This window comes from Marmota monax, unplaced genomic scaffold (genome assembly GCF_021218885.2).
Source record: "Marmota monax isolate L192 unplaced genomic scaffold, Marmota_monax_Labrador192_F-V1.1 WCK01_AAM20220418_F8-fsc00016, whole genome shotgun sequence".
Lineage (NCBI taxonomy): Eukaryota > Metazoa > Chordata > Mammalia > Rodentia > Sciuridae > Marmota > Marmota monax.
In genome coordinates this window covers 13,256,376-13,544,733 of record NW_026695209.1, presented here as the reverse complement: position 1 = coordinate 13,544,733, position 288,358 = coordinate 13,256,376, and the positions used below count along the sequence as shown (strand labels likewise).

At 34.5% G+C, this 288,358-nt stretch overlaps 4 protein-coding genes, 1 long non-coding RNA gene and 2 other non-coding genes across 9 annotated transcripts; 3 read left to right on the top strand and 4 right to left on the bottom strand.

Moving 5' to 3' along the window:
• Window positions 1-32,220: 32,220 nt before the first annotated feature.
• On the bottom strand, window positions 32,221-95,636 carry Lipi (lipase I). Of its 2 annotated transcripts, XM_058574567.1 has the most exons (11): window positions 95,500-95,636; window positions 91,511-91,563; window positions 75,126-75,511; window positions 73,058-73,166; window positions 67,126-67,227; window positions 63,240-63,329; window positions 62,107-62,274; window positions 60,084-60,188; window positions 53,286-53,397; window positions 46,272-46,448; window positions 32,221-32,796 (listed from the first exon to the last, which is right to left on the bottom strand). In XM_058574567.1, the coding sequence occupies exons 2-11, from the start codon at window positions 91,554-91,556 to the stop codon at window positions 32,709-32,711; spliced, it is 1,383 nt and encodes a 460-aa protein (XP_058430550.1). In that variant the 5' UTR covers window positions 91,557-91,563; window positions 95,500-95,636; the 3' UTR covers window positions 32,221-32,708. The 2 variants fall into 2 exon arrangements, with proteins under 2 accessions (XP_058430550.1, XP_046286514.1); XM_046430558.2 differs by lacking the exon at window positions 95,500-95,636 and having other exon boundaries at window positions 91,511-91,641.
• A 437-nt stretch (window positions 95,637-96,073) lies between these two features.
• Rbm11 (RNA binding motif protein 11) lies at window positions 96,074-104,766 on the top strand. 2 transcript variants are annotated; one of them, XM_046430550.2, is made up of 6 exons: window positions 96,115-96,249; window positions 96,655-96,850; window positions 98,101-98,263; window positions 99,582-99,654; window positions 103,387-103,483; window positions 104,188-104,766. In XM_046430550.2, exons 2-6 carry the CDS (start codon window positions 96,656-96,658, stop codon window positions 104,473-104,475), a joined length of 816 nt encoding a protein of 271 aa, XP_046286506.1. In that variant the 5' UTR covers window positions 96,115-96,249; window position 96,655; the 3' UTR covers window positions 104,476-104,766. The 2 variants fall into 2 exon arrangements, with proteins under 2 accessions (XP_046286507.1, XP_046286506.1); XM_046430551.2 differs by lacking the exon at window positions 96,655-96,850 and having other exon boundaries at window positions 96,074-96,249.
• Window positions 104,767-119,529: 14,763 nt separating this feature from the next.
• LOC124083823 (small nucleolar RNA SNORA72) lies at window positions 119,530-119,661 on the bottom strand. The gene has a single exon (XR_006848926.1). It is a non-coding gene; the product is annotated as a small nucleolar RNA SNORA72 (small nucleolar RNA).
• A 30,317-nt stretch (window positions 119,662-149,978) lies between these two features.
• Window positions 149,979-240,428, top strand: LOC124083724 (multidrug resistance-associated protein 1). The gene is made up of 28 exons (XM_046430466.2): window positions 149,979-150,198; window positions 155,890-155,951; window positions 164,725-164,866; window positions 165,542-165,684; window positions 172,230-172,407; window positions 179,557-179,811; window positions 183,497-183,562; window positions 187,179-187,316; window positions 188,218-188,364; window positions 190,861-190,945; window positions 191,048-191,114; window positions 191,390-191,516; window positions 196,342-196,518; window positions 199,400-199,567; window positions 201,255-201,417; window positions 207,483-207,558; window positions 212,475-212,535; window positions 213,066-213,285; window positions 219,086-219,240; window positions 223,242-223,397; window positions 227,074-227,273; window positions 228,326-228,452; window positions 230,299-230,400; window positions 233,488-233,631; window positions 235,122-235,280; window positions 236,573-236,739; window positions 237,556-237,750; window positions 238,104-240,428. Exons 1-28 carry the CDS (start codon window positions 150,127-150,129, stop codon window positions 238,240-238,242), a joined length of 3,891 nt encoding a protein of 1,296 aa, XP_046286422.1. The 5' UTR covers window positions 149,979-150,126; the 3' UTR covers window positions 238,243-240,428.
• Window positions 229,751-229,853, bottom strand: LOC124083832 (U6 spliceosomal RNA). The gene has a single exon (XR_006848934.1). It is a non-coding gene; the product is annotated as a U6 spliceosomal RNA (small nuclear RNA).
• Window positions 240,429-243,063: 2,635 nt separating the features above from the next.
• On the bottom strand, window positions 243,064-253,809 carry Hspa13 (heat shock protein family A (Hsp70) member 13). Its single transcript, XM_046430467.2, has 5 exons — window positions 253,735-253,809; window positions 251,836-252,176; window positions 248,865-249,078; window positions 246,878-247,045; window positions 243,064-246,129 (listed from the first exon to the last, which is right to left on the bottom strand). The coding sequence occupies exons 1-5, from the start codon at window positions 253,757-253,759 to the stop codon at window positions 245,465-245,467; spliced, it is 1,413 nt and encodes a 470-aa protein (XP_046286423.1). The 5' UTR covers window positions 253,760-253,809; the 3' UTR covers window positions 243,064-245,464.
• Window positions 253,810-253,928: 119 nt separating this feature from the next.
• Window positions 253,929-268,889, top strand: LOC124083723 (uncharacterized). Its single transcript, XR_006848899.2, has 3 exons — window positions 253,929-254,078; window positions 264,002-264,113; window positions 267,786-268,889. It is a non-coding gene; the product is annotated as an uncharacterized LOC124083723 (long non-coding RNA).
• The last annotated feature ends 19,469 nt before the right edge of the window (window positions 268,890-288,358 follow it).

Here is a 288,358-nt window from a genome sequence, read left to right as displayed (position 1 = left end):
AGCAAAAATTACAATCTGCCAGGAATTAAGATTGTATCTTTAAAGAAGAAAGGGAACAGTAGGAGGACAATGGAATACTATGAATCATTTTACACCAATTTTTCTCCCTTGAAAAAGAGGTCCAATATCTTGAAAAATTAAGAAAAAAACTTAATAAAAAAATCATAAAGACCACAGATTAAATCTGAAATACACTTCATTGATTTCAACTTTTTTTGTCTCTAAACTTGTCAGGAAACTTACATAAAAGGTAAAGAAAACAAATGAATAAATTGAAGATGCTGAGGATTTTCCTGGAGAATTTGCTCACACATTTAAGAAAATAAAGGGAGATGACCCCAGCAGAAGCGCACATGCAGCGGGGTCTAGGTGCAAAGAGGCCAACAGTTCTTGCTGCCTATGAAAATAACCAGTCTCAAGCAATATGACAATGGCCACTGACACCTACAGTAACATCAGAAGGGTCAACATCAGAGGTCTCAACAAATAACTTTCACCACCTTCAAGTCTGTTTCTGATTTCAACAAATATAGCTTTCAACACTTTATGCAAAGCAACAATTGTTTAAAAAAAACCATCAGATGTCAATATCCATGAAGGCTATAGCACACAATAATTTAGTGACACATATTTCTTCATCAGTAACAATCACAGAAACTATTCAGACTAAAGAAAATAAGCAAATAAAATTTGATACTGGCAGCTTTTTTGTGTTATGGTATTAATACTGGGGATTTTACTTTTCTTTACATTTGATACAAAATACATCCAAGAAGAGGCAGGGGGATATCAATAGAACCGTGGATGAATATGTCATCATTTAACGAAATCCAAAGACCAGGAAGAAAGGAAAAAAGATGAATGCAGCCCTAAAAATTTTGGTTTAATACTCTCTTATTGGAAATAGTATAAGCAGGCTCTGCAAATAATGTCCGATATGTTACACAAATATGCAAAGGTGTCATATGATTACTAAAAGGGTTTGATTTGAGATTTTTAGTGACTTTGGAGCTTACAATTTGTGCATTTGTGCAATGAAAATATTCACTTTTATCAAATACATCGCATGCCAAACAAGTCCTTTTTTTTTTTTTTTTGGTGGCATTAGTCACATAGAATCAGTAATTGAAATACAACATTGAACACACCATACCTAACCTGGGCATACAAAGAAAGTGTTTGTCACAGCACTCAGGATTTTGAGTGTTTTTGTCACTCACACAAAGACCTTCAGTGTTTTTCAGATCTGGACATATCCTAATTACTAATGCCACACAACAGACATTGCAATTGAGTAAAGCACTTCTGAAGCATGAGTTAAGAAAGCATAAATATTTTATATGTTTTGAAGTATAGTAGTTGGTTTAGAAACAAAATACAAAAAAGTTCTTCAGATGAAACCCCAAATGATACCTATATTAAACCACTGGAGCATTTAAGAACATACATTTTTATTAATGACTTCTTTTGACCTTGTAACATTAATTTATATAATATTTTCTCTGTAACTTAGGTCAACTGCAATGTTTACATAATAATGTTTTAAAGACTTTCTTGTAAAACTTGAATGATAGTAGCAAATCTATCTTCTAGTTTTTCCCTGTGAGAATCTTGTCATGACTAGCAATTGCTTTTATTTCATATTTACTCATTAATGTTAATTTTATATTTTGTTACTAATTTTTGAGAATTGTAGACCTACAATAAATATGTTGACTATTTTAGTGGAGAATAAACATACCTAAGTTTTTTTAAAGCCCTTTATATGGTTTCCAAAAAAGAAACACTCTATGTAGTCAAAACTATAAATTAATGCCGATTTTATTAAATTGGAGACTATGGGATATTCCTCCACTACTAAACTTTGCAGAATGAGAATGCTGCATCTTCATGCATTGTTGATTTTACTCAGAGGCTTGGGGAAATGAGACACAGACACAGACACACACACACACACACACACACACACACACACAGATATTTTGGAATAAATTCCCATCAAGCTTTAAGAAAGGAAATTTTTAGTCAGAAAATTTCTTGCTACCTTATTTGGGTATTTCCCTAAATCACCAACTGCATGACTGAAGAGGAGTTACTGCTAGATACATTATTTTAATGGAGGAAAATGCAAAGTTTCATAGAGACATCACTATTAGCTAATAGAGTTTGGAATGTTTCGAGGCATACAGTTTATATTCCATAATCAAACCTCAGTCAAGTTTGAACAAACGACATATTTAGTATCTAAGTACTAAGATAACATCTGTATCTCAAAAAGCCAAAGTAAACAACAACTACTTTTAAAAATACAAAAGTGAACTAACACATTCTAATGAGTATTCACTGTATTTAATTAGGACTATAATTTTGGTCATCAACTTTGGTTTTCAAAGAATGCCAAATATCAAAAGTTTGATATAAATGGGATAATTTCTACTTGCTGGGTATTATGAACAATTGATTTGAATAATATGAATAAAAAATTAACATGTTGGTAAGACTGACTCAATATAACATGCTAGGGAGGAAATTTTATGAAACACATATGGTTATTATGAAAAGAAATGTGGGCTAATAGGTGAGTTGTATGTTAATAACTCAGCCCTAACTGGTTATATAACTACTACTTTTATTTCTGTGCAAAATCTACTTGTAGTAAGAAGACCTTTAACTTATTTTCTGTTGTATTCTTGGAAGTTCAGTCAGTGCTTCCGGTCAACCATAATTTTCCAGACTGGCCTCAAATTTTTCTTTCATACTGTTTCTTTTCAACTTTACAAATAGAAAATCATTTCTTAAATTCTTTAAATTTTTTTTAATTTTTTTTTAAAGAGAGAGAGAGAGAGAGAGAGAGAGAGAGAGAGAGAGAGAGAGGATTTTAATATTTATTTTTTAGTTTTCGGCGGACACAACATCTTTGTTTGTATGTGGTGCTGAGGATGAAACCCGGGCTGCACGCATGCCAGGCGAGCATGCTGCTGCTTGAGCCACATCCCCAGCCCCAGAAAATCATTTCTTAAGCACCAATTATCATTTGCCTTTAATGTTTCTTCTGCTTTGGGTTGAAAATAATGGAATTATGGCTTTTCTTGGTATATAAGCAGTATAATTTGTTATTTTCAAATACCAGTATCTAACAATTTTTTTAATCTAAAACTTTAAGAAAAGTGGTGGTATAGAATATATTACTTTGGAACACTCTTTCTGAGCATAAATTTATCTTCCTATTTACATTAAGCAAATGCTCAATTTTATTTTCATTCCTTAAGGATGTATTTATTTGAAGGTAAGAATAAAACCCATATGTCTAAATATTAGGCACAACCTCAATCTATGATTCAAAATTGTCCTTGTATAATCCATAAAAGGAACAACTCAAATACAGATAAATGATAACTCACAATTTATTGCAGTGATAATTTTGTATTTTTCAGGAAAGACAAAAATGAAACTTCTGCTATCTTTTTTCTTTTTAAATAATGACCAGTTTGGGTATTTTATTATTGCTGAGATCTATTTTTAAAATACATTTGTTCTCCAGATTAAAAGAATAAAAATGTGTATCCTCTTCAGAAATAAAGAGGGGGACAATTCCAAGCTTGTCTTATGAAGTCAGAATTATCCTGATGCTAAAACCTTACAAATCCAAGCAATGCAATATTCAATTTTAATTTAAAATCTATCTCCAGCCCAGAGCAGTGGTGCATGTCTGTAATACCAGCAGCTTGGGAGGCTGAGGCAGAAGGATCACAAGTTCAAAGTCAGCCTCAGCAATAGGGAGGGTGCTAAGCAACTCAGTAAGACAGTGTCTTTAAATAAAATACAAAATAAGGCTGGGAATGTGACTAAATGGTTAAGTGTCCCCGAGTTCAATCCCCCAGTGAGGGAAAAAAAAAAAAAACTATCACCATTCCATTGTCTGCTTCTATAGATGTATAAACCCCACATAAGTGAAAGCAGGCAGCACTGGTTCACTTTAGTACAGTTGTCCTCCAGGTTCATACACATTGTTACATGTTGCCTGGCTTTCTCCATTTTTAAAGATAAATCACAGTCTATTGAGTGTTCATATCATGTTTCTTTATTTGTTCATCTGCCAGAAGACATATAGCTTATTTCTACATTTTCTTCCATTATGAATAATATGGCAAGAAATTTAGAGGTGCATATGGCACTAAGATACTATTTTCAATTCTTTCAGGTAAGTACCCAGATGTGTGATTGCTAGATCATATTCTTGTTCAATTTTTAACCTTTCAAGGAATATCCACACTATTTTCCATGGCACTGTACCATTTATATTTGTACCTACAAGTATCCCATTTTTTTTCCACATCCTTTCTAACCCTTATCTCAGGTGTACGTGTCTTCTAACAGGTGGGAGGTGTTCACCTATTGCAGTTTTCACTTACATTTATCTGAGTAGAGATAGTGATGTTGAGCATCTGTTCATATAATTGTTGACCATCTATTTGCCTCATTTGGGCTGTCTACTCAATTTTTTGCCTACTGTATAATCAGCTTATTTTTTCTTCTTAAATTATAGGAATTTCTTGTAGATTTTGGATACCCTTTATCAGATATGCAGTTTGCAAATATTTTCTTCCCAGGTTGCCTTTTCAGTCTTTATTATTCCCTTTCCCAGGAAGAAGCTTTTTAGTTTAATGTTGCCCCATTTCTTTGATTTTATTGCTGTGCTGTTGGTGTGATATCTAAGAAATCATTGTCAAGACCAATGTCATGGTCAGAATAGAAGGCCGATTTCCAGAATCTGGGGGTGGGGGAAATGTAGATTCACTATACAACAGGTATAGCAAACCTCTGTTTAACATGCCTACAGGTAAAAAAATACTCTATTTTAAAATGTGGTGTTAGATCTCATGATTAATTCTTACTTTAAAAATAATAAATTAAATGAATATATCAAAATGTTAATAGTTTGGATAACTTGAGTTAAATCTTTTATTTTAAAAGCTATCGATAAGATTCATTGTATCAATACAATAAAGGAAACCACATGGTCAACTCCATAGCCACACACTGGTATGATGCTACTAAAACTCTTCTCAAGGCCTAAATACCCAGCATTGAGTGGGTGAGGGCTTTAAAGGGATATTTATGGTAATGACGGATATCCTTTCAAGAATGAATTTATGTCTTCCTTGAGAAACTGGGTTACTTTACTCAAGTTTGATTAGCACTCCCAGGAATTGATTAGCTCCTGTGAGATCAGATTGTTATAAAACAGGGATATGTATGCCCCTCCCCGCTGTCTTGCTTCCTCTCTCATCATGTAGCATCGCTCTCCCACTCCTTCCCTTTCTCCTCTCACCTGCTGCTGCCATGTGCCATATGCCACGCTGTGGTACAGCAAGATAACTTTTCTACGCATTTGGACTTTTCAACTACCAGATTTATGAGCCAAATGAACCTCTTTTCTGTTACCCAGTGTCAGGCTCTGTTACAGTGACACATGGGCACAGAAAAAGTCATTGGCAAAATTCAGCATCTATTGCTAATAAAACACTCAGTAAAACAGGAATAAAAATATTCTGTCCTCGGAATGAATGCATCCACATCAAAACTTATGAATAATACTATACTTAATATAAAACCCTTAATATTTAAACCCCACAGATTAGGTCAAGAAAAGAGTATTCACATTCATGACTTCTATTCATAATTAATGCTGAATGTGAATCTGGATTTTGAACTTGTAATCATAAGGAACCATGTTTGATTTTTCCAAACTCATTTTCTATGTAAAAGCCAGTCTTGACTTTAAACCTGACCACTCTATTAGTAGTTCAGTACACGATATCTATTTATTTGACCAACATGTAACTGTTGATTGTTTTCAGTAATGTTCTAGATCCAGATACACAGCAGCAAACAATATGGTAATTTGCTCTAAGTTAGAAACAAAAGTAGTCTAGAAACCAAAGAAATACTGTTCCAACAATAAAACTACATTATTTCACAAAACTCTCAACCACTTAGAACTTAATCACTTAGAAATAAATCCTGTTACAATGCAGGAAGGGATAACTATCTCATGTCATTTAAGAATGGTTTAATTATTAATTTAACAATCTTCAGATATTAAAAACTAAATGTCAAAAATATCTGGTTCACAGATACTTCTTTGGGACTCTGCTCTACTAAAAATCCTTCAGTAATAAGATGCTAAATTTATCTAGTTATGTTCAATTTATGAAATGCTAATTAATGAGGTATAATGTTTTGTATTATCATGTATTAATAGACCTTTTAAAATATTGTCCTTTTGGCTTCAATCAGTTTTTTTTTCCTACTTTAAGTCAAAAATGGTCTATGGTAACTAGATTTGAGTGTTTTCCATTTTACACAAAATTTTCAATACCATTGTATATTATCATACTGATAAACTATCCAAATCCCTATTAATTTATACGTTAACCTTTTAGTTCTTGCAATGAAGCATTTAATAAGCTTCTCTCTTAGAATAATGTGAATTTAATGAACCTCAAAAATGCATTAAAATATTTAAATTTTAGAACAAAAACTGGTAAATTACTATATCATTATTAAAGGAGGTAAAATATAGACTCTTAAATCTCACTAGTTTAAATTCCAATCTCACATGAAGATTAGCTTTATATATGATAACAATCATTGGTATAAATAACATAATGTGCTGAACATTTATACCTGTTTTGATATTCTGTGGTGTTTCCAGTCATTTTGTAAGTTTATAAAGGCAAGAATTACTGTATTGCAAAATTATTCATCATAGTTAGAAAGCTGCAATTTTAAGTTGCCAACAATTGTATGACAGTGGTTGGTGCATTTATGTCTCATGTATCCAATTGGTGGCAAAATTAAATTGAGAATTAAGGTCTTTCCCTGCCCCCTTCCCAGTATTGACTCCAGATTTCAGGGGTTAGGGAGGGCTGTTCTACATTGTTAAGCTGTTATAATGGGTGGGATGCCAAAACCATGTTAATAACCAAAATGGACTAATGTGAGTCTTCAATTATTAGCTGATAACAAAAATCATGTCTGCAGCCCCATACAAGGCCTCTTCAGCCCTGTGGAACACACCTTACTGGTTCCAGTCCACAGAATCTTGATAATGCACATATGTCATTCTGGACTTGCAAAGAGATCATCTGTTGCCAATCAGCTTCCAAGAGCTCACAACCATTTCTCTGGTTTCTACACAAGCTGGCCTAGGGGTCCATTAGGACCTTAATTTTCATCAGTATTCTTGGATTCCCAGAACCCCCAGCCAACAACACACTCCCCCAAGCTTAGTCTGAGATGAGATCAGGCATCACCAGATATCTAAGCCATTCCCCTGTGTTTTTGCTCTCCCTAGTAATTTAACTCAGAATCAATGAGCAGGACAATTTCTACTCATATACAATTCCAAAATGCTTCAGCTCCTGACCAAGGCTTTAAACCTCAAGTGTCTGGTAAAAAAAAAAAAAAAATTGACCATTTTCTTCTTTTACCTCAGGTATTATCATTCATACCCAAATAAAAAACACATGTAATTGTAATTCTGCTACATCAGCAGACAATGGTCTTTTTAGTCTTCTTAATTTTGCTTTATTCTTAGTTTCCTTTAGAATAAGAAATCAGAATAAAATCTTTTTATTTTCTCAGTATCTTATTTTGAAATAACATGCTGCTTTGAAGCTGCAATATATATTAAAATACATAATTAAATTAAAACAGGATAGAAAGCCATGTAATTTAGTTTTCTTTCGAGGAAAAAAAAAATATGTTCCTTAGAGTTCTCAGCAGATTTCCAAACTCTCTTGGGAGCCCTTACTTGGTCTAGAAGACTAAAGACATCTACATTTTCACTTGCAACAATTAAGAAAATATTTTCCTAATCTTAAAATACTATACAAAAAGAAAAACAAGTATAATGCCTTCAAACTCCATCCACTATTGAAATTTTTTCAGAAATGAAAATATTAGGCCCTGCCCCATTTCCTTGCAACACCATGTATAAGGCAGGTCTGATGCACAGCTTGTATCACTTCTAGGACCAATTGCTCAGCTCCTGGGACAGGAGCATCAGAAACTGGTGGAACAAATCAACCCAGATGGGTCAACAGGGAGGAGTTTGGCTCTAGCATATTGTGGATACACACTGAAACTGACTTACCTTCTGTGTCCTATAAAGATTATCCTTGCTACTTCCGTAACAGAGCAAGAGAAAAGGATGATTGGTGATGTGTAAGATGAAAATTTATGTTACAGGAATCAAAGTCCCACAAAAGGACATTTAGAGTAGTCACCACTGGGAAATCCAGGCAGAGATTGGTACTCCTGGTAGAATACAAATGGCAAAAAGAAAGCAGAGTTCTCATTTAAGAAAGAAAGGTGGAATTAAGAAAGTTTATGTTTTGAAACTCAGAAGAAACAGAGAGAGATGCATTCTGGGGCATTTAGACATTGAGAATAACTGGACTACTAAAACAAGAACCAAAACAAACTCAGAAATATAGATTTGACAAGAAGCTTACTTACCAGAAGATGGAAGTAATTTCTGGATAGAATATAATAGATTAAAACACACACACACACACACACACACACACACACGGGTACAGCCCCATAAACACAACTAGACTGAGTTCATCGGACATGTTGAGGAACTAAGGCTTGAATGGTAGACCTCCTTAAATACTGCCTTGGGTCATGACCAACCCTGGACAGGGGGAAGAGAAAAGAGCCTACAGGTGAACCCAGTTGCAGATTGGAATATTAGTAAGGCTGAACACTCAGGTCATTTTCAAACCTCACAGAGGCTGTGGGCTTTTCAATGCTCTCTGCCAGCAGCTGCTAGTAGTTTTTATGGTTTAATTTAAGTCAAATCACCTTGTGGACTTCTGAAACCTGAGCACCACATGAGCACTTTCCAATTCAGTAGCTACAGAAGCCTAAATTGGGGAAAGATGGGGATCAGGCAGTTACACTACTGTGAGGTGCTCCTGGGATGTGGGTATAACCTTATACAGGGGGCTCAGCTCTGCCGTGAGCAATCACCAGTGGAAAGAGGATCAGATCTGCATATCTAAGAGTACCCATGTAAGATGTCCTAGAGATCAAGACATCTTGTGATTTACTCTTTACAAACAGCTTCAAATAGCATTATGTATTTGTTATACTTGTGAGTTTGAAAATTAGAACCATGTAATTCAGAGTCATTCATTTTCTCTGGGTTCATACATTGTTCTGGTTCTTCCAAGTTGTCTTCACTTGATTGGAATTTTGAGTAGATCGGATGTAGGTTTGAATATAGCAATGTGAGAATTTTGGCATACTCAGCCTCAGACAGCAACTCGCTCCCTTGGTATTTAAAACGGGAAAAGCTAAGGAAATTAATCTTCTACACCAACTTGGGTTTTCTTATGTCAACTTTTTCTTATGTCATAATAAAACTTTTGGTTTTATTATGTCAACTAGATATAATAAATAGGCACAACATACATGAATTATTTGCCTAAACATCTTGTATCATTTTATCAAATTTAGTTTGCAGAATAAAAAAAAAAAAAAAAAAAAAAAAAAAAAACTTCCTCAAAATACCAGGAAATGCCTACAAATTCAGAGACAATTTATGTTGAAAGGCTGCCCTCTTGTGGCAAAATATTACATTTTTTACTGGTCAAATCTTAACTTTACCATATACCCACTAGAATCCAACTCAAAATAGTATGAGAAAAGAAAGTCTTAACATAGTAAAACTATCTTGCTAATATGCCAGCTTTTGATAATGTATAGTTCAGTCTAGGTAGATGCTTCATGGAATTAAAGGTTTTAATCCAGCTCATTATTTAGCTTGCTAAATGGACATATTTTAAAAAATATAAAAATCACTTTTCTTGTTTAAAAAAGCAAAAAATCATTACAGATTGAAATGGCAGTGGCACACATCACAGAATGTGACACCCTAGACCACCATCTATATTAGAATAACTATGAATGTCACCCCAGATTAAAGAATCAATTCATCAGCAGTTATCTCTAATGGAATGGCACATATCCTGTGGGTTTAAAGAGCTAATGCATGAGACCTAATTCAGGAGGTAAATGATATAAAAAAATAATTTCTAAGTACAATTGCAAGTGTTATTATGCACATATATACACATATATATGTTATTATACCTGAAAAAGAGAAAGAACTTAGTTTTGATTTAGACAACCAGTGAAACTTATCAGGGGATGGTAATGTTATTTGAATTAGATACACAGGAGTTTTTTATATGCTAAGTACTTTTTAGATTGTGTGGATGTATTAATGAAAACACTTGGTCCTTTTCTATAGGGAACTGAATTTTAAAGCAGAAATCATAACTAAATGGATTTCATGATAGGGCTATAATGTTCTGTGGACTGTCTTTCCTTCAGCTGTCTTGAAACTGTTTCCTTCTTTACATTTTTATACTCCATAGTAAAACTACAGTGGCAATCTTTTTTCAATCTTAACTTTTAAGAATTTTTTTTTTTTCATCCAGTATTTCCCCAAGACCCTCTTCCCAGTTCCAGAAGAAAATCTGTTCTGGGCTCATTGCTTTATAGGATAGAAAGGAAAGGTTTGTTGGAAAAGAATATTAACTTGCAACTTGCTCACTTTTGTTTTCTGAAATCTTAATTCTTTGAGAGAATGAGAAGGATGGTGGCTCAGTTAGAAAGGATTAAAAGTACACAAATGTAAAGGGGAAAAGATTTTCCCTGAACTGGAAAAAAAAAATCCCACCCCTCTATCCCTACATTCCTTTCCCATGGTTCAGAGGAAAAGTAAACAGAAAGTCCCCTTGGTGAGCAGTGGGACCTGAGCACAGTTTCCTAAAAACATACTACAAGGTATAATGATACCAGAAAAGCAGCCACAAGAATTTGTCTAGCTAGAAGGAGCCACAAACAGACTCATGAGATTTTTGCATTAAAGAATGATAAAAAGCAGCAGTGAACTAGTGGGCAAAACAGGCCAGGAAGAAATGGACAAAGAGGAGGCCAGCAGCAGCTTGTGTGACAGGTAATCAAGCACCAAGTGCCAGCCACACCATTCATCCTCCATTCTTGCCCTTTATTTAACAAGGCTGTGGTCTGCAACTGGATGGATTCTAAGTGATTGAAACATACTTCCTCAGTTCTTGGGAGTTTTGACAGATGGGTATAGGAAATAAAACTCAAGTTTGAGTAAATTCCCCCCCAAGGACATCCCACATCCAAGAACTGATCACCACGCAGCTATAAAGGCCTGGACTCTTTGCCCCAATTTGAGAGGTTTTGGGATCTACTGAAATAAATCCCCATAGAGTTGGCTGAGGCCATTTGTATGACTGACTTCAGTTAACCTCTGGCTCTGCCCAGTCCTGTGGGCTTCGTTCTTACACATGTTGGGAATATCCCAATAAGCGTCCTTACTCTCCATTTAAGACACTTTCTTAAACACCCGATTGATGATACCCCAATACCTGTGGAACAACCCAGGAGGCAGCATCTAAAAACAGACCAAGGCTAGTTTTCCTGACAGTTCAGGTGAACAGTGTCTTAAAATAGATATTAAGGGGTTTTAAAGGGCTTGAATAAAATGGACATTACATGCCTTTCTGAATTTATGGATTGAAACGTACATGATCTCTAAGAATGCTCATGCAATATATATTCGCACTCTGTATAAATTATATCACCTTGAACTGATGTCAATGCATTTTAAAAGAGAAATGAACCTATGATAAAATGAGGTGTGTAGATAAACTAGACTCTGGAGAGGCACTCACCTTTTGGAGAATAATATTGGACTGGCTGGGCTACATAGGAAGAGAACAGAGTGAACATAGGATATTAGTAAATAAGGATATTACCATACATGTTCAAATCAAAGTGAAATTTCTTCCAGAATTATCCCTCAGAAAAATTGTTCTCTCTGTACTTGAATATTCACAAGTCTTCCCGTGATGGGTGTTTGCTGTTGTTGTTGTTGTTAACTTTCAATAACACAGTAATATTTAAGGAAACACTTTGCCCTGGTTTTAATTATTTTAATAGTTATTATATGTCTGTGTTTTCTTTGAGTACATGCCAGACTTTCAATTACTTAACCCTTATACCAACCCAGGGAAGAAGCTATGATTGATATCACCATTTCTGGATGGGGAAACTAAGGCACAGAAGGTTTAAGAAGTCAGAACAAAGGTACAGGTAAGGGGTGGAGCCAAGATTTGAGCTGAGGAAGTGGATAGAGTACTTATGATCTATCTTAATGATGTGTTTAAAACAGTTCCGTTTCTAGAGACTTTGGCTCTTCAGGCCAGACGCAAAAATGATCATGGATTAGGTTTCTTGTCCTTTGCTTTGTATCCTTGATGATGGATTGATTTTAATCTTGAGTTCTCCCTACACCAGAACAGTTGGTATCTCCTGCTACAGAGCTCCCCTGGCTGATTTCAGGATTCTAATGTTGTTGGAATTCTAGCAATTAAGGGGAAACAATTCCACTTATTTCACATACATTTGAAACTTACCATTTAAGTTCACATTTGTTATTTAAATCCATTTATTCTCATGTCATTCTTTGTTGTCTATTACTTTTACAGTAGAAAATAATCCCTGTGCTCATTATGACACTAGGATTGCAGAATAAAATAATTTGTGCTTGTCTCCTTAATAATAGCAATATTATTAGCCATTTTATGATTTTATTTGTAGTTATTATAATCACTACTATTTAAAGTGGTACTAAAAAAATTAAATTCATCATATCCTTCTGAATCTCAAATCTGGGATAATTCTTATTATTATTTCAGAATATGATAGTATACTGAAGGTATATTGCAGGGAAAAAATGCTTTTTTATATAAACAACAGGATTTTGTAGAACAGCAATTCTTGTGTCTCTTGAATTTCTGTGCATTTTGCAAATTTGACAGTGACTCCTTGTTCTAGGGGTTTGTTTACAAGCATTTGAGGTATACACATAATATATATATATATATATATATATATATATATATATATATATATGTGTGTGTGTGTGTGTGTGTGTGTATGCGTATATATACACACACACACATATACATACACATACATACATATGTGTGTATATATATATATATATATATATTTCTCTACATATACATATATTTCTCTACATATACATATATATTATATATGTGTTTTTTAAGTGCCTCCTTCTGGAGCAAAGGAAAATATTGTTCATTGTCCAGTGTATTATAGATGAATTCTCCCTCTGGGAAAAAGTTCAGCCAAGTGAACTAACTGCCCATAAACAATGGTTTTGGTTTCCTAAGCTTGGAATGGCTCTGCTATGATACAACATGCTGGCAGCTCTGTGTTGCCCTGGGAGAATAGGATTTCTGGGAGTTGGGCAGTCTGGCTGCACAATTGCTCTGAGTAACATAGTCTTTTTTTTTTTTCCCTCTGAACGAAAATCTCTTCTTCAATGAGAATGTAGCAGACTAACTTGCTAGTTTGCAAGGACAACAAAGTTTTAGATTCTTCAAAATTATCAGCAAAGCTGATACAAAAAATTAGTGCATAATTTTGCATCTAGACACTGTTTGGAAATATTCTGTGAACCCAGAGAAAGATAAATGCTGGTAGTAAAAGGACTTTGTGATTTTTGAGCTTTATTTTTACTCATTCACTATGATTATTTTTTATAAACAGAAAAAACGACTGATATTACATAAAAATAATATATCAGGTATGCTATGATTTATTTACAATATAAATTATATCTCTCTTACTATGTATAGTTTTCTAACTAATTCTATAGAGCAAATATTAATTTCTAAACTGGTTCTATTGAGTATTATCATCTGAAAACAAAAATCACTTGAAAAAGGAGGATACAGTGTTAGCATTGTTTGCAAAGGATAGTTATGTATACACATTATTAAAGTATATTGAATTTATACGTATTTATTTCATGTGTATTGCTTTGGGAAAAATTACCAAGATAAAAATAAACTACAGTGATAATAAGATTCCTTACCTTGATTCTGATTTCAAGGATAATTGACACTTAATTAAGGTGGAAAATGTTAAAGGTATATATTTTATCATCTTAAGAAACTTTTTAATAAAAATATTTAATATTTTCAGTAAAAATATTAAAATCCTCGTTTAATAAAATTGTATCTTCTTCCATTTTCTGAGAAATGGAAGTTTTGATTTTTTTCTTTTTTCATTACTGAATTGAATAATATCTGTATAAAATCTTGTTCACCAAAAATCTTATTTGGACTTATATATTTCTAGATGTAATTTTTTCGAATGGGGTCACACTGGATTATTTTGGGGCCCTAAATCCCAGACAGGGCCCTTAAAAAAAGAACACACACAGATATAGGCAGACGTACAGAGAAAGCACCATGTAAGACAGGCAGACAGTGAAATGATATACCTACAAGCCAAGAAACACCATGATTTCTTTAAAACACCAACAGCCAGGACACAGGCATGGGATAGACTCTCCATCCAACCCTCTGGAAGGAACCAACCTCCACCACACTTGGTTTTGGAAGCCCAGCCTCCAGAACTTTGAAGGAATAAATTTCAATTGTACTTTATGGTACTTTGTTACAACAACCCTATCTTACCAATACAGATTTTATAAAATACATTTTGTGGTATAAACAAACAAAATAATCATTTGATTTTCTATCATCAATACAGATTTCCTAATAAAATGGAAATGTGTTTTCCCTTGGTTAGCCTTCAATATAAATATTCTTGATTCACTTGTGAAACATTTCACCTGATCATACTCTCGAACTCTATATGCAATGTGTAACTTTTTTCTTCCTTCAGTGTTGGAAAAAATTGTAGATCAAAGGCTTTTTTGAGTCAAATATTAATAAGTATCTGAATTTCTTACAAAGTGATTCATCTCCCTAATTGTGATATTTTTACATAAAAATTTAGTAATTTTTATCAGTAGAAAGGCATCTGTTTCATTGGTGTTGAAAATATTTTTATCAAAATATATCTCATTTATTTTATTATGCCTTTTCTCCAGTTTTAAAAGTATCTAGCATATGTGTGTCCTTATCCTCCTTGAGTATTGCCAAATAATTTGGTAGTTTTATTTGTTGCTATTATTTTGCTTTTTTATGGGATTATTTATTTTTTTTATTTTAATGAATTTTAGAGTTGAAATTGATTGAGAACCACTGGTCACTTCAGTTATATAATATTCTTATTTATATTACTTTCTAATAATGTTACTAACTTTTCCAGTATCTTCTTTGACATTTAGTTCCTTGGTAGAACACTTTTAAATTTCTAAGTGCCAGCATCTTTCTATATTACAAATTTTTAGTTCATGGCATCATAGTTTAAAAATTCATTGTGAATATTTTATCTTTGGAATATTTATCAAGACTTTTCTCCTATAGCCTAATAATCACCAATTTACCAGGAAGGTAATGTTGTAAAACTTCCTAAAATACTAGAAAATGTTTGTTATGTGTTTTAAAGTTCTAAGTATATATATAGACACATGTTCACTACATCCAAATGCATTATATGCATTTGGGGACCCTTGGATCTGAAAAGAGTATTTTATGCCTCTATGATTATGGGTCATTTATTTATCCATTTCTAGTAATTTCATTCATGCTACTTGTTAAAGCATTGATTCTTCATCATTAAATTGGATCTGTTTTTACTTCTTTCCCAAACATGTTTGTTCTTATTGTTGTCATATTGTTTTAAACTATCTTGTATTATGTTTTCCAATAATTTCTTGTTTACTATTTATTACTAAATGAGCTATGGTTTTTGTTTGGTTTCAGGGGAGTGAGTTAACACTTCATGTTTTGTTTTTTTCTGCCTATTCTTCTGAGAATTATAAGCAAGTAGCTGGGGTTTAGAGTTGCTTTGTTTCACCATAAGTTTGTGACCAGTGGTAGACAAAATCTGCTTCCTTGTGAACAATTTGGCTTTCAGGTTTGTTTTTTTTTTTTCCTCCCAGAAGAATTAATTCTCTGAGGAGTTGTGCAAACACAGTAGAGAGAGAGGAAAAAAAAAAAAAAAAACAAGAGAAAAAGTGGGAACTGAAAAGAAGCACAGGATATTTATTAAATCATGAAAAAAAAATGGAGATTTTGGAATCCTGCAGTCAGAAGAATATCAAGTCCATCTTCCCAGAATACCCAGAGAGATAAGTGTTAGCATATTTGTGGATAAAGCAATTAGATCAAGAAAAACCAACGTCCACTTTTATCCCTCTTTCTTATTCATGTTTTTAATATTCAAAAAATTATTTGGGAATAGTGGGGTGCGCCGGAACCTGGAGGAAGGATTTCCATCGCATGAGGATCGGCTACGGGGACTCAAACGCGAGAGGTTTGTCGCACGGAGGGTAACACTGCTTATTCAGCAAATCGCCCCGCGGCTAGAGTCTGCAAGGCGCGCTGGGATAGAGACGCAGGGTTACAGCGCTGCAGTTTCTGCCAGACGCGCAAGCACCGCACTCAGGGCTGAATTCTGGGTTCGAGACGGGGAAGGAAGCGGTCCATCTCGGTTCTCCACACCGGTCAGACCACAGAGGAGGCCAGCAGCCACCATGTTGGTAAACTGACGTCACCACACCTGTTTTTGACTGACCGCAGCTCATTCAGCCATAGAACAGGTAATTTCAGGCTGCAATTCGCCTGCGGCTTGCAGACAGATTGCTAGGGTTCAGCGCCTGGGGGCTTCTTAAAATCTGATCTTATCGGAGTGAACACGGAGCGCGGGGCGGCCGAGTCCCGGCTCCCGGAACCGTCCCGGAACCGCCCTGGCTCCGGGCTGCGGAGCCTGCGGAGGCTGCTTCTTGGACCCTGCTAATATCAGAGCAAACACGAAACACCAAGAAGCCGAATTCCAGCTCCCGGAACTGAGCCCGCGGGGACTGCTTCTTGGAGCTTACACTTATAGGAGTTTACACCGAGCACAGAGCAGCCGAGTTCCGGCTCCCGGAACCATCCCGGAACCGCCCTGGCTCAGGGCTGCGGAACCCGCGGAGGCTGCTTCTTGGACCCTGCTACTATCAGAGCATACACCAAACACTAAGCGGCCGAATTCCGGCTCCCGGAACTGAGCCCGCGGGGGCTGCTTCTTGGAGCCTACACTTATAGGAGCTTACACCGAGCACGGAGCGGCCGAGTTCCGGCTCCCGGAACTTCCCTGGACCGGGGCTAGGAGCCCGCGGAAACTGTGTCTCGGTCCGGGTCCTGCTGAGGGCAGGTCAGGACTCACCCATTGCTTGGGTTGCCTGGCAAGGGGAACGAAATGCTGCCATTCGCATAGGATACCAACATGGCAGAGATCTGATGTCAGCAGAAAGCGGTGGAGGAGAGATCTTCATCAATACCAGCGGTGACATAAGCAGTTGGTCTCCTGGTAAGGGGGGTGAGGCTCAGTCACCCGAGTCTCCTCAATTTGTCCTCGAGCCAGAGGGAAGGAGCCGGGCCGCCGCCAGCCCCCGGAGCAGGCCCAGCGGCTCGCCAGCGTGGTGACCGCGTGACCCCAATTGGAGAGGGGGCAGAGCGGAGCCGCCACCCACACCCGCCAGGTGGGCAGACCCACGACCCAGTAGTACATGGGCGTGGTAGGAGGGGCAGGGCAGAGCCGCCCTTCGCGCTTGCAAGGTAAACAGACCTGTGACAGCCTGGCGGGTCAGGCCCAGTGGCCTGCCAGTGTGGTACACACGTCACCCCAACTCGAGTAGGGGCAGAGCAGATCCTTATCCCACGCCCGGATCAGGCCCTGCCAGTGTGGCGGTCACGTGACCCCAATTGGAGTGGGGGTGGAGCGGAACCGCCACCCGTGCCCGCAGGGTGAGCAGACCAGTGATCAACCTGCAGATCAGGCCCAGGGGTCCGCAGGCGTGGTAGGAGGGGCAGGGCAGATCCGCCGCCCGCGCCTTCAAGGTAGGCAGACCTACAACAGACCGGCGGATCAGGCCCAGGAGCCTGCCGGCGGGGTACAAACACCACCCTAATTGGAGTAGTGACAGAGCAGAGTCGCCTCCCTTGCCAGGAACAGACCCAGCATCCTGCAGGCGGGGTAGTCACGACACCCCAATTGGAGTAGGGGCAAAGCAGAGCCTCCACTCGTGCCCGAAAGGTGGGCAGATCTGCGACCGACCAGCAGGACAGGCCCAGTGGCCTGCTGGTACGACAGACACGTCACCCCAATTGGAGTAGGGGCAGAACAGAGCCGCCACCAGCTCCCAGAACAGGCCCAGTGACCTGCCGGCGTGGTAGCCACGACACCCCAATTGGAATAAGGAGAGAGCAGAGCCGCCGCCTGCACCTGCAGGAAAGATACGCAAGCAGTATGAAAAGACAAGGAAAGAAAGGACCACAAGCAATGCAGGTCAACGCAACTTTAGAAGAGGTAACAGCTGCAGCAGATGGAATGTCAGATAAAGAATTCAGGATATACATGCTTCAGATGATCTGGAGTATCAAGGAAGACATTAAACAGCAAAATCAGACAATGAAAGATCACTTCGACAACGAATTACGCAAACAAATCCAGGAAGCAAAGGATCAACTATACAGGGAGATAGAGGTTATAAAAAACAAGCAATCAGAAATCCTAGAAATGCAGGAAGCAATAAACCAACTTAAAAACTCAATGGAGAATACTACCAACAGAGTAGAACACTTAGAAGATAGAACATCAGACAATGAAGACAAAGTATTTCAACTGGAAAAGAACATAGACAGCTCAGCAAGACTGTTAAGAAACCATGAGCAGAACATCCAAGAAATATGGGATAACATTAAGAGACCAAACTTAAGAGTCATTGGGATACAGGAAGGTACAGAGCTCCAAACCAAAGGAATGAGCAGTCTATTCAATGAAATAATACAAGAAAACTTCCCAGACTTGAAGAATGAGACAGAATCCCAAATCCTAGAAGCCTACAGGACGCCGAATGTGCAAAATCATAAGAGATCCACACCTAGACACATTATAATGAAGATGCCCAACATACAGAATAAGGAGAGAATTTTAAAAGCTACAAGAGAAAGGAAGCAGATTACATTTAGGGGCAAGCCAATCAGGATAACAGCTGATCTTTCAACACAGACTCTGAAAGCTAGAAGATCCTGGAATAACATATTTCAAACACTGAAAGATAATGGGTTCCAACCAAGAATTGTGTATCCAGCGAAATTAAGCTTCAGGATGGAGAATGAAATTAAAACCTTCCACGATAAACAAAAGTTTAAAGAATTCGCAGCTAGAAAACCATCTCTTCAAAACATCCTAGCCAAAGTATTACAGGAAGAGGAAATGGAAAATAACAATGAAAACCAACAGTGGGAGGTAGGACAGTAAAGGGGGGGGGGGAAACAATCAAAGAGGAAAACAAACAATGTTTAGTAACAGAAATAAACAAATATGGCTGGAAGAACAACCCATATCTCAATAATAACCCTAAATGTTAATGGCTTAAACTCACCAATTAAGAGACACAGGCTAGTAGAATGGATCACAAAACAAGACCCAACAATATGCTGCCTACAGGAGACGCATTTGATAGGAAAAGACATACATAGGCTGAAGGTGAAAGGTTGGGAAAAATCATATCACTCATATGGACTTCGGAAACAAGCAGGCGTGTCCATACTCATATCAAATAAAATAGATTTCAAGCCAAAGTTAATCAAAAGAGATAAAGAGGGACACTACATACTGCTTAAGGGAACCATACACCAACAAGACATAACAATCATAAATATTTATGCCCCAAACAATGGTGCAGCTATGTTCGTCAAACAAACTCTTCTCAAGTTCAAGAGTCTAATAGACCACCACACCATAATCATGGGAGACTTCAACACACCTCTCTCGCCACTGGACAGATCTTCCAAACAAAAGTTGAATAAGGAAACTATAGAACTCAATAACACTATTAATAACCTAGACCTAATTGACATATAGAGAGTATACCACCCAACATCAAGCAGTTACACTTTTTTCTCAGCAGCACATGGATCCTTCTCAAAAATAGATCATATATTATGTCACAGGGCAACTCTTAGACAATATAAAGGAGTAGAGATATTACCATGCATCTTATCTGATCATAATGGAATGAAACTGAAAATCAACAATAAAAGAAGGAAGGAAAAAGCATACATCAATTGGAGAATGAACAATAGGTTACTGAATGATCAATGGGTTATAGAAGACATCAAGGAGGAAATTAAAAAATTCTTAGAGATAAATGAAAACACAGACACAACATATCGGAATCTATGGGACACATTGAAAGCAGTTCTAAGAGGAAAATTCATTGCTTGGAGTTCATTCCTTAAAAAAAGAAAAAACCAACAAATAAATGATCTCATACTTCATCTCAAAATCCTTGAAAAAGAAGAGCAAAACAACAGCAAAAGAAGTAGAAGGCAAGAAATAATTAAAATCAGAGCTGAAATTAATGAAATCGAAACAAAAGAAACAATTGAAAAAATTGACAAAACTAAAAGTTGGTTCTTTGAAAAAATAAACAAAATCGACAGACCCTTAGCGATGCTAGTGAAGAGAAGAAGAGAGAGAACTCAAATTACTAGCATACGGGATGAAAAAGGCAATATCACAACAGACACTTCAGAAATACAGAAGATAATCAAAAACTATTTTGAATCCTTATACTCCAATAAATTAGAAGATAGTGAAGGCATAGATAAATTTCTTAAGTCATATGATCTGCCCAGATTGAGTCAGGAGGATATAGAAAACCTAAACAGACCAATATCAATTGAGGAGATAGAAGAAACCATCAAAAGACTACCAACTAAGAAAAGCCCAGGTCCCGATGGGTATACAGCAGAATTTTACAAAACCTTTAAAGAAGAACTAATACCAATACTTTTCAAGCTACTTCAGGAAATAGAAAAGGAGGGAGAACTTCCAAATTCATTCTATGAGGCCAACATCACCCTGATACCTAAACCAGACAAAGACACTTCAAAGAAAGAAAACTACAGACCAATATCTCTAATGAACCTAGATGCAAAAATCCTCAATAAAATTCTGGCGAATCGGATACAAAAACATATCAAAAAAATTGTACACCATGATCAAGTAGGATTCATCCCTGGGATGCAAGGCTGGTTCAATATACGGAAATCAATAAATGTTATTCACCACATCAATAGACTTAAAAATAAGAACCATATGATCATCTCGATAGATGCGGAAAAAGCATTTGACAAAGTACAGCATCCCTTTATGTTCAAAACTCTAGAAAAACTAGGGATAACAGGAACATACCTCAATATTGTAAAAGCAATCTATGCTAAGCCTCAGGCTAGCATTATTCTGAATGGAGAAAAACTGAAGGCATTCCCTCTAAAATCTGGAACAAGACAGGGATGCCCTCTCTCTCCACTTCTCTTCAACATAGTTCTCGAAACACTGGCCAGAGCAATTAGACAGACGAAAGAAATTAAAGGCATAAAAATAGGAAAAGAAGAAATTAAATTATCACTATTTGCAGATGATATGATTCTATATCTAGCAGACCCAAAAGGCTCTACAAAGAAACTATTAAAGCTAATAAATGAATTCAGCAAAGTGGCAGGATTTAAAATCAACACGCATAAATCAAAGGCATTCCTGTATATCAGCGACAAATCCTCTGAAATGGAAATGAGGACAACCACTCCATTCAAAATATCTTCAAAAAAAATAAAATACTTGGGAATCAACCTAACAAAAGAGGTGAAAGACTTATACAATGAAAACTACAGAACCCTAAAGAGAGAAATAGAAGAAGATCTTAGAAGATGGAAAAATATACCCTGTTCATGGATAGGCAGAACTAACATCATCAAAATGGCGATATTACCAAAAGTTCTCTATAGGTTTAATGCAATGCCAATCAAAATCCCAATGGCATTTCTTGTAGAAATAGAGAAAGCAATCATGAAATTCATATGGAAAAATAAAAGACCCAGAATAGCAAAAACAATGCTAAGCAAGAAGTGTGAATCAGGCGGTATAGCGATACCAGACTTCAAACTATACTACAGAGCAATAGTAACAAAAACAGCATGGTACTGGTACCAAAACAGGCGTGTGGACCAATGGTACAGAATAGAGGACACAGAAACCAATCCACAAAACTACAACTATCTTATATTTGATAAAGGGGCTAAAAGCATGCAATGGAGGAAGGATAGCATCTTCAACAAATGGTGCTGGGAAAACTGGAAATCCATATGCAACAAAATGAAACTGAATCCCTTTCTCTCGCCATGCACAAAAGTGAATTCAAAATGGATCAAGGAACTTGATATCAAATCAGAGATGCGCCGTCTGATAGAAGAAAAAGTTGGCTACGATCTACAGTCGGTGGGGTCGGGCTCCAAATTCCTCAATAGGACACCCATAGCACAAAAGTTAATAACTAGAATCAACAAATGGGACTTACTCAAACTAAGAAGTTTTTTCTCAGCAAAAGAAACAATAAGAGAGGTAAATAGGGAGCCTACATCCTGGGAACAAATCTTTACTCCTCACACTTCAGATAGAGCCCTAATATCCAGAGTATACAAAGAACTCAAAAAATTAGACAATAAGAGAACAAACAACCCAATCAACAAATGGGCCAAGGACCTGAACAGACACTTCACAGAGGAGGACATACAGTCAATCAACAAGTACATGAAAAAATGCTCAACATCTCTAGCTGTCAGAGAAATGCAAATCAAAACCACCCTAAGATACCATCTCACTCCAGTAAGATTGGCAGCCATTAGGAAGTCAAACAACAACAAGTGCTGGCGAGGATGTGGGGAAAAGGGTACACTTGTACATTGCTGGTGGGACTGCAGATTGGTGCAGCCAATTTGGAAAGCAGTATGGAGATTTCTTGGAAAGCTGGGAATGGAGCCACCATTTGACCCAGCTATTCCCCTTCTTGGTCTATTCCCTAAAGACCTAAAAAGAGCATGCTACAGGGACACTGCTACATCGATGTTCATAGCAGCACAGTTCACAATAGCAAGACTGTGGAACCAACCTAGATGCCCTTCAATAGACGAATGGATAAAAAAAATGTGGCATTTATACACAATGGAGTATTACTCTGCATTAAAAAATGACAAAATCATAGAATTCACAGGGAAATGGATGGCATTAGAGCAGATTATGCTAAGTGAAGCTAGCCAATCCCTAAAAAACAAATGCCAAATGTCTTCTTTGATATAAGGAAAGTAACTAAGAACAGAGTAGGGACGAAGAACAGGAGAAGAAGATTAACATTTAACAGGGATGAGAGGTGGGAGGGAAAGGGAGAGAGAAGGTAAATTGCACGGTAATGGAAGGAGACCCTCAGGGTTATACAGTGGAGGGGGTAGAGAGAGAGGAGGGGAGGGGAGGGGAGAGGTGGGGAGGGGGGAGGGTGGATGATGGGAAAGGCAGCGGAGCACAACAGACACTAGTATGGCAATTTGTAAATCAATGGATGTGTAACTGATGTGAATCTGCAATCTGTGTATGGGGTGAAGGTGGGAGTTCATAACCCACTAGAATCAAAGTGTGGAATATGATATGTCAAGAAATTTGTAATGTTTTGAACAACCCACAATAAAAAATTAAAAAAAAAAAAAAAAAAAGAAATATGATATGTCAAGAGCTTTATAATGTTTTGAACTACCAATAAAAAAAATAAATTAAAAAAAAAATTAAAAAAAAAAAAAACAAAATGGTTGGGATAGAGAATCATAATTTTTAAGTTTGTAATTGGTAGGTTCATGTCTGTTATGGTTTAGATACAAAGTGTCCCCCAAAAGCAAGAAGTTCTGGAAGTTTGGCACCATGCTAAAATGTACTGCCCTGGGGAAAATATTAGCAAATGGGAAAAATGGGATCATCTCTCTCTCTGTATATATACATATATATGACAAAGTTATTTTCAGTAAAATATATATGTATGTGTAAAAAAAAAAAAAAAAAAAAAAAAAATTATTTGGATTTATATTTCCAAAATCTCACTTATAGTTTCCCTCTGGATCTTATGAGCAAATTAATGTTCTGTTAATTCCCCTTCTCCATTTCTCAACAATTAGCCTTCTTTCTTGACACCATCTGAAATTATAAAACCAGATTTAAATTAATTTTTATGCTACGTCACTAATTCTACCGTTTGCTCAAGTACATTTTTTGATTTTATGATTACTTAAAATTAGGTAAATGCATATTTTATTGGAGGAAACCCTCACCACCAGCACTTTTATTTTTCTGACAGTGATCTCCATATTCTGAAATCCTTTCATTCTTCAGTATTGAGATTGTCTCGTGTTGCACCTCCATCATATATTTATATATTTATATTTTATATATAAATATGACATGTTTGTCTTATATATTTCATTCCCACAGAACAATCTTTACATCTAATTCCCTTCTTCAACTTTGATTGTTTCTGGTTATCTTTGGATTTGGACTGTAGAGGAAAATTTGCTAGCCACAATCATATTTTTAGTAATTATTAACTTAATTTCTGTTTATTTTCTTTACCCTTAATATTTAAAGGAATGGCATGGATATGGTTAATTGTTCCAGTTTAATTAATTTTACCACACCACTTAATGTTTTATGTCAAACTACTTTATATTTTAGTATTTTTAATTATATTTTAAATATATGGTTTTCTATTCTACTCTGGCTGTGTTCAGAAATATCAATTATCTTTAAATTGGAATTTTAGTCTTTGTCATTCCTACTTATCATTTATCATTTCAATATTTCATTTTCATTTTAAAAGCATGTCTCAAATTTCTGAAATATCATTCATGATATATTTTGTAGTACCTATTACTTTTCGGTTAAAACTGCTATTGATTTTTAATTTCCTTAACATATTTCCGTAACTCTCCAAATCTTTTAACATCTCTGTCACTTTCCATTTTCATATCAGTGCATTGGATTTTTCCCCCTATTTTTCATCCATTCCTTACCCTCTGTGTGTTCTTGTTTTGGAAAACTCAGTATAGATACTCTCTAAAATATTATTGGTTTTTCATAAATAAATATTTCATATATAAAATTTTCATCTATTTCTCCCAGAAAGCATTTTTCCTTCATAACTGCATTTTAATATGGTTTTACCCTTTTTTGTTTCAGAATACTTACACTGGAGTAGATTTGTTTTGATTTTCATATTTACTAAATCTCTAGTATGGCTGTTGTCAACTATATAAGAAAACGGTTTCTTCTTGCTCACCCTCAGTGTTCAACTTCTTTAGTTCATGTCTTTGTTTCAAGTTGTCAGGAACCAATGTTGAAATGTCCACTGCATGCCAAATATTTTGTACTTTTTAGTGTAGATGAGATGAGCTGAAGAAAATCCTGATTATTTAACTTTGCTTGTCTTATACTACACCTGATATCTCCAAAGACCCACTTGATATCTCCATTGGATCTTTTTTTGTTAGTCATCTCAAATCTTAAATTTCCAAAATTGAATTATTATTCCTAGCCCACTATCTCCCCACAAAATCTTCCTGTTTCCCACTTTGCCCAATCTAGTTAAAATTAAATCCAGATTATGACATTAGGAGCCATTCTCAGTGGCTGCCTGCTTCCAACCTTACCTGGCTACCTAGGACATTTTCGTTAAGGTGATATCATCCTGCCTCAATCCTACTTAGAATAAAATCCAAACTGCTAACATGACCAGTATGTTACCAGACTCAACTGCTACAACCATGTTTCTGGGTTGCTAAGATTCCAGCTCTGCTGATCTTGTCCCCCCAACACACTCTCTTATCTCCTCTGCTTATACTTGCTATACCCTCTGTCTGAAGTGTTATGCCCTTGATCTTCACCCTAGTGGCTCTGCCATGGCCTCCAAACTTCTGTCCTCAAACTACCTTCTCAAAAAGACTTTCCCACACCATCTCCACTCTATTCCTCTAATATCACAAATTTACTAACAGATTTTTCTCATTGCTCTATCAGCCTATGAATTTGTATTTTTGTTACTTTATTCATTCTCTGCTTTATTCACTAAAACCCAAGTTCCATAGGTGAAGAATTTAGTGTCTTGTTCATGGGTATGTCTCCAGCCAGCCATCAAATACATAGCAAGCATTTAATGTATATTTGATGAAAGAATGAAGGGATGAGTGCCTGTTTAAAGGCTCCCCTGTTACTCATTCCATGTCACATCCTCCCAGAGTTGGCCCAAATTTTTCTTGCCACATTCCATACACTCCTTCCTTTATAGTTCAGAAGGTATACTACTTAATTTTGACTTCATACCATATCATCTTAAACACTGTCCTAAATCTATTTTCCTAGATTTGTGGCTTTACAATGAGTACAAAGTAAAATAAACAGGGTGAATGTGATGCACAGTGGAAATTATCTTGATGTCATAAAGCAACTGTTTGCTGGTAGATAAATAACAATATTCCTTTGCCTGGAAAAGAAATCAGAAGGTAGTTCGTCAGTCTCTTACCCTGCTTACACTGCTGGCAATATTGTTCATCTTGAAGTCCTATTTTTGTTTGATTGCTAAAATTCTTCTCTTGAAATTTGGAAGATTATGATTAATTTTCCTGGATTGCAGAGATTTTTAAATCTAGATTCTCTCTTTTCTTGACTTGTTCTATGAGAAGGGAGAGAAGGGTGAATGGAGCATTTCATAACCTTGAAATGCTTTCAAATGTTTTTTTACCTTATATTAAAAATTATTTATAATAAAATCTACAAATATCAATTAAATGTTACTTTTAGGGCAATTATGGGGAAATGAGGGTGAAATAAGATAGGTACTACATTAATTTTGTGAAACTGAATCTTCTCTTTTGTAATAAAGTTTCTTCTGAGCTGGGTGCATTGTCCTGGGTCATGTAGTTGGAAGAATATATTTACTAAGATCATTAAAATACAATATATTCTAGGGAGTGGAGTTGTAACTCAGTGGTAGAGCACTTGCCTCATTTGTGTGAGGAACTGGGTTCGATTCCTAGCACCACATATAAATAAGCAAATAAAATAAAGGCCCATCAACAACTTAAAAAAATATTTTTAAAATACAATATATCTTTAAAGAATTCTAATATTCTCTTTTTTGTCCCCCATGCCCCTGTCTCAAAGAATGTTCTGCTAAGAACAAGCCCATTTTCTAGTCTTTATTCATCTTTCTTCCTCTTTCTTTCTGAGGTGCTGGTGTTGGAACCCAGGGCACGTGCTCTACTGCTAAGTCTGTCCCTAGTTCCTATTCTTCATTCATTTCAACAATTTTCATCTTGAAAACTTTTTCCACAGACATTTTTCCAATTGAACCTTTTTTTCTACCAAGTCATAAAGAGTAAAACAACTTTACTAAAATATTGGAAAGTACAAATTATGTTGCAGTATGAAAAGTTCAACTGATAAATGTCCAGTGATTTCAGAATTTTTATCTGCAGTAAATTTTGTGTACTTGCTTTCAATCATCTCTATTCCTAAAATACTATGAAGGAGATACCTGATGTTTATCATTCTTTATGTGTTTAGATGCTTTACTACTTAACCAATATATGCAGGAGAATTTTTAAATTTTCAGTTCTACATGCAAATTATTATTAAATGTTATATTTGTTCTGACTAAGATCAACTCATACTGAAATCTGGTTTTACTACATTCTTAGAAAAGTCTTTAAGACAGATTATCTTCAATTTGCTGTACAATGAGAGCTCTCTGACCTCCAACCAGTACTACTTTTAACATCTTGTTCTTTTAAATACCCTCTAATGGCTAGTGTCTGCCCACTCTTTCCCTACTAAATTAAAAAGAAAGAAAGAAAAACTTCCTGCTTCGTTTATTTCATTTGGCATTTGTCATTGAACAAATATTTATGGTGCCTTTATAATAAGCCAGCCATTCACTGAGACCTAACAACACAAAGATATACAATCTAAAACTTCCTACTCTCAGGAAGCTCACATTCTCATGATGGATACAGACAAATTAGCAGAGATTTGTAATATCTAGGCTAGAACACAGACATGGACAGAAATATCCAGTAAATAGGGCAGGAAGCAAAGGTAAATGTAGTATTAGGCTTGGGACAGATAAGTTAACCACAAAGAAAGCAAAGGAAAGGTCCCAACTGAGAAGAAAGATGTTAGGACAAATCTAAGCTAAGAACTGGAATGTGCTAATGAGGACCAAAGAAACAGAATAGTATTCAATAGAATCCTAGTGAATCTGGATGAGTGATTGGTTGCTTTGAATCTTCAAACACTTTCTGCAATGTTGTGTTCCATTTAAAGCACTTTAATCATGACTGCTAGCCTGAATGCAAATACATTCTTTCATGTCCTTGTGAGATAAAATTCTACCTTAAGCCAAGAGTCTAGCATTCCAAAAACTTAAACCATGATACAGAAATCCAAATTCAGTTCGTCAACACCATCTGCATGACCAGCTGTTCACCTACCAGATTTTCTTCTTTTTTCATATCCCACATGTTTACAGGGAAAAAATTATGAATGAAAATGTTATCTGTGCTTTGCAGTCCTACATCTCATAACTCCAGAACCATTCCTTAATGTTCTCTAACAATGATTAGGTCACTTGAAAAAGCAAGTCATATTTATCTTGGGCAGGACTCAAGTACTGGGGAATTTTTAGCAGTGTCTTAATCCTAAGAACCTAAAAGCACAAACAGAAAAACAGCATGAGTGATGGTCAATTTGCCAAAATGGTCACATTCAGCAAATTCTTGTCACTTGGCAAACACCAGCCACATCACTATTACTTAAAACTCCCTGTTGTCCTATATGCTGTTTGTAGAGGATTTGACTTTTTGTTCATCCATTCGTTAATTTATTCATTCATGAATTTATACAATGCTCATTATTTACTTAATATATAACAATCAAAACACAACAATATTTTTCCAGTATTTTCAATCATTCAAAGGATTTTTTTTTCCTTTTTGTCTCCTCTGAGTACCTGAAGATGCTCTATAGGGCATTTATAAGGATCCATGAGATGTTCCAAGTAAGGACTTAATGTACAAATTGGTACACAGAAAGCGTTTTGGTTTGAAACTTCAATGTCCCCCAAAGGATCATGTGTTTAGGCTTGGTCCCAAGTTGATGGCCCCATTGGGAGGTGGTGGAAGTTTTCAAGATACAAGGACTAATGCAAGGAAATTAGGTCATTGGTGCATGTTTTCAAAGGGGATATTGGGATGCAGTCTCTTCCTCTCTTTTCTTGCTTCCCAGTCACCATGAGATGTTTAGAACTTTCCAAGTACATATGCGCATCATGATGTTCTGCCTTCCATCAGGCTCAAAAACAACAGAGCCAGCTGACAGTATACTGCAACCTCTGAAACACGAGCTACAATAAGTCTTTCCTCCTTTTATTTTCTCAGGTATTTTGTCACAGCAATGGAAAACTAACACAGTAAATACTCGTTGTGTTTTTTCTATTATTGTTGTAATAATGTGAAAGAACAGGATTAATGCAAAAGCCAAAAATATGACACTTCTATTACTATAATTATACATACACGAATATAATTATACCTAGTATATACTAGGTATAATAAATAAGACCTAATAAAATAGGTCTTATTTAATTAGATTAAATAACTTTATATTAAAACATTAACAAAAATATAATCAAACTGCCTTCTTGAGAGGTTTTAAAAGGTAGTATTTAGTCAAGTTCTGTGACCTGGGCTGAGTAGGCATCTAAGGAATAGAGAATTAAATCACCTAGTCTCTTTGCACGTTTCTGGATCTGACCTAGAGCATCATGTCATCAAGGCAATCTGGCATAATATATTTTGTACATAATGGCCACTTGTTCATTTGTTGTTCCAGATAATTTTTTTAGAATACCTGTGCTTCACTATGGTTCCCCCCAAAAGTGCAATTTTTTCCTCCTTACATTCATTTTGTAATCTACAGGTTTTGCAAATTTTTTGGGGGGGATATGAGTACATTATTTGTTTGGGTGCTATAAACTTAGGGGTCACAGGAATTTATTTCCCTCACTACCATAAATGCAAACTCCAAAGGCTCTTTATTCAGGCCAATTTTTACCCTGAAAAAAAGTTAGAAGGCATGGCAATGTTAAAACCTGTAAACATCTTCATCTTTGAGTTATCCTTGGAAGATTGAATCACTTGTGGATGGAAGTTTCATTATGAAGATAAAGTGGTCCAATATCCTATGAGAAAAGTAGGCTACTGTTTTTCCTAATGCCCAGAGACTGTAAGCAATCAGGAACACTTCTGGTATCCCTAGAAGCATATCTATAGTATTTTTATTTTATTTTAAATTATTCTAATATCATTGTGAGATTCAAAAGCTTCTAGGAATATCTCAAAAATTAATGGAGAGTATCATTATAAAAAAATGAAATTACATAAGAGTTTGTGGGTTTGCTTAAGAATGTGGAAAGGGTGTGAGCAGACATGTCAGTGTCAGAAAGGAGAGAGAAGGTATCTCTGTGGACTATAGTCATGGGCCTATGGAGTGAAGGACGACAGCAAAAATCAAAGGAGCTGTTTTCCTGAAGTATAGTCATTTAGTAGAAGTGCAGGCAACACTTCTTAAATCCGTAGGTAAACAGTGAAGCATCTTTGTGTTTCTGCCTAGAGCATGTAACTGATACCTCAAGGACTTCACAGTCAGTATTTTCCAGGTGGGCACCCCACAATGGCCCCAGTTCACCTTCAAGTGTGTAATTAAGGGTTCATGGCAAGTGTTACATACTCAAATGTACACCCTTACAATTCATATGTTAAAACCCTAGTTCTCACTACTTCCAAATGTGACTATATTTAGGGATAGGACCTTTATAGTAATGATTAATTTAAAATGAGGCCATTGGGGTAGACCCTAATCCATTCTGGCAGACAACCTTACAACAAGAGAAAATTTGGATACAGAGACACAGGATAAATATGCACATAAGAAAGGCCTTAAAAAGACACAACAAGAAGGAAGCCATCTGCATTTCAAGGAGAGAGGCCTCACAGGAAACCAAACCTGCCAACTCTTGATCCTGCACTCCTAGGCTCCAGAATGCTGAGAAAATACATTTATGTTGCTTCAACTCCTCAATATATGGTATTTTATTCTGGAATCTATGAAAAACTAATACAGGAGGTATGTTAGTTAACTTTTCATTGCTGTGTCTAAGACACGAGACAATAACAAATTAGAGGATGAAAAATTAGTTTTGTGTTCACAGTTACAGAGGTTAAGTCCATGATTGACCAACTTATTGCTCTGTGGCCCAGGTAAGGCAGAGCATCATGGCAGAAGGGACTGGCGAAAGAAAGCTGCTTACCTCATAGCAGCCAGGAAGCAGACCGAGAAAGAAACTTGAACCCAGGGGACTAGATGTAATCCCTTATAGCATGCCTCAGAGCCCTACTTCCTCCTGTCATGCCCCAGTTATCCCCCAATAAGTAGTCCTTTTAAAGTATTAATCCATCAAATAGATTAATCCACTGATTAGGTCACTGTTCACATAATCAAATCCTTTCACCTCTGGCCATTCCTCATTGTCTATTACCTGAGTTTATTAGAGGACACTTCATATGCAAACCATAACAGTAGACAATAAATACTATAGATACTGACTATTGTTGATAGTCTGCTTCAGAGGAAAACATAAAAGACAGGGCATTGAAACATAAGTGAGAGGGATCCTTGCCCAGAAATTCTTGAACTGAACAGATAAGTTGGAAAATTTCAACCGTGTTCATATTATTATTTTGACTGTGATCATTAATAAATATGGCTACTAATATGGTTAACACTCATCAAACTTTGAAGAAACAAAAAAAACTATGAACCCAAACTTCTTAGGTTTGAATTCTGGCTCTATGTGTGATCCTCGGTAAGTCAGTGAACATTTCTAGGCCTTAGTTTCTTCATCTATGGAGAAAACAAGACTAACTTCATGAGTTTTTGTAATATTAAACTAATTAATATTTTCCAAGAACACAATGATAAATATATGTAATAGCTATCATCATTCTTATTATAATTATTATAGACATACACTATTCAAAGTGCTTTATTGAGTCAATCTTCACAAAATTTCCTTAGATGATTGAGACATGGTAAAATAAATTAACTTACTCAGGATTTCAACATTAATAAATAATGAACACAGGATTTAAACATAAGTTTAGAGGCCTATATGTTATTTATTTATTATGCTCCATACTAGCAAATCCTTTATTTACAAAACTTTACCAAAAGTACCAAGTATTTATATTTACAAAGATTACATTAGCCCAAATTCATAAATTTTTTAAAAATTAATTTATTACTGCAGAGTTGTACAATGATATTGATTAGAAGGGACCCACTAAGTTCTTCACCATTTTTCCTTTAGAAAATGTTTTGGTGAACATATTTACTAAAATAACAAATTGAGGTAAACTTTCAATGGTAAGTCTATGATTTAGGAAGTAGATGAGGTAAAGAGAAATAAACTGCTTTAGAATATATTCAGAATGTTTTTTCATATGCATTTTTATTTTTAATATTCTTGATTCTAAAAATTTTACCTAAGAACTCAATGCATCTGATTGAACAATGCATTCTAAAAGAAAGAATGATGGTATTTTTCTAATTTAAAAGTTCTTTAATTCACAAATAAGTTTACAGTTGATGGGAGAAGGAGTTTAAATATTCTTTGCTGTACATGCACGTAGTTTAAGAAATATTTCTTTTCCCTCTTTAAGTGTAAAATTATACCTGCAGAGTGGTGGTCTGTAAAATAGAAAAAAAAAAGAGAGAAAGATATTGATTAGTAAAAGAACAAATTTCATTTCCCTTTTATAGAAGTATTAGGATAGTCTATGCCTGTAACTAACTAGTTCTCCAAATGCAGGGATTTCCAACAAACCTACAGGCTCAAAGACATTCCATCTCATTTAGTCGTGTAGGGATGAAGAAGACATAACACTGATGAAGAAGAAATTCTCCATTTCAGCATACGTACTTTTTGCTTTACTGGAAAGTTTACATTGTATGGAAGACATAGTTGGACACTGAAATAGCTTAACCTGTATTCACTAAGTGGTCAGGCCACTCTCATGACTACCTCAAAAGAAGAGTGAAGTGAATTGTATAGGCAAATTTTGCCTAAATTCTTCAGTCAGTCCTTTTTTTTCTTTGCCACCCATTAAAATGGACATAACAATACACTCTCTTGGGGAGATTATATGTATACTACGTGAAGAGTGTATCTTCAAATGCAAGATAAGGCATCTTGTCAAGCTATAAATTTTCCTTTTAATGTCTTGAAAAAAACTCAAAAAAAGTGATCAGCTAAAATGAAAAAAGGTGGTAAAATCTCAATAAAAGACAAAGTCAAATAGTAAAAATAAATTTTAAAAAATCTGTATCAGCAACCATCACCAGTAGAGGTGGTGGCAGCTCACCTTAATGTGACATGGAGAGCTCTCACTCAGAAGGTCCATGGCTCCCAGGGTCCTCCCAGCTTGGTTAAGATACCACTGAACACATTTTGTAAACACTCAAGAGCATTTTAAGTTTAAATCATTCATTTTTTAAAAAATAAATTAAATTTCTACACATGCTTAGAAGTCACAAAAGTCATAAAAGGTAGACATTCATCTTCATTTATGGAAGTTGATAAAGTATAGTACAGTATTTTCCATTTGAACTAATAAAGGCAATTTGAAATTTCATTTTAATACTCTAACAGTAAATGTGAAATAATAATGTTTCAATGTGGAAGATCTTTTGGATGTTGGCAAAGTAGTTTTTTGTTAAGCTATCAGAGAGTAAAATGTGCACATCTATCTTTAGAATAATTGCATATGGTTAAGAAATCTGATGTTATCTTTCTCCATTAAGAAATAAGTAGATGAATGATTTTTTTATTCCCCATACAAATGTATATACAATTATGATAACTTGTCATCTGTTCTTATCACGGAATGTACTCTCAATGCACTGAATTTCCTAGACTCATCTCATTTTAAATTTATCAAGTTCAGTAAACATGTCATTAGAAACATTACCTTTGTCATTTAATAATTTTTCTGTTTCATATCTATAATATAATATGAAGGCAAGTATGTTTTTGTCTCTTTTTTACAATAAAATGAAAATGCACAACCTTATGACCACTGATATGTATTCTATTGTTAACATAGTAAATACACACCATTATTAAAGATTCCACACTTCATAAAGCCTCTAAAAGCATTAAAAAAAAGATTAAGCAGGTTTGCAATGCCTGCCAAAGTTAAATTTCACCAAAACATATAACCACCTTTTTATTTTATTATCAATAGTTCCTTCTCTCCAGACAATATGAAATGAAAACACCATAATTTAGAAGATAATGTATGATCTATGTGAAACTACTTTGAGAAGAATATTGTGTTTAGTTTTTTAATCTCAAAAAGTATACTATTACATTTCCAATGTTTTGCTGACCATAAATTCACAGAAATAAGCACATTACCTTGACAGAGTATAAACTTTAATGAATGTAATGGAAGAAGTCCTGAAATAAATAGCCCCTAAAATTTAAATACAACATAGTTTTAAATTTTAATCCATATATTTTAATCCATATATATCATACTAAATTATAAGAAAGGAATGTTATTTTTTTCAGTTAAAAAATCTCTTTTTGAGACTTTTTTGTTTTACTTAGGATAAGATTCTAAACACCAAGATAGGAACAAAAATAGTGCCAGTTCCTACCTGCCAAGTGGGAAAAACCAATGATCCAAGGGCACAAGATAAAGTACACAAAGAAGTCTTTTTTAAATAGTGCAAGTTATTGAGCCTAGACTGAGCACTTGGTCAGACCTGGCTGCCTAACTACATGTTGAAAAGAGGACCAGAAATGAATACTTGACTACAGATAACTTAACAGCAGCTTGAAAATAAACCTCAAGAAAATGTATAGGAACACAAATATAGAAAATCCACATGATTAAATGCACAATGTCTGACAGTTAATCAAGAATTAGCAAGCAGGGATGAGCATGTATCTCAGTGGGAGAGCACTTGTTTAGCATGCACAAGGTTCTGGGTTTAATCCTTAGCACCAGGGGAAACAAAAGAAAGGAGAGCAATAGGTTTCTCATTAGGATCAATGTTTGGTAGATGCTGCATTGTATAGAAATGTTAAAATAATGAATGTAAATTCTGTATTCAAATTATTTTTCAGAATGAAGGCAACATCAAGATGTTTTCAGACACCCCAAACTTAAATCACTTACCACCTGGACACCTGTAGTATAAAAGTATGTTAAAGAAGCTACTTCAATTTAGAAGAAGAATTATACCAGATAAAAGCGTGCACTTACATAGGGGTCTGAAGGGACCAGATATGGAAACTCTGTGGATAACCATATATGATTTTTCCTAACTACTTATATCTCTTCAATTGATTGTTCAAACAACAATGATACAATGTATTACGGAGGTTTTTAGCATATGTATAGGAAAATGTTTTCCAACAACAGCATAAAAGCTGGGTGAGAGATTGGAAGTATGCTACTGTGTACAAGTGAAATGATAAAATCCACTTGAAGATGAACTATAATAAACAAAATGTTATAATGCAAACCCCTAAAAATATCAAAATGATAAAACAAAGATACATATCTAACAACCCACAAAGAGATAAAATGGTACCATAAAACTACTCAATTTATCCAAAGGAAGACAGATAATAAGGAAAAATGAAATAACAGATGGAAAAATAGATAACAAAAAAGCAAGATAATAGAATTAAACCAGCCATATCACTTATTGCATTAAATTAATATGTAAATACCCTCAATTAACTGTCAGACATCACCAAAGTCATTTTTTCATTTGAGAAATGCAAATTTAAAATGACAACATGCCTCTAGACACCCATTTGCAGAGCTAAAATAAAACCAACTAGCAAGCAAAACAACACAACAAACTGATAAAATACAGTTTGGGTGCAGGAGAGGAATAAAACTTCTGTGTATATAGTCACTCTGGAAAATCACTGAGTTTTTTATAAAGTTAAATACACACTTTCATATCACCCAGCAATCCCTTTTGAGATATCTATCCAAGAGAAACAAAAACTATGTTCACATAAAAACTTACATGCAAATATTTATGGCAGTTTTATTAATAGACAACAAAAACTTCAAGGAAGCCATATGACCTCTACCTGGTAAATGGATAAATGAACTGTGGTCTATTTGCACCAATGGAACACTATTCAATACACATTCCATTGATGGGAGCAGCAATATGGATAAATTTTAAGCAGCTAAATGAAAGAAGCCACACATAAAAGATAACATATTATACAATTCCATTTACATAATATAACATATTTTGTTTATATCCAGAAAAGGCAAAACCAGACTGGTTGTCAGTGGGTGGGGATGGCGAATGGTGTGGAAAACCAAGGGGCAGTACCAGGGAATTTTTGTGACTGTTTTAGTCAACTTTGTATTTCTGTGACCAATACACCTGACAAGAACAACTTAGGGGAGGAAAAGTTTATTTTGGCTTAGTTTCAAAGCCTCAGTTCATGGTTGGCCTACTCCATAGCTCTGGGCCAAAGTTGAGGCAGAAATCATAGCAGAAGGGTGTGATAGAGGAAAGCAGCTCAGTTCAAGAGAGAAAGTAGAGTCAGGAAAGGTCGGGGGTCCTGGGGGGGAGAGGTGCCAGGGGAAAAAACATAAACTGTAAAGGAATGCCCCCAATGACCTACTTCCTTCACTATCTGCCTACAGTTACTTCCCATTAATCCATCAAATGGATTAATCTACCAATTAGGTTATGACTCACCTGATCTAATCATTTCACTTCTGAAGATTTCTGTACTCTCTTTTGGGAGCATGAGTTTTGGGGGACACATAGCCCAAGTATTCTCCAGAAGGCACCCCAGGTCACATCTGCCATGTATATTCTTCACTCCCTAAATTCTAAGGTCCTACTTAACTATCTAGAAGGAAAGAGTGCTTGTAGTCTCTATCAAACTCATTACAGAAATAATTATTGTTGAGTGCCTGCAGTTTAATCTAGACCATAAGGCATCACATTTTTATAACTCACATTTACAATAATTTGGCAGTGCTAATTCTCATTAATTGCACATTATCTGTATGGACAGATCTAAATAGAAAAATCCACTAGATGGTTATAGCAATTATCTAGGTAATTAAACTTACAGCATACTTTCATCTAAGCATCTGTTAGCATCTCCAGCCAGCAGGGAATGTTAAGTTTGCTACACACCCACAAAATGTATTTTAGGTATCCTTTTCCTGAGTAGAAAAAACTGCTTCCAAATTTCATAAACGTAGTGAATTTTCATATTCTATCCATGGTTTAGATTTCACATTAAATTTAAAATTACAAACCAGAGTATTTTTTTACATTGGGGCATATCCCAATAACTTCCCTCTACTTCTTAACCCGTGAATAAATTTTACACACTATTTGATAATGAACCAAATATAATGGTGGTTATCTGTGTTGCCTCTTCTGCTTCCTTTACCACCTATAATAAGTGACCTTAAAGAAGGAAATACACTGGGAGAACAGGGACTACCTGTAGGTTCTCCAACACTCTGAAAAAGGTATGAGCATTATGGGTGAAATGGAAAATTTGAAAATGTTTCTCCTTCTTAATCTCTCAACTATGAATACTTAAGAAGAAAATTGCTTAAAATGCAAATAGTCATATGTGTATATATATTCATTGTTTACCATAACAGCACATTGTAAAAAAAAATGAAGGATCTGAAAATAATGAAATACAAGGTTAAATATTCTACAAAAGATGAAATACAATGTAGCCATTAACTTATAGTTAGAAAGAAGAAAATGGCTGATATCCTGGTTCAGGATATCCTGGTCCACAGTGTAGCACAGGTTGGATACATTGTACTCATGTTGATGTCCACAGGAACAGAGTGATATCTGACTCTTTTGCAGTCAATAAATAGACTGCATGATTTCACAAATAGACCCTGCTTCTAACATGATATAAAAAATTAAATGGATGGTTTATTTGTAGCATTCATGCTTATACTTATATGCTTTAATATGACAAAATATTAAAAATTTTTATCTTTTATTTGAAGGATGATATAATAATTTAAACTTCCAAATGTTCTGCTGTGAATGTTAGGATATATTAAGTAGCTAATAAAGCTTAGATATGTTCTTTCCACTAGTGAATTTCTGTCTCCTTGCCAAATAAAACAAAATACCTCAAAGGCATGTGGTAAATATCACAAAAATATAGCATCTGGAATTTAGCATATTAAGTACAAATGCTTACACTATTATTTACCTAGAAAGCAGTTCAATCATAAAAAAATCTCAAAAATGTATCTTAGTGTTCAAATATTGTACACAATATATTACATTTAAATCACATGTGTTGTCTAAAACCTGCACCTTGGATAAAACTAAAAGTCCCTTCAATTCTCTGAAGGAAGAGGTTAAACTGAAGTTGGGATAAATAACTCTGAAGATAAATTCTACCATATGAGATGCAATTTCAATCAATGAAAGATTTCTTTTTCCAAATTTCTTGGTTAGTTTTGCTCAGTGTTCCTATATCACTCCAAACTCTCTTGGATTAGAATGTATAGCACTGCAGTTACCAGAGTGATGGAAGTGAGAATACAGCCTTGATAAAAGTCAAGAGTATTCTAATAAATGCAATATTTACAAGAAGCTAGGAGAATTTATATGGTTATGCAATAAAACCTATTCACAGAAGTATTGGGAATAGGGTTGGAATCATTTTATAGATAATTTCAACAACGGGAAAATTTGTTTCATAATTATTATCTTGGTCTGTCTGTTGATTGAACTCTGTATTTACAGATGCAAGGAGGTGTATGGAAAAGTAAATTGGAGACTAAACAGTGAAAGGAAGAAAAATTAAAAGAAAAGATGGAGTATCCACTATGGACAAAATATATACTTTACACATATTATGCAACTGAAAATGTATGGAACAAATTATAAGACAAATATAGAAAGAAAAGCAATTATTTTATGAACCAGAAAGACTGATCATTAAACACATTTATATACATATGTACTATGCTTTTAATCAAATTTTATTGAGACTTTACTTGAGGATTAAATATTTATGCAATAATATAATTGTTTTAAACAGTTAGTTAAAATATATGTGCTCCAGTTTTCATGATTACAACCTGAAAATTCTTGTTTACATTGTGCAATTACACAATTACTACCCTAAATTATTTCATAATAAATCCCAGGAAAGTTAAGGAGAGAATTGTTTATTTTATTTTTTAAATTTAAATTAAGCCCTTTTAACAGAAACAAAAACATAAAAATCATTTCATGGAGTATCATGTGTAAGCATATGTAAACTATGTAATGTTTAAATCAGGTTAAACATGTCTGTCTCCACAAACATCATTTCTTCAAGGTAAAGGAGATTGAACCCAGGGGTGTTTAACCACTGAGCCATATCCCCAACCCTTTTTATATTTTATTAATTTTTTTTTGAGACAGTGTCTCACTAAGTTAAATAGGGTCTCAATAAGTTGCTGAGGCTGGTCTCAAACTTGAGGTCCTCCTGCCTCAGCTTCCCAGTTGCTGGGATTACAGGTATGCACTACTGTGCCCGGCTCTCAAACATCATTTCTTTATGATAGAAATATTCAAAATCATTTCTTCTAGATTTTTGAAATATATAGAATATTGTCATTATTTATAGTCACCCTGCTGTACAATAGTTCAGTGGAACTTCTTATTTTCTACCATTTTATGCAATTATTCATAATTTTTAAAATCATTCATTTTATTTTTGGTTTTTTAGTTTCTTTGTTTTTGTTTTTTGAGATGTGGGTCTCACCAGTGGCCCAGGCTAGCCCTGGGCACACAGTCTTCCCATCTCAATCAGCTATGTGGTTCAGATGACAGGCAAATGCCAATGCACTTGGTGTAAAAAAAAAAAACTCGTATGTAATGTAATTACAGGGAAAAAAATGACTTAAATCAAATAATTTTAGAAGTAAAATATAAATAAAATTCCCTTTCCCTCAATATGACTATTAAATTGTATTTCTAAAAATACCTAGATTTAATTTTCTTTTTATTTAGTAATGACTGTACTGGTACATGTGAGGAGCATCCATTTCAGACCTCCTGAACCTGTTGAGGTTCGCCTTACACTCCATAAAGAAATGCACTGTTATGGTTTGGATGTCAGGTGTCCCCCCAAAAGCTCTTGTGTGAAACAATGCAAGAAGGTTCAGAGAAGAAATGATTGGGATATGAGAGCCTTAACCAATCAGTGAATTAATCACCTGATGGGATTAAATGGTGGCTGAAGGCAGATGGGGTGTGGCTGGAGAAGGTTGGGCTTTGGGGCTATTGGGCCTTGGGGTATATGTTTGTATCTGGCAAGTGGAGTTTTTCTCTGCTTTCTGATCATCATGTGAGTGAGCTGCTGCTTCCCTCTGCCAAAATCTTCTGCCATGATGTTCTACCTCACCTTGAGCCCCAGGTTTGTCTATGGATTGAGATCTCTGAAACCCTGAGCCCACAAATAAAGTTTTCCTCTTCTACAATTGTGTTGGTTGGGGCTTTTATTCCCAGCAGCAAAAAGCTCACTAAAACACATGCATATGTGCCTCACACTACTGACACTGGGGTGCTTTATCTGTGCCACCTCTCCACAATCCCCTGGAACTGGATCACATCATTTGAGAACCCAGGGGGGGAAAGAGGGGGTGGATAGTGAGGATAGAAAGCTTCGGATTGCATGAACACATTTTGGAAAAGTGTACTTCAGAGTTTTTGCCAAAATTACTACTTTTATACACCTCAGAGATCTGGAGCACCAATTCCCACAATTTCTCAGAGTACTTTGGTGTTTTGGGCATGAAGTTTAAAGAACAAAAACGAAATCTCTATTTCACCACAAAGTATGTAACTATAAATTGGCTTTCTGAGGCTATTTTCTAAATTAAAGACAGCTTCTTGACTCTTCTTCTTCAAATGTTTGCCCTTCATTAAATTTAAGCCTTATGTATATTTCCAAAAGAATCTTGAAACTATTGAACTATATGCAACTATTTTTAAGTAACTGGAGAATTTAACATGAAATAAGGAAAATACTTAGACTAAATTTGCAGAATTATTATATTAGTATGTATTTAAATTATTTTCATCAAGTCCCCCTAAGAGAAAAAAAATATATTTCATTATTTTTTTCCTAATTGTGGAATACATTGATTATATTTGAAAAAAATTAGTCATTAAACAATATGCTGTGTTAATTGGCCCATTTTGATGACTACCTAACATTTCATACTATAGATATTCCATAATAAATGTATCAATTACCCCACCAAATGCAGTTAATTTATTTCTATTTTAGTATTGTAAATCAAACTGTGCATACATTTCTTATATAGAAATACATATATTTCTGATATTTCCTTTAACAAATATTTACATAGCACTTACTATAGCCAGGCAATAGTTTAAATATCTAAAATATTGTATCTATTATAGATTTCCTTTATACTATTCAACCTTCTTAATTCTACAAAGTAAAATATTATTATTCCTATTTTCAGATAAGGACACTAAAGCACAGATGATTAATTCATTTGTTCAAGATGACAAAAATAGTAATTAAATGATCAAACCCAGACACTCTGACTGCAGAGTTGATGCTCATAAACACCACCCCAAGTCTCTGAAATGTAAATTCTTAAAAATGAAATGATATATTAACATTTGGGAGTTCTTGATATATTTTACTAATTTTTTTCTGTAATATGTGTAAAAGCTTACATACCTACCAGCAGTAAAACAGGAAGGCAATTTCAGTATGAATTCAATAACAGACTTTGTTTTGCCAACTTGGGAAAAATATGCTATGCTTCCGTGCCTTAATTTTAACTTACTTGAATACAATCAGGATTAAAGATTCTAAAATGACTATTATCCATTTGTTACTTCAACTTTTAAAGTTGTTCTATGACAATATACATCTGCATTTCTTCATCCAATAACCATTCATTTAGTGACCAATGTGTCCCAAGCACATTTTAAGGCACTTGAAATATTTTGAGCAGAAGAGATCAAATCAGTGCCCTCAAGATGCTTATAGTCTACCGGGGAGAAACAAACAACAAAAAATAAGGAATAACTATAGAGTTCACCATAAATAACAAGTGCTACAAGGATAAAGAAGCAGGTTAGGAGTGGTAAGATTGCTGGGTACACTGTGAACAGAATGGTAAGGTAGGTTTCATTGAGAAAACCATGTTTGAGAAAATTTTTGGAGACAAGAAAGTTAGCCAGGGGCATATCAAGCAGCAGAAATTTCCAGGTAGAGGAACCAACCAGGGGAATAGCATGGAGGGAGAAGTTACAGTAAGGCGTATTTCTTGATGTCCAGGGTATTCAAGGACATCAAGAAAGCCTTTGAGAAGAGCTAAGTGGGTCAGTTTAACAGGACCTAATCCACCATTCACAGGATCATTCTGGGCACTGTTTTAAAAACAAACTATAGGCCAGGCACAGTGATGCACACCTAGAACCCCAGAAACTGGGGAGAACGAAGCCCAGGGATAGCAAGTTCAAGGCCAGCCTCTGCAATCTTAGTGAAAACCTCAGCAACTTAATGAGACCCTGTTTCAAAATGAAAAAGGATTGAGGATGTAGCTCAGTGGTAAAACATCATTGAGTTCAACCTTAATACCCAACCCCGAGAAAAGAAAAATAGGGGGAAAAAGGAAAAGAAAAAAAATAAATTATAGGATATTTGGCTAAGGTAAAGAGAACAGTTAAGAGGCTATTAAAATGTTTCTAGCAGAGAGTCCAGATTAATAGAGTTTGCAGCAGTGGAGATGGGAAGAATGGATGAATTCTGAAAATGATTAGAAGGTAGGGACAAGAAATATCAAAACTGGATGTGGAGTGTAAGACAAAGAATCTAGGCTATGATAAACAAAGATAGGCTCAGAAAATGGGTTTTAAATAATTTGAAGGTCCTTTACTCCATACTCCAACTAAAATGCATTTTAACAGGTTTTGTAAAAATTACTTACATATAGTTTAAAGTCATCCAATATCATATACAGTATAAAATTTTCTAAGCTTATTTTATTTTTGTTAATGATATCTTTGACATATACATACTTGTTTTTTAGATTTTTATATAGGCAAATTCATTAACATTTTTTTTGTTTTCTATCTCAGCTTTTATTTAGTGCAAACACAAATATGTTCTAAATTTCTTTCTGTTCATTGTTTATCAGTTTACATTTAATACTTTACTATATTTGGAACTAATTTTGATGTGTGATAAGAAAATGTCAAACTTTTTACTTGTCAATCATTTGGTATAGTGTTATTATTTGACTGCTATCCTCAACACCCATAAGATTTTGGGGTTTTCCATTTATTCATTAAACTACATTTAAATTCATCTGCCAGTTTCAGACTTTTTAAATTATTCCTGCATGGAAGCAATGATAAACTCTTTACTGCTTCACACTTAAAGTTATAAAAATTATACTAATTACTCAAGCTTTCTTGGCTCATCTTGATATTTCTAATTTCAGATTGGTTAGAAGATTCAAATATTATATTTTTTATTGGCATCACATTAAACCTGCACATGCATTTAATAAAAACCCTCATTGCTACAATATTGAATTTTCCACTCCCTGAAGATTTCTTTGAATATTTGAAAAATTCTCTTTATCATCAAAATTTTAAAATAAATTTTATAAGAATAGTCTAAATGTTGGCCTCTTGGTTTCCTGCTTTTTAGTTCAGCCTTTCCATTTGAGATCTTTATCTTCTTTTCTTCTACTGAAGGGAGATTTATTTTATCACAAATGGCGTTCTCTTCTGTCTCCTCTTTAGTGACATCAGGTATTCACTTTGCATTTCAATTATTTTCCCGTATCTATATTATCCAATATTCTCAATTATTTACATCTCCTTATTCAGTAGATTATAATGTATTTTCTACATTATTGAACCTTCCTTTGCTGTTTGTAATACCAATACCAATTTTGACATTGATTTCAGTTATCTCAGCCAAATCTCTTTTAACCACTATCATTTGTCTTATCATATCATTCTTCACTTGTTCTTTCCTGAATTTGTTTTCTTAAATATCAGTGAGAACCCTGAGCAATGCTTTATGTAATTTCCTTGATAAATATTTTTAAAGTAAACTTATTCCTAAAGCTTGATTGTAAATTTTTCTGTCTTATGTTTTCAACACTGTATTAGAACCTATGTTCTTATATTTTCTGTTCATTTCAGTTTAAACAGTAAGTGGACTGTATATCCCCATATTTACCCATGCTCACAAAGAATGGAGTCTGAATGGTTTCTTTTACTGTATGCATGCTTGCAACAAAATTTCTTTTGTTCATCTTGAGCTTGTGTGCTGTTCTGTATGCAAATATTCTTGTTAAACGCCTGGTATCTTGTCAGGATTTATATTGGGTGCTTCTTCTGGACTGAGAAGAGAATTCTTCATTTTCTTTCCATTTATGATACCAAATAAAAAAGACTATTCCTGGACAATATGAATCCCTTAAAGTCTATAGACAAAATGCAAAATTACAACCTCTAGACTTCTGCATTCATATCTTCCATCTTTACACTCAGAAAGGTATGAACAGAGGAGATGCTGTAACAACTCTGACCTCTTCTAAGCCCAGCTTTGTGGACTGCAAATACAATTTCTATGCTTGTGTTTAGTGGAGACCTTGTATCTTTAACAAAGTAAATATGGAGATTGGCTGAATATTTAAATATTTACAGTTTTAGTCATTCAAGGCATGACCTCACCCCCATCATTACCTTGTACTTTGGTAGAGAATGATGAAGCAAAATGTTCCTGCTAAAAATGCCCATATATTTTTTTGCAGAAATTTCAACCCAAGACAAATGACAATAAAATAATTCTTAGTTTTTGTCATTATAATGGCATTTTGTTGACATTTTAGTGTATAAATATTACCCCCAAAGTTATAAAATGACCTATACTTCAGAGAATTTTTCCCAACTCCTCTCTGTTGATATAGACTTCATGTAAATCTGTATTCTTATCATTTTTATTTTTACTTTCCACAAATTCATATTTACTATTGTCAACATTCATAGGAAGGTAATTGGGAAATCAAATATATAAATACACAAGTACATAAAGATAAATGAAGAGAAAGCAACATAGTCAAGTAAAGAAAGGAGATTTCCAGCAATCCACACATGGCTTTTCTACTGGCTCTCAGTTGATGCTTGCTGTCGGAAACACTCACACATTCAAATGACGGGACCAACTCACAAAGAAACTCCTCAGTGTTCCTAGTACCTTCACAAGGGTGTTATTGATGGAGATATGAATTCTGTGGTGAACATGTTCATCACTACCACGAAGACAAGGAGTCCTCTGTGGTTGTGAGTATAAGCAATCAAGAACAGTCAGTGGGCTGAAGCAAACTACTGCTAAGCTGATGATCCCCAAGACAATATACCCCAGATGATCATGATGGTGTCACATTTCAATAGGAATGGAGGCAACAGTGACATAAGTGACAAACAAGACAGATGACTATGATGACTATAAAATTAAAGTATGTAGAGTCAGCTTCTCTTCATGCTGTTGTGGTATGCATCCCAGAGTCTCACTCTGTTCTTGTGTTGAATCTCCAGTTATCTCCAGAATCTTAGGGGCATCAAATGAAAATGGACTTTCTTCCTTCCCCAACCAAAGGGTAATGAAATTGAGAGAAAGAATGAATGGCTAGAAGTCATGACGACCTGCATCTGCTGTGACCCTGTGTTTCCTCATAGTTTTCAACCACTGGACATCACCTAAAGGACAGCTCTCAACCACTCTGTGAAATGTATTATAAATAAGAAACTATAGATAAACCTCTAAGGCACACATTGTCTCACTTTTTCATGTTTGTTGTGTCTTAGGAAGTGATTGTGTCTGTGCATTTTCTTTGCTTATGTAACGTAATTTCAAAATAAATTTTATCCAAGCCAAAAAAATGTATTTCATACCTTTTTAACACTCTAATATCTATGTATAATATAGTCTGAAATCAACAATAAACAGATACTTGAATACATGTATATTTACAACATTACTTAACAAGCCTGGATTTTCAAGTTAAAGGTGACACATTAAAATAAAAATTGAGTGGTCTTACCTTTCTGGGTACGTGAGTGATTTTAACATGAGACTCTGGATCCTGTAGTTGCATGTGGAACATTGTATATTTGAGGTCTGGAAATACGTCAAACCAATGCTTGAAATATTTACAATATCAGTGAAAAATTGAGCAAGAATATTGACTTCTTGAAGTCTATAAAATGGTTTGCTCTTCCTAAATAAAAAATTTGCATATTAATGATTTTAAACATACATTATGTCTAAAATCAGTATAATCCTAATGAGGCAGGATTTAGAAAACAATTTGATATGGAAAAGACCAAATAAAATACCTGTTAACTATTTATTAAAATAATCTAAACAGTAATTTACTATAAACCTAATAAAATAATAATAATACATACATTACCACAGATATATTGGGGGAATACTTTTGAGGGAAAAAAAGTGAGAGATCCTGTCTCACTCTAGTCAGAATGGCAGTTATCAAGAGTATAAACAACAATAAGTGTTGGAGAGGCTGTGGGGGAAAAGGTACACTCAAACATTGCTGGTGCAGCCAATCTGCTGGTGCAGTCAATCTGGAAAGCAATATGGAGATTCCTTAAAAACCTTGGAATGGAACCACCATTTGACCCAGCTATCCCACTCCTTGTTCTATCCCCAAAGGACTTAACAGCAGCATACTACAGTAACATAGCCAAATCAATGTTTATAGCAGCCCAATTCACAATAGCTAAACTGTGGAACCAACCTAGATGTCCTTCAATAGATGAATTAATAAAGAAACTGTGGTATATATACACAATGGAGTATTACTCAGCAATAAAAGAGAATAAAATGATGGCATTTGCATATAAATGGTGGAGTTAGAGAATATCATGCTAAGCCAAGTAAGCCAATCCCCCCCCCCCAAAAAAAAAAACAAAGGCTAAATGTTTTTCTCTGATAAGTAGATGCTTATACATAATGGAGTGCAGGGGCAGGGATGAATGAGAAACTTTAGATTGGGCAAAGAAGAGGAAGGAAGGGGACATGGGGGCAGGAAAGATGGTGAAATGAGATGGACATTATTACCCTACGTGCATGTATGATTGCACGTATGGTGTGACCCTACTTTGGGTACAACCAGAGAAGTAAAAAACTGTGCTCCATTTGTGTATAATGAATGGAAGAGCATTCTGCTCTCATGTATAACTGATAAGAGCAAATAAATAAATTTTTTAAAAAGTGAGATATCTTGTTTTACTGACAGAGTGCCTAGATTATACATTTGTTTAAGATTATTTGTTTTACATTTCTTTCTTTGGACACTTCAATATCACAATTCCTTAAATAGATTAGAAGTTCAAATAATAACTCCACTGTTCTGTGCCATCTTATGAAAGATTCCATACTTAAAGGGATAATCTATAAAAGCCAGAGATTCAAAAGAAAAATTAAGGGTAATATTTAGTGAATACAATTTCCTCAGCACTGATGAAGTACCAAGAATTCTAACAACGCTCCACATATTAGACCTCATTTAACTATTTCAACAACTCTTTTTACTAGGAATTCTGAGCATTACTATTATACAGATGAGAAAAGTGAGTAGCAGAGCATCCAGGTGCCTTTCTTAAAGTCACACAGCTGATAGACAAGCACATGGGATGTCAACAGCCTCACTGGTGCTTCTCTGCCAATTCTTCATTTCCATGTCCCTGGAGTTGGTTGTATCAACATGGATTTACCTGTCTGCAAAGAGACTCAACCTACTCCACTGCATTGTGTCTCTTTAGATAAAACTAAGAGCAAAGAAAAGAAAAAGTGGAGGCAGCATATGAGAGGGAGGAGGATCAAAATAGAGGAAAAAGGGAACAGGGGAGAAGAATGAGAGAAGGAAGGGAAGAAGAGGAAAAGAAAAGAAACAAAGTTAAGGAGAGGAAAGGAAAGGAGAGAAGGGAGAAAATTGTTTTTTAAAGTCTATTGAAATAAAATCTGTAAAAACAGAAAGAAAGGAAGGAAGGAAGGAAGGAAGGAAGGAAGGTCTTATTGAAAGAAGCTTCTCTTTTGAGAGAAGAAAGACTTGCTTAAACCAAGGTGAAAATCTCATACAGAAACACTGAAGAACAAACATTTCCTACCATATCTTATTTTTTATTGCCCTCCTGTTTTATTCCTTCACAACAGCTAGGCCCAAAGAAGGATGCCATTATTATCCTTAAGGTTTATCCCAGCTCCCTCCCAGCAGAGCCACCTCCTCCTCTTTCACAGAATATGTCACTGGATATCTCCCTAATGTTTTTCCAAGAAGTTATCTGGATTTCAATACTTCAAATTCAACATATCCATATAGGAACACGTTACCTTTCCCACCAATTTGCATCCACCCCAGTGGTTTTAAATGCCAACAGGTTGCTCATGATCACCAAGCAGCTACCTCAAATTGAGAGTCCAGAAACATATATTCACCAGTTTTCACTTTGACATTTGAATATCACAAGGATGCCTAAAGCTTAGAAGTTTCAAATTTGAACAAATCATCTTCCCCAATACCTTCCCCTGACCACAAAAAGAAAATAAAATCTAAACAAAAACATAAATTTCCTAATGATATTAAAGGGCATTATTATCTTTATGGTGTTGGATAAGTAAATTAATGTGTTGGATAAGTAAATTCATACTACCATCTCTTGCCTTATCCCAAAAATCAGGATTCATCACTAATACCATTCTCCAGTCAATCCCCACATCTAGTCTATCATAAATGCTTATTATGAATCTTACCTAAAAAATATCTTGAATCTTTGAATCCAATCTCATTTTTCTATCTCCGTTGCAAATCCTCTTACCCAGGAGACCATTGTATCTTGTGTGTGTGTGTGTGTGTGTGTGTGTGTGTGTGTGTGTGTATATATATATATATAATTACAATAGCACTCAATCCCCTCTCCAATTGCCTCTCTAACCAATGTGGTCTATTGTTTTTCCAAAATAAAAATACAGTCTTGGCCCCAGTCAAACTTCCCAATGAAAACATTTCAGTGATTTTCATTTGTCCAGTGAATTTATTACAAATTCTGGAGCATGGCCTATGAATTCTTGTTCCTGCGATATCTGGGAGCTCTCTCTCTCTCTCATCTTTCTCCCTCCCCGCCCCTCTCATTTGTTCTGTCCCTATTCTGAAACACAGAACTCCTGTCAGGTCCCAGAGTGGCTTGTGCTGCTTTCTGCATCAAGTTCTTTGCATCTGTGGGTCCCCAGCCTAGAATGCAGCAGGGCCGTGACCCATTCATCATTCAGATCTCAACTAATGAAAAATACCCACAAAAATGTTTTAATGACCCCACTAATTCATGTTCCCTACTTTAAGTTTCCATACATACGTATAAATTTGTCTCAAGATATTTTTCCTGGACAGATTTTACTTTTAACTTATTTGTAATTTGACTACCCTTCTATTCCTCACTATGCTGCAAGCTTAATGAGGAGAGGACCAAGTCTGTTTTGCTCATTGCAATATTCTAAACACTTAGCAGAGGGCCTGACTCAATGCACATAAAATTGTTTGAAAACAGGGATGATGGACATACTTGTGTTCTTTCTGTTATTAATTTAAAACCTATATGCTGAAATCATATAAGGGCAGAGATCCAATTTGTCAAAGAGTTTCTTTCCCATTCCTAGCATTGTTCCTGGGCTATGAAAACCCTCAACATTTTTTTAATTTAATGATTAAATTGGATCATCCCCAAATAAGTCTTACCTTACTATGGAATAGTATACACTTTTTAAATAGCCACCAAGCTCCACACATGAAGTTACTCTAGATTGATTTCTTCTTTTGATTTTCATGTTCATTTAATCATAAAAACATACCACATAACTATTTGTAAGCCTTAAAACCTCTAGAGTCTCACACTTCTTTTTCATGCCCACTGGCTTGATCCACGCCCCCTCATCTTTTATAGGAATATGGCAGTAGCTCTATCTGTGGACTCTTGGCACCAATCTCGTTCCCTCTAATCTACCTACTGCTCATCCATCTAGGGAATTGTTACAATCTGAACTTGTAATAGTGGTATTTCCTGTTTAAAGTCCTGCATTGGCATATTCATACTTTTGGTCTCACAAGATCTAAGTGATTTTTAGTTACAAAGGAAATGTGTCCACACTATATCACTAAGTATAACAATCAGGATGCAGACCACATTTTCAGTAAGATACACATTTTGCTAAATAAAAAAATATATCCACAGGGTCATGTGCAAAAACAACAACCACCAAAAAAAGAGGCTCAGAAGAGGACAGAGAAGGAAAAGAACAAGAAAGGGGAAAAAGAGGAAAAAGAAGGGGTGGAATGATTATTTTTTTAAAAAATGGTTAAGTGTAAATATTCTTGGGTGATACAATTATAGGCAATTCTCATTCTCCAGTCTATAAAATGACACATTTTCTACAGTGAGGAAATATTCCTGTTTCAATTTTGGAAAGGCAAATAAAATATCATTAACATTCTCTGACTCCCAGAGCATCTAAAATGTATTCAAATCCCCAAAATAATTAATATATAAACAATAAAGCCATTAGCCAGGGTTAGATGGGCAGATTTTACCACGGAATGTTCCCATATTTTACATTTCTCCATGGTGTTCCATATGTTTGCAAAGTAAATCAGAACATAAGTTTGCTTTCCAGAAAAATTCAAAGCAACTGCTTGAGAACTCTACTCTGTGCACTATTCTTAAATTATGTGTTTTCCCATCTCCTTATCTTTGAAAATAACTTCTCCCTGTTTTTGGAGTCCATCACCTTATTTTCAAATGCTCCCTTGCTTCTCCTCTGTGCTTTAACAGTAATTTAGTGATATTCTATCATAAAACTGATTACTCAGAGATGCAATTATGGCTTAGTCTTCCAGTATTCTGTGACTTTCTTGTGAACAATAAAACTATTTCAGTTTGAGTTCTAGTATTCTGTAAAATGTCTGAATAAGATTTGTGATGAATAATGTGTTAGATAAGTAAATTCATACAAAAGCTAAAAAAGCATATTTCTGATAAGACTAAATAATTGACTATATGAATATACATAAATATACATACTCAAATTAGAATTACATACAATGTTACAAAAAGTAGTCAACTATTTTGCAATAATATATACAATGACAACACATTTGACCAATGTTCAAAATTAGGTAAATAACGCTTTAAAGCTTTTTATAATAAAAGATGGGGGCTTGATAAAAGTAAAAAAATCTGGATTGAAATTCTAATTTGATTTCTTTTATCTTCTTTTCTAAGTGACTAAAGGAAGGTTTAAAAAAGGAAAAGAACAAGAATAATTGGTACTCTGGCATTATTATTACATTTATTTTTTTTCTAGAGAGAAAGAGAGAATTTTTTAATATTTATTTTTTAGTTTTCAGTGGACACAACATCTTTATTTTATTAGTATGTGGTGCTGAGGATCGAACCCAGTGCCCCGCACATGCCAGGCGAGCGCGCTACCGCTTGAGCCACATCCCCAGCCCTACTACATTCATTTTACCATTAAATTATCTGCAATGCTTTTACTAAGTTTAGAAAATTAATGTTAGAGTTTTAATATTAAAAAAATGCATTTTTCTTAAAAGTTTTTAAAAATTGCCTGACTCTCAACCAAGAATATTATTCCTGAGGATGATCATTGCTTCCCATGATGGAAGGTCTTTATTTTTCTTCAGTACAGAGGTTTTCAGTGATTTTTATCAACATGAACTTTTTTAAATCATTTTCTCTGTGTAGTGCATGGTCTAAAATATTTTGTCTTAAACACTGTATCAGTTGTAAAGTGTGTCTCCTTTTATATTTTAATGTTATTCTTATTTTAATTAAATGTTAATAATACTATAATATTAAAGACACTGCTATTGTTGTGCAAATAAAATAGGCAGGAACTTTTTCCTAGTTCATAGTTAATGGCTGAATAAATCTATATGTCACTATATACTCAGGTCCAAGGTCCCTCACACATTAGATTTAATCAATTTGCCAATTCAGGTACTAGGACTACCTAAAATGTGACAGGAGCAAATGTTTGATACCAACTAAACCCCCTGAAACTCCAATATCATCAATAGCCATTCAAAAGTTAAACCAAACTATTATAAGTGCAGCCATAGCAAAATAAAATTTATCTTTTATTTATTCACCTGACATGGTAACTGTGAGTCTTTTGAAAGCAACTCTGTTATTTAGTCACTTTCCAGAAGTCCAACACACTATATTGGAAGTCATAATTTCAACTCTAAGATGTACCTATTTGTCATACTTTTGAGAGAAAATAAATTTCCTGCTTTAAGAATTTATTAAACACACAGGCATTCAAGAAACCCACATGATAGTTGGCTTTGAGATGATTAGATAACATTAGAAACGTGTATACAATTGCACATGCATAAGAAGCTAAATAAAAGATTAAAGAAAAACATCCCTCTCCTATTATTTAGGAACTTTGTGGCTGAGCATGGTTTTCTGAAATACTAAAATGGCATCACTTGGTTATTAACTGATGCCACTGGACCTTCACTTTTGCCACTGTGAACATGATGTTGCATGAAAACTGGACAAATTAGGAAGGCAAGATTGTTAGGAAGAATACTGGAATTAAGAATGGAAAGATGAGGCTGAAGTCATAGCTCAGCGGTAGAGTACTTGCCTAGCACGTGTGAGGCACTGGGTTCGATTCTCAGCACTAGATAAAAATAAATAAGGTATCATGCCCACATCCAACTTTAAAAAAAAAAAAGAATGAAAAGACAGAGAAAACAAAAAATTTCTTCTTGTACTCTTGTAACTGAGGTAGTAACCAGTTCTATAATATTAATTAGCTATTCAGCCTCATATTCAATATCTTCCTCTTTAAAATAAAAGAATCCAAAGGTGACACATGGGATCCTTATAATATCTAACATTTTAATACTCTTTGGATAGAAATTTACTCTGTTTGGACTATCTTCTAAACTGGATACTCAAGATAGCAAACATTTAATGTATGAAAGAAGAAAACATGAAATGGTACTTACTCATAGAGCCTTGGATTTTCAATGGTTCCCAGTTGGTTTAATAATCTAAATGAAATATAGCCATCACTCATAGCTTCACCCACAGCAACTATACTGAGAACAAAATAATAAGCTACGAAATAAAAATATAAAAGGCCATTCACATTATTTTTTAAACTTTAATTTTGATACATATACAAATACACAGAGATATATATTACTTAATTTAGTCCTATATTATATATGTTAAATGATATTCATTAGAAGCTCTCTTTTTGTCCTTAAGTAATATATTTTGCTTGTTTGTCAGCTTTTTTTTTTTTCTTTGAGGGAGGGAATACCAGGAAGTGAACTCAGAGGCACTCAACCACTGAGTCACATCCCCAGTCCTATTTTGTATTTTGTTTAGAGCCAGAGTCTCTCAATGAATTCCTTAGAGCCTTGTCATTGCTGACTCTGGCTTTGAACTCAAAATCCTCCTGTCTTAGCCTATTGAGCTGCTGGGATATCAGGTGTGTACCACTACACCTGGCTTGTTTGTCAACTTTTGACTAGTCTTAAAAACAAAGAATAAGAACCTAGTCATGGTTGTAGTTAGGATTTGGCCAAATACCTAATAAATTCTAATTTATCTGCAAATCAGAAAATAAACAACATTCAAAATTTAGGCCAATTAAACAATTTGTACTTTTCAATAAGATTTCTAAGGTAAATATGATAAGGTTTCTTAATTATCTGATTAATAGTCCAAGCTATATCTGCTTGACTACCATCACCCCCAATTTTTTGGGCAGCTGAAAGATTAAATTAAATGACTCAATTAAATTAAATAACCGTAGTAGGGCAAGTTCACAGTAGCTCCTACTCAAAATGTCCTCATGAAAATTTAGTATGGTATACCTTCCAGAGGCAAAACTACTGAAATCACCCCTACTCTCAACAGTTTCAGGATTACACAGGAAGCCCTGACTCTGCCAGTTATCTTAAGTCATCCCTAGAAGACAATATACATATTCAAACATAACGTGGAATCTGTAAATTCCTGCGAGATATACAAAAGTTATAAATGCTACCTGTTAATCGTTTCCACTAAATAGTCAGAAGTAATATCATTCATTGTGCTTAGTATTACCTCAAATAAAGTAATGCATTTATGACTGCATCTTGTAAATTTCAAGAGATGTAAAGGAACACTTCTTATTCTGAAGTTTATGCCCGGCTTCAGGCAGAGTATTTTCACCCACCTCACCCATAAATTGGCTCAGGTAAATTCTGGCAGCACCGTTTATTAAAACGTTACAGAATAAGCCACCATCGTACTATAAGTATGTAGAAGTGGTAGGTGAGCAATATATATTTTCATACAAAATCAAGCCCAAAAGGAGGAAGGAGAAATGAAGAAAAAAAATATCCAAGGCCATAAGGGTTGAAGCCCTGGGACCTGAGAACTGGGTGAATGAAGGAGAGTGAGGCTGAAGTATCAACCTCCACAAAGGAAAAGGAGACCTGGTACTAAGTGACAGAGCAGAAATGCAGGTCCCTATAGAGATCCAGGGACCTTGATTTCCTGCCTCATCATTGAAGTGATCAAAGGGGAAATTACTCCTCCTGGTTCTGTGCCTGTATGAATCTTTTTAAAAATCATTTCTTTTCTTCTTTTTGAGGTTCTAAGGATTGAACTCAAGGCAAGACAGGCATTGTACGAGGTACAAACCCAGCAGGTATTAAGGTTAAGAAAATAATAATAACATGAAATTTAATGAAGAACCCCAAACAATTTACACAAGAGTCCTCTAGGATTGTAATGATATAGTTCTAGAAAAAAAGGAGTCCAATGTGCTCTGAGAATTTTAAAAAACAGCTGGCTGCTGAGCATTTTCTATATATATGAAACACATGAAATTCTGATCTAAAAGAGCACAGATTTTTCATTAACAATTAATCCAGACTTGAAGGGAGCATCAATATTGAAAAATAACACATCAAAACAAAGTAAATTAATGAATACAATAAAAGGAAAGTGACAGATTATCTTCAGGAAATAATTAGGTTCATAAAACCTAGAAAAAAAGAAGCTTGAATGAACATAAGAGAATTAATGTTTTCAATAAGCTGAACAAAAAATGTTAATGTAGAACTTATCTCAAACTATGTTTTCATTTCTAAGTGAGAAAAAGATAAGAATATTTTCAAGGGAAAAAAAAGGAAAACTGGTAGAGACCACTAGTGAAAAGTCACTGATAGGGTATATGTCAGGAAGAAGTTAACACTGAAAGGAAGAAATGCAGGATCAGGAGAACTCCAGACACAAACATAAAAAAAAATTGGGAAATAAAATTGAATAGTTAATGCAATAATGATATTTATAAATAATATTGAGTATCAAATAAATGGAAGCAAAATACCACAGAATAAAACATTAAAGACAGATAAAAAGAAAAGATTCAAAGAATCTGTGAGGTAAATTATTGCTGTGAATATAATCTAATAAAATAGTCCATGGGGGTAAGATAAATTTTTATATATAAATCAAAAATAAAAGCAGCAAATATGATATATAATATATTCAGGAAAATATAACAGCACTATATACATTCCAAACAGCAAAGGCAGAATATAAATTTATATCAAGCATCAATATAGAATTCATTCCTTATTAGAGTAAACATTTTGCTCTGCAAAAGACTATGAAAAGACAAGTTACAGCCAGAAGACTTCTATAGCTAATAAAAGGTTTTAGTAAAGCAGCAGGATACAAGATCAACACACATAATAAACCCAATAATAAACCCACTGAAAAAGAAATTGGGAAAACTATCCCATTCACACTAACCTCAGAAAATAAAATAAAATACATGGGAATAAATCCAACAAAAGATGTCAAGGATCTCTACAGTGAAAACTATAGAACACTGAAGAAGGAAACTGAAGAAGACCTTATAATATGAAAATTTCTAATGCAAGAGATGTAAAGGAACACTTTACATCTTGTTCTTGGGTCTGGAGAATCAATATTATTAAAATCGCCATATTACCAAAAGCATTATATATAGATTCAATGCAATCTCCATTTGATTGCCAATGATATTCTTCACAGAATTAGAAAAAGCAATTATAATATCCATTTGGAAAAATAAGAGATGTAGAATAGCCAAAGCAATCCTGAAAAAAAAAAAATGATGCTGGAGACATCAAAATACCAGACTTTGAAATACACTAGAGAGCTATAGTAACAAAACAGCATGGTACTGACAACCCAGACAGACATGAAAATTAATGGAACAGAATAGAAGACACAGAGACAAATCCACATAGATACAGTTATCTTACACTAAAAAAAGTTTCTAAAAATATACACTGGAGAAAAGATAGCCTTTTTAACAAATGGAGCTGGGAAAACTAGAACCCTATATGTAGAATTATGAAACTTGGCCTCCATCTCTCACCCTACACATAAGTCAATTCAAAGTGGATCAAAGACCTCTGAATTAGGTCTGAAACTCTCCAACTGTTCAAAGAAAATGTAGACCCAACACTGTAACATGTTGGCACAGGAACTGCTTGCTTAGCAAGCCCCCTAAAATGTAAGAAATAAACTTAAAAACCAATAAGTAAGATCTCATCAAATTAAAAAGCTTCTATACAGCAAAGGAAAGTAATAAAAATGCCTACTCAATAAAGATCTTTGTCACCCACACCTCTGGTAGGGTATTAATATTAAGAATATATATAAAGAACTCAAAAACTTGACACCAAAAACAAATAACCTAATTTATAAGTAGGCAGAAGAACTGAACACACACCTCACAAAAGAAAAAAATACTATTGGCCAACAAATCTATTTTTAAAATGTTCAACATTGTTAGCAATCAAGGAAATGCAAATCAAACTATGGTGAGACTTCATCTCACTCTAGTCAGAATAGCAATTATCAAGAATATAAATAACAGTAAGTGTTGGTGAGGATATGAGGGTAAAAGTACACTCATGCATTGTTGATGGGACTGCAAACTAGTGCAACAAGTATGGAAAGCAGTATGGAGATTTCTCAAAAAAATAGGAATGGAATTACCATATGATCCAGCTATACCACTCCTCAGCACATATCCAAAAGAACTAAACTCAGCATACTACAGTGACAAGGCCACATCAATGTTTACAGAAAGACAATTCACAATAGCTGAAATATGGAACCAACCCAGGTGTGCTTCAACAGATGAGTAGATAAAGAAAATGTGGTACACGTACACGATGGAGTTTTACTCAGCCATAAAAATAAATAAAATTACAGCATCTGCTGGTAAATGGATGGAACTGGAGACTATGATGCTAGGAGAAACAAGCTACACTCAGAAAGTGAAAGGCCCAATGTTTTTCCTTATATGTGAAATCAAGACCAAAGTAAGGAGGAAAAAATGAGAGAAAGAAAGAAAGGAAGAGAGAGGAGGAAACAGTGGGGGGATTCCATCAAACAAAAGAAAGATGGGTAAGCTAGATGGAGGAGACTAAGGGGGAGGGAGAAGGGACAGGATCAAGGAAGAATAAAGGAATGAATCTAACCTAACTTTTCTATGCCTATATATGAATATATCACCGTGAATCTCACCATCAGGTATCTCCACAAAACACTAACAACAACAACAAAAAGAAACCTAAAAAATAAACAGCAGAAAAGTCTATAGAGTAGAGGAAAAGAAACTGCAAGAGGAAGGGAAAATACTGGGGACAGAATTTTAGCAACTTACATTCCATGTTTTTTTTTAATTATGTAAAAATGTATCTTAATGTTGTGTATAACTAACAAGCAACAGTAAAAAACTGTGAAGACAAGCTGCAGAACCTGAGAAAATATTTTCAGACCAAATAACTAATAAGCACTACTTTCTACAATATGTAAAGAAATCTCAAACTCAATAGTTAAAAAATAATCCAATTGGAAAATGCCAAAAAAGGCGTGAACACACTCTTCACCTAAAAAGGACTTATAAAGAGATATTCAATATAATCACATATCAGGCAACACAAGTTAAAGTCAAATGGGGTGTCAATATATACTCATCAGAATGGGTAAGATTTCAAAAATAATGACAAAGGCAAGTGGGAATCAGAGAAAATAGATCACGCATAGTTTGCTCAGGGGAATACAAAATGATACAGCCATTTTGGAAAACAACTGTCAATCTCTTATAAACCTAAGCAAGCAATTAGTTTATGATACAACAATTGCACTCCTGAGCCTTGTGACAAAAATGAAAACATATTCACACAAAACTTTGTACACAAAATTCTTAATAGCATTATTTGTAATAGCCAAAAACTGAATTCATCCTCTATGCTCTTTAACAGCTCAACGGTTAAACTATAGTGCATACATACTCTGGAATACTACTCACAAAAGAAAAAGAATGAATTATTCATACATGTTACATGAATGACCTTTCAGGTTATGTTGCTTGAAGAAGAGCCAACAACAAAATCACATACTAAATAATTCCTTTTATATAACATTTTTGAAATGACAAAACTTTAGAAATATATTTTAATAGATGTCAGAAGTTAGAGACAGCTGGGAAATAGCATATATGGTTATAAAAGCACAACATAAGGGATTCTTGTGGTGATGAACTGCTCAGTATCTTAACTGTAGTGGTAGAGACATAACCATATACATGTGACTAATCTGTATACAGATTACACACACACACACACACACACACACACAATTTAGGAAAAGATCTGAATAAAGTAGATGGACTGTACAAACATCAATATACTGCTAATGAAATTATATTACCTATAGTTTTATAAAATGTTACCATGGAGGGAAATTGGATAAAAGATATGTAGCTCTGTATTAGTTCTTCTATTTGCAAATCTAAAATTAATAAATAAAAATTTTAATTCATTAGAGGACAGACACAATTCAGTATAACAGGACATATAATTAAGGTTTAAAGGATTATAATATCTTGAACTGACAGTGAGTACAACTTCAAAACCTTAACAGTAACTGGCCCACGTAAATTCCTCAGACACCAAAGTCAATGCCACTAACTAGAAACTAACCTCGTAATATCCACATAAAGTGATTTCTTTATAAATCACTTCCAGCTTTTCATCTCTAAAGAAAATAATTGTGCTATCTTTCATAGGTCCTCTTTATGTTAATTATGTAATACAACTGGCATAACATTCTCTCCTGTTCTACACATTTTCTCTCGTTTAACTCTAAATGTATTAGGGAGATTATTACTTATTTGCCATTTTCAGATATATATAGTTTAAGTCTTAATTTGGTATAAATAGTATATACAAAAGTCTTAGGCTTCCTAACATGTTAAATCCTGAAATGATTTCTGGAAAACAAATCATGTGATTTTGAAGGAGGCTAGGATCATTTCTTTGGGAAAATATTATACAAGCATCTGATCAACTTATCTAAAAAAATAAAGTCCTTAGTCAAATTTGTTCAACTATCTGTAACAAATTTTTTAAAGTGATGGAATTTGGGAGAGTGCAAAGCATATTTTCAATAAAATAAAAAGGACTACAGCAGGCAAGGTGGCACATGCCTATAATCCCAGCAGCTTGGGAGGCTGAGGCAGGAGGATCTCGAATTCAAAGCCAGCCCCTGCAATTTAGTGAGACCCTCAGCAACTCAGGAAGACCCTGTCTCAAAATAAAATATAAAAAAGGACTGGGGATGTGGCTTAGTGGTTAATGCCCCTGAGTTCAATCCTTGGTACAAAAAAAAATTTTTTTTAAAGGAATACAAAAAAATAATATTTTTTTCATTTGTTAAAAATGTTAACAACTTACTACAAAATGGACTTGTACTACTAGTATCCAAATACACAATGGTCCTATGAGGCCACCCTTCCACTCTTCCTTTTAGGCCAATTTTCCATAGCTCAGCTTCATAACCTGAGATTTAAGAAACAGAACATTGGATATTGAACTTCTATCAAATAACATGCATATTTCAAATCACTAAAATATAACTAAAGAATTAATAAGCATAATCATTGCAATAATCACAGTCATAGATTTTAGCAATTTAAAAAAACATTTTTCAAATGATGTGGTATTGGTAACTGGTACAGTTCTTGCCTAGCATGTGTGAGGCCCTGGGTTTGATCCTCAGCATTGCATATAAATAAATAAATAGGCCCACTGACAACTAAAAAAAAAAGCATAGTATTCTACTTATTTCAACTACAATAATAATTCAAATTCAGGATTCATTAATAAATCCACTCTCTAAAAGTCTAATCAGAATTTACCACGTCGCAAGACTTATAGTCTATTTATAATAGGTTTTACTACTATATTATGAATTCATAATTTTACTTGTAACTCTTTAGTAAGTTCTGCAGAATACAATGTAGTAAGTGAACATATAATTTATTTCTTTGGGTATAGCCCTCAGTTTTCCTATATACACATGCATACATACATACACATATGATATGCATGTATATATATGATGTACAATATAAATATGTAAATAGCATAAAGGGCATCTATACACAGTCACATAGTAGATAACATATATTTAATAAATGTACACATATGCACATAGAATGTGTATTATATATAACATATTTCTATATTTATAAAATTTAAATATTTATTAATAATATATGCACATACATGTTTCAGATGCTTCTTTGTTCCTTAATTCCTACCTCCAACATTGGAGATTTGAATGAAGTAGAAAGAATGCTTAATGGAGACTACACAAGTTTAACTTTAGTTCCCACTTATGCTCTCTTTTTTTTTAACATTTATTTTTTGGTTGGACACAATATCTTTATTTATTTACTTTTATGTGGTGCTGAGAATTGAACCCAGGGCCTTGCATGTGCTAGATGAGCGCTCTACTGCTGAGCTACAACCCTAGCCACCACTTATGCTCTTAACCAATCTGGGTCAAATATGAAAAAACTGTAAGACCAAAAAAACAATCCCAAAAGAGCTCTGCAGAAAATGAACCCACGTGATGTCATGTGGGCAGACGTGAACTAGGATAATAAAAATTTGGTATAAAGCATGCCTGCCTAGAATTAGTCCTGCTAAAGAAAACTGGTTGCATATGATTGGATTCAGCCTTTGTAAACACTACTTACTCTTAGAGCTCCTTTGGTTTTAGAAACATTTCTGGAATATTTTTCCTTCATACTGACTAGACATTTATATGCTAGGCTCTAGTATTTTCTTTGGAAAACACTGAACAGTCCCTGAAATTCTAACATTCTATTTTCATATGCATTCTTTTTGCTTTATAATTTTCCACTGGAAGGCTTTAATTTTCAGAAGCTGCAATGCCTAAATGCTCTTACCAAGCTTTATTGATTTAGAAGGTGTGAACCATGTAGGATTCATGACTACTTGCTGATAGCAAATGGAAATCTATCTGTAGTTCACACCTCTTCACTTGCTCCTGAAACTTCACATTAAAAAAAAAAAAAAATCTCAGGGCTGCAAAGAATGCGCAAGTTTCTTTCTTTAAATGTAAACATAATTCGATGATAAATAGTTAGATCCATTTGGCTATCAAGAACATGGGTCATAATGAGGTCATTGAAATCTGCCCTCTATATTAAGAATAGGAAGGCAGTTGGTCTATTTCTCTCATTAATTATCTTTTAAAATTTAGTAGTAAATAAAATATTTATTCTGACGGTACCACATCTCCACAGATACATTTTCCATAAAATGTTAGCAAATTAACACATAAACATAAATAATTGATTTTATGATTTAAATTCAGCAGAAAATACTAACAATTTGGGTATTCATTTTCAAAAGGAATTACTGTAACTATACCAATCCTTCTTACCTAGCCTAGGACATGAGTTTTCCTTAAAGCTGCCACAGTTCACACATAAACTAGCCTTGTAATCTCTGTATGAAGAACAAGGAAATGAAACAAAGATGCAGTTTGTTTCCAAAGTTGCCATGAACAAGTGAATTGCTCGCTGGTGGTCACACTTAATATATTCCAATCCTTTAAGGAAAAAAAAAAAAGCAAAAGAACTATAGATGTATTAAACTGAGATTAATTAGAGAAAAACTGAAGATTAAGTTCTACTAAATTCTGTGCACCTCACAAATATGAAATTTTTGACTACAATATAGTTATATCTCAAGCCCCTTAACAAAGAGTACCATTAAAAAATTAACTTTAGCATGTCTTTTGCAGAAAATTAATAAAATTTTTCATAAAGTAAATACTAATACAGCAGGGATGTTTAATTCTAATACAAGCAGGTTGTAAAAACACAAAGCTAGCATATTAATAACTAGTATACATCTCTCCCTTCTAATCCTCTACCTCTAAGATTTCCACCCAGCCTTAGAAATACCTATGGAAACAGATGACAATGAAACTTTATGACCTCTCTTTCCTTTCCCAAGGTCTAGCATCCTCTCCCTTTGACCAAACTCGTCTATCTTCAGCAGCCTTTGGCCCTGTGTTATGTCTTACTCATTACTGCTGTGGACCTAATATTTATCACCATGGCTCTAAGATGATCCAAATTCCACACCTGTGGCAACTGTTCATCTATCTCTCTATATAAGACAATCAAGAATTGAGAACATTTGTTTGTACAGTAAAATGGTGATGGTGAATGTTGAATTTTGAAATCAAATGTGTGTTACATGATACTTTAGCTACATGGTGCTTTCTCAATAACTTAAAATTTTTCCTAACATTTAAAACGATGAACTAAAATCACTGGAACCATTACATAATAGGTCTCATTCATAACCAAATGATATGACTACTGGCAATCTTTATGAATGACTCAGGATCAAATTAAAGTATTTATGATAAATAACTATCCTGAATCTTGGGGAAAAGAAGATTAAATCAAACTATTGCCCAAAGATTAAAAAAGAAAAAATAAATTATTTTCTTTTACCATTTCCAATCATGTGTAGTTCATTTGCAAATACTATTTCATATACCTGAAAAAATTGACTTAGGACATCCAGGTTGTTTTTTTCCTCCATTTGGATAAAAATCTATATGTCCCAATGGCTCTTGGATACCTAAACCTAAGAAGAAAAGTACCCAAGAATCACAAAGTGTAGATAATCAGGTAGGCAACAATCACCTAAAACAAAATTGCTTAAAAATCTATTGAAAAGTATTCTTTAATTTTAAAATTGAAAATAAAATAAAAGCTATTTTTTTCAGAAATGAGTTTCTATCATGATAGTTTTTCAGATTAATTCTTTGTGAGATTATATTTTATTGATTTAATATATTTACCAGTCACCAGTTTACTATGGGCCAGTCATAGTTCTTTATGCTATTAGTGCATAAATAAGTTTTTAAAAAATAGAGAAAAAATCCTTGTCATGGAATATACTTTCTAGTGGAAGGAAAATATGAGACAAATAAAAATATAATATTCAAGATAAGTGCTATGGAGCAAGTGGAACAGGGCGCAGAGCACACCTAGCTAGGGTGGTAGCTGAACTTTTCAGTAGTTTGTGCTTCCCACTGAGGAGGCTGAAAGTGAGTAAAGATATGGAGGATGTGAGCAGTAAGCCACGGTGATATGTGTGCGAGTAGACTTGGGGTATTTAAGGAAGCCAGGTGGCTGGAGCATAACATGTAAGAAGGATCATCAGAAGACAAGAATTCACACCATATATGACCCTTCTGGTCAGGGTGAGGATTTATTCTCATTGGGGGTTATTATGCCTGGGAGCAGCTGATGCTAACTGGTAAAACCTAAAGAGCACACTGCCTCAGCTGGTATGACTTGGGTCAAGGTGGCTTGCAACATACAGCTATGAGTCCCAGGATTCTGTAGATCTGTAGATCTTTGGGGCACTGGTGAAGGTTGAAATTCTGAGTCCATTATCAATATGCAGTCTAATACCCAGGGAGCCACTAGAATGAAAAAAGGGTAGCAAGCTCAGAAAATTCAGGACTACAATTATAAAACCCTGTTGCCAAGTAAGATTGAAATGCTTTGGCTTAAGGCACAAGAAATTAACACAGTTAACACTTGGAAGAAATCAGCAAAAGGTTTAGCATAACAATAAAATAATTGAGTCTGACATTAAGTATCATGATGCCAAAGATTCAGCCTCAGCAATTTAGTGAGGTCCTAAGAAACTTAATGAGACCCTCTCTATAAATTAAAAAATATATCTATCTATATCTATATCTATATCTATATCTATATCTATATCTATATCTATGGTAATATGCTCAATGGTTAAGCACCCCTGGGTTCAATCTCTGGTACAAAAAAAAATAAAATGCCAAAGATTAAGATCCAGCAAATTTAACTAGTATATAATACTAAGAGAACACAGTAACAGCTAAGGAGGTATTAGAGGGACATGAGAGCACTGGTGATATACATAATGGTGGGGAAGTGAGGACCTTTAGCATATAAGGAAATATAAAAGACAACTTAGATGACTTTAATTAACGTCTCCAGATTCCAGGGCAGCTTATGCGTTGTATGACTGAAAGAAGAGTCAGTCCCTCTTTACATCTCATCTTATGCTCAGCTTATGGCATTTAAGCAAATATGAAATCCAACAATTTGGAGTTCTCTGTAGTTTCCTAACATCTAAGTGCAACGTTGGGTTCTAATTTTGGAACCAGCTATTTCTCCAATCTGCCACTGGGGTTGACCCAAACAGGAAAGCTCCAGGATCAAGGGGAAGCAAAAGATACTTATTATAAACTTAGAAACAGCCCTTCATTCAGGCATGTTATTTTTCTTCTTATCAGAAGCAGGGAGCAGGGCGGCTTGATCAGCTTAGATCATTAATTCCCTTGATTTTAAGAATGATGGGGAGAACAAATATGGCCTTTCCATTTTCTATTTATTATAAATTATAACAACATAAGAAAATAATATAAAATAAAGGGCTACAAATACACTATTATGAGGCAAATAGCCTCGTACCTACTCATGTCAAGGAACAGCACCTGGAAACCTCATTGGCCTTTATCCAGTCACAAGCTTTTATCTGTCCTTTAACATCCTTTCCTTTAATGAAATAATTTTTTATATAAATTTATATGCTATGAATACATACAAGACACTACATATACATAAAACATATACATATGCTTTTGTGTCTGTTTTTTTCTAATGATCAGTCTGTTTGTGATGTTACTCCACATTATCAGGTGTGAAGGTTATTTACTGCTATGTAGCCCTTCAGTGCATGAGCATTCCACAGATTTATTTGTCCTCTCAAGTTGGGAGACATTTGTGTTGTTTCTATTTTCAGGATAATATTCATTCATACTCTGAATAGTATTGAACATATATTCATGTACATGCAAAGGCAAATCTGTTGACCGTACACTTGGAAGTGGAATTGCTGTTTTATAGACCATGAATATCTTCAGTTTTAATAAATAATGCAAAAGTGTTTCCAAAATGGCAGCACCAATTTGAGCCTCTATCAACCACATTTGAATATTTCTGTTGTTCTATAACCTCTTTAACAAATGGTCTTGCCAGGGTTTTGAATTTGGGGTCTCTTTATAAGCATGTGGTATTTCATTCAAGTTTTAATTTGCATTTTTCTTTTTACTAACTTTAAAAATGTTCCATATGGTTATTGTTTATTTGGAATTTTTCCTTTATAAAAATGCCTGATCAAGCCTTGATTTTTTAAAAATTTTTTTTAGTTGTATATGAACACAATATCTTTATTTATTTATTTATTTTTATGTGGTGCTGAGGATTGAACCCAATGCCTCACACATGCCAGGCAAGTGTTCTACCACTGAGCCACAAACCCAGCCCAAGCCTTGATTTTTAAAATTTGATTATTTTTGTCTTTATTATTAATGCACTCTTGTTTTAAAGCTCTTTCTCCCCATATTTTTGGTTTGCTCTTTATTTTCTTTTTTTTCCATATATTTTAGTTGTCAATGGACATTTATTTTATTTATTTATATTTAGTGCTGAGGATTTAACCCAGTGCCTCATACATGCTAGACAAGTGTTGTACCACTGAGCCAGAACCCCAACCCCTTGCTTTTTACTTTCTGAAAGTTTTTTTTTTAATTAAGTTCTCAGTCTTAATGTAAACAAATATTTAAGTCTTCTCACTTGGGTTATGAGCTTTGTGTGATTTGGAAAAAATACTATTCTCTACTCCAATATTATGAAGATTTTAAAATTGATACTACATAAACTATTCGCTTTTCCTTTTCCATACTGTATGCACAATGTGGACAGGATTTTAATTATATGTGAGTTAGAGGGTTTTTTCCCAACTTCAACAATTAACTGGTTGAAACAGAAATATTTGTTGAAATTTCATTTTCATTTCATTTTGCCCAGCTGTGCCCCACCTGCCATAAATCTCAGAAGTTTTACAAGAAACTTATTTTATTTTATTGAATTTTTTGTCTTCCTTATGTTAGTGCCACACTGTCTTCATTTCTATGAGTTTATAATAAAATTTGACATCTGTGAAAAATATGTACCTTTTTTCTTCAAGACTGCCTTAGCAATACTTAGCCCTTTTTATTCCAAATTAATTTAATACTTAGATTCTGAAGTTATTTTTTAAAAGATGGAATTTAGGTTTAAAAAAGGGGGGAAGAGGATCAAATCAATGACTATTAATGGCTTGAATAGAGCAAATTATGTCTCCCAAAATTTTCATTTTTAGGATGATGTGATACTTCTTGAAACCTGAATGAGGCAAACTGAGGCGAGCAGTGTCATTCGACAATGCAGGAAATCATTAACATGAAACATCTTATCCACATCCCTTATTCCTCTTATTATCTCCTCTTCTCCAGGGTCTACATTTAATTTTTCATTTTTAAATCATTAAGCCACTGCTTTACCTTTGGCATCAGAATGGATGACATCTACAAATTTTGCATCAGTGTAATCTAATCTACTATTTGATGGCTTTCCAGTAAATTTTGGCCCAGCAGGATCAAGACCTGAAATTCAAGAAAGGTAGAGGATAGGAAAGGCAGCAGAACACAACAGACACTAGTATGGCAATATGTAAATCAATGGATGTGTAACTGATGTGATTCTGCAATCTGTATATGAGGTAAAAATGGGAGTTCATAACCCACTTGAATCAAAGTGTGAAATACGATATATCAAGAACTATGTAATGTTTTGAACAACCAACAATAAAAAATTAAAATAAATAAATAAATAAATAAATAAATAAAAATTAAAAATAAAAAAAATTCAAGAAAGGAATGATTAATTAATCTAATCAAGTCTTACTTGATGCTCATTTATTGCATGGTTGTATTATTAATATTACATTAGAAACATACTAAGAACTTTAAGTTGAAATCTGCCCCAAAACCATATTTAAAGGTAAGTAAAACTTGATAAATAGCATGTATCTTCATTATTTGAATACTTAATATCAACATTTGAAGACAGTCAAACTAAACCACCTTAGAGATACCTACACACAATATTTTGAAACATTTCTAGAATTTTCGTTTAGGTAACAATTGTTAGCAAATTAGAAGTTCTGTGTTTAATAACAACTATGACTTCTCCTGGAGGGGAAAAGATAATAAATAGTATGTGTTCACATTCTCTTAAGAAAAAAAATATTTAAAATTTCTATGTAATATAAATATTACTTATAGAGTAGCTTATACTTTACATAAAATTCTAGACTCATGACTTTCTGAATTGTATCAAAAGTCAGGGGAGATAAAATTAATTTCCTTGAAAGCATCTATGCAGTGGAAGAAAGTACCATCTTAAAAATTTATTTGAAAAATATGTTCCTCATCTTGGGCCCTTCTAGTATTCTTATTTTATTTAAATAGTCCCAATATGGAGCCATTAAATTTGACTAATAGGTAGAAATATATATCCAACCCTAAATGTTAATGGCTTAAACTCACCAATTAAGAGACACAGGCTAGTAGAATGGATCACAAAACAAGACCCAGCAATATGCTGCCTACAGGAGACGCATTTGATAGGAAAAGACATACATAGGCTGAAGGTGAAAGGTTGGGAAAAATCATATCACTCATATGGACTTCGGAAACAAGCAGGCGTGTCCATACTCATATCAAATAAAATAGATTTCAAGCCAAAGTTAATCAAAAGAGATAAAGAGGGACACTACATACTGCTTAAGGGAACCATACACCAACAAGACATAACAATCATAAATATTTATGCCCCAAACAATGGTGCAGCTATGTTCGTCAAACAAACTCTTCTCAAGTTCAAGAGTCTAATAGACCACCACACCATAATCATGGGAGACTTCAACACACCTCTCTCGCCACTGGACAGATCTTCCAAACAAAAGTTGAATAAGGAAACTATAGAACTCAATAACACTATTAATAACCTAGACCTAATTGACATATAGAGAGTATACCACCCAACATCAAGCAGTTACACTTTTTTCTCAGCAGCACATGGATCCTTCTCAAAAATAGATCATATATTATGTCACAGGGCAACTCTTAGACAATATAAAGGAGTAGAGATAATACCATGCATCTTATCTGATCATAATGGAATGAAACTGAAAATCAACGATAAAAGAAGGAAGGAAAAAGCATACATCAATTGGAGAATGAACAATAGGTTACTGAATGATCAATGGGTTATAGAAGACATCAAGGAGGAAATTAAAAAATTCTTAGAGATAAATGAAAACACAGACACAACATATCGGAATCTATGGGACACATTGAAAGCAGTTCTAAGAGGAAAATTCATTGCTTGGAGTTCATTCCTTAAAAAAAGAAAAAACCAACAAATAAATGATCTCATACTTCATCTCAAAATCCTTGAAAAAGAAGAGCAAAACAACAGCAAAAGAAGTAGAAGGCAAGAAATAATTAAAATCAGAGCTGAAATTAATGAAATTGAAACAAAAGAAACAATTGAAAAAATTGACAAAACTAAAAGTTGGTTCTTTGAAAAAATAAACAAAATCGACAGACCCTTAGCGATGCTAGCAAAGAGAAGAACAGAGAGAACTCAAATTACTAGCATACGGGATGAAAAAGGCAATATCACAACAGACACTTCAGAAATACAGAAGATAATCAAAAACTATTTTGAATCCTTATACTCCAATAAATTAGAAGATAGTGAAGGCATAGATAAATTTCTTAAGTCATATGATCTGCCCAGATTGAGTCAGGAGGATATAGAAAACCTAAACAGACCAATATCAATTGAGGAAATAGAAGAAACCATAAAAAGACTACCAACTAAGAAAAGCCCAGGTCCGGATGGGTATACAGCAGAATTTTACAAAACCTTTAAAGAAGAACTAATACCAATACTTTTCAAGCTACTTCAGGAAATAGAAAAGGAGGGAGAACTTCCAAATTCATTCTATGAGGCCAACATCACCCTGATACCTAAACCAGACAAAGACACTTCAAAGAAAGAAAACTACAGACCAATATCTCTAATGAACCTAGATGCAAAAATCCTCAATAAAATTCTGGCGAATCGGATACAAAAACATATCAAAAAGAGTGTACACCATGATCAAGTAGGATTCATCCCTGGGATGCAAGGCTGGTTCAATATACGGAAATCAATAAATGTTATTCACCACATCAATAGACTTAAAAATAAGAACCATATGATCATCTCGATAGATGCGGAAAAAGCATTCGACAAAGTACAGCATCCCTTTATGTTCAAAACTCTAGAAAAACTAGGGATAACAGGAACATACCTCAATATTGTAAAAGCAATCTATGCTAAGCCTCAGGCTAGCATCATTCTGAATGGAGAAAAACTGAAGGCATTCCCTCTAAAATCTGGAACAAGACAGGGATGCCCTCTCTCTCCACTTCTCTTCAACATAGTTCTCGAAACACTGGCCAGAGCAATTAGACAGATGAAAGAAATTAAAGGCATAAAAATAGGAAAAGAAGAACTTAAATTATCACTATTTGCAGATGATATGATTCTATATCTAGCAGACCCAAAAGGCTCTACAAAGAAACTATTGGAGCTAATAAATGAATTCAGCAAAGTGGCAGGATTTAAAATCAACACACATAAATCAAAGGCATTCCTGTATATCAGCGACAAATCCTCTGAAATGGAAATGAGGACAACCACTCCATTCAAAATATCTTCAAAAAAAATAAAATACTTGGGAATCAACCTAACAAAAGAGGTGAAAGACTTATACAATGAAAACTACAGAACCCTAAAGAGAGAAATAGAAGAAGATCTTAGAAGATGGAAAAATATACCCTGTTCATGGATAGGCAGAACTAACATCATCAAAATGGCGATATTACCAAAAGTTCTCTATAGGTTTAATGCAATGCCAATCAAAATCCCAACGGCATTTCTTGTAGAAATAGAGAAAGCAATCATGAAATTCATATGGAAAAATAAAAGACCCAGAATAGCAAAAACAATGCTAAGCAGGAAGTGTGAATCAGGCGGTATAGCGATACCAGACTTCAAACTATACTACAGAGCAATAGTAACAAAAACAGCATGGTACTGGTACCAAAACAGGCGGGTGGACCAATGGTACAGAATAGAGGACACAGAAACCAATCCACAAAACTACAACTATCTTATATTTGATAAAGGGGCTAAAAGCATGCAATGGAGGAAGGATAGCATCTTCAACAAATGGTGCTGGGAAAACTGGAAATCCATATGCAACAAAATGAAACTGAATCCCTTTCTCTCGCCATGCACAAAAGTGAATTCAAAATGGATCAAGGAGCTTGATATCAAATCAGAGACGCGCCATCTGATAGAAGAAAAAGTTGGCTACGATCTACATTCGGTGGGGTCGGGCTCCAAATTCCTCAATAGGACACCCATAGCACAAAAGTTAATAACTAGAATCAACAAATGGGACTTATTCAAACTAAAAAGTTTTTTCTCAGCAAAAGAAACAATAAGAGAGGTAAATAGGGAGCCTACATCCTGGGAACAAATCTTTACTCCTCACACTTCAGATAGAGCCCTAATATCCGGAGTATACAAAGAACTCAAAAAATTAGACAATAAGAGAACAAACAACCCAATCAACAAATGGGCCAAGGACCTGAACAGACACTTCTCAGAGGAGGACATACAGTCAGTCAACAAGTACATGAAAAAATGCTCAACATCTCTAGCTGTCAGAGAAATGCAAATCAAAACCACCCTAAGATACCATCTCACTCCAGTAAGATTGGCAGCCATTAGGAAGTCAAACAACAACAAGTGCTGGCGAGGATGTGGGGAAAAGGGTACACTTGTACATTGCTGGTGGGACTGCAGATTGGTGCAGCCAATTTGGAAAGCAGTATGGAGATTTCTTGGAAAGCTGGGAATGGAGCCACCATTTGACCCAGCTATTCCCCTTCTTGGTCTATTCCCTAAAGACCTAAAAAGAGCATGCTACAGGGACACTGCTACATCGATGTTCATAGCAGCACAGTTCACAATAGCAAGACTGTGGAACCAACCTAGATGCCCTTCAATAGACGAATGGATAAAAAAAATGTGGCATTCATACACAATGGAGTATTACTCTGCATTAAAAAATGACAAAATCATAGAATTTACAGGGAAATGGATGGCATTAGAGCAGATTATGCTAAGTGAAGCTAGCCAATCCCTAAAAAACAAATGCCAAATGTCTTCTTTGATATAAGGAAAGTAACTAAGAACAGAGTAGGGACGAAGAACAGGAGAAGAAGATTAACATTAAACAGGGATGAGAGGTGGGAGGGAAAGGGAGAGAGAAGGGAAATTGCATGGTAATGGAAGGAGACCCTCAGGGTTATACAGTGGAGGGGGTAGAGAGAGAGGAGGGGAGGGGAGGGGAGAGGTGGGGAGGGGGGAGGGTGGATGATGGGAAAGGCAGTGGAGCACAACAGACACTAGTATGGCAATTTGTAAATCAATGGATGTGTAACTGATGTGAATCTGCAATCTGTGTATGGGGTGAAGGTGGGAGTTCATAACCCACTTGAATCAAAGTGTGGAATATGATATGTCAAGAAATTTGTAATGTTTTGAACAACCCACAATAAAAAATTAAAAAAAAAAGAAATATATATCCATCCATACAAATTTTTTCACATCTCCTTTTCCTCTTTTCTAAAATTCAACTAAAAGTTTATTGTCTTTTATTAATACTTCAAAATGTTATCAATATTCTATGGACATACATATCAATAACTGTTTTAAAAATAACATAAATTGTTCAAGGAAGGATATTATACTTCTTCTAAAATCACCACCACTTCTAGAGGAAGGAAGAAAGTCTATGTTGGCATTATTTGGTTACTGAGTTTTGTGGATACAGTAACTCTGTCATGGGAATATGTGGGAAATTGGGAATCAGAACTCCTCAAACTTGGATACCGACTCTTGATTCTTCTAGCACTCAAGTAAAACACTTTAAAAACTGAAATACAGTTTTGTGAAAATTAAGTACATAGCCATATTCTTATCATTCTTATCTCAGCATACAGGAAGTACAATAAAGTTTAATTTAATGTTCCGAATTTTCCTGTGTATTCTTACAACAATAATTTAGATAGAAATACAGGGATAGATCTTTTCCTCTCATTTCTATCTCAAGTCATATGAGCTGTATTCAGAACTAAAAAATATTTTAGAATCTTACTTATATCTAATATTTGAAGACGAGTACAGAAAAAATAAATGTGCATACATAATTTCTATTGCTTCATTTTTGTACCTGCTAAATTTTAAATAACTTCTGATACTTAAAAGTGTGCTAAAATAATAATTTATTAAAAATAGTTTTACCTGTTATTCTTCCAAGTCCACCATGAAATATCTTTCCAACAAAACCACTAATATGAGCTCCCAAGCTCATGCCTATGAAGTGAAAATTGTCAAGAGATGCTCCATGTGTCTACAATTGAAAATAAGAATGTCACAATTTTCATTTTGGGTATTTACAAATCCTGTCTCACACAACCATGTTCTAAAAATCATTCTTTTTTTTTCTCATGGCTTAATTCATTTCTGGGAGATAGAGAAGATAACTTTTTAAATTTTTGAAACAAGTTTAACTTTTATTTAATTATCATTAAACTTTTATTTAAAGGTAAGTCACTATTTATAGCTTGCTTTCTGTTACAGCAGCTCAAATGAATTAAGACATACCCCAGATCAATCTGACTCCAAAGTTTATGCTAATTTGTCTCTCCATTTTCTCTGTTTAGATTCTATCAAAAATCCTAGAAAAGCTGGTGAAAGTGTAATAATCATTTCTACTTCAGAGATGATAAAATAAGGATTATGGATTTTAAGTGGCTTCCCCTATCACAAGCTGGATAGTGATGGAATCTAATCTGCCAAGGTTAGGGTTTGAAAACCTGTTAGTCAATGGGTAGAGGTGGGAGGATGGAGGTGTTAGAAGCTTACATGAGGGTGTATTTCTTCTACCATATTCATAAGGAAATAATAGAAGACTTGTGGGCAGATCATGTCTAGTCTACATGGTGACATGCCTGAAGGCTTACAGAAAGATGTAAATTGCCACTAAGAGAAAACTAGACAGGCTTTCCCAGCACAAAGCAATAAAGTTCTTCAAATACTTCAGAGAAATGCCCCAAAACTTGAAGGAAATATTTCTCCAAAGTTTAGTGCTACTGAACAATTTATGTTATTTTTTAAAACAGTTACTGAACTTTGAAGTATTGCTAGAAATTTATCTATGCTTCAAATTTTCCCAAGTTTCTCTACCCTTTTCCTCTCACCCTTTCCATACTTTGAGGTTCGTTTTTATTATGTAAAATCTATAACTAGAAAAAAATTGATTGTGCACTTTTATAACCTACTGATAGCAATGAGTAAGGCAATTATCTCCTTTGCCTTTCACAGGGATGGTATGATTTTCTCCAAATTACGAAACATAAAAATAATGAAAGTTGATTGTATTCAATGATTACTAAATGGTATTCATTGGTTAAACACATACATACACACTAACATTTTTTATATATCTATGTATTCTTCTAATATTTCTATAAACATTATTATAAAATTTTATCTTAAATGCAAAAATAAGGAAATGCACATAGAGAGGTTAACGAATTGTGATGGTTAGTGAAGGATTTGGACTATGAACCACTGAGTCTGACTTCTAGCCACTATATGTAGCTGCTTCTTGGATTTGCTATGCTTGTTTAATTTCAGCAAAGACTTGGAAGTTCAGCACAACATGTGCAATTTCAAGCCCAAGAATGTACCACAGACCAAATTAACCCTTCTGTCTTTCAATTACCCATAACCACCACCTCTCAGGACAAACATGAGTCTCCATAAAGGTTGACATGGTTAAGAAAAATCATTCAAACTATAGATGACCCAGAACTGGCCTAAATTTACCTGACCCATCCCCACTTTGAGCAAACCTGAATGGACTTTCCTTTGACATTGATAAAATTAATCTACTTTTCAGACTGTTTTCCCCTGTCTTTTACCAAATTCATATTTGATTAATGTAAACATGTTAAGACATATTTTAGGGAGAATATCTAAAGAATGAAAAGATTATATACTTTATCCCCTCTGCCCATATAGGATCACTACTTTATTCTGAAGTTAATTTAGTTAGAGTCAAAAAGTCTTACAATGTTTTAAATTAATCATAATAAATGTTTATGAGAATTATTTTAAAATAAGGTAAAATCTAGATATACAATTATATCTTGATGCAAAGATAATAAGACTGCACAAATTAGAATTTCAAAGCTATAATTCTAAATGCTTATGGAAAAAAGTATTACTTTCATTATCACAAGTAGTATTACATAGCACATTATATATTGTATAGCAAGATTAATGATAAAATTTCCAGACTTACCAAAAGATATTGAATGTACTCAGTCAAAGTCTCAGCAACTTTTCTGGTGTTTTTAACTGCTCTGTTGTAAATAAAAGTTGTAGCACCATGGTTCCAGTCTACTACAATTACATTAATATCTTCTTTATGCAATAAACTCCTTACAAAATTTGAAAGCCATGATGGGGTGGAGCCCATTGGTCTGTATCCATGAATCAGCCAGACTGTTTTCTTTTGTGTGTTGAAATTAACATTGAGTGAGTTATTGAGCCCTAAAAGTGGCTCAGCACAGTTCAGGTTGTTCCTTGTATACATCATCAGAACTATCTTTAATCTGGGAATAAACAAATCTTTTAAGGAATCCTTTACACTTAGATGAGAGAATTCAATGCATGGTCTTTTATTCTCTGAAATTAAAATTAAAAAAGTCAATCAAGCTGAGAACGTAGATATCATTGGATTCTTGATGCTGTTATAAAGAACAGAATTGAATATGAGGGTTTCGGGATTTCAAAATTTTATTAGCAATCAAATATAATTCACTAATCAACTGCACTGTTCAAAGTAATGCACTGATTAGGCAAAAAATTATAATTTCTAAACTAGAAATAATAAAAAAGTTACAATAGAAAATATAAATAAATACGATTGGTTAAAAATCATGAGTTGTTTATCTGTATAAAATAGGAAATTATAGCAATGTTTGTGACTAAAGTCATGAATATTGCTAATAAAGAAGTGATGAGCCCACCACCAATAAGATAGATAAATTGATTTTGAATTATGAACTTTAACAATAGCTTTATAGAATAGTACTTATATATGAATAATAAGCTTTAGGTAAAAAGACATTTTACTTAACCAGTTCTCTAATGAATATGAATAAAAACAATATAACATTTTCCTATCAAATAAAAATAGAAAAATCTTCCTATACCATTGATAAGGGTAAATACCAAATGACTGATAAACACAAACAGTGAGAACATATAAAATGACACAGTCTTTGAAAAATTTATATTTATGTGTGTATCTCCATATGTGTGCACCACACACTTATTCTTGGCACAAAATTATAAATCACCTTAAATGTCATTATGAAACTATATGTGTTCTCTCTCCCTCTCTCTCTCCCTCTCTCTTTCTCTTTCTTTCTCTCTCCCTTTATAATTCCCAGAAGAAACCAAGGCAGAAAATAAAATAACTAAGAAAGATTAAAAATGCTCATTGCCACATAGTAAAACAACAGCCGCTTTTTATTTTCTCTTTCATAGATTTTCAGAATTGTAACTCTTTTCATAATAACAACATAATCCCAAAAGTTTTTTTCCAAATGAACTTTTAATTAGAATGTGTGCTTATATTCCTTCTTGAACATTAACTCTATAATATTTGGAAGAGAATTTGTCAACATATATGAAATATTCACAAATGTGTTAGTATATTTTATCTCAGCAAATCTACTTCTAAGAATCTATCAGAAAAAAACAAAAAGAAATGAACTAACAAATATTATTTTATTACTGGACATATATATTTTATAATAATCTTAATTGTGAATATATATTTGCAATATTGTCATAATCACTGAGATACAGTAAAAGGAGAAAGACACTGAAGGAGAAGTAAGTTATACATTCAATTCCCAGGCAAAAAAACTAAGGTATCCTTGGAAAAGTTAAAACCTTGATTCTTTATATGTTTTAAGTACTAGAGAATGAGGAAGTAAGAGAAGGAATACATTGAATCATAGTGCCTATGAATGCCTGCTACACTGTTCAAGTTGTGTAAGAAATTCTGTACCTCCACCTTATCTTATCAGCAGAACTTGGACAAGGGCCAAATGCAATCAATGAATCCAAACTGCTGACCCACTCCAACTCTAGGTAGCTGTTACATGGCCCTAGAATGAATAATGGGGAATTATTCAGTAGGATTACTGTGAAAAAAAAAATTAAAGGAAAGAAATTATCATCCAAAACCACCAGCAGAGAAATATATTATTTATTACCAGATGTACAAATAATTGCAGAAATAATTTCTATAGAGATAGCATCCCCATTGGAATGCGAAGAAAAATCTCATTTCAGAAACACAAAGCAGGAAGCCATTAAGAGAAAATTAACTGAGGTTAAAAAAGAAAAAAAAAAAAAACACAGCATCACATGGAGAACAGAATAATGAAATATTCTAGTTTATGAAAGTAAAAAGAAGCAATTGAGAATTAAAATTCACATTATAAATGTTATAACAAACATGGAACTGTCTTATAGTAAGAAATAAAACAAGAAAAATTAAAATTATGAAGGGAAACATACATACAAGAGAAAGAAAGATGATTCAAATCTTAAAATGTTGTTGTTCCATGGGCTGGGGCATTGGGGAGGGGGTGGGTAGAAACTACAAAAATTAAGGGAATTGCATACCAGGAGTTGCAAACTGAGAAGGTTCACTACAGTGCAGAGAAAGTCAGTTAATCAGACTCACCAAGAGGTTTCCTAGAAATTCGTTTGGAGTTCCATGAAAGAGAGAAATATCCTAAAAATAGTAAGGCAGAAAATATAGATTACAAACAGAGGAATGAAGTAATGATGACTTCATGTTTTCCTTTAAATGAATACATCAGACAGACAAAAGTTATAAGTGGAAAGTTTGGGGCCTAAGAAGTCTATGTCTTTCTAGAGGAATCTACTAAGAATAATACAGCACACTTTCTGAATCATCATTGTTACTTAAAAATGTTGGATTTATTGGAGATAAGATGGACAGAATTTCATAGTATAAAAAAAATCGAAAGTGAATGTGCAAATAAGGTGAACACTGATTTAGGTCGAATGTTACAAAATTGGATAAAACAGAAAAGCAATAACAAAAGTTATTTCTGTATATCCAAATTAAACTAATAAGACAGAAGCATATATTAAAAGGAGTATAGAGGAAGTGGGCTTGGTGCAAAAAGTCCTTAATAGAGGAATTTGTAAAATTTCAAAATTTTTAACTGTAGAAATAGAAAAATAGGGTTTTAAAAAATATTGAAAACCCAAATGTCAACTGCTATGCTATGTAAAACATAACACATAAATTTCTAAATATAAAAATATTTAGAATATAAATATTTACTCGTATAACAGTATATATATACAAAAGAAAAGAAAATTTGAAAATTGAAGTAATGAAACTAGAAAGCATAAGACAACAATAAAGTTACACTAAAAAAAATATGGTATGTAAATAGACATGTAACTGTAAAGTTGGCCTATTAAAAAGCATTCAATTTCAGCTTTTGTAAAAATAAATAAATAAATAAGAATAACACATTTAGAATAAGAACACAGGGCTGGGGTCGTGGCTTAGTGGTAAGAATGCTTGCCTAGCATGCATGGTGTAGCATGCATGAGGTGCTAGGTTTGTTCCCCAGCACCACATAAAAAAATTAAATAAACAAAATAAAGATATTGTGTCCATCTACAACTAAAAATATTTTTAAAATAAATAAGAATATAATGGACAGATAAGTATATTCCTCACAAAAGGGGCATAGGCAGCTTTGTTAGAGCACAATGATGGCTCCAATTCATTACCCTTTCCCAAGTCCGGGCCATTTACTGTGTCACTTTGAGGTATTCTCTCATTTAAGTGAGGTGATTTGCCCCAAACCCACAATGAAGAAACAAAAATAGGACTTTCTTTGACAAATAGTACCTTAGGAGACTTGAAGGAAGCAGAGGCTTGAAATGGACTTGTACCAGTCGACTTACACTTCCACACCTCTGTCATCACATGAAAACAACCCTGGTCTGTCCAGCTAGAAGATGAGACAGGTGTGGAAAAGCTTATTTCCTCAGTTGTGCTAGGAACTAGTCAGTCCAGATGATGGCCACTCAACAGTCAGACATGCTGGTGATCACAACCAAAAGCAAGAATAATAATTGTTCCTTAGTATGTTCCACTGAGTCCACAAGTGAGAATAATGGATTCACATCAAGTGCCACTAAGAATGTTAGCTTTTATTTTCTTTTGGCTTTATTTTGCCTGATTATAATATTGTAGGAAAGAGAGTGAAAACAAGAGATACCAAATAATACAAAAGAGTTAACAGTGTATTGTTAGACTTAAAGAGCATTAAATTGATTTAATTCTAGATCTTTGGAGTAGAAAGAAGAATAAAATTCTAGGCATCAAAAATATATCAGAATCTTCATAAAATTAACCTTAACAATTAGGTATAAATTGAAATATTCCCAAACAAGCTGGAAGCTCCTTTACTTACTAGACTTGCCCTATAAGAAATGCTAATGCATCTTTCAAATTGAAATAAAAGTCCACTAGATAGTAATTTGAAGTCATGAAAATATAAAGTTCTCCAGTAAAGACAAAACACATGACAAATACAGAAAACAATACTATCATAATTTTGGTTTATAACTTTACTTTTCTGTAAAAGCATGTCAGTATGAAAATCAACTAAACATAACAAAAGGTAATAATGTAGGAAATGAAGAACAAAAAAAGGATTTAAAAGACAAATGCATAGAAATAACTGTAAGTGCATGTTCAAGGGTAGACAATGTATAAAGACAAAAGTTTTGTCTTCAGTAACATTAAGTAGGATGGAGTGGAACTTTAGAAAGGTAGTATTTTTATGGGATTGAATTTAAGTTAGTATCAGTTTAAGATGGATTGGTATAATTTTAGTATGTTATTTGTGGTCTCCATGGTAACCTCATAGAAACTATCTATAGGATTTATAAGAAAGGGAATGAGACTAAAAGCATGTCAGTATGAAAGCCAACTAAACACAACAAAAGGCACTGATGTAGGAAATGAGGAACAAAAAAAGACTAGAAGACATGTGGAAAACTAATGACAAAAGAGTAGATCACTGCAGATGAATGTAGATGTATTGAAACCCCTAATCTAAAGATGTACATTGGCAGAATGGGAAACAAACAAACAAAACAAAACAAAAAATCTAGCCTCCAACTATGTTCTATCTATAACACACTCATTTTGTCAAAAGATGAAAAAAAATATTCAATTCAAAAGAGAGTAGAAATGCTACACTAATACCAGACAAAATAACTTTATAAATTAAAAATTGTTAAAAGATTAGGGAAAACACTATAAAGATTAAACAATAAAACCTCCAAAGAAAACAGAAATAGAAAACTTTATTAAATTGGATTTAGCACTGATTCCCTGATTTCTCAAAGACTACCAAAAAGATTTTAAAAAGCACAAGCAATGAAAGAAAAAATACATAAGTTTAGTTTTATCAAAATTAAAAGCTTTTGTGCATTAAAGGACAGAATCAACAAAATGAAAAGACAACCCACAGAATGGGGAAATATATTCATAAAAAAACAGATAATTTTCAGATTAATACCACAATGTAACAAATAAAAATCAAACACTCAAATTTAAAAAAATAAATGGGCAGAGGACTAGAATAGACATATCAATAAGGAAAAGTAAATGGTCAATAAACTGATTTTAAAAATACTAAATTTAAGAAAATTAAATTAAAACTATAATTGAATATCACTTCCAACTCTTTAGAACCTCTACTGTTTTTTTAAAACATAAAAAAATACAACTATTGATAAAGATATGGAAAAATGGAATTCTTTTGCACTGATGATGAGAATGCAAAATGGTACCACTGCTGTGGAAACAATATGATGTCTTCTCAAAAAAAAATTTAAGTAGAATTACCACAATGTGTTCCCTGAAAGAAGAAAAACAAATCCAGTAATTCCATTCCTAGGTAAATAACCAAATAATTGAAGGCTGAGGCTTGAAGATAGACTTCAATGCCCATGTTCATGGCAGTACATTATTTAGAATAGCTAAAGAGTGCAAACAACCTACATATCCATCAATAAATTAATGGATTAGCAAAATCTCTAATATACAATGGAATGTTATTCAACCTTAAAAAGGAAGAAAATTTTATACATGTTACAATATGGGAAAACCTTGACTAGATATGATAAAGTGAAAATACAACAGTCAAAAATAGATCAAATATTCTATGGTTCCACTTACATGATCAACCTAGTTTCAATGATCAAAATAGTTGATTTCAGAGAGAAAGTAGAATGGTGGTTTCCAGAGGCTGAACAGAAAGAGGTAAATGGGAGTTAATGTTTCAAAGGAACATTGTTTCAGTTTGGGAAGGAGAAAAAGTTCTGGAGATGGTTAGTGATGGTGGTTACATGACAATATTTTTATACTTAATGCCACAGAATTATACACTTGAAATGGCTAAAATGTAAATTTTTATGTGTTTTACCTCAATTAAGAACAAAAATAAATAGATAAGTAAATGCTTAACAGAATCCAATTCCTGTCATGATGGATATCCATTGCAGATGTTTCTCTAAAAACAGAATACTGGATAAGAATTGGAACAGATAAGTTTAAAATTGGACAACAACAATCACAGGAATGTGTTTCCTGAAAGAAGAGAAACAAATTATTTGAATCCTATAATCTAATATCTTTCTGCTGGGAGGTCCTTTCTTGACTTCAGTGTAGGAAGGGTGAATCCAGTTAGAGCATGGCGATCTTGCTAACATAGGAGAAAGCTGGAGTTTGGCCATTGAAGTTTGAACAGCAGAATGCTAGAGAGGAAGAAGCCATGAAGAAGAAGAGCTTTGAAATCTATAGGGCAGTTTCTTTGTGTCTGTTGCTGTATACAAACCTATGCATGCATAGAATAAAGCACAAGGAGCTACAAGCTGAACAACTCCAGAGGTCATGCAGGGAAAGAAGACACTAATGTCTCAACTAGATAGAGTAGAGGGACATTAATGAAAAGCATGTCCATCCTCTAGAGACCCCAGAAAGTCAGACATTAGTTGCCATGCTGCTAAGCCACATATAAAGTAAAAGAGAACTTAGACACGCCCTTTCTCCCTCTCATGTTTTCAGCTCTACTTGCTTTGATTCAGTCTCATTTAATGGCAGGAAGCAGGATATGTGTATGAATTGAGAGAAAACATTAACAACATCTTGAGTGAAGCCAGGATTTCTCAAATAAGAAACTGTAAGAATGAAACAAAAAACGAACAAGTGATATATTGGACCTTCTCATAATGAAACAGATTTGCTCCTCAAACAACAGTGTCAAGGATACAAACATGCAGACCTGAAATATGTATATCTGACAAGTACTTGGGCTCAAACGATTTGTGTGAGTGTGTATAGAATATACATATAATAATAAGACACGTCAATTTTTTAATAGCAAAAGAACTGAAGACATTTAACAGAAGATTGTAATAATGGCCAAGAATCTCAAGAAATGATGTTCAACGTCCTTAGTCATTCAAGAAATGCAAATCAAAAACAAAATAATACACCATTACTCACCCACTAGAATTTTTAAAAACTGGCAAAAGAAACCTGAAACCATTCTACATTACTGAAGAAAAAGGAAAAAATAATACAATACTTTGGGGGAAAAGGTTGATAGCTTTTTTATAATGCTAAATATGTAATTTAAAATAAAAAAACCACATAAAGCTCACATCTAGGTATTAACCCTTGAGAACTGAAAACATGTCCTCACCACAACATGTACATCTTCATAGTAGCACTTTTTCTTTTCTTTTTCGGTACTGGGGATGGAACTCAGGAATGTTCAACTACTGAGCAACATCCCCAGCCCTTTTTATTTTTAATTTGGAGACAGGACTCAAAATAAGTTGTTGAGGCTAAGTTGCTGAGGCTGGCTTTGAACATGCAATTCACCCATCACAGCCTTCTGAGTTGCTGGGATCACAGGCATGTACTACTCAGTACTATTTTTTCATATAAACTCTAAATTGGAAAGAACCCATATGCTAATCAAGAAGTGCATGAATAAACGAAGTGTGATTATCTATATAAGGCCACCAGCAATATAAAGGAATAAAGTATTTATTCATGAACAACTTTGATGAATCACAAAAAATATATTCTAAGCAAAACTATAGCTATAAAAACTATAGAAAAGAAGATTTCATTTATATGAAATTCTAGAAAAGGATCTTTAATCTAGAATGTCAGAAAATATGTCCAGTTTATAAGGAATCAAAGAAAAGGGAATTAATTGCAAAGAGCTAACTTTTAGGGTAAAATAAATGTTTGAATCTTAATATGTTTTTACTAAGACTTATAAAACTGTACACATATATATTCAAAGTTCATCAAAATATAAATAAAGTATATATTTTATTGCATTTATATTATACCTCAATAACCTTAATTTTATAAAAATGTCATAGTAAGTACCCAATATTTTGCAGCAAATAGAAAAAAAACTTTTAAAATCACTTTAAAAAGTTCAATAACCTTAATATCAAACATGAAAATAAGACAAAGACACACATGCACAAAGCGCATGCATGCACACTCACACAGACACACACACACACACACACACACACACACATATACATGAATTAGAAATCATTCTAAGTCATGCAACCCCTTAAAAGCAAAATGCCTAAATAACATATTGACAAAAATACACAGCAGTAGACAAAATTTAAAAAAAACATTTTAATGGATCAACAATGATGCTTGTTAGTTTATACCCAAAGGACTTAAAATCAGCATACTACAGTGATGCAGCCACATCAATGCTTATAACAGCACAATCACAATAACTAAACTGTGGAACCAACCTAGATGCCCTTCAACAGTTGAATGGTTAAATAAACAGTGATTTATATACACAATGGAATATTACTCAGCATTAAAAGAGAATAAAATCATGGCATTTACAGGTAAATGGATGAAGTTGGAGAATATCATGCTAAGTGAATTACACCCATCCCAAAAAAGCAAAGGCCAAATGTTCTCTCTAATAAGTAGACGCTGATCCTTAATGGGGGTTGGGGGAGGCATGGGAGGAATCCAGGAACTTTAGATAGGGCAAAGGCAAAGAAGGGAAAGGGAGAAGGCATAGGGATAGGAAAGATAGTGAATGAGATAGACATCATTACCCTACATACATGTATGATGACATAAATGGTTTGACTATACATTTTGTACAACCAGAGAAATGAAAAGTTGTGCTCCACTTGTGTACTATGAACTGAAATGCATTCTGCTGTCATGCGTAACTAATTAGAACAAATAAATTTTACAAAATATTTTACATAAGTTAAAACAGATATTATTTATTAAAATGAGAAAATTCTATGAATTTCATGCTAAGAGTCATTATCCTATTAATGAGGAAATAATAGCATATATCTATTAAAATAATAAAAATATAAAAATAAATACTATTATACTATGCATTTTTAATATTTTTAAGTTAGCAATAAGAAATATGATGTAATCAAAAGAATGTAGATATTATTCTTTATTATTGCATATGACATGATGTTCTACCAAAAATATGAAGATGGCAACTGAAAAAGTAATACAGTGAGAAACTTTAGTGTTAATATATAAAAATCAATAACTTGGCTCACAGCAACAGTAGTCAATATAAAATATAATTTTAAAAATATTCAGAACCACAAAAATATTAATTAATATTACTATCTGTATAATTTGTTTTTCAGCTCTCCTGCCTTACATTTTTGGAAACTTCTCCCCATCCTAAATGATTTTTTTAAGCTAATTTGCAAAGGTGTATTCTCTCTCCATCTCAGAGATCTCTGAATATTCAAACAGCCTAGACCTAGGATTGGATCCACAGAAGTGTGTGAAATCTAAGCAGACCCACTTAGGAACCTTTTGAGAGAGGCATTGAAGTAAAAAAGTGTCTCTATTCTTTTGAGAGCTCAAGCTAGAAGGAAATACATCCTGAAGCTATTATTTTCTGAGTACTTGTATTCAGTGGTATTTGATGCAAAACTCTTTAAGTTATGGAAGATAATAAACTCCTGTTTTTGTTTAACCTAGTTTGAACAAGGTTCTATAATTTATAAGTCAACTAGTTCTTTCAAAAAAAGAAGGGGAAGCAGAGTGTAAGGAGAAAGGAGACCAGGAGAAAGAATAAGAGGAAGAAAAGGAGGAAGAAAGGAAAAAAAAAAAACAAAGACAAAAATATATACAATAAACATTTTTTAAAAAATGAAAAAAAAAGCTATGAAGCCAAAGAAACTTTATACAGAAATAGAATGGATTCAAATAAGCACTAAGATATACCACAATCCAGAATGGAAGATTTAATATGAAATAATTTTTATTCAAGTTAATTTACATGTGCAATACAATTCTAAAATTAAGATGTTAACGAGATGTCACAGGAAGGGGAAAATGTATTAAAAAAAGAATGACCTTTTGAAGATAATAAGGGGCATGGTTAAAATTATCCCAATATTATAAATAAAGAGGCCTGTGAAATTGAATCAAGAACTGATAGATGAAACAAAATGAGGACACCAATAAGTATATCATATTAGCCATGAAAACTAGGGCAATTAAAACAGTCAAAGGCAGTAGATTTTTAAATAAACAAAGCTAAGATGATTATTCGAGTCTAGCTATACTAAATCATTCCATGTAAAAGACAAGTTGTGTGAATTAGAAGGATACAATTAATACAGACTGAGAAATTATCTTAAGCATAAAAACAAAGGTGGAAATATAAATACAACCCAACATATTCCATAGCACATAAACTTAAAATGTCTGTATATAGAAACTATAAACTAGCTAAAATATGAAAAATAAATTAGAAAGATATTTTCAATATAAGGTATAAAAAAATATATATGTATTTTAAAAAAGAACCATAAATGAGTAAAGGAAAATGATACCTGCAAGCAAGGGAAAAACAGATATTATCCAAAGTAAAGGACTCACAAAATTATTAAAATATGATCAAAGAAATAAAATTTAACTAAAATATTACCATATTATTTTTACTATCATACCAATTGACCTAATTGGTATTAATACATCAAGGTGTATTATAATTTTAATGGTCAGTATTTAGTAATCAACTAAATTATAGCAATGAGAGACTAATAAAATAAATTATAGTGGATCCTTAATATGAAGGCTATGAGACAAATTAAAAATCATTTATAAAAACTAGAGATAAATTATAAAACTTTTTATATAAAATAAAATTAAAAGCAAGATTACAAAAACATATAAATACATCACATAAACATATTTCTATGTGTAGTACATAGGTAGAGTCCTAATTTCATCTGTAATACTTAGTGTATGTGTATGCACAATACAAATATATACATGTACATGTGCACATACACAACCATATATATTTATTGTAATAGAACCAGGATACAGATCCATAAAGTATAGTTAATGGTGATGCTAATATTACAGCAATTTTTTCTCTTCATTTGTACTTTTGTGTTTTCTATTTCCTGTATTTCTATATTTTCTTAGATTTTTGGATCTAAAATACTCATGTTTTGGTGTTATCGTGAAGAAAAATGGTTTAAATAGACCCCACTGAACTAAAATTGAAAACACCAAAAAGTAATGTTATTAGAAAAAAAGTCAAAGAAATCAAAACAGAAAAATAAATATTAATTTTTGAATAACAAACTGAGGGTCTGAGGACTAGATTTGTAGCATTATTGTGATTAAAAATTGAGAACTTGGAAACAATATAGGATTTTATTGCTAGTTCTTAGGAAGATAATGATTCTAGAAATTGTCTCAAAAGAGAGATACACTGATAAAGAATGCTGAAAATCATTTTAGGTTTCAAATTTTACATAAAGTAGCAGAAAAATGTTAAAAAATGTCAGATACATGGTGAAGTTGGTGAAAATCGTTCTACACTGTTCAACTGTATCTTCACAATACATTCTCATTACAGTTACAATGGCTGTAATAATGAGAACAGAATGATCACAACATTCCAAAGAATGAACAGTGCCCTTGGCATGAACATCTAAAACCCAAGGGCCTCTAGTCCCTCTCGTACTTCCCTTACAGCTCTGAACAAATTCTTATGCCTCTCAACCCTGAGCCCGGGTTTTTTCACTTTTTGAAGTATTTTATTGCCTTACTTTACATAATCAACCATATAATAATTGCATGTTTATAGAGTACAGTGTGAATGAAATTTCAATACATATATACACTGAATAACTGGCACATGCCTGTACAGAGGCTGAAGCAGAAGGATTACAAATTCAAGGTCAGTCTGAACAACTTATTGAGACCTTGTCTCAAAATAAAAAATAAAAAGTCTATTGATCTATGTCAGTCATAGAGTGCCCCTGGTTTCAATGCCTAAACCTTTTAAAAAAAACTGAATCAGATTGGCATATATAGTATCTCAATCGTTAGTACCTCTTTCTGGTGATAAGTCTAGATCCTCTTTTCTAGCTATCTTGAAATATACAATATATTATTAGATAGTCACCCTAACAGGTGATAGAACACCAGTGCTTATTCTTATCCAGTTGTAACTTTGGATGTGTTGACCTACTTTTCCCTGATCTTCCTCTCCCACTTCCCCTCCCAATTCTCTGGTAACCACTATCCAACTCTCAACCTCTACAAGATAACTTTTTAAAGATTTTACGTATGAATAAGATCATTCCATGAGACATTTATCTTTCTGACTTACTCAATATAATTATGTCCTCATCTTTAAATGGAAGGAGTTGAGACAAATGTCCTCTACTACTATAATATTATTTGACTCCAAACACATTTTCCTGGTTGGTAAACTACTAAGACAAATGATTTTATCTTGTGACTTTCAGTGTTGACCAACACTTGCATAAAAAGTTACAAATCCTCACACATGTCCTGAATTTCATCCATTATTCTATGATAATCCCCTTAAACCACAATCTCATCCCACAAAGTGTACCTGAAAATCTCCTTACTTCTCTTTCCCTATTTCTGAAAACAAAATGGATTTGTTATCAACAACAATCATATGGCATATGATTATTTAGCACTCACTCCATGCCATGTCCCGTGTTGTTTTATATTTCCCTATTCTTCACATCCATTCTACATATGAATAAAGTGATGATTAAACAGATTAAATAACCTAAGGTCATAAAATAAGAAGCAACAGAACATTTTCAGGTAAAATCAAAAAGCCATAGCAACATATTTATGGTATAAGCTATTTTGTACACATTTGAGCAACACAAATAAGACCCCATCAGAAGTTCACTAGTTCATTTGCCTATTTGTGTGTATCAAGAATAAAGAGCCTTTGGGGACAGCAGAATCCCAAACCTGAAACAATTGACCCACTGATGCCACCAAGACAGGTGTTTATGTGGTTATAGCAGCAGCTAAAACAAAATTGTATAGGTGAAACTCTAAGATCCCTCAAGGATAGTGGCCAAAAGCAAAAGTAAAGGCAAAAATGTATTTTAAATTTTAGTTCTGAGCCATCAATGCAAATTCAGAAAATAAATATTGATTCAATATGTTATGCAAAAATCAAGATATTCAATCACTTATTTATAAAAATATGTGGCCAATGACTGACAAGGAATCTGACTACACAAGCAAAACAAACTAGGATTTCCCAAGATAGGTTTAAAAAACGGTGTGAAAAATACTGGGCAAGTTTGTTCAGAATGTGGTTTCCTGGGGCAAATTCCAGAGATTCTGATTGGTAGGTAGATTTGCATTTTTAAATGTATAACCTAGGAGATTCAAGTAGTCCATGAAACTGCATGGAGAAGATCTACATTTGGAAATTATCCAACAGAATTAAAAGAAAATGCATTTAAAGGGAAAAGAGTGGATTATTGCTTTATAATCTATCACATCACACATTTACATTATCTCATTTGAGCTTCACAATTCTATGAGGTAGTATTGTAACTATTCTTTTCAATTAAAAATGAGCAAACTGAAGTTCATGGAGGCTGAGTCACTTAGCCCTGATATCTAGCCACCAGGACATGAATTTAAAATTGCACATTTCATGTTCTTTCATATCACCCTTGTATTAAAGTGACTTTAGTACAGTAAATTAGTCATTTGTATGCACTTGATTTTCATAAGTTAACAGTAATAAATTACTGGACACATCAGAAGAGTATTGGTACAATTTAGACAAATATAACAATTTTGTTTGAGACGATGAGCTCAGAATCCCATGGGTCTTGGAAAAGTCACTGCCCTACATACTGGCTATTAAGGTTGCATGACTTGCTATGCTATTCCCTTGCTACTTGAAGTGTGCTTCACATACCCATGTATCACCTAACAGCTTATTAGCAATGCAGAAACTGGGGCTTCCTCTCCAGCCTATGAATAAGAATTTTCATTTTACCAAGTTTGCTAAGTGTACTTTACCATATAATTCAAGTTTCATGATTTTTAGGAAAATGACTCAATTCCCTGTATTTCACTTTCCTCATCTATGAAATGAGAAAGCTGAATTGATCTATCTTTTACATCTTTGCCAGAATATTAGAACATAGGATTTGGAAAACTATATCCTATGAGACAAATACGGTCAGAAATCTAAGAATAGCTTTCATATTGTTAAATGACTGAAAAAATCAAAATGATAATATTTTGTGACAGGTGAAAATTATAACTAATACAAAATTTAGCATCCATACATAAGTTTTGTTAGAATATAGCCACACTCCTTTTTTTTAACATACTGTCTACAGCTGCTTTCATACAATGTTGGCGGAGATGAATAGATGACCTACAAAAACTAAAATATTTACCCTCTGGCCTTTTGCAGAAATATTTGCTAACCTTTACAGCAGAAATAATAGCAACAACAAAAACTGCCATTTTTACATGTAGTATGAGTCAGCAACTATACTACAAATATATATGCATATAATTAGAATATACATAGAGAGACATATAAATACTTATGTATTGTTTGTACAGTTACGTCTCCACTTCCATTATATTCATTTTTTTTAAATACCTGACTAGTTTCACTTATCAGAATGTTTTTCCTTTTTAAAAGACAGATGTAATTAATGATTTCTCATGTCAACAAGAGCAAGGCATGCCATCCTAGAGGTCAATATCTAGGGGTTTAGGAAGAGCAGGTATGATTTGAATAAAACAATTATGTGAAATAATCTACTGACAATTCAACACAATTCCCTTATCAAGTATAGATTCAAGGAAGATGAGAGAAATCTTAAGAATTTGCATGGGTTAAAAATGATTTCAAGACACCAAAATTTTTTATTACCTTATTTTCTTTTTGCTATTGTTAATATATAAAGGTTCTATTATATTTTAATCGTTATCATACATGAATGAAACTGTCAACAGAGACAGAAACATACTGAGTAATATTCTTTGAGTTTTCCTAATTAAAAAACTCAGGCAACTGACTAAAGCTTAGTCAAAACAATCTCAGGAAGTCTGCCCAACAGTTCATAGTGAAACTACAATATAAAAATGATCACAAACTATGACATTAAAATGACACATAAGGTTAGGAGCCCAGAGTTCGAATTTCTCTAACTTTTAAATTAAAGTGCCCAAATTAAGCACTACATAAACAAAACACTCATTAAGAGACTTATGCAACAAAATATAAATATAAATGATGAAATAAATATGATAAACTGTACACTACTATTCTTTAGATTCTGTTTTGAAAATTCAAATGTTTCCAGAAGTAATAATTAGCTTAAATATGCAGTTGAAAATATAAAATTATATATTTGCTAATTTCTATTTCAGATTTTATGGTGTTTTTCAGTATACATGCAAGAATATTTTAGGAAGACATTTAAAACATAAAGAAAATAATCTACTTTCACAAAACTCCTCAGAAAACTCTTCATTTTGAATTTTGAATTTGCTGTTTTCATTATCATAAAGTAGAACAAACTGTTCTACGTTATTAAGAACTACTTTATTGCCATAAAAACTAATAAAGTAGTAAATTACTAAAATTAGTAAAGTTTATTAACGTAAACCAGTAAACCAAGATTGAATAAAGTTTTTCCTTATGATCATATACTGGCTTTGGTTTGTATTATGCTAAACAAGGAAGAAAGTTGTATTTTATGATTAGTTTGCTTTGCAATTGATAATTTACCTGTGTAAAAAGTTTTCTAAAAAGGAGGGCTATTTGAATTAATGAAATTAAAATACAACATTTATTAAGTTATGATTTTCATCACTGAATTAATTTCTCTATTATTCAATTATTTTTTCTCTTTATAAATTTATTCCCTATGTAGTCTTCTTGTAAAAGGTTTTCTAATTATTAATTATCTGGAAGGTAAATAAAATACAGAACATCAATTTCCCAATATTAAACACACAAGTATACATGTACATACAAATCATCATAGTAATCTGGTTTAATATACCTATGATCATAGCATATTTTTTTCATACTATGATGTCATAGCATTCTTTATCCCAGAATACAAACTGTACTAATTATTTTATATGCAGTTTTAAAGACAAATCATTAATAAGTGTCTTACCAGATCTTACCCAGCACATCAAACACAGGAAAATGTATACTCTCATTTGGAATCTGAAAAAGTAAAAGAAGCACTCAGATTCACAAAAAAAAAGAAATTCCGTAATTCATTAAGGTTTCTCTTTGATAGGCTTGTCACAAGCTGGCAGGCTTTACTGTAAAACTGACTTTTGCTCCTCCCTCTTTGTTGAAAAGGTGAGGTAGTTTCTTTTTCCTTTTTGACTTGAGGTCGTGAGAAGGATATTCAAGTCAAAGTCTCTGTAATAAGTCACAAAGCTTCAACTACACAAGTTGAATTTAAGGGAATGAAAAGGCTAATTATATATTTTATTTCTTTTAGCCTCAGGATTTCAGAAGTGGTCTGGAAGAATCTATTGTGGAAAGCCTTGGGGAAAAAAAATGTGTTGCTAGAAAATGCCAGAAATGGAAAGAGTCAGAAAGAGTTGTGGTTTATGTTCAGTTTGATTACAAACTAAGTTGTCTTTATACACCAGAAAACCAATAATGAAATCCATACCCATGAAGCTGTCAAGTGTAAACTATGGGCTTTTCAGGTTTATGTCATTTTGCATCCAAAACACAGAGGCTATTTTAAATTTAAAATTCTAGCTTGTCTCTTAAGGCTAGAAATTGAAAATAAAAAATACTTTTGCTTTTACTATAATTTTAAATTATTACAAGCTTTCTTTTTACATGTTGACTTAAGTCTTATTTTCCTCCCATCTATGAACTTCAGCAAAGAAAATTGAGAGTTTTCTAAGTACATGGGTTATAAGTTCAAAAACTGAATTTATTTTTAGAAAATTCATGTCTCTGTAACTTCCAAAGATTCAGTATGAACAGAAGTGTTTAATGAACATCAGAGATCAGCAGAAACTCATCTGAGTCTGGAACCATGCTTCAGAAGTCCACAAACAAAAATTCATTTTAAAATCATGAAAATTTAACTGCTGATGAAGCATCATCATTTGACATGTTTGATCTCTGAATGTTTATGTGAGGCTTTATGTTGAAAGGTTGCCATTACTATAATTCGTTTACCACCAAATAATGTAGGTCCTTCCACAGCACTGAGCTGTAGTAACTGCACTGGGATATAACAGAGATATAAATAAACCACATCACTTCAGAAAGTGGAGAAAGATAATGTACACATTATCCATGTAAAATATTTTTTAACAAATGTATACTGAATAAATTAAAAGATAAATATTTCCCATTTTATTTATAATTTCCCTTTTCTTCATGCTTTTGAGGTAATACTATAATATGACCCTCACACATTATTTTCATCTTTATCATTCTAAAGAGATCATAAGAACTTGGCATTCCATATAGTACAATACAAAGCAGAGTTTCAAAATACATGTATTAATTATCATATACTTACTGTTAATTGGGAAAGTTGGGTTTATTAAAGCCTATTGGATTAAATAGCAAATTATAAAGAAATGACAAAATAATATATAAAATGTCAATAGTTTAATAGGTCCTTATTTACTTGTGTACTTATTTAGTCCTCCTTGGATATAAAAAATGATCTTAAGACATTGGCTGACATGCATACAGTGTGAACAAGAACACCAAGGTGATGATGACATTGACAATAATGGTGATGATAATGATTAAGAAGAAAGAAAACTGAGTTCTATGCACCAGGCTTGCTTCTGAGGTAATTATTATAGTTGAATAATATTTATAGTGATGGCAAAGTAACTATCAGAATGCACTTTACTACAACCTTTTATTTAACTTAGCAATGTGTCAAAATATTTAGTAATCTTACCCTTTCACTCATCAAGGTATTTTTAACACCAGGGTACTTTTCTACAAAAATCCAAGGTCCTCCAAAGTAATAATAATCCACATGTGCACAAATGTATCCCAACAAGGATGTTCATCAGAGCATGGTATAATAGCCAAAAAATGGAAAAATATAAATGTCTAACCATGTAGGATTAGCCTAACTATGTCCACACTGCAGATTAAAATTTATGAATCAGACAGACCCGTATTTATAGGTGTAGAAAAAACCTTCATTATGCTTTTAAGGAGAAAAGGATAAGCTCAAAAATGATATAGACAGTATGATTTTAAAATTGCATTATATGTATATACATATTGTTCAAAATCCAAATTTTCCCTCCAAAATTATTATCTCTATGTGATATATTTTCTGGTGATTTTTAATTTTATTTCTTTAAATTTAAAAAAAAAAGTTTCTTTATAATAACCACATCTAAAACACATGTAAAAAAAACAAGAACAAAAACTGTTATATTTACTTGGGGGAAAATATGGGCAGGAAAATCATAATAAAGACAAAATTAGAATTTTTAAAAATGAAGTCAATTTAAAAAAAAAGAGTCCTTTAACAGTAAATTTCCAATTTTCCATTTGGACATTCATTTGGTCATTCATTTATGCAACTTTTATTAAGCACCTATGGATTGCCCAGCATAGACTAACCTGCTGGGAATACAAATACAAAATAAGAATATTCATTTATTCAAACAGTATTATTTCAGCAACTATTTATTATTGGCCTATATACATGTCAGAGATTGTTCTAGGTATTATAGTATATTTACTGGATGATAGTTCACAATAAAGGAGGGCTTAAAGAAGTATACTTAGGAAACTGTGATACTTATACAGGTGGGGCCCTCAGCTAATCTAGATTGCAGAGTTCAGGGAATCCTACCTGGACTGAGTTTAAAAAGAATGAGTCATCTGGGTAAAGAAGAAAGAGTAAAGAGCTCCAGTTTTATAAGCATATAAACTAATTTGCATATATATTTTTTCATTTTGACAGGTTCATACAGGTAGAAGTATAAGACATCCTGGTATGAATAAAGAAAAGCTAATTCTTTATAATAAAGTATTCCTCATATTGAAACAAGCAATGCCTTCTATGTGACTAATGGTCCAGTAAATGTTGAGAGTAAAGTGATTTTTTTAGTTATTGCTAGATTTACTATCATGAGTTAGGAGACACAGTATATATACATTTTAAAAAAAGATCTATTGAGTTTAAATTCTAAACAAATAGCTAGCCACAGGGACTGAATTTTATAGTTTATAACATTGAATAAGTACTCCAGAATTATAAGCACTATAAATTATGTACAACCAAAACAGAAGATGTATTAAGAACACCAAACTCATGTGCATCTGTAGACAAAAGAATGGTGTAAATTTCAATATAAAAATATAATATGATCTAATTATACTAATTATTTGCAAATACAAAGATTTATAGCATGCACAGTCAAAAATAACACTAAATTTTTACAAAGAAAGCTGAAGATACAGCTCCAAGACAAGTAGTGTCAGAAGGTAGGTCAAGGAGGAAATATGTTGGTTTGTATAAGATACATAAATACATGTATATCAGGAGATATACACATAACAAGACTTGCAGGTAACCATTCATTTGGTCAGCAGTTCTTTGTTATTTGCTTACACTGTACTAGTTTCCTTAACCTCCTTCTACCCTACTATGCTTATAGTGGTGACAAAGGGAAAAAAGAGAGAGAGAGAGAGAGAGAGAGAAGAAAGGGAAACAATTTATAGACTCATGAATTATCAACTAAGATAATTACTAGAGTTACTGACACTTTATTGCATTTGTATGTATAGAACCTCCGTCTCTCCCATTATGCAGAGTTTTATGTTCACTTTCATTTCATAGGGAACACTCAGAAAATACCTATTAAATGAAGTCATTATATTTAGTCTGATCCATTCCTTAAGGAACATAACATGAATTCCAAACAGAAGTTATTTTTTCAAACTCATAAAGCTAAGTAATGTCAGAATAAAAGCAGAAAAGCAGATTTCCTAAAATGTATCTTTTTTTTTTTTTTTTTTTTTTTTGGAAAAGATGATTTTTCTGGTCCATCAGACAAGCAAAAACTTGCCTCCTCAATTCAAAATGAATTCCCAAACTAAAAGGAATGGTGTCCTCATTACTTTTATGATATTTACAGGATGGTTTCAGGATCCTACGTAGACATTTTCCAAGGATTCCTTGATATGACTGTTTTCTCAAGTTCAACTGCTTTCGGAGCCCACCAAAAACTTGGGTTGCCATTTTCAAAGACTTCTCTTAGGAGCACTTCCTGGGTAAATAAAATTTTAATTTCAGTATTCTATTGTAACAAGATCCATACATGCATTCATTCTTTCAATATCATTTTCTATAACAATTTAATTTTTAAAAATCTTAATGACTCATCCTTTGACTCTTTGATTCTTCCCTTATTAGCCTAGCAGCTGCTGAAGTGAAGTTACTAAAACCTTAAATCATCTCTGTAGTCTTTGACTTTGGATTTACTCAACCGACATTTTAAATAAAGACTATAAAAAGCAGGAGAAAATAGAGAGCACCCTCTACAAGCAAAAGGGCAAAGCCCCTTAACAACAATCTTCCTTACCTAACACTCTTCCAAGGCCTGATTCTGGGCGTGGCGGCAGCGTGGTGGGCGGGCCCCGCTGGCCCCGGGGGGCGTGGCCCGCAGCTTAGCTCCACTACTAGCGCGCTCCCCTTCCCGTCCCTCCTCCCTCGCCCCAGCAGCGCAGTGAAGCGGAGCAAGGGGGCGGGTCTGGCCCTTCCTCCATTCTGGGGCTGACACCGGAGGGATGTTCCCAGCTCAGGAGGAGGCCGACAGGACCGTGTTTGTGGGCAATTTAGAGCCCCGCGTGCGGGAAGAGATTCTTTACGAGCTATTCCTTCAGGTACCGTCCTCGGGGAAGGGGCGGCGGAGGGGCGGGGCACACCTGGACCACCGGCGGCCCGGCACCCTTCCCGCCCTCTCTTGTGCGGTGCTTTTCATTATTTTTGACTGGATGCACCTGTCCCCAGCGGAGCGGCTGGTGAAGGATATGGTTTAGCCCCATCCCCACTGCAGAGTTCTGAGGATGGGCAGTGGCTGGGCCCTCCCTAACTCCCAGCCCTCATTAAGGGCTTACCGGGGCCTTGGATGTGCTCCAGTAGAAAACAGCCCTGTCACTGTCTTCCTTCAGATAATAAGCACCCTTATGCCTTGCATTCTGCAAAGTGAGAGGTGTCGCTTTTAAAAATGTTTTCATATATATTACTCATCCTCCTAAGCCCTTTTATGCGGAGTATTTTTATTCTAGAATGATAAATGAGATGCAAGATGATGGACAACCAATATACCATGACTGTGACCAACTGATTCCCTGGTCAAGGTCTTTTCCTGCATTCCAAGAGGACTTTAGGAAACTTTTTGAGGTCTGGATTAAGTCTGGGATTCAGTCTCTTGTGTTCTGTAAACACTTACCTGTGGTGCATAGGACGTCTCACTTGCCAAAGGTATATCTTCATTCAGCCACTCATCTAACCATTTAATGATCCAGAATCACAGGGAAAACACGAAGTATGGTGCTGGACGTAAAATTTTTAGAAACATTCCTTACACTTTGTTAAAGGGGAAAATGAACATTAATTACCATTATTTAGGATAATCTACCAAAGACGGGGATATATAGTATGGGAAAAGCGGGGCTCTTAGGTCAGCAGTGTGACTTTTGGCCAGTACATAAGTCTCTTAGTTTCCTCAAATGTCAAATGGGAGTAATAGTATCTACAATATGATGAGACTGTGAAGAATAATATGATGCAATTGTGATGAATAAATTAGCTAACCTAAATAAAGCAAAGCTATAGCTGGCATTTACTAGGTGTTTGCTGCCTGTATTAGTAGTAATGCTAACTAAAATTAACAGAAATAAAAAGTGACTTCCTCCTGTCAGAATAAGGGAAGGTTCCAAGGGAGACAATAGCAGAGCTAAATGTCTAGGATTAAGTATAAGTACCAGAGGTGAAAGAATTTCTTTGGTTTTGAAGGACCCACTTTATCTCTAAACTAAAGTGTCTCTATGTTAATAATAGATACACATAGGTTAGTAGAGAATATTCTGTTTAGGACCACAGTTTCTTCTCCTAATTGTAAAACTTTCTATTATTTGAAAAATATTTTTAAGACTTTATGTTTATCCTTTTAATTTGCTACCTTTGTAAGTTTGCCCTTTAAAACAAAACCTGTAAACCTTATCTTTTTTTTAAACCAATATAATTTGAATCTTACCACCAAAAAGGAAGAAAGGAATGTAAAATTATTGTCTTCAACAAGGGTTTTTCATGTTGAGCCCCCCCCCAAAAAAAAAAAAATGGGTGGGGAGAGATGAATGTGGGGTTTCAATTACCTGTACAAAAAAATATATGATTTCTAGTCCATAAGGACTGGATCTTTATCAATTGTGTGGATCCACAAGGCAATATATATTATCTTCTCATTTTTTATGATTTCCTTTTTCCACTTAAATGAAATGTAAACCTCATGTAATAGATCAGGAAGTAAGCTTTTTACTTTTTGCCCATGGAGAATTTGCTAAAGAAAATATAGAGGAAGTATGAGTGTGATGTTTGTAAGGAAAATGCATTATTAGCAGAGCTACATAAAGCTATTGCTAACCTTTTTTTCTTTAAAGTTTAATTAATTTTTCTGAGTGTAAAAATAAATCTTTGGATTTATGAGAAAATAATTTTTAAGTTTCTCGTAGGCTGGGCCACTAACCAAAGTGACTATATGCAAAGACAGAGAAGGAAAGCCGAAATCCTTTGGATTTGTCTGCTTTAAGCACCCAGAATCAGTGTCTTATGCAATAGCTTTGCTGAATGGAATCCGTTTATATGGAAGACCAATTAATGTGCAGTATCGATTTGGTAGGTTCTCTCACTGATGAATTTTCAAAGTGTGTTTTGTGGTTGCTGCTAGTCTCAGAAGTTGTAAGCATTTTGTTTTCCTTGTAGTATAAGACAATAAAAGTGTCTCTGTAGTCTCTTAATTTTTTTCAAACACATATCTAATTTATAATACTATATAGTTAATTTGTATTGCCAGTTATATTACCAAATTTGTAGCATCTCTTCTTAAGTAAAATTTAAAATGTACTATTTTAAAATCAGGAGATAGCTATGATGGTTGCTATTGACTAAAATTGATCAAATTTATATGAACTGAAGGTACATAAATAGCTTTTATATAGCAAGGTTGTTTGCCAATCTTCTTGTCACTGTTAATGTATGGTATCAAATACCTACTATTTGGAAGATAAGTGGATAAATTAGCCCTTCCGAGTAGCTCATTCTGTTGTCTGGAGCTGTTTTAAGCCCCTATAAGAGCAAAGTGGACAAAGGTACCTGTAGAGCCTTGCTAGAAGGGGAGGAAAGATTCCTGACTCGATGGCTTCAAATCCTTGTCCTGAATTCATGCTAGGAACCAGGCATCTGTGATTAGCTGCCCAGAAAACTATTACACTTGGCCTCACATCTTTTCAGGGACCAATTGAGACCATCTGAGTGATTCTTAGAATACTGTGTTTAAGCATTTTATAAATGGTACAGACTTATTGATGTATCACTGCCATAAATCATTCAGGCTTATTGATGTATCACTCCTTTGGTATTTATTTCTCTTGATCCACTAAAAATGAAAAATAAGAATTAAAAAAGCAATATCTTCTTGCATAATAAAAGTTCTTCTCTTTGCATTTCACATTTTCTTTTTTACTTTAATGCATGGATGCATCATGCTCTTTGATTCTACCCAGTTAACTCAACAGGCTGACAGAATAGGCCAGAGCTTATTATATTCTGACACATCCTATAAAAAGTTGACTTGGCTTTTGTCTGAGCAGTTTAAAGAACTCATGCCTTCTACCCTGGAGGCAAAGAGTGCTGACATTTGTAATTATTAGTTTCTAGGTAAGTATTACAAAACAACATCATATATCTTATATAGTTCCATATCATTTTATTCTTATTTATGACTTGCTTTTGGATAAATATTGATTATACTTCATTCATTTACAGTAATATATATAATCTTTAAATATGACTTGAGAGATAGATATGCACATATTTTATGTAACTGTGGAATTTTAAGTCACTACTATGTCTTTAAAGATTGATTTATATTATGCTTTAATATTTAAACTCCAAGTAGTTGTACCCTAAAGTAATCATTGTATTTCTTTCAAAGGAAGTTCTCGCTCTTCAGAACCAGCTAACCAAAATTTTGAGAGCTGTGTTAAGATAAATTCACATACCTACAGGTAATTAGAAATATATTTTTTTCATAAAGGTAAAGCAAATAAATATGTTCTTATTATCTATATTAATGAAAAATAATAAATATGTGAGAGGATGATTTTTATCCTATTCTGGACTATTATAGAATATTACTATTTATACATAGGATTAGATTAAGAAGTTCATTTCTTCTGAACCCATGGAAAGTGAGAGAAAATATTTTCATGTAAAGGTCAGTTTTAATATTTAAAGTAGTAAGTGACATAGATTTACATTTGAGGTATTCTTTATGATTTTCTGTATGTTTTTCATAGCTGTTAAATCATTTAAGCATACAAAGTCTTGCTGTGATGGATCATAGAAATATTGTTATCCATATTTTATGTTTCAGTAAATGCAGACACAAAAGTTAACCAATTCTCAAGGTTACAAGGATGATAAAGTGCTAGCCTTGAAATTAAGTCTTCTGATGTTAAGCCATTCAATTATTTATTTTACTAATGTTTAGAACTTCTCTGTGTTCTAGAATTTGTTGTAGCCTGATATATTGATGCAGTGATAACCTTCTAGTAAACTGTCTGGCAAGGTATCCAGAGGTCATGGTACCTAATGGCTCCCAAACTATTTTAAGATTCCAAAGTCATAGTGTTTATTAAATCAGTGTAAAAAACACAGTGAAAAGTAAGAGCAAGGTTGGTGGATAGTTTAGCACACTTAGAATAGATTGTAAGTGGGCAGAAGGATGAAGTAACTGAGTTCTGGTTATATTAATATTCATAGACTGTTTCTCTGCTGTCAACCTTCCCTACTGATAGTGTGGTGATGAGGACGAGAGTGTATGTTTGAGCAAGGCTATCCCTTCAGATGGAAAGTTCCTGGAACTAATATTACTTTCTTGATGAGGAGCATCCTGGTTCATCATCTTGTTTTCTGTAGGTTTTATCTCAGATTATTTTAGGCAGAATGAAGGAAAGAAGAGAAATATAACTGTTAGGCATGATCAAGAGTAGGTATCCATCTCTCTTATGTCTTACGAGATCTAAATCATTCACTATCCATTAATATATATTATGAATTCTATCTTGGCTTCCTAGGTTTCTTGCTTATTTTATCCCTCACAGTTCCGTTGCTATTAATAAACTGCTAGCTTGCTTACAGTCTACACTAAGCATTTTTAAGAATTTTGTCCATCCTGTTTGTTTTCTTGTTGTCTTTGGCAGAACTGAATATTTTCAAATAAACTAATAATAACCAAACATCCTATCCCTTGTTAACTGTATCAGCCCCCTAAGGCATGGGAGAGTGACCTTTTGGGACTTGCAAATACCCAGAATTATCTTTGGCAGAAGTATTAAACCCCAAATAAGTGTGCTCCATATTTTTATTCTCCCCAGAATTTCTATATTGGGGAGAATAAAGAGAACTTAATAAAGTAGGTAATAAAATCAGATTGCCTGGATTTGAATTCTGTCAGTGCCACTTTATTAATGCTATGACTCTGAGGAGGTTATTTTACCTTTCTGTATCCTTATCTCTAAAATTAAAATAATACCTAAAAAATTTTTATGAGAATAAAATTTTATAATAAATACAAGGTACTTAAAATACTGAATATATTGTAAGTATTCAACAAAAGGAAAATTACTACTAAGATAGGGAAATCATTATAGACTTATGGATTGAGCCATATATGTGATGTAATAGCTTCCCCTCTTCTTTAATACCAAGAGCAAAAAACTACTTCATTTTCTTTGGGTTTGGGAAAAGAACAAAATATTTGTAGGATTTGGAGTTTAAAAGACTAGACAGGCAATAGAAGATTGCAGTATAACTATCTTATGTTTGATACATGGTTTGTAAATCATCACAGAGTCTAGACTATAATGTCAAAAAAGTTATATGTATATCCCATGACACTACATTTCATTGGTAGTACTTTTCTCTAGTATTTGGTATCTCATAAAGGAAGTATGAGAATGAGTTATCATGTCCTGGTTGTGATGTGCAAATGTAATCTAGTCTTCATTAGTCTTCCTTGTAAATGGGTTTTTTGACTTCTTATTGCCTCGTATGCCTTTCTCTTTATTGAACTAATTTTTAATTTGCTAGGGCCACCGTAACAACGTACTATAGAGTGCTTAAACAACAGAAATTAATTGTCTTACAATTTTGGAGGCTAGACATCCAGGATCAAAGTATTAGAAGCACTGGTTTCTTCTAAGCTGTGAAGAAGAATCTATTCCATGCCTCTCCCCTAATCTTCTGTTGTTTTGATAGCATTGTTTGGTATTCCTTGAATGACAGAAGCTTTACCCACATTTCTGCCTTTATTTTCACATGTTGTTCTTCTGTTTTCATCTCCAAATATTCCTCTTTTATATGAATACCAGTCATAAAGTGTTATGGATCCATCCTATTCCAGTATGAACATGTCTTAACCAATGTCATATGCAATGATCCTGTTTTCAAATATGGCCACATTCTAAGGTACTGGGGGTTTCATTAACTGAAAATGAAGAGAATGTATCAATCCATAACAGTTTTTACTTTACATGTGATTCCTCCATGCAGACAACTATGTGTCCAAAGATTCACGTGGGAAAGATACTGGTTTTAGACAATTGACACTTGTTTTCATAATGCAGCTTATCTCACCTCTGCTGCGGAGTCTTCCCCACTCTGTAATTTCCCTTCACCTTTCACCTTGTCTCCTAACTGGGCTTCCATATTTTTCTTCTTCCTCTCACTAATAAATATTTTTATCTTTCTTTCGCATCCTTTCTTCCTGTTCATTTTTTAACCCCACTGTTATATGGGAGCTACTCTTTTTCAGGTGATGAGAACTTTCTGATCAGCCATTTAGCAGCCTCAATGTTTATTCAGTTTACCCCTATGGAACAACTTATATTTTTCTAATTTCTTTCTTAATGAAGTATGGACTTCTGACTTCTACTGACTTCTGGGATACTACTCTCAGTATTTATAAATGACGTTCTGTCATTGCTTCCCATCTGCCAGTGCTGATTTCAGCCTCCCTTAGAGTATGTTTCCTAGCCTAAGGATTAGTGGTTAGCATTAAAATTAGGGTATACTATAGAGCTAGTAGACTATTGAAGAGTAGCTGCAGAACCTAGCCAGGATTTATAACATCTCCATAAGAGCAACGATCACATGTATAAATGAAATGTGGGGAACACCACAGTTTTTTAATTAGAGATGTTTTGATTATCTTAATGCCTGGAAGATATCAGTCAACATGTTTATGTTAACATTAGTAGTCCATTTAGGAAGGAGTACAGTTTATATATTTACATAGTAAAGGTACTTTAAAAATAAATTGATGATAATTTCTCCCTCTTTGTTTTTATATCTGTAGAAGATTGAAGTGTATGCCCAGTGATGATTAATGACTTGCTATTGTTCTGTTACTATCTAAATGTTGTATTTCTTTATATAAATACAAGCGCTGGTCTAACATTTTCATATCAGAAAACCAAATGTGACTCTGAATGTTGAAATTTCAATATTTAGTAATGAAATAATTAATTAATGTATTGTTTTGACACTACATTATCAATATAATAACATTATTTGCATGTGTTTGTTTAAGATATTTAATTCTAACTGCTACCAGAGAAGCTCTTTCTGTCTCTGTTTCTAATTATGGACAACCCTCATTAAGTTGTTAAGAGAAAAGAATATTTGTACCTAAGAATTTTAAGGATTTTTTTGCTTTCCCTTTTATTTCTCAAAAGGAATGAAGAAATCTTGGGCAGATCTTCCTTTCCCATGCAGTTTTTTCCCATTAATAATACTGCTTTACCTCAAGAATATTTTTTCTTTCAGAAAATGGTAAGTTTGATACCCATTTAGTTTAGCATATATATGACACAAATTTATGAAGAACATGAAAAACATTCTTAGTATTTGGTGCTCAAATAGTTAATATTAATGAACAACCACTCATTATCTGAAACTATGAAAGTATTTTTCCCAACATATTCTATTCTATTCTATTCTTCTCTCTCTCTCTCTCTCTCTCTCTCTCTCTCTCTCTCTCTCTCTCTCTCTCTCTCTCTCTCTCCCCCCCCCCCTCTCTCTGGTAGAGATGGAAGTGAGTTGAAACACAAGTTCAAGGTATCACAGTTTATTTCTAATCTGCTTTGAGTAGTTAGAAATTTTAGTTATCATCTCTCTATCATACATTGAGATTAATATATTTGTAAAAATTTTCATCTGTTTCATTTTATTCTTATATTGTGGCTCCTAGAAGAGTTAAAACTACATATGTGGTTTGCATTATATTTCTTTGATAATCTATATTGTAGTAAACTAATAAACCTTTAAATGTTTATGTTAAGGATTTAAGGAAGCTCCCACACTCCTACTATGAAGTCACTGCCTTTCTTATACCAAAATACAATTTGATTTACTCATGACTATTTGCATAATTCATGTTACTTTTAACATGCATTAGACTTTTTAATATGCATTTAACTTAGCATTTTGGATTTGTTTTGGTATATAAGTTGTCTTTTTTTTTTTCCCCCCCACAGCAGCGGCATGCACATAATCCAGTGCTGCAGCTTCCTTACTATGAGATGACAGCCCAACTTCCCAATAGCACGTCTGGGTCTTCCTCACTGAGTCATGTTCCAGATCTAGATGCTGGACCTAGCTCCTATGAATGGACTATCCAACAACCAAGTGACTCTGACCTTTATCAGATGAATACCCGAAAGAGGCAAAAGCAAACCAGTGACAGTGATAGTAGCACAGAAAACAATAGAGGAAATGAATTCAGCCAAAAATTCAGAAAATGTAAGAAAAAGAAAAGATATTAGTATTACCTTCAGATAATATGTATCTTCATTGATCTCAATTCTGTTTAAAGAAAACTGACCAATTTCTTGAATGTCTTGTCTTTTTTGAAATATATGAAAACATGACGTATCTGATTTGCTATTCAATTTTTGCCTCAAATGACAAAAGCTTTTAAAAATAATATAATGTACTACTTTTGTATGTCATAATATATTTGACCCATTGCCAATAAGAAATATACTTTGTATCATTTTATTTTAGTACTGATGATGAAATTTCATTAAACTATTAACTAAAAGTCAGCTACTGAACACTTGTGGATAAGGTACTGTGATTTCTCTAGATTGTTCCTATAATATTCAAGTACAATTAGGCTGTGATTAGGAATATTAGATTTGCCAAAAGAAAGCAATGCAAATATTTAAGAGTTGCATGTGGTTCCTAGTGAATATGTTATAAACAGGCTTTGTTTCTTTTGTTAATAACATTTTATTTTTTACATTCACTCAAGTTGTTTCTGAGCCTTACTGTACTTCAGGTTTATTTTATCAAATGAAGACATATGACAGTGATACCAAAGGAAAGATTATTATCATTGAATTGGCTTTTGAGTCATTAACTTGTTATATGAGTTCAATGGGGATTCCTGCCTCTTTACTTCTTACTTGTTTTAATGAACATTAAGTTGACTATGTAAGTATTACATTATGTACCTATTTTGCCATCCAAGTTTGAGAGGATATGTTTAATGTATTTAAATCTTGATAATGAATAAGTAAATAGAATGATATTTCATTAATGTTTGATATCTAATACTTAATTGTCCAAAAAATTTTTCCATTTTGGGTTCATTTATTTTAGAAGATAGGATACACGTTAAATAAATTGGGTTTTTTTAAAACATTTTTGTTAATTTTATAGCCCACCATAAATTAGAATGATAAGAATTATATTTATTAAAGCTAATTGAAAGAATCATGCAACTCCTTTGTGAGTAGAACACCAAATTTAGTAGGAAGGGCCATGCTTAGATGTTTCTTTTGCATGTTGAATAGCACTTTATAGATACTTACTGTTTAAAAGAATAAAGATCTGTTTTTAACAAAAGGAGTAACTGAATTTAACTGAGTATAGTAGAATTTAGAACAAACATTAATCTACTTTAATCTGATCAATATGAAAAACTGACTAGTGCTTTATGTAGTTTTAACTATGTTTTCTTGTTTTTGGCTTTTGAAACTCATACTCTTTTCTTTTTACATTCACATTTTTTTTTTCAATTTAGAATCAAGCCAAAGGGAAAAATGGCTTCTACATAATTAGGAAATAGCATATCTTTAAAAAGCTTAACTTCACCTTCACCTCAATCTTTTCTTTAATTCTGTAATTTACCTTAAACCTAAATTATTTTGTTGTGATTGGTATTATTGGAAGTATATAAAAAATGTTTCTTAGCAATTCAGAATAGCTTTGTGTAAGAAATATATCTTGAAATACTATTACATTAATTAAAATGTTAGAACTGCAAAATATTTTTGTTAAATTCTTCCATCACAGACAGGAAAGTGCACGTTGTGATTTAGATATGTTGGGTCCCCCAAAGACTCATGTGTTTGAAGATGTGGTCCCAAATGCAGCAGTATCCAAAGTGGGAATCCTTGGGATGTGAGTATATCATGAGGGCTCTGCCGTCATCAGTGGGTTAAGTGAGAGACTAATGATTTGAATAGACTATTGGACAGTGTAGGAAGTGGGACCTAGTAAAAATGAGTGCATCCTTGGGGATTTACTCTTGGGGACTTTATCTTGTCCCTGTCTCTCTCTCTCTCTGTCTCTCTGTCTCCCTCCCCATCCTACCCTTTATCTGTCTTTATCTACCTATCTATCTGTCTCTCTCTGCCCCCTCCCTATCTCTTTCCCTTTCTCTCTTTTCTCTCTTTTTCTCTCTCTCCCCTCCTTCTGCTGACATGAGTTGACCAGTTGTCCTGCACCATGACCTTTCTCATGATGATCTGCCTCATCTCAGGCCCAGAGCAATGGAGCCAGCTGACCATGGACTGAAAGCTCTGAAACTATAAGTCAAAATGAATCTTTCCTCCTCTAAGTTATTCATGTCAGGCACCTTTTCTTCACAGCAATGAAAGCTAATACAGTATCTCAGTATTAACTTGAACAAGTCAACCAACTTGAAACACATGGAAGACTAGAAAAGTCACCTTTACCATGGTGTATTTCATTATTAAACAATATAAAATAGGGGCTGGGTTTGTGTCTCAGCAGTAGAGCACTTCCCTGGCATGTGTGAGGCCCTGGGTTTGCACCTCAGCACTGCACATAAATAAATAAATAAAATAAAAGATCTAAACAATTTAAAAAAATACATATATAAAAAAATATAAAATATCCCTGGAAATATCTGTCACCATCCTATAAAATTTTGAGTTATCAGTTTTCCCCAATGCTGTATATTTGAGTTAAGAATTATTAAAATTATTTAACTTTGGGGATTTTATTTTCCAATTTTTAATCTCTCACTCTCAAAATCTGTTCACTTTTAAGTAAGCCTGAACCCATTCTACTATGCTGCAAGAATCTTAAATATGAGAACAAAATTAGACATTATGCATATTCTCATATTTTCTAATTTTTATAAATCAGTATCTAATGCATGAGGAAGTGGCAAAATCAGAAAAATTACGTACAATTGAAGTTAGATCACAGTCCCAAACAGACAGATTAACAGAAAAGTTTAGAGCGTATGAGAACACTCTAAAAAAAGTGGCTCCAAGGGCAGCCAGGGTAAAGGTTTATATACAAAAACTAAAGACAATGAGTTTGGGGTTTCAGTGGTAACATATGGCAGGTTCCATTGGGAGCCTTCCATTTTTCACCCAGACGCTGATGGGCAGTCTTCTTCCTGGCTGGGAGCTCACCAGGGAAGGATTTATGGCAAGTGAACTCTCACCTTCCAGTGCTAAGAGTCGGTCTTCTTCCAAATAGGAAATTCCTTCAAAGAGGGAGATTTTTGGCAGCTGTGCAGTCAGAAGGCTCTAGTTAACCGTGAAGATAAGCTTGGAAAGGTTTCTTTCAATGACTGTTGTTTGTTCATATGTTTTCAATTTAAAGTCATTTTTATGCCATTCTGGTGAGTTGGTGGTCACTTCATTTCCCCTACTTGAAACTTCACAAGAAGTTTCACAAAGAACTGAACCAATTGCTATGGAAAGAAAAGTCAAGTTCATATTTATATTGTATGATATCTGAAAAGGAAAATAATAATATAGATTAGAAAAATGAATAAGCAAGAAGGAACAAATCTAAACACATTTCCCCACCCCCATTGAAGCAGTCTTCTAGTTCTGGGAATGGGTCAATGCAATTAAATGGCTATGTCTCCTTAATGTGATATAGAATATTACCATCTTTGAAATGGTGTAAATCAGATGCTACTTGTCCTTTCTGATTTAAAAACAATCAGAAGTGTTCACTGCAGACTGCACCACCTCCTCCTTGTTGGGTAGTCAGTGTATCTGAGATGGGATGATTTCAGAGTACAACTGGAAGCTTCCAGAACCACATAGAGATATTAAATATCTAGATCATTGCTTTGTAGATTCTTATAATTGCTCTTTCTAAATCATAAGTCCTCAGTTTGGAAAAACTATCCACATTATTGAATGAAACTTGATGTTTCAGTTCAAAAGTGAGTTTTCTAGGATGACTTACCTGGTACATCTATTCTGTGATGTTTGTGTACAAAGGGCCTCACACTTTGGCATTTAAGGCAGGATATCTGGTGAAGAAAGTGGCACCAAGTATCTGAGTCTACATTGCCCTGACCATTTGAGTAATAACCTTTTATATACTTCATTGCCACAACAAATAAAGAGATCAAGGTTGAACATGAACAAGGTCAGGGTAGAAACTGTGACCCACAAGGATGAGGTCTGGTGACTTATGACATTTGTCATCAGCTGTATTAGCATCTATATATTTCCATATTCCCTGCACCTCCATCAGGCTACAATAGCAAAATCGAATTGAGAAATAGAAGATAGAGGAAACCTTCATCTTAGCCTCCACAGAGGAAATATGACCCGATGGGGATACTCCAGATCTTAAATGTACTCATCTATAGTTCTGGTCACCAGGAAAGATAAGAATGGGTAAGCTCTATTCCATGTTCCCTTGGTAGAGCCTTAAGCCCAGGAATACTTTTCTGTGATTGAGCAAATATCCATCTAAATGTCATTCTCTTTCCCTGTGATGTTATTAGAGAACTGAAAGAAACCTACTTTACAGTCAAATTATAGAGAATGATTATAGTATTTCTTTGGTATTTTTTACTTAAGAACAGTTCAATGCCATTTATGTTTTCAATTCAAAGGAAGAAATTTCCTTCCAGTAATTTTACCTCAATAAAATGTAGACCATGCTGGGATGGTGGAGCACATCTGTAATCTCAGTGACTTGGGAGGCCAAGGTAGCAGGATCACAAATTCAAGCCCAGCCTAGGCAATTTGGTGGGTCACTGCCCTAAAATAAAAAATAAAGGACTGGAATAAAGTGCCCCTGGGTTCAACTCTCAGTATCTAGATTTAAAAATAAATTTTAAAGTACTGGAGATACAGCTCAGTGGGAGAGCACCACTGCATTCAATGCTCAGTACTGCTAAAAGCTTCTGCATAGCAAAGGAAAGGGTCAATAAAATAAAATGGTAATCTACCATTTGGGAAAAATTTCTTTACAACCATATATCTAACAAGGGGCTAATGTCTAAATTTTAGAAGGAAATCATACAATTCAATAACAGAACAAAAACCTCAATTTATGGGAAAGGATTTAAATATATAGATTTATCTAAAAAGACACTAACATAGTCAGATGTTAATGAAAAGGTGCTTAACATTATTCATGAGAAAAATGCAAGTCAAAAGTACTGAGAGATATAACCTCACAGCCAGTAGGATAGCTAGTACCAAAACATCAGGAAAGAACAAATATTAGCTATGTGGAGAAAAAAAACCCTTTCACATTGTGGGTGATAATGTAGATTAATGCAGCCATTGTGGAAAAAAGTAGGAGATTCCTAAAGAAATTAAAAATTGAACTACCATGTGTACCAGCAATTGTACTTTTAGGTATACACCCACAGGAAATGCAATTAGCACCTTGATGCGATATCTGTACTCCCATGTACATTTCAGCGTTATTCACAATATCCAAGATATGAACACAATCTAAGTGTTTATCAGTGGACAAATGATACATAAACTGTGGTGTGTGTATGTTTAATATGGAATATTTCTGAACCGTAAAAAGGAGACTCTGTCATTTGTCACAACATGAATGGACCTGGAAAACATTATGCTAAATGAAACGAGCCAGACAAAAAAGAAAAATATTTTATAATCTCTCTGATTGTGGGATCCAAAATAGAAGTCAAACATACAGAGGTTAGAGAACAGTTACCTGGGTTAGGATTCAGAGGAAATGGAACGATGGATACAAGTCAAGGGATAGAAATTACAAAGATTTAGGATGCACGAGTCTAGAGACTAGTGTATGACATGAGAAACCATAGTTGGGAAAATTGAATTGCATTAGGGATTTCTGCTAAATGAGTAGAGTTTGCTGTACACACACACACATACACACACAAAGGTAACTATGAGATGATGAACACAGTAATTTGCTTCACTATAGTAATTATTGTACCATTTCTATGTGTCCCATAGCCCTCTGTTGTATACCTTAAATGTACACTATAACATTTATTTAAAATAAATAAATAGAAACTTTGATATGTACTCTATCTCCTCATTGAAAAAGATGGCAGGATTTGTCAGTGGGTAGAAGCCACACTTTTTACACCTGTTGATGATACATTCCAAATATATATATAGTATATAAATAGGCATCATAACAACTCTTCATTGAAAATCCAATAATGCTTGCTTCATCCTGGAATGAGAGGCTTAGAGATGCCTGGCAATAGGGCAACCAAAAGCTAATTCAAACAGGGTAAATCCATGTCTCCTATTTGGGTAGTCTAGCTTTGCATGTGTGTGAGTGTACCAGGGATTGAACCCAGGGGCACGCACTTAACCACATTTCTAGTTCTTTCTTTATTTTGAGACAGGATCTTGCTAAGTTGTTTCAGCCTCACTAAGTTGCTGAGGCTGACTTTGAACTTGGGTTCTTCCTGCCTCACCTTCAAGAGCTGCTGGGATGTGCCACCACACCCAGCATTGGTCTGGATTTTTATAAAAGGAGAAAGAGGAGAGAGGTAATGCTTCTCTGCTTCTGAGGTTTGAGAATGATAGGAGATATCAAATTTCAATGACTACCCTAGTATTTTCCATCACAATTATTTCTACAGTAAAGTGGCTTGATCTGATTTGATCTATAAAGGAATGCCAAAATAAGGGAAAACCTCAGTTTTTATTTTATTTTAGAATCAGCATATCTGGTTTGATAGTTTCAGTTAGTCCACCAAACAGACAGACAATAACCAAAGAGTGAGAATATGCAAAGGCTGGAGATAAATTTATAGAGTCTACTTGGACTACTGCCAAGAGCAGAATGTGTCTTAAATAATTCCATGAAATATGATGATTACTTCCAGAAACTTGTTGAGATTAACAAACAATGCATGGGGAAGTGGCTTGGTCAGAATGTTTTGGATTTTAGGACAGAACCAATTGTCCTTAAGTTTCCTGACCTCCTCTCTTTTTTACATATGTCCTATTAGATGGGAGATAAGAGTCAAATGATAGGGGGCTACAGCATGAGCATTTGTTCCAATGTATAATAAATACATCTAATCATTGTTTGGCAGCCTTTGATAGCCATTTGTCTTTTTCAGGTTGTTCAACACTTGCCCAATAGTAATATCAAGGATAAATGCAGGATACTTTCAGCAGCTTTTTAAGCCCTATTGTTTCTTAGAGATTATTAGTTTTTATTGGTGTGTGCTAAACAAAAGCAAGTTCGGTTGGAAGATGAACAGCCTATCATAGGTCAGCATATTTATGTCCATTGGCAATAGGAGTGCTGGCAAAGGCCAAGAATCTAAGACTTTTAATTGTCCCAATAACATGCAAAACTTCAAAACTATGTCTGGAATCAGTAAATATGGTAATTTTCTCCTTTGACAAAGTATGAGAGTTAGTAAAACTAGGAGTTTGACAATGAGCTGATCTTAGAGAAGGCAAAGAGTATGCCTCAGGTGTTTCTTGTGAAAAAACTATTGTGTAACCAGTTATTATATATATTAGGGTTCATGGAAGAAACAGAACCAATAGGATACATGTGTGGCTAAATGTATGAATATATGTTATCTATAGATATATAGTCATATGTCATTTAATGATGGAGATGCATTCTGAGGAAAGTGTAATTAGGCATTTTTATTATTGTGAAAATATCAGAGCATGTGTACAAATAAATACATGGAATAACTTATTATATAGCTAGGCTATATGGTATAGACCATTGCTCCTAGGCTATACACTGGTACAGCATGCTAGGCTGAATACTTAATGCTATAGGCAATTGTAACATAATGTTATTTTTGTGTCTATACAGAGAAGATACAGTAAAAAAGGGTACAAATGATAAAAATGGCTACATTTATTAAGACACAATGAATATAGCTTATAGGATTGGAATTTGCTTTGGGTGACTCAGTGAGTACTATATTCATGAGTGAATTTGAAGGCCTAGGCTATTACCATTGACTACTTGTTTCAGATAGCTTTTTTTTTGCTGCTGTGACTAAAAGGCCTGACAAGAACAATTTTAGAAGAGGAAAAGTTTGTTTAGGGGCTCATGGTTTCAGAGGTCTCAGTCCATAGACAGCTGGCTCTATCCCTCTGGGCCCAAGATAAGGCAGAAAATCATGGTAGAAGAGTGTGGTGGAGGTAAGCAATTCATATGATGATCAGGAGGCAGAGAGACACTACTCGCCAGATACAAAATATATGCCCCCAGTAACCCACTCCTCCAGCCACAACCTACATGCCTTCAGTTACCACCCAGTTTTCCCAGCTCAGTTAATCCCATCAGGGGAAATTATTCACTGATTAAATTAGTATTCTCAGAACCCAATCATTTTTCCTCTGAACCTTGAATTGTCTCACACAAGAGCTTTTAGAGGGACACCTCACATCGAAACCATCACACTACTGTAGACTTTGTAAACCATGTACATTGAAGTTACAGTAAATGTATTAAATAATTTTCTTCAATGCTAAATTAAACTTAGTTTATCAAAATACTTTTACTTTTTTAAACTTACAAATTTTGACTTTTGTAATGAAACAAAACACAATGCACGTCTTTACAAAAATATTCTTTTGTCATATTCAATAAGCTTTAATTTTTTTGGTTTTTATCCCTATACTTTATTTTGAAAACTGAGATACAAATTAGCCTGGGCCAACACAGGGTTAGGATCATCACTATTACTGCTTTCTACCTCTATCTCTTCTACCACTGGGAGATTTTCAGAGATGATTACATGCATGGAGCTATCACCTCTTATAATAGCAATGACTTCTAGAATACCTTCTAAAGGACCTGCCTGAGGACGTTTTACAGTTAACTATTTTCTTCAAATAGAGGAATTACACTCTAAAATAACAATAAATAATATAGAATAATGAATACATAAGCCAGTGACCTAGTTGTTATCATCAACACATATTTTATATTGTGTATAATTGTCATGTGCTATACCTTTATACAATTGGAAGACAGAAGGTCTGTGTAAACAAGTAATACATCATGTGTGTCTGCTCAATGATGTTACAATGGCTGCAATGTCAGCAGGCAATAGGAATTTTTCAATTCCATTGTAATTCTATAGGATTATTGCCTTATATATATGGTTCACTGCTGATGGATAGGTTACTTAGTCCATGTCTGTATAAGTGTGTGTGTGTGTATGTGTGTGTGTGTGTGTGTGTGTGTGAGAGAGAGAGAGAGAGAGAGAGGTGTTTACTATAGGAATTAACTTATAAGTTTATGGAGGCCAGGAGACACCATCATCTGCCATCTGCAAGCTGGAGAACCAGGAAACCAACAGTATAATTCCATCTGTCTAAAGGCCCAAGAACCAGGAGAGATAAGGATATAAGTCCAAGTCCCAGTCGAAAGGCTTGAAAATGGTGTATGAATGTGTGCTGGGGGTGGGGGGTGCAGTTGTGTCAATCCCAATTCAAGTCCATAGGCCTGAAAACCCAGAGTTCCAGTATGTGCGAGCAGGGAATATGAACGTCTTAGTTTAAACAGGGTGCCAATTCATTCTTCCACCCTTTTATTCTATTGGGGCCCTCAACAAATTGGATGATGTTCACCCCTATCAGCAAAGAGGATCTTCTTCTGTCAGTCTACCAATTCAAATGCTAATTTCTTTTAGAAACACTCTCACAGACACCAAGAAATAATGTTTTAGCAGCAATCTTGGTGTTTCTTGGCCCAATCAAGTTGATCCATAAGTCAGCCAGCAAATTGTGTTTCCCTAAAAATTTCATTTGCAAAGGATATTGAAGAAGAGGATTAAGTCTAAGGAAGTGTCTGAGAATAATTTTTCAGCTTTGAGCACACTTCTATAGATGTAAGGCAATCATGTAGAATAGACTGGGGATCTCCATCACTGAAGAGGAATGAGAGCTGGATTGAAGTAAGGGCCATGGCAAAGACCATGGAGTAGTGAGGGATCATGAAAGAGTTTATGGTTCATACTTTTTGCACAAATTAATAGATTTGACTTCCTCCTCAATCCAATGTGCTTTATTTCTTCACTGTAAATACTGAAGTATTGTAGGGTGAAAAGGTGAGGATAAGAACACCCTGTTGTAAAAGGAAATCTATAATTAAACCAGTTCTTCACTTTCATCTCAAGAAAGAGGTTTAGGGGGCTACCAATGGGATAGGTCTGTTTTTTCCCTCTAGATAATGTGTCTGTGAGGCCAACTAAAACAACATACATATAGTACCTTTGACTGTGTTTTACCCTTTGATTCTCACTTTTTATAACAAAGTACACTTAGTATAAGACAGAACAATAGCACAAGAGAGAGACAAGTGGATACAGTGGCTATCTCTTGGAAGCCTCTCTGAAGTACTAATCAAACCAAGTCACACCAGTCAAAGAATCTTTTCTAAACAATAACAATAAAAAATTTGTAAATCTAAATTTTGGAAATTCCTCTTTTGTAAAGGGCAAGTAAAGATTGTTTTTACCTTGCTCCACCAGATTCTGAGCAGAGACCCAGCAGAATGACCTGTGGGAAGGCTTACCTTTGGTCAGTTTGATCAGAGTTCCCTAGATTTCATCTGCAGCCTCCAGAGTAAGCAGGAAGTCCTGACCATACTTTGAGAACTTTCCTTGTTCTCAAAACATTTGGAGGGAAAATATTTCCCTGCTAAATTACTTCCAGGTGGTCAGGGTCCACAATTTGATTGACAATAAATAGATAGATTAGCAGGATCTATCAGAGTTCTCCAGAGAATCAGTGTGCACTTTTATGGGTAAAGAGACTTATTATAAGGAGTTAGCTCGCAAAATCATGAATACTGAGGAGTCTCAAGATTGTCAATAGACTAGCTAGAAACTCAGGGCAGTCAAAAGAGAGCTCAGTCTGAAGACCTGAGAACCAGGAAAGCCAATAATGTAGCTCTAGTCCGAAGGCCTGAAGATACTGTTGTTTCAGTATAAAGGCAGCCAAGCAGAAAAATTAACATTTCAGGCAGGATTAGTTCTTTCCATTCAGGCCTCCAACTGATTGGAAGAGGCCTACTCACATTATGGAGAGCAATCTGCTCTACTCAGTCAATTAACTAAAATGTTAAGCTCATCTCAAAACACCTCCACAGAAACACCCAGAATTATGTTTGACCTGGTGACTCTGTCAAGGTACAAAAATTAGCAGTCATACAGGATAAAAGTTTAATTCACACAGGTGCAGTACTCTGTGAGGAGTGGCTTCCTAAACAGTCAGGTGCAAGCACTTGTCTACCCACTTAACAAAGGAAAGGGTGTTAAGGGCTTCAGGGGAAAAGTCTGGAAGGGCTGCTGGGCTCATTTACACAATTTTTCATACCAGTGCTGATTGGCAGCCTTCTTCCTGACCAGGAACTCCTCAAATGGATGAACTATAGCAGCTGATTATTCACATCCAGTAATAGAGATCAGTCTAAAGTTGAACAGGAAACTCCCTCAGTGGGGGATTTATGGAAGCTGTAAGTTTGGGTGGTTTTGGATGTCAGGAAAGAGAAATTGAGATAAAGTTTCTTCCTGTGGCTTCTGTTTGTTCAGATGTTTTCAGTTTAACATAATCCTTATACTATTTTGATGTGTTTTAGGGTCCTTTAATAACAAATAAACTTGCCTAAGAATCTGGCATTATATTTTGAAAAAAAAATTACTAACTGGTAAAAATTTAGTAACTCTTAAACAACATTTATTATGATAAGGCATTTTGCTTCAACTAACCCAAGCCTTTAAGTCCAGACAAGTACTGTACTTTTTAAAAAAATTATTCAAATGTCTATACCATACTTTGGTCTAAAAAAATTAGTGTGTTCTATTAACTAGAAATTCTTAAAATATCAATTTTAGTTTTTAAAAAATTAATTGTGTTTAAAAGTCCATTTCTAGATGGTAACAAAGGTCAGGACCCTGTCACAAGATATTTTAGTACAAATCAATGAGTAATTTGCTCCAACTTCCATCCTCAAAATAAGTGCACAGGAGTAAAAGTAGTTAAGATAAATATTATATTCAGAAAATAAAAATATTGGTATCTCCATAGTAAGCAAATTAAAAAGAAAATTAAATTATCAGATCAGAAATACCTGTACTCTGATGTTCTTCTCAGTTCTGGTTACAATAGCAAGATCCAGAATCAATCAAGGTATCTATCAGTAGATGAATGGAGAAGACACATGGGGCAAATAAATGCAATGGAATGTTTTCAGTCATAGAAAGGCTGAATCCTGTCATTTATAGCAACATGGATGGAACTGGAGATCATTGTGTTAAATAAAATAAGCTAGACAAAGACAAACTCCATGAGTTTAAACCCACTTAAAAAAAAAAAACTAAAATGTATCTCATAGAATGATAGAATGGAATAGAGTGAGAAGGAGGGGGAAGACATTAGATAAGAGGCACTAAAGTTCAAAGAAAAGTAGTTACATCTGGTTTTCTATAGCCAAGGAGGGTAATGATTGGTTACAACAATTTTTGATAGACTTTAAAATAACTAGAATAATAAGAAAGTTTGCAACACACAGAAATAATTAATATTTAATGAGATGAAAATGTTCATTACTCTTATTTGATCCTTATACCTCATATACATGTATCACATTATTATTTGTAAGTCACAAAGGTGTAAAAATATTTCAACTATATTATATATAATATTTATATAATAAATAAGAGCTCAGAAGATCAGGCTGTGTGTTGTACATGAAAATGGAGAAGCAGCTACGGGTGATGGAATCTTAGGTCTATATTTTTGACGGACTGATACCCTTCTCCACTTTCCTCCCACAGACCACCCAGCTACCTAAACAACAGTTTCTACCCCTCTCCTTCCCCATCAAAGTAGAATTTAGACAATCATTCTGATACACTGTACCACAGAAGTAGTTGGGAACCAGATGAAAGAATTTGTGCCAGATATCATAGTGTACTTTTCTGAGGAACACTGGCAATAAATTCACTGAACTGTTTCAAAGAACTAAGCAATAATAGGAAAAGAACATTAATCAAATTTTCTTTGTTTATCGCTAGAAATGTTCATTATCCAATGTCAGGAGTAGATATTAATGAATAGCTGAGTAGATGAATGAAAGAATGGAGCAAAAGAACTGACCCGGAAAAAGGTTAATAATCACCATAACTACTACTTATTCAGGCTATTATGTGCCAGACATTTGTCTCCAGAATGATACCACAGAGAAGAGGAAGCCCAAGCTCATTTGTCCAAAGACACATGCCTTTTTCTACAGAGAAAAGTCAGAATATAAGTCTCATGGAACTTGTTCCAGTGCCTCAGTATAATACCATGTGGTTAGTACTAAAGATTTGCTTTCAGGGTCTACAATTCTGGGACAGTACTTTTGAATGGAAATATGCTGAACCATTATCATGATTACCTTTTTTTTGGAATTGATTTTATCATCATTCTTCCTTGGTATAAATCTGAACATAGCATGTCTAAAGATGTGGCTCGATGCAAAGACATAATTTGGTCCAAATTTCAAATCTATTAAATTTGGGTAAGTTAAATGGAGGATTCATACAATATTCTGTGTGAAACAACTATATATGAAAAAACTACTTTTTTATTCTTTGATCACCTAATCATTCTATTTCAGATCCACATTTCCACAAGATTCAGTTGTATTTACTCCATATTGTATGCACTATTTAGAAAATATAGACAAGATATTTGCAAAGAACTAATGCAGTGGGTTTATTTAAGAAGACAGATATCAGTAGCAAAAAAAAAAAAAAACAAAGCAAACAGAATTTAAATAAATTTTTAAATTAAAAATACTACCTCCTACTAAGATGAGTGAAAAATGAAATGCCGTATCCTTAACTACTTTTAAACAATTCACTTATTTCTTTTGCCCAGTTAAAGCTTTATGTCTCTTGCTTAAACAAATCTGAAATTGAAGCATGACTTTATTGAAGCTTGAAAGAAAAATACAATATAAGGCAGAGTTGTTGGCTAGAGAGCTTGGCTTTCAAAAGCCCTTACATGGTAGAATCATTGAATTCAGCATAGTTCAGCACCTGGTCCTTAATTCTGAAATTCAGAAACCTGATTATGTCTGCATGCTTTCCATGGATTGCCTCACATTGAATAATCTCACTTAAAAACCAATTCCTGCCAGGCATAATGTCTTGTAATCCTAGACATTCAAGAGGCTGACACAGGAGCATCTCTAGTTGAAGGAAAACGTTGGCAGTTTAGGGAGACCCCATCTCAAAATAAAAATTAAAAAGTGGCAACCCTTGCACTACAAAAATAAATAAATAAATACCAATCCCCCTCACCATATTCTACAGTATAGTAACTATTAATAATGGCACAGCTTCCTTAGATTACATATGTTTGAAGGAGCTAAATGTACATGACCCAACCCCAGCCAATCAATCTTCCCTGCCATCTCTTGTTTTTGACCAACAGTAACAGGATTAGCACCAGTCCAAGTAGGGCTAATAATGGATGATTCTTCTAAAAAAAAAAAAAAAAACAGTAAATGCAGATTTAGTCATTCTCAGTAGCTGTATTTTTCATGTTGTGGATAAGTGAAATACTTGAAGCTCTTTGCAGAATGAATTTACATGTAAATTATGTAGATATCTGTTTAGATATATCTATTTAGATATGGTGGGTAGCTAAATATATTATGGAGAGAAAGCAGAAACCATAGAAAGCAATAAGGCATTTGAGACTCTGGTTCAAAATTTTTCCTAAAATCAGCAGTTTTACATTAATTCTCTATTGTGGCTTAAGCCTTTGATTTAGATTCTAAATAATATATTCCTAAATCGCATTTTTAAAAAGTAAAGATAATAGATCATCTGGTAACAATCTCAGTAGTAAAATCTGAGTTCTATCACTTCTTATCTGTCACTTAGGTTATGTTGCTCAATATTCTTTGTCCTGGTTTTCTCTTCAGAAAAAGAGTGGTAATTTAGTTTTCTTTTCTCTTCTTTTAACAAGTTCTGCCAAGCTTCATTAAAGAAAAAATTTGCATGTTTTACTTTTCACCAGTCTGTTTTGGCATGCTTCTAATGATATCATAATCACCTACAAAATAAAAACAGTGATTTTACAATATATTTACTGGCAACTGGTAGTAACAAAATTTCCCTATTTTGGTTACATGTTCTTTAGATAAGTCTGCAACTTAGCCCTGATTATTTGCAAGTTACTACACTGGCTGTTCTGTCATTTTTCTTAAGGTGAATGAAAGATAACCTACAATCATAGCCATTATATGGTCACACAAAAAGATCATATAATAAATCAGATAGGGTTTATCATCAGCATTTATAAAACCAGACCTAAAGAATAAACTAGGTCCGAGGACAAATGCATGGTCTTAATACAACATATGTTTAGCCTGTCCTGATTACTACAAAATCAGAACAGTGAAAATATTTGCACTAGATTTCTATCAGCTGTGTATGAAACAGCTCATTTTCCAACAGAAGAAATTTAGTTTCTTTAGTATTTCCTAATCACCAGTCTAATAAATAAACATTTTGTTGATGTTTAAATTTTCATATAATTTATTATGAATGAAATTTATGAGGAAAGAACGTGGAATCTTTTTTCTTGCTTATTGGTAATTTCCTAGTCTGGATGAATTGTATTCTTTGTCTACTTTTTTCTGTTGAATGTTCATAGTTTTCTTAATTATTTTTAAGAAGAACTTATATGGAAGGGACAGTAATGATTGTTATTTATAATTCTTGCAAATATAGCTTCTTTGTCATTTGCCTTCAGTTTTGCAAAGGTAACTGCAAACAAATTGGAGAATTTGCAGTATGTGCCCAAGTCACCATTGCCTCCATCCTGATGAATGACTTGTGTGAAAGACTCAGGAAACTTTTTAATTATTATGTGAATATTCACAAATTCTCATCTTAACATTTAAATGTATTATCTACTAGAATTAATACTATTGTGTGGCATAAGTTAAGGATCTATACTTGTTTATTCTCCAAATAATTAAAATGACTCCTTTATCATATAAGAAGTTCTTATTTATTTTTCTGTGTCTTTTATTCTGTTTCATTGAACTACTTTGCTTTAAAACAATTTTACATCATTTTCCTTATTCTAGATTCACAATCTAATATACTATTTCCACAGGCTTTTGCATCTTCATAAAACATTTAAAATAATAAAATTTTATTGTGATTAAAATTTGGTTTTCTGCTTATTTTACTTTATTGATGTAAAATATTTTAAATTCAAAATCCACTTATCAATAATTTAAAAGTAGCCTGTCAAAATAATTACTTTGAAGGGTTAATTTTGCTTTGGTTTCCTTTTTCCTCATTTCTAATGTAAGCTAACCTAGCTTCAGAATTATTTGAAGCACTGGCATTTATTTTTAATACATATGAAAATTCTGCCCTCTTGTGACAAAGTAATTTACACTTCTATCAGCCATACTAGTTTTGAGTGTATTTTAATCAGGATGAAAAGGATAAAATAGTTTTGAAAAACTTATTTGCATATATTATTAAAAATAAATAAAAAGGGATAGTGAATAATTAAATTATTCTTTTTTCTCACTCTCGTTGTTTACCTAATAGCTCTTATAAAAAGTAAATTTAATGTTTTCCCACAGACTCTTTCTCAATTTAAAAAAAAATGTGTAAATCCCAGTCCTAGTGGTATTTACACATAATACCTAACAATAAGTCAATGAGAACTTCAATGAACATGAGAAGTTGTGAATGTGTTTTGTGTGTGGTCAGTGGGCAAACTATGACCTTGTAAAGATGGCCATAAGTTTTTTTTTACATTCCTCTCATGGAGTTATGGCATATATACATTATCTTAATCCATTTTTATTGATACAAAAAGTACCTGAAGCCAGGTAAATTATAAAGGTAAGTTTTAATTAGCTCATAGTTGTAGAGCTTCAGGAGAATGGTGCCAGCTATCTTATCAGCTCTGGTAAGGGCCTAATGGTAGGTGATCAGGTTATATCAGAATGGCAGGAGAGGTTAAAGCTAGTGAGCTACCATATGGGAAAGAGATTCAAGGATGGTGCCACAATCCCTTATAATAACTCATTCCTTAGGAATTAGTTCAGTCAATGAGACCTGACCCACTTGAGAAAAAGCATTAATACATTAATAAGGATCAAGGACTCATGACCTAATTACCTTCCATGAGGCCCTATTTCTTATAAGTTCTACACCTTTATGTCACCACACTGAGGACTAAGCTTTCCATACATGAAACTTTGGGAAACAGACCATATCTACACTATTCTATGACTTCTCCCCTTGCACCTGAATGGGCTTCTGACTGCTTTGGCAAACAGAGTAGAATCAAAGCAATATTGTGCCCATCTCTGGTCCTAGCCCTTAAGAAACTAGCCTTTGCATTTTCTGTGTCTTGGAATCCTTGCCTTTACAGTCTTGATTCTCCATGTGAGAACTCCAATTACCTTGCTGAATAAATCATGTGCAGAAACATTGAGACTGCATGGAGGGAGGAAAGGTCATGATGAACGCAACTTTCCAACAGTTTCTGCTAAGGCCAGGCATGTGAGTGAATCTATTTTGAACCCTTTAATTATCCTACCAATTGAATGTCACCCACAAGACCCCAGTCAGCACCAAAGGGAACAGGTGTCGCAAGATATAACAAAATGTTATTTCTAGCTGCTAAGTTTTGGATAATTGACTACAAAATAATAGAAAAATTAAATAACTTTTTAAAGTAAAACAACCCAAACCCTAGTTGTTGGGATTGCGCATTTTATTTTGAAAAAAAAAAAAAAAAACACTCTCTTTCCTTTGGTCTTCTGGGGGTGATTTGTTTCCATGTTAAGGTCTGTAAACAAGTCAGGATGGCGCCTGGCATTTTGCCAGAGGGAGTGGTTTGTGAGGTGGTGCCAGCTAGCCATTAAGTGTGGAGATTCCTTATTGGTTGACTGCTGTATCTAGTTTATGTTAATTAAGATAAGCTGTGTGGAATGTCTATATACCCCTCCTGTCCTACAATAAAGGGCTCCCACTCCTGCTGTATCAATGTACACAAGTTGCTCGTCACTCCCCCCCCCCCGCGCCCCCCCCCCCACCGGTTATTTTGCTGCTGCAGCCAGACTGCGGCAGTTCCACCTGTCAGGTATTCTCTGTTCCTAATACCAAGGATCTTTCCAGCACTATCTTTACTGGGTTAGTAAGCATTTTAAACTTTGGAGTCCAATGATTAGAAACCACTTGATCTCAACCTCATTTTTCTCCCAAGTTTTCCCAAGGGCAATTGTTATATTTTGGCCTCCATCTGTTCTATTTCCCTTATCTTCAGAACTCAGGTAGATGAGGGAGGGGAAAGAATTTCTTTTCATCCTCTTCTAAACCTTACCAATGTTATATGTCTGCCCATCACAATTTTCAGAATTTTCATGAAATCAGTTTGGTTTTGTTTGCTTTTATATGCCAATGAGATGGAAAAGATGGAATTGATTTGTCATGTTCCATTAACCAACTCAAATAATTTTCCATGTGCTCCCTGAACAATTTAAATGAATTTCTGCAGATCGACAAGCCTTTAATCTTTTTGAAATATATCTGTTCACTGGGAGTTTTGGATCTACATGGGCACATGTTTCTCCTTATGGTTAGAGAGTGAATAAAATAATGTAGCTTTAATCTTTAGAAGTAATTTTTAAAGTTTTAACCTCTCATTTAATTTTAAACATTAAAAAAAGCCCATTTGATCATATGCTACATCCATAAACAGATATGTTTAAAACCTGGTCTAAAAAAGACATAGGAAATGATTTACATTAAAGCTGCTCTAAGAATTTGCATATTCTACTTCTCATTGACTTTTGGTTTTCTCTCCAAGTTGGCCCTGTGTGTGGCTCTCTCTTGGTCGTCTTCCCTCACGCATATACGCTGCCTATCACAAGCCACATGTTCTAGAAATCTTCAAACCTGGTTTGATCTTCTCTGGTCAAGATTTACAAAGCATGTTTTGTTTCACTAAATGGTGAAACACATTTTATTTTCTTTTGTTGTATTCAGGAGGACCGTGTCTTCTCTCCCCATTTATTCACAGTCCTGTTTCAGGGATCCGGCCTGGCTCTCTTGGGCTTTCCAATTCTAAATATATAAGCTATACTAGGTTCCCAAAGAGTTCCTAAAACTATTAAAGAAGAAGTGGAAGTTTTAGAACTCAACCCTTCCTCCGTAGAATAGATTGTTAGGAGGTCTCAGCCGAAGGGCCAGCCATCCGTTTATTGACAAGCTGTCCCTTATTCTGGAATCTATGCCTCCTACAGCCCTTGTATTTAAAGTTGTTCCCTATTTCCTTTGAGACCCTTAATATAAACTTTATATGGTATTACCTTAATTTGCTGCAAATATTCCTAAAGCACAAGAGGTTATCCCTCATCTCTCAGACTGGGCATCATGAGGCATGAGAATATCTCTACTCTGATGTATACTCCTTTCTTAATTTCTAGACCTTCTCACTCTGTTTCTGGAAGTCACAGTCATTCTACAGCTAGATGCCTCATATTCTAAATCTGTTCCCTTACCTTCCTACTATAACTGAATCCAGATTTTCTCCTGAGGACACTGGTTGCCTTGTAGCACTCTCAAGGGGTAGCAATTTTCTCTTGCACCCTCCTCACCCTTCTACCTAAAGAGAGGTAGTTGCCTTTTGGTTCAACATTAACATTCTCATATCCTACCCACTTCTTTCTGACATTGTAATATATCACCAGCTATGCCTTCATTGTAGTGTGTTGTTTTCATAGTTCTTTTGTCTTGAATATAACTCTGGCTCACTGCCAGTTTCTTTTTTAGCACTCTTCTAAAAAACTTCTGTGATTTAAATGTATACCCATTTACCATGGTATACCAATGTATACCTATGTACTAAATGATTAGTACAAATCACTGGTCCCTTAGTCCCTAAATACTTCTCCAAGGAGCCAAGCTCTTGACCTTTCTCATACATTCATTTCCATGGCCATCATAGATCTTTCCACATTATTAAAAACTACAACCTCTTCTTATTTCAATTTCTAAAAACTCACTCTTTATGCACTGACACCTGTTTTTCCATTAATAGTCATAGGCAAGACCAAGATAGAGCTGTTTAGAGCTGAAATGATCATGTTTTAAACTTTGAGATGATGCGGGTTAAAGACATACACGTTTCATAATATTACTTCAGAACATTGCTGTCAGAAATTTGAGTAGTTTTTTTTACTTTTGTAGATAATGCCATACTAGATACCTTTGTGCAAATTGCTGATTGCTAATTAATTATATAATGACATGCATTTGGAGAAGTTAATGGATTTAGAAGGATGAGTTCTTTTGTTGCTCGTAGGAAATTATTTGAAAGTGGCTATTTTTGTTCAAATGAGTTATGATGAGATTAGAGGATATTTTTAAAAACCTGTTATTTTTCTCCTGTACTTTGATATTTTTACAATTTTAAAAAATTTTTAAAGTTTTGAAAAGAACTAGAATTTATGTATTAGTTATGTAACTGAAAGCTTTTAGTTTAAAAAAAATAAATTAACTGTTACCAGTGAAAAACAAATTGCCCATGAATATATCTGGAAAAATTTTTGCAAAGATGATTTCTGAAGCCAGTATTAACATTCTTTTATTCTCTGCAAGCAAACCTCTACTTTATATTTTTAGAAGTTCTTGCTTTATAATTCCAATTTTAAAAATCTGGAAATATATTCAAGGTGTTCATGTTTTCTCATTTATAGAATCTTTAAGGTGTGAATTTCTTCTCATTGATTTTACCTGAAATGTTCTCCAATCTTCTTCCAAGTTACATTTTTTTTAACTTATAGAATACATAAAATCCCTTTGTCTTGTCTATCTCTCTACTTATCACATCTTACACATTTTCATCCGAATTTGTTCCTTCCTTGTGGTCTTCTGCCCATTTTTAATTAATGTTGAAACATTCCGTGTTCTGAAAAGAATAGTAAAAAATGGCCATAAATGTTTATTACAATATAAAATTTTGAGAGTCTTCACTTCTCTGAAACTTCATGGTGATTTTGTTTCTTTATCATGTATTTTAATATTCTCTCTATTAAAAGTCCCTCATTACTAAATGAGGAGAATTCTCCCCAGACTTCAGTGCTTAGCAAATCACATGGAATAAGAAATGGTTATATCCATTAAGTACCACCCTGAGTGCAGGTCCTATTCTTTTCTTGAACATGAATACTGTCAGGAGTGTGTGCTGATTTCATGTGTTCCTTCATTAACTAGAAGAAGTTTCTCAATTTGGGTCCTACAGTGACAAGAGGTGCCCTTTCTACATTTACCCTCTATACCACTGAGTTTTTAACATTCTGAGTGAAAAGTGCATATGAACCTGTAAAAATCCCACTGTGCACCATGACTGGTGGTCTGACCCCACTGCTGTTTCTAATGCTCAAATTATAGTCATTACATCTTAATTTAAAAAAAAAATAGTAAGCTAACATTTTTCCCCCAGTGCCCTCTGGCTCTCTCCCACTTGTTTTATGGGAATCTAGATGCTACACCCAAATTCTTATCACTCAAAAGTCCTCCCAAGGCCCATGTGTTAGAATCTTGGTCCTCAGTTGGCACTACTCAGAGGTAATAGAAACTTCAAGCAGTATGGCCTAGGTCACCAGAGGATTGTCCTTGAAGGGGAAGTGAGACTCCCCAGGCTCTGTTCCCTTTCTCTCTTTTGCTTCTTAGCCAAGAGGGAGCCCCTTTGTTTTGCCACAATCTTCTGTCATGATGTACTTTTTAACCACAGCCTTAAAAGCAAAAAAAAAAAAAAACAAAAAAAAAAAAACTGATCATGGACTGGAGCCTCTAAAATTGATAGCCAAAATAAACAATGTGTATTTGAAAGTTGACTATCCCAGCTATTTGTTATAGTAATGGAAAGCTGATGAATACAAGTGGTCTCTAACTCAATATAGAAGATGTTGAGTTGACATGTAGATGCTGATATGATGAAGTTGAATCTAACAAATAGAAGAATGGCTGTCAAGTTTTCTACTTGATAAAAATTTTGAAATCCTAAAACAGGAAGACAAAAGCAAAGGATCAAAAGGGGACAGCTTACTGCTTTCTACAGCTGAACTGATTGGTTTCTTATTTCCTTCAGCCTGCAGTTTATAGAGCATTTTCTCAGATTCAGAAAAGTTTACCACCGTGGCTGTTGTAAATTTTATTTTCTTCCGTTTCTACCATTGATTATCTTACAAACTGAGTGAGGCAAATTTATTATAGTCATTTTCTTAAAAGGATGGGAGGTCATTAACTAAACACTTTTTATTCATGAGATGTAAAAAAAAGGAAATCAAAGCAAGCAGGTGGGGAAAGATACCATACAAAACATTGATTTTGTTTTCAAATGACCCCCCCAAAACATTTAGACTACTGATATTTTTGGTCATTTGTGTTATTTTTTTTTTTTACCAGTAAAAACATTTAAATACATGCTAGGAGATAATTAATTTAAAATAGAAAAAGAAAGCTTATTTTTAAAAATCACATTTATGCCAATATTTTCTTTTTATAGCCACCTTATATCCTAAGAGAAAGCTCATCTGTTCTGTCACTGTATCTTCTGAGGGAGATCTAGTACCTTCCAATCAAGTAAACAGTATGGATTCCTCTTACTGCTAACCTGAAGCAGTTTTGTTTATTAATACTAAATACTTAAATGTGCAATGAAAAATAATTGGATTGCAATAACATGAATTTAAGTTGAATTTTATTTTTACTTAGAAAATTTTCAGAAATTACCATATGCTAGTTGTTTTTAATTCCATATGTAACAGAGCCTCTAATATTTCTTCAAAAACAAATGTGTGAAATCTATATCCAATCCATATTTAATACAGAATTGTGGACCAATGAAAATTATACCACTTCATATGCGAAGTGGGAATTTATAGCTATTTCACAAGTTGAGGTCAAAGTAATTAAGATTATTCTATACACCTGCAAATGATTTGTAAATATCATTTTTTCCTCTGAACTATGAAACAATGTTAATACATCATATTTGTTTCAAGAATGCTATCTGCAATCATGAGAAGGTGCATGGAAAATAGACAGGCATTCTCTCAATATAAACACTTGACACTTCACACTATGGCACAGTTTAGTAGTTTTCAATATTAACATGAGAATATGATATGAGTACTCTGTTTTCCAAATCTTTGTGCCTATCTTTATGCATTGAGTCAGATAATTGATATAATCCTCAAATTCAAGTTACCTAGCCAAGGGTGAACCTGAATATTTTTTGTCCTATAGAAAAAAAATGTGATTTTGAGAAGACAAATATTCCTATTGCTTACCCATTATTGTGCTAGCTTATTAAGATTGTAAGGGATAAAGTGCTACAAAGTGACATAGCAGGAATAGTGAGTTAAAATTCCTCTTACAAATATGAGGCCACTGTCCTTGTATCCCAGATTGCATGCTAGGAGGTAGGAACAGGTCTAGTTCCTTCAAGTGCTCAATAGATCATTTTATTCTACATTCTTCTCCATAAAGTTAAGGTTGATGTTTTGACTTGTCATGCCCTTTTCAACCTTGAATATAACAATGCCTAAAATACCTTACAAAATTTATTTTTGCAATGAGAAATAGAAAAAAGAAAAACATATTTTTAAAGTGTTTTAATACTGTATTTCTGCATTTTGTGGGGGAAGACAAATAGCAGTTATGAATATAGAATCATTACACAAAATCATCAATATTTCTTAGCAGATGTCAAAGGAAACCTACAGAAATCATTCCAATCATTAGCACTATAAATGTGTTTTAGTCAGCTTTTTTGTTGCCATGACTAAAAGACCTAAAAAGAACAAATTTAGAGGAGGAAAAGTTTATTTGGGGGCTCATAGTTTAAGAGGTCTCAGTCCTTAGACAGCCAGCTCCACTCCTCTGGGCTTTAGGTAAAGCAGAACATCATGGCAGAAGAGTGTGGTGGAGGGAAGCAGCTACAGGATGATCAGGAAGCAGAGAGGGACTCAGTTCAGCTCACCAAATATATACCCCAAAGGCATGCCTCTAGTGACCCACCTCTTCTGGCCACACCCTACTTGCCTTCAATTACCACTCAGTTAATACCTATCAGGGGATTAATTCACTGGGGGTTAAGGTTCTCATAACCCAATCATTTCACCTCTGTATATTCTTGCATTGTTTAACACATGAGCTTTTGGGGGACATCTCACTTCAAAACCATAATAAAAGACAAACTAAATGCTACTTCTGGACAATAATACTCTTCTTGGGTTTCAAACATAGGTGCTTTGGGGGGGGGGTGTAAATAACCTTAAAAACAGGGTTTGGCTATTATTCCAGCTAATTATTATGTGGAGGATTTTTGTTTGAATTTTTATATTCATAGAAAGCAATTATTAGTTAATTATATGTTGTCTATTAGTTATATACAAGTGGTTACAGAGAAAGCAATATATAAGTTATATAAATTATATGTAAGCAAAATCAAACCTCTACTGACCTAATTCCAGAAGCTATAGACATTTAACTTCTAGTAAAGGCATAGAATCAAAGCATTAAGTGTTTAGGACTGATCAAAAATTCTCCTTGACCCTTTGCTCTTCTCTCCCTACTTTCTATATCAAAACTAGAACTCTTCCATTATCTCTGTGAATCACACCAGTGTCCATATTTCATCCCTGGGCTTTCCCTGAATGCCAGTCCCAATAATTGTCGTGATGGGCAAAGGTGCGACATATGGAGTCCAGCAACACACCTAATCATGACAGGCTCACGACAGACATTCCTTCTGCATGCTAGGCATAAGTGCCAGGTCTAGAGTCTCAAATCTTAGGGTTGAAGTCCCACAGATACACACTCACTCAGACTGCAGGGATAAGGTCAGGAATTGATGGCAGTCTCTCCAGGGATAGAGCTGAAGGCCAGTTGAGGAGAGGGTCCTATGGAGAAGTCACCTTTCTCATCAAGGTCAAGATGTGGCTGTAGAGTTTGAGAGCAGTGAGGATAATGCACAGGATCAAGCAGACGATGAGAAGAATTGGGATGTCTGTCCAGGTCCTCATCAGGCTCTCCGGCATGTGGGCATCAGTGTTGGCTGGCTTACTGTCTGTTCATTTGCTCCATCATTTATACTAAATTTTGGGGCTTCTGCTCACCCCTTAAGTCCCTATCAGCTGTTAGTGGTTTTCTTAGTGACATCTTACATTCCAGGTTAGGATATCTGGTTTGGTGGTTTCCGCCCTGATCTCTCACCTCTAACTCTTATCAGGGCGAAGGCAAATGACAATGACTTCACTCTGAGTTTTATGAGGGTTGTAGAAAATGACTTGTCTTTATCAGGCTCTGCCTGATTCATATTGGAGGACTCTGTAGGCTGTGTCTTGTGGAACTGCAGGTTTATTTGACAATGGAGTGACTTAGGCTAAAGCCATTGTTAGGTTAAGGTCATCTTTACAATAACATACCTTAGCTGGATATATTTGATACTGTTGATTATTGTGGAAAACAGAGGAGAAAAAGTTAAATCCATACTCTGCTTCAAGAAATGAACACTTCCTAGATTGCCCTCAGGCAGGGAATCCCTCCCGAGATGTATAGCAGGAGTGGCATTTAACAGCTTTTTTTTAGAGACATTTTTAATCACATACTTGTATTTGTATAAGTATTTAGCTGATATCTGATCACTGTGAATGGAAAAGATTATTTTGGCTCACAGAATTTTACAAATAGGTTATAAAAGTCAGTTTTCAATACCATTAAATGAAACAAAACAAAATGAATAAAATAACTCAGAATGGCTCCTTTAAACTTTCTGATTTAAATTATTTCTTCTATTACACAAAAGCAGGGTAAACTACTATGAAATTTGTCCAAGTTAATCAATATATTGGAAAATACACTTATTTGATATTGCTCATTGATCAATGATTTGTTTTCAGAAAATCCATGATTTTACATAATCTGTAAAAAAAATACTTAACATCCTCCTCAAGAATTTAGATTAGTTTCTAAATGAAGTAGTCTTAAAATTGTGCTGAAAATTACTTCAGTCTATTGCTAATGGAGTTTGAGAAGAAGAAGAAGAGAGGGAGAGGGAGAGGGAGAGGGAGAGGGAGAGGGAGAGGGAGAGGGAGAGGGAGAGGGAGAGGGAGAGGGAGAGGGAGAGGGAGAGGGAGAGGGAGAGGGAGAGGGAGAGGGAGAGGGAGAGGGAGAGGGAGAGGGAGAGGGAGAGGGAGAGGGAGAGGGAGAGGGAGAGGGAGAGGGAGAGGGAGAGGGAGAGGGAGAGGGAGAGGAAACTAAAAACCTTAAAAGCTAACAACGGAGTTTTTGTTAGGTATATGTTTGTTTACCACCACTAGAGGGCAATAATTAGCAGAAAACTAGGAAAATCAAAATTCATTAGATCTTCATAGAAATGAATGGGACCCTGGGAAAGAGAACAAATACAGAGACTAAAACATAAAGGGGAGCAAGAAAAATGTAGTGTTTGTTTTGGATATGGCTCAAGACTGGCCTACTTGAGGTAGAAAATACAAAGGATAGTGTTTAATGTTCGATTTCAAATTATGTATTTTGCAGCAATATCAGTCTAGGTCATCTGTACAGAATAAAGGTAAAGTCAGCTATGCCTTCAGAGGTCTTCTTTGAGTACTGTGGTGTGTGAACTCAAAAGTTTTGAGTTCAATGAGAGTTAACAAGGTTTGGAACAGTGCCATATATTATTTGTAGTACTTTTTTAGAAGAAGTAGTTTAAAAACAAGATAACTATGGCAATGACCATGTTAGTTGTTCCTAGAAATCTTGGGGATGCCTTTTAGTTCTTCACAAAATGTATATTTAGGGTTCGAACCAAGCTTATTATAATACATATAATGCATATCATATGTATTGTGTGCCAAAAACAAAAGGATAAAAAAAAAACATAAAGAATCCCAGAAAAAAGAAAAGTATAGCCTCAAACTTTTATAAACTACAAATATACTACTTCAATAATAAAAGTACTCTAGACTCATAGTTTGCAGATACCTGGAGCAAAAGAATATTCAGGGGCAGCTGCCAGTTTGGCCTGTTGGGTAACCAGCAGAAGGATGATTTAGGCTGAGTGACTCTTGGGCCCATCCACTGTAAACTCCTGCTGTTCGCAGCCACCCCCGGCCTTCTGCCTCCACAGGGATCTGGAAGAGGTGTATCATGCTTGCCAATGCCTATTCAACTGTTCTTTGTTTCCATTACCTTTATTTCTAGATTTTTATGATAGAAACAAAACTATAAGGACAGTCCCTGACTTACAATGGTTTCACTTATGGTTTTTCAATTTTACAATGGTGTGGAAGTGATAGATCTTCAGTAGAAACTGTACCTGGAATGTTGAGTTTTGATCTTTTCATGAGCTCACAATATGTTATTCTCTCATTGCTGTTTTGAGGCAGCAAGCCACGCATCTCACCTAGCCATTTATGAGAGTAAACCATCAGTACTCTCCAGCTTACCATGCTGCTACACTGTGATGTTGGTTAGGTGTATTAAATGCACTTTAAACTTCAGATTTTCCAATTCACAGTGGGCTTCTTGGGACATAACTCCATTGTAGTTCAAGGGGCACATTTACAACTAATGAATCAATGTTGGTCCGAATTTCAGGGCTTTTGACGGGACAGATGAATTTAACCAAAAGTATTTCATGCTAAAGAATTCCTAGTCTACCTAACGAGTTATTTAAATAGTTACAGGATAGGTAGATCAGCATATCCCTAAGCATTCGGATGGCACTTGGTGCTTTCTTAGAGAAATACTCAGCTCCTTAGTTCTGGAACATACGTCTCTGAGTTGGGGCACTACTTTGTCACCTAGAAACTCACTTTTTGGTTTCTTTCTATTCTATCTCATGGCTTCCTGAGAGGAAAAATATAAACTACTTGCTAATAGTCATAGAAGGAAATCGAAAAAATGTAGTATTTGTTTTGGTGAAGTTGGTTACTAAAGGTTCATGCTGTTAGCCCTGAGAGAATGCAGATCCCTTCTAAAAGAAAGGTCCTGCCCTTGGTTGATCATTAGCCTAAAGATTAAAACCAATAGGTTAAGAGAAAAAAAAATACCTACAGATGTTAGAGTAACAGAGCTGTTCTCTTTCCTTGTGTTTCCATCCCACCAGTATCCCAAAATAATTTTTCTCTTGTCCTATCTTTTAGTTACTTACAGATGTGAGGTACTGAATTATAAAACACGATGGTGCACATTTCTTGATTATATGGAAATATCTATAAAAAGCTGAAAATCCTAGAGTTTTAACATTTGTATTTTTCCCTCAGTCTGTCCCTAACTTGTATGATGCCACAGTCCTCAGTGTGTCTACTCTGCTCAATGGGACACAATACTCACAAATTGTTCCAGTTTTCCTTAATTCTTTTAAAGAACCACCTTATAATCTGAGTGTTATGGTTTGGATGTGAGATGTGCCCCCAAACCTCATGTGTAAGACCATGCAAGTACATTCAAAGGAGAAGTGATTGGGTTATGAGAGCCTTAACCCCATTAGTGAGATGGGATTAACTGAGTGGTGGCTGAAGGTAGGTAGGGTGTGGCTGGAGGAGATGGGCACTGGGAGTGTGTGTTTGGGGTATATATTTTGTGTCTGGTGAGTGGCATCTCTCTCTCTCTCTCTCTGTTTTCTGGTCATCTTGTGAGACACTTCCCTCCACCACATTCTTCTGCCATGATGTTCTGCCTCACCTCCAGTCCCAAGGAATGGCCCAAGAACTCTGAAATCTGAAACCATGAACGCCGAAATCAACTTTTCCTCCTCTAAAATTGATCTTTTTTTTCGGTTACAGCAACCAAAAGGCTGACTAAAACACTTGGCTAGCAGGCTTTTTGTTGTGTTTCACAATCACAGAGTTTCATTTTTATTTTTGTGCCTTCGAATTCAAAGCTCAATTTTTTCATCTAGGGTCAAGGAATTGGAATTGGGATTGAAAACTGGAATTGAAAGTTTCAATTTTGCATTTGTATTATGTCCCAACATGATAGCTGATGTAGGCAACAAGAGGTGATATAATGAATTCAAATCACGTTGGGATAGTACAAGAATAAAATTTATGAATGTTCCAGTAGTAAAAAATGCCAGTATAAGATTCCTCAAATGTTTTATCAAATGTGTAAGGAAAACTTCATCTGTGTGTCTCATTTCATTTCCCAAATATAGAGATTGTTGCCTAATTGCACAATATAGGACATTCCCACTGTAACAGTCCCCTTCTCCAGGTTGCAACAGTTCAGAACATCATCATTTCAGTGGCTGCTTTTACCCTATTTGTTCCTCTAAACCTGCAGGAAGTGGAAACTACCTCTAGACATTGAGTTGTTTGTTCTTCTTCTCTGGACACTGATTGCTCCCATTGCCCGGTTAGCACCAGCCGACTTCTGCACTGCAGCTGTTTCTAAAACTTCTGAAGTCTATGGCCAAGCAGGCCTAGTGACTAACACTGCTTCTTCCATGCACCTCCTAAGATAGGACCTTCTCAGCATGGCAATGCTCTAGCACGAGAGAATAGATCATTTGGTAGATTATTTGGGAAGTGAGCTCAAGAAGCACAAGTGAAGAAGTGGAGAAAGTGATACAAGAAAGGGAGAAAACTGACAAAGAATCCATTAATGAACAGTTCATGGCTGTGGGCAACTGGGAGTTCATCCCAAAGGGATCTTCTGAGATCCGATGTAAACAAGGCTTATTATGGTTTGGATATGAGGTGTCCCCTCAAAATTCCTAGGTAATGTAGTAATTGAAATTATTAGATTATGAGAGGAGTAACCTAATCAGTGGATTAATTCATTTGATCATTTGATGGATTTATACTTTAAAAGAACTATTGTAGTGGGTGGTACTTGTAGGTAGGCTGGTGGGGAATGGCTGGAGAAGGTGGGTCATTAAGAGCATATCCTTGGGGATAATACCTTATTCCCCTATCAGCAGCAGCAGCTCCTCCTCCTCCTTCTCCTCTTCCTCCTCTTTTTTTTATTCTTCTTTTTCTGCCCCCCGCCCACCTGTTTCCTAGCCACCATAATCTGAGTAGCTTTCTTCCACTCTGCCTTTCCATCATGATGTTCTGCCTACCTCAAGCCCAGAGCAATGGGGTCAATCAACCATGAACTGAGTCCTCTGAAACCATGAGCCAAAATAAACTTTTCTTCCTCTAAGTTGTTATTTCCAGTTATTCCAATCACAGTGATGAAAATATGACTAACAAAAGCCCCCTGGAGGCTGGGGAGGCCGCCCATTTATTTTTGGAGTCCCATTTCCTATCAGTCAGGAGTTGTCCTGGCATATTAACTACCCCCTCTAGCCTATCCAGGGCTCTGGAGAAGCTTCCAGACAAAGAGAGATAGGTCACCTGGAGGTAGACAGCTGTGTGCACACAAAGTGCTTTCTTTAGCTGCTAGTGAACTCAGGCGACCAAATGTACATAAGGAAGATGTATCTACCACACATATTCTAGAGTACAATTTCCCTGTGCAACCCCTCTAATGCTTCAGCAAGACTCAAGAGTCTCTGGAAGCTTCTAGGAAGTTAACCTTGTACTATGAATTTTTCCTCCCCTAATATTGGCTGTACCTCTCATTTTAGCTTTCTTTTCTTTTCAGATTAGACAAGTTTTCTTGTTTTGAGAAGCCACCCATAGTGAGATAGATTTTAACAAAATACATGATAAATTCTGAATCTTCAGAAGCATCAGTTGTGCAATTCTTTCCACTTGCTCCACAATGAATTCGTTTGCCTTACCCAGGAAGTATTATTTTATCAGAATATCTAACCCAGGTGGGGAATCATGCACACCATCTGCTCAGATCCCCCTCAGCCTATGTCATCTCTTTATTTCCTTCTTAAGAAATAAAGGGAATTTCTTAGGGAACTAAGGCCTTAGAATCTGAAGCATCTCTCCCAGACTTGGGACAATATTGTGTCACCTTAACTCTTGCCTAATAATGGTTCCTATACATTATACAAATTATGGATAATTTTATGCATCAGTTTGATTGTGCTACTGAGTGTCCAGAATAAACATTATTTCTGAGTGAATATGTTTCCAGATGAAATTAGCACTCAAGTCAGTGAACTCAATAATAATAGACAGTCTTCCCCCCAAAACATTGGACATTGTATTAATCAGTTTTCTTTCACTATAACAAAATTCCTGAAATAATCAACTTGTGAAGAAAAGAAACCTTTATTTGGACTCGAATTTGTTGAGGTTCCAGTCAGTAACATATCGGCCCCATTACTTTGAGCTTGGAGCAAGGCACTATATCTTCGTAAAAGCACCTGGAGGAAAAACTGCTTCTCTTTTAGCCAGGAAACAAAAGAGAGTGAGGATGGGGCTGTGGTCCTACAGGTCTCTTCAAGGACACTACTCCAGTGACCTCTGGACTTTCCACTAGGTCTCACATCTCAAAAGTTTCACCACCTACTCATAACCACTCCAGGATTCAGTCCTTTCATGTGTGGGACTTTGGGAGACATTCATGTTACAACTATGGCAGGTATCATCCAATAGATTGTAGACCTGAATGGAACAAAAGAAGGAGAAATTCAGACCCCTGTTCCAGTGTCACTGCTTGAGCCGAACTTCGAATCTCATCTGCTCCTTGTCTTCCACTGAAATTTACATCATCTGACTCTCAGGTCTTCAGACTTAGCCTGAATTACACCACTGATTTCTCAACCCCTATAAACATCATGCAGGTCAAAACCTCCAAATAAGTCTTCATTTGCACGCTCATGCACACACACACACACACACACACACACACACACATCCATTCTTTTGGTTCTATTTCTCTGTAGTATAGAACCTTGACTAATACAACACTGATCTTACCAGCATTCACTGTCACATTTGCCCATACTTTATGCAATCCATTGGTATTGCCCCATAATCTTTAAGATATGTGTCAAAAGTTGCATCTTCCATAAACTAGACTCTATGATTGTGTAAGTCTGTATTTTGTAACTGTGACCAAAATACCTGACCAAAACAACATAAAAGAGGAAAATATTATTTTGGGCTCAGAGTTTCAGTTCTTGCTCCATCTCTAGACTGAAATCCAAGACTGAACATCATGGTTAATGGGTGTGGTGGAGGAAAATTACTCAGATCACGGTGGCCAGGAAGCCACAGAGAAAGTGCAGGAGGAGCCGGAGACAAGATATGTAATCCCCAGTGTATGCTCCCAGTGGCCCACTTCCTTGATCTGTACCCCATTTGCCAACAGTTACCACCCAGTAGTCCATTTGTTATGGTTTATATATAAAAGCTCATGGAGACAATGCATGAAAGTTTAGAGGGAAAATGATTGGGCCAAGTATCTTAACCTAATCAATGCTTTAATTTGATAGGGACTGACTACGTGGTAACTATAGCCAGGTCAGGTGTGGTTGGAGGAGGTGGGTCTCTGCAGTTTTGAGAGAGAACATGTCAGCATGTCAGTAATTACCAATTTTGAAGAAGAACTTATCAATAGTTAATTAATAGCTCTAATTTCAATAGAACTTATCTAAAGTTTTGAAACTAAACCATAATAATTTTCTAGAACTGGCTCCTTGTGGATAGCATATATGCTCTGCCCTTTTTTCTCTTTTGGGTTTCTTTGGGACTTTTCTGTGGTATGTTCCTTCATCTAATATCACTTCTAGCGGTTGTTGGAACTAAACAGCTCTAGGTATGTCCTCTTAGCTATTGTATCTTTTCCCTCTTTCATAACAGTCTAGTTCACTCAAATACTCTTTGTAGCTTCATTGATTGATACTCCCATAGTTTCTTAGGGCTAAATCTGACAGTCCTCTATTCATCCAAAGCACCTTAAAATTTTCCTTTCTACTGACGCATTCACATGTTCTTTCTTTCTGTGCCACCTTAAGTCCCAAATCCAAACCATTTTAAAAGTATAAAATTTAAAAAAAAAATACTTTGTTGGCTTTGGATATTCATCAATGACATCCATATTTCCCTCTCTTACTACCCAAGTAAAGGTGATATCCCATTCTTTCACTTTCTCAATGGAGATCACTACAAATCTCTGGGAACAAATACAGCCCAGGTCTCCAGTACTCCCAAGAGTAAGTATGAGTTCTGGTAATTAAGTCTTCAGGAGAATGCAAAGGCAGAAGAAAATTGGAATTCAAAGCTCTAATTTCAATTACTTGGCCCTAAATGAATGACAAAGCATAAAATTCCAAGTTAGAAAACTCTGGCTATGAAACATAGTGCAAAGCTGCCAGTAGGAGTGGTTCTAAGCCAAGCCTTTAAAAGAAATAATAAAAACTCAAGATCAAAAGCATGTGTGGTTCAAACATAGTGAAGTCTGAGGTCAAGCCCAGAGCCCATGAATAACCAAAGTTGTTCTTGTGTCTCTCTGACCTTCAAATTCTACTTGCTGTCTTTATTTCTCAGATTCCTAGTCGAATGCATCAGATGTTAGTGGTTAAGAAACCTCAGAGAAAGAGTGAAAAGTCAGAGAAAGGTCAGGTGTATAACTAAAATAAGAGTAAAGGAGAAGTTAAACAAGTTCTGATGTCATAGGCAAATTTAGCCTTAGTGATAACTAAATAATAACTGATATAAAATATGGACAATATATATTTCCTACCTGGCATAGATTAAGTGCTAATTACATGAATGAGATTTTTATCAGCCATTTCAAGAGATTATTATATTGGACCTATAGTTCTCCTTTTATTGGAAGGAATGAGAACCCAGGCAGGGCCATCACAAATGGCAGATAAAGCAGTTATGGCAGAGACCTCAGGGCCCTCAGGAATGTGTGTTGTGCTAGTCTAGTCATCTTGGTACCCATGGAGAACTGCATCCACCAGACACACAGTGATATGGTTCTATTAACCCGGAATTCCGGCCCACTTCTGGCCAGGAAACCAACAGGCAAAGAAAGGATTGAATGTTCGTTCTGGTTGGGCAATTAAGCCTGACTATCTAGAGGAAATGGATTACTATTACACAAATGGTAGCTTACATCCTAAGTGGTAGGTCTCTCTGGGAGGATGTTCAATCATCTCCTTTTATTTCCAAGCCCAGTAAGTTGGCTGTTATATAAAATTTCCAGTAGATGGTGCTCGAATAACACGAGTTGACTGGGTCTCTTGCAGACTAGGTCAAAGAGGATTTGCTTCCACTGCAGGTCATCCTTTGCCTTGGAAAGGTAACTGTGTTTCCAATTGTTAAGGGCAGTTGGAACAAACTGCTATCTGTATATTGAAACTGAATGTTATGACTTATTTTATTTTTTTTTATGTTGAAATTAACGGTCAAACAATGATCTTAGAGCTTTTATAGAAATTTGCTGATAGAGTTTTTATGGACTCATAAAATAAATATATATTTGAAATTAAATCAGAAAGTGTTATGAACATGAGGACAATAATTTATAATCATATATCGTATTTTTATTGAAAAGTCATATCTGAAAAGTGTTCTCTTTTATGACCTATTTTTTTACTGTGCACAGTGTTTTCTTCTAAGAGTGACTTTTAATCCTAAACAGGGATGCTTGTTAAGCCCTGTTTGATCTTTTACAGGGAATTCCCCATCAGTTTAAATGAATAATCATGAAGCTATGAAAAGTTTCAGTTCAAATTTACACAGAAAATAGATAATCAAAAGCATTCCGTAAACAAATGGATGAAAGGTTAACATAAAAAAATTTAACTATTTTTGGCAAAGTAATTGAGAGCGTACAATCTAAGGACAAACAACTTTGGTTTAGATACATGCTCTGTATGATTTGGAACAAAGCTCTTAAAATTCCTTTAAGAGTTTCCACAGCTATTAAGTTGGGATAAAAACAGTTTTTTTCTCATAAGTTTCCTCTGAGATAACTTCAAATAAAACCCCTAGAACTTGCCTAAAAATAGAAAGTGCTAAATAAATGCTAATACAATTATCATTATTACTATTTAACAAACGTTAAACTTTTTGAACTCCTGTCTAAAATATTAAAATTTTACTAGATAATTTGGGCCATTTATTCAGGGTACATTTGTTCTTTTTTCTTATTTAAATATTTATGTAAATCATTCTTTTTCATAAAATGCTGTGTTATCTTCCATTTAAATAGCATACCACTCAGGATATGTTTAATTGAATTTAAATGGATTTCAATTAGAAAGGATTTAATTCATTAGTCAGATTTAATTTACTCATTAATTTTCAATGAATGACACATTATGGTTCAATAGGGTTAATATTTATGTTCTTGACAATTAAAATACAATCGCAATTTTTATATCTAAATGTGATAAATATATTAGAATCCATATCCTATATATTTTAAACAAGATATCCAACTTAATATGGTTCATTTGGTTCTATAGCCACAAGTGCCCACAGGTCTTGATTTTGTTATAAAAGTTTATTGAAACCAACTTTCATGGGACCATTAGAAAGTGATCCTCTCTTCCCACCAATCTCATGAATGGAGATTGCCATGCCTATACTACACAGAGACCACATCAACAGCCTTTACAATCTGACTTGGATTATATTGAACAGTTAATAATATTTCTGAAATTAATATATATATATATATATTTAGTGTTTTGCAACTCAAAATAATTATAAAATTTTCTGGTAAAAATAAATGTGCAAGACTATGAAATAATACTGCAAAAGAAATTGAAAAAAATATGAATTTAGAAAGAAAAGTATAGTCTTCCAAAGACTGAAGCATAATCATTAAAATATTACCTAATACACTGATAATATATAAGTGGAAAAAGAATTTAAAAAATAGAACTAAATAAATTAATTATGATAATTTAGAATATAAGGACATACATTATTAAGTATTAATGAAAGGATAATATTTAGAAAGTAATGTGATCAATGAACAATTCAGAAAAATAGATGCACATATTTTAACATATTAAAAATAAATTTCAGATAGATTAAAGGATAAATAAATAAAAGTTCAGGTGTTATAAAAACCAATTGTCAAAAAAATTTTCCAGAACTTTTAGTATTATACGCATAGTATGAATGGAAAAGCTTATGTGAAGGAGGTTAAACAACCTGCCTGAGATCACTTTGTTGCTTAGTAGAAGAGCAAGTCATCAAATACAAGTTCATTTGAATACAAAGCTTACAATTGTCCATTGCAATTCTACATAAATTGCTTAGAATAATGCCCACCTGCTTGATCCTTGTCAGTAAAGATGTCATCATTTCTATCATTATTATTTATAGAAAAGGAGGACAGTTGCAGAATTAGTTGAAATATCAATTGATAAATACATTTTGGGGACAATGTAAGTTAGTAGCATACTTTTGAATAATGTGGCCATATTTCAAAAACTATTGAAATCTTCTGAACTAGCACTTCTTGATCACTCATTTTAAAGTAATAAAAAAGAAGGATAAAAACACTTTCTGCACATAGATTTATGTGATAGTAAAAATTCAGAAATAATAAAATGCTGAAGGATCAACAATACTTCATTAATTAAGCTACACTGTATTAGCACAATAAAATATTAGGTAGTAATTTTAAAATGATAATTATGGAGATAATGTAGCAAATGAAATCCACTTATGAAATATAAAAAGAAAATAAGTAATCTTGGCAAAATTGTAATTAAATATAATAATTGGTCTTAGAAAAGAAAAATGGAGCACCCCATTAGGGATGGGATGGGATGAAGTTTAAGTGATTTTTTTTTCTTTAGTCTTTTTTAAAAATCAGTTTTATGTTTTTCAATTCATAAAATTAGGAGATAATGCATTTAGGTGATTGTCTAAATATACATTCACAAATATTTTTTCCAAACACGATCATAAGTAAACCTACTTAAAATCAAAATAATGTGAGCTTTAATTAGCTCATTTCAGCTATTACAAAGAGAAAAATTTATAATACTAAATAATACATTTTCACATTTTACTTCTATTTTGTCCAAGTTTATAAATAGGAATTTTTTTCTCTTTAATTCTTAAAATAATTTTCAATAATCATTAGGAGGAATACTATTTTTATACAAATCTATGATTAAAGCTAGATAATCATATGATAGTCTTTGAAGAATCTAAAGGCTTTTCTGACTTCTTTGTTCATTAATATGCCATTTAAAAACAAAATTAATAAAACTCTACCTTTTTCAGCTCCTCCTTACCCCATCAACTCAGTTAATGTTAACAGAAAGATGAAGACTGTATGCATGAATCATAGCCTACCCCTTTCTTTAACAGATAAAGATTGATAGTGATTCTAAGTGAGAATGTTGATCAAGGCCAGGCAAGGAAGGGAGGTAGAAATTGTGTACCAACTTGTTGTGAACTATTTTTAAAGTTTTAAAATACATACGATGCTGTATATTTTTAATGAGAAGACTCCTTTGAAAATCTTTACCTTTGAATGGATTCCTCTCAGTGGATCTAAGAGATCCATGATTGTAAGCCTTAACCAATACTGACCTCTAAAAACTGTGTTGCAAATTGAACTATGAAACAATGTTTTTCTTATCTCTGAGATAGACCATTTTATACTTAATTAGGGTGCTTGAGTAGACTGTCTTGATATAGTACTGTTATGCCTACACATAAGTATCAGCAAAATAAATCAATTGTATATTTCTAAAACTTCTTTGCACTCAGATCTCACTTCACCAATTTCTTTCTGAGTCGGAGTTGCTGAAGCTGTCTTTGTCCACACAAAATCATCCTCTGTGCCATGAAGAGTCCTGGTGAAGTTGACCAGATGTGTTCCATCCACTGCTGTTCTGGGATTCTTCCAAACTGCTCACACCTGTTCTGCAGGTTTAGCTACCAGGGTTTCCTTCAATAGTACCAGATAGCCATATTTCTTGTTCCTCTTCTTTCAGGAATTAAAGAACTCAAAGAAATTCAGGACATCCTACCCCAAAATGTGCATTAGTATACTTCTTATTTTGTACTAAAGGCTCTTGAAAAAACAATAATTCACAGAGAAGCTTTTTTCCCAACTCCCTTCATCATCGAAAAACAGTTGCAACCAGTCCCCTCCCTGAGGGTCTTATCAACCAGGAAAGACTGATTCATCACAGAAGAGAAGAAAGACAAGTAATCACTACACCCAACAAATTTTATTGGGGGCCACTCATCTTTCCTAAAAATGATTTACTCCCCCCAAAAGTTACCTACATTCTCCCTTCCTTTCCCTTATTAACATGTAAGTTCCAAACTGTCAGGGCTTTTTCTCATATTAACTTTTCTCATGTAATACCCCGTTGCACTTAATACTAAAAGTTAACATATTTATATACCTTTTCTCATGTTTCTCTACCTGCTGTCAATTTGTTTCATAGACTGAGCTATAGAACTCAGGAAGGTCACAAGAATACCTTGCCTCTCCTCTGATCCTTCTTGAGTGGGTCCTTCCCAGACCACCATATACAACTGCAACATCACCATATTCCCTGTCCTCTTCCCCTCATAATTTTTCTCTTCTTATCATCTGACATCAAAGCACTTCATTATTTATGTATGTATTGTTTCTATATTTAACTGTTAAGTTTTACTTGGGCAGAATTTTTCTTCCTCTGCTTTTTTTCCCCCATAGCATCTTGCAAACTGTATACTCCATAATAAGAATTCATAAGTACCTGATGAATGAATAAATGACTATTGATAGATTATTCACATAAACAGTAGAAAGTATTCCTAGTTCACAGGAAGTTTCCTCTCCTTGAAAGGCAGGGTATTCACAATGAGAGGCTGTATTTCCTCCTGAACCTTTTTCTATGTTGACTTCCCCACACATACCACCACCACTTTTGGTTGACACAGCCTCTTTATGGCTGTGTTAGTGTTAAAATGCACATAAGCAGCCACAGCTCTTGAACTTCTTGTGCACCATCTCCTTCCATCCTGAATAGCTTGATGGTTTAATATTGCTTCTGATCAGTTAGCCATAGGAATCTTTTCAAATTATTAAATTTTTCTAAACTCAAGGGTTTGGTTGTATTGTATGGACTCAATTGGATCCTAAATGTAAGCAGCTTAATATACCATCTAATGCACAATAAATGCACCATAAATATTAGCTATTATTGTTTTGATCTGAAAAACTTCAGGACCCTATTATAAGAACCTACATTAATTTGATCAAAAATACTCAAGTCTATTTGAAATGCATTATGTACAGAAAGGAGCACATACAGATTTATGAGACATGGTGCAATAAATGTTCATTGAAATGGGATAAATGTGGACTTTATCCCATTTATGTCTTCTAAATTAAATAGTGACTTAGAAAGTGAAAGACAGTTGGGAAAATAAAGAGTATAGTCCTGCTTTGGGTTTAGCAATGTTTAGTCATGTGTTCAAATAAGTTACTTATAAAAAGAATGAATAGCACACATAAAAAGAAGCATTTAGGCTTCTATTCACATTATTTCTGTGCCTGAAATGGTCTGGTTTGCTCCAACTATTCTTATCATTGGTCCCTTAGTTTGTTCATTATGTTATAACCTGTTTAGTGAAACTTCTCAGCTAACCTGGAAGATGACACCTATATTGATAGATTATTCTCTAATATTGCATCCTGATCATTTTCATTAAAGCACCTTACATTTTGTAGTGATTCTTTTTATTTTATTTCTTATTTTGGTATATGTACTTGTCTTTGCTTCTTTTCTCCCACTAGTGTATAATCCATTTGGGACAAGAATAAATCCCGACATTTCGGGCACCTACCAGAATGCTTGGCATAGAGATGTTTGTCAATTAATACTTGTTAAATGCATTAATGAAATAATAACATCCAGCATAATGCGGTGAAGATTCCAAGAAATTCTTTGGAAAATATTTGGAAATGTGTTTAGCTACATCATGTGCATAGATCTTTGAAGTCACAACAAAAATGATCATAAATAAATTGTTTACCCTTTGTTAATATAAAAATGAGCTCACATGCAGTTAGATAGTTATTTGTAGCACAAAAAAAGAAGGGTTTGGGATTGGTAGAACAGAAAAACAAACACAAAGAATCCTGGATTCTGAGGAAATATGATTTGCCCTGGCTTTTCTTATAACTGTAATGATGGATGTCAGTGGACTCTCTTGATTTCATCTCTTCTGTGTTGAAAAAACTTTGGAATAAATCCTGAGAATCCTGTGATATTTTCTCCTGTTGCTTTGCTTTGTATTTCACCACTGCTATTTTTTTAACTTTTGAACAGTCTAAAGCGATGACATTTGTCCTTGCTTCTTCTAAAATCCAGCAAGCAAGGGACTAGACTATATCCACTGATGTTTTCCTAGCCCCATTTTTCTATTGACTCCCAAATTAGAAAGAATGCAAGGATAAAGACTTGGTAATTCCAGTACCGCCAGATCCTGGCATCTGAATTTCACAGAGAAGCCCATGCATATTTTACAGAAAAAAAGCCAAGAGGTTCTATCTTTAAAAACAGTTGATTCTGTCTGTGGAAATCAACATCTGCCCTTTTGATCAGTGTGTGAGTTCTGCAGAGATTAGCCATGCTCACTACTGGGAAAAAAATTAGTAGCCATGTTCAATCAAGAATAACACGCTGGATCCCAAATTACAGACCTGCATGCAGATTGCCCATAAGAACTTCTTCTGGAAAAAAAGGTAAAACAAAGCCAAGTTCACTTTTAACTGGCAACACTCTGTTGGCAGAGAGAGCAAAATACTGCTGGGTCTGTCATTTCCAGGGCATCGTTGGAATTACAATCTGGTGACTGACTATTTAAATATAACTCATGAAGGTCTGTCCTCCTTGAGATATCCAGTATTTTGATCCCCTGGTCTCCAGTTTTTAAAACCATTCTCAGCTTCCACTTTTTCTCTATTAGCACTTATTGTCCTCAGTGACCCCATCATCAGTGCTCTGAATTCTGGTGTCTTCTTAACCTTTTCCAGATTCTCTATATTGGATAAATCTGATCATTCCCTTTGTTACTCCTGTTCTCATGTTTGTAAGCAGATCTAAGAAGGTTGCAAAGTTAAGCTCAGCAGCTGCTTCACATTTGTGGTTTTCAACCTCTGCTGGATCTTAGCCTTTAGACTTTTTTAGATATGGCTCTAAGTGAATGAGTATAGTATTTATTGAGGATATTTACTGGTGACGAGTTCTACATCCAGCATTTTACATTCAGTCTCTGATTTAGTACTTCTGATGCCCTGTGGGGTAAGAAGGAGGCCATGGAAAGTAAGGCTAAGAAAGAAGGGGTAAGTAACTTGTCTTATTTCTCAAAGCTCGAAAAGGCCCTTGAGAATTTACCTCTGGTTTCTTTGGCAGGCAATCCCCTGTCTTCAACTAAGCCCTGGATCTCCTAATCCCTCCATGCTGATAAAACACTGGCAAAGTTTGGGCCATGGAGGTGTGGGTAAAGGACTTTTAAAATCACATTTTGGAAAAATGTTGATTTTTTTAAAAAAACACATCAGCCTAATGAAGAAACTTCTCCTCACATTATTTCTCTCTAATTTTAAAACAAATGCATGTTTGTTGTAGGAAATTTTTTAAACTATGTAAATAAAAATAAAACAAAAATAATTCATAATTTCACTTCCTAGTAGGGACCACACTATTAATATCTAGTTATTTGTAATGTTAATTAATCTAATATTTCTAAACAAAATAATTTAATTGTTATATATAATTAAAAATGAATGCATCATATATAAAGGTGCTATCTTTTCTGAAATTATTATGTTACCATCTAGGGGTCTTGGGTTCATTGTCTATGCCCAAGAAAGAAGTGAAGAACAAGACACAGAGATAGCTGGCAAGCAGTAGGTTTATTGCAAAAGCTGGGGGAGCAGATTTCTTTAAAGAGAAGAGATCCCAGGGCCTGGAGGCCAGTGGGGAAATTTTGGCTTGTTCTTTTTATGGTCCCTGGAATTTCCTTCATTCTTTCTCTCCTCCCCTCCCCAAACAGTACTTTCTATTGTCCACACATCTATTTTAGGTTTTCGGTTGGATATCCCATTTAAAAGCACAAGTATAAACATATCTGTCTGATTGGGTCCCCAAATCAGACAGATATACTCATTGACCTCATTGGAAGACCCTCTCCAGGCTCCTTTTGTCCAACCCTGCCTCCTGACTTCCTCACTTGTCATCTTGCCCTGGCTGCCTACGCCCTTCTACATCTCCCTCATTTATACTGTCAGAACTTTCTGATGCTAACTTTTATCATAAATGTTTTCATGATAGCATATTTCATTATATATATATTACAGAAATGTAAGGGGCTTATTGTTGTTAACTTTAAATCTAATTTTTTATTTAAATTTTAAATTGTAACATGATAAACATAAGTATGATGCTCATAAACTAGATATTTAGATCCTTAATAAAATTTGAAGACTATAAACACTTCCTGAATCACACATTGATCCTTAAAAAGAGATGTCACTCACAGTACTGACCATGGAGTTAGCCTACGTATTGATCACAAGGCGAATAGATATAATAACTTAGGCAGTATTTACCACGTGCCCTTGCCATTTTAAGCACGTTACCCATTCCACAGTTAATTCCTATAATCCATGCAGCAAACCTATGTGGAAGGCACTCATTATTTCTGTTTTACAGATAAGAGAGTGAGTGCTGAGTTATTAGCTGAGGTACTAAAGACAAACCGGTGAAGAGTGGAGCCACCACTTACTCCCACAGTCTTGCCTTTGTGTTTGTGGGCTTACTACTCTCCTACAGGAGCTCACATTTGCATAGAACAAAACATCACACTGCAGTCAGGAAGAGTGGGTAAGGACAGCATAGTGACACATGGTAGATACTTCACAAATAATGTTGAACTAAAAAATACCAGAGAGATGTATTGGTATGATTGGAAAAAGGATGCTATCAAAGTATAAGTCTATACATTGCACAGTTTATTGCCATACAGGGAGAGCACTCCTTAGGTTCATAATGCTTAATAAGAAGAACAAACCTCACAGGAAATACACTCGATAAATGAGGGTCCTTAACCACCTAGTAATTTCCAAAATTCTTAAAGTCTAGTTGTTCCATTAGGATGGAAGCAGTTCCCTTGGAAGGTAGAATTTCATTAATGTTGGTGGTATACATTTATACAAGTGGTTCTCAGAGAGAAACTGGAAGGACCTACAAAGCAGAGATCTTTGATGATGTAGGCGGTCCCTAGATTCTAAAAGTCAGTGCCAGAGTTAGAGGCAAGGTTCATAGGTGAGCAGAATGCCCCAAAAGGCAAATATATAAGTAATAATAACTTAGGCAGTATTTACCATGTGCCCTTGCCATTTTTAAGCACTTTTCTCATTCCACAATTAAGTTATATAATACTTGTAGCAAACCAGTGTGGAAGGCACTCATTAGGGTGTGGCGCTGTCACAGCCTAAATTCTCCGTCTTCAGAGAAGTGGCTGATTGCAGACTTGTCACAGCATACTAGAAGAAGCCGTTGACATAATGTAGCCTGCCATGGCCTAAACTCTCAGATATCTAACGAACTCTTGAGTTCAGGTCAGTAACTCACACAGGGTGATCTGATAAGGCATGGTGTCATAGTCCTGAGGGGAGAAGCCACTCCATGTTCTTGGCACAGCAAAATATATATCATATTCATTGGTAGTGGTAGCAAACTGTGTAAGAGTTTGGAATCATTTCAAAGCTACATGACAAGAGTAAATTTCATTGAAGCAATCTTGTATAAAATACCATTTGTATAAATATTATACACACTTAAAATGGCACCAGATAGTTTTCAAGGATAAACAAGTATCTTGATAAATGTATAGAAGTTGGAGTGGAAAGATTCTGATTAATGGACCCATGACAGGGGAAAATTGATTAGAAAATGAATAGGTGGGAAAATAAAAATAAAACAAAATAAAATTTAAAAAGCCCTTCATGAAATGCAAATGATATTATTCTATGAATTTAATAATATTGTTAACTCACACTTTTATACCAAGGTTAATAAGAACAATGAAAGTAATATTTACTCAATATCCTCTATGAGAATATAATCCACAATCTCTTTAAAGAAGAATTCTCCCCTCTCTGCCATGGTGACAACTATATGCCATGCTAACTATGCAGTCAGCTCTTGCCTTCCAACAGCTGCAGAGACAGTGACTATGTTCCATGTGGCTCTCCTCAACAGGAAAGGGTGACCTGCATGCCTGCAGAACTTGGAAAGCACCTCAGAATTCCTGGAAGGACTAATGAAACTTTCCAACACACTGAAGAGTAGAATATTGTGACATGAATATGTCCTGCCCATTACTAAGTCCAACTGCACTTTTATTCCACCTTTCCATGATTTTCTTTGTGCTAGCTAAGGAAGGTATTTATTTCACACTCCAGTTGGCATAAGAAATCATTAAGTCAGAATGCTAACTTTGCAGTTAGGTTTTGTATATATCAAGTCCTTTTATTTTATTCTTTCAATTTCCCTGTACAAATCTGTGTTCTTTAAATAACTATTGAAAACTAAGTTTTCTTTATAGAAACCGTCATGCTTTCCCTCTCATTTCCAGCTCCCCCATTGACCTACCACTTTTCAATTAATTTAGTCATTCTTCTCTCTTCACTTCTGTCAAGGAGGTGAGTCTGTTTGCCGAACTGAGCAATTAAAGAAGTCTTTCTGTGCAGTTCCTAGAACCAGTCTTTCCTGAGGAAACTGTTTCCTAGAGGAGAAAGACCAATGCTTAGTGACTGTGCTATGTTTTAGGCTTTCTCTTCTTCCTGGCTTCCCTCTCTATGACACACGTTCAAAGTTTCTTCTTTCCTTGTAACTGTATCTGAAAAAGCAAGGACTAGCTCTATAAAATCTGTCTTTTCCACAGAGAATCTTCCAGTGGGTAGTTTGACAATTACAGATAGGGAAAGAGCCCCTCAGGCTAAGGCTGGATGGGCAGATAAAGTTCACTGGTCCTGAGGCAGAGGCCAAGCAAGTCTAGGTGGCTCTGGTGGGGTAGGGGGTGTGAAAGATGGGGAGGGGCTAACTCCTGGATCCTTGGACCAGGCAGATGTCTCAAGAATATTCCTTGGTTCTGAAATATGTTACCCATCCTTCTCCACTGCCTTATCTTTATCCCCATCATTTGGAATTCCTAAGATTCATCCATTTTCTATTTCTGCAAATTCTAAATGAAGCAAAATGCTCCACCAAACCAATGACACATGTATGCCATATGTTTTGTGCCTGTCTCAAAGTAACTTATTCAAGTAACAAGATTCATGGTTTTTACTAAAAACCTAAATGTCACCTCTTAATTTTCATATTCCCCTTTATACATCATGTGTCACCTTTATTTCTTTGTTAATTCTAGTTACTACGGAGTTTTTCATCTTAATTTATAATTAATATGAAGAATATAATCTGGATGTAAATAATGTTATGGTTTTCTGGTACCAATTTATGTTTACATTTGCTGTTAAGGCCATTGCAATAAATTTGCATCCCCTATATTCTACTGATACTTGTCCTTTTCTGTAGGAGACAGCTGTAACATTCTGTGTGCAAACTTATACGTGTCATGAGAGGAAGGAACCAGCTTTGTGCTTTCTAACAGGCCAACCTAGAAATTGGGAAATTGAGGACCAGTAAGTCAAGTGCAAGTCTGAGATCCTCTGAGATGGACAATTTCTCTCCCTCCCTTCTAACTCTTCCTCCTCCCAGCACTACCGGGTTCCACCCTCACCCCGCCCCCGGTCCTCTGACCAGGAAGGGCAGTGGGTACAGCCCGCAAGGCGACAGCTGACTCTCACGCACGGGTCCTGCCACCTCTAGAGCGCTGCATTGTAGCGCCTCCCAAGGGAGGTGACAACCCCAGCACCTCTCCGCCGCCAGTCTCAGGTGCCCAGCGACATGTTTTCCAGCCTGCGGAGGTGGGGCGCCTGCAGGGTTTACGAGCCGGTCCCAGGGGGGCTGGATACGCAGGTAAAGCCCACTAGTCCTGGGGCGGAGGCGGAGCAAGTCTTAGCGGCTCCGGTGGGGGCGGGAGTGGAAAAGGGGGGACGGGCTGGCTCCTGGGATCTTGGACTAGGCTGATGTCTCAGAGCCATATTTTAGTGGCGCAGAGACAGACACATGCACACGCTCCAATCGTGAGAGCTGAGATCAGTCCCCAGGACGGTGGGAAACCTGAGCCATCCTGATCTACGCCTTGGTGAAGAGGCATCTGAAGGATAAGTAACTCCTGAATAAGGAAAAGCAAGCGTTTGAGAACATGAATGGGCTTGTCCTTGATGAAGGGGTGGAAGCCGGTGGGGAAATTCTACAACCAGGGGCTCATCCCACGAAAACCGCAGGGGCCATTAGAGATAAATACTCAAGAGAACCCTGACTTGGGTATGGGGACACTAGGGTCTGGGACAAATCCAGAAACTGTAGACACTTAATGGTGCTTTGCTCTACCCCATAATGACTCATTCTTCTCCCACAATAGGAGTCATGTGCTAAGGCAGTAGCCAAGAGAAATGAAACCTTCCGTTGTGAATTAGGAGAGATTTGTCTAATAAAAATTGCATTCGTTTCATTTATTATCACTATATAAGACGTGGTCTTTAAAAATAGCCCTTCATACAAGTTGTTCTATAGTTCTAACCAAAAACAAACAAAGAAAAAAGAAAAAAAATTCCAGATATTTTGGGGAACTTGTTTTAAAACTCCTGGCTTTTGTTATAATTCCAAAAATTGAATAAATATAACAGCTATTTTTCTGATTACGTATAAAATGAAACTATTAAAAAATTTTAAAAATTAAAAAAAGTTGCATGTAAACTATGCTTTTAAAAGTTTATATAATAGAGGGGTCAATAAGCCCTTAAAATATGGAAAAGCCCCCTCAAGACAATATGCCTTTTTCATCTTACAGTAGAGAGAACAGGCTCAATCAGTCAAATTGGTTTAATGTCATTACTGTACATAGAAGTTGCCAAAGGCCCTAAATTACAAACTTACATAGTGGGAAATTATAAAACTCAAGCAATTTCCTCATCAAAAATTCCACTGTGCTCTTCCTCTAGAATTCAAATAATGTTTATTTTCTTGATTGTTTTTCAACCTTGATAGGCATCACAGATAAAAATAAAATCCGCTTAAACAGAATAGAAAATGTCTATTTTAATTATATTATATAATGCAAAAAATTTTTTTAAATTAATGGCTTGAAAGCATATTGAAAACCTTACATGATTACATTCATGGTTGAGACAATATTTTTGAAATAATGAATTTTAGATAACAGATCTCTTCCTAACCTATAAGCTAAGAACATGATTTTGTGATTCAGTAGGGCTGGCATGGTGATCTAAGACTAGAATGTTGTAAATATTTTTTGTTGATAGTAACTAACATTTATTTGTTTGTTCATTCATTCATTTATTTATTCATCCAAAATATATTTATTATGAACTAGGCTCTAAGAAAAAATTAGACATCCAGAGTGAAATTTAATGTATTTTCTGTCCTCCAGAGACACTGATTATACTAGGAGAAAAGCACATGCTGGAAAAGATGACATTCTGGGAGGGTGGGGTGAACTTTAGTGAGTGCAGATCTGAAGGAGCCCTCAAGTCCTCCCTAAGGAGTACATTGAGATTTCCTTGATGACACAGAACCACCATGTGAAAAGAGAAGAGGAAAAGCAGTTGGGCACAGTGGCACACGCCTGAAATCTCAGCAGCTTGGGAAGCTGAGACAGGAAGAGCCCAAGTTCAAAGCCAGCCTCAGCAATATCCAGGTGCTAAGCATCTCAGTAATACTCTATCTCTAAATAAAAATACAAAGTAGGGCTGGGGTTGTGGCTCAGTGGTTGAGTACTCCTGAGTTCAATCCCTGGTACCACCCCCTTACCCCCACCCAAAAAAAAAAAAAAAAAGAAGAGGAAAAGCAAAGGCAGTAAGTAAATCTTGAACAGGACTGAAGTGCAAGGGGAGGTGAGTGGAACAACATGGGCAGGAGCAAAGGCCTAAGTCATAGAAAGCAGTATATGACAGGTACAGAGTTGAGAGTGTGGAATGTAGGAATAGAAGACAGAGTGGACTATCTAAATTAGATCTAGTTTGTTAAATTCTTAAAAGGTCTTGCGCCAGTTTCTTGAAGTCTGTGTGTTATTTTCCTTGTCTAAAAACATGGCAATCAGAAACATGTTTCCACCACAAAGGTATTTTGTATTTAATGAGAGAGAACATTTTGTACAGAATCTGATACATAGTAAGTTATTAAAAACATACCTCTTTTTGATTTCTAAATGCTTTCCCTTCTCTATGAGTCTATACTTCCACTTTCCCACAACTTTCTCTACTTTTAGATCTTTTGTACAACACCCTCAAAGGAAATTAGGGGATATGAGAGATTAAACCTAGCAATCAGTCACACAAACCCTATCTTTGTGAGGCCACATCTCACAAAAAAGATGAGTAGAAATTTTACCAAGTGCTGGATCCTGGCTATGCTGTGGCACAGTGGTCTAAATAATTTGTGTATATCAGCTTACCAGGAGTGTAACAAATTCCTGATCTCAATAAACTTAAAAAGAGGCTCAGGGTTTAGGAGGTTTCATTCTATGACTGGCTCCTTTGCTTTAGATATATGGCAGCACAGGACATCATGGAGGAAGCATGTGAAGGAGGATGTCCTTTTACCTTATGACTCCCTGCAAAGGAGACAAAGAGGGAAAGGTTGGGTTCCATTATCTGTGTTAAGGGTATGCCCCTAAATGATCTAAGACCTTTGATTAGGCCCTACCTCTTAAAGATTTTCACTACCTCTGAATAGACCTTAAAAGGACATTCAAGATTCAAACTATAGCATACTCTTGCTTCTCTGTCATAATCCAGAAATAATAGTGCCTCTAGTCAAGTGAAAATTGCCCTTAAGTCAGTAGTGTTATGTTTATGAAATGCCTACTGTAAGTCCAGTGATAGAGAAGTACAATGGATAATAAAAATGACTTAGAAGACAAAGGCCTGTGCAAGCTTAATAAGACAAAGGCAAAGAGACACCAATTGGGGTCAAGCAGATCTGGAGATTAGACATGTGTGAGTAAGAAGGGGTAAATTAGAAAGACTAAAAAACTTTAATGGAGAAAATTGAAATGTAATCCCACATGTTTCTATATAGAAAAAGAGAAACATGTTCTATGTTTTCTATTTTTTATATATAAGTTGCAATGCATTGATATTTAAATAATAAACTCAGTGAAATCTACAGTATGAATTCAGTAACTATTCCTTGAAAAATTATTTATATATCCTTGATGCTTTGTAAGAATTAAGCATCTTCACCATTATTTTTTTTTAACCTGGCTGCTATTCCTTCTCAGACATAAATTATACTTGGACTTTTCCTATGATAAATTCAGTATAAGATGCCAGGTACACACTTAAGGAGGCTGTTTACCAGAGTAATTAGTGGGCCTCATATAAGATACTACCTGGAAAATTATTCTAAGGGAAATGTTAAGTCAAATGCTGAGTTCTCGTCTTCTAAAGTAACTATCTGTGAAGCTTTGTAAGACTTAGGTGCTTAAAACACAACCCATTATACTTAGTTGATGACTTTCTGGATCCATTGGGCTATGTCCTGACTTGGGTCAGCTTCACTGAGTGCTGAGCTCCTAGTCATCTACAATCAGCTAGCAGCTCAACTGATGGCTGGATAATGCAACACCTCTTTACCCATGTGCCTGACAGTTTTCAAGGTCTTGGCCAAAAACAGATGTGGTAAGGTTTTGAGTTTAGAATTAGAGCTTTTTCAATGTTGCTCCCGTGGCATTTTCATGATCAAAGCAACACACAACACTATCAAGACTCAACAGAAGGGAAATAAGATCTACTCAGTGGAAAAAGCTGCAAAGAATTGTTAGCCATTTACAGTGTGCCAGACACGGACCTGTTTGGGAGGTGGAAGAGATCCTTTCATTGACATCGAATTATCAAATTGATAACTCCCTCTGACATTTAGATATATGTCACAAAAGTTGAATTCCAGGTTAATTGGAGAATTTTAACAATATTGCCCCAATAATTTGTGTATTTGTTTTTTAAATAATATATTTAATAAAAATAGTGATGGCAATATCATAATTCATGTTATTGAGTCTTTGTTTGGGGCCGAAATTGTGATAAATGTTTTATAATCATCATTATACTTACTTCTTACTAAAATTCTGAGGATAAATACCATTTGGAAAAGTTTTATATAAATGATTTTTATCATTTACTATAATGCAGAAAACAGATTTAGAGTTGAATATCATATTTTCCCTTCATGTTCAGGACATCTTGCTGTATGGGATGGAATTTTTTCTTTTCTCTCTTTTAGGTTCAGAATTTTTAAAAATATGGTAAACTCTTTGTTTGAGTATGGAATCCAAACTGGGTTAGAGAGGATCAATGCAAAAGTTGTTAAACATGGGACAATTTTTAAGAATCAAATTTAGCTTAGTGATTGATCAGATTTACTTTTTGAAATACAGATGGATGCTGACTCTAAAAATGTAAAAAAAAAAAAAAGTCAATTTTGAAAGCTTCCTTTTTAAAATCTCTCTTCTCTTCATTGAACCCACTAAGTTAATGAGAAAAAAAAAATTTAGGGAAATGTTTAACTTTAAAATAATATGTAATTGTGATAATTACATGATTGTGAATGCTATTATAAAAATATGTAATTAAGTGCTTATACAGAAGTATACCAAATACCTATTGTCTTTTTTCTGGTCTTCAGAAAAAATGAAAACTATATTTTTAAAAATTTTTTTTTTAGTTTTTGATGGACCTTTATTTTATTTATTTTTATATGTGGTGCTGAGAATTGAACCCAATGCCTCATGCATGCCAGACAAGTGCTGTATCACTGAGCCACAACTTCAGCCTGACAACTATCTTTAATTTAACAATTATAAAATATGTGTATATCAAAGTATGTATGTATATATATGTTCATACACACATAACTATTATAAGTATATATTATAGTGCATGCTATTATACACATGTATATGGACATATACAGAGAGAAGAGTAAGTTTTAGAAATTATCATCTATTACAACAGCATTTACTCATATGTAAATGGTCATAATGTTGGTGAAAATCTTAAAATTCCTTTACTCCAATAATCACCCAGGAATATATTCGCTTAATTGTACTCCTTGAAGATTATGAAATCAATGTATCTTTAACTGTTCGTAAAATAACTTATTTAATGTTTACTGTTCCACCTACTGACCAAGATACCAGGCTGAGCTTCCTTAATTCAACAGTCTAAAATCTGAAATACTCCAAAATATGAAACTTTTTTAGCACCAATTTGATGCCACAAGTGGAAAATTTCACACCTGACTTCCTGGAATATACTGCAGTCAAAATACAGGCATACTAAAAGCATTGTGTAAAATTACCTTCAGGATATGTGTATAAGGTATGCATAAAATATAAAAGAACTTCAAATTTAGATTTGGGTCACATCTTAAGATATCTCATTATGTCTATGAAAATATTCCAAAACCTTAAAAAAAATCCAAAATACTTCTGATCTCAAATATTACAGATAAGGCTTATACAACCTGAATTCCAAATGAAAACTGAAGGCATGAAGTATATGCTCATTATGTTTTTCATTTTAGAAATGCAGTCCAGAGAAAAGTGCTTCATTTTTCAGTAAAGTGACATACTCCTGGTTTAGCAGGTAAGAATTATACTTACTGATTCGCAGCATGTGGAGATAAGAACAATTCCAAGGGAAAAGACACTGGAATGCTATTCCTTTATTTTAAGTATGAATATATTTACAATATGTCATTGTAAAGACTTTCTTTTCATGTCACCTATTACACAGAAATCATAGGTAATGACAATAAGGCTATCTCTTTTTAGGAATTGTGTCTGTGAGCACTAAGAAGGGAAAGGAAAAAAGAACTTTTTATTAACATCAAGTAAATGTAATACACATATATATACATATATATTACATATGTATGTGTGTGTATATGTATGTGTGTGTGCATGTGTATGGAATTTATCCATTGGATTGGTACCCAGGTAGGATCAAGTATGTGTTATAAGTCAGTTTCTTTTGAGTCCATGTTTTATTCTCTTTTTTTCCCACGTATGTCTTTCTACTCTTTACTAGGAGTGGTTTCATATATGCTTATATATTCTACTATAAAAATTCATACACGTACATATACAAGAACTAATTTCTGTAAAGTACTATGCTTTATCTCAAGGAATAATTAAGCTATATAGTACAATGAGAGCTCAGAAGTTCTTTTAGGGACACCAGTATGATCTCTGACTTTAACACAGGAATGAAATCAAATGAGAAGTGTTGACTTTCTTATTTTATAAATTCAGAAGCTTTTTTAGAAGTATATTTCTTTCTCACTCTTAAGAGAAATTTTCTGATAATACAAAATTAAATTTACCTTGTTAACTTCATTAACCCTGCTTAGTAAAAACAAAACTGCTCAATTTTTATCTACAAACATTTTCTCAAGAGTAGATGAATCCTTAAAATAATTGATTGAACACTAGATGACCTGAACTCTGCTAATCTTTAAAAATATAGGGATAAATAATTTATTTTCTGCTTTCTTGGAATTCATAACAGAATTAGAAAGATTAAAAAGTAAATCATCAATTATCAAAAGGTAACAAAGATGTATCAAAAAAGCAACATAAATAAGGTTAAGAAACAAATTTTCAGTAGAGTCATCTAAAAAAATTTGCACTGCTTTGAAATGTTACATGAGTACATGTACCTTAATTCAATATTTAAAGATGTGTAGGAGTGAATCAGGTTGCATTCCAAGTTGCCACATGCAAGCCACAGAAAGAAGAGAGAACTGCCCCTTCACACCTTGCAGGACATTAGAGTGGCATAAGACTAACCCAGAGGGAGAGATCATGAGACTTTCTTTAGAACATTGTGAAGGGAATGAAAAGACACTGGAGAATCGTAACAGAAGAGTGATGTGATCATATTTGCATTTTAGAACATCACCTTTGCGATTTTGTAGACAATGTGTATAAGAGATAGAAATGGAGACAGGAAAATTTATAAAGAGTCTCTTTGGGTGTCCTGGGAGATTTATGGTCACATTTTGAAATAAGATAATGATAAAGGTGATAAAGAGGAAGAAACTATTTAGAAGATTTATTTAGAAAAGTGTGGATTGGATGAGATTATTGAAGGACTGGGAAAAGTGTAGGTTAAATGCCAATTTCTAGTTCAGGTAACTGTGAGGTTCCGGTGTGGTGGGGAAAAAAAAAATAGGCTCAGATGGAGGAAGTTTTACTCTGAGATGCATGAGAAGCATCATTTAAACAGGTATTTGGATATGTGGTCTCTAGTATGGATTTGGGAGTCACTTATTATTATAGGTCAGTTGCTGAAACCATTGGTATGAATATGACTGTCAAGAAAGAAAATCCTCTGAATACAGATGGTCTGTTGGGAATCCTTCATTTTTAAATGAAGAGAGGAGTTGTAGTCAGTCTACAAAGGAAACTATATACAGGTATTCACAATGTAAGAGGAATATCCAAGGACAGAAATATGATTAGCAATTAAGAAAAAAGGAGCTATCAAAAAAGGAGAAAGATAAGCAGATGTAGCTCAGTGGTAGAACATGTGCTTAGCATGCATAAGGCCCTGCATTCAATCCCCACCACCATCAAAAAATATAATAATAAAACAAAATGTTCAATAGAGCTAAATGTTAAAAAGGGAGTAAATTAAAATAAATACAGGATATTCTTCCTTAAATTTAGCAACCTTAAGATTAGTCTTTTTTTTTTTTTTTTGAAATCAGGTTAAGTAGAAAATGTATATACTTATGGGCAAATTCCAGGTAGACAAAACTGAATTATGGTAAGAATTCCAAGTTATATCAACCTAGGAACCACTTAAAGAGTTTGGCAAAAATTTTATACTAATACAATTAAACTACATATTAGGAAGAAAAACAATTAGGTAGACATTATTGTAATATGTGCTTATGTGCTATTTACAGTTAATGATTTTTGACTTTTCAAATTCACATATGTATATAAATGTTTTCCAAACCTGGATTCTGTTACATCTGTGAATTGAGAGAAAGAGTACTATTTATTGTGGTTTTAAAAAATTGGGGTCATTTTAAAGTTGTAAATATCAAAGAATTTAAATTGTACAGATTAAATTAATTTCAGTCAAATATAGATTTAAATTTTTATTACCAAACTATAAAATTGTATGTAATATTTAATTTTGTGAATACCATTTTAGGATTCCTAAAGCAAGAAACTGAAATTAAGTTTAAGCATAACATTTTTGTAAATGCTAATATTTTGAAATCCATATCTTAAGTTAATTAAATATACCAACATGCTATAATTGCTGACTATCATATTTATTTTATTTAAATTTAGCATAACAGAAGTAAATACAAAATATTTTTATAGTATGCTATTATTTGGAAATGTCGCTGGCTTGATTTTTTATTTGATGGTTAGACAATTGCAGTTGGAAAATAACTATTGCTTAATAGGAGACTCAGAATAGCTAAAGCAATCCTTAGCAAGAAGAATGAAGCAGGTGGCATCACAATACCAGACCTTAAACTATACTACAGAGCAATAGTAACAAAAATGGCATGGTATTCGCACCAAAATAGACTTGTAGACCAATGGTACAGAATAGAGGACACAGAGAAAAATTCACCTAAATACAGGTATCTCATATTAGACAAAGGTACCAAAAGCATACTAGAGAAAAGATAGCTTCTTTAACAAATGTTGCTTGGAAAACTGAAAACCCATATGCAGCAAAATGGCCCCTTTTTCTCACATGCACAAAACTCAACTCAAAGTGGATCAGGGACCTAGGAATTAAACCAGACATCCTGCACCTAATGGAAGAAAAAGTTGGACCAAATCTTCATTGTGTTGGATTAGACTCTGACTTTCTTAATAAGAAAGACTTCTATAGCACAAGAAATAAAATCAAGAATCAATAAATGGGATGAATTCAAACTGAAAAGTTTCTTCTTAGCAAAAAAAAAAAAAAAAAAAGAAAAAGAAAAAGAAAGCAATCTGTGATGTGAATAGAGAGCCTTCATCTTGGGAGCAAATTTTTACCACAAGCACATCAGATAGAGCACTAATCTCCAGGATATATAAAAAACTTCAAAAATTTAACACCAAAATAATAATAATAATAATAACCCAATCAGTAAATGGGCCAAAGATTTGAACAGATACTTCTTAGAAGATGATATACACTCGACCAACAAAGACATGAAAAAATGTTCAGCATCTCTAGCAATTAGAGAAATGCAAATCAAAACTACTCTAAGATTTCATCTCATGCCAGTCAGAATGGCAGCTATTAAGAATACAAACAACAATAAGTGTTGGCAAGGATGTAAGGGAAAAGGCACACTTATATATTGCTGGTGGGACTGCAAATTATTGCAACCAATCTGAAAAGCAGTATGGAGATTCTTTGGAAAACTTGGAATGAAACCACCATTTGACCCAGCTATCCCACTCCTTGGGTTATACCCAAAGGACTTAAAAACAGTTATGTAGCCATGTCCATATTTATTGCAGCACAATGCACAATAGCTAAACTGTGGAACCAACCTAGATGCCCTTCAGTAGATGAATGGGTAAAGAAATTGTGGTATATATGCTCAATGGAATAATACTCAGCATTAAAGGAGAATAAAATCATGGCATTTGCATGTAAATGGATGGAGTTGGAGAATATTATGCTAAGTTAGCCAATCCCAAAAAAACAAAGTCTGAATGTTTTCTCTTATATGTGGATGCTGATCCATATTCGGATGTGTGTAGGGTGGGTGCATGGGAGGAATGGAGGAACTTTAAATAGTGCAAGGACAAGGGAGGGGAAGGAAGTGGGTATTGGGGGAAGAAAGATAGTGAATGAGATGGACATCATTACCCTAACTAAGTACATGTATGAAGACATGAATGATGCGACTCTACTTTGTGAACAACCAGAGACAAGAAAAATTGTGCTCTATATGTGTACTATAAATTGAAGTGCATTCTGCTGTCATGTATAACAAATTAGAATAAATAAATACATTTAAAATTTAAACAAAAGAAAAAGATCTATTGTTTAATAGAATGTCCCTCTGAAATCATTGTTTAATTTTATTCTTGTGTCTGGTTTTCACTTGTAAAATAAAGTCAGAAATTATTTCCTAGGCCAACTTTGCCCAAAATTATATGAATAATTCAATTTAAAATGAGCTCAGACAATACATTACTTAGGAAATAATATGCTTATGAGTCTTAATTCCTAAGGTAGTAGCGATCTAGATCATTTTGATGATCAAATAATTACCAAGACTTTATTAGAAAACATAATCTGTCTTTAGTGTATAATGATCATGGTCATGGAATAATCCCCTTGATATATGTGGAAAAATCTAGTTAATGTTTTTATGGGTCACAGTTGGGTCATTATTTTATCTAGGCATACATTCTCCAGTATGTCCTACCTTTTATTCACACATTAATAAAATGTATACATTAACTGGCTTTGTTTCAATCAATGATTTTTGGACAGATTGATTCATTCCTTTTCTTATCTACTCAAAAAAAGGGTCAATCACCCCTTCCCAGAAATCTTTAAAAGGTGACTAATAGTAATATAAATGAAAATGCTCTCTGTTCTTGTTTTCAAAGTATTCAAGTTTATTCATCTACAAAATTATATTTTGTCACATCTTTCTAATTAAATGACACTTGTTAATATTACATATGTTCAAAATTCTGTCTATGATGACAAAATTAAAAATGGAGTGGTGTTATCACATTTCGAAGCAACTGTCTGCCTTTTGTTAAAGTAGCATTAATTTACTCCACATAGAAAAAACTGCAACCTGTCCCTGGAGTTCATGGTGTTTAACCACCTGTAAAAATGGAAATGAATACTGCCGTGCCTGCTTTAAAGAGTTGTGAGGATTAGGTGAACTGAAATGAATATGCTTTGAAGAGAAAAATTATTCTAACAAATACTAGATGCACATAGGAATCTGATAATTGCTTTGAGAAGAAGGTCCACAAGTTGATGGGATCCAGCAAATGCAACATTTCAGTCATGGAGAAGGTCAACTATTGATCCTAATTGCTTCCCAAAAAGCTCCCTCAACATTTAATATAAAGATATACCACTTCTACACTTCCTCTTTTCCCAAACTCTTAAGTGGGAATATAAGACTGCCCCATGTGATCAGAGTCTTAAAAGTTTATCACAGAGAACAAAAGATGGGGAGGGAGCACACACCTGGGAAAAAGGAAGTCAAGGTAGCTAAATTACAGAGCCATGAAAATCACAATCAATTCAGCTGAAGTGTCACTTCTAGATACTGCATTATTTGGAGACTCAGCATGAAAGCTAGGGGTCACTTATCCCTGAACCAAAACCGCTGAGTTTTGCACAGTTCTATCTCAAAATGCTGAGGCAGTAAATGTTATTAAAAATGCTTTTCTGAAAAATCAATGTGATCTTATTTTGAAAATGAATATTTATTTTATGCAATGGAATAGAAGGACTTAATATGACATGAAAGGAGTTTATTGCTTAATATGTTTTTAAAAGTGCACTTCAGAAAAATGTCCAGCATATTTGAGCCAACCGAAACATGATTACTGATGGTACTTTCTTATTACATTTGGGCCTTTTTGTTAAATAAGGATTGTAGTATGCTACTATGTATTACAATAAAAGTAAAATTGAATCCAGTGGAGAATCCAGTTACCACAGGGTTTACATTCATCCCAGGGTCAATCAGTTGAGATTTTTCAGTAACAATGAAAATGAAGTAGACCCAGTTGGAGTAGTATAATACTTTGCTATGGTTTCTTGGTCTAATGCATTTTATAATTGAAGGAACTGAGGCTAGAGAGTTGGAAGGATTAGATATAAATGAATTTATTTTTTTTTTTACTGTGCAAGTCACATCACCAAGCTCACAGACTATATCTGAATTCTATCACTGAGGATTGTGTTTGGATTCAAGTAACAGAATAGTCAAATAATAATAGCTTAAACAAATAAGTACAGACATGACTATGGGTTGACATAATGACATTTTGGTCACAACGTCATAAGAGTGCATTACTCACTTTTGTGTTTGTGGCATTGTTGGTGTAAACTACCCATTGCACTGCCACTTGGTAAAAGTATATATAGTACCTAATAATTTATAATAATAATAATAGACACCTCTGTTACTGCTTTACATTTTTACTGTATTATACTTTTATCATTATTTTAGAGTGTGTGCCTTCTGTTTACTAAAAAAAAAAAAGAATTTTCACTGTAAAACTATCTTCTGGGATATGCTATCAACACCTATTACATCTCAGGTTTACCATGACTCCTGATTACATAAAGAAGCCATGCCAAGTGAGTGACCTATGCCATCTAGGTTCCTTTAATGACACTTTTGATGTTTGCACAAAAAAATTGCCTAATAGCATATCTCTGGGAATGTGTCTCATCATTCAACAAGGGTTAATTGCATTTATTTTCTTAGTGAGAGAAAGACATGGAACATGCTGGCGAGCTACCTCAAAAATGCTATGAAAGGCCCCAGCATTTCCTGTCTTCCCACTTTCCATGCTTCTCATTGGCTTTTCACCTCTGATGGCAAAGGTAGTGTCTTAGTCCACTTCCTAGTTCTGTAACCAAATACCTCAGACTGCATAAATTCTTTTCTTTTTTTTTTTTTGCACTTTAAAATATAAAGAGTTTAATTATTTAAATTTGTACACAGGGACTGAAGGTTTATCAACATGATTGAATAATAAGCCCTAATGCTGAACTTGTGGAAGAGTTAGGTTAATTTTTTTTTTTAATTGGTTGTTCAAAACATTACAAAGCTCTTGAATACAACAGTCACTAGTATGGCACTATGTAAAAACGTGGATGTGTAACCGATATGATTCTGCAATCTGTATATGGGGTAAAAATGGGAGTTCATAACCCACTTGAATCAAATGTATGAAATATGATATGCATAAATTCTTAGGGGAGAAATTAACTTGTCAGAGTGGTGAAAGCTGGGAGATTCCAAGCATGGCCTTTGTGCAGTTAGTGTTTCCATGCTGCATAGGCTTGGTGAAAAGCAAATGAACAAACAGGTGACAGGAAATCAGTAGATCTCACCCTCTTGTCCACTCCCTCCCTCAGTCACTTACCCCCACCCCAACAAGTTGATCCTTTTCATGAGGATGACTTGATCCACATTGCCTCAGTACCTCTTAAAGGTCCCCCTCTTAATGCCGTTACAATGGCAATTACATTTCCAGATAAGTTTTGGAGAGGACATCCAAACCATAGCAGGTTCTATATCAGAACATCATTTCTTCAGTATATGAACAAGAGTAAGCAGAAGGAAAGGGGTAGCAAAATATTTCTCTGCTTCAAGTTTTATAGTTTCTTTTGAAATCAAAATTTCTCCCCAGCATATTTTTGTTTCAGTATAATTAGCATAACTAGTTAGTTATGTTCCTACCACAAGTAAAGTGTAATGGGATTTCCAGGACTGCTTTAGACCAACCATAATCCATAATTCAGCTACTGGAATATGGGCTGTCCCCGAGTTCACAAGACTTTCAACTGAATAATGTAAGATTTCCATTAGCAGGAAGATGGTAGAACAGAAGGATTGCTGAGGGAATGTGCAGTTCATCATTTCCCACAATAAGTTTTGTGGTCTGACTAGATTGTGCATGTTTGTCTGCTTTTCAATTTAGACACACTGTTCTCACAGAATCGTTTACGGTGCACCTTGGGCCCTTTGAAGGAAGGGGGATGCAAACTCTAAGAGGTTTGCAGAAACTTGCCATCTTCAGTTGTCAACTCAAAAATGGCACTCTCATATTGGCTGGTATTCTACCAGTCAGAGTAAGTCATATAGCCAAGGTCAAAGTTCATGGGCTAAGGACAGATATTCTACATATTGTTGGAAAATCTCTACAGTCAAATCACAAAAAGCAAATAAATTTCAAATAGAATAGCAAAAAGTGGCAAACGCAAAGGGTGGATCCATTTCTCCTCTGCACAAGCCTAAAAAGCAAATGTGGGTTCTTGAATGAGTGGGTGAATAACTTAACTGTAAAAGTTTGCTACTGATATTTCAGTAAAGGAGGTAAGATACATGAGTAGTACGTTTTCCAAATGTAAGATGAGTAATGAAGTTGGTGTTTCACTAAATTATTGCATGTCTAAATAGCCATTTTAAAAACTACAAATAATTGTAATACATCATTTAACTCTGTAATAAAGTTGTACGAATTTTAAAATATACAATCTGGTCATTCTATCCTAATCAATAAAGCAATTTATAACCCAGGGAGTAAAATAAATGCATGTAAAATTATTTAAATTAATTACTGATTATGCTGAATTATTTACCTTACCATTTTATTTTTAGAATAATTATTTTAGGCTATAAGAAACCTTTGGAAAGAGAGGATCTTTTTGAACTAAATGAAAGTGATTCTCCCTACATTGTGTGTCCCATCTTTGAAAAGCAATGGAGGAAGGAAGTTTTAAGGAATCAAGACAGGCAAAAGGTAAGGGTAATTAATTATTAAATTTTATTAATTACTCAAGAAGTCGACTACTATGTAAAGCTAGATAAAGATTTTTCTAAATGTGAGATATTATTGTTATTAATACAAAAATCCCCTAAATTATTTGCAGTGACAAACCATTTTCATAAGCACAATTTCTATACTCAAATTTTTCAGCATCTCTTCCCTTTATGTATATTTGGTTTGTCAGTCATGGTGGCAAAGATGGTTCCTATATCTCATAGTATACATCTATTGGTCAAAGTAAGTCATATGGTGACCACAGCAAGTTTGTGGGGCAAATATTCCATATATAGCATCACATATATACACATATATCCTTGTTTAACATCCCCAAAAGAAAATGTAACTTGGAGATAAGGAAGTATTGGTATTAATGAAATAATTTCAAAAAGTGATGAGTAAATGAAGTTGTTTTTCACTAAATACAGCTATTGCTCCTTTTCTCCCATGTGGTGTAATTAACACCTGTGCATCTGGATACCAATGATATGCGTCACATTTTCAACTTTACTGAATTTATTCTTTCCCTGTTGCCTTATTAACTTTGGAATGCATTGCTATTTTTGTAGTAATATTGTATGTATATTTTACTTTTACTTATATTAGTTCTGTCCAATTTTCTCGTTGTTTCCATTCTCTTTAATTACATAGGCATCTTTTCATAGAGAGGACCATACCAGGAAGCCATCTCTACTCTCTGCATTGTGGAATACATTTAAGTCTTCACTGATTCATGTTGCCTTATTCAAAATGTTTGCTGATATTTTGTCCTTCACTAGCCCAATCATAATGAAGTAAGTTAAAAGCTTATTGTTTTTTTCTTTATTTTCTCCTCACAGGTAAATGTTAAGCAAGTATTCCACTATAAAATTTCTCCTAGAAAAGAGTAGGAAAGTTTCTTTTTTGTGAATTTTGTTTACTGTATGAACACTGTATTGGGATTATCTGTGATGTGAATATAAATTGTGATGCTATAGTCATTGTTTACTGAGGCCAACAATGTAGTAAGTGATACTATAAAATCTTTGTATTAATGGTATTGTCAGAGTTGTCTGGAGAAATAGACCAAATAGACAAACAGACAGATTTATAAGAGGGGAATTAATTATGAGAATTGGCTCATGAAATTATGGAAACCAAGAAATTTCCACAATCTGCAGTCAATAAACTGGAAAGCCAGTGTGAAATTCAGTACAAGTCTAAAGACCTGAGAATCTGGAAGTAAGACACTCAAGGGCAAGAAATGGGAATTATAGTAATTTTTACTCAGAAAACAAAACAAACTTGCCCTTTTCTGATTTTCGTTTTTTATCCAGGCCACCAATTGACTGGATGACACACTAGGCCTTCCAATATCAGTCTACAAACTAAAATGCTAATCTCTTCTAGGAACTCCCTCATGGAAAATTGTATCATCAGCTATCTGGGTTTTTCTTCACCAAGTCAAGTTAAAGCATAAAATGAAAGTTCTATTAATTAGCTTACTTAACCTTTACAACATCCAACAAGGAAGTAGCATGTATTTTTACACCTAGGATTACAATATAGAAACAGAGAGGTTTAACTAATTTGCCTAGTCCACACAGCTAAAAACTACCAGTTTAATGATTAAACTCTTTTAATGATTAAACTCTTGAAAAATTGTTTGAATGTATGTTTATAAAATGCAGTGATAGATGCTTTTGATATTTGTTTTTAGCTGTGGTCTTTTGAGAATTCAACTTTATCAACCAAGGTACTAATATATAATGACTATGTCAGATTATATATATATAATAATAATATATAGTAGTGATGTATATACACACACACATATATATATACATCACTACTAATTAACATATACATATTTGTAGATATATCTTTGTATATATATTCTTTCTCAAAGAGTTTTTATAATATCTATCTTAAAGCATTTCTATAATATCCGCCTACAAGGGATTAAAGGCAATGAATTTGAAGCCTTGATTGCATACCACATTTTTAAAGGAGTCATTACCTTACTTCTGTTATTTGAAGAAAACATTTCTTGTTAACCTGTGATTTTATTTTACCATTGAAGATACATAGTTTTTAAACTAGTTAAAGTTTTAAAAAACAATTTAGTCATTTAATTCATGAAAATATAATTAATCATGAGTTACCTGAATTTCAGATAATTTCCAGGAGCATATTTATCCAATATTAATTGAGTATCTATTATATGCCAAACACTGTTCTACGTAGACTATAGGGATAGAACAAAAATCAAAACAAAGTTCCATTCTGACACTTAGGATGATTTGAGAATAAACAAATTAATAAATATAAACAATATTTAGAAATAATCAGTGCTTAGGAAAGTAAAAGAACAAAGCCAAATGAGGGACTGTAAATTTCTATTTGATTTATTAGGTGATTGAAGATGACATTGGTGATAAGGTGACATTTGAGCAAAGTCCTGAAAGAAGTTAGAAAGTTAACCAAGACAATATCTGTTGTAATTTGAGGTTACATGAAGGGAAAAGGTAAGATCTAAGGACATAGTTTGTATCTTTGAGAGCTTGTAAGGTGACAAGTGACACTGGAGCAGAAGAAGGCTGAGAGGAAAAGTGATAAGATTGAGGTCAGAAAGGCTCAGAGTGATTCAGGAGATCTTGAAGGGCCTTGTGAAAAGATGATGGAGAGAGTTAGAAGAGAGGAAGTTGGAAGATTTCAGTGGCGGAATGTGATTAGACTCAAGTTTTTCTGTGATCGCTCTGGGCTGCTGTGTGGAGAATCAAGTAAGTAAGAGCAAGAGTATCAGAAGGAACACCAGTTAAGTATCCGTTGATGCGATGCAGGGAAAAGTGAGTGGTGGCTTCAAATAGGCTGTGGTGATGAAGGTAATAAAAAGGGTCAGAGTCTGGCTCTGGTTTAGAAGTGGAGACAAAAGAGGACACACTGATGGTTAGAATGTAGGTTGAGGGAGAAGGAGAGTATCAAGAATGCCTTCAGAGTATTTTTTTTTAACTTAAGTCAGAAGGTAACAAAGTCCCTGTGTCTTATGAATACTCAGGAAAGACTAGAATAGGGAATTGAGTTTGCTTTTGGACTTTCTAAATTTGAAGTGTCTATTAACCACTGTGCAAGAAAGAATTGACATAGCAGGCCTGACTGTGCACTCCAGAGGCCTGCTTATGGGAGTGGTCTATGGCTGACATCTGGAGCTGAGATTTCAAGAGGGTTCTCACTACCTGAACGGATAGAGAGGGGTTCAGTTATATCCAAACTGTTGATATAGTTAATTGTGCCAAACACCTGCTGTCCTTCTAGGAGTCTAGAATTTTGATATGGATTAAGAAAAAGGAAAAATATTGGGCCAACCACCCTACATACTGGTTTTCCACCAAATTTGCCTGGTAGAAAATATTTCACACCAGTCACTAGTTGCTGGGGGAATTAAGTGTGTTCTTTGTGATTTTGCTGAAAGAGAAAAAGGAACTTTGGAAGCTTGTGCCTGTTTCCCCCTGGACTTCAACTCATGCACATTTTTTCTCATTGCTGATTTTGCTTTGTATTCTTTCACCATAATAAATCAGCTGTGTTTATGACTGTATGCCAAGCGCTGTAAGTTCTCCTAATGAATCATTGAATGGTCTGGGGTATTCCTGACACAGCAATTTAGATTAAAAGGTTGAGTAAGCAACTCTCTGTACAAGTCTGGAATAGGGAAAGGTGGAGGCACCAGTGATTAAACTGGGATTATTCTGAATTGGACTGGGGTGGAGGGTCCAGCCACTCTTCTGGATGAGGCTATGTTAGCATACGTGTCGAGAAGTAAAGATGTCCATGGACAAAGCCATCAGCTATTCCAATGCGTAGAGTTGGTGAAGATGAAGAAATCTATCAGAGGATATTGAGAAGGAATGACTAGTGTAGAAAGTAGAGAACCAAGAAAGAATGGTGTCAATATTGTGTGCATGTACACATATGTAACAGCGAATCCCATCAATATATACAACTGTAACACACCAATAAAAAATGAAGAAATAAAAAAATATAAATAAAAGAAAGAAATAATGGCATCAGGAAGCCCAAGAAGAAGGTGTGCATTGCTGTCAGAAAACTGTTCCTATGGTATCCCCCTAAAATTGTCTGATTCACTTCCTTTTATTTAGAAATATAAACCAAATGTACCCTGGATTAAACCACTCACCCCCAGACACAATAAAAGATGTCTTCCTTCCACGTCTTTGTTCCTCACCTCAGTATATGCCAAGAGTGATCCTACAGTTTCCTTGTGTGTGTAGAGAAAGCTACTTATCACAGGCATTTAGCACCATCTTCTTCCTCTCCTGCCCTGCTTTGGTTATCTAATGTGGCAAAATCAGCCATGTCAAAACTTAATGATATAACACAGAAGTTTCATTAATCTCATAATTTGGAGGGTCAGAACTTCAGGCAAGTATTGCTTTTCTCTACTTCACAGCTCAATGTCTTAACAGCTGGACATAGCTGCTGTAACTCAAATGGAGATGTTATGTCTGGTGCCCTGGTTCTGGGTGTTGGCTGGGTGACCTTGTTTCTTCTCCCTCTTTGCTGGTGCTGGAATGTCTCAGATAGCTGCCTACCTTCTTAACTCAGACACCTGGGCTAAGATGGCTGGGAATGGCCAGATATCCATCTCTTTCTTCCCATTTGCCAATAACTTCTGCTCAAGAAAGTCATTAGAGAATCTCACTATGGCCACAGTCTCTCCTAAAATAATAATGTGTTATATAGCAAGTCAGTGTCTCTGTATTCTCCCAAAATTTGTACCATCAAAGAAGGCCTGTGAGATAGAGAATGTTCTAATTTTGTGACACATTCTTGCAACACATGTACTTGACCACACTTGCAAAACAGAAATTTTAATATTGCATTGAAATGAGTCAGCCTTTGTCACTGCCTAGGCAATGAAATGAGTCAGCCTTTGTCCCTGCCTAGACAACAGGCTCCTCCAGGTGTTATTCAATCCTCAGCCACTGCCATAAACCTGGCACATAGAGCCTCAACACATTTCCTGAATTGCACACTGAATAAATGGACATCAGCAAAGTTACACTTTTCCCAGAGATTCTCATTCTACAGTAACTGAATAACCTTAAAATTTCTACACTGAGGAGCAACTCAGTAATCAGAAAGAATGAGTTTTTATGAGTTTGCATGAATATGATTTAGACTCAGCAGAGCTGAATTTATGAGCTAGTTTTGAGATATATATATTTTCTGTTCATAAGAGAAAGTTATGGAGAGGATTATTTTTAAAGATGAGGGCACTCTTTCATATGATTAAGACACATATGTGTGACCAAGCATATAAAATAATGCTTTTGTTAATTTGCTAGTAGAAGAGATGTTTTTCTTTTTGGATTATTGTACTTTCTCTTTATCCCTCTTTATGGGAATTTATTCTAACATCAGCCAAACAAAAAATGAATGTTTATATCTAATATCACAAATAGTTTTATGGATTTTACCATATCTGGAGCACAGATTATTTTTAATATTTCATAATTAATGTGTAGAATCTGTGTGGTACCTGGTGATAAACATTTAGTTGTTTGATTTTTATGAAAAAATAGAAAAGTTAATGAGAGCTATGTCTATAATAGGAATAATAGAGCTCTTCTTTCAGGGACTCTTATTCAGAGACTCAAAAGGCATTTTGTTAAATTGCCTTTGCAAAAATAATTTATTGTTCTAGTAGATGGCATCCAATAGAGATCAGTTAAGAAATTCAAGAGATCAGTTAAGAAACTCCCATTATTAGTATGTCCCTCTGGGAAATGGAATAATTTAATAATGTCACTGAGAATATATAATGCCCCAAATAATTTTCAAGAAGTTTTAATATTAGTTTTAGAGACACACACACACACACACACACACACACACACACACACACATATATATATATATATATATATATATATATTATTCTAAAAGCTTATTTTAATAACGTTAATATTTGAAGTCCTTGGTTTATAAAGCAATTTGAGCAACACATCCACTAGCAGTTCAAACTGTCAATATAAGAGATCAACTCTTAGAAATTTATTTTTATCTACCACCTTAATTGTTAAGCTATATAAAGAGTGAGTTTTTAAATTTATTATTCTTTTAGAAATATTTAGATATGATCTTATCTAATTACATATGCTTTATTTTTCTGGTTATATAACTTACAAATTCTCTCAAGATAGCTATTGGATGATAATGACCATTTTTGTAGCTCCAGAGTTCACAATGAACATAATATATTTATAAAATTCTAATCTTATGCATTTTACCTATAAATTAGAAGGGACCACTTAAATAAAGCAAGAACTGTGGGTCTGAAAAATAAATGATGTACTAATTTATACTATCTCATTCTATACGCCCAAGTTGTTTTCACAGTTATGTGGAGTATATGTAGTCTTTTAAAATTATTATCATGTAGATGCTATTTAAAACAGGGTAAGACCACATGTAAATGTTATCAACAATGGACATAAGGCACTCTGAATCTTAATCAATGTTTACAACTGAAAGACAAAACCAACCAAGATAGTTACAATTAGAACCATCCCCACTGTTTCACCATCTCCTTGGCAGTAATGATCATGACTAAGTTTTGGTCACAATCAAACTTGAGAAAGTGAGAAAGTGTAGAGAAGAGAGAAACTTGATATGGATAAAAGTAACAATAAAAGGTTAGACATAAACCAAGTCTTTAATACAGGTGTCTGTGGCTAGGTGTGGTGGTGCATGCCTGTGATTCTGGAAAATCAGGAGGCTGAGGAAGAAGGATCACAAGTTTGAGACCCTATCTCAAAATAAAAAGAAATAGGGATGTTGCTCAGTAGTAAAGGGCCTCTGGGTACTATCCCCATTACCAAAAATAAATAAACAAATAAATAAGACATCTGTGTTTCATCCTAAAATACCACTTCTTGAGTTCTGATTTTCGTGTTTTCCTACATTTGGCAAAATGCATCATTTTGAGGGGAAAAAAGTTTGATTTTAATGTATCTGTCTCAACATTTCTGATGAAGTCAGATCAGAAGAGTTAATTATTTGATGACAACACCATATGAAAACCAGAAAATAACCTCTTACCCATCAGCCTTTGATAGTAATTGATGATTTTATTTACTTTGTCATCTAATGCATGGTTTTAAAAAACAAAGAAAGAGAAGGACACAGAATTGAGCAGGTAGAGAAGAACACACAGGTATGTGTGTGTGTGTGTGTGTGTGTGTGTGTGGTGTTAACAATACCTAACTCTCACAAGCATTTAACTACTTCGGGTATTTAACATTTCTTCCCTTTTCTCAATTTTTATGACATCCAGGCAAATGATCATTTTCTGTGAACACAGCCCAGATTCCAGCTGGACTGGCTATGGTTATGCAGTTGCACTTTTTGCTGTAGCCTTTTCCCAAACCTTGATCCTTCAGCAGTATCAACGGTTTAGCTTGCTCACCTCAGCAAAAATAAAAACAGCTGTAACTGGACTGATCTACAAAAAGGTAAAGATATTCAAGGATTTCCCAATTTTAAGTGGATTGCTCTCTTGTTATGCTTTAAAATAATGGAACTGGGAAAGTAATGGAATATATTAAAAAGTGCTTAAGGTGTCCTTTACATGAACATTTGTTTTACTCCAATACAGAACTGACTCATCAATCTGGTTGCATTAATTTCCCTAGGGGATTCTCTCCCTCTCCCTATTGTCCCTAAAACTTCTAGACAGCCTTCAACTGGGAAACTAAATGGTTTCTTTGTCTACTGTTATGTCACTTAACTCCTCCTTCAAAAGCAAATGTAATTGAATGTTTTCCTGATTGTATATTTGAGCATTGATAAAATTTCTTCTTTTCACAGTCATTCTTTCTACTTTTGTCTGATTCCACTGCTCAATTTTTTATGCAACAAATCTATCCTGCTTTGTGCAATAATTGTTTCCTTCTCTTTGATCCTAAGTTCCATCCCTCAAATTTAAAGCTTGATTTGTCCTTTTTAAAAAATACTGTTTTAAACACCAACTCATTTCTATAAAGAGCCTTTTATTTATATCATAATTATCAACAATTGAAGAGTTTTCTCCCTCTCCTAGTTATCAGACATTTATTCAATCAGCGGTTGTGTTTTGTTCTTTCTTTGTGCTCCTCCTGTAAATTCTGGGTGCTTCAAGATCTGGAACAGAAATGAATCTGCCTGTTGTGTCCTTATCATCTAAGATATGATTTTTTAATATTTTTATAAATGCTGGATGGCTCAGTAAATGAATGAATAAATGAATGAACAAAGAAGCCTTCAAGAAATTGGAAAGAAATGTTAGCATACGTAGTATGTGGAACTAAATAGATGAAGTAAGCAGAAAATCTACAAGGGTTGTATATAGTTAAGGAAATTTTCACATAGAGTCTTGAAAGAGTCTTTTAGAGACCTATAGAACTTGTGTAAGTAGAAGGAAACATTAGAATTTAGATTGAGCTGAGCAAGAGGCATTATAGACTATTTCATCCTGTTGGGTCAAATGGGGACACAGAGTGATTTTAGACATCCTAGAATAACCCAGGACCCATTGAGTCAATAAATGTTAAATAAACTTGTAGCAGAGCTATATAGCTCATCCTAAAACTGGGGTCAGAGAGACTGTCCTATCATAATTCCAGAGGAATTCAACATGCAGGAGAGTACAAAAGAATCTAGGGATCTGTTTAAATGCTGCCACTTGTCTTTTGATGTACAGTCTCTACTGAACAGGATTTTATTCAGTGACTAAAGCCTTAGTATTTGGATGTGGGTTGTGAGTAGATTTACAAGCATAAAAGTATCAACTGCCCTGAAAGAGCAGAAGCAAAAGAGGGTGGATTTATAAGCAGAAAAGTTTTAGGCAATGAAGCTACTCTTTATGACATTATACTGGTGACTGTGTCACACATTTGTCCTAGCCCATAGCATGCACAACACAAGATTGAAACTGAATGTAAACCAGGGGCTTTGGTGATAATGATGTGTCAGTGTGTGTTCATCATTCACACCTCATGTCCTACTCCAGAAATGTTGATAATAGGAAAGCCCATGCCTGTGTGGGGAGAGGCACTATATCAGAACTACCTTCTTCTCAGTTTTGCTATGAACCTAACATTTCTCTAAAAAATAGTCTTTAATTGAGGGGGAGTGTAGTAGAAATTAAAGCAAAGTGTCCAAAATAAAAATGGAAATCAAGTATCCCGGATGAGTCCATTTCAAGGACAGAAAGTCTGTGGAAGTAAGTGGGAACAGTGACTCCAAGGGAAATCCCTTATGGCTCCTATGAGACTGTTAAAGAATAAAGATCACTGAAGGATCCAAGTAGTACATCATGCCTCTTCAGGAGATTCTGTTGTAGTGACTAAGTTTGGTAGGAAACACAAATCTCTTTCCTTGGGGTTAATTGGAATAGATAAATTTCCTTTCTTCTTTACAGGTTTTGGGATTGTGATTTATTTCATATTTAGATATCTTCAAGTGACTGTCCTAGCAGACCCCAGATGACCTATATTAACTTGAAACTGGATCTATTTCATTAGGATCTTGTTAATAGAGTTGAGTAAAGCTGGTCTCAGATCCTTTGCTTGACAAAAAGTGGAGTTGGCAGGACTCACTTGTTCTGTGTCATTCACATAACTATTCTTTGTTTGAAATATAGTTCAGGGAATATTATTTTTAGGTTCTCAGTGAAGAACATGAGTCTCCTTACATTGGTCATTTTAAGAATCTATGGGTCTCTAAACTCAGATTTTTTTTTTTATTCTTTGGTTTATAGGTGCAGGTTCCATGAGAATTCATAAAGACTCAGAAAAAGACATGACTCAAAAGCAGCGTCAATTAGTCCTGGGCTTAGTGTGGGCACTCTGGGTATATTCCTTCATTAGGCACCATCCAATAGAAATTTCTGTGTTTCTAAAATTGTCCTACATTTACACTGTGCAATGTGGTAGCTACTAGTCACATATGGATATCGAAGATGTGAAAGTGACTGGTATAACTAAGGAAGTGAATTTTTAATTTTAATTAATTTAACTTTAAATTTGCTAACCATACCTGGCTAGTGGCTACCATTTTAGAAAGTAAAATATTTAGAATGTCTCCCTGTGTAGCTTAAAGTTTTTATCTTACTTTATTTATAGAAGTTATAAAATACAAATAAAACTGATAAAATTCAGTTGCACTCTGTAAAGAGATATTGCATTTAAGCGTGGACAAGAAGAGAGCCACAATCCAAACCCTGCACTTTGAGTCAAGAGAATCCTGGCATAGTTTTGGGCATATAAAGGAACTGAAGAAGAACAAATGCCCATAAATGCTAAGGTTACCCTTTTAAGTTCATACCTCATACTTGCATTTGAGGATCATGGGAATATGGGCCCCTTTCAGCTTTGCATGATATGTATGGCTTCCAGCCAGCAAAGTCAGAAAAAGTTTCATGGTCAATATACAAATGTAGGTCAGTAGGATGAATGTCATGAGGTAAAGTCTTTTATATAGCAATAACATGAAAAAAGGTTGGAAACAAATATAAGACTTGCTCAGAAAATGGTAAGTAGGTTAATTTGGGTTGACACTTTTCCTATATAGTATGATGGGGAGAGATAATATTGACAGAAAGAAGGGATTGTTTGTTGAAACAAAATTGAAGAACCTTGATGACTATATTGTGAAAATGTATTTGCATTATATAAGAACTTAGGATGCAGTTGAACCACAGGGGGATACTCAAGACAAAAAGATGCAAAACAGATAGGGTAGAGAGAAGAAAAACCATAGAACTATTGCAATAGTTAAAGATTTGAAGAAGGGCCTTGGCAATGAATACAGCAAAAAACAGTAAAGGGAGAGGTGAAATTGCAAAACAAATTTTATCATAAATGGATAAAATTAAATATTAGTGAATTGAACTCATCGATAATAAAGATATTTCCAGTTGGTTAGGAGGGGTTTGGGAAGCTTAAAACTCTATCTAGTTCATCTGGATCGTCTTCTATTGTAATAATAGGTGGAATAAATGAAGTTTTGAGATGAGCCACACAATTATGCTCGTGTGTGTGTGTGTGTGTGTGTGTGTGTGTGTGTATGGATTAGAAACCTAAAACTTGGGGAGCTTGGAGGAACTTTCTTAGAAAAAAGTAATTATGATACAAATATATGTTGGCTAATTTCAATTTTGACTTTAAGGATATTTATAAATGTCCTGAATTTTCAAATTATTTTAGATTTTAAAGATGAGATCTTTTCTTTTTATCTCAATCACACTTTCTCTTTTTCATTAGATTAAATTCTACCAGACAATTCTAGAAATATTGCACGATCTACTGTAATTGTGGTGCATATTGCAGTATTCTTTCAAATTGTTTCCTGTAACACAAAGGCAGTTTTGATTGTATAATTTAGCAATAAATGGTAACTGAATTGTCCTTCATGGCCTGTGAATTTTGTCCCTTACAGAAATGTGAAGGTTTATTTGTCAGAATAAAAGATCTTGAAAGAAAAATCAGTTCTCCTAATGTTAGAAATGCCATGCAAATAACATTAAATTATATGGTGCCCTTTAGTCTTTTCTTTAATATTCTGAAAACAAATATTTAATTTAATTTCGTCAGAGTATTTAATATGAATGCTATCATCTTAACCTATTTTAAGTATAAAATGCATCCTTTTTTGCTTATTTATTACATTGCTGTCTATATAATATTGCATAGCAGATCTCTATAACTTATTCCTCTTACTACACTGAAACTTTGTTAAGTATTCCCCAGTTTTTCCTCCCTTCTGCCTCTGGTAAACACCACGCCAGTCTTTGATTTTATGAATGTGACTCTTTTAGATACAGTATTTAAGTGGAATCAACACATATCTTTCTGTGTTTGGTTTATTTCATTTTGCATAATATCCACAAGATTCATGTGTGTTGCCATATATTTCCTTCTTTTTTAAGAAGATACACAGAGCCCAAACAGTATTTTAAAATGCTTATCTTCCTTAACATGAGAGCATACTAATCAAAACCATGTCAATACCTTTCTTCATACCTGACAAAATGACTACTACCAAAATATCAAAAAGCAAAAATACAGACAAGATTTGGCAAAAATGTGGAGAAAGCAGAACCCTGGTACACTGTTGTGGAAATGCAAAATGGTGCAGGCACTATGGAAAATAATTGGAGGTTCTTCCAAAGATTTAAAAAGGAGCTGTGCCTGTAACCCCAGTGGTTCAGGAGGCTGAGACAGGAGGATCTGGAGTTCAAAGCCAACCTCAGCAACATGGAGCTGCTAAGCAACTCAGTGAGCCCTTTCTCTAAATAAAACACAAAATAGGGCTGGGGATGTGGTTCAATGGTTGAGTGCCCCTGAGTTCAGTCCCTGGTATTCCCTTACCCCCTCCCCCCTAAAAAAAGAGGTGCCATGCCACCCAGCAATCTGACTCCTACTTCTGGATATATATATATATATATATATATATATATATATATATATATATATAAAGAATTAAAATCAATATCTCAAAGACATATTTATATCTGTATTCATTAGACAACTATTCATCATAACCAAAATGTAGAAACAAACTAAATGACATACAAGACATAAATGATAAAGAAAATGTAAAATGCAGCTGAACACTATTCATCAATTAATTTTTAAAGATTATTTTGTTCATTGAAGAAAGTACATAAATATGAAAGAGAAAACAGCATCTATTCTAACTCCAAAAAATAATCACTGATATATTTTCTTTCAATATTTATTTTTTAATCTTGTTTACTTAGTAATATATGATTCACTTAATAATAGTTCATGGGCAAAAGTATTGAAAAAATACACCATCAATACAAGTTGTTTGTGATTCAAAGTATGATTTCTCTAATTTCTGGGGAAAGTTTTTTAACTTCTCTAACATTTACAAATTCCATTTTAAAGTATTATCTATTTGGACTTTGGATGCTTCCATTATGTTTTTATAAAATTTGATAGTTGTACTCCAGATATGGAAAAATTTCATGTTCTTACTCATTTTTGCTGGGTATCCTATTTTTTTTCTACAAAGATAATAAGGAGATAGTCAACTATTTTCTTATGTTTATCATAATATCTTTTCCCAGTAGCAGGACATTTATTTGATTCCTTGGATAATTTACTTGTTTTGAACTACAAACTTATAATATCTTCATAAACACTAAGTGAGTATTTAAGAAAAACAGGGAGAAAAAGAGCCTATGTTTGTTTATAATTGTAAATTTTGGGAGGATTCTATTCAAGATCAATGGATTGAGCTTATGAATTATTATGCTCTTATTCAAATGAGTAGTGTGCTTGGATTTCTACTGTTTTACTTGTCCACATTAGTCAGTAACTTACTAGAGGGGAGTTAAAAAGCAATATCTGGAATAAATATAACTGGAAGTTTAACTGGTAAATAATGACTTCCGTTTTCTTCTCGTGTGGCAATAGTCATGTTATCTTGAATACAACAGTCCTCCCTTTAATAGTCAGTAGTAAAAATGTCTCCAATTTGTAGTGCAGGATTGGAGATATTTTTGCTACTGACTAGTAAAGAGGACAGTCATAGAGCCCAAGCCTGTGGGGATGCTGGAGCCTTGTGAAAGTCCCAGGGCTGTGTAGTCCCTCTGGCCCCCTACCCAACCCCACCTTGCATTTAATCCCTCTGCTTGAAGGTAGGTAATGTTGGGTAAGTTTCACTGTGAGTCCTGCCAGGTGGGCTTTCCTTTTGTATTATTAACTTACTAAAAAAATGTATTTTGCTTGCTTCTTGTACCCCATTATTCTTGGTAGCCTCAACTCTCAGTCTTGTTTCTTTTAAATCAATGTAGTGAAAATTTCATAAAATATTAGGTATGTAAATGGGCCTCTGCCTGGTTTCCAGTGCAAATACAAATCTTCCATTATTTTTAGTTATTTATGTATCTCACTGGAAATTTTAAGTGAGTGGGAATTAAATAAATGCATTTCTACTAGAATCCTTAAAAATGGTACCAATAAATTTGCTTGGGAATATTGAATTTGATATACAAATATTAAATAGTATACACAGGTGAAAATTAAAAATTGGGCCTTGGAAGAAAAGATGTATCTGCTCCATGAAGTCTTTTTAGTCATCTTATACCTCTTTGTTTCCATAACCCTTTCCAGTTGCTTTTATACTTAGAATTGGCCTATGTGGATGTGTATATATGAATACAGTTCCCCAACTAGATTGTAATCATCTTAATAATTGGGATTATGTTTTTTTTAGTTTTTTCACAACTTCAGTAATAATACTGCTCACCAGTATTCATTAGATATTCATTGATTTATGTGTGTATTTTTTTATCATTTACATTTAGCTTTATGGAGGTGGCACGAAATGGAAGAGAGTACAATATATTCAGAACAGATTTCTTTTTCAGTTTTGTAATTAAAGAAAATAGTTGTCTTATGAATCAGATGTTACTCTCTACCATTATGCAGTTGATTCCAAAACTATGTATTTAATCGAAATTATAATTCCTCACTTAAAAGTCATGTTTTCTTAAATATATTAATGACTGATAAATAAAACTTACCATTGTTTGATAACAAGATGTTCCATAACTTAAAGAATTCTAAAATAGTTTATTTCTCATTTTACAGGCCCTACATTTATCAAATGTTTCTCACAAAAAGTTTTCCACTGGGGAAATTATCAACTTGATGTCATCAGATGCCCAGCAGCTCATGGACTTGACAGCCAACCTCAGTGTCCTCTGGTCAGCCCCTTTCCAAATCCTGATGGCCGTCTTTCTTCTTTGGCAAGAACTGGGTCCTGCAGTGTTAGCAGGAGTGGCAGTCCTTTTTCTTGTATTACCAATAAATGCTTTTGTTGCCATTAGAATAAAAAAGTTGAAGGTAAGAAAATCACTGCCTCATGTTATGTGTGCTGAACAGAAGCTGAGTTTTCTGACTTGAGTTGACAATAGTCATCTGGCTAATTCTATAATTATGAAAAGTAAAGGTTATCAATGGAAACCACTCAGATTTATCATTCACTAATTCATTTAACCCATATTGATGAGGCACCTATTCTGTGCCACTCACCACTCTAGACACAGAAAGGGCAGTCGTGAGAGGAACTGACAAGTTCCAACTCTCATGAGGCTTGTGGGGGGAGGCAGACATCAAGTGGGTATTAAATAGATACACAGGAAGATGTATATGCATAAAAATAGTCAAGATAAAGTGATAGAGGAGCAAAGAGACCTCCATATATGCAGAAGGAGGAAAGTTCTCAGGAAGGACATAGTATATCAACATATGGTAGGACATCTGTGTGGATGTCTCAGAAAAAGATAAACCAAGTGAAGGGGACAATAAGTGCAAAGGCTGGAGGTGGGTATTCTTGTTTGTCTGAAACGTAGAAAGGGCCCACGTGCTCGAATGAGCAAAGAGTGAATGAACAGTAAATTTTTCACAGAACTAATTTTGACACTCTTTCCTTACAGTCAATTTTTCATCTTTCTATCAATATCCATATATTGATAGAAAGTCTATTGACACCCATGGGGTGTCAGACAGTGTGTACTATTATGCTGTACTACAGGAATAGAGAAACAGCATAGTTCACTCTGCTGAAGGAACTCACACTGCAATGAGAGAGAAAGATGATTCCATGCATTAAAGAAGGTTACCTGAACATGAACACAGCTAGTGTTTGACAGGCAAACTGATAATGAGAAGGCTACCAAGAGACTAACAGGCATGTAGTATACAAAGCTTGGATATGTTGGACAAAGCGAGGATTCACATCCCAACAGGACAGAATGGATGAGAACAAGAGGTTTTGTCATGTTGCTCTGAGTTTAAGGCTTATGAATTATTTCATTCTGGAATTTTCCATTTAATATCTTTAGACCTCTGTTGACCATTGGTAATCAAAATCACTCAAAGAGAAATCACTGATACAAAGTTGGGGACTACTATATACATATGCATACATATGTCTATATAATGCTACTCCAGTATTTACAACATGAATATACTCATGCACATGTGTGTGATAGAAATAAGTAAATGAAGATATATAACTACATATTTATTTGTTTAACTATAAAATTATCTAGAGAAAAAGGAAGAGTCTCTTATTACCCATAGAGTAGAATTAGATATATGGGAGAGGGAAATGTTTTACTTACTTAAATAATTTAAGTGATGGAAAGTTGAATATTTTTTGTTTTTCTAAAATTTTCAAATAAAGGATGGCTAATTATAAAGATGACAACTAGAAAATAGGATATAATTCTGAAGTATTAAACACAATGTTTTGAATAATGCTTGCTCATAATAATAATATATTTTAATTATTTTTTAAAATGTAACAAATTTTTTATATTTTAAAAAATTTTATTGATTCTTTTTAGTTATATGTGACAATAGGATTCATTCTGACATAATTATAAAAACATGGAATATAGTTTGTTCTAATTCCATCCGCAGTACTTCCCCTTCCCCTCCTACTCCTCCTGTTTCCTTCACTCTGCTATACTGATTTAGTTTACTTTTTTTTAAGTTAGTGACTTGTGGAGGTACATGATGGTGAGATTCTGTTTATATTCATATATGTACATAGTAATGTTAGATCAGATTCATTCTACTGTCTTTCCCTAGCCCATCCCTCCATTTCTTCTCCCTTCCTTTCATTCCCCTTTGTCTACTCCATTGATCTTTCTTCTTTTTTTTACATGCCCCCCTTATTTTGAATTAGCTTCTGGATATCAGAGGACATATTCAACCTTTGACTTTTGGGGACTGGCTCATTTCACTTAGCATAATAGTCTCCAGTTCCATCCATTGACTGGCAAATGCCATAAATTCATTTTTCTTTATGGCTGAGTAATACTCCATTGTGCATATATACCACATTTTCTAGTTTGTATTTCAGAGACTTCAGCTATATACTCTGTCCTTGAGGTCTGAAAACCTATCTTCAAAGTAGTTTAATCTATTGGTGATGCTTTCCATTGGATTTTTAATTTGATTTATTACTTCATTTTGAGGATTTTTGTTTGGTTCTTTTTTAAGAATCTCTACCTCTTTATTTGAAGTGATCTTTCACTTCCTATAATTTCTCTCTGATTTTATTCCTTACATCTTCTTTTAGTTCATACAACAGCTTAACTATGAACTTTCTAAAGTACTTCTCTGGCATATTTTCCACTATGGTGTCAATGAAGTCTGCTGTTAAAGCATTATGGACTATTTGGGATGTTTTTCCCCCTTGGTTTTTCATATTGTTTATATGTCTACTCATCTATCAATATAGTTCTGACTTCTTTTAAGTGAAGGACTACTTTGTGAGCCTCTTTTTCTCAAGAGCCCTGGGTTGGATAAATATTCAGATTACAATATTTTAAGTCAATGTGTGACCTCTGCTGATACCAATATCAGTACCACTTTAAGAGATTCCACTGAGTCCTATTTACTGTAATCACTTCTGAGCCAAGCCTCATTCTATTCAACTTCATAAGAAACAAACAAACAAAAAAACTCATTGCAATTGTTTCCTGCAGTTCCCCAAATTCAGGTATAAATCTATTTTATAGGTTTATATAAATTCTGGAACAGGTCAAAAAATAAATTTTTAAATTTAGTAACTTACTAAAACCTTAAGTTAGGGCTAAAAGGGAGGAGGAAGAATTATCCGGCAAATGGGAGAGAGAAAAGAAGAGACAGAGAGAAGAAAAAACTATAAAAAGAGAATTTATATCAATGTCCAAAGGGAGAAATAGATAATGGGTGCTATTTGAGGTAGTAGCAGATAACATAAAAGGATGAGTAGAGGGTAAGAAAAGCAGGTATAAACTAGAGCTAGGAAAACAAAGATAGAAAGATTGATTCCAACTCATGATTTAAACCATAATATGAAATACATTCAAATGGTTTGAAGGTACAATGTTAGCTATTGGGTTAATAATTATTGTTCAAGTTAAGAAGTTGTTTGTATGATCAAAGTTGACATTAGAGTTGTTTATAGTATCCCATTTCAAGATGAAGAAAAATTTTTTTTGAATCTTGGTTCCCAAACAATAATAAATATAAGTTATTTTAATCATTACATATTTGAAGAAGTATACAATATTCAAATAATTATACATAGTATTTAAAAAAATAAACAGCTCATATTTGAAAGTATGCATTGTAAGTACTCAAATTCTCCCAAAACTTCTCAAACTTATAGAGAGTTTTGCTTTTATTTCTGGAACTTTTGATTTGATAGAGTTTTGGGAAATTTATTCCATTTTTAATACAATGCAGGTGTTACTTCATTATTAAATTCTGAATTACTCACATTTAAATAATTTTTTCTACAATTTTATTCTGCTTTTATTCTATTAGTGACTGCATATAGTTTACCTATTTATAACTATCTTCTAACATTAGCAATAGAAGAATGTTGTTCAAGTATTGGTAAGATGCTTTTCTCAAATAAAATTTAAATAAAACACAGGAAATAGAATGTATTTTTAAAATAGCTGTGGCCATATCAGCAAAAGTTTAAACAACCTTTTTCCTGTATGATTTTTTTTCCATTAAACAGAAAAACCAAACAAAGAACAAAGATACACAGATAAAACTACTCAAGGAAATCTTACATGGAATTAAGGTAATATAAACAAGATTTACATTCAGTTTGACTATTTATGATATACCAACATGCTAACTGATAAATAAAGTTTGCAATGTTCTCTGTGTCTCACAGTGATGACATATGTGTGTAATTACTTGGAGTAGATTTCAGATTTGAGGTACATGGAAATATTTGTGCTAAAATAGCATTAAAATGAAAAGTCAAATAATATGCAGGTATTTTTGTTTCTCAACAACTAAATGTAAGTATTATAAGATACAGAATATTAGTTATTTTAAAGAATTATGTGAAAAAAACGGGTTGAAACAAGCTATATCACTCATGCCACCAACATTTTCTTCACAAAATAATGAGTGAATCCTTATGAAGTTATTTAAGTTCATAAGGTTTCATTTATTTTTTATAAAGTTATATATATATATATATATATATATATATATATATATATATATACACTTGTAGATGGACATAATATCATTATTTATTTATTTTTATGTGGTGCTGAGGATAGAACTCAGTGCCTCACACATGCAAGTCAAGTGCTCTACCACTGAGCTACAGCCCCAACCCTATCATTTTTATAGAATTTTAATGAACACACACACATACACACAACATTTTAATTTATTATGACATAGGTTATGCTTTACAGAATTCTCTGAAAGACAAAATTTGCAAAGCCAATATGGAATTTCTTTCTGGCCTTAATAATCACATATGGGAGTCCCTCTGTAATACATCTAGTTTTAAAATTTTAAATTAAATTTATTTTTTGGCTGACACATAAACACATAAATTTATATGTATTTAATACAGTACCATGTGATGTTTTGATACATGTATACATCATATACTATATAAGTCAGGTAAAACATATATATCTCAATGCTTAAATATTGATACTTTTTTTAGTAATAACATGCAAAATCTTTTTTTCCTAGGTTTTTGAAAGATGAAGTACACAATTGTTGTCTATAGTCATCCTATTGTGGGATAGCATACTTGAACTTATTGTTCCCATCTAAGTGTAACATAGTAGCCACGGTCAACCTTTCCCCATCCCTCTCTCCCTGCTACTCACCCCAGGCTCTGGTAACCATCATTCTACTCTCAACTTCCATGAAACCAACTTTTTAAAAGATTCCGCATATGAGTAAGATCAGAAGGCACTAGTTTTTCTATGCCTGACTTTTTTCATTTAACATAATGATCTTCAATTCCATTCATGTTGTCACAAATAACAGAATTTCATTCTTTTTATGACTGAGTAGTATTCTATTGTGTATATGTACCACATTTTAAAACCTATTCATCAGTAGTTGGGTAGATAGGTCTTTTTCCACTTCTTAGCTATTATAACTAATGCTGCAATGAGCATGGGAATGCAGATGTCTCTTTGACATACTGATTTCATTTCCTTTGGATATATACCCAGTAATGGAATTGCTGGATCATATGGTAGTTCTATTTTCAATTTTTTCAGAAACCTCCATACTGTTTTCCGTAATAACTATTCAAATTTATATTCCCAGCAGTGTGCAAGAGTTCCCTTTCTCTCCATTCTCCCCACCAGTTACTGATGTTTAATTTTCAAATACTTTCTCCCGTTCTGTAGCTTCTCTTTACTCTGTTGATTGTTCACTTTGCTGCACAGAAGCTTTTTAGTTTGATGTAATCTCATTTGTCTATTGTTGCTTTGTGTGTGCTGTGCTTTGCATCTTGATGAAGAATCCTTGGAATACCTATTTTCTATTTTTATGTGCACAGTATATATCCATTATATGTACATGTAGATTCACCTTAGAATCAGTAAGTGATCTGCTGTAGCATTCTGTGGAGAACTTACACAAAATGGTAAATTACCAAGGTGAAAGAAATTGTTAGATTGAATATACCTTGAAGAGGGAGTGATATTTACCTACTTGGCTGAAATTAAGAGAAGCCTTAAGTATCTCTGAAATTTAACTAACATTTTTAATAAGATCACATACTGTAAAGTGATATGATCTGAATGCAATTCTCAGTACATTGATTGATAGTCTTTGCATCCAAAGAAAAAGTATACCAGCATTTGTTCACAGGTGTTAATATTTATATTCACAAAGGGATATTTGCATTATCAGTAGAATTAGTACAGTGTAGGTAAAATAGATGAACATTTCTCCAAGATCTGAGCAAAATTCAAGACTTGAAGTAGCATCCACAGCAGGAAATAAACATGAAAATTAGTGGAAGTCCCAATAGCAATCAAGTAGTATGGTCTAAAATTGTGAGCAGTTGGATTCCATGGGGTCGGATAACAGGTGCCATAAAGCCTCTCTCTGATAATCTAAGAAGAGCTGCCATTTACTAAACATCTTCTATGTGCCAAGTGCTGATAAGTTTATTTCCATTTCCTCATGTAATTCCTATAAACCTTGAGTAAAATATTTCTTATGCCCAATTTACAAATTACACAACAAAGACACTGGTCAGTTAAGTGTCATGTCTAAGTTTACAGAACAAATGAGAGTGTTTCAGGGTTCTCCAGTGAAACAGAAGCAAAAGGAAAATAGAGAACACGTGTGTGTGTGAGTGTGTGTGTGTGTGTGTGTGTGTGTATTTAGAGAGAGAGCAAAGGGAAGGGAAGGGAAAGGGAGAGAGAGAAAGAGGAAAAGCGAATTTAACAAACTGGCTCATGAGGCATTGGGAATGCAGCTTAGTTTTAGAGTGCTTCCCTAGTATGTGTGAAGTCCCTGGCTTTAATTCCTAGAGCTACAAAAAATAAAATTAAGAATTTGACTCATGATGGTGGGGGCTGGTGAGTCTGAAATCTGTAGAACAGGCTGGCAGTTAGTATTGGGTTGTAGGCAGTGAGAATGCACAATTTTTTCCTCCTTGGATGACCTCAATCTTTTTCCTTAAGGCCTTCAATTGATTGAATGAGGTTCACCCATAATCTAGAAATTAATCTCATTTACTCAAAGTTACTGATTTAGATCTTAATCATATATGAAAATGTATTTGTAACAATATCCTGTCTAGCATTGAATCAAACAATTAGGCATCATAGTCCAGTCAAATAGACACAAAATAAAGCATCTCAAAGAGAACTGGAATTTGAACGTAGGTCTCTCACTTTAAAATGTGTACAGTGAGTCAGTATATGATCCTGCTTCCCCACATTTTCTGTCTTAGGAAGTAGTTTACAATGGGAAAATATCAATCATTTTTTAGAGAATGGCTTTAAGTTCCAAGACATCAGTCTTAAAGAAATTGGGACGCCAGAAAAAAATAGGCTGGCTATGAAGAAGTGAGAATTGGACCAGCAGGAATAGTGACAGAATTGAGTGAGACAGAAACTGCTATGGAGTTCATTCATAGAGCTGGGATTTCATCAGAACTGGCTCAGAAATAAGTTGCTGGTGCATAAAAGAAAGATAAGGCTGATTGTGACCCCGTCCCCCAGACCCCCTCTTTAAGGCCACATAATTCAAGTAAATCTTTTTATTCAGTCAAAAATAGGAGCATTTTTTTTTTTTACTTTTACCCTCAGTTGTGTGTTGTGTGTGTGTAGTATGCATTTGTATGCATGCAGTCTTTTCTTCTATAATATTAGTTGTCAAATATTCATTGTCTGACTTCTTTACAGATTCTCAAACTTTATGCATGGGAACCTGCCTATAAAAATAAGATTATTAAAATTCGAGATGAGGAATTGGAGTTTCAAAAATCATCTACATATCTTTCTGTATGTTCTATGCTGATGTTAACTTGCATTCCATTTTTGGTAAGTGTATATATTTCCTCTTTTGATTTTTAATTTAACTTTGTAGGTTTGCTTCCAAATTGCCTGAAATTAAAACATTTAAAGTAAAATTTTATGTTTAAATTAAAAATTTTAATAATTTTAATCATTAATTTTGGGAGATTAGAGAACAAACAGCTCAAAGAAAATGTGTTCCTATTGGTTTGTATTTTTTACACATTTTGTTCCTTTGAAATTTCTCACATTGAACATATGCCTTTCTAATTCTTAAAAAAAAATCTTCTCTTCAGAGCTTCATTACAGCTCTAAAGTTCCATTTGGCATGATTAATTCCTTTTAAGCAGCAACCAAAGGTACAGTATATGGAGCTAGGAAGGGAATGAGTATTTTTCCTATGAACAAGCCAAGTTATATATGTTGCCTTTTTTTTATTCTCACAATAATATGAATTATTTTTCTCATTTCACAAGGGAAAATGAAAGTCTATAGTACTTTGAAAACGTCAAACTTGTAGAATTAGTCTTCAGAAGTGAATTGATATAAAGTGAAGTATTTTCTTTGTTTCACATCATTTAATCATCAGATATCTCATGCTATTTAAACTAGAGTATAAATTGCCTTGGGAAATGAATCAAAGGGCAAGAAAACAAAGAACAAACAAACCATGTTCAACTGGACTTTAACTTTAATCAAAATGAGTACTCTAGGTAGTGATGAGAATCAGGGAAATTCTATATGTCTCCCATGTTGATAATTTAAAATACTTTTTAATTCAAAAAAACAGATGGGTATCATAGTTGATATTCTTCAGTTAATAGCAAAGGGAAAAAGTATTGAAATTTTCTTCCCTAATTTTTAAGACTGTATAACTTATTAGGTTGCAAGCAATAAATATATTTTTAAATTATGTATCTAATTTTAGGTGTCTCTGGCCACTTTTGGTGTATATTTCTCACTGGATGAAGGAAACATTTTAACAGCCACTAAAGCATTCACATCTATGTCTTTGTTTAATATTCTGAGGATTCCTCTTTTTGATTTACCAACAGTGATCTCAGCTGTGGTTCAGGTACATTCAGAGTATCCTTAAACTAAGAATCATTTCTCTATTAAATCAATGATTTTGTACATTTTATTTTTTGTCATTTTTTATCATATTTTCCCTTTTTGTGGTTATTTAACACTGCATTCAAAATTTGTTTTCCTGATTTAATGAGTGGTAGAGAACATTGTGACTTTTAAATATTTCAACATGTTATGTTATTTTCATTGTTAGGTGTTGGTTTCTTTTACTTAGCTCCTATGTCATCACAGAGTTCACTTGGTTATAACTGAAGGTTTATAATCAGGTGCTTTGTATGAACCCAGATCTGAAGGTTTCCCCTGGGTTCAGCAACATGTCATCACTACTGAATAAGGAGGACAAGCAGTGAGAAAGTGCAATGATAACACCAGTCTGATTAAAAAAAAAACAAAACTGAGAGCTGGCTCAGCATGCTTTTAGGTTTTGTTTTTTTTTAGGCTATTTACCTACTACAATGAGTAAAAACTGCAAAAGCCATGGGGCATTCAAAAAAGTGAGTTCCTGTATCCTTCTTTTCCCCCTGAGATTCACTCAGTTAAAATCGTGCTTGGATTCTTCAGGCATCTTCCATTGGAACCATTTCCTCAAGTTTGGGTCCATAAAGTGGGTCTTTGTTTCTTACAATCAGCTCTTTATTCTAAGAATTTTGCTTTTGTTTTATTTTATTTTTTTTTGAATGAAGAATAACAAATGAATAGTAAATACCAATTAAGTCATTCTTGTTACAGCCTATCTTCTTCATATTATCTTCCTTAGAATAACCAACAGAGGGCACAGAAGTACCTTGGATGTGATGCTTTTAACTCTTATTTCCACAGCACACTTCACTTGAAGAAAATGTTAGTTCTTAAAGTAATAGTTTGGATTTGCTTTTAAAACTGGAATCTAGCTAAAGGTCTGATATCTCAAAGTGTTAAAGATCTAGTGGCTTACTGCTGCCTTCATTTAAATTTAAAAAAATTGTCTAAAGGAAAGAAAAAGCTGCAGCAGCAGTGTGTATTGATATGATGTACTCGATAAAGGAAACCATAGCCCAGTTACATCTTTGATGTTAACAATAGATGTCTTCTAATTCAAAATAAAAATGTACTGGAGATTTCATGTACTCAGTTTCGGGGGTGGGGGTTATTTATCTTAATAGTAGCTCAATATTTTATAATTCTTTTCCTATAATTGATTGCTTTTATTGCCAAAACCACGCATTTGTTTATTGTTGGAAGCCCAATTGATACATCAACCTGAAGTTTCTTTTAAAATCTAATCTTTCTAAATCATTGTGAGTTATCACCTCATGCCTGTTAAGATGGTTATCATCAAAAAGTCAAAAGATAACAAAAAATGCTGATGAGGATATGGAAAAGGGGGATGCTGGCACACTGTTAATGGGAATGTACATTGGTATAGTCATTAAGGAAAGTGGCATGGAAATTTCCTAAAAAAATAAAAATAGAACCACCATATGATCTAGCAGTCTCCCTTTTGGTACTTATTTTTATTTATCTAAAGGAAATAAAATTACTATCTTGAGAAAATGTTTGTACGTCCATATTAATTACAGTATTATCCACAGCCACATAAAAACAAGCTGAGTGTCCATTGATAGATGAATGTATAAGAAAAAGTGGTACACACACATACTCTCTCTCTCTCTCTCTCACATACACACACACACACATACACAGAGGAATTATTGTTCAACCATGAAAAAGAAGGATATCCTGCCATTTTTGAAAACATGGAAGAACATTATGCTAAGTGAAATAAGCCAGACACATAAATACAAATACTGCATTATCTCCCCTACATGTGAAATCTAAAAAAGTTGTAGAAACACAGAGTAGAAGAGTGGTTACAAGAGGTTGGGAGGTGCCAGGGAAAAAATGGAGAGATGTTGATCAAACTGTACAAACTTGTAAGATGAATGAGTTTTGGAGAGTTGATATTCAGCATGGTGATTCTGATTAATAATAATGTATTTTATATTTTTTAAATTTGCTGAGAGATTAGATGTTAAATATTCTCACTACATACAGAAAAAAATAGCTGTGTGAGGTGATGGATATGTTAATTAGTTTTATTGTGATAATCATTTAAAAAGTATAGGTGTATTAAAGCATGCTGTTATACATTTTAAATATATGTAATTTTATCAATTTTACCTCAGCAAGGGTAGAAAATTAATATTTCTATAATTATTGATTAATTATGTTTTTATACAATAAAAGAGAGGAATATTTACTGCTGCTTTTCTTGCCTTCCTTCAAAGATGATGTGTGTTTTGATCTTTGACCCTTGAAACTGCTCTTTAAGGATGAACTTGTTTATATCATTAAAACAATTCAAACTATGCTTGCTCTATTTGTATCAATATTTTGAAATTGCATCTAAAATATTTATTCAGTCTGTATGTTACAGTAAGAGCTTTTTAGTTTACATTTTGCTTCAACAACAGATAGATCCTGTGTATGTCTGTTTTGATAGACAAGGATATCATTGTGTCGTTTGGAAGACTTTCTCAACTCTGAGGAGCTTTCTCTTCGAAATATTGAAACAAACTACATAGGAGGTCAGCACTTACTCATTACCTTCAATATTTATTAGACTTCTGGGTTCAAGGTAATCAGTTCTAATCCAAAATGCATTATTGGATTTATTTATTTTTTCCTAGATCATGCCATTGGGTTTACTAATGCCTCTTTCTCCTGGGATAAAACAGGGATTCCAGTACTAAAAGAGTAAGTCTTGATTTGAGGCACATTTGAAAAATTATTTTAGTATTGGATTCTATAATTATGTCAACTTTCATTTTTTAGAGTTTAACAAATTAATATAGTGAATAAGATTTTTTTAACCCTTCATTGTACCTTTCATTTTCTTAGTGATTTTTTTCTGTTTGTTTCCTCTCTCAGGACTTTACAGTTCACCTGTTTTTTGCAATTTGGAAGCCTAAGTGTTTGTAGAAAAATGTGAAAAATCCCTCCATCATCTCTCCCCTTTTTTCATCATACAGCTTGAACATGAAGATTCCTGAAGGAGCTTTGGTGGCAATTGTAGGGCACGTTGGGTCTGGGAAGTCCTCTGTGCTGTCTGCCATCCTGGGGGAAATGCAGAAGCTTACAGGAGTCGTCCAGAGAAAGGTAGCACTGACTTGTTCTTTCAAAATCTTGTAGAAGTGGCCATAACCAATTTGTCATTAGTTTCAATAAGAATTTATCAAATTAAATTGAAGATTCGAGAATTTAATGGGTATTTCTAGTTTATAACAAACATTTCAATATCCATAAAAATCGATTAGCTATGGATAGATTAGTAACAGAGATCTGTCCTCTAAGTTCTTCAGCAAATCATTTATAAATGCTTATAGTAATTGTTTGATGACATTAACCAAATTGCAACCAATTATAAAGAAATGAATTTGATTTATACTGTAATTTGATTAGTTTTCTAATTACCATTCATTACAGGTTTCCGTAAGTAATTATGGCCATTCCATTTCTAAGAAGTCTTCTAGCTAGTTGCTCATGGGTGGTATCTGTGGCCTAAAAGAAACCTCAGAAAAAATAATAAATAATATTAATAGCTTATGTTAAATATTCAGTCACTGAATTATAGAGAATCTATTCTCAGATATTTATTCTACTCTTAGAAGTAGATAAAAATTCAAATTAGGGCCTGGCTAAGTTGTTGAGGCTGTGATCTTAAACCTGTGATCCTACTGTCTCAGCCTCCTGAGTCTCTAGGATTACACATATGCACCATCACACTGTCTCAACAAGTTCTTAATGGTTTTGAAATATTAGACTACCCTGTGAGTTTTTCCTTGAACCTAATTAACCCTCAGGTAAAATATTAGCCCAGTTCCTCCTTCTCACCTCTAACAAGGAAGAAACTTTATGCATCTGAGACCAGTTCCTCTTTACCCTTACTTTTTTTTTCCTCCCTGGAAAAAATCAACTCTATCAACTCCTTTTTTCTTTCCTCATAACATATATTTCCTCATATCCTTATAACTTTATTGATCCTAGTCTTTATGACTTAACTTGTATTATTCTGTTTTCTCTAAGCTTTATTGTTACCTAGTGTAGGATCAAATATAATCCCTATAATTTTTTCAGATAAGATTACACTTAATAAGTACTACTATTTTTTTTCAGAAAATTTACCCATTTTATTGATGCATTGCAATTGCTCTACATTTTACCATATTATGTAGAAAATACTGAAACTACAAGCTACTTTGTAAAACCAAAGACAAACATTGAATCCAAAGATAAACTATGTTTTACACAATGGACCCTTTCCCCGGAGTTAGTATTAAATTTTAAATATCTATTTCTTTTGTTAAAATGATTATTTTACATACTCCCTAAGTACATCTGCATCACAAACAGCTCAGTAATTCTCAGAGACTATCTGTTTCTAGAGGCTTGTTGTAAAAGGAAGTGCACAACCAGAAAAGGGAGAAAGCAAAATATCAAATACATTTAATAAAGTAGGAATTCCATTGCAATATCAAGGATTCAAAGCAGAAATACTAACATCACATATAATGTACATATAATGTACTGCTACATGTAGTGAGATTATTTTTCAAGCTGAATTGAAACCACACATTATATAAAGTTTAGCAACAAACAACCATGTAGACATGCTGCACCATCCATCAGTTTAAAAGAAAAATCAAAATAGGATTTTGAATTTAAGTATACCATCTTTTAGCCCTGAGTTCTTCGTAATGATTGCAATCAGCTCTTTCCATATAGTTCAAGATATCTATAACTTTTCTTGGACCAATGAATGTTCTTTGCAAACATAATGAGGATCATAGTAATTTCATTTTCATTTAGTATTTTCAGCTATTTTCAATAAGCAGCTATGAACCACATACTATGCATCTATAGCATAGTACTAGAGTAACAAACATGAACAAGATATGTTTCTCTTTTTTCAGAGATCATAGTCAACTGAGGTAAATACCAAAGTCAGTTATGACAAGTTATTAAAAATGAATGAAAGCACACACATAACAACAACGACAAAAAAAAACAAAACAAAGAATTCTGTTTTGAAGGGTAAGAAAAAGAATCAGAGAAGAGGTAGTCTTTATTTGATCTTGAAAAGAATTAGGAATTGATAAACATAAAAATAATATCAATTCTAGGTTTTACATAATGCATTAATAATGACAATGAGCAAAAGGCCCGGGGTAATGATTAAAATGAGAGGATATACCAAGACCTAGTTAGTTTATGGTACAGTCAGCTGGCTCCCTATGAATATTAATGACTAGCATTTTCATTTTGATTGTTGAGGTTTTTATGGTAAGACATAGGGATTCTTTCTGACATTTTTGAATGTTTTAAATTAAAAAACGTGTTCATTGTAATAAAATAAACCATAACAATGCCATTGTGAATGGTAAAGCAGAGGGACCCCCACCTGTTTTTTAAACTGTAGGTGTCCAAGATAGAAGCTATAATCTCTCTATATAAGTGGTTGCTTGATCTTCAGAAGTATTTGTTTTGGATCTATCGCAGGATTTGACATATTACACTCTGAATTATTTCCCCAATATTTTATCACAAATGTATAAGTATCATATTGATAAGCACTATATAAATGAAGTGATCATTATAATGGCATGACCAATTTAACATTTAGAGTTTAAAAAGTTTCTTTGTAGGGCTGGGGATTTAGCTCAGTTGGTAGAGTGTTCTCCTTGAATGCACAAGGCCATGAGTTCAATCCCCAGCACCATGGAGGGAAAAAAAAGTGCTTTTGTGAGCTGGGTATAGTGACTCATGCCCATAATTCCAGGTCCAGGGAGTCTGAAGCCAGAGGATTATAAATTCAAGGGCAGCCTCAGAACCTTAGCAAGACCCTAAGCAATTTAGCAAGACCCTATCTCAAAATAAAAACTAAAAAGGTCTGGGGATTTGGCTCAGTAGCTAAGTGCCCCTGGGTTCAAACCCTAGTACAAAAAATAAAATAAAAAAGTGCTTTTCTGTGTGTAGCATTCAGAGTATGATTACTTTTTTGAGGCATATTTTATATCATAATAGTCAAACTCTAAGACTCTCTAGGATCCCCTATTCTGTATCAAGGGCTCACATCAGATGTCATTCATATGGAATATTCAGTATTCAGTGTTCTTTGATAGAATATTAGAGATCTGAAGGTCATTTTGCATTACCAAAAATTCAATTGTAGTTTCATTATTATGTATGAAGCAAAATGCATTTCCCTTTGTGGGAGGCCAATAATAATTATAATAACAATAAAAGAAAATATTTACATCTTTTTAAAAACTGATTATCCAGTTTTAATCCCTGCAATAGCAATGTGAGACCATGTAGTTTTTGTTTTAAATTATGTTTTTTTTTCATATTCTTCAATCTTTTCTTCTGTGTTCTTTAATTTATTCTCTTTTCTGCTTAACTTGCTTAATATGCCACAAGCATTCAAAATATTTTTCACCTGTGGGTTGATTTCATAGGCTATTCTAATCAAAGTTCAGATTATTCCCTTCACAATGCAATTCCAGAGCAATTACTCTTGTGTTCAAGATCAGGTCAGATCAGAACTATACTGTTTTTGATCAAAAGCCATTCTGTGTCTTACATGCTCAACAAAGAAGAATTAAACGTTAATCTTTGATCTTTAAAGTGGTTGGTTGAAATCAAAAGGCTAATAGTTGCATATATGCCTATCTCAGAAAGTACTTTAAACATTTGCTATTGTTATAAAGCAGGCAGTATTTAAGATACTCCAAAATCAATGTTTGGATAGAATCCAGGGGTCAGAATGAAAGGTGGGTCTCTGGTTCAAATATTATAGATTCTTTTCCAGAAAAGAAGGGTTAGTTAAAAGGACATTTGATAGAGTAAATTGCCACATGTTTAGGGATCATTTCAAGCCATAAATAATCAAAAAATGAATTCAGGAGTAATAATCAATGTATAAGACATGGATGTGTGCTGTCAGGACACCCTTTTAAAAAGAACTTGCTGCCTGTTGTGGAAATACATGGTCAGCATGTCAGCTCCATCAGGGTTGGCCTTGACCCAGCCCAAGATCCTACTCTTTTTCAGTCTAACATGGGACAACTAATGGACAACATTCCTCCAAAGCTCTGGAAGGTTGGCCACAGCTTTATCAGGCCTGAATCACAGTATGAAGTTTCCCTCTACCTACTGTTCTGTTCTCCTTTCTTTCCATGGGGTTGAGCCCCAATATACAATATACAATATGCACCTCAAATTCTGTCTCTGTTATAGAGTGAATTGTGTGCCCCCCAAATTGTATGTTGATGTTCTAATCCTCAGTAATTTAAAATATGATAGCATTTGGACACAGGATTTTTGAAGAGTTGATCAAGTTAAAATAATCTCATTAGGTTGGACCCTAACTGAATATGACGGAAGTTCTTTTAGGAAGAGGAGATTAGAATGCAGACACATACACAAAGTGAATGTCATGTAAAGAAGGGAAAAGGCCATCATCCACAACCCAAGTGAAAGGCCTCAGAAGAGACAACCCTGCTGACACTTTGATGTTGAATTTCTAGCCTCCAGAATTGTGAGAAGATAAATTTCTATTATTTAAGCCACTCAGTCAATGGTACCTTGTTATTGGTAGCCCTAGAAAATAACACATTTAGCATCTGCTTCCAGAAAATCTTAATAAAGACATATAAGTGTGATGGAAGCTAAAGTGAAAGTAAGTAAAAAGCACAAATTAACTCATTTGAAGGGACTGCTAATAAACAGATATAATCTTAAAATAGGATACAATGATCTGTATGTTTACATGTAGGGAAATAACCTAGATTTAAAATTGTATGTGTGTGTACATACTTGTGTGCATGCACAGAACCCATGGACTGTGTATACTTTAATGTGGTGCATGCAAATTCTCCTCTTTCCTTGTTAAGAATACTCCTTTACTTCTTTCTTTCTTTAGGGCTCTGTGGCGTATGTTTCCCAGCAGGCCTGGATTCAGAATTGCATTTTGCAAGAAAACATTCTCTTTGGCTCCATCATGCAGAAGCAGTTTTATGAGCGAATATTGGAAGCCTGTGCTCTCCTTCCTGACTTGGAGCAGTTACCAAACGGAGATCAAACTGAGATTGGAGAGAGAGTAAGGAAAATATAATTTATCATATGCAGGAATAAAATAGCATTCAGCTATACTAATAAAATGTTAATAGTCTTTTTATTGAGGTCTTGGAGAGTTACCCAACTACAATTTTTAAAAACTCATTATAGAATTCCTGTGAAGAAGATGGCAGTATTAAGGGCAAAAAATTATTTATAATTAGCTACATAGAAAACAGATTAAAAAACAATTCATTTGTTAGTATCCATGGGGGTGGAATTAAAGTCCGCCAACTAGATTGTCAACATTTTTGTTTTAGTTCCTAGCACAATGCTGTTCTCCTTCTAAAGAGTTTTTTTTTTTCTTCTTTTTCTCTGTATAAGGCCAATCAGGAAAGGAGCATCAGAGCACCAAGCTCTGGTTCTATGGAGGTTCTGAGATGACATTTGTTAATGTGCCTGCTCTACATTGGCTTATTCCTGCTTAAAAGGGACTTGTTTCCCAGTCATCTCACTGTTTGTTCTATTTTATTTACATTGTGTTAATGAATAATCATTACTCTGCTCAGTATTTCAGACTTTATATATATATATATATATATATATATATATATATATATCACTAAGTATGAACCCCTAAATAATTTATTATCCCTGACCAGTAACAAAAATCTTCATTTAAGCATGAATGTGGAAGTATCCTTGAGGTCTACAATCCATGAGGATATAAGGATGAATAAATAGTCTTTACTGAGTACTTCAAATATCTGAAAAGGAAGCAGGCATAGGCAATTTTATACATTGATAAATAAAATATGGTATGCAACAAAATTGTAGGAAGTAGAAATCTATAAAATCCAGAGGGAACCAAAACTGACTTTCTAAATAAGACTGGCTTCCTTCATAGTCTGCTATTTTGTAGATTTAATTTTTCAATAATATTAAATAGATTTATTATTTTTTTCAAACCCCTGGATTTTTCTGGGCATCTTCATTATCCCTGATCAAAATGATGCCATAGCTAAAATCATGCAGAAATGTGATTTCTTCAAACTTGTTAGTGCATACTAAAAAACACCCTGAGAAAACTGTCTCTAAAAATATGAATATCTGATTGTATGTAACAATAAAGAATTTAAAAAGGAAAAAAAATTCAAAATTGGATATACTGATTTAGTATAGGAACTAAATGATATTACTATTTATAATTCCTGCTTCATTTAATTAGCTTTTTCTCAATGTGATATGATGTATTTTAAAACAAACATGGAATTGAATACTTCATAAGGAAATCTATTTGCAGCTGTTTATGAGATAACCAAGACAATGACTATAGAGTTTTCCTTTTCTTTCAATGATCTTTTCCTTTGACATTTTTTAATTAAACACAAACATTTATGAATTTATTATATACTCTGATTCTGCTTTGGGGTATAAGATGGTAAGTGAGAGAGCTGTCACCCTGCCTTCAAGTAATTTGTAATCTAGCCGAACACTACCAACAGTTTTAATCAATTGTCTTTACCAATATTTATTCATTATCTGGTGTCATACACTAAGTATTTGGAATAAAGGATGAACTAGGTGGGAGCTGATAGGCTCATGAGAGACTATGAGACTGGGCTGAATAAACAATGTTCTGCAAAATGGGAAGGGAGGGAAGACATCATTATACTCAATACACTGAGAGAGAGGTTGCTGTCCAAGAGAACTTTTTAGGGTATCCTTCAAATTGAAAAGAAAAACTGTGGGCTCCCCAGCAGAATGAACATCCTTGGGTCTACTATGAAAGGGTAGGTCAATCTGCTCAGTCAATCATATTCACTTGAGGGCATCATTGGGATAGAGGTAGAAGGGGGGTATTAATACCATAATAAAAGCACTTAGACTGAGAAAGATGCTTTTGCTCATGGATGATGGAAGAGTGAGATGTGGGAATCCAAGGTATTTAAGCAAGATGGTAATATAATTACAGGATAAGTGGTGACATGTCAGAAGATGAATTAGAGGAGGAGTAATTGGGTAATAATACCAAATGCCAATGGTGTCCACACTCAGAGTTGGATTTAGGAATATTTTTACACACTTTATTGAATTCTCCCAAAATATGAGTCAGGGGCTACCATAATTACATGCAAACAAATGCACACATCATACACACATGTGAACCACATTCCTTAATATATACATTTCCATGCCCAACTCCCTTATTATCTTTGAGTCTGAAGGGCTAGCATAGCCCCCAGAATATAATCATATTGAGAAGATATCTGTTGAGTAACAGGACGATTGTTAAATGCGAAGAAGCAATATCATTTTCCAATTGTAGGCCGTTGGCTAAGTTCTGCGTTGCATTGAGAGCTTTAAAATAAGATCAGTAAACACTAAACATAAATGAATCAAGTGAATTGGGTGCCTTACCCCATAATTCTCTATACATAGCTGTATGTGTCAGCTTTAATTTTCATATAGTGATGTATATTCCTTACTTTTGCTTCTTGGAGTTGTCCTTTTGCCAACAAGACTTGCACTAATCTTTCTACAGGAGAAAATAGGACATGTTGATTACAGCTTTGGTAATTTAGCCATTATTCTCGATTTCCTATGTGTCAATTTAAAAATGATCACTTGGTGTCAGTATATAGTTGGCAGCCAGATATCTTGTTTAATATTCTACAGGCATAACTTTTCAGACATAGAGCTTTGAAAATTCTTCTTTCCTTAATTGATAGCCTCTTCTTTTGAGAGTAAGTAGTTAAAAGGAGGTAGACATAATTGTTAATTTTCCCAAGTTAGTAGAACTAGGAAATGGGATGGAGATAAGACTAGGAAATAATTGATAAAGTTTTGAGTGTTCATATTGGGTTGTTATCTTGTCCTTGCTATGAAAGAGCACTTAGATGTAACTTCTATTCCATACTCAGGGTGTGAATATAAGTGGAGGTCAGAAGCAACGAGTAAGTCTGGCCAGAGCTGTCTACAGTGGGGCTGACATCTACCTCCTGGATGATCCCTTGTCTGCTGTGGATGTTCACGTCGGAAAACAGCTCTTTGAAAAAGTAATAGGGTCCTCGGGCCTTTTGAAAAACAAGGTACTCATAGTATCATTTTTGCCTTGGAGGGAGTCAAAGGGAGGATAATCTGCTTAGCACTGTGCCTACTATTCCAATTATCTTGCCCATTTGTTTAAGCAAAATAGTCAACTTTCACATGAAAAGATAAGATATTTGTATTGCCCTTTAAGAGGTAAATTTCAATGATCATTTTTGAGATTTTTTGCATAACTTTATATCAGTAATAAGTATGTACATAAGGTAGTTACCTCATTAACAATTACCTTACTCTAAGGGGAAGTATGAATTATAATTAGTTTAGTTAACTTTATTTGAAAAATGGTATTTTGGTATGTACTACTTTTTAAAAAAATAGATTCATTTTACTTAAAATTTGGTATTACAAACATAGCAATAATAATGATTCCATCATTTTGTAATGGGGCCAAGAAAATAGAAATTAATATTTACCAAGTGCATTATATGTTTGACTCTTTAAATTAGTGTCTTCAGTTCTTATAGCAATTCTCTAAGATAGGTATTATCATTACTCCTATTTTACATATGAAGGAAATCATACTCTAAATTGACCTGATTTAGGTTTCTCAACTTAAAAATAGCAAACATTTTTCAAAGTCTGTCTGACCACATAATCACAATCATTCCATGATAATATGTTTGTAGATTTGTTAATATGTAGCATTCTGGAAAATATATGTAAAATTCTAAAATATTTATCTCAGTAAATAATGTAAAAATTTCTTGATTTACTGAGATGAACCCAAGATAAAAACTTCTCATTCACTTGTATTTATATGTGTATAATAATATGAAAGATTAAAACATAAAATTTATTAATTGTAATTTGAACAAAACACATTTTTTAACGGTGGCATATTTTTTTTTAAAGGCAAATGTTTTAGTCAGGTTTTTGCTACTGTGACTAAAAGATCGGACAAGAACAATTTTAAGGAGAAGAAGTTTATTTGGGGTCTCATGGTTTCAGAGGTCTCAGTCAATAGCCATCTCCATTCCTCATGGTTTGAGGTGAAGCAAAACATCATGATGGAGGATTGTGGTGGAGGGAAGAAGCTCATATGGCAATCAGAAAGCTGAGAGAAATTCCACTCACCAATACAAAATATATACCCCAAAGGCACATCCCCACTGACCCACCTCCTCCAGCCACACCCTGCCTGATTTCAGTTAATTCCCATCAGGAGATCCATTCACCGATTGGGTCAAGGCTCTCATAACCCAATCATTTCACCTCTGAATCTGCTTGCATTTTCTCACACGTGAACTTTTGGGGACACCCAATCTAAACCCTAACATTAAGCAGAAGTGACAGATATGAAATTATTTTAAATTTGCTATGAAATCAATTAATTTCTAATGACTGAACAGTACCCTAATCAAAGGATTAAAATTACATTTGTAAGATATTTTCTGATCTAGCAGTATGTCTAGGAGACAGTATGGATGCTGTGTTCAATTGTCACCTACAAAAATTACACTCACGAATACTAAAGACCAAAAAAAGTGACTTTAGTAAAAAAAAAAAAAAAAAATGTGCCTTTGTTTGTTTGTTTGTTTTTCAGTTTTTTCTGGAGATCTAACCCAGAGCCTCACACATGCCAGGAAAACAGTCCACCACTGAGCTACATCCCCAGCCCTATTTATGCCATGTTTTGTAACCTATAGAATAAAATACTTTGTGTTTCAGACTCGTATTTTAGTCACACACAACCTCACACTTCTGCCACACGTGGATTTTATTGTCGTGATGGAAAGTGGCAGGGTAGCACAAATGGGAACATACGAGGAGCTGCTATCGAAAACCCAAAACATCCATAATTTGCTTCAGGTTTTCAGTGGACAAGAAAAAGGTAAGGATACAATAAAAAATAAGCCTAAGACATAATATGCCTATGCATTTTGAATTAATTATTAATTAATAATAGTCTATTAATTACCTAATCTCTTGCTGTACATTTCTTTTTCATTGATCCTGCTAAAGTCAAGGGCGGGGCTCCTTTATTTCGATAGGAAAGAAACAAAGACAATGAGATAGACCAGTTAAACATCAACTCCTCTATGGCTTTTAAGAATAAATATAAATGCACCAGTGTCTGTTTCTTCATCTATAAAGAGATTAGATGATTTATAAATTCTAGTCTAGTCTAGAATATAATGGGTCAAAACATTCTGTCTTTAACATTTAGAACACAAAGTTTAAAGCATAAATCCACAAGGAACAAAAAGTAATTATTTGAAACATTTCAGGTAAATTATTGGATGCACAAAAAAATAATAATACAGGGAAACATATCAGCTTAACTTTGAACAGTTAGAAATTGGTTTTATTCACTAATTTTTGTAACTATAGTCATGGAATTTGAAAATCAGATTCATAGACTTTTTAAAATAAAAGAAGTGGTTCCATCCCTGTTGAATGCTTAGGACACAGGGATGTTTGAAATCCAGCTTTATTTTAGTATTTCACAGAAATCAGTCCTTGCCTGCTCTGAAAGTGGGATGACACATCATCTCTTTTTAAAGCTTTAGTTGGTTTTTCATGTAGACCATCAGAGCCTGATCATTTTCCTGGGCCTTTTCTGGATTATTTTGTAATTTCATGACATACAGTGATATGTCTCTGTATTTTCTAAATGACTCAATATCTAGTCTAAACTCACTTTACCCTTGACCTGTATATAAATGCCATAGAATATGAAACTGGTTTAAAACAAGATCAATTATTATTTTAATGTCATGAAATCCAAAAATAAAGTCATTTTTCAGTTGTCTTTTTTTTGAACCTTAGCTAAGACACACAAATTGAGTTCTATTTTTTTCAATTCCCTGATTTTACTTCTCATATTATAAATATTCTATTTGTGCATATATTTAAAAATACACGGTGCATCTCCAGAAGGAAGGAGTCTTATCATTTTCTCTGTCCTCACCACAGAGGAAGCCACAAGCAAACAAATGACAAGTGCCAGCTAGATGTTTATTAAATAACTGCATCAAAATGTGTGTCTCTTCAGAAGTAAACAGGATGATTTACAACACTATGAGCCAGTGTCTTTTTTTTTTTGTCATTTATTGAAAGTCACATAAAATATAGATTATATTATATTGGAAAAGATATCTCCAGAATCAAACAGAATATGTTTTTAATTCCATAGTTAATTTACTGCAAAGTATGAACAGTGGACCATTTAAAAATTGTGGGTTTGCTATTTTTCAAATCTCTTTTGGCATACAAATGCCACACCTTCTCTGCATTTGTATGTTTTTTATGTATTTATGTGTCCTCTACAGTAACAGGTTAAAAGCAATGTTATTTTTAGAATTATCCTAACAGATACTACCAATTCTCCAGAAATATGCCATTAGAAATGTATAATTTGAACTTTTTTTTTCCTAATGACTTCAATATTTTTGCATTTTGTGTTAGAATTCAGGAAGATAGAAAGTAAAGAGAGTTTGGGTACTAGGAATAGAATATGTTTGAAATTGAATATTTCTGGGATTTTAATTTTTTGGATACTAGATGAAAATATAAAGGCTTTTTAAAAATCTAGTATCTAGTATTTTTATCTAGTAAAAACCCATAAAAATACTTTACTCATAATAAATAGATAGATAACCTGCGAAGGTTAGCCATATATGGTATGATTTCTTTTTCTTACTGTGAAAGCAGGGCAGAAATAGATTTTAATGATATGAAATTCCTCATTAAATAATAGCTTCAAACTCAGTTACATCCAGTGTGATATTCCTGCAGTACTACCTTTACACTTAGGTCAGTACTTGATGCCTTATAGAGTCTCTGTTCTGCCTTTCGTGCCTGACTTTCTAGCCGAGAGATTGCATCCACCACCTGAGCCCTCTCCACTTGCTGTTTCTTAACCGCTCTTCATTTGTCTTCAGATTCCAGAATTCTTTGCTCCTAGGACCAGGACAATTGTATCTGCCTTGGGTCTGCTCACGCAAAGAACCAGCTGTTGTGCAGGCGTGCACAACTTTTTGACCTGAGAATTTTCCCCCCCTGGGGATGGTGGTGATGGGTAGAGCCTGAACATGTGGACTGAACATGTGTGCAGCTCTCCTGTTTTAGGGTGGAACTGGAGTGGGAAAGATTGAGAGCTAAGGGACTACCTCACCAAAGACTGCTATGTACACAGTAGGGAAAAGTGTCAAGAATCCAAACATCTCCCCTGACCTTTTCTTCCAAGTGTTTGGGGAGGCATATTTGTTATGGTAAGCAGTAGAACTTATTTAAGAGTCTGCTAGTTCTATCTATAACTTTAAAATGATTAGAGGGTATGTGGACCTTCATTTGAACTATTGCCCTGGTTCATACAGATGTTAGATATAGGCCTGTCTGTGAAGATTTATTTGCATAAGTGATAAGGAAAAGTCAAATTCTATCTGAGGGCTTTTTTTGGCCAAGATTTAGGAGAAGAGAACTATTTGGCAGGGAGTGCAGTTTGAGAAATGTGATCCCCAGTTTTAAAATCACCCTGTGAATCGCTTCTCGGCCTTTTGGCTAAGATCAAGTGTAAAATCACCCTGTGATCTGTCTTCATCTATTATAATTCATCACTTTTGGTTTTGAACCTATTCAGAAATTCCTTTAAATGATACATAATTCTTCATTTTAAATTAAGTTATATGACATTATAATTGGGGTATAAGTTAGCACAACATTGTGGGGAATACAGTGTTCTGAAGTCAGGAGCTCTTCAGATTTAGTCCTTGCACTGAAACACTATGTTGGTCTTCACAGAAATGAACTCTTTTGGTTCTTCCTATTTATGAAATATAGGGCTTGAACTAGCTGTTTTTCCTGGTGGCTGATGTGAAACTGAACAATGTGTGTTCTCCTTCCTACCTACCTACTTAATTTCTTTCTTTCTCTTTCTTTCTTTCTTTCTTTCTTTCTTTCTTTCTTTCTTTCTTTCTTTCTTTCTTTCTTTCTCTTTCTCTCTTTCTTTCTTTCTTTCTTTTCTTCCTTCCTTCCTTCCTTCCTCTCTCTCTCTCACTCTCTCTCTCTCTCTCTCCCCTACCCTCAAGAGACTGCTTGTGACTCACACTTTATTTTTTCTAGAACATTCTCATTTTTTGCTGAAGTTGGTAACAGATAACTTAGTAAGTAAACAATAAAAAGTCTGTTTAGTGTAAATTGGGTTTGGAGATATATTAGGTCTTTAAGATTTCATCTAGCAGCCGGGTGCAGTGGCACACACCTGTAATCCCAGCGACTTGAAAGGCTGAAACAGGAGGAGCATGAGTTCAAAGCCATCCCAGCAATGGCCAGGCACTAAGCAACTCAGTGAGATCCTGTCTCTAAATTAAATACAAAAAAAAAAAAATGTAGGGCTGGGCACATCAATGTTTATAGCAGCACAATTCACAATAGCTAGACTGTGGAACCAACCTAGATGCCCTTCAATGATGAATGGATAAAAAATATATGTGGCATATATACACAATAGAATATTACTCAGCACTAAAAAATAACAAGACCATGGCATTTGCAGGGAAATGGATAGCATTAAAGCAGATTATGCTAAGTGAAGTTAGCCAATCCCTAAAAAACAAATGCAAAATCTCTTCTCTGATGTAAGGGGGGTGATTCAAAATGGGGGAGGGAGGAAGAGCATGAGAAGAAGATTATCACTAAATAGGGAAGGCAGGTGGGAGGGAAAGGAAGGGAGAAGGGGAATTGCGCAGAAGATGGAAGGAGACCCTCATCGTTATACAGAATACATGTATGACAATGTGAGGAAAAAGAAAAAAAAAGAAGTGGGTCACATTAGATGGGGTAGAGAGAAGTAATGGGAGGGGAGAGGGAGGGAAGGGGAAAAGGAAGGACAGCAGAATAAAATAGATATTATTATTGCTGTATGTATATACGTGACTGTGACTGTATAACCAATGTGATTCTGCAACCTGTACATCCAGAAAAATGAGAAATTATACCCCATCTGATTCAAATGTATCATATCATATGGGCTAGGCCCTTACTTCTATAAAAAACAAAGCATAGAATTTACATACTGACCTTGAAGACCTCCAAGTCTATTTCTTTTCTTTTAGAGATTGGAAATTTAAGGAGTTTAAGTATCATAATGCTGTGTATGTGTGTGGGGGGGGGTGGGGGGGGAGGTGTGACAAAATCTGTTATGCTACCTCTGAGGTGTTTACCAGCAAATTCACTAACAGATCATTGTATTGTCATGTGTAACTAATTAAAACAAATTTTTAAAAAAGTAGGGTTGGGGACGTGGTTCAGTGGTTGAGTGCCCCTGAGTTCAATCCTCAGTATACAAAAAAAAAAAAAAAAGATTTAGCTCTGAAAAATCTATGCATCTCACTTTATAGGGATTATGAGAAGTTGGTGTATGATGAAAGATGTAAGAGAATATATTTTACATATTTACAAGTCTAGTCTTGGTTAATTCTTGTGCATACTAATGATACTGGTGAAAGTTGGTACATCTTGAGTATTAACTATATTAGTATATTCATGTGTTTTGCATTGACTTAATCCCAAAAAAACCTCCTAAGGCTGAATGATCTTGATTATACAAAGAGATTAGGTATCTTGTTTAAATTAAGACAGATTGGAAGAGAATCCAATGTTGCCTCTGTTTCATGCCAGAGAGCCTATCAATTCTTAAACATATATCAACATGTAGGAATAAGCAGAAGACACTGAGTTAGTGTGAAAAGACAGGGCCGAAGGCCCAGCTCACCCTTCCTTGTGTAGCTTGCATCCCTCTCTGTGTCTTTCTGACAGATCTGGGTTTCAGGCAAGTTGCTTATCCTCTCTCGGTTTTATTTTCCCTCTTGCAAACTAACTACAAGTAACTTTCCCAGTTCTTTTTACCTTATCAGCTTGTTTGGCACTTAGTATATACGATGCATGTGATACACATTAGAAACTGTAAATATATAAATTTAAATATTTTTATTAGAAGATATAAGAATGATAATGCATATTGGGAAGAAAGGCTGAAACATCTTCAAAGTGAATTGTCATTCTTTAAGCCTGGGGATCCTGTGTTTCTAGAGGTAGTTGAGATAAATCAGATTCTTTCCTGCTGGGCTAGGCCCTTACTTCTATAAAAAACAAAGCATAGAATTTACATACTGACCTTGAAGACCTCCAAGTCTATTTCTTTTCTTTTAGAGATTGGAAATTTAAGGAGTTTAAGTATCATAATGCTGTGTATGTGTGTGGGGGGTGGGGGGGGAGGTGTGACAAAATCTGTTATGCTACCTCTGAGGTGTTTACCAGCAAATTCACTAACAGTTACTTGAACTTCGTTCTCTATTAGTTATAGGTATGTGACCTGCATCACCCCTCTGGGCCATGGTCTTTTTAAGCTGTAAAACAAGGACAGCTATAGGAGCTTCCCTTTAGGGTAGCTGTGAAGATGAAAAAAATTTGTAGATACATAGCCCTTAGAATAGTGTCTGCTGCATGGGAAGCGACTATTGGTATTGGTAACATATCAGCAGATGACAGATTTGGAGGATTTACCATCTGGTTTTCTCTAATCTTGACAGTAATAGCACTCATACATAAGGCTTGGTGGAGTTTTATTGTTCTTTTAAAGGCTACAGTTGGGAGTTGGGTTCCTCTGGCAAATACTTGGTTCTTCTATAAAAGATCCAAAATAAGTTAGCACCCCCTCCAAAAAAAAGAAAGAAAGAAAAAAAGAAAACCCACTTTCTCTCTAGGGTTTTTGATTATGGAGTCTTAAATTTATTTTAAAAAATTGCAAAACATATTAGGTGAAATGGAAATAATGAGTAAAATGAAAAGGCTCCCTATACACCTTGGGAGCCAATCTATGTGGTCTTTCATCTTAGTTCTATTTAATGAATTGTTTGCTTATATGGACATATAAGACACCCTCTTCCTCTCCAGGTCCTGCTTTAAAGCAAGTGAGTGCAATCAACTCCAGAAATGTACTGAAAGACCAAATCCTGGAACAAGAAAATAGGTAAGTATCAGGAGAATTCCAGGCTCTTTGGGAATGTGGACTGATTAATTACTTTTTTAGTATTTAAGATTCAGCTTATAAAAGGATCCTCACATTAAAATAAATATAAAATGTACTTTGTTGTTTCCAACCTGAAGCTCTAACACAGATGAATGTGTTTAATTTTTTAAGTGAGATGGATGTGACTTCATTTGGGAAACATATGCTCATTAGACTTGCAGCTATTTCTAGCCAAAGTCCGGTAGTAGAAAGCTAATTTAATTAGACTGATGTCAAAACCATCCACATTTCATAGCATTTATACACTATAATGATGAGAATGTGAAGATAATCTTTGGACATGAAAATTCCACAGTGGTCTGGGATGATTATTGGTCCAGAGTATGTGACATATAAATAGTGACTAAGTGTAGGATCCAAATAACCTGTTTTAAAAACAAAAGCAAAGAGTAAAGCAAAGAAGGGAAGAAAACATGAAAGAAGAGAGGGAAGGGATGGGAGGGATAAAATAACTTTGTCAATGATTAGATTTTATTATATTTTAGGTGGGTTTATTTGTCTTTGTTTTTGTTTTTGCTTTTTGTACATAACTAAAATGATCAATGACTGAAGCAAATTAACAAATTTATTGTGTCCACCTTAAAAATAAATAAATATTAAAAAAAACAAGTTCTTGAATTCCGCCCCCCCCCACCCAGTGCTGATTTTTCTTATTTTTTCAAGCAAGAAATTTCAAACAAAAAATAAATTGATTATCTTTTATTTAATATATTTTTAACTTTATTCAAGACATCAGTTTTAATTTAAGTATTTGGCTCCATGGTTTATTTTTTTTTCCATTTTGTTTTCTATTCTCCCTTTATTTTTAATCTTTGATAAATAAAATTACATGAAGAGAACTTTCTTGACTTTTTAGCCTAGTTTTTTTGCTGTCCAGAAATACTGGATTATTCCCAATATGGAACAGGGACAACTAACATGGACCAGGATTGGAAGATACAGCAGGAGAAACTTGTCAACAGTTCTAGCCTCTCCCCAATGGGATGTATTGATATAAAATACAAAGAGTTTTCCTCAAGGAAAGGTTCATGGTAAATGTGGTTAACTGTCTTTTAGGAATAAGGAAAAGAAAGAGGGTTAAAGGGAATAATGTCTGAAAATTTCCCCCTTCAAAATTTAAGAATGAGTTAGTTAATAATTTTGGTCCCATTTTCTAATCAGGGCTAAAGTATCTTTAACTATTTCCATATTTTTTCTTTTTCTATCTAGATTTGTATAGTATATTTTAATTACTTCCTTAACTCTCTGGTACTACCTACTCTGAATAAAATAAAACTGAATGTAATCTTAGTATCTAGACTGCCCCCTCCTGGCTTTCCAGCCGCTCTTTCTTAATCACCAGTCTTCTAATACTTACTCTATCCTTTGCAATTGTGTGCTCTAATCAGGGATAATGGTTTCAATATGTGAATTTTATATCTTTTATACAAAAATACATAGATGAGTATTGTGCCAAATTTTCAGAGGTTTTTCTGAAGGACAGAAAAAGACACATTTTAAAAACTTCTATGCCAACATTAAGTAATTTGTTCTTGTAAAAGACTCAAACAAAACCGGTTATTGACAACAAAGTGGCCAGAACCAAATACAGTATTTTTTTGTGGAAAAATAATGAAAAACATTTCAGTTTAAATAAGCAATGCCCTTCTGTATAGTGTCCAATAAATTATTGGTCTTTGTTATGTCTAATTAGAAAGCTTTAATTCCCTTTTAACAGTTGGATTTCATGGCATTTTATGTCCAGCTACATTAAGAATTAATTTTTTGGCTTGGCACCAATGCTAAATTTGCTTATTCAAACAGAAGCCATGCCAAGGGTTTGAAGGATGATGACAGTAATTAACCCAAATCATATACCAGGAGCTATTCCAAAGCAAGTGTCTCTAAAAGAGTGTGTCTTTCTCTGATGGCGAAGCTGATCTACAGAGGACATGTACAGCAGCCTCCCACAAAATGCCTCTTGATGTTATTGCCAAAGGCAGGAAAGGAAGAACTAACAGACTGATCAAATAAGGCATTTCTTATTCTGATCAATAAAACAAAAAATAAGGAGAAACTGAAGCTTCTCATGATCTGCTTATGGGTGTGTACATCAGATCCATTATTTCTAGAGGTCATATTAATATCAAATATATCAAAGGACTTAGAACTTAGCATACCTATGCTTCTACATATAGAATTTATTACAAGGGACAATCTATGTTTTTTTAAAAAAAGCTCATTTTAGCAATAATTACATCAGGAAAAAATAACAACCAGAATAAGTATTGCCTGTACCACATTATGGTAGAATTATAAAATAATATTATATTATAAAATATGATGCTGTTATAAGATACAATTCTGTTATAGAAGACTATTGAATATTCATCATATATTGAGTTACAAAGACCATATACAAATTCAAAAAAAAATAAAGACCAGTTTTAGAACATGTATGTTATCATACCACACATATAGAAACTACAATATTAACAAACATCTTAGCACAGATTATCTGAAATATAGGATTATGAATCTTTTTTCTTCTCTGTCTCCCTTCTTCCTCCTCCTTTTCTTTCCTCTTCCCTTTCTCCTCCTCTACTTCCACTTCTTCTTCCTTCTCTTCCTCTTATCTTCCTGTTTCTCTTCCATCTCTTTTCTCTGCCTCCCTTCTCCTTAATCTTCTTTATGTTTTTTGACATTTACCAAATACTTCCCTAATAATATAAGTTCAGAGATCATTTGAAGATGCAATTGACAAGTACTTGGGAATGGTTGAAAATGTCCCATGATTGAGACAGAAGTTGTACTGCAACTCTTTGCAAAGTTAAAAAATTTTGGAGAAGGCAGAAAAATAACTAGTTCATTTTAGGGTGTGTATGAGAAATGCAAAGAAATAAATTATATGGCAAGTAGGAGTTTGACATATGAAACTGGAGCTCAGAAAAGTGATGTGGACTTAATATACCAATATGAGAGTTATCCACGAGAAAGAGGGTCATTAAAATTATGAGAGTGGATGAGATTGTTTAGGAGGTGTGGATTATCCAAAGAAAATAATGGCTAGAACTGAGCCCCAGGAATATAAACATTAAAGAGAAAGGAGCTTGAAGAGAAACTAATAGTACTCCAGAGAGGTACGAAGCACATACAGCAGAAAGAGTCCCTCAAACAAAGTGGTCAAAGTACCCAATGAAATTCTCATAGAAATTTTCAAAAGTGTGGAGTAGATAAAGTCATAAGTAGTTGGCTAGCGCCCATGATGAAAACTGTTTAAGGAAGATCCCAGAAAGTTTGAGAAGGAAAAGGTGGTTAGGCAGGAAAATATTTGACAACAAAAGGAAAGCAAGAAGTGGGATGTGCGATGGTAAGGAGGGAACAAGTAGTTTGGAGTGTATTTTTTTTTTTTTTTTGGTGGTGATGTTACTGGTTTCAAAATGAGAAGCACATGTTCTCTGTAGGCTGATGGGAAGGCATCAGTAGAAAGGGAGAAGGTGATGATTAGAAAAGGGAGTAGAGTTGTTTTTCCAACTTGCCTTAAGATGAGAATCTCTTGAATCATTTGTTTAAATGACAGATTTCTGGAGGAGAAATTTCACAATCTGTGTTTTTAACAAATACTATCAGGAGACTCATTAGCAGGAAAGTATAGAAACACTATAATTAATAAATGTATTTTGAGAAAGTGGGACAGAGTAGAACTCCGGCCATGAGTTATCCTTGGATCTAAGGAGCGAAATCTCTGTGATTGTTAAAAGAGAAAATGAAAAAAGACTGGGTGGAAATGCAGATACCTATAAAGATTTGGTGGTTGTTCTCCTGTCTGCTTCCATTTTTTTCATAAAGCAGGATAGAAGGCCTCCTTCTGAGAGTGATGCAAACTCTTTGGTCATATTAGGAGCCCAAGTGCAAGAAAGGCATCATTTATGGTGGAACCAATTTACAGGGTTACATGATGTTTTGGAGCAGCATTCTGCAGCGTAGGTGTGGGGAGAACTGATAAGTGAGTTCTGATGAGGTTTAAGGGAAAGAAAGCAGGTCTGGGAGTTTAACATATTACCACAGTTTGGATAAAATTAAATCATGGAGGATATGCAGGGTAATGAAGCAACTAGAGAGAGGGCATAGTTTTTCTTTTGACTAAAATGTTTTTTTTAGAATGTGAAATAATCAATGCTAAAAACCAGGGAAATCCCAGGTAAAATAGGATCATTGATCATTGAAGAGGGAAAACATTATAGAAAAGTGGATTTGGGAATTGGAAATCTAGGTGTGATGGAAGTAACTAAATTTACAACTGAAATAGAAAAGGTTATGACCAGAGATTGAAATATTTAGACTTGGGTTTTTAGAGGTGAGTTGATTCTATATTATACAATTTATGGTTTAAAGTCATGAAATGTAATGATCAAAGTAAAATAAAGATGAAGGACCTGAAACTATGGAGGTCATGAGGTTGGGAAAGGGCTGAGTTTGAGACAGTTGTTCATGGAAACTATGATTTTACCAGGATGGTGGAACAACAAGGTGGAAAGAATATGGATTTGGGGAGCCTTCTGATACCAGGAAGTGAGTCAAGAAGGAGTGGTAGGGTACAATGCACCCAGTGACTTGATTCAGTTTTGAAAAATAATTATTTAGAAGAAATAAAGAAGCAGACAACATGCCCTGACCCTGAACTATATGAATAATGAGAGAGAAAAACTTTCCTTTGGATAAAACTGAAGGAACAATGTCATCATCAAGGCAATTCAGATTGCTATCAAGATAAGGAAGTAGAAAAAAAAACGTAAAAAATGGTTCAGAGTACATATTTTAAAAAAAATGTTAAGTTATCTAAAACCTAAAAACTAAACATTGTCTTGGTTTATCAGGCCTTCAATGGACCATGGAAAACAGTTCTCAATGAAAAAAGAAAAGATCCCTGTTGGTGGGGTAAGAATCAGAACATATGTTATTAATCATCCAAATATAAAATGTTATATTTCATTATTAATAAATGCTACATTTACCATTTAATTTATATGTAATAGTTTGTAAAAATTAAATTAAATAGAATTGTTGGATATGTTACTTGTGTTTAGTAATGATTACCTGTATTTAGTTATGTATAGTCTTTTACTAATGATAGTAACTAAGATTAATTTACCACTTTTAAGTATTCAGGACTGTTATTTTTGCTTGGGATGTTCTTTAAGATGGCTACTTGTTCTTATTCTAATTTGCAGATGAGTAATATTGGAGTTAGACAAGGTAGTAATTTGATCACCATTCCAAAGTTTAGGAAACACCAGAATAGGATTTACATCTGTCTTGACTGACTCTAAATTACAACTTTGAGGCTTTTTATCATGGTATTTATGTAATTGATACTAATCATAAATGATCAGTAATGAAACATTCAAAGCTAGCATGTCACATTTTAGTGTTCTCAGCAATCTAATTTTAGGCCAATTTTACCTTAGGTGAAGTTCTCAATCATTCTGAAGTATCTCCAAGCCTTTGGCTGGCCCTGGGTGTGGCTGATATTAGCCAGTTGCCTAGGACAGAATTTGGTGAGCATTGGACAGAATCTATGGCTTAGTTTCTGGGCAAAAGAAGCAAAACACTTGAATGATTTCACAGAATGGAAGCAAATAAGAAGCAATAAACTTAATATCTATGGATTATTGGGATTAATTCAAGGTAAAAAAGAAATGTCTATTTGCTTTTCTCTTTTTATACTGACTCAAAGTTAATTCAAGCATAAACATATGGCATCATGATATCTCAAAATAAAGCCATAATTTTCAAATATATGGAGATAACCAAATGCATATATTGCCAATTTACCACATTTGAGAGAGTATACCAAAGCTTGTCAGTGTCAGCTACATGGCTCACAACAATAACTTGCATATTTATCTCATTTAGTCTTGGCAGTAGTTATCTAGAAAGATGCCATTGTCACCATTGTACAGCTGAACACTGAGACTTATATATTAAGCCATGCAGCATTCAAAAGTTCTGATTAGGTATCACTCTATATGTGTGAGTGTTGGGAGTGATGTGAAAATCAATAGGAAAGTCTGTTAAGGAATTAAAGCCTAATGAATATAGGTCAGGTTCACAATCAAACTGCATGGTAAGCAATCAGTGCTATATAGGTATAAAAGAAAGCTCTATGAAGATTCAGGGCAGGAAGGTCATATTTGGTTGAGGTATTAATGTGACTTCTAAAGAATACCTGGAGTTTGAGATGATACTAAGAGGATATATGGAATTTTTTTTACATTGAGGTGACAGAACAGAGTATGTAAGAGGCAGAAAGGTATTTTGGCAAGAATGAGGGTGTCAGTTTGAGTGATCCTCAGGCTGCTATAAAGGCAGAAGGGAACCAAAGATGGTAAGGTCGTTTGGAGACATGTTGGAGACCATATTTGAAAAAGCAAGTGGAAAACTTTGGGAATTGGAGAGAAATAGTTACATATTTGAAGTTACATTTCAAAAAAAAGAAAAAATCAGCAGCAATGATTAAAAATATACATTTTTCTTATTGTGAGGATAAGAGTCGGATGGACCAGGGAGAACTTGAAGTTGATAGAAAATAAATACGCAAGGGTATTTAAGAGTATAAGGGGATGGTAATCTAATGTGTAAAGTTTTCTTGTCTGATACATCTGTGTATCACCCAGAGCCTCTAGTCCAGTGCTGACTCATGAGTACAGGGCAGAAGAGTATTGAAAAAATACAGAATGAATGAATGAATGACCAAAGAAAGAATGGATAGAGAGCTGCCACGGGATTGTTTAAACAGGATGGATGGGAAAGATATTGCAGTGAAAATGTACATAAGAATTGAGGGTGCGTGAGGAAAAGACATCCATTCATCATGATTTTAAGGTTTAGATTAGGTAACTAGAAAAGCAATGATGGCAAAAATAAAGAAAGAGGGAGGGATCCTTAATTGGTGGGGCAGACAAATGGTAAATTCAGTTTCGGACACATTTAATGGAAAGTGTTGATAACTATTTCCACCATTTTTATTCCATTAGACCGATTAAAATGCATATCTGGAAGTTTAAACCAACAGTTTTCTTTGTAAAATGAGAGACTTAGACTAGATGATTTCTGTATTTCCTCTGAATTCTAATATTCTATACTTCTGTGGTTCTACTTAGACTTGGAATCGTTCTACACAGAGAATAAATGAAGCCACACAAGCATATGTGACCATTATAAATGAAAATTAAGGGCCATAAGGGTGAATGAAGACTTTGTCTATAGAGTTACCTGGTGGACCAGCTTCATAGAAGCTGAGCTGAGATTATTCCACAGTCAGTGAAATAGGGATAAAACAAATACAATAATGTGAATGTTTGGTCTGTTTTGGGAAGAACAAAGTATTTTAGCTATAGAGATTTAACCAAGTGAGATTTGGCTCTCTCTAACTCACAAAAATGGCCATTTCATTCTATTTAAACTACTAGATTAGTTAACTTAGCATATATATCCTAAAGAGAAACTCATTAAACTTGGGGATATTACTTAACCTTTCACTTTTAATGCTCATCCAATGTAGATATTCTCACACAGACATTTTTCCTCATGATTAAATTAGACAATATGGGTAGAGTAGGTAGAAAAATACTGAGCATACAGCAGTAGTGCAATAAATGTTGGGTATTATTAGCAATGGAGAAACTAAATCATATGATCAACATTCTGTGATAGCATATTTTGGAGCTAACTTTTGAATCCATGTTTGCCTGACTCCCAAGTGCTTGTTCTTAAACATTAAATTAGACATTCCAAAAGGATTTTACATGAAACTTTCAGTATGCTTCACAAACTGAGTTCTATATTTCAACAGGTTAGGAAAAGTGGAAACTGTATTCTTCTGAGTCTGAAATTTTCTTTCTGGATTTCATTAAAGGTTTTAGGTTATTAAATGATAAACTGACCTGTTTAATTGTTTGACTTGATATTTCTCAAATCTATTGACTATGGATATTTAAAAAATGTTCTTTCCCATTAACATCTTGAAAAACATTCCTTTTATAGAATATACTTTGGAAAACTTCAGGCTGTGATACACTGCTTTCAAAGTGGGACATAAAATCATGATATAGCAAAACCAAACTTAGAAATAAAAAGTTAGTGTTTCAAAGTTCTCAATGATTGTGAAATGTGAAGGAGAAAGAAAACTAAGAAAAGAATCCTGATTGTAGCCAAGATACATCTTGGAGAGAAAGATGGGGAAAGAACACATTGTAGGAAATTATGCAATTGTTAGAGAATGAAGGAGTATATCATATATATATATATATATATATATATATATATATATACACACATATATATACACACACATGTATATACAATATATATACATGTATATACAACATATATACATATATACACACCTACACACATACATGTTATATATATAGTATAATTATATTACATGTACATGTACTATATAATCCTTCAAAGATTTTAGGCAATTTGAAAGAACAAGAATACTTAAAAGCATAGTATAAATATAAGGAAATTTAAAAAATAAATGCAACTAGTTTCATTTATAAGAAAGGAAGCCAACTTGAGAGACAGTAATATCAAATCAGAAAAAAAATAACAGAGCCTTCTACATGGACATTGTAGTCTTTAAGAATATGAAGGGAAAATAGACATGCGTAAGAGAGAGGGGCAGGATTTTTCTTCTTCCTTTTTAGTATTTCTTTTCAGCGAGTGCTGAGAGTTAAATTGATATAAGATAGATCAACAAGAAAAAAAGCATATTAATTTATTTAATCGAAGTTTGGAAACCTTCATAAAGAAATAAAAACCCAGAGAAACAGAATGAATCACTTATATACTCAATTGTATGAAGAATCAGTAAGTTGTGAACTAAATAACTTGGAAAGGCTTAGTAGCAACCAAATAACTTGCGAAAGCTTAGTAGATCAGAGCTATTTGAATGGCTTACGTAAAGAACTCTCTGGGTCCTGAATCACATTCTTTTTTTTTTTTTTTTCCTGTGCTAGGGTTTGAATGCAGGGCCTTGTGCAGGCTATACTCACATTATCTTCATTTAAATTATCTTAGCTCAAAACAATTTTTTTAACTTAAAGGCAAAAACAGTACTTTCACATGTTAATTCTAGATCTGTTATAAATAATATAGAAGGCTAATATTTGAACAGAACCTGAGTACTGAGGCAGAAAACTTTATATTTTGTAACAATATTAAAGATCTTCCTTCATTTTCTAAAAATATAAATCGCTCTGAGCATTTTTCCTTGGGTCTCAGCTATTTGCTTTAAAATCTGTAGGATACTCTGCACATCCCTAATCTATTGTGTTTTATGTCTCACTATTAGGGACTTTATTTCCTGATCTAAGGTATAAAACATAGATATCTTATTTCCCAAAATGTAATGTTTAAAGAGTATACTGTTACTTGCACTTTAAAATCACTGAATGGACCATTTACTTACCACACAAAACTTCACTGAAATGATAGTGAATAAATATAAAAGGAAAGGCTTCAGGGAATTTCAAAGTGACAAATTTCTACATAAACCATTATACCTGTAGAAAATCAAGGGTGGAACCTGTAGCCAGGAGTAAATACTGGAGAAACTCTAAAGAAGAGGGAGATGCTTGGTAGAGCTGTGGAAAAACACTAGTTTTTATGGTTGCAAAGAATAAAATCAAATTATATGGAAGTCATTAAAAATAACTCACTAAGGCATTATTCCACTAGCCCATCAGCATCTCCTGCAACACCCACCACCACTGCCATCACAACCAAAGTAAGCACTAACACAGGAACAGTGCAATGAAACCAGAAAGATGATGTTTATAGAGGAAAGTAGGAATAGTAGAGTGTGTGGCAAATATAGAGGAAAGCTTTCTTATTGTGGCTTTTGAAGCCTCAGCCTGCTGGGTCTATATTCCAAATTGAAGACTTCTGGTGTCATATACTCCGACTTAAGTGAACCTCGAAGTAAGCCCTCACATTCAAGGGAGAGAAATGTTTGGGGAAATAAATGTGAGCAATGGCAAAAGAAAGCCCCATCAAATATGTTTTTCCTTTAGTTGTTTAAAATGATCCTGTATTTCAGTCATACCAATGGTATAAAAAAACAGTCAGCAAATTAGAGCAGCTAAATCCAGAAAACAATCATATTTAAATTAGAAGAGAACCTTCAAATGTCTAATTAGTATCTTCAGAGATTCAAATATTGCATTCATAAAGTAAATGCAGAATGTGTTGAACTAAATACAATCTGAGAACAAGATAGCTCTTAAACAATTTAAAGAATTTTAAAAGATTGTACAGGTGTGAGAAGATAAATTATAAGAAATTATCCCAAATATACAACCAACTGAAAAGCCTCGATCTTTAAACACACTTTAACCAAAGGATCAAAGGAAGTGTCCACAACCCTTTTAACTTATTATCTCTATTATTTTCCTCATTGTTTTCCCTCTCAGTTTTCACATGGTAATGGAAATGTGTTTTCAAAGAACTTCCTCCTATAGATGTACTTGAATTACTCTGCATGAAACAATTTGGGTCACAAAGTAATTCCTGAACATTGTAACCCAACATTTCCGTTCAAGCCCTACTAGTTCTTCAAGCTGAGGACTCTCATTTCTTCTCATACATTGGTTAGCTCTTTTCTGAGCTTGTCTTTTGTTATACGTTGTCAAAATCAACATTGTGTTGGTACTAATAACTGTTTTCTAACCTCTTTCACTAAAGTTTCCCATTTATTTCATATAAATGAACTTTTTAGTTATTATAAAAATAACCCTCCCACCAACTAAATCTAAGTACCTTATGACATCAAAAAAATGTTTATTCCTCTCTCATACCCTGTGTCCACTGAGTTGAGAAAGGGACTTTCTTGCCCAAGGGACTCAAACTGAAGGAGCAATTCAGTCACCATTTCAATGTTAGAAGGCACTGAATAAAGGAAATTAGAACTGTAACAGGGATGGCATCTGCAATTAAATACTCTAACCTGGAAGTGTCATGTGGTAATGTCACAATTCATTGTTCAGAACTATGTGCTTAGTATTATCAATCACAAAGGGGCCAGTGGGTACAAATGCACCATGTACCTAGAAGCTGAGAGAACTTGGAACGGTTTGGCTGACAACACTAGTGACAACCACATTTTCCCACAGGACATTATAAACTTAATAGGATGCTAACATTCTGTGAACCAGATTGATCTCTTATTAACTTTCGTGCATTTTGTATGGAATCTTTAACCACAAACCTATGGTAGCATGCAAACCATCAGACTGTCTGCTTCTAATGCACCAAGTACATTTACATTTACATTTGCTTTGGTCCACAATTGTACATTTTTTAAGTATGACACTTAGATTTTCTATTTTTAAAAATGTCATTATAAGCAGACTTTTGAGAATTAAAACACAAAATTCCTTTAAGATGTGAACCTGATCCTAACAACGTTTGTGATTAGGTCTCTTTGTCTGCTTTGGAGCCTGTGTACTCACCAGAGGATCCTTGACTGCTTCTAGAACCTTATATGCTCAGCTCTTGAGTAATGTGTTACACCTCCCACTCCAGTATTTTGAAACCAATCCCATTGGTCAAATCATCAATCGGTTCACCAAGGTAAGGAAAGACTTTCCTTGTCAAGTATCATACTTAAAGTGATAACCTATGTGTAGTTCTTTGCAGTAATATCATTTGTAAAAATGTTATTATAAAATTCTGGGAATGTGTTTAGTGTAGATTTTATTGTCAAATTTATTAAGAAATTTGTAATTGATGTGTAAGAGTGTCATACTTTAAGCATTTAATTAAAATTACCTTGAAGATTGCTTAAATAATTAAAGAACAACATATACTTTGGTATCTACAACTCTTTTTTCTCACATACATAAAGTTGACAGTCACTGGTTTAAGGCTAAGATGGGAAAGAAAATGTAAGTACATGTGGAGATATCTGGGAATTCCTATGGTGAGTGGGGGATGGACAGAGATGATCCATGTCCCTGCTTCCCTGGAGGGTTTCTTGATGTGTTACATACTATTAAGCACTTAAAATTGCATGTTTAATAGCTAGAATGCAAATCACATGTATTTTTAAGCTTCCACATAGACACAATAAAAAAGTGAAAAGCAATCAACATAATTAATTATAATAATATATTTTAATCAACACAGTATATTCAAAACATTATTCCAAACAATAATCAATATATAACTAATGATTAAAAAATAAATTAAAAATCTTAAGATCTGGTCTGTATTATATTCTTTTTAAAAATGTATTTATTTTAATTAGGTATATATGACAGCAGAAGGCATTTTGATTCATTGCACACAATTGCAGCCCAACTTTTCATTTTTGTACATGATGCACTATGGCCCCATATGTGCAATCATACATATAATATACCTGGGGTAATGATGACTATCTCATTCCACCATCTTTCCTGCCCCCATTTCCCCTCCTCGCCTCTCCCTCTCCTTTGCCCAAAGTTCCTCCATTTTTCCCATTCCCCCACCACTTATAGATCAGCATCCATTTTTCTGAGAAAACATTCAGCCTTTAGTTTTTTGGGATTGGCTTACTTTGCGTAGCATGATATTCCCAAACTCCATCCATTTACCTGCAAATGCCATAAATTCATTCCCTTTTAATGCTGAGTAATATTCCATAGTGTATATACACCACATTTTCTTTCTCCATTTGTCTATTGAAGGGCATCTAGGTTGCTTCCACAGTTTAGCTATTGTGAATTGAGCTGCTATAATTATTGATGTGGCAGTGTTGCTACAGTATGCTGACTTTAAGTCCTTGGGTATAGGTGGGGAAGTGGGATAGCTGGGTCAAATGGTGGTTCCATTCCAAGTTTTCTAAGGATCTCCATACTACTTCCATATTGGTTGCATCAGTCCCACCAGCAATGTATGAGTGTTCCTTTCCCCTCACATCCTTGCCAACACTTATTATTGTCCGTATTCTTGATAACTGCCATTCTGACTGGTGTGAGATGAAATCTTAGAGTAGTTTTGTTTTGTATTTCTCTAATTACTAGAGATGTTGAATATTTGTTGATCAAATGTATATCTTCTTATGAGAAGTGTCTGTTCATCTACTTAGTCTATTTATTGATTGAGTTTTTTTGTGTGTGTGTTGAATTTTTTTAGGTTTTTATGTATTCTGGAGATGACTCCTCTTTCTGATGTGAGGGTAGCAAAAATATGCTCCCAAAATGTAGGCTTTCTGTTCACTTCATTGATGTTTCTTTTGCTGAGAAGAAGCTCTTCAGTTTCAGTCCATCCCATTTATTAATTCTTGATTTTATTTCTTGTGCTTTAGCAGTCTTGTTACGGAAGTTGGGGCCTAATCTGATGTGATAAAGATTTGGCCTACTTTTTCCTCTATTAGATGCAGGGTCCCTGGTGTAATTCCTAGGTCCTTTATCTCTGTCTTGTTCCAGTTTATATAAGGAATGCTTCCAATGTTTCCCCATTTAGAAAGATGTTGGCCTTGGGTTAAGCATAGATAGCTTTTACAATGTTGAGGTATTTTCCTACTATCCTTAGTTTTTCTAGAGTTTTGAACATTAAAGGGTGCTATATTTTGTCAAATGCTTTTTCTGCATCAATTGATATAATCATGATTCTTATCTTAATTCTATTGATGTGATGAATTATATTTATTGATTTCCACATGTTGAACCACACTTCCATCCCTGGAATGAACCCCACTTGATCATGGTGCACTGTTTTTTTAATGTTTTTGTATGTGGTTTGCCAGAATTTTTCTGAGAATTTTTGCATCAGTGTTCCTTAGGAATATTGAAAATCTGAAAATTGGAAATCTGAAATTTTCTTTCCTTAATGTGTGTCTGCCTGGTTTTGGTAACAGGATACTAGCTTCATAGAATGAGTTTGGAAGAGTTCCTTCCTTTTCTATTTCATGAAATAATTTGGAGAATATTGGTATTAGTTCTTCTTTGTGGGTCTTGTAGAACTCAACTGTGAATTCATCTGCTCCTGAGCTTTTCTTGGTTGATAGGGTTTTGATGGCATCTTCTATTTCCTTGCTTGAAATTCATCTGTTTAAATTGTGTATGTCCTCTTGACTCAGTTTGGATTGATCACATGCCTCTAGAAATTTCAATAGTGTCTGTCATGATATTTCCTTTTTCATCACACAAATTTTAGTAATTAGAGTTTTCTCAACCTCCTTCTTAAAGGTTTTTCGGTTTTATTACTTTTTTTCAAAGAACTAGATTTTTGATGTTGTCAATTTTTTAAATTGTTTCTTCAGTTTCAATGTCATTGATTTCCACCCTGATTTTAATTATTTCCTGTCTTCTGCTACTTTTGGTGCTGGTTTGTTCTTCTTTTTCTAGGGCTTTGAAATGTAATGTCAACTTGTTTATTTGTTGACTTTTTCTTCTTTAAATGAATGAACTCCATGCAATGAACTTTCCTTTTAGCACTGCCTTCATAGTGTCCCAGAGATTTTGATACATTGAATCAGAGTTATAAATCAAAGGCATTCCTGTATATCAGTGACAAATCCTCTAAAATGGAAATGAGGACAACCACCCCATTCACAATATCCTCAAAAAAAAAATACTTGGGAATCAACCTAACAAAAGAGGTGAAAGACCTATACAATGATAACTACAGAACCCTAAAGAGAGAAATAGAAGAAGACCTTAGAAGATGGAAAGATATACCCTGTTCATGGATAGGCAGAACTAACATCATTAAAATGACAATATTACCAAAAGTACTCTATAGGTTTAATGCAATCCCAATCAAAATCCCCACAGCATTTCTCGCAGTAATAGAAAAAGCAATCATGAAATTCATCTGGAAAGATAAAAGACCCAGAATAGCAAAAGCAATTCTAAGCAATACCAGACTTTAAACTATACTACAGAACAATAGTAACAAAAACAGCATGGTACTGGTAACAAAACAGGTGGGTAGACCAATGGTACAGAATAGAAGACACAGAGACCAATCCACAAAATTACAACTACCTTATATTAGACAAAGGTGCTAAAAGCATGCAATAGAGAAAGGATAACATCTTCAATAAATGGTGCTGGGAGAACTGGAAATCCATATGCAACAAAATGAAACTGAATCCCTTTCTCTCACCATGCACAAAAGTTAATGCAAAATGGATCAAGGAGCTAGGGATCAAACCAGAAACTCTGCGTCTGATAGAAGAAAAAGTTGGCTCTAATCTCCATCTTCTGGGGTCGGGCTCCAAATTTGATATCTTCTGTTATCCATGCATCATTCAATAACATATTGTTTAGTCTCCAAGTGTTGGAGTAGCTTGTCTTTTTTTTGTCATCAATTTCAAATTTCATTCCATTATGGTCAGATAGAATGCTGTGTAATATCTCTATTTTTCTGTATTTGTGAAGACTTGCTTTGTGGCATAGCCTATGGACTGTAAGAAAAATGTATAGTGGTGGGAAAAGAGTGTAGTTAGACTTGCTTAGTCATCTAATTGTAACATTTTGGTAAATTCTTTTTCATTTTCCATTAAAGGATATATTTCTTCTTTCTCTATTCTAAGCCATGTCATAGTTCAAAATAAAGTGATCTGGTATCAATTTTTATTTCAGGATATGTTTATAATTGATATACGTTTCCATTACTATTTACGGACCTGGTTGAATTATACACTAGATGTTATCGGAACAATTTTGGTCATCCTGGGAGCTTTCCCACTCTTCATTCTTGGGATTATTCCCTTGGTTTTCTTATATTTCACCATACAAGTAAGTATTTGGGTTTTTATTTATATTAATAGCATGCATCTATAGTCCAATATAGTTTTACACCCACTTAAACTTACTATTAGTTCAGATTCTCCAAAAAGCAGGGTCCTAGAAGTGAATTATACTATAGATATACTTTGGGAAATGCATGTCAAAATAAAGAAGAGGAAACAGGAAAAGGCTTAGCTGGGAGAACTCTTGGACCGCAATGTATGTGTGATACCTGTGAGGGAAAAAGAGCTAGAAGAATTGGGGAGGAAAAGTCTGTCATTGCAGAGCATTTTTATTAAAGGTGCATTCAGTTCAAAGGGAAGATCTCAACCAAGGTCACCACTGGTGGGTCCCATGTGACTTCTGAATGAGTCTGCTTTCACACTCTCTCTCATATCCAGTCATTGGCTGGGAGCCATCCATGAAAAAGTAGTCTCAATAGTCATAGTGCAGTAAATCTAGAAGAGCAGCAGTCCATGCTGTCTCTAAGCTATGCTAATTTGCCTGCATAATCAAGACAGAAACAGATAGTACCTTTTGTCCTATTATCCTAGATATCAGCAAATTTTTGCTGGAAGAACTAAATATGTCTCTCATGTTATTCATGTGTTATTTGTATGTTAAAATACAATGAACCAATTTGAACTCCAAAATTATGTGACTGTGAGGCTACAGTAAGTAAACACAATTTACTAATATATTTTTTAAATTGAATATCAAAATATTCTAAAGCTTTTCTCACAAAAGGATACCATCTTTGTAGTTCAAATCCTTTCCAAAAACTCAACTTTTTAAATTCATATTAGAATTTAGTCTGCTCAAGACAGAATGTTAATTATTTTCTTATTTCTGAACATGTGCTATTATTATTCCACCTACTTCACATGTTTTCTCTATTCTCTCTATGTAGATCTTACTCTCTGCATGGCCTATGTTATATTCCACTTTCTGTGTGGATCATTTGCACTATTTTGGTAGAAAATAGTGCAAAATCACCTATGTACTATGGATGTATTATATTACTAGTATTATAAGTTACTTTTTAGGAGACCACATGTTGTCTTTTTGATCATGTTTCCAAAGGCCAGAGACTATTATGTCTTATTTTTTTTAAAAAAAATCAATCTGGAAACAGAAGAATGCTACTGAGGGTCAATTTTATCCACTTAAAAAAATACACACACACACACACACACACACACACGTCATGAATGAAGTTTTATGTGATGATCTCATGGTTGGTAAACTCTACTAGGGTGACCAGGATTGAAAGAATCTAGAACCCCCTAGGAAGTTGAATAAGGTGATACTTGAATTTGGATTCAGGAGCCTTGTGTTCTTGTCACCTTCTTGTTTTCTGTACCAAGAATATAACTTCCCTTTCTGGGCTCTACTTCTCTTCCCTGTGCAATCATCAGTTTCACTTGACATGTGCTATTCAAAGTATGGTAAACCCAGGCCTACTGAATTAGAATATCTCAGTATGGGACCCAGAGGTCTGCATTTTAACAAACCTCCCAGGTGATTTCTACTAAAGTATGAGAAACTGATCTAGATTATTGGTTCTTAAACTAGATTCCCTGGAGAGTTCCATGGAAGAACTGCATGGCTTCTATAGATCAATGAATTTTTTTTTAATTTTTTATTGTTGGCTGTTCAAAACATTACATAGTTCTTGATATATCATATTTCACACTTTGATTCAAGTGGGTTATGAGCTCCCATTTTTACCCCATATACAGATTGCAGAATTACATCAGTTACACATCCATTGATTTACATATTGCCATACTAGTGTCTGTTGTGTTCTGCTGCCTTTCCTATCCTCTACTATCCCCCCTCCCCTCCCCTTTTCTCTCTCTGCCCCCTCTACTGGCATTCATTTGTCCCCCTTGTATTATTTTTCCCTTTCCCCTCACTTCCTCTTGTATGTACTTCTGTATAACTCTGAGGGTCTCCTTCCATTTCCATGCAATTTCCCTTCTCTCTCCCTTTCCCTCCCACCTCTCATCCCTGTTTAATGTTAATCTTCTTCTCATGCTCTTCGACCCTACTCTGTTCTTAGTTACTCTCCTTATATCAAAGAAGACATTTGGCATTTGTTTTTTAGGGATTGGCTAGCTTCACTTAGCATAATCTGCTCTAATGCCATCCATTTCCCTGTAAATTCTATGATTTTGTCATTTTTTAATGCAGAGTAATACTCCATTGTGTATAAATGCCACATTTTTTTTATCCATTCATCTATTGAAGGGCATCTAGGTTGGTTCCACAGTCTTGCTATTGTGAATTGAGCTGCTTAAACTAGATTCCCTGGAGAGTTCCATGGAAGAACTGCATGGCTTCTATAGATCAATGAATTTTAAAAAAAAAAAACTCTAAGGATATATAGTATTCATATATACATATACCTAGGGATAAGTGTCTCACCCTTAATCAGCTACTCTCAGGGTCTATGTCTCCAAAAACAGCATCCATGAACTAGACAGTCTGGTAAGTCCCTTTGCAGTCTCTAGAATGTGATAATCCTTTGTATTTTCCAGAGCATTTAGTACAGAGCAGAGTTTATGAACTATGAACTGATAGTTTTATAAATGGCTTGAGATACATGTTTGTTTTGCTTGATCAGCGTTTTTACCAAAATAAAGACATTAAAATCAGGGATTTTACATGAAATTCCAGATATGGAGATTTTTCTGAAAAAAAAAAGTAAAAGATCTGTAATCCCTGATTTTCATTTGCAATTGGTAGCAATTTTCTGTGGATGGTTAATGATATTTCAGTTAATTTAGGACATAGTCCTTCCAAACTCTTCATAATCCCTAAGGCTAAGGGGGAGTAACTCAATCATAATTCTGGTTATACTATATCTTTTTCATGGAGGAAAAAATAAATGGATTTGCTTTTTGTTTTGCAATTTTGTTCAGGTAAAAAAATATCATAGGTACCCTTGGTCAGCTTCCCTCACTTAATGGGTTAACTGCCTGGTCATGTTTTCAGCATGTGACACAGAGCTTTTCCTATTGTAGGTACTCAATAATGGTCACTTAAGAGCACCAAGCAAGTGAAATTTTTTCTAATTATGTCCTAGTTCTACTGTCCATAATTTGGGGTTTTCACTGTTATAAAGGGGTATTAGTTTTCTAAGACTCCTGTAACAAAAAAAAGCTGGGTGGCTTAAAAATGAGAGAAATTTATCCTCTGTTAATTCTGGAGGCCAGAAGTCCAAGATCAAAATGCAGGCAGGGTTGTTCCTCCTGGGGACTCCAAGGATAAGTTGTTTCATGCTTTATGCTTACTTTTCTGGGCTGTTGGCAATCCTGGCATTTTTCTTATCTTGTAGACATATCCCTCTAAGTTCTGCCATTCACCACAATGGCATTCTCTCTCTGTTTTGAGTCCTTTACCAAGACTTGTAGAGACACTCAGCATTGGATTAAGGGCCTACCACAAATCCAGAATGATTTTATCTTGAGATCCTTAAATTATGTACATCTGCAAAGGTTCTAATTCCAAATAAGATGATGCTTACAGATACAGACAGAGGTGTTAGAATTTGGATGCAAGCTTTTTTTTTGGGGGGGGGGGTCACTTTAAGTCACAACATAAGGTTCTTGTAGTTTTTAAGTCACTGAAGCAACTTCTGCTACATCTTTCCAACTACTTCTTTCTGTCTTCTGATTAGAGATACTACATAGCCAGCTCTCGACAGATTCGACGGTTGTCAGGAGCGTCCCGTTCCCCTGTCATTTCTCACTTCAGTGAGACTTTATTGGGAGTGTCCACTATTAGAGCATTCGGACATGAACAGAGGTTTATCCAGCAAAACAGAGAGGTAGTGAATGAGAACTTGGTCTGTTTCTACAATAATGTAATTTCAAACAGGTACGTTTCATCAATAAATCTAGCATAGAATTTGTCTATTCTTAGATACTTTGTTCACTGACTTTTAAATGAAAGAATGTTTTCTAGCCAGGTGCAGTGGCGCACTCCTATAATCCCAGTGGCTTGGGAGGCTGAAGCCGGAGGATCGAGAGTTCAAAGCCAGCCTCAGCAAAATCAAGGCACTAAGCAACTCACTGAGACCCTGTATCTAAAGAGAAAAAATACGAAATAGGGCTAGGGATGTGTCTCAGTGGAGTGCCCCTGAGTTCAATCCAGAATACCAAAAAAAAAAAAAAAAAATGTTTTCTAATGCCATTTCATCAAATTAGTATACATTAATTAGTTACATATGTATTTATATACACACACATATATATATGTAAATCCTGAATATTTTCTAGTGTTTAATATGCATTTAAGTTAAATCATATCTACATATATACCATATAAAAGACACATACTTACTACTTTATATGAAAACAAAGTTCTGTTTTTTGAAGAGATTATAGGATGCTATTAGAATGAGTAATATGATTCTTTCTGTTGTACTCAGTGTTTGTAGAATATATTTTGTTTGTGTATACTTTTCTATGGTAGTTTTAATTTCAAGTTATAATCTTATAAGGAGGTAATAATAAAATAATAAATAGTAGTTGGGCATATTTTAATTTTTAGAGAATAATTTAATCAGTATGAAATGCATCTGATTTTACAGTGTATGTAATTGGAGAAGTAACTTATTTGCCAGTAACTCATCTTAGCTAAAGTTCTTATCTTTTGCTTTTTAATTCTGATTAAGTTTTAAAGCAAACTTCTGCAAAAGTAATGTGAACTTTTATGCAGAGGAATGAATCCTTTATTTAAGCTAGCATCATTGTCATAATCCTGGGTTTAATTGAGTTCCTAACTGAGTTCCAAGTAAGGACGGGGGTAGAGGGCAGGCAAAGAAAGTAGTCATTGATGTTTTCTTCCCAATTTCCCAGAGTAGAGTGAGTATTAACTGCACCAAAACTTTTGCATCTCAGTTCTCAGGAACATTCCATTTATTACAGGTGGCTGTCCATTAGGCTTGAATTTCTTGGCAACTTAATGCTGTTCTTTACTGCTCTGCTTGCTGTGCTGGCTGGCAATTCCATAGATTCAGCAATAGTTGGTTTGTCTATATCCTATGCCCTAAATGTAAGTAATAATGATTTTGTGATACATGACATGTTTATAATGCAATTGATTACACACTCTTCTCCTTTGCCTGTCTGAATTATAGATTGTATTAACTAAGTAATGAGAGGCAAATCTGGATTACCCTGGAGGCTCATTTCTTCCTCTCTTTTGGTAGTAGCCAGGAGCTAGCTCAGCAATTTTCAGTTAGCTCCCAGAAAGAATGGGCTGAGCCCTGGAGGAACAGGAACCTTCCATAATGACCCACAAGTCTCTTGCTCCCCATCCTTATAATTACAGAGGGTTATGGGGTATGGTCTCTCCCCACCATAGCTGGTGTGTTCACTTTGCCCTGCTGAAGCAAGCAGATACGTGCAAGCTCTGGGGGCAGTATACACTCCACTTCTCTTCTGCTTATGAATTTTCCCCTAAGCCCTATTTTATATTATACTTCAAAGCACTGGTAAGAGTGTGTCCATATCTCCTTTGTGAAAGAGTAAATGCCTTAAACTGGTTAACGAATTACACATTAATTACACAGGTAAGTCTAGATGATTTGGATATGTACCTTAGTCTTGTATTCAAAACCCTTGGGGCATTTCAGTATTCTGGACTTAGACTTCTAGAAAGAGAATATAAAATACATATTCAGAGGTTGGGGCAAAATCCCATAATGAAATGTTACTATTTCTTCAGTGAAATGTGTGGATATATATCTCAAGTGGGTTCAAGAAACATTTTAAGGAGCTCCACATCTGTTCAAGACAAATAGGCCATTATATAAGTTGGGACCAAACTGAAGATAAAACAAAAGCCAAAGCTTTTGACTTTCAGAAGTAAACTTGAAGTTACAAGCTGGAGAACCTACATTTGAGGGCACGGTAACAAACAAAACAAAACAAAACAAACTAGTGTTTACAAACTTTTATTAATTTATTTATTTTAATTAGGTATATATGACAGCAGAATGCATTCTGATTTATTGTACACAATTGCAGCACAACTTTTCATTTCTCTGGTTGTACATGATGTAGCGTCACACCATATGTGCAGTCAGTCATACATGTACTTAGGGTAATAATGTCCATCTCATTCCACCATCTTTCCTGCCCCCATGACCCCGCCCCACTTCTCTCTCCCCTTTGCCTCATCAAAGTTCCTCCATTTTTCCCATGTCTCCCCGCTCCCCGTTATGGATCAGCATCCACTTACCAGAGGGAACATTCGGCCTTTGGTTTTGGGGATATTCTCCAACTCCATTCATTTACCCGCAAATACAATAATTTTATTCTCTATTAATGCTACGTAATATTCTATTGAAAAATATCAGACACTTCACGAATATGTGTGTCATCCTTGTGCAGGGACCATCCTAATTTTCTTTGTATTGTTCCAATTTTAGTATATACACTGCCATAGTGAGGACTATAAATTTTTTTTCAAATGAGGAAATAAAATAGGAGAGTCTTCCTTCTGGTGGAAGGTAGAGAAGAATGCCCCAGTGTCATTAATTATCTTTTATTTGCATTTATGATGTAGATTTTATGAGGCATATCCTATCCATCTTGCTATTCATTATTCCTTACACCAAGTATGGATTTCTTTACTATGTATTGAATTCTGGTCATTTTATCATCTTCCAAATCATTCCATTATTTATTATATTGTAGGTCTAACATATTTGAAGGAACACAGATGTGTATATATGTATAAATATGTTTTCTTCTAGAGTTGTTAAGTAACAAAAGATAGGAGGCATTTGAAAACTCAGAAAATGAAACCTTATAAAATACAGTATTACTTTTTACATATAAGATGAAAGAATATGAATTAATCTCTTACTTCCTCTCTTATCCTCATCCCCAAGATTACTCAATCTCTGAATTTTTGGGTAAGGAAGGCATGTGAAATTGAAACCAATGCAGTGTCCATTGAAAGAGTGTGTGAATATGAAGATATTGATAAAGAGGTAGGTACTTATCAATAACCCATAAATGTTGTAGGATTAAGACAGCGTGATGCACCTTCAGTTGACATCTTGAAAACGAAATTTTAAACAAAGCCTTCAATTTCTAAGTTCACATTCTAATATTCAGCATTTCAATGACATTGAAACAAAAAAATACTGTAAAATGCACCATTATTGTATATATCACTAAAATATAAATAGAAACCTTGCTGATTAAATAGACTCTCCACAAATTGTAAGGTGTTTCAACAAGTTATGAGAATGAAATAGGATAACCTGTTTTCAAAAGACATGATGGTTTGTCCTCTACTGATATAGGGTAAAATACACAATTTACAATTATAACTTTGTGGGATATTTAACATTGTGAAAAAAAGTCTTTATATAGTCATCTTATAATTATTTAGAGTCCTCACAGTTTTTAGATTAATTTTGTTTGTAGTGATTATACCTTCTGTTTCATTAACTCATCATTAACACCTCAGTGAATGGGAAGGAGAAGGAAAATAAATCTTCCTTTTAATCAACTATAATTTGGGAAGACAAAAAATTTAACTATTGATAGAGAATAAAATTTAAGTTATCCTTGTATTTTGCTCATCAAGTGACCTCCCTCTCCAAGTTCCATAAATTAATAGGGCAGATAGTGAAGGTGATTTGAGTTTCTTTTTCCTTTTTTGCATATAACTCTCACTTGCTTGGACCCTAAGGAAGAAATACATCTTCTCCACATAACAATCTAACATTTCCAATTATATTTTTTGTTTTATTTCTTCCTGTCTTCTCAAACCTTTCTCCATTAACCACCTCTCTACCTTTTTTTCCTACCTTTCTAATTTCCTACTCCCTTACTTTACACAACCTATAAATAAGCTAAAGTATTCTCCACATCCTCCAGCTCCTTCCTAAACTTTGAATTGTCCTCTGCATTCTCTCCTAGCTCTTGCCTTTCCTTCTCATGGACAATTATTCTATATTCATAATCTTTAGGAACTAAATTTCAGTTTGCTTAGTCCATTTACCATCTGATGACTTACATAAAAAATATCATTTTCTTTATTTTATGAAAATTTTCAATAAATATATATTTCTTTCATATTGGAAAAATACAATATAATGCATGTGTAGGTATACACATATTTTAAAAACAAAAACATTTTCATGTAATTTGATGCAAATTGTGACAAATACCCCTGCAAAAACTCTTGATGAAGAAGACGTATATCTGTTTAGATAACCTTGTTCACCCCCTGCAGAGCCCCTTTCTCTGCTCCCTTTGTAGAAGAATTCTCGGGAACATTTTCCGGTACTTGCTGTCTCTAGTTCCTTTCTTCTTTAAACAGACCTCTGATTCCACCACTTCATGGAACCTGTCTTACCTAGATCACAAATGTTCCATATTCAGTTCTCATGTTACCTGAGGTATAACTTGACATTGGCCATCTGTCTCTCTGCCGCGATGGGCAAAAGGTGCGACTTATGCAGTTGAGGAGGAGAAATAAAAAATGTCCATGCGTTTCTGCCCTTTTCAATGATTTTTTCAAATCAGTCAATACATTTCACTCTATAGGTTCTTAATCAAGAAAATGACAATCCTTAATGCTAGGCACTACAATAGACATAATCAATTCACAGCAAACAATTCTAGATTAATTCTAAGCACTGCAAACACACTTAATCATGACAGGCTTATGACAGAGCATGCGAAGCTCAATTGTCAGATCAAAAGTCTCAAGCCTTAGGTTCTGAGTCCAGCAGATGCACACTCACTCAGACCATGGCGATCAGGTCAGGAACCAAGGCAGGCTTCTGGGGTGGAGCTGATGGCTGGCTGAGGAGGTGGTCAGGGAGAAATCCTTTTCTCACCAAAATCAGGAGGCTGCTGTAGAGTTTGAGAGCGGTGAGAATGACACAGAGGATCAAGCAGATGAGAAGAGTTGGGCTGTCAGTCCAGTTCCTCATCAGGCTCCCAGGATTGTGTGCATCCTTGTCTGCTGGCTGAATAGTCTGTTCATTTGCTCCATCATTTATACTAAATTTTGGAGCTTCTGATTGTCTTTTCAATCCCTATCAGCTGCTACTGGATTTCTCAGTGACATCATTCGTCCTGAGGTTAAAGCATCTGGTCTGGTGGTCTCCTCCCTGATTTTCTTGCTTCTCACTTTTATCAGGGCAAGGACAACATGCCAGAGTCTTCACTCTTGAGTTTGTCAGGGTGGGGAGAAGTGACTTGTTTGTGCCTGAGGGCCATACTGAAGGGCTCCATAGATGTGCCTGGTGAGACTGCAGGTTTCAAACTGGAGTTTTAAAATGGAGTTGCTTAGATTAAGGTCTAAGGCCATCCTTACATCCTCCCATGAAATAGTTCATCCAGCCACCCAGGTACACGCAGTCCTGTGTGTTCTACCTCCTGAAGTCTCTCCAGTATTCCAGGCAGGCTTCCATCTCAGGTCCTTGGCATACACAGTTTTCTTTGCCCTGAATCCTCTTCTGCTGACTTTCCTGTGACTTGTTCCCTCTCTGTGTGAGTGTAGCCTTTGCTAATGACCCTGCTCACAATCATGCCCTCTTCCTACCACTTCTACCAAGTGCTTATCCTCCAAAACTTTGTTCATCCAATGCTCCTCCTGTGTTATGTAGTTCTGTCTCCCTCCCTGTTAGCACATATCCTTCAAAAGTGGAAGATCACTTTATCTGTTTTCCTCTTTGCTGAATCTCCAGTAAGTACAATTGGCATTATAAACACTTAGTATTTAGGGAATGAATGAAAGACAAATTGTCCTCCTCTCACCTAAAATTTCGAGTTACCCTAAACCTCTTGATAGGATTTTAGGAAGTTTGTCTTGATAACTTGATAGGTAATGGGAAGCTTTGCTCTCTCTAAAAATTTATTTCTAAAATTTTCTTATAACCTGATGAGAAGTTTTATATTCTTAAGTATTGAAAACTATTTTCAGAAAATCGTATATATAAATGTCTTTTATCATTTTTCCTCACTTTTGGTTGCATGCAGAAGAATTATTTTGGGGGAAGAGAAGGTATTATTTTATTGTAAGTATAACTTAAAGAATATTTCTTTGTTTTAAGGCACCCTGGATTATGTCTAGAAGGCCTCCAGTACAATGGCCCAATAAAGGGGTAGTGGAGTTTATTAATTATCAAGCTCGATATCGAGATGATCTTGGTTTGGCATTACAAGACATCACTTTCCAGACTAATGGGGAAGAGAAGGTATCATATCTAATGCACTTTGTTAAGTATAATATAATATTTATTATAAGATGGTCTTTTAAAGATATTTCATAAATATAAGAGGAATAAAGACATGTGGTTGATAGTAGAAAACAAGTTTTCCCTCTTTTAAGAAAAAATACATTTTAAAATTGTACACTATTATGAAACACAATTTTAGTACATTTTATTTTACTTCCTCTATAAAGCAAATGTCAAAAATAAGTAAATATTCACCTAAAATATGGTAAATCCTTATAATGGGATAATTGGTTCATGATATGATGTTTTCTGATGATTGAGATGAAATTTGGTTTAAAAATGGTTTGAAAAACATTTGGTAGTGTAATGTCAGTTTTGTCTTTTAAAAAGTAAAGAGACACATTAGCAAAAATATAAGAATAGTCATCAAACATAGCTGTTACTTCTGGGTGATATAATTTCTGGTGATCTTATACTTTCTTCTGTAATTTTCCTTCAATTTTTTACAATTATATATGAAACATTATTTTCATTAAAAAAAGATGCGTTACACATAAATGGAAGTGACATAAAAAATAACAATAATGTCCTACTTGGGCTTTATCAGAGATTCATCTTTTGTAACCTTAAACATCTTGTTCCAACACTCTGAACCAGGTCTGCCGCCATGGTAGTTAAAGACTAAAATATTATTGAAACAAGTAAAATCATTCTAGCATTTGGGTTACCCCAGTTAATGCAAGAGATTTTGGTTTGGTTTTGTTTTCTGATGCATTTTGTCAGATTTAAGATCTCTCATTAGGGCAAAACAATTCTTTTCCTAATGTTCTTCTATTAACACCAATATACAAATCAGCAACCAGAAAATAGTGTACTAATTTTTATGACTATTGGAATATGTTCAGTCACTGGGGTGCTTATTATTTTGGTCAGAAGTCCAAGACCCTTAACATTACCTGTGGTTCCCTTGATAATTTAATGTGATGTTGTTTTAATACACCTGGGATAATTACAGATATCCCTTCGGATTTTCCAACCAGTTTCCAGTCCCTTTTGTTAATTAGTTTTTTGTTTGTTGTGGGGAGGAAGGGTAGAGAAAATTCTCATTCTGAAAGTTCCAGTTAAACTACCTCGTCCTCAGTGATGCCCATATACTGGATGTTCAAGAATGATTCGGGGATGACCTACTGTCACTGGGGTGACTGGGATTCTCTAGTTAAGTGGCAACTAGCTCACTCAAAGCTAGAGGGAAAACTTAGTATCCAGAGTGTTTTCAGTGGGTAAAGAGGGTCTGCACACAACGGATCTTGGGAAGACACATTATTATCTTCCATACCAGTCAAAGTTAGTCTAGTTGGCAGAATTAGATCCCACTGACCCAAATGTGACAAATAACACATTTGGGTCAGTGGGATCTAATTGTGACAAATAACACATTTGGGTAGAGCAAAGGCTCTGTTCCTTTACAAAATGTACCATGTGAACTGTTTATGATCATTTCATTACAGATCGGAATTGTGGGAAGGACTGGGGCAGGTAAATCAACACTATCAAATAGCTTATTTAGAATTGTGGAGAGATCAGGAGGCAAAATTATTATTGATGGAATAGACATATCAACAATTGGGCTTCATGACCTTCGTGGTAGACTCAATATAATTCCACAGGTAAGACCTGTTTTGAAAGCAGTATCTCTTATCTCATTTCAGGTGAGCTATCTTGCTTCACTCCCTCCCTCATTCTCTCCTCCCTCTCTCCCTCCTTCCCTCCCTCCCTCTCTTGCTTCCTCCTCCTCCTCTTTCTTCTTCTTATTCTTTTTCCTCTCTCTCTTTCTCTCCTTACTTCCAACCATTTTGCTCATGTTCCTTCCTATACATACGATAAGGCTTAGCTTATAAATTAGGTACTATGAGGGATTAATAATAATAACTATCGACCAAACAGTTATAGCCATATTCTCTTAAAAAAATAGTAAGTTTTGAGAATGCACCCCACACTCTCTCTCTCTTTAAATTTGGTTAAATTTTTCTTTATAATCTTTATGAGTTTTTTATGACTTTTTTTCCTTTTTTCAGTATAAGGTACAACAGGAAAACTAATACAAATTTCTTTTTCTTTTGTGAGAGTTTCACACAAGATTCATTCTTACTGTAGGTCTTAGGAACCTCAGCAAACAATTATTTTTTCCTTATTGAGCACCATAAATTTTTAAATTTTTTTTCTTCTCATTTTTTTTTGGTCCTGGAGGTTGAACCAGGGCCTCTCATGAGCTAGACAAGCACTATACCACTGAGATATATGCCCAGCCCTCTTTTTGTTTTCTTTTGAAAGAAGGTCTTAATAAGTTGCCCCAGTTGATCTCTCAAGTAGCTGAGATTACAGGCATGTACCCCTGTGCCCTTTTACATTTTTGCTTTAAGGAAACATTTGAGTGTTTCTCTTTGGCATATCAAGTTGCCAGCATTACTTGGCACTTTGAAACTATTAATAAGTAAAATAAATATTTTTTGAACACAAGCACTGCAATACTGAGACAGCTGATATGATAACCAGGATGACTTCTAAGGGACTAACTGGTATGTAGGTTATACAGTGTGGATACACTGACCAAAGAGATGATTCACATTCTGTATAGGACAAAGTGGGATGGTGGGAGATATGATCTCACTACTCAGAATGGCATGCAATTTAAAACTTTTGAATTATATATTTCTGGACTTTTCTATTTAATATTTTTTTAATCATGGTTGGCCATGGGTAACTAAAACCATGGGGAATAGAACAGCAGATTTGGGTGGGAGGGGATACTGTGTAGTTTATTTATTTATGTAAAATGGATTTTATAAATGTAATAGGTTTGATCATTTTGCTTTTTCCCTGTTATTTTTCTGATATGTTTTTTAAAAAATGTGTTGACTCATATGACCATAAGATCACAGAAGGCTACTTTATTTTTTAGGATCCTGTTTTATTTTCTGGAACTCTTCAAATGAACCTGGACCCCTTAGACAATTATTCTGATAGTGAGCTGTGGGAGGTGCTGGAATTGTGTCACTTAAAAGAATTTGTGCAGTCCCTTCCCAAGAAGCTGCTGCATGAGATCTCAGAAGGTGGTGAAAACCTCAGGTAAGTTGCAAGAACAGAGCTTTCCAAGGGTTTTAGAACTGGCATTGTTTAAAGTATACCCTTGCTGGTTCCCTTCGGGGAAGAGGGACAGGTAATAAAGGGGCAGCGTCAGTAAATGTTGGTATTATTTTCATCTCTGTGTGTTGTCTTAAGACAGCCCCTCTCAGGTGATCAGAGACCCAGGGAAAATGAGCTACCTCCTTTCAGGGTTGCACAGCAGGACTTCCACTTCTTTGATTAATCTCCCTGCTGATCCTGTTTCTGCACAATGACCTCTTGCTGTTTCCTGAGTTTGCCAGGCCAGACCTGCTTGCCTCAAGGGTTTTGCATATGCCTGGAATAAGTTTGCACCAGAAATCTGGGGGTTAACTTTTGGCCTTGACTTGAAAGGTAACTCCTTTGGTGAGGGTTTTCTTAGCCTTCCATGTCCACTCCACGCCAACATTTTATAACCCCTCTTCATGCACGTTTGAATTCTTCTTAGCACTTTTTATATACATATTTTTATGAAAATTCTATAATACACTTCTGCTATACTGGTACCCTTACTATTATTATGCACTTACTCAATTATCTCTTTTGTTATTATTTTCTGTGTCCTCCAGGAGAATCCAAACTCTACACAGATTTTTGTCTGTCCTTCATTGCTCCATTTCTAGAAACTAGACAAGTGTTTGGTTTATAGAAGACAATATTTTTTGAATGAATAATGAATGAGAAAAAAAAGAATAACAATATCAGGGTTTGGGAACAGGAGTCATTACCATAAAGTCCAGTGCTGAAATTATTTTACATTTTTTGTGTTTACATTTACAGTGTTGGACAGCGGCAGCTCGTCTGTCTGGCTCGTGCTTTGCTTCGGAAAACAAAAATTCTCATCTTGGATGAGGCAACAGCCTCTATTGATTTTGAGACTGATAACTTGGTGCAGAACACAATCAGGAAGGAGTTTTCTGATTGCACCATCCTGACCATTGCTCATAGACTACATTCTATCTTTGATTCAGACAGGTATGCTTTGTTTTAAAAAAAATAAACAATATCTATAGGAAACACGTTAATTGTTTGCCTCTAATAAGAAAGTTTACCTGTGTTAGAAATACTATATTTCCCCATATGATATAGAAGATCTTTTCCAAATTAGAGGAAAACTCTAGTGCTAGAAGAATATTAGAAAACTTGATTTATTTCCCGAGTTAATTAGTATCTATATTTTTTGGAATGAAATAGCTCATATGGTAATTTGTTTTTTAAAAATTTTTTATTGTATTTATTCTAATTCATAAGATAATTTAAAAATCTTACCTTTCTAAGATCAGAAAACCTGATTGCAGGTTATTTAACTGGTTTTCTTCTTATTTCAGAGTGCTTGTTCTAGACTCTGGAAGGATTATAGAATTTGGGGCACCACAGAATCTGATACACCAGAAAGGACTCTTCTTTCGAATGACAACAGAAGCTGGAATGACACAGGACTTGGGGAAAAAAGATCAATTACTTTAGCTGCGTATTGATGATACTGAATAGAACAATTGTTCAGCATTAGTATTGAAAAAATAAGGATGGGGAGGAATGCTCAAAGGCAAGATCCTGACTGTGAGTTGGTACATACACTAACAGATACCCCAATTTCTCACCATCAGGCACTGCATTCAGGCTTCTCACTTTGTTCATGCCTGCTTTCTCTGCATTCCCCCATGAGCTAAGTATCTCAGGAGTAACTTCCTTAGTGCAGGACCACTCATCTTCATTTGCCTTCCAGTCTGATCTGAGGGCCCCTCATCTGTGCCCTTACTTACCTCTTGTGCATATCTTTATCATGGTAGTGATGGGCTCTACTCTACTTCTTGTCTGTCCCCTTTTAAAAAAAGCTACTTGAGGCAGGTGCTCAGTTTTAGTCTTCTTTATATGATAGGTCCTAGCATAGACCCTTTCATATTACTCAAGCCCAGCAAATGTTTTTATAGAATAATGAACTTGGTGTTAGAGTATGTATATGTGTGTGTTGAATTATTGCATAGTTTATGAAATGATGGAGGAATCAAAGAAAAGTTGAGCTGCTTTTAGGTTTAAAGAAAGGGCAATATTTTTGATAATTATATCTTAACTGAATTTTATGGTCTGATTTATTTGAAAACGTTTGTAGAATTTTTACTATTTGCCTAAAAAATATCTATTTTCTATGGAATATCTGGATCAACCTCAGAAAGATATTTATCAGCTGGTATACATTTGTGGTAATATTGTTGACTTATAGTACAAATCATATTTTGAAGGAATTTTTAATTCAGATTTTTGGAATAAAATCAACATTGTGTCTGAATTGCCCTTCAGATTTGAAGTGATCAAACTTCAGTGGCATTTTCAACATGATTTTAAACAATTATTTAACATGTTTGCTAAGGCCATCAACCATTTCTTTGTCTTCCCCTTTTTCCTTTCTATGCAACCCCATATGTGTATGTATGTGTGTGTGTGTGTGTGTGTGTATATATTTGCTTCATTTCCTAAGGGTATTTATGAAAAAAATTGCCTTAATCTATAAAAATAAATATTAACTAAATCTCCTTCTAATAGAATGTAAGATATTTGAAATATTGTCCTGGCTTTACAATCCTTGATGTAATTTATAAACGCTGAATAAATATTTATTTAGAATCCATTAAGGGATATAGGCATTTCAGAAATACCATTAAAACTTGTTTTAGCTTTTGTCTTAGTTCATTATGTATTGCTTTAACAGAATATCACACACTGGGTAAATTACAAAGAACAGAAATTTATTTAGGTTATAGTTCTGGAGTTTGGAAACTCCAATATTGAGGGTTCATTTCTGGCAAGGGCCCTCTTGCTCTGCCATTTCATTGTGGAAGACTTTAAAAGAGAAGAGATAGAGACAGAAAAGGGAAGTAGGCTGAAATCATCTTTTTATTAGGACTCACTCCTGTGATAATGGTACTGATCCATTCATGAGGGCAGAACCCTCATGAGTGAATCACCCTTAAAAGTCTCAACCTCTCAACACTGTTGATTGGGATTTTTTCCATCCTATGAACTTTGGGGGACAAATTCATACCATAGTGCCTCTCTTTTTTTTAAATATATTTTATTGTAGATGGAAAACCTTTATTTATCTATTTTTTTTATTAGGTGCTGAGGATCAAACACAATACCTCACACATGCCAGGCAGACGCTCTACCACTGAGCCACAACCCTAGCCCCATAGTGCCTCTCTTTTCCTATAGTTTTAATAAATCAGAGAAGCTGCACAATTTAAAAATCTAAGGTGACATCAACAGTAGCTTGCATAAATGGCGGAACTTTGTGTAGTCATGGGATGAATGTATGACAGCCGCAGATACGATGGATCTCACAAACATAATGCTGAATCAATGAGGCTAGGTACAAAGCAATACCATTGTATGGTTCTATGATTCTATTTATGTTAAAGTTAAAATCAAAACCAAAAAAATTAATCTATAGTATTGAAATTTGGGATATTGGTTATCCTTGGTGTGTGTTTGTGTGAGGGGGTAGTGATGGAGTCTGTAAAGTAAGCTCCTGGGATAATAGCTGTATTCTGTTTTTTAATCTGAGTATTGGTTCAGTATTATTATATATTGTTACATATGATATTTAAGAGTTAAACAAAACTAAAATTATTAAAAATTACTAATAGTCAAAATTATTCAAAGATGAGTTCATTGTGTTTTGAGAAATTATTATTTTATTCTCATTTCCACATTATAATCCAATTGTCCACATTAAGCTTGCTAATCAATGAAGTATACCTGAAACAAAGTACAGGGTACTCAAAATGATTAGATTACAAAGAAGTCATACATTTGTATTTAAGAAAAAAGTTTACTCCATGATTATCTAATTTGTTCAAGGATTGTAACTTCAAAATAGATTAAGAATATAATCTCAATATGTAAAATATCTACCTTATCAGATAGAAAGAAAATCCTAAACAGCATGAACTACTTTGAAGAGGAATATTTATTACTGATAGTCCTCAATGCCAGACATTTGAAGATATTTGAAGTATTTGCTACTTTCAGTCCTTACTGAACAGCATATTATCTACCAATTTCACCAAAAATGACACTAAGTTTCCAAGAGAATCTTAGGCAATAAGATTCAAAATCCAGTCCACGTGACTCCATTTTTCCACCAATGTCTCATTCCTACAAGAAACACTTGAGAGTCTGTAATTCAAGAATGGGGGAAGAAATTGAAACAATAATATTGTAGGTATAGTAAATTAAATTAAATATTGGGATGGGGCTGCTATGCTTCTTTATATATAGTATTAGCTTGAACCTTATACAATAATCATTTTCATAGGTCGATGGAGTAGTGGCAATTACATCTATTTTTAAACAGTTTGATATCAAACTTAATGGTTAAGAAGATTTAATGTTGTTTTAAAATATGCATACAAATTATAAATAGTTCTACTTGATCCAGAGGGTCTTCTTTCAGGAAAAAGGAATATAAACAGTTAAAATATGAAAATATTACAGTGGTTAAGGGTTCAGGGTCTTGAGATGGGGGTGCCTTTATTAAACGTCTACTCAAACACTTTAGACTTGTACAAACTTGGGCAAGTTAACTTCTCTGTGCTTATTTGGGAGTAATAATTTTATTTACTTCTGAAGTTGTTTGGAAAACTAAATATTATATAATATAGTATATATAATATATAATCATTAGAACAGTGTCTGCCATATAGAAAACATTGAGTAACATCTCATGTTTACAAAATCACATCATAATATACACTATTATGTAAATAAAAATAAAACTAAGCCAATGTTTATGAAGGTTTGTTCAATGGACAACAACATTGGGATAACTGGAGATTACAGTGAGGCATGACTCTCAATGATGCGTGTTTCCAGTTAGATCAAGAAGAAGGGGTGAGGGCAGATCTCCTAGCTCCTTCCAGCTTTCCCTCTAGTCCCACTTTTCTAGATTTTATTTTTCAGAGGTTTCTGTCATCACATAAGGCAGCACAACATTGGGGCTGAGCATGGACTGGTTTGGGATACTGATACTGCCAATTTATTAGCTGCAGAAACCTGGAAAGTTTACCTGATACATTTGTGCCTTAATCGCCCCATTTGAAATTGGGGATACAACACCTACTCATGTTTGCTTGGAGGACGAAACTAAATTGGTTAATACTAGTAAAACATTTGGAGCAATGTCCTGGTTCCTATTAAGAGTTCTATTCTCTATTGCTGGGTAAAATTATTCAAAATTTAGTACTTTAAAACAAAAATGAGTGTTTTTGTGGGTAAAGAATCAGGAAGTCACTTAACTAATGGATGTTTCTGGCTTAAGGTCTCTGATGAAGTTACATTCACATTTTCAATTATGGCTGCAACACCTAAGCCTTGACTAGCATTGAAATCTTTTAAGGAGCTGTGAATTGGTGCTGGCTGTCAGTGGGAATGCCTCTTCCTAGGTCCTTTTCTTTACCAGTATTTACCAACAGAACAGGCTGAACTTTACATGACAGTTGGAATTCCAAGGGAGAGGTAGCCAGCAGCAAGAGGAAACACCTAAGACAGAAGAGTCTTTTTTTAAAAATCCAGTTTTGGAAGAGATATCCCCACACTTCTGCCATGTCATTCATTAGCAGAGTTATTAAATCTCACTCAAACTCAAGGGAAGATGGATTTTTTTGGTATCTTGTGGGGATGGATACCAGAAGGTGGGGTGTTACTGGGAGCCATCCAAATTAGAGGCTGCCTACCTAAAAAAGGCACTGTATTTCTGTTTGTTAAGTAAAATAAATATGTAAGTATCATTATATTTCCTTGTTTGTTTGAGTTCCTCAGTAAGTTAATTTAAATAAGTATGAAGAAATCACAGGAACTAGTCCCAGAAGGGACTGGGACTATCATCTTATAAGGATAATTTAAAAAGCATCAGTTATCCAAAGAATAACACAAACTCTGTTAGAAAATTACTTTTTATAATTACAACATCCTATTTTTGCAAAATTATTACCTATCTAATTAGCTCAGTTTGTGGCTTCATTACATTCTTAAGCAATGAACTCATATTCAGAATTCAAAAGACACTGTTCATATGATGCAGGAACTCTCTTTCCTAAATTAGGGAAATAAGCAAAAAGTCTATTAGAAATCCCAGAGACAGAAGCAGGAAAATGTACATTTCTGGAATGAGACATTGAGACTGAGGTTGAGGGACACCATTAGCATCAGACCACCTCTATCCAAATTTTGAATTTATACACATCAAAACTGTGTTTTAGTCTAGTTCTTAATAGAAAATAAAGTACACAGTTTAAAAAACAAACTGCAAAATGGTATTTATTTACATTAAAACATGAATTACCTGTACACACACATTTAAGAGGCACAATCTGTTTTGCACAATATTGTAATATTCAGCACACATTACACAGTTATCTGTTGATAAGTTAGTGGTTTGAGTGACAACACAGTACCAAAACATTCCTGATACAAAATAAATTACTCACATACTCTATTTATACAAGACATTTAGAATTTTGTTATGTACTAAAAAAAAAAAAAAACTAGTCACATGTACAACTAAAAAGTTTTACGAAAAACAACTTCAGATTGTTATTAATAAATGACCCCTTTCAGGATGCATTCTTATCTTTTAAATAAACTACACTGATGTCAAGACTATGTATAGATAGAGCCCTAAAATATGATTGAAGACAGAAATTCCTTCATTTTTTAAAGGTATAATTATACTAGAGAATATGCTAAACTACTGCCCCCAAATTCCAACACTGCTATTCTATTTTTCAAAGAGTCAAATTATTTAAATTCCAATTTTATTGTGTGATTAGCTGCCCTGTTTTGCACATTGCTTCCTTTAAAAAAAAAAAAAAATGTTAACAGGTTAACAGATTGTCATGAACCACATCAAGTATCTGAGAAATTCAAGTTTTTTAATCTTAAAATATTTTAGGTTAAAATTGATACTCTGTAGAGATTGAACACTTTTCCCAAAGACCTTCCAAAGATATTTTTCAATTCTAATCTATTAAAATTTATATAAAGTCCAAGAGAACACTTAAATATTTTCATAATGCAGTGGTGGATTCATCTTTGGCATTTCTCAATTAGTTCTAAAATAAGAATTTTGTATTTTCTTTACCTACTACAGGTATTTTCTATATACAAACGTATTTGAAATTTGTTTCAAAATCAATTTCACTGCTAAGAAACGTTTTCTTTTTATATCTGAAAAAATATTAACACTGTTCAATGTCTTGATATTTTTGAAATGTATTTGCTTGGTTCTCATCTTTAGTGATTGGAAACAACATCTTTCAAGTTCGGATAAAGAAGATACACTTTACCTTAAAAAAATGGTGACTAGGATATAAAATTTTTGAATATTAAAATGAAGTAGGTCTCCACTAAAGACATACATGTATCTTCACATAACATGGAAATCATAGAAATCAAACTGCTATTATTTTCTTACTTGGTCTCTGGGTTTTCTTAAAGAAAACAAATAAAATACAACAAAATACCTAAGTTCTACAAATGCTGATTTGTGGAAAATTTTTCCCATATTGCCTTCTATGTTAGATTTATTTCCAGTATTCACAAATTTTATGATCTCATCATACCCCAATTTATGGCTAAAATAATCCAAGCGTAACTATTTAAAAATAATACAGACTAAATAACAGGGTTTTTACAGTTTGATACATTTTCCTCATTTGAAACAAAATATGGGGAAAAAAATCTCAATGAAACTCAGACTAACTTTTATAGTTCAAATCCATGCTATATTTTCCAGAGCTCACTGAAAATGTAAATTAAGAAATAAACAGAAACACAATAGGTAATTAATGCTATTTACTAATATCTGCACGTCCTGGTTTACAAAAATGAAATAGCAATGACTTTATTGTGACAATAACACATTTTAAGAATGCAACTAATAATTCCCTACTATATTTCTAGCCAAGCAGAATCATGGAAATCCAAGCAGAGAATGATGCACAGTAGATGAAGGACCTACAATAAAAATTGGGTATTTCCACTAGCTGATACAGAAAAATTTGAATAAATCTGTACTTATTTTAGAAAGCAAAACTGATTCATGAAATACATTAAGATAATCTGGAAAATGCAGAATATGTGCAAATGACACACAACTGGACATTGAATTTGTAAAAGTAAATTTGTATATGGCCGTTATTGAATATATATGCAGCTTAATAATACTGGTACCTTCCAATGAAAATACCTGACATCAACACTGTCATTCAAGTATAGTTCAAATTTATAGTTAGATGTGATGACCAAGTAAAGAAATTACCAGCTCCTATTAACACAATTTAGTAAGAACTGGGAAATCTTATAATTGGCACTATTTAATGTTTACAGAATACAATGTTAAGTGCATATGGTTATCTATTTCCAGAATTCAGAAAATATAGCCACCTATGCTCCTCTAATAAGAGTATGCAATGGAATGAGACCTCCCCCCAAAAAAAAAAAAAAAAAAAAAAAAAAATATATATATATGCTATGTAAAATTTTATTTTATCTAAATATTGCCTTCTAGGTAAATCTGTGACATATTTTAGATAGTAATTTTCTTTTTTGGAGGAGGTGCTCTGATAAAGGGGAAGAGCTCACCAGATAAGATCATGTATTTGTATTTGATCACACATCATTACTCCAGAATTCAATTGAAGTTGGTTTTATGTAAATGCTTATTGGGAATTTCTAAAGCACTGACTTGGAGAGGCCATGAGCCTCCATCAATCCCTGCTTGGATGGCCACGCCTGTCACCACTGCCAGGTCAGGGTCTACAGATGTGTTGGGATCCTTTCCAAAGAACTCTTGAATGACTTGGCGAATTCGAGGAATACGAGTTGAGCCCCCAACTAAAACGACCTCATCAATCTCAGTCTTGTCCAGGTGGCCTTCTTTTAATACTTGCTGAATGGGCACAAGTATTTTCTGGAAGAGATCTTCGTTAAGGCTATCAAAGAGCTTCCGAGATATTTCTGATTCAAATAAAACCTGACTTTTTCCACTTTTCTTTTCCAAAAGGCCGGGTCCAAACTCTCTGTTTGCATGACCATCTACTGGGTTAAGTTTGTCCTTTGGCAGTTCAGTGTCATTACTCTGAGCTTCCTTTCCATCCTTTTCCTCCACTGTTAGCAATACAGATATCTGGGCAGACTGATGCAGAGTCAGATTTAATTTGACCATTTCCACAGCTTGCCTTAATCTGTGGATTTCCTCTTTCCTAGATGGGAGGAAGCCATATGTTTGGTACACCAGTTTATACAAGTACTGAAGCAACCGCTGATTGAAGTCCTGTCCTCCAAGTTTATTGTTTCCTAAGTAAAAAATCAAAAAAGTTTGTATTATATTCATATATATATTATATTCTAATATAATAAATTTCTTTTAAAATGCATTAAAATTTTATTCAAAGATCATTATTAAATACTGTGTTAAAATGATTTGAACCCTGACCCATACTATTAAAAAACTGTGCACATTAAAGTTAAAATATCTAAATGATGTGAAAGAAGTATCTTAATAATCAGATAATTTTTCAAAACTAGAGATAAAAAAACAGATTGGCTTGCTATAATAACATATGTTAACAAATATAATGAAATTATCCCTTTTTATTTTTCAGGAATTTTTTTCTTCCCACTGTTTCCTTCACCATCACCATGAATGCCTTATTAGCGCAATATGAAAAAATTGGAAGTTAATTTGATTTATAGGGTTTCCTATCACTTAAACATAACTTTTTTTATATGCAAATAGTGGCATAAATAACACAGAAAATTATAAGCTGGGGTGGTATATCGCCTATAATCCTAACTACTCAACAGGCTAAAAGAAGAGGATCACAAGTTCAAGGCTGTGTAAACATCTTAGCCAGAGCCTGTCTGATAATAAAAATTTAAAAACAGGTTGCGGATGTAGCTCAGAGGGAGAATGCTCTTTGGTTCAATCCCCAGTACAAAACAACAACAACAACAACAACAACAACAACAAAAAACCCCACAAACTACATATTAGGTAAGTTAAGTGTTGCTTAAATCTCTTCAATTTTCTATTTTTTCTCACCAGACATTGCTCGAGTTAGAAACATCCCTCCTTGTTTATTCAGTAATGACACATCTAGAGTTCCTCCGCCCAAGTCGATAACCAAGACATGGAAGACATCAGCCTTGTGGAGACCATAGGCCATTGCTGCTGCTGTAGGTTCATTTATTACTCGCAGGATCTTCAGTCCTGTAAAGATTGATTGGAGAAAAGGACAACTGATAAGAGGAAGTTATTAAGAAATTTCTTGTCACTCAGCAAACTAACTTTCAAGAGTAGACTGAAAACTAATATATGTTTCAGGAGCTATAACAACATTCAAAATGAAGAATTCTTTTAAATATCCTAATACCTATTCCTTTATTCCTTTGGTTCTCTATCACTCTGCTCTGGTCACACTAGACAACTTCCTATTCCTTTTTTTGTGGTGGTGGGGGGGTACCCAAGTTAGAACTCAGGGACACTCAATCACTGAGCCACACCCCCCACCCCATTTTGCATTTTATTTAGAGACAGGGTCTCACTGAGCTGCTTTAGCACCTCGATTTTGCTGGCTTTGAACTTGCAATCCTCCTGTGTCAGCCTCCCGAGCCACTGGGATTACAGGCGAGCGCCACCACTCTTGTCTTCCTATCCTTATATATCACCAGAATCCTATTTTATGACTGTACTGTTTCCTCCCCCTATAATGAACTTCCTGCATGTGTCTGCATAGCTAACTACCTCACTTCCTTCAAATCTGCTTAAATATCTCCATGAGGCCAACTGATCATCCTACTTAAACGTGTAAGTCCCCTGTTATTTATGGTTTGGGTCTGAAATGTCTCCCCAAGTCTCATGTGCTCAAAGGTAAAGATTTTGGGAATTAATTAGATAATGAGGGCTCTCACTTCATCAGTACATTAATCCACTGATGGCTTGGAGGGACTACTGGAAGGTGGGACCTAGTTGGAGGAAGTAGGTCACGGGAAGCATGGCCTAGAAGTTTTTCTTCTCTGGCTTATCTTTCTCTCCTCCCTGGCTACCATGATCTGAAAGCTTTCTTCTGCATACCTTTCTGCCAAGAGGTTTCTGCCTAGAAGCCAGCTGACCATAAACTGATTGCCCTGAAAACATAAGCCAAAATAAATCTTTCTTCTTCTTAAGTTGTTCTCATCAGGTACTTTGATCACCATGACTCAAAGCTAACACGCTGCCTCTAATCACTTGACCACCACAAACAATTCTGTCCCTTTATCCTGCTTTTATTTTTCATAGCATGTTACTTTCTGATACACACTGTATCAATGATTTTCAATCAGAGGTGATTTTATCTCCAAGAGATCTATGGAAATGAATGAAAGCATGATTGTCATAACATGCTGCAAAATATTCTTAAATGCACAGGACTGCCACCACCACACCCAAGAATTATTGAGCCCAAAATGTCAATAATGCATATGTTAAACTTAGAGATATGTTTATTCTGTGTTCCTTTCTGTCAAACATAAGCTGCACAAAAACAAGGATGTACCTGTTTATTTTGTGAGACACTCAATATTTGTTTTATTTTTTTAAATTCCATCTGCTTTTATTTTTGTTCTGATGTGGTCCTGAGGATTGAACCCAGTGCTTCACACATGCTAGGTGAGTGCTCTACCACTGAGCCCCTGCCCCAGCCCCAATATTTTTTGAAAAGTTTTAAAATATTTTCACATCAGATTTTTTGACAACATTATGTTTACCTTAACTTTGATTAAAGAAATTTTAGGGGAAAAAAAATCCCTCCCTGCTAATGTGTCCATGTTTTCTACCTTTGTCATGTGCCTATGACTGGTTCTTATTTTAATATACACATTCTACATCATGCTACAGAGCTCTTGTAATTATCACTTATCAACCTATATAAAAATAGACTAATTTACCCACCATATAGATTGTTTTTGTGCCTATAGTTAAGTGATTTACAAAGTGACAAATACCAAACAAAATCTTGAGAAAAATCCAACACAGGCAAGAGTGCTATTACCTGCAAGGTTGGCTGCTTCAATTGTTGAATTTCTTTGTTTTAGGTCAAATTCTGCTGGTACAGAAATGACAGCATTAGCAACTGGCATTCCAAGATATTCTTCTGCCATTTCTTTTAATTTTAACAATAGTCGAGAGCCAACATATTCTGGGGAAACGGTGATGGTCTCATTACTTGTCACAGAAAACTCAACCAATCCATTTTTGTTTAAAACCTATAAATAGGATTAAAAAAAAGGAATATGAATAAAAGTCTGTTAAATATAAACATATGTATGTACTTACACACATACATACTAGATTTTTTTCAATAAAAACTTACCTTTACAAAGTGATAAATTCCATATTTGTATCCATCTGCCAAGATTAGAGCTTATTAAATGTTATACTTTAAGAACTATAAAGTAAATAAAATATATGCTACAGTTTTTAATAAGAGCAGAATAAAATTCATAACCAAGTATATTTATTTGTTCAATGAATTCCTGATGAAAGACAGGAATTTCCCTTTATCCACACAGGGATGTGTTCCAAGTTCCCCAGTGGATGATCCTTCAGCTTAAAAGAAAAGCACTTGCTTTGGCTTCTCTTTGGCATATTCAAATTGTCTGCATCACTACTCCTGCATCTTGGTTCCATTAATCAGTAAAATAAAGTTACCTGAACACAAGCACTATACTTCAAGAGTCAAGTTGATAATCAGTATAAGTACCAAGGGACTTGGTAGCATACAAAATAGATACGGGGTGATACCAGTTCTGGGTGGGATTGAACAGTTCCAAAGACTTTGTTTTGCTACTCAGAATGTTATACAATTTAAAATCTGTGAATTATTTCTAAAATTTTTCCTTTAATATTTTCAGATAGTGGTTGATCACAGGTAACTAAAATCATGGAAAATAACCACAGAAAGCAAAATCACAAATAAAGGGGGGGACTAATATATAAGGAATAACAGTTGCTCAATCATGTATATAACTCAGGATCTTCCCTTTCTCTTTTGTTCCAAGTTAGCTTGTTTTCTAGAGTAAAAAATAAAATTAAAGAAATTTCTAATACATATTAAAAATAATAATTTTAGTATTTTATTATGTCCTTATCCAAGAATCAAACATCATTTACCTTCTTATTTCCATGAAAATATTTACTATGTATTAGCTCATTTTCTCTAATGTAGGCATACATTTAAAAAACTAGATTATCTCTAAAATGTACTACATTAGTACATTTTACCTAGTACACTTGTACACACCCTAGTATAAACTATGAACAGATTGTTTTAACAGCAATAGCAAAGAAAATTAATCTCATCCAGAAATTATAAGACTCTTTCCCCAACCATTCTAGACCTCATAATTAAGTTACAATCAAGAAAATCTGACCTTGTAAATAAAAGCAAGCTATAGATCTACTATGAATATAAGATACAAAGATACCAGTACCATAAGGCCCACCCCAAACCAAAACAAATTGTTTAGAATCATTTGAAATTTAGTAACTTAAAATAACTCTTCAACCAGTAAGTAATGCACCCAAAGCTGTAACTTAGAGAAAATGTATAGCTTTAGTATTTTATCACTAAAGATTATAAATTAATAAAAGAATCCCAAAGAAAGAAACTAAAAACAAAATAATAAAGTTAGAAGTACAGCAATTTTTTTTCTCTCTGAAAATAGATTAAAAGTTTAAAAATTTTTATGGATAGGGTTATTCAACAAGCAGCAGTGACTGAACTACCTAATGATTTTAAAACTAATTTAGAATCCTAGTTCATAACTTAGAAGAAAAACTGTACATTAAAAAAAAAAGATTTAAATGTTTAAAACAAAAACAAAAAAACACTCAGCAACAAAACACAAACCAACACCTATATAAAAGCATCAGGATGAAAAATGAAACAAAACAAAACAAAACACCAAAACAAGTGGATAAGAAAACCATATTAAGCACAGTAAGAGTCAATGCCATTTTTATAAAATTAAGAGGGAATTTTGCTGCATACAAACTTAAAATTTTGACAACTCAAAAACAAATCATCACTTAAAAATAAAAACAATTAAAAAAATAACAAAACCAAAAGTATTTGATTTTCATTTAGGAAAAAAATATCATGTCAAAGAAACAGAACAACAACAACAAAAAATAGTTCACCAAGGAAAATAAAAATATGAATAAAAAAATTTCTAAAAAAATCTCACTAGAAAGCAAAGAAATGAAATTTAACAGAGGATTTCATTTTTCTTTCATCTGATTGGGAAATATTGTAAAACAATAATAACCAGGGAAGATAGAGGTGCTCTAAAAAATAACAGTTAAGAACATATAACCTTTCTGGTGCACAATCTGTTAATAAATATCAAAGCCTTAAAAACATGTGTACCTTTGACTTATCAATTCCACTTCTAGAATTCAAGTCAGGAAATTTTCAGATAAGTAAAAACAGATGTATATACAAGAACATTCACTGAACCTCCACCATTAGTGGAATACGAGAAAAAATAAGTAAATATACAGTGAAAAGAGACTGATCAATTTAGTCATTTTACACAACCATTAAGATAACATCTATGACATATTGCTGAGTTTCAAGTAAGTCAGAAAACACCATGCTTTGTATGATCTATTCAGACATAAACAAATATGTACATACATAGATAATATCTATCTACAGTATATGGGGCTTCATCAACCTTCCTGCTACCTTGAATAAGGTAAGGACACATTCTCAAAATGGCAGAGCAAGTATATAGTAAGGTCCTAAGTTCTTGATAACATTGGAGAGTCTTAGTAATAACTCACCCTGGAGCTGCTATGGAATTTCCTGTTAAATAAGATAGCATAACATCCATATAGATTAAGTAAATTAAAACAGAATGTTTTATAATGTGAAAGTAAAGTATTAATTGAAACAATACAATAAATAAGTTAAAAACAGTAAAATAAACAAAACATATTTTGGATTAATCCCTTACCTTAAATGGGTATCTGCCAATTTCAGCTTCAAGCTCTTCTGGAGTGAAAATCTTGCCTATGAATCTTTTGGCATCATAGATTGTGTTTTGAGGATTTGAATCTGCCAACTCTAAGCTTTCATATCCCACATATACATCACTGTCAGTAAAAGACACCATGCTAGGTATGCTGATATGCCCATTTTCATCTGGAATCACCTTTACTTTTCCTGTGCCAGGAAAAAACACCCCAACAGAACAATAGGTGGTGCCCAGGTCAATGCCAATCACTTTTGGAGTAGGCAATGGTAAATACTGTTGTGCCAAATAGCCAGCCAATAGGAGAGTCAAAACAGCTGATCCTGAAAACAGGCAAATTAAAAGATACATCTTATCAGATTATGATAATATACTAAATTACTATAGCAAAGTCTAATATGCTCAATTACTAAAGCAGTCCCTTTAATACCAATCTTTGAAACAAGACTAAAAATATATCTCATTTAATTTTATAGAACTGTTAATACTTCTCTTAGACATCTAGGTTTTTTATAATGTAAATTAGTTATAATTAAAAATAAAGTAATGACAAAACCAAAACAAAAAAATCCTGTAATTGTATCTGTAGTTCACTAGTAGAACACAGGAATAAAATGTAAAAATATTTAATAATATTTGTAGAATAATTCTGCTCATGATGTCAGGAAACACCCTTCATCTTAAGTAAAAGTTAAATTTTATCCAATTTTCTTGAACAATTGCTATTTAAATTTTATAAAGCTTATGTTATCATTTTTGAAAAGAAGCTCCATTATTGAAATTCTCACACCAAAACCTTTACTAATAATGTAAAGTTAAAACTCTTTGTTTTTGTATCTCCTTTTCCTTTTCAAAAGGATAAAATGGATACATCAGATACAATGACTTTGAAAGTTGCTCAGGTATTAAACCATCACTTCATAACAGAACATAGTTTATATATATATATATATATATATATATATATATATATATATATGAATTAAAGACAGATCTTGTAGCGATAATATTTAGGTGAGAAGTATAAAAGTGAGTAACACTGATGGCAATATATATGCAAGCTCCTTGAAGGCAAGTTTTGTTCACTGTTGTAGCTCTCATGCCAAGGAATAACATACGCTCAGCAAATACAAATTCATGAAAAAATAGATCTGAACAAATGCCATAAATAATTGTAAACATAAGCAAAAAAAAAAAAAAAAAAAAACTACTCTAAATTTGGAATTATGCTCTTACTTGATTTCAGGAGGCTGTGTTAAATACCTGTGTACACTTATGTTACATTACAACCAAAAACGTCAGTTAGTAGGCCTGTGTTACTAATTGTTAGCTCATCCTCTTCAACACTAACTCAAAGAAATGAAATCAAGTGTCAATTTCCTTCCACCTACAGGCAAATTGCATAAAGAGTTTATCACCTTCCAAGCAGGGGAAGGTAAATCCCATCCGATATGGTGGAAAGAGCATCAAAAGGCCCTACATCCCTTCAAGCTCAGCATCCCAGGCATCTACAGCTCAGGATGCTCCTGCTGCGGCTCCTCCCCCTTCCTCCACAAAGGGTCCCGGAGGTGTAGGTTCCCGCGGCCTCTCCCCATTTCGGTCAGCAATTCAAAACCAAGGTTCTGTTGTAAGAAACCCATCGCCAAGCCGCAAATCCCTGAGAGGTACGATTTGTACGTAGCTTGCCAGGGCCAGACTTCTCTTGGAGGCGCCTCCACCCCCACCAGGTCCGAAAAGCCCCAAATCGCCTCTAAGTCAGCTTTTCCAAGTCCCCTTCTATGCCAGCTGGAACCAAGAGCTGAGACAATCATTCCGCCCACCCTGGCCTCCGCGGACCGCCTTGACGTCCGCCCAGGCAAAAGAGACCCCTTAGACACTGACCTAAGATCGTCATCTCTCCGGCCATTACAGTCCCGCCGAAGAGGCTTGGGATGACTGTACCAGACGTGAGGCACCGCCCCCACACCGCCCCGCCAGCCCGCCGCCCCCTGGGAAATGTAGTCGTTCTGTTCTGACGCAGTGGAAGAAGCTATTGCTCCGTCCACAGCGAGGACATCAAGTACCGTAAGGCCGCGGGGCGGAGAGCCTCCATTCAACCGCTGCCAGTGACGATCCAGGCGCCCTCCCACGCGCGGATTGCGGAACCAGTGAGGCTGAGATGGAGGGCCGGCACAGGGACGGACTAGAGTTATTACCAAACCTCAAACGCCTGGGGCCAACTTGAGGTAAACACAGTCTCTTTTTAGCTCCGCCCTTCCGCTTTGCATTCTGGGAAGTGTAGTCCTGTGCCCTATCTGGCGGAAAGCTTGAGAAGGAGGGTGGAAACCCTTAGGGTGATGTTTTCTTTGGTCTCTGGCCTAGGGCGCTGGCCTTTGTTTTTGCCTTCGGCTTGCGTGTAAAGCGTGTTTCTTTGCCTGTGATCTAGATTTTAGATGGAGTTCTTCTAAACCCGCAAGCCCCTCCAGCTTCCCCTTGCCTCAGTGCAAGCCCAGAGGAGGCCTAATGTCCCTACTCATTACCCTGGGCACAGTCCTGGAACTCTAGTAGGCTCTTCAGGCTTCTACTTTTGGTTTGGGACAAACGAATTCAAGTAATCTTCAGTGAATGGGATTTATCTAAGAGCGCATTTTTCTATTGCTAAGCACCAAAGTGGGCCCTTGACAAAACAATAAACCTAGCTTTATCTTAAATCATAAGTGGCCAGAATGTCCTTTATGGATAGGTCCTATAACATATATTGGCTAGTTAGAATACTTACGAAATGTTTTTTAAGTTTTTAGTTGATAATTTTTGATTCTCATTTCTTAGTCGTGGGCTCCTTTTGACACTACTTTTGTTGTTTTTGTGACGGAGCTGGGGCCTGTGAGAAACTGAGGCAAAGGGAGGACCACCCTCTTCAAACCCTGATCCTTGAGACTAAGTCAGAAGAATTTCAGACATGTCGTTCCAAGTAATAGGCATGAATTTATTAAGAGCTAGGGAAGGGAAAGGGACACTTTCAAGGGAAGGAGTGGGTTCTCTCAGGAGAGAAACAATATGCCTCTCATGCACTCCAGTTTTATTGGGGATCCTAGAGAAGCTTCCAGAGTCCTGCACCTCATGACTTGTCTGGCAGAAGGATGACATCAGACTTTCAAGTCCCCACTGTCATGGTAACTCTAGGTTACCTTGGCCCATGCTGACTGGAACTCATTAGATTCTTAAGCATCCATTTTTGCAGATTTTACATTTGGGAAGAACTCTTATCTCCCAGAGTTTTAGGATCTAGTCACAAAAGTCTCCTGGATTTCTCCCTTGACATTATCTTGGGCCTGCATTTCTCTTGCAGTTAACAGGTAGTCTGCTCAGGAATGTAACTTATATTGTTCACTTTGGTCAGATAGGCCCGCAATTTTCCAAATTGCTTCTTGGAAAAGAAAGCATGTGGGGGTCAGCCACCAAGGTGCCAATTTTATAGAATTATTCTCTTAACTTCATGTTCCCACCATTCGTATATGTCTGTTCCCTAACATTTTAACTGCTAAAGTTCTTGAGACTGAAGATCCTGGAGACTTGAATCTGTTTTCTATGGGAATAAACCTCTATTAGCTTTCTAGCTGATTCAATTGTATATATAAATGGATATTGAATCTGAATTAAGACTATTGAGGATTCATTCTAATATGCTATTTGTGTTTTTTAAGCATGTGAAATGTGAAACTTATGTATACATGTATATAACAAGTACTATTCAGTAAAATTTTTGTGAAGAATTTATATTCAATTTTTGAATACTGTTATGGGAAATAATGATACTAACAAATATTGCTGGGGAGTTGCTATATACTGTAGTATATAGCATATACTATAATACCAGCCTGGACAGCTAGCAGAAACAGAATTGAAGAAATACTATACTCTTAACTTGAAGCGGTTTGTGGAAGAGAATATGAGCAATATTTTGGAGGGTAAAGGGAACTAAAACATAGATTAATGGAGGAGTAGTATGAATAGTAGGCTGGGGATTTCTAGGTAGAAGGAACTGTATTACTAAGAGCATAGGAGCAGAAAAACATCCCCTAGGTTAGAAACTCTAGGGACATGAAGTATGGGTGGAAGTATGAGATATAGGACTAGAGAAGTCAAAGCAGATCAGGAAGATTGTGTCAGTCACTGCTCATTGTCATGCTTCCTGCCACCCATTCCTTTCTCCTTGGTAAAAGTATTCTCACTTGTTCAAGGAGTAGCTAGAGTTTATATGCTTTTAGAGTGGCAGGCCTTTATCTAAGGGGAGGAATTTAAATTGAACATTAATTTTTTATGCTGTCTTAAATTTACCACAAATTTGATGTCTTGAACTAATACAGATCTTATTATTTTACAATTCAGAAATTTGATTTGGAATTCATAGGATTAAAATCTGGATACTGTCATGCTGAATGAAATAAGCCAATCTCAAAAAACCAGAGGTTGAATGTCCACTCTGATATGTGAATGCTAACCACAACAAGGGGAGTGGAGGATAGAACTTCAGTGATTAGACAAAGGGAAATGATGGGAAAGAGCGGGGCTAGATTAGGAATGACAGTGGACTGAATCAGACATACTTTTACTATGCACAATGAATTTAAACATTGTGTACATCCAAAAGCCTGGGATCCTAAAGATATATTCCAGGCTTGTGTAAATATATCAAAATATATTCTACTGCCCTGTGCAACTAAAAAGAACAAGTGAAAATCAAGTAGTCATCAGGGTGTGTTCCTTTCTGGAGATTCTAGGTTTGAATCTATTTCCTGTACATTCAAATTGGCAGAATTTATTTCCTTGTGATTATAGGATCAAGGTCCCATTTTCTTTCTGTTTGTAAACTAAAGGCTGTTCCAAACTTGTAGAGGCCACCCACATTCCTTAGCTCAGAAATTTCTTACTGCATCTTTAAAGCCAATAACAGTGGGTCAGGTCCCTCTTAGAGGACATTGTTTTGTATCCTTTAAAGGTCATGTGATTGGGGTTGGTGCTGTAGCTTAGTGGTAGAGCTGTTTGCTTAGCCCTGGTGAGGCACTGGGTTCAATCCTAAGCACCACATAAAAAAATAAATAAATAAATAAAATTATAAAAAATATATTTTAAAAAAAGATCATGTGATTAAGTTGGATCCATTCAGAAAACCTAGGATAATTTCCATCTCAAGCTCTTTACCTTATCATATCTTCAGAGATCCTATTTGGCATGTAAGGAAACATAGTCATAAGTTCCATGAATAAGAGTGTGAACTTCTTTGGGAGGCAGTTATTCTTCCTATATCATGATTTGTCCTCTTGTTCTCAAAGATTCATAACTGTACATATACAAAACGAAGCATCCCTTCCAAATCTCATCCTGTTAACAACATTAACTTAAAGTCTGAAGAGCTATTCCAAACTTCATCAGCTCAAAAGCCCAAATCTTTTTAATATTATATAAATATTTTTATATTATATAAAAATCTTTTTATATTATATAAATATATTATATAAATATATATTATATAAATATACAAATCTTTTTATATTATATAAAAAGTTCTTTTTAATATTATTATATCCCCGAGGACCAAGAACCTCTACAGTGGTGTTGGGAAATGAGAAGAGTAAGAACAGAAAAATAAAAGTAGATGTACTTATTTATTCCTGTTTTCATGGCAAGGAGCTAATAGATGTTATGTAGAATGGAGAACTTAAGATGTAATTCAAAGTAAAAAATGCAACTATTAGAAGGACTAAGAAAAAGGAAACATAGAAAAAAGAATAGGTTATAAAGAAAAATAAGTGGAACAAAATAAAAATATGTAAATTTTTTGTGTTTTCTATAGAAGAGAGTCAATTTAATTGTAAAAATTCCTAGGGCAAGCATATCAATAAAGCAATAGGAACAAAAAATAGATGACAGATTTAGGATCAATACTAACAAATACAAATGGGGTAGACCAAAAACTACCTGATTGTTCCTTTAAAATCCATATCTGAAAACAACAAAACACAAAAATTAAAAGGATATTTCCTTACATGTAAAAAAAATACTCAAACAATAAACCATCATCAAACTTCAAATTACAACTAGTAAAATTGGAAATGAGATAAAAATGCCTATTTACAACTATTATATAATATTTCTCTGGAATATCTAGTGCAAAGAAATAAAATGGAAGTTACAAATTTGGGAAAAGAATAAAGGGGCAGATTTTTCATTTTATAAACATGATTATTTACAAAGAAAATAAGCTAAGAATATTTGAGAAGCAATAAGAATTAAGTGGGAACTTGTTTAATAATATTATGCAAAGATAACTTTCCTGTTGCAAATAAGAACCAGATATAAAACAATATGGCAGGAAATATCACATTTGTGGTAGCAAACAAGAAGATAAAATCCACAGAAGTAAATTTAAGAATAAAAGAAAAAAGCTGTTAAACTATCCTAACACTGAAACAATACCTTTTAGTAAATGAAAATAGAACACATTTTTGGGTCAAAAAACAATACATTTATTATATAAAATTTTAAATATATATTAGAGTAGAGGGAACTAATTTTTATGTACCTCATCTAGATTCAATTTTATGTCTATTTCTACCCAGTTCTCATTTTATATTGCATTAAATCAAATGTGAGATATATTATTTTAGCCTTAAATATTTTAATAGATTTATCTAACAGTGTTTTCAAAAACACACACAATAATATTATTAAGCCTAAATATCCATAGTTATATTTTGTTATTAGTAATTGTCAGTGCTCTAGTTTCCAAATGCTTCATAAATATATTATTGCCTTCCAGGTGACTCTTTGAATTCCAATCCAAATAAATTCTTCAATTTGTAGTTTTGAAGAAATTTGTCCTACAAAGTTTTTCACAGTCTAGATTTGCTGATTCATTGTATAATTTGAAAATTTATTCTAAAGAATGGAGTCTTTGCTGTCACACCCCATGAAACTAGAGACTGTCATCAAGGGAAAAGGGGAAAACACTCACGTCATGGACACCTGCTTCAGGAACACTCTCACAGAACTAACCAATTAGATGGCCTGCCCTATTTTTGACAATATTTATTTAGCAACTGATGATAGAACTGCGAAGGCCACAGTATAGAGAAGGAAATCCCATGTAGAGCACAATGTCCTTGTTGAGTTGAGAAGTGATATCAGAGCTCAGGGAATCTGTGCCATCTCTGAACCTTGCTGCAATGGAGACTATGCTTTTAACACCCGAGCTTTTTGGGGGGGCGGGCATTCCAGATCCAAATTATAATGGGAAGAATCTCCTTAAATTGTGTAATAGATGCCTCACTCTTTATTTAGGAGCTACTCGCTTTCTACTGTCAGTGTGTTAAGCACTTGCACTTGCTTGCTGTACCCCCTTCCCAGCCCTGCCTTATCATATTAGTATAGTAACTGTAGCTTTCTTTTGCTAGTCTGTGCTTAGTACATTTTTTCCAATCCTGTATCTCTTTATCCAATATGTCTTTAAATGTTCTCATGTAAATAGTATACAGTTAGGCTTTAGTTTCAATGCAAGTTGGGACAATTAGACTTTTACTTGAAATCTTTATTTACTTTAAATATAGCTATGGATATTGCTTAATAAATAGATTTATTCTACCAAGGTTGCTTTTAACAACAAAATCTCCTAATTCATTTTTTTTCTTTTACTTCTTTTGTACTTTTCTTAAGATCATTTAAAATTTTTTTAAAAAATTTATTTTCTCTTTTATTCTTCAGTGGCTATCAGTGATTTTAGCACATACCTTTGAGTTATCACAGATGGTCTTTTTATCATGTTTTGAAGAATACAAGAATCTTATAGCACTTTTTGCTCCATTTAGCACTGCTGTCATTGAACTATTGGGGTCTTTTGTACATAAAATATGTTAAAACCCCACATCTAAAAATTAGTACTATTGTAGTCTATCTCATTAAATTTAGTCTTTCCCTAAAGTAGTGACCGGTAGAGACATATCCTGTATTTATTGCAGATCCATCTCTTTTTAGGAGCTTTGTCACCTAAGCATTACAAGAAAGCAGGAGTTTCTGTTTTCCTTTGTACCAAACCAGCATTCATATTTGGGGCTCCTTGAGATTCTATATTCAGTGACCACCAAAAGCTGTGCTGATTTTTCTTTCTCATTGTGAATTTTTGCTTAAGTCAGCTTGATTTTTAGTACGTGCACAGATTTTCCTGTGTTCCCAATAAATAAAACTATTAGTTTCATCTTTCCTAAGAGGGCATATTTCATCTCTGGAAATAGTTCATGTAGTCCAGTTTGCTTCCTGACTGTTGATGTCTTTACAAACTTGACTTTTGGATGTGTGCATTTTGCCTCTATTTGTTAAAGTAGAAGTAATAGTATGTTGTCCCCTCCATTTTGCATTCTACTCAGGTTGAAATAGATATTTTAACTTATTTGTTAAACTGTAATTGGTTGATAATGGCTGATGTGAATACTGTAATGAAAAGAATTTTCACATCATATTCAGACTCTTTAAGAATGACAGCCATAATTAATTAGCAATGTCTGCCATGGGTTTAGATTGGAGTGTGGCACATATGCTATTCTTATATCTAAATACCTTATTTATTACAGTGTGCCCTAAGTTTCACTAGTGAGTGTGCCTAAGTCATAAGGAATATAAAGATGTAAACACACAATAACAATACCAGTTATTGTCTTGGTCTCTGCTGCATGTTCACATCTTAGTACATTGGTAAATACATTATGGATGCTTAAATATAGTTAATAAAAATAAAATAGAGTAAATACAAAGCATATATGAAAATAAAACATATTTTGGACATTTCATTAAGTCTTGAGGAGCCAACTGCTTAAAGAATAAAATTAAGACTTATTTTAGCATTTTCACAGCATTCCATACATGGAGATCAGTTGTTTTTGAATAGTGATTTAATGAATGTATTTTGGGCAGATCATCATAAATATTTCCATTTTTCTAAGGTAATTGGGCTTATCTATCCATTATATAGGCTTTGACTTTATGGTGTCAAATATCATTCTAAGGTTAATTTTTACTTTATTATGTAAATTTTTACAAACAATTAAATCATGTATTTTAAAAATTTCATCAAATACTACATGAACTTTGTGAAATAATTGTATAATCTTTTATCTTGTTTAATTGTCATTTGTGTTTTGTGTCATGCAACTAGTCATTAAAAGTCACATTACTGTGATGTTAAAAATTAAGAGAAAGGTCTCATAAGAGAAAAATCACTTCATTTTGGACTGCCTGTTATTAATAATGACTTAGCACTTAAATATGTATCAAGTTCCTCTTAAGTTGTGAAAAGTGTGTGATTTGCTAACCAGTCTAAATGATGAGTAAAGAATAAAGTAATAAGTTACCATTTGTTTGATTTCTTAACAGCTGATTTGTATATATTATAAATTTTTCCCCTAAAAATGGATTTTAGGGGTGAATTAATACCTTTTTTACGAACAGGAAACTAAAGGTAGAATTTAAGAGTACATCTTCTTATTTAATGAAGTGTATGTTCTTGTTTTAGTCAGCTTGGACTGCCATAATAAAATACCATAGACTGGTAGCTTAAAGAATGCAAATTTCTATTCTCACAGTTCTGATGACTGGGAAGTCTAAGATAAAAGTGCTGACCACTTGGATTATTTTAGGAGTTTTCTTCTTGGCCTTTCAGCTGGTTGAAAAAAAGCTGGGGAGAAAGAGAAGCATCTTCCTCTTCTTACCAGGCCACATCCCTGTCAGACTGGAACCCCATTTTTATGACCTCATTAGCTTTAATTGCCCCCCCCCCAAAAAAAAAAAACTGTGTCTCCAGATAGTCACATTTTACAATGGAGGTTAAGACTTCAACATACAAATTTGGGAGGGGCACAATTCTGTCTGTAATAGTTCTTGGATACATATATAAAATACTATTTTATACTTAGTATTGTTATAATTGTTAAAGATGAAATAATTTAATACCTTGGGTTATTTTTCACTTTTGCTTTATACATGATTTACTTTGTGAACTGTAATTAATAACTCCATGAATAACTCTTTGGCACATAATATTTGTTGAATTAATTAATGACTTCACCCCCTAAAAAGAACAAGTTGATGATCACACAGATTTGTGTTCTTGTATGATTTTTAAATTTTTGTCTCCAAAGTATGACTAAGTTATGCATTATTTCCAATGCAAATTATACCCTTTAATTTTTTTTTCTAGCAGCTTTAGAATTCAAATAAGTGCTATATGTCTCAAGTTAGCTTTCTCATCCTAGACTTAATTATGCCTTATGAGACTTCAATAGTTTAATCCTTATTGTCATCTTCATTGTTCCTGAACCCATCAAAACAGTATTTGGCCATAGCAAAATCATTAGATTTACAATATGGCTTTTGAGTACATGAATCAAACTATACTGATAGTTAAAACTTATTTTGCAAAGCTAGACTAGAATGAATATACTATAGATTATGCAATATGACAGCATGTATCAGTTTTTAGGTTAGTTTTCTCTTTTCAACAGAGAAAAATCTTCAGTGGTATATTTAAAGTATTTAGTTATTCAGTTTTTAATAATACAACATTATGATCTTAGATTGTTGATTAACACAAAGGCACACAATAAAAGCTTCAATAAAGGCACATAAGAGAAGAGCTTTCTAATCTCTACTATATGCAGGCTTCAGATAAGGGAGAGAAGGGAAGGGGTCAAAAATGTTACCAGCCCATTTTTCCTAAACAAGTGTTCTGATTCAAATATTTTAACAACTACCTTAGAAGTTGTTATCGTTTAGATATAAAGTGTCTTCAGAAACTCATGTGTGAGACAGGGCAAGAAAGTGTAGGGCTGAAATGATTGGGTTATGAAAGCCTTAACCTAATCAGTGCATTAATTCACTTGACTGGGTTTACTGGGTGGTGACTGTGGGCAAGTAAGGTGTGGTTGGAGAATGTAGGTTAATAGAGATGTGCCTTTGGGGAATATTTTTTGTTCCTGGTATACAGAACTCTTTCCCTGCTTCTTTGTTGCCATGTCCTGAACTGCTTTCTTCTGCTACATCCTTCTTGGAGTTGGTCATCTATAGACTTAGACCTCTGAAACTGTGAGCACCAAATATACTTTTCTTCCTTTGAATTATTCTTGTCAGGTCTTTTGGTTATAGAGACGAAAAGCTGACTAAAACAGAAGTGTTGAAGAGTTGACTAAATTTTTATCAAGTTTGCTATATAGTGTTCATGGAGATACTCTGTTGGTTCCAATTAGAATGAAATTCACTGATTGGGAGCAGAATAAAATCTGTTGCATATAAGAACAGAAAGAATAATGAGCCCATATCAGAAGAGATTTCCAGAGCTATTCTGTGACATTGATTGTATGATGCTTATATTGTAAACATCGATGACATGACATTGATTATATCTATTGAAAATAGGTGACCTTGAAGATTCATTTGTTCTAAAAAGTGATTCCTTCCCACCCTTTTTCTGTCCCTAATTGCCTCCTTCCATCCCTTTCTTCTTTCCTTCCACAAATATTTACTTTACCTTTACCATTTCCTACGTTCTCCAAATACAGTAGGAAATCAAGATGGAAGGTTTCTGAGCTCAGGGTGTTCATAACCTAGTTGGAGGAGCTTGGACATTTAATTACTAGTTGCTTAGATAGTGATTAAATTTTAAGAGGAGTCATAACTACTTCAAGGAAATGTTTATATTGGTGGAGGGGGCTTTGGGGACACTATTTCATGTATTAACTTAGATACATCTACTTCCATTTATTAAAGGCATGTGTTTGTGTCTTTTAAAAATTATAATGAAAGATGTAATTGGTAATGAAAGAGAGAATTAATTGTGCCAAGATTTCAATAAAGAAAATAATAAATTTTAGTCTTCCAGCTAATGTTAATGTTTCAAATATATTTTTAGTAAAATTAGTTGTCTTTCTCCTAAAACTTGTGTTTTTTCACTATCCTAGGGGATGGATTAAGCTTATTTCAGTGCCATTTACTTTAAGAATTTCAGATGTTAGCAAAGAGTTGTTTTATTCATGAAGATGATGAGCTCAGAGGAATAGGTGAAATATATACTGATGCCCTAGATTTATCCTTTTTCTAATGTGAATTTTTTTCCTTTACATTTTAGACCAGCTGCAAATATTTTCTTCATATAGCCTATTGTAAAAACTTTCAACACCACAATGGTTGAATAAGTTAAAAAGAAAGCTCCCTTTCAAACAATCCAAGTTCCCTGTGTGGTATGTTTTCTTGATTTTTTTTCTGCATAGACATACATAAACATAGCTATACATTTTTATCAACAGAAATGTGTTTATATCATATATATTGCTCTGTAATTTTATTATCTCATTTGACAATATATTGTGATATCTTTCCATGTTGATGTACATAATTTTGTGTCAGTCTAATAGCCACATAATTTTCTACTACATGAATATGTTATAATTTACTGAAATAATCCCTCTTATTGGATACTTGGTTTATTTCTAGTGTTTTTACTATAACCATATACTTATGCAGTAAAATACTTGTATGTCTGTTTTTCCTTACAGTTATTTGTTATCACTTGTTAGAAGTAAAACACTTTGTAAATTCAGAATTTTGACAGATACTGCCAATTTGCCTTTCAAAGAACTGTACTAATTTATAGTCCAATATAAAGTGTACAAGCCTCTGCCCCTCTGCCTTCTTGCCAATGCTGCTTATTATCAATATTGATCTGATCAGGGTGGGGGAATATAATTACTGTATTTTTGCATTTGTTTATTCATGATGTTAAATGTTCACAATTCAGGGCTGGGGTTGTGGCTCAGTGGTAAAGTGCTCGCCTAGCATGCATGAGGCACTGGGTTCGATCTCAGCACCACATAAAAATAAAATAAAGATATTGTGTCCACTTAAAACTAAAAAATAAATTTAAAAAAATGTTCATGATTCATTTACAGTTATTTGAGTGAGCTATTTGTTCCCCATTTTTTTAATCTTTTAGTCATTTTAGCTAGTATTTTATAGATATTTGTTATGAATATTCACATTAAAATAATCTTAATTACATGTTGTATTTGTTTTTCCCAGTACATCATTCATTTTTTTATTTTGTGTATGCCATCTGTTATTATGTCAAAGTTTTAGATTTTTATATAATTAAGTCTTTAGGGCGTCTAAGGTTGGTGCCATTCAACGAAATGACTTCCCAAATTCAGTTTCAACTATACTCCTGCTTTTAACTCTTACATATTTGTTGTTTTTTATGTTCAAATTATGAATTTAATAGAAGTGCATTCTAATGTATGTTGTGAGATTGATTTTCAACTTTCTTCTTAAATAGATAAGAAATTGTTAAAATAGAATTAACTAAATAAACTATTTTTTCCTCATTGGTTTTAAATGCTACATATGCCATATATTAAATTCCCATATGCAGATAGACCTTTTTGCCTGACTTGTGTTTCATTAAAGTGATTATAAAGATTAGTAACATACTATTTTATTCACTTAAGCTTTATCATAAATATTATATCTGGCTGGACAAATGTATTCTTATACTTCATTTTGACCATCTTGTCTTCTATTTCAATTGATTTATTTTTCTACATGGAATTAAGAATCAACTCAACCTAGTTTCTTTCCTCCAAAAGACTCATTAAGTTTTGTAATAAAACTTTATGTGTTGAACGTAAGATATTGTACATCTTTACAACAATGAAATTTTCATCAAGAACAAGATATATTACCACATTTAATGAGGACTTCTACATCCTGTGATACAGTTTTATAGGTTTCTTCATATAGATATTGTATATTCTGGGTTAAGTTTATTTAAAGATACCCTGTAGCTTTTTGGTATTGTGACACAGTGTTTATTAGAATTACATTACCAATTAAACACTCTTAAGTTATTGATTTTTTTTAATTAAAAAAAATTAATTTGTTCTAGTTATTCATGACATTTGCATTTTGACATATTATACACAAAGCATAACTTCTCCTTCCTCTAGTTATACATGGTGCAGAGTCGCACTGGTAATCATATGTGTATATAGGGTAATAATGCCCATGTTATTCCACCATCTGTCCCACCCCAACACCCCCTCCCCTCCCCTCACTCCCCTCTGCCCAATCTAAAGTTCCTTCATTCTTCTCTATACCCACCCCATATTATGGATCAGCATCTGCTTATCAGAGAAAACTAGGCCTTTGGTTTTTTGGGTTTGCCTTATTTTGCTTAGCATGATATTCTCCAGCTCCATACATTTAAGGTATTGATTTTTGATACATTTAGTCTGTTTAATTGATCTCAGTAACTGTCATCTCCAAATAATGATAATGTCTTTTGTTCTAAAATGAAAAGATAATGAAGGAAATATAACTATGAATGTTTACAGGTGTTCTTATTTTCATATGTACAGTAATGAAGCAGAGTGATGGGATAGTATTCCATTGCTTCTCTGGCTATAGGAACTATGTTAGGAACCTGTTGCAACTTCATGCAAAATAGAGCCCTCACTAGTTGCAGCCTTAGCACATATGACAGACAAGCTGTTCTGCTATAAACCAAAGTGATTTAAGGGCACTCTTTCCCAATTATAGTAATTACTCTGTGGCTTGCTTCTGAGCCTGCTCATCTTTCCAATCTTTGCTCTTTCTTAGGACAGTTTTTCTTTAGGGCTGGTTCAGAAAATCAGTGTACCTTTTGCTCTAGACACTGCCTATATTTTCCTGTTGAATTCCTAGTTTCTTAACTTCACTCTTATTTTCATGCCCATCTTAGGGCTTTGTTTTTATAATTCTTATATAATATTTTATACATATGCATATATATATATATATACATATATGTGTGTGTGTATATATATATATATACACATATATGTGTATATATTGTATATATATATAAAAAAATCTATATTTAAGTTAAGAAACAGAATACAGGCTGAGCATCCTTAATCTAAAAATGTGAAATCTGACATATGCTGACAATCAAAATATTTTTATTTTGAAGCATTTCAGATTTTTTATTTTCAAATTGGGGATATTCAAACAGGAACGTTTATGCAAATCTTCCAAAATCTGAAAAAAACTCAAATCTGAAACATTTCTGGTCCTAAGCATTTTAGAAATGGATAACCATAATAGACCTACAATAAAACCTGTGATAAAATGAACACCAGTGAGTGAATCCCTCTTTCTACCTAAGACCATCAATCCAAATATCTCCAAATCTACCAATCTTTCCTTATTTTAATTTTTAATTCCTACTTCCCTCCCAGAGAAGAATTTTGGTTTTGTCATGTCCTTTAAAAAAGAAAAAAAAAGTTTATTTCTATAGTTTGTAAACAATTAGAAAAGTGGAGCTCAAAGCCTCCAAAACAAAGTAATTATAAGGTGAGGTAAATGTTAAATATTCCTGATTTGATCACTACACACTGGATGCATGTATTGAATTATCACAATGAATCCCATAAATGTGTTCAATTAAAATAATAAAAATAAATAATTGCAGTGTGAAAATGTTTTATCATTTATGATACTTATGTAAGCAGTACAGTATTTAGTTTTAGTGTTGAGCTACCTAAAAGGCCCCACAGTGACATCATATTATTTGTATCAGGGTTTTCTCAGGAAGGCAGAACCCATGTGAGTGATGTAAAATAACGGTTCATTTTATCACAGGTTTTATTGTGGGTCTATTATGGGTATCCCTTTTCTAAAATGCTTGGGACCAGAATGTTTCAGAATTAAGAGTTTTTCAGATTTTGGAAGATTTGCATAAACTTTCGTGTTTGAGTATCCCCAGTCTGAAAATCCAAAATCCAAAATGCTTTAAAATAAAAATTAATTAGAATTAATAACTAATTAGATTGACTATTTAGGTCTTTTTTTTTTTTTTTTTTTTTTGCTTCTCTGAGCTTGAAGCCAGAGGCCCTGACCATGGAAGCAAAGGTGGGTATGAATGAAGTAAGTAGGAAAAAGCAAGGACAAAGCCAGAAGCAAGTCTGTCTTGCTAGTCTCCAGTCCTGATGATGCAGGTGACCTGAAGGGCAAGGTGATTCTCTTCACCAGAAAGCTGAACCACACCTGGCCAAAATCAGAGAAGCTGAAGGAGAAGTTTTGCCAAAATAAGTGGAAATGTATGATCTGAAACTACACATGAATCTCAACAGAGTATCTTCTGTGTTCAAAATGCAATGAAAGTAGAAATCAACAATAGAAAAGGAACTAAAAGAGCAATACATGTGAAAACTGAATTGCAAGCTTTTAATATCTTACTATTTAAAAAAGTCTTGATGGGAATTAGAAAATATTTATAAAATTATGGATTATAAAAGAAAAGTTAAAAATTACATAAAAACAAATAAATGTACCTTCTCTACTCAGTGGTATAGACTATGTTTGTTGATTGTGTTGTTCCAAATTTCCCCATACAAATATTAGATAAATTTCTCTACCGAATATTTAATTCAAAATCACACAGAAAAAATGTGACATGTAATTCCAAGTTAGTTAAATTGACACAGTAGAAAGGTATTAATTCTTTATTGATTTCTGTGACTTTTTTTTCACTCAAAAACAACTTTCTAACTTGTTTTGTGTAGGTATATAGCCTTACCTTTCATTGCTGTATTGTGGTCCACTATGTGAAAATCTCTATCTGTTCTACTATATGTGGGTATCTCAGTTGTTTCCAGTTTTTGCTTTTATAAAGGATGTTATTGTGGATATTCTTATATATTTCTCCTAATGTAAATTGTACAACCATTTCTCCATGGTTTATAAATAGGAGACTTATCACCTAATTTTATAAAATAATGCTAACCTGTCTTCCAGAAATATTTACCAAGTTTATATTTCTACTAATGCCGTATTAAAGTTTTAATTGAACTACATGCTTATTAATACTTAGCATTATCATACTGCTCAATATTGTCTAGTCTGATGAAAGCAGAAAGATATATCTTTGTGATACATACTTGCATATTTATCTGATTGTTAATAAAATTAAGTATTTTTAATGTTTAGTCTCCATTTCTCTTTTTTTCTAAATGTCTGTTCATATACATTTTCCACATTTTTATAATTTTTTTGTATCTATTTTGTAAGAGTTATTATTTTTTAACTAAGGATTAAACCCAGAGGTTCAATCCCCAGCCCTTTATTTTTTATTTTTATTTTGATACAGGGTCTTGCTAGGTTACTTAAGGCCTTGCTAAGTTGCTGAGGCTGACCTCAAACTTATGATCACCCTTCCTTAGTGCAATTACAGGTATGCGCCACTGTGGTTGGTTTTTATATATTTTTAATACTATTATTTTGCAGGATAAATATATAGAAATATCTCAGTGGCTTATGTCTAGGATATTTTATGATGTTTTTTAAATAAGATAACATAACTTTTAATTATTTATCATAATTTTTAAAATTATATAATGTGGTCAGTTTTAGAGTTAGTACTTTTTAATCTTGTTTAAGAACTCCTAAAATAGACTTAGGTCGTTCATATATCCTTCTGTGTTATATTCTTATAGCTTTCAGATTGTGTCTTTAACCAACCTGGATGTGATTTGTGTGTGTGGTCTAGAATAAGGATTCTATCCCATTTTTTCCATATGTATAATTTTTAGCTCAGTACTATTTATTGAATACTTTGCTGGGAGCCATTAGCCAAGTAGGTATGACAATTTCCTTGCCAGCATACCCCATGTTGCTTAGTGGAAGGACTTGTGGAAATAGGACATCTTGCAGTGACATTGCATCTAAGGTGACCTTGCTCAAGGACCAGGGCGGATCCGGGTTTAGGGTGTTCCGGGTTTAGGGTGTTCCCGGTTTAGGATAATCTGGGTTTAGGGCGTTCCCTGTTTAGGACTATCCGGGTTTAGGGTGGTTCCAGGTTTAAGGTTATTCCTGCTGGGAATAGGGCGTATCCTGCTGCCTGAGTTCCCCTTGAGTTCTCACGGGATTCAGACAGTATTTTTTGGGAGACAGAAGCCCAGTGGGGGTGGATTTGGGCAGAGAACGTGGATTTCCCCAGAACGTGATTGTAGACGGCTGGTGTGAGTTCGGGAATAAAGATTTGCTGTTTGAATCTACAAGCTGTGTGGTGGCTCGTGATTTTGTGCCCAGCCAGACTGCGGCATTTGGCGGCTCGTATGGGGAACGTCTGAAACTTGGAGGTAAGTGAAATTGCTCGCCCCTGAGGGAAGGCAAGAGAATGGGTGATCAATTCAAAAAACAATGTGTTCCTGTTTTGATTTATTTTGTTTTTGTTTCAAGCTGCCTATCCCTAGAAATTTCTCAGGCAAACTGGGAAAAATGGTTGGCTAAAGGTTTGAAGTTTGTTGGCCCTGAGGAAGAGAAAATTGATACAACAATTTTTTATTCCGTTTTTGTTTCATTCAGTTTTGGTTTTGTTTTGTGTTATCTTATTGGGTTGCGTTATCTTTATAGTAGATTAGAAATTAGTAAAAAACAAATCGAAAAGATGTTAAGTAAATTGTTAGAGGTTCAGACCATGGAGAAAGGCATTTTAGATCAAGCAAAAGAGAAGGTCTCTCGAGCTAGTCAGACAGAGGAAGAAAATTTAAAGGAAAAGGGGTTGTTAGGAAAAAGGCCACAACAGGAGGCTGTTACTAACTCCGTTTTATCACAAGAGGGCGTAATTCAACCAACAGCCCCACCGATGGAGAAAGCTGAGTGGCCCTCAAACCCTGTAGTTGATAAATGGGATCCTGAGACAGGACCTCAAAGATTAGCATGCCCTGTACTTGAACAGGTAGGCGGGCAGTGAATTCACCGTGCTTTAGATTTTAAAACAGTGAAGCAGTTAAAGGAGGCTGTAACAACCTATGGTACCCGAGCTCCCTTCACGGTAAGCATGGTCGAGTCCATTACTAACTTGGACATGATGCCAGCAGATTGGGCTAGCATGTGTAAGTCTGTACTAAATGGAGGACAATATTTGTTATGGAAGGTTGCCAATGAGGAATTTTGCGCGGAGACAGCTAGGCGAAATGCAGCAGCCGGTTACCCTCAAAGAAATCTAGATATGTTGTTAGGAAAAGGACCTTATGAGGGTCAACGGCAACAAATTGAATATGATCCTGCTATATATGCACAAATTGCTGCAGACGCAGTTAGGGCATGGAAGACTTTACAAGGACATGGAGATTTACAAGGTCAGCTATCTAAGGTAATAAAGAGAGCTAATGAACCTTAAGCTGACTTTGTAGATAGGCTAATTCAAACGGCTGCCAAAATTTTTGGGGATACAGAACAAGCAATGCCATTAATAAAACAACTGGCCTATGACCAACCAAATCGTTGCTGCAGAGAGGTTATTAGACCATGGAGACATGAAGATTTAAACACATATATTAAATTATGTAGAGATATTAATGAACAAGGGCAAGTCTTGGCAGCTGCAGTACAACAGGCTTTAGATGCCAGGCCAAAAACATGCTACAATTGTGAACAAACAGGACATTTTAAAAGGAATTGCCCCATAGGAGGAGGGTTTAACAAAAGTAGGTATCAAAGGAATAGAATATCGGGTATTTGCCCACGATGCCGTAGAGGGAGACATTGGGCTAATGAATGCCGTTCTCAAACCACCATAGAGGGTACTCCCTTATCAAAAAACGAATATCGTGGAGAAAGGCATCAGGCTCCATTGCCAAAAAACGGACAGGGGGGCCCAATGCTCCAGGGCCCACAACCACAAATCTACGGGGCAGTGGAGGAACCCAGCAACACCATCAGGGTAGTGCCCAGGACACATTGTCCATTAAATCCCTCATCAAACAAACCCGAGAGAGCGCAGGGTTGGACATCTGTGCCTCTGCCAGAGCAGTATTAACTCCAGAGATGGGAGTTCAAATCATTCCCACAGGAGTAAAAGGACCTCTTCCCCAAGGAACAGTAGGCTTATTATTGGGACGTAGTTCATCTACATTAAAAGGACTTATGATAAGTCCTGGGGTAATTGATCCCGATTATGTAGGTGAAATAAAAATTACAGCTAGTTCTCCAGGAGGTATATCAGTAATTTCACCTGGAGATAGAATAGCACAGTTGTTAATAATACCCAGCCTACATAATGAATTTCCTAGTCGTAGTGTAGAAAGAGGTTCCAGGGGATTAGGCTCCACAGGTGTAGATTGGGCTATGTTGTCTTTAAATTTAGATTCTTGCCCAATGCTAAAACTAAATACTCAAGGACATGAGTTTAATGGGCTACTGGACACAGGTGCTGACCTTAGCATCATATCTCGTCAAGAATGGCCAAAACATTAGCCATTACAACAAGCCACTCAAACGCTTCGAGGCCTAGGAGTGGCGACTAATCCCCATAGAAGTTCTATGATGTTAGATTGGAAGGATCCTGAAGAATGTGAAGGAACTATACAGCCATATGTATTGGATCATCTTCCTATAAATTTATGGGGACGAGATGTCCTAGATCAATTAGGTTTGACGTTAACAAATAACATCAATCCTAATGCGCCCACTACTAGGGCTAGACAAGGCTTTAGGAAAGAAAAAAGATTAGGAAAACAAGGGCAAGGTATAGCAGCACCAATACAAATAGATCAAGGAACAGACAGACATGGGTTGGATTTTCAGAAAGGGCCACTGAGACAATCAAAATTACTTGGAAATCAGAAAGACCAGTGTGGGTTCCTCAGTGGCCCCTGACTAAAGAAAAGATACAAGCAGCCCATGATCTGGTCAAACAACAATTAGCGGAAGGACATATACAACCTTCCATATCTCCCCATAATACTCCCATTTTTGTCATCAAAAAGAAATCTGGTAAATGGAGATTATTGCAAGATTTAAGAGCCATTAATAATGAAATGGTTATTATGGGACCTGCTCAATTAGGGATTCCTCAATTGTCTGCTTTGCCAAAAACCTGGCATGTTTTAGCTATAGATATTAAAGATTGTTTTTTTTCAATTCCAATTCATCCCAAGGAAAGGTCCTGACCCAGTGATTGTCTGGAGTCGGGGGTCTGTTTGTGTTTTTCCACAGGGAGAACAGCAGCCGATTTGGATTCCAGAGAGATTAACTAAAACAATTTCTACAGATCGAAAAGAAGATGATTTGACTCAAATCCATAACAGCTGATATCCAGAACTCCAGCATGGCCATTCTTACATCTGCGACAGTGATTAACCAGGATGCTTTTTTCAATAGCTATTTTATTATTGCATTTTTCCACATCATAAGGTTCTATTTTTATTTTTTGAGCTCATACAAACCTAGGTTAATGTTTTTCTGATCAGTTTTATTTTTTTACTGTGGAGTTTTTAAACATTGCAATGGAGATTTCACCCAGGTAAAGCTACAAAGCCTTTACTATTTTCTTATGTGTTGTACATTTGTGTGCACTCTTGTGTTTTGTGTTGTATGTCTGTATGTGCGTATGTCCATATTTCTTTTTTTTATTTTTTATTTTTTTTTATAGTTGGTTGTTCAAACCATTACATAGTTCTTGATATATCATCTTTCACACTTTGCTTCAAGTGGGTTATGAACTCCCATTTTTAGTCCATATACAGATTGCAGAATCACATCAATTACACATCCATTGATTTACATATTGCCATACTAGTGACTGTCGTGTTCTGCTACCTTTCCTATCCTCTACTATCCCCCCTCCCCTCCCCTCCCCTCCCCTCATCTCTCTCTACCCCCTCTACTGACCTTCATTTCTCCCCCTTGTATTATTTTTCCCTTTCCCCTCCTTTCCTCTTGTATGTTCTTTTGTATAACCCTGAGGGTCTCCTTCCATTTCCATTTTCTCTCCCTTTCCCTCCCACCTCTCATCTCTGTTTAATGTTAATCTTCTTCTCATGCTCTTCGTCCCTACTCTGTTCTTAGTTACTCTCCTTATATCAAAGAAGACATTTGGCATTTGTTTTTTAGGGATTGGCTAGCTTCACTTAGCATAATCTGCTCTAGTGCCATCCATTTCCCTGCAAATTCTATGATTTTGTCATTTTTTAATGCAGAGTAATACTCCATTGTGTATAAATGCCACATTTTTTAAATCCATTCGTCTATTGAAGGGCATCTGGGTTGGTTCCACAGTCTTGCTATTGTGAATTGAGCTGCTATGAACATCGATGTAGCAGTGTCCCTGTAGCATGCTCTCTTTAGGTCTTTAGGGAATAGACCAAGAAGGTGAATAGCTGGGTCAAATGGTGGATCCATTCCCAGCTTTCCAAGAAATCTCCATACTGCTTTCCAAATTGGCTGCACCAATTTGCAGTCCCACCAGCAATGTACAAGTGTACCCTTTTCCCCACATCCTCGCCAGCACTTGTTGTTGTTTGACTTCATAATGGCTGCCAATCTTACTGGAGTGAGATGGTATCTTAGGGTGGTTTTGATTTGCATTTCTCTGACTGCTAGAGATGGTGAGCATTTTTTCATGTACTTGTTGATTGATTGTATGTCCTCCTCTGAGAAGTGTCTGTTCAGGTCCTTGGCCCATTTGTTGATTGGGTTGTTTGTTCTCTTATTGTCTAATTTTTTGAGTTCTTTGTATACTCTGGATATTAGGGCTCTATCTGAAGTGTGAGGAGTAAAGATTTGTTCCCAGGATGTAGGCTCTCTATTTACCTCTCTTATTGTATCTTTTGCTGAGAAAAAGCTTTTTAGTTTGAGTAAGTCCCATTTGTTGATTCTAGTTATTAACTTTTGTGCTATGGGTGTTCTATTGAGGAATTTGGAGCCCGACCCCACAGTATGTAGATCATAGCTAACTTTTTCTTCTATCAGACGGCGTGTCTCTGATTTGATATCAAGCTCCTTGATCCATTTTGAATTAACTTTTGTGCATGGCGAGACAAAGGGATTCAGTTTCATTTTGTTGCATATGGATTTCCAGTTTTCCCAGCACCATTTGTTGAAGATGCTATCCTTCCTCCATTGCATGCTTTTAGCCCCTTTATCAAATATAAGATAGTTGTAGTTTTGTGGATTGGTTTCTGTGTCCTCTATTCTGTACCATTGGTCCACCCGCCTGTTTTGGTACCAGTACCATGCTGTTTTTGTTACTATTGCTCTGTAGTATAGTTTGAAGTCTGGTATAGCTATACCGCCTGATTCACACTTCTTGCTTAGCATTGTTTTTGCTAATCTGGGTCTTTTATTTTTCCATATGAATTTCATGATTGCTTTCTCTATTTCTACAAGAAATGCCATTGGGATTTTGATTGGCATTGCATTAAACCTATAGAGAACTTTTGGTAATATCGCCATTTTGATGATGTTAGTTCTGCCTATCCATGAACAGGGTATATTTTTCCATCTTCTAAGATCTTCTTCTATTTCTCTCTTTAGGGTTCTGTAGTTTTCATTGTATAAGTCTTTCACCTCTTTTGTTAGGTTGATTCCCAAGTATTTTATTTTTTTTGAAGATATTGTGAATGGTGTGGTTGTCCTCATTTCCATTTCAGAGGATTTGTCCCTGATATACAGGAATGCCTTTGATTTATGCGTGTTGATTTTATATCCTGCCACTTTGCTGAATTCATTTATTAGCTCTAATAGTTTCTTTGTAGAGCCTTTTGGGTCTGCTAGGTATAGAATCTTATCATCTGCAAATAGTGATAATTTAAGTTCTTCTTTTCCTATTTTTATGCCTTTAATTTCTTTCATCTGTCTAATTGCTCTGGCCAGTGTTTCGAGAACTATGTTGAACAGAAGTGGTGAGAGAGGGCATCCCTGTCTTGTTCCAGATTTTAGAGGGAATGCCTTCAATTTTTCTCCATTCAGAATGATGCTAGCCTGAGGCTTAGCATAGATTTCTTTTACAATATTGAGGTATGTTCCTGTTATCCCTAGTTTTTCTAGAGTGTTGAACATAAAGGGATGCTGTACTTTGTCAAATGCTTTTTCCGCATCTATCGAGATGATCATATGGTTCTTATTTTTAAGTCTATTGATGTGGTGAATAACATTTATTGATTTCCGTATATTGAACCAGCCTTGCATCCCAGGGATGAATCCTACTTGATCATGGTGTACAATTTTTTTGATATGTTTTTGTATCCGATTCGCCAGAATTTTATTGAGGATTTTTGCATCTAGGTTCATTAGAGATATTGGTCTGAAGTTTTCTTTCTTTGAAGTGTCTTTGTCTGGTTTAGGTATCAGGGTATTGTTGGCCTCGTAGAATGAATTTGGAAGTTCTCCCTCTTTTTCTATTTCCTGAAGTAGCTTGAAAAGTATTGGTGTTAGTTCCTCTTTAAAGGTTTTGTAAAATTCTGCTGTATACCCATCCGGTCCTGGGCTTTTCTTAGTTGGTAGTCTTTTGATGGTTTCTTCTATTTCCTCAATTGATATTGGTCTGTTTAGGTTGTCTATATCCTCCTGACTCAATCTGGGCAGATCATATGACTTAAGAAATTTATCGATGCCTTCACTATCTTCTAATTTATTGGAGTATAAGGATTCAAAATAATTTCTGATTATCTTCTGTATTTCTGAAGTGTCTGTTGTGATATTGCCTTTTTCATCCCGTATGCTAGTAATTTGAGTTCTCTCTCTTCTTCTCTTCGCTAGCATGGCTAAGGGTCTGTCGATTTTCTTTATTTTTTCAAAGAACCAACTTTTAGTTTTGTCAATTTTTTCAATTGTTTCTTTTGTTTCGATTTCATTAATTTCAGCTCTGATTTTAATTATTTCTTGCCTTCTACTTCTTTTGCTGTTGTTTTGCTCTTCTTTTTCTAGGATTTTGAGATGAAGTATGAGATCATTTATTTGTTGGTTTTTTCTTTTTTTAAGGAATGAACTCCAAGCAATGAATTTTCCTCTTAGAACTGCTTTCAATGTGTCCCATAGATTCCGATATGTTGTGTCTGTGTTTTCATTAATCTCTAAGAATTTTTTAATTTCCTCCTTGATGTCTTCTATAACCCATTGATCATTCAGTAACCTATTGTTCATTCTCCAATTGATGTATGCCTTTTCCTTCCTTCTTTTATCGTTGATTTTCAGTTTCATTCCATTATGATCAGATAGGATGCATGGTATTATCTCTACTCCTTTATATTGTCTAAGAGTTGCCCTGTGACATAATATATGATCTATTTTTGAGAAGGATCCATGTGCTGCTGAGAAAAAAGTGTAACTGCTTGATGTTGGGTGGTATATTCTATATATGTCAATTAAGTCTAGGTTATTAATTGTGTTATTGAGTTCTATAGTTTCCTTATTCAACTTTTGTTTGGAAGATCTGTCCAGTGGCGAGAGAGGTGTGTTGAAGTCTCCCATGATTATTGTATGGTGGTCTATTAGACTCTTGAACTTGAGAAGAGTTTGTTTGATGAACATAGCTGCACCATTGTTTGGGGCATATATATTTATGATTGTTATGTCTTGTTGGTGTATGGTTCCCTTAAGCAGTATGTAGTGTCCCTATTTATCCCTTTTGATTAACTTTGGCTTGAAATCTATTTTATTTGATATGAGTATGGACACTCCTGCTTGTTTCCGAAGTCCATATGAGTGATATGATTTTTCCCAACCTTTCACCTTCAGCCTATGTATGTCTTTTCCTATCAAATGCGTCTCCTGTAGGCAGCATATTGTTGGGTCTTGTTTTGAGATCCATTCTACTAGCCTGTGTCTCTTAATTGGTGAGTTTAAGCCATTAACATTTAGGGTTATTATTGAGATATGGGTTGTTGTTCCAGCCATATTTGTTTATTTATATTCCTAAACATGGTTTGTTTTCCTCTTTGATTACCCCCCGCCCTTTACTGTCCTACCTCCCACTGTTGGTTTTCATTGTTATTTTCCATTTCCTCTTCCTGTAATGTTTTGCCGAGGATGTTTTGAAGAGATGGTTTTCTAGCTGCAAATTCTTTAAACTTTTGTTTATCGTGGAAGGTTTTAATTTCATCTTCCATCCTGAAGCTTAATTTCGCTGGATACACAATTCTTGGTTGGAACCCATTTTCTTTCAGTGTTTGAAATATGTTATTCCAGGATCTTCTAGCTTTCAGAGTCTGTGTTGAAAGATCAGCTGTTATCCTGATTGGCTTGCCCCTAAATGTAATCTGCTTCCTTTCTCTTGTAGCTTTTAAAATTCTCTCCTTGTTCTGTATGTTGGGCATCTTCATTATAATGTGTCTAGGTGTGGATCTCTTATAATTTTGCACATTCGGCATCCTGTAGGCTTCTAGAATTTGGGATTCTGTCTCATTCTTCAAGTCTGGGAAGTTTTCTCGTATTATTTCATTGAATAAATTGCTCATTCCTTTGGTATGGAGTTCTATACCTTCCTGTATCCCAATGACTCTTAAGTTTGGTCTCTTAATGTTATCCCATATTTCTTGGATGTTCTGCTCATGGTTTCTTAAGAGTCTTGCTGAGCTGTCTATGTTCTTTTCAAGTTGAAATACTTTGTCTTCAATGTCTGATGTTCTATCTTCTAAGTGTTCTACTCTGCTGGTAGTATTCCCGATTGAGTTTTTAAGTTGGTTTATTGCTTCCTGCATTTCTAGGATTTCTGTTTGTTTGTTTTTTATAACCTCTATGTCCCTGTATAGTTGATCCTTTGCTTCCTGGATTTGTTTGTGTAATTCCTTGTCGAAGTGATCTTTCATTGTCTGATTTTGCTGTCTAATATCTTCCTTGATACTCCAGATCATCTGAAGCATATATATCCTGAATTCTTTATCTGACATTCCATCTGCTGCAGCTGTTACCTCTTCTAAAGTTGAGTTGACCTGCATTGCTTGTAGTCCTTTCTTTCCTTGTCTTTTCATACTGCTTGCGTTTCTTTCTTCTTGGTGAAACTGTTGTGTTTTTGAAAAATTTTCGCCCCCTATATATTTATATTGCTCATGTATAGTTGAAAAGTCTCCCTTGCAGGTGCGGGCAGGGGTTCTGCTCTGCCCCTCCTCCAATTGGTGTGAGGTGTCTACCACGCCCGCGGACCCCTGGGCCTGATCCGCCGTTCTGTCGCAGATCTGCCTACCTTGCAGGTGGGGGCGAAGGCTCTGCCCTGCCCCTCCTACCACACCCGGGGACTGCTAGGCCTGATCTGCAGGTTGGTCACCGGTCTGCCCACCTTGCGGGCATGGTTGTCAGTTCCGCTCCGCCCCCACTCCAATTGGGGTCACTTGACCACCACACAGGCGGGCCGCTGGGCCTGATCTGGGCGCGGGCGAAGGCTCTGCTCTGCCCCTACTCCAGTTGGGGTGACGTGTGTACCACGCTGGCAGGCCGCTGGGCCTGATCCGCCAGTCTGTCGCAGGTCTGCTTACCTTGCGGGCACGGGCGGCGGCTCTGCCCTGCCCCTCCTACCACGCCTGCAGACCCCTGGGCCTGATCTGCAGGTTGGTCGCAGGTCTGCCTACCTTGTGGGCGCGGGCGGCGGCCCCGCTCCTCCCCTCTGGCTCGACGACAAAGCGAGAGAGACTCGGGTATCTGTGACTCACCCTCCCTACCAGGGGACCAACTGTTTCCGTTGCCGCTGGCACCAATGAAGTTCTCTCCTCGGCCGCTCTCCGATGACATCAGATCTCTGCCATGCTGGCATCCCCTGTTCTATGGCTGAATCCCATTTTCTTCTCTTCCAATAGGCGGAGCTGTGCCCTCTGAGCCGAGCGTCTGCCCTCTATGTGCTGACAGAAATCCCTGTACGGTGGCTCCTGGGAGTCTCTCAATCCTGTTAGTCCAAAGCCCTTTCACTTATCCGGCCCCTCCCCCTGTTCCTCTTCCCAGCCAGCCAGCCAGGTCCTGTTCACCAGAGGCGGTTCCCCAAGGATCTGATTACACTTGCAGCCCCACCGCGTGTCCTATATCCCGAACGATGAACACCCTGTCTGTCATTCCTCTAAGCCCCAGTGCTGTGGTGGGGTGATCTGGGAACCAACAGTTTAATTTTTCCGGACCCCTTTGGTGGGCAAGCCCCCAGAAATTGGCGGCTAAGATCTTAGGTGTCGCCGCTGGTGTTAAGGGGAGGTGGGGATCTGGAATCCCCTCTGCTTCCCTACAGACACGCCCCCGGAGAGATTCCCGAGGTTTCCTGGCTGCTTGTATCTGGAGGGGGTGGGAGTCACACACCTGCTAAAGTGGATTCCGCTGGGAAGGAATTCTGTCGGCAGAACTCTGGTGATGTCACCACTCTGCTATGGCGGGCCCCAGGCTCCTTGCCGGAGTGTCTGAAGGGAGGGGTGGGACTGGTCTGTCTCTAGTTGGTTTCAGCTCCTGGTTCGCTATTTCATGAAGGCTTGGCGAGAGACCTCTTCCTAGAGTCCCTGCACTGCTCCTGCTGCGCTGCGCCTCGGAGGCTATCTGCCCTGATGCGGGGGCTGCGTGCAGGCAGCTGACAGTCGCCCGAGTCGCGCGGGCAGCGGCTGGCGGGTCTGGACCTCTGCGCTGCGTGGTGGAGATTCACTCGTCTAGCGCAGACTGTCACCTCCAAAAATCCTACCGATTCCCGGCCGGTCTCTCTTTAGTGGAATTTTGCTAGGAGTTTCTCAGCACGTCGAATCTAAGCGTATCCATGCGTCTCTCTGACCCCGTTGTTGAGGAGGTACTGAAAGTGCTGCCTCCCCTCTCGCCGCCATGTTGGATCTCCCTGTCCATATTTCTTATATGAGGAGCGCTCATGAAAAAATGGATCCGAATTATTATTATTTTTTTTATTCACGTGATTTAAATGGTTTAATTTAAATTAGGTAAACAGCTGTTAAGGATTGTTTTTAAAGGTGGTTAACAGATCTGTTTGTTTACTAATTTAAATTAGGTAAACAGCTGTTAAGGATTGTTTTTAAAGTAGGTTAACAGATCTGTTTGTTTACTTTCACCTTTCCTTTTCATTATATTTAATAATTCTTTTCAGGATAATGTCTCTTTAGCATCATTGCCAGAATTCCTATCTTCATCCCAGTGCCGGTGAAGACAAAGATAAAACCAAACTACAGCTTCTATGATAGCTATCACAGTAAACTGTATAAACTGATGCATCAATGAATATAACTCAACAAGTAATGCTCAATCAAGGAGTCAACTTACTTTGGGAGGAAACGGATTTTGGGAGGAAATGGACATATTGATAGATTCCTCCGCTTTGAACTGCTTGCAGAACTTGCCTGGACTATGTAACTATCGTTTGGTGCAGCGAATTATGGTAATGCTGGCATATCTTTGCTGATGGTGTCACCAGTGATGCAATTTTTCCCAAGGAGCTGTCAATTGGCTTGGTGTCGTGGCATTTCTGTATCCTCCTCCCTTCTGCTAGTGATGGTCTAAAATTTGGGGGCCAATGGCTATATGCTGGACCGGTAGTCAGTGACGGGTATGATCCAATTGCAGTGGTATCAACCTAAGACAGGAAGCTGACGCCTAAAGGTCAGTTTTCCGATGACAGGTAAGAACCATATGTTGAATTGGACAACCTACCAGGCACGGTCCTTAAGCCACATTAACCTCACTCCCCCACTGGCACCAAGGCCAAATTTGGGGGCCAACAGAGGTGAGGCAAAGAACCTCACCCCCCCACTGGTGCATAGACCCATCCACAAGTATGGCTGTATGCTGGACCGGTAGTCAGTGACGGGTATGATCCAATTGCAGTGGTATCAACCTAAGACAGGAGGCTGACGCCTAAAGGTCAGTTTTCCGATGACGGGTAAGAACCATATGTTGAATTGGACAACCTACCAGGCACGGTCCTTAAGCCACATTGCTTGTTGTTTAATTAATCAGAAGGGGGGAGATGCTGGGAGCCATTAGCCAAGTAGGTATGACAATTTCCTTGCCAGCGTACCCCATGTTGCTTAGTGGAAGGACTCGTGGAAATAGGACATCTTGCAGTGACATTGCATCTAAGGTGACCTTGCTCAAGGATCAGGGCGGATCCGGGTTTAGGGTGTTCCTGGTTTAGGATAATCCGGGTTTAGGGCGTTCCCGGTTTAGGACTATCCGGGTTTAGGGTGGTTCCAGGTTTAAGGTTATTCCTGCTGGGAATAGGGTGTATCCTGCTGCCTGAGTTCCCCTTGAGTTCTCACGGGATTCAGACAGTATTTTTGGGGAGACAGAAGCCCAGTGGGGGTGGATTTGGGCAGAGAACGTGGATTTCCCCAGAACGTGATTGTAGACGGCTGGTGTGAGTTCAGGAATAAAGATTTGCTGTTTGAATCTACAAGCTGTGTGGTGGCTCGTGATTTTGTGCCCAGCCAGACTGTGGCAATACTTCATAATTTCTATAATGTTTTACGTGATCTTTTCTCAGATATAGTCAAGTTTCAATATATACAAGTCTTTCTTAGCTCTTTATTCTGTTTTATTTGTCAATTGATCTAAGTCTTTAAAATTATTGTAGTTTTCTAAGGGGTTATGCTGTTTATTAGGGCAAATAACTTACTACATCTTTTTCAGGCATGTGTTGCATATTTTTATTCCTTTTGTTCTTTATGTGAGTATTAGAAACAATTTAGAAGATGATTCAACTAGATCAGAGTAACCTGCCTGGGGCCATGTTAGTCCCATCCAAAGCCCGCTTGCTAGATTCTTGAGTCTCAACTTGATCTTCCCTGTCTTACTAGTGGCCCAGGATTTGGGTGTTGATTTTGGAATTTGCCCTCAGGGTACCTCTGCCTCTTGAGGACTCTTTTAGGCTTTCCCTTTAAATTTCAGCAACTTATTTTTTAGTCCCTTAAAAATTATTTTCAAATTATCAGGAGCCTAGCTCCCAATAATAATAATCTTTTTTTTTTTCCCTTACGGACGCTCTTTTGCTTTCCCCACCTCAAGTAAGAAGACTCTTCATTATATCTAATATACAATTTTTCTAGAAATGTTCAGTTCTCTATAAGTTATCTTTTGTTACAACTCTAACACTCTGAGTAAAAAAAATGTCATATTTGAATTAATTGATAACCTCTGAAATAACAGTTCTTAACTGGTGAGTTATGGTCAGTGAAAGCGACCAAAGATCTTAGATTCTACTGTTAGAGTTGTTTGACCCAGACATATTTCTTTTCTCTTTCTCCCTTTTTATATTGTTTTGTTTTTGTTTTTATATATTATTGCAGGATTTGGAGAAAACTATGCACCTATATAATCTAGTAGCCCTTGATTTTCTCTCTTATTTAAAAGCTATAAATCAGAGATTACTTTATTTCCTAATAGAGATACATAATCAATAATAGTGGAAACCCATGCCAAATTGAGAAGTAGCCTAGAAAAAAATTGCAATGTCAATTATTTATATCAAGAACTCTAAAAGTAGGCCAGAATAGAGAGTTGCCTGACTTATATCACCAAAATTAAGCAATAACTGAAACAAAACAAACAAAAACTAGAAGAAGATTAGCATGTTATCTATTATTCAATGTCAGGCTCCATTATGGCTCTAGGATACTTAGAGTGAATTTTGAAATTATGCCTTGGAACTCTGCCATTTCAATCCTCAGCCAGACCTTGCTATCAATACTCATGTTTTCCATGATCATTGCTGTAGTAGTCCACTAACATTTTGGCATGCTATAATTTGAATGTAGTTTGAAGTGGCCTTTAACTTTGACATTTAACTTATGAAGGTAAAGCAGGGGCAGAAATTGCTTCAGTGTTTCATATAGTGTCCTCACCATAGTGTCTAGCTGGGATCATGCAGAGAGCTGAAGCTTTGGGATCAGACAGACCTTCACATCCAAGTACATAATGTGAGGGATCTTCTTCCAGATCCTGTGAGCCTGTGACAATTTAGCTGCAAAGATAAAAATGCAGTCCCTTATTTGAGGAGGTGCTGTGACAATTTAGTGAAATGAATAGATTTATGCTTAAAAAAATAGGCAATCTTTAATTGTAGCAAACATTACTTCTCCTATAATTAGTAGTGTATGCTTACTAAAGTTTCGTGTAATTCAGGACAAATACTCTGTAATTTTTTTTTCCTATAAAAGATTAGATAATAAAAGCAGAATGACAATTATTCCTTTCTCTTAACCATTTCTGTTTCCTTTTATCAGGGAATGGAGGTAAAAAGGTAGATTTGGGGTTCTTATTAAGCTGATCATTGATAGGAATCAAATTTATTGCTTGGCTTTCTTCTTCATTTATTATTGGCCTATACCAAGTAAATAATTTATTATTTTTTTTCCAAGTAAATAATTTAATATAGAATGTATGAAGTTATATATAAACAACTTTCCTTGTAGGTAAAATTTGAATATTATTAGCAAAGTAACACAAATGGAGCAAATCCATATTAGACCACTTATAGAGAAGGTTGCTTCCAAACTAATCTTTTTTTTTTTTTTAATTTTTTATTGTTGGCTGTTCAAAACATTACATAGTTCTTGATATATCATATTTCACAATTTGATTCAAGTGGGTTATGAGCTCCCATTTTTACCCCATATACAGATTGCAGAATCACATCAGTTACACATCCATTGATTTACATATTGCCATACTAGTGTCTGTTGTATTCTGCTGCCTTTCCTATCCTCTACACTTCGGACCAAACTAATCTTAAATATGGAATTTATTAAGTAACTCTCATTGAATTTATCAAAACTCATCTTTCTCATGTCCTAATGCATCAAATCTAAACTTTTCTGCCAGACTTTCAAGAATTTCCTTATGCTGGCCCTTCTTCTGTTTCAAGCCAGATGTTTCTTGTGATACCCTCTGTCCACTCTGCTATAGGGAGATCTGCACCCTGCCTGCAAACAAATTATTTCTGGGCTTTGCTCCTTTCCCGTTACTCCTAATGTTCCCTTTGCCTGAAATAATTTTTACTGAAACTTCCTCCTACTCAAATCCTGCCCTGCATTCATATACCTATTCAATGTTCATTTCTACCACGAACATTTTCCTGACCAATCCCTAACTGTCATAGCTCTCATGTTAGAACTTTTTCATGACTTTAGGTCATTATCACTTTAGTTCATAATTAAATATTGATTTTTATTTATATGAAATAAAGTTACCTACCAATTGGAATAATGGATTCCTTGAAAATAGGTCTTAGAGTTTGCATCTGTTGGAATTCTAAGCACAGTATTAAAGAGTCTTAATATATACTTGTTAATTAGCAAATTGATTAAAATCAGCACTTTTTACATTTCTCACCTTATGAATTTAGCCATTTGTAATACTTAATGTCCTAAGTAAATTTATGGTATATGCAATTTTAGATTATGATTGTAATTCTTGGTTTTTGAAATATTTTTAAATCCATTTTTTTCAAAAGATGAAATTTGAAGATGCTAAAGAACATACACATTACATTTTGTGTGTCAAAAATTTATCTGACTGCAGTATTTTAATTCATTTGATGAATTATTTAAGGAAGAAGGATATATTCCCACTAAGTCAAAGTTCTCTTGGGGATAGGAAACCCAGTTTACCCTCCATAATCACATGGTCAATTTTCGTGTCTGACCTCTTCCAAGTCTTGGTCTAGTTTCTACAGTCAGATCCCCTCAGTCGTTAGCATTTTATATTAGTGAGAAATAACAAACCAGTTTCTTTTACTGGATTATAATATTATAAGCTGGATCATTAGTGTTTTTATGTAATTGTACTTTATATTTTGTTTTTAATAAAAATCTTAACCAAATATGTTAGATATATTTGTCTTATAATTTTTCATTGGCCATAATAGTATTGTGGACTTTCAGAAATTGCAACCTAATTTTTTTTGTTGATAAAGATAGTAGTATGATATACTTTAATCTACCATTTAATAGCATATTATGCAAAACAGATTTAGTTTAACATGTATTTAAAATGGCATTAGCAAAGTTGTCTTGCTGGCAAAACTCACCCTCCCAGATTTAGTGTGAAAGCTATACTCCATGATTTAATTATTATAATTTTGATGTGAACCTCTCATTGTATTTGTGCTTTGAAAGTTCAAGAGCTTACAGACTTTCTGTGGGAGTAGAATTTAAAAAGTAAAGGAATGAATAAATGTATTTTGACGGTTAGATCAGTGAAATACTTAGTGACCAGCAGGTGTCTCTGTTATGCAATGTAGATTAGATTCTGGAGCCTTTTTTTTTTTTAAATTAGTGATCCTATTTATATGTAACTAAATTCACTTTTCATTTTCTACATTTAAATTTCCTTTATTATTCTACTGTATGTGAAGAAATTCTTCTTTCAAGTCATTAATGGTGGGTCTGCTTTTCTTTTTCATTGACATCCAAAATTATTTCTTAGTATTTAACTTTTACCTTTTTTCTCTGTTTATCTTGCAACATCTTTTAGAATAAAGACCAGATAAAAATCTTTACTTAAAAGTCCTAAACACTGAAAAGATTGTGACATCACATCTTCTCATATGTAATTAAATCCAAACAATAGTACAGTGTAGAGAAATGTTAAAGAAGTTTGACAAAGTATTTTTTTTAATTTAACTAAAAGTTAAAAAGATGTATTAAGAATTGTAATGCAAAAAAAAAAATCAATGAGAGCTCATGTATAATGGCATAATTTGCCGAGAACATATTTTATATAGAGTTATGAAAAGTTGTGCTGTGAATGGATAATTATGAATGTAATACATTCCACTATTGTCATGTATGAAAGAAATAAAAAAATGACAGCAATGTTTTCCTCGCATATCTAATACATTTCAATCGTAGACCAAGGATATGTGAGTGGACAAAGGAAGCCAAGAGACAGTTGAAGGAAAATAGAAGAGTGAATGTATATACCTAGGCATCACCACTTGGAGTAGATTTTCTACATTTTTTTCTTATAAAAATAAAATCAACATTTATTCTTAATTTCATTTTATACTGAACTTTGTATGTACTCTCATTTTTCTTTACAATAGCCCTCAAATTGATGTTCTGATTAATCCCATAGTAAAATGAGTAAACTGAAGCTGAGAGATCAGTTGCAAAATGCAATGTGGTAAGAGATCAGCTAGCCTTCTTAACTGCTATGTTGTATTTAAAGAAGTAGTTTGACAACATACTTTTTTTTTTTTTAAATTTTTTATTGTTGGCTGTTCAAAACATTACATAGTTCTTGATATATCATATTTCACAATTTGATTCAAGTGGGTTATGAGCTCCCATTTTTACCCCATATACAGATTGCAGAATCACATCAGTTACACATCCATTGATTTACATATTGCCATACTAGTGTCTGTTGTATTCTGCTGCCTTTCCTATCCTCTACTATCCCCCCTCCCCTCCCCTCCCCTCCCCTCTTCTCTCTCTGCTCCCTCTACTGACTTTCGTTTGTCCCCCTTATATTATTTTTCCCCTTCCCCTAAGATTTTGAATAAGCTTTACTTGACATTTCTAAATCTCTAAAGAAATAATAATGGACACATGCAAAATGTATCTACAGGGTTTTGATCAAAAATGTTTACACTATACAAAACCATGGTTAATTCTAAAGAAGCAGATTGACTAACTTTTGCCAAAATTTGTTAAAAGGTTCTATGGAAATCTACAGAACAATGGGATAGTGATGCAATAGGAATTAAGTTATGAAGGAGGAAAATGTAAGAAGCACAGTTACTATCTTGTGCTTTAGCAGGTATTACCCCTGTTGAGATGAACAACCTATTAACATTGGCCTCCTGCACATTATTCAAAGATGAAGATTCTAAGTCTCAAAGAGGACCTTCCACTGGTCAACTTTTGATCACCTGCCAATTCCTGACTGTACAGGTACCAGGAAAGAATATTTCTTTTCTTTGGCTTCTATGGTATAAGGCAATTGCCTAGAAGTTTTCTCCCTCAATATTAAAAACAATGAAAAGGAGCTACTTCTCTAATTAAAAATCAAAGTGTTATTAGGGAGAGGGAATGAAGCTTGGCAGGAAAAAAAAAAAGCACAAAAAGGACAAATGACCATTGGATCATTATAAAATTGGAGTATCTAGCATTTGAGGATTAATTGAATTCATAGCACATCAATATAATAGAATGCAAGAAGCACCTAAAATGAAATTACAGAAGGTTTCTTGACATTGAAAGATGATCATGATAGAATGTTAATTTTAAAATTAAATCCAAAATATGATCCATGACTACTTTCTTGTAAATATGCAAACTCAGTAGTACACATTCACTTTTGTGGAGTTAGGAAGCACTAGTTCTTAGTAGAATCAAATACTCCCTAGAAATGCAGCACACTTTTATTTAATGTTTTTCTCTTTCCTTATTCATGACTCTTTTACTAGATTTCCCATCAATGATCATCCCAGTTATTTGGGGAAGAAAGGAGTAATTTATGTGTGTTTGTTGGGGGGAATCTTCTGGAATTATAACATTTCCCTTCCTTTTTTCACTTATTGTGTTTGTATATGTGCCTATTTGTATGCATGCTTGTAGAAGCTGATTTAGGTCATGTGAATTGTGCTATGAAAATATTTGAGAATTATTATATAAGATCATTATCATTATATCTGAAGTTATTGGGAACTTTGGATGATTCTAAACTTTTTGCTTCGTGAATTTAAATTACTTTCTATAAG

Coding starts and splice junctions, on each gene's coding strand:
- Lipi (XM_058574567.1), bottom strand. CDS start 91,556: ATGAGAGTATACATTTTCCTGTGTTTGATGTGCTGGGTAAGATCTG. Junction 67,228..73,057: donor TGGACTTGGAAGAATAACAG/GTAAAACTATTT, acceptor CTTGAATTTCAG/GTCTTGATCCTGCTGGGCCA. Junction 46,449..53,285: donor GAAAATCCAAGGCTCTATGA/GTAAGTACCATT, acceptor TTTTTTATTTAG/GAAGAGCAAACCATTTTATA.
- Rbm11 (XM_046430550.2), top strand. CDS start 96,656: ATGATAAATGAGATGCAAGATGATGGACAACCAATATACCATGACTGT. Junction 99,655..103,386: donor ATAAATTCACATACCTACAG/GTAATTAGAAAT, acceptor ATTTCTCAAAAG/GAATGAAGAAATCTTGGGCA. Junction 103,484..104,187: donor ATTTTTTCTTTCAGAAAATG/GTAAGTTTGATA, acceptor TCCCCCCCACAG/CAGCGGCATGCACATAATCC.
- LOC124083724 (XM_046430466.2), top strand. CDS start 150,127: ATGTTTTCCAGCCTGCGGAGGTGGGGCGCCTGCAGGGTTTACGAGCCG. Junction 191,115..191,389: donor GGGATTCCAGTACTAAAAGA/GTAAGTCTTGAT, acceptor TTCATCATACAG/CTTGAACATGAAGATTCCTG. Junction 207,559..212,474: donor ATCCTGGAACAAGAAAATAG/GTAAGTATCAGG, acceptor TTGGTTTATCAG/GCCTTCAATGGACCATGGAA.
- Hspa13 (XM_046430467.2), bottom strand. CDS start 253,759: ATGGCCGGAGAGATGACGATCTTAG. Junction 249,079..251,835: donor TTGGCAGATACCCATTTAAG/GTAAGGGATTAA, acceptor TCCTATTTATAG/GTTTTAAACAAAAATGGATT. Junction 247,046..248,864: donor TGAAGCAGCCAACCTTGCAG/GTAATAGCACTC, acceptor CAATCTTTACAG/GACTGAAGATCCTGCGAGTA.